The 282,397-nt window shown below is 49.3% G+C and overlaps 9 protein-coding genes, 1 non-coding gene and 1 pseudogene across 24 annotated transcripts in view; 2 read left to right on the forward strand and 9 right to left on the reverse strand.

Moving 5' to 3' along the window:
• Positions 1–297: 297 nt before the first annotated feature.
• Positions 298–27,599, reverse strand: LOC133375181 (immunoglobulin superfamily DCC subclass member 3-like). Its single transcript, XM_061606756.1, has 13 exons — positions 27,586–27,599; positions 27,226–27,419; positions 24,252–24,584; positions 23,382–23,526; positions 20,911–21,047; positions 19,680–19,817; positions 18,346–18,504; positions 7,231–7,396; positions 5,362–5,612; positions 4,405–4,569; positions 4,003–4,191; positions 1,984–2,088; positions 298–431 (listed from the first exon to the last, which is right to left on the reverse strand). Exons 1-13 carry the CDS (start codon positions 27,597–27,599, stop codon positions 298–300), a joined length of 2,130 nt encoding a protein of 709 aa, XP_061462740.1.
• A 12,708-nt stretch (positions 27,600–40,307) lies between these two features.
• SLC27A3 (solute carrier family 27 member 3) lies at positions 40,308–55,058 on the reverse strand. The gene is made up of 10 exons (XM_061606246.1): positions 54,481–55,058; positions 50,542–50,751; positions 50,179–50,337; positions 48,554–48,678; positions 47,714–47,908; positions 47,226–47,316; positions 46,909–47,107; positions 44,655–44,752; positions 43,988–44,118; positions 40,308–43,157 (listed from the first exon to the last, which is right to left on the reverse strand). Exons 1-10 carry the CDS (start codon positions 54,968–54,970, stop codon positions 42,981–42,983), a joined length of 1,875 nt encoding a protein of 624 aa, XP_061462230.1. The 5' UTR covers positions 54,971–55,058; the 3' UTR covers positions 40,308–42,980.
• A 6,082-nt stretch (positions 55,059–61,140) lies between these two features.
• LOC133375290 (5S ribosomal RNA) lies at positions 61,141–61,249 on the forward strand (annotated as a pseudogene).
• Positions 61,250–63,653: 2,404 nt separating this feature from the next.
• INTS3 (integrator complex subunit 3) lies at positions 63,654–147,358 on the reverse strand. Its single transcript, XM_061606183.1, has 30 exons — positions 146,418–147,358; positions 136,538–136,621; positions 134,699–134,782; positions 129,003–129,116; positions 128,103–128,187; positions 122,802–122,868; positions 115,899–116,043; positions 114,048–114,177; positions 111,194–111,291; positions 109,900–110,091; positions 108,015–108,102; positions 106,468–106,547; positions 105,668–105,759; positions 104,207–104,313; positions 102,638–102,757; positions 100,551–100,680; positions 93,067–93,121; positions 91,392–91,495; positions 90,701–90,745; positions 89,709–89,828; positions 87,496–87,649; positions 85,356–85,424; positions 82,154–82,229; positions 80,534–80,647; positions 78,556–78,604; positions 72,557–72,724; positions 67,396–67,496; positions 66,721–66,793; positions 65,637–65,793; positions 63,654–64,875 (listed from the first exon to the last, which is right to left on the reverse strand). The coding sequence occupies exons 1-30, from the start codon at positions 146,532–146,534 to the stop codon at positions 64,798–64,800; spliced, it is 3,096 nt and encodes a 1,031-aa protein (XP_061462167.1). The 5' UTR covers positions 146,535–147,358; the 3' UTR covers positions 63,654–64,797.
• A 7,742-nt stretch (positions 147,359–155,100) lies between these two features.
• On the reverse strand, positions 155,101–216,794 carry NPR1 (natriuretic peptide receptor 1). 5 transcript variants are annotated; one of them, XM_061606251.1, is made up of 22 exons: positions 216,731–216,794; positions 189,304–189,503; positions 185,121–185,234; positions 183,899–184,034; positions 182,746–182,837; positions 182,278–182,413; positions 180,893–180,977; positions 179,586–179,706; positions 177,133–177,207; positions 176,260–176,337; positions 174,436–174,540; positions 172,456–172,527; positions 168,748–168,907; positions 167,230–167,385; positions 165,550–165,718; positions 163,964–164,110; positions 162,640–162,763; positions 160,459–160,527; positions 160,111–160,285; positions 159,332–159,430; positions 158,764–158,855; positions 155,101–157,205 (listed from the first exon to the last, which is right to left on the reverse strand). In XM_061606251.1, exons 2-22 carry the CDS (start codon positions 189,460–189,462, stop codon positions 157,143–157,145), a joined length of 2,427 nt encoding a protein of 808 aa, XP_061462235.1. In that variant the 5' UTR covers positions 189,463–189,503; positions 216,731–216,794; the 3' UTR covers positions 155,101–157,142. The 5 variants fall into 5 exon arrangements, with proteins under 5 accessions (XP_061462235.1, XP_061462231.1, XP_061462233.1 ...); XM_061606247.1 differs by lacking the exon at positions 216,731–216,794 and adding an exon at positions 216,280–216,378; XM_061606249.1 differs by lacking the exon at positions 216,731–216,794 and adding an exon at positions 216,200–216,270.
• Positions 216,596–216,667, reverse strand: TRNAM-CAU (transfer RNA methionine (anticodon CAU)). Its single transcript has one exon. It is a non-coding gene; the product is annotated as a tRNA-Met (tRNA).
• Positions 216,795–217,084: 290 nt separating the features above from the next.
• On the forward strand, positions 217,085–228,498 carry ILF2 (interleukin enhancer binding factor 2). 2 transcript variants are annotated; one of them, XM_061605821.1, is made up of 15 exons: positions 217,085–217,249; positions 219,024–219,083; positions 219,621–219,663; positions 220,099–220,203; positions 221,057–221,134; positions 221,582–221,684; positions 221,776–221,841; positions 222,348–222,464; positions 222,715–222,793; positions 223,629–223,716; positions 224,950–225,011; positions 226,244–226,358; positions 226,925–227,015; positions 227,386–227,557; positions 228,358–228,498. In XM_061605821.1, exons 1-14 carry the CDS (start codon positions 217,245–217,247, stop codon positions 227,544–227,546), a joined length of 1,173 nt encoding a protein of 390 aa, XP_061461805.1. In that variant the 5' UTR covers positions 217,085–217,244; the 3' UTR covers positions 227,547–227,557; positions 228,358–228,498. The 2 variants fall into 2 exon arrangements, with proteins under 2 accessions (XP_061461805.1, XP_061461806.1); XM_061605822.1 differs by having other exon boundaries at positions 227,386–227,553; positions 228,355–228,498.
• Positions 228,499–228,828: 330 nt separating this feature from the next.
• SNAPIN (SNAP associated protein) lies at positions 228,829–235,805 on the reverse strand. Its single transcript, XM_061605823.1, has 4 exons — positions 235,523–235,805; positions 232,495–232,541; positions 230,904–231,022; positions 228,829–229,290 (listed from the first exon to the last, which is right to left on the reverse strand). Exons 1-4 carry the CDS (start codon positions 235,657–235,659, stop codon positions 229,186–229,188), a joined length of 408 nt encoding a protein of 135 aa, XP_061461807.1. The 5' UTR covers positions 235,660–235,805; the 3' UTR covers positions 228,829–229,185.
• Positions 235,806–240,771: 4,966 nt separating this feature from the next.
• LOC133374913 (mothers against decapentaplegic homolog 4-like) lies at positions 240,772–264,239 on the reverse strand. 5 transcript variants are annotated; one of them, XM_061606232.1, is made up of 14 exons: positions 264,149–264,238; positions 260,823–260,913; positions 259,210–259,490; positions 256,738–256,994; positions 252,322–252,496; positions 250,915–250,935; positions 249,432–249,641; positions 248,069–248,104; positions 247,710–247,865; positions 246,474–246,527; positions 246,198–246,381; positions 245,192–245,360; positions 243,760–243,898; positions 240,772–242,891 (listed from the first exon to the last, which is right to left on the reverse strand). In XM_061606232.1, exons 4-14 carry the CDS (start codon positions 256,972–256,974, stop codon positions 242,680–242,682), a joined length of 1,593 nt encoding a protein of 530 aa, XP_061462216.1. In that variant the 5' UTR covers positions 256,975–256,994; positions 259,210–259,490; positions 260,823–260,913; positions 264,149–264,238; the 3' UTR covers positions 240,772–242,679. The 5 variants fall into 5 exon arrangements, with proteins under 5 accessions (XP_061462216.1, XP_061462212.1, XP_061462214.1 ...); XM_061606228.1 differs by having other exon boundaries at positions 247,970–248,104; XM_061606230.1 differs by lacking the exon at positions 264,149–264,238 and adding an exon at positions 261,777–261,801 and having other exon boundaries at positions 247,970–248,104.
• A 3,119-nt stretch (positions 264,240–267,358) lies between these two features.
• CHTOP (chromatin target of PRMT1) lies at positions 267,359–278,832 on the reverse strand. 2 transcript variants are annotated; one of them, XM_061606012.1, is made up of 6 exons: positions 278,629–278,832; positions 277,167–277,247; positions 275,318–275,468; positions 270,377–270,563; positions 269,221–269,358; positions 267,359–268,584 (listed from the first exon to the last, which is right to left on the reverse strand). In XM_061606012.1, exons 2-6 carry the CDS (start codon positions 277,229–277,231, stop codon positions 268,382–268,384), a joined length of 744 nt encoding a protein of 247 aa, XP_061461996.1. In that variant the 5' UTR covers positions 277,232–277,247; positions 278,629–278,832; the 3' UTR covers positions 267,359–268,381. The 2 variants fall into 2 exon arrangements, with proteins under 2 accessions (XP_061461996.1, XP_061461995.1); XM_061606011.1 differs by having other exon boundaries at positions 270,377–270,560; positions 278,629–278,710.
• A 3,135-nt stretch (positions 278,833–281,967) lies between these two features.
• Positions 281,968–282,397, reverse strand: part of S100A1 (S100 calcium binding protein A1) — a 3,815-nt gene continuing 3,385 nt past the window's right edge. For all 5 annotated transcript variants that reach the window (XM_061606487.1, XM_061606486.1, XM_061606489.1 and 2 more), the window contains exon 3: positions 281,968–282,312. In XM_061606487.1, coding sequence (XP_061462471.1) covers positions 282,169–282,312 — 144 coding nt within the window. In that variant the 3' untranslated portion in view covers positions 281,968–282,168. The remainder of the gene's footprint in view (positions 282,313–282,397) is intronic.

Here is a 282,397-nt window from a genome sequence, read left to right on the forward strand (position 1 = left end):
CTCGTTTCCTAGCTACCTGTCTCTCACACACACCTTGTCACCTCCAAGAGCGGAGGAGGCGACAAACCAGGTAAGAAATGTTGGGCTGCCTGCACGTGCGGCTACTCAGGAGGAGCAGGCGAATGCACGGAAACTTGTGCTCAGATTAGGACCTGGCTGAGAGTCAGGAAGCTCCACTATAAACTGCCCCCATCAGACTTGCTCCATTGCTCAAGCAACAGCTCCCTCCTAGCTCAAAGCGCTCCCGGGGAATGCTGAGAGGCAGAAGCGATTTTGTGCAGACCGGCCTCCAAATCCTCACCTCTTGCGGTAGCCGAACATAAGGAAGAGGACGCAGAATATAATGCACGCCATACCGATGTGGACACCGACCACGATGCCAGCGAGGGAGCTCTCCCCGTCCTGCCCACACTGGCACACCGAGTTGGCATCTGTGGGATAAAGCACCATCGTTAAGGTGGCAGCGGCGGCAGAGATGGAGAAACAGAGAGCAATCACCAAAGGGGTAGTTCTGCCAGAAACACACACAGCCCTTGGATGCTTCTCTTTGGATGCCAGGAAACAGAAATCGGGATGGCTGAAGGGAGCAGGTTCCCCTGGGAATGTTGGGCCTTGCTGGAACATCGGGCCTATATCAGGCTGTTGCCTGATCGGTCCAAAAGCCCGTTTCGCCCTGCATCCTGCTGCTGGCTGTGGGCAGTTGGATACTTTTGGGAATGCCACAAGCAGCGCATGAAATCTGCAACTGTTTGTCCCACAGCATCTTGCATTTGGAGGTAGTCTGCCTCTGAACCTGGAGGCTTCACTGAACTGTAATGGCTGTCCCTAGAAAAGAAGGAATGGGTGTCTATTCCAGCAACTCATGACAAGACACCCTGCTGGATCCAGACTGTTCAGGTCAATCTAGACCAGCATCCTGGTTTTGTTTGTTTTGTTTCTTAAACTGCAGCCAGCTAGCTGCTCCTGGGAAACCCCCAAGCAAAGCCTGAAGATGACAGCTCTTCCCTGCTGTTTTGCCCAGCAGCTGGCTTTCAGTGGCATACTGTGTCTGAACCTGGAGATTCCACCATAGCTTAACAGCCATTGGTTCATCTCTCCTGAGTAGGGGCCACCAGGGCAGGATTTGGGGGCAGACGTCCAGGGCGCCACACAGCAGAATGAGCAGGGGGAGGGGGCGTATTTTGCATTAAGAGAGGCCATAATGAGAAGACATGATTCACTGGAAAGGTAATAATGCTGGGGAAAACAGAAGGGAGTAGAAAAAGAGGAAGGCCAAACAAGAGATGGATTGACTCCATCAAGGAAGCCACAGACCCGAACTTACAAGATCTGAATGGGGTGGTTCATGACAGATGCTCATGGAGGTCGCTGATTCATAGGGTCGCCATAAGTCGTAGTCGAATTGAATTGAATTGAATTGAAATTCAGTTCAACTTGGAGGCACATAACAACAAAAAATGTCCATTACCAGCTAAAGAGGTGGGGAACCCCATAAAACCATTCAGTCCGGCATTGGAGTGGATTGATCATCCTAATTCGTAACCTAAGAACCTAAGGAAGGCCTACCGTGGATGCAGAACATAGCCGTCGTGGCTAATAGCCATTGGTAGCCTTCTCCTGCATGAATTTGACTAATCCCCTTTCAAAGCCATCCGAGGTTGGTGGCCATCACGGCCTCTTGCGGGAGCGAAGTCCGTAGCTTAACTATGTGCCGTGTGAAGAAGAACTTTCCTTCTACCAGAGATCTACCAGGAAGTAGATCCTGATTTGTCTTCTGCCCACCCAAGACAGCAGCAACACAAGTTTCTTCTTTCCTGCAGTAGGTTAACTATATGCTGTGTTTCAAACGCGTGTGTTCTTTCAGAAAGGGCAACTTAGGTAAGTTTGCCTTTAAATGAGCTGAATCAGATCTCCCCCTCATTCCTAGTTTGGGGGGCTCAGGCCTGCTGGGGGAGTGCACGTGCGCTCGTCTGCAATCCTTACCCAGCCTCTCAGAGTTCTCCTTGAGGGAGACAAATCGCACACTGCTGTTCCCGTCGCCGTTCCCGTTGAAGGCCTGGAGCTTGATCTCGTACATGGCCAACGGCTCTGTGGGAAGCAGAAATTGAAGGATCAGTCAATTTCAGTTCTCGCAGCTTCTCATTTTTTTCCCACTCTTAAATGTGGTTCTCCACATTTCTGTGTCGGACTACGACCTGGGAGGCCAGGGTTCGAATCCCCACGTAGCCATGAAGCTCACTGGGTGACCTTGGGCCAGTCACTGCCTCTCAGCCTCATCCAGAGGGTCACCATAAGTCGGAATCGAAGGCAGTACATTTACATGTTTATTTTTTGTCAATTGTTTAAAAATAAAATCCTCATAAACATTCTTCAGCATTTTAGTATGAATTCCTTCTAATAAACACATTTTTGCAGGCATGTTTGACTAACGTAAACATTTTTGCAAGCAATTTGCCCTCATATAATGCATTACTGTTATGTTGTTTTCTCTAATATAGGTGTTTTTATGCCCTCTTTCCCCTAATACATGCATTCTTGTAAACATTGCTTGGTTGGAGAACTGAATCACAAAATTCCGATAAGTGTGACGTCTGAAAGCTGGTTTAGTTCTCTTGTTGTTTAGGACAGTGCAGATTTGATCAATTCGGCTTTAAATGCAAACAGAATTTAATTTCTGTCCCTCGTGGGGAGAGAGGTGGGATGACGTTTCTGGAAGCTGACACTAGGGGGCAGCATTGCTTGGGAATATAGGGTTAACCAAAGGGGAAACGTGTAAATCGGCAGAGCCCGACAACATCTGAGAGAGCCTCAGGTTCTTCATCTTTGCAATAAAGGGTCTCTGGGAGAAGAGATGGAGGGGTTCAGACTGGCACAGAGGTAACCGGAGGAGCTAAGTTTGCTCCAGTTCTAGCATGCCTTTGCCTCCAGCCTGCAGTCTCCACAGGAGGCAAAAATGAGGTGGCAGAATCCCAAAGTGGCAGCGTTAGGATGTATCCACTTCAGATTACAGTTTATTTATTATTTAATTTATATCCCGCGGCAGCAGTTGGGGAGGGCACCAATTTATTTTATTTTATTTGAACGTTCCCCAAAACTCCCTGCAAGGAGAAGGACTACAAACATTCAGACCCAGCCTACTCCCTGTTGCACTAGTTTTCTCCTTGCAAGGAATTCTTGTTCGAAACGGTGGTCCTGCACCTGCAGCCTCAAGAGAATATATTCCACGCTTTCACCGCCTCATTCTGCTGAGTGCATAGGCCGGGCTTTCGTGCTGAGGCCAAGGGTGTGGGGATGAGCGACCAACAGAGCTGGTTCTGTGAGCGGAGGGTGAGTTTGAGCAAAGGAAGCTGGGTTCAGAGACTGGGAGACATGGAACAGAGCATAAGTGTGTGTGAGAGAGGAGGAGGGTGAGAGAAGGTGCGAGTGAGAAAAGGGGTGTGTGAGTGAGGTGCGAGGGAGGGTGAGAGAAAGAGGGCATATATGTGTGTGTGAGAGAGAGAGAGAGAAAGTGTGTGCATGTGAGAGGGGTGAGGATGTGTATAAGGGGGTGAGAGGGGGTTGAGGGTGTGGGTGAGAGAAGGAGGGTGTGTGTGTGAGAGAGAGAGTTGTGTGTTCTGTGAGAGCATGTGTGCTAAGTTGTAGGGTGGAGTCATGGGAGGGGGACTTCCAAGGGGGTGCTTGGGGCAGCAAAGTGCTGCTTTCCACTCCTAGGTGGTGCGAGTTGCAAGGAAGGGTTCCCTCTCTTGAAGAAACTGAGGGATGGGTGGAGGGACACCTTTTTTCAGTCCCACAAGGTGGTGTGGGACCCTGGGAATCTGCCTTAGCCCAGCTCAGACTGTTCACCCGCCTGGCTCAGTATTGTCTACTCTGACTGGCAGCAGCTCTCGGGACAGAAAAGGGTCTTTTCCCACCACCGGCCACCTGCTCCTTCTAACTGGAGATGCCGGGGGTCGAAGCTGGCAGCGACACCACCACCCCTAAGAGGCACGAGACGAGACTCACCCAAGTTGCTGTAGGTGAAAGAGTTGGCCGTGCCGGGCAACAGCTGCGGCCCCTCGTAGTGAGCGCTGGGCAGCTTCCGGAGGTAGAGTTTGAAGCCTTCGATGCGGCCCGGCCTGGCAGGCAGTTCCCAAAAGACGTAGACGGAGCTGGCGTTGAGGATCTTGGTGAAAAAGCCCAGTGCTGCGGGGACTGAGTGGATGGGAGATGGGTGAGAGAGAGAGAGCCACCAGTTCCCCACCCGTAGGCTAGAGGAAAGCCCTCTGCGTATGAACAGAGGCACCCTCTGCTTTCCTACTGCTCTAGTCAAGGGAGACTAACACCCCTTCCCATGTTCTTTCCTCCCAACATCTCTACAATGCATAGGGAGGGAGGGGCAAACGGGAGGCCTGGGGGTGAACTCACTGCTGCCCAGGGTGGTGGCCATGATGGGCTGCGAATCCTGACTCGCGCCCAGCGGCGAATAGGCCTTCAGGTAGATAGAGTACGTCGTGGAGGGCTCGAGGTTGGTGAAGACGTGCTGGAAGGTGGTCTTGCTGACGGCCTCCTGCAGCTCCCGGCTGTCGGACTCTGCAGGCAGCGCAAGGAGGAACCGAGGTTAGTCAACATGGACAAACTGCGGTTCATGCGGCATTAGCACACTGGCAGTGGGCTAGCTGCGGTCAGCATTTCCTCCCGTCCTTATTTATCTCGACTCGAGAAAAGAAAATGAGTCGTGAGATTCATCAACGGTGCTACATGCTTAGAGTGAGAACATGACAAGAGGCCTGCTGGCTCAGACCAGAGGTCCATCTCGCCTGGCGTCCTGTTTTCCCACAGTGGCCAATCAGGTGTCTAGGATGTCCACAGGCAGGGCACGAAGGCAAGAGCCCTCCCTAGCAGTTGGTCCTCAGCGACAGCAACTCTGTTCCTAACAATTATGGCTATTCTCACAAAAGTGGTCCTGCTGGACCAAACCAAAGCCCCCTCTCAGCAGGTAGGGAACCTTTTCCCATCCAAGAGCCAGAGTCCCTTCCAGGCCACCTTCCAAGGGCCACTTGTCAGATGCAAAAGTGGCTTGATCAGAGTGGGAAATGGGCAGAGCAATGAATGCGAATTTTACCTTTGTGGAGTAGGCTACTTTCTTTGCACACGGCCCTTTCTGCCCTCTACCCAGGCAAGCCAGAAGCCTTCTCAGACTTCCAGGACGTCTCCCAAGCCAGGTAAAAACAATCTAAAGGAGGGTGTGGCCTGGAATGTTCCCAAGGGCCAGACAGAGAAGCTCAGAGGAACACATTTGAGGTCCCACGCTCAAGGCTTTGGTCAGTCTAGTCCAGCCACCTGCCTCTGGTAAATAATTAGGGGGGAGGTTGCCCCGCTCACCTCCTGCCTTGCGGATGTGAAGCACATATCCGATGATGGCCTCCGTCACTTCCATGGGGGGCTCGAGCCAAGACACCTGGATGGAGGTGGTGGAGAGGGCAGTGGCCTGGACACCATCAGGGGAGCTGGGCAGCTCCTTGGAGAGAGCCACAGCCAGCCGGGCGCTCGCCTGGTTGGTACCAGCACTGTTCTCAGCGATGCACTGGTAGATGGCTTCGTCCGCCGAGCTAATCCGTTGGATCATCAGGGTGCTGCCAGAATTTGGGAGAAAGAGACGTTAGCAGGACAAAGGTGGAAGAGGTCACTGGGGAGAAGGCGAAACGCCCACGTGGGGCAGGTGCAGGCCAACCCACCCAGAAGGATCACAGCAGCAATATCTAAAAGCAGCGCCACTAAGGAGTCCGGCCGCCTTGTTGATTGCGAATGGCACTGCGCACCATGTTTTTGTGTAACCTGGGCGCAGATAGAGAAAAGCGAGGTGGGGGTCCTTAATGGCTGGGAAGCTCTCCCTCTCTATTCAGCCTTTGGAATGTCACACCCAAAAGGGTTTTTGAGGACAGCTGCAAAGGCAGCTTGAAGACCAGAGTTGACCAGTAAAAAGTTGTTATCCTGAGATAAGGGCCAGTTTAAACATAACCAGAATCCTGTTTCTCGGACTGGGCCATGCCAAGTTTCTAGGAGAGAATTCCAGATGTTAAATACTCCTTCCCACTTAAGCACAAGCACACGGGCACGCTTCCAGACTGTCTCTGTTTTGAGGTGGGATTCAATTGCATACCAGCCACCTCAGGCTGCACAGTTATCGTTGATAGCGAGGTCTTGTGTAGCAAACCCACTTCTCCAAAAGAACAGACTTTTTGCAATTAGGAAAGGTAAATACTTGCTTGGATGCAAGGTTGTTTGACCTCTGTGCAAGCAAATCAGAATGAATGCTGAACGGGTCGTCTAGAAGCACCCACAGAAAACTGAGCAAGCCAGGGGAAAAGAGGCATCATCTCGCATGCCATTTTTCTATGTACAGGGAAGGTGTTATTCTTGGTCTGGGTTGTTTTTTTTTAACAGAGGAGCATTCAGACCTGTAACGACCCTGCTGTCAGCCTGATGCAGGACAGTAGGAACATAGGACTGGATCAGACCAGAGTTCCCACAGTGGCCAGTCAGATGCGTCCAGGAAGTTCATAAGCAGGACAAAAGCAGCCCTCTCCAACTGGCGCTCCTCCGGATAAATGGTATCCACAGGTAGAGTGCCTCTGAACCTGGAGGTTCTATGCAGCTATCATGCCTAATGCCCATTGATAAACCACTACCACCTCTTAATCCCTTGTCAGAGCCACCTGAGGATCATCACAACTTGTGGCAGTGAATCACCCTGATTAATGCTGCATTGTGTGGGGAACATAGCCGTTCGTTTTGCCTGTCTGGAATCTACTGTCAGTCACCGTCATTCGATGACCCAGAGTTTTAGTATTATGGGAAAGGGAAATAATTCATATTCTCTATTTCCCCACATCATACATAAGAACATAAGAGCCTGCCGGATCAGGCCACAATGGCCCATCTAGTCCAGCATCCTGTTCTCACAGGTGAGCAACCAGTCCAGAGGCATGGTCCTCCCTGTCAGCTCCCTCCTCCCACGTCTCAGGGGTGCCCTTGTAGAACTCCACAGGGAGGAGAAGGAGGGGGCCAAAACTAGAATGAGTCAGCTCTGCCTTTCATTGGTTCTGGCTCCGCCTCTCATTAGCTCTGGCTCCGCCTCCTGTTGGGCTCCCTGTCTTCTGCCCCTCCACTTCCAAAGGGCACCAGTCGTCACTGCCTGTCCCTGGTTTAAACCTGCTGAACTTTGTTGCCCGCAGACATGCCTGCTCTCACCTGTTGTTGTGAGTGAGCTTGATGTTTTCGCCGGGCGCCAGGACTTTACCGTTCTTCAGCCAGATCAGGTGGGGCTCCGGCACACCTTGCGCCACGCAGGTGAAGATGGCGCTGCTGCCCGGAGGCTTGGAGACGGACTGGGGCCATTGCACAAACTCAGGTGGGGCTGAGAAGGAAGAGGAGAGCAGAGAGGGAAGCTTGGTGAGGGTACCGAGCCAGCATTCGGGATCAGGACTGTGTTGTCAGAAAGTGACGGTTTTCAAAGGCAACTTTTTAAAGCCTTTCCTGGTATCGCAGGGTGGATGGCAATGCACAGAGATATATAGAAGGATATAGCTTTCTTCAACCTAGTCATCCTTGACCGTTGGTCATGCTGGCTGATAGGGTTGATGGAAGGTGGTGTCCAACAACATCTGGAGGGCCACAGGTTCCACATCCCAGTCCTAGACACATGCCCCAACCCATCAGGGATCACACATTAAATGCATTTTCAGGGGCGTAAAGCAGGGATGAGAAGCCTGTTGCCCTCCAGCTCTCATCAGCCATATCAGCCAGCATGACTGATAGTCTGGGATTATAAGAGTTGCAGTCCAACAGCATCTGAAGGGCTACAGTTTCCACATCCCTATCCTAGACACTTGTCCCAACCAGTCAGGGATCACATATTAAGCACACTTGCAAAGGTGTAAAGCAGGGATGGGGAGCCCATCAGCCCTATCAACCAGCATCACCAATAGTTGGGAATGATGGGAGTTGGAAGTCCAAAACAACCAGAGGGCACCAGGTTGGAGAAAGCTTGGATAGTGGAAGATGATCCAGAGGTTCCTTTTAAAGCTTTGCATTAGAATGTCATTGCACACTCGGTTGTGTCCAATGCTAGCCCTTCTCAGAGTAGACGCATTGAAGTTAAAAGACATGACTAACTTTTGCTCATTAATTTGAATGGGTCTACTCTGGGTAGAACCTAGTTGGATCCAACCCACTGACTTTTAAGAGTTAGTTCAGAAAGTTAGTTCGGCGTGTGTTTTCCCACCCATTAAAATAATCCTCTTAGTCATGTGAGCAAGATCAAAAGTTTGTTTTAAAAAAAGAGAGAAGGTGTTTATGCAATTGGCTGGCTTCCCAGTAGAATACAAAGAGAAATGTCGTTCATGCACATTTCTAGCCCTCAGCGATAACTTGCAGCTGAAGTCTACCTAGGACTGCAACCTTGGATTTGCGAAGGGGGATTTGATTCCTTGCATTGCCTGTTTTTGCCTGATAGTTCCCCTCTCCGCAGCAGAGGGCCACTCTCTCTCTCTCTCTCTCTCACACACACACACACACACACACACACACGTAAACAAAAATTCCAGAATTTCGCAAAATATCCCGGTTCAAAACAAAGGGTTGCATGCATCCAGTGCTGGTCCTCCTTAGAGTAGACCCGTTGAAATTAACAGACACGGCTGTCTTAGGTCCATTAATTTCAGTAGGTCTACTCTGAGTAGAACATAGTGGGATACCACTCCTCTGTGCACAAAGCCGGGCAGATTCTTACATTCTCTGTTATTTTTTTGCATGGCAGAAACGGAGTTTTCTTAAGATTTTTAACATGTGCATATTTACTGAATGTGAACAGCCCCTAGATACGTTTTTGCTTTTTCTGTGTGCACATGTGCATGTGATAGCATTGGCACACAGCGTGTCCTGTGCGTGTGGCTCTGTTCTCAGTATGTCCATACTCCCACCTTGCTCTCTAGTGCCGGCATCGCACCCTTTTGTAACCCTTTTAATTCTGCTCCACCCAGCTCCGAGGCCGGGCCTCAGATGTGCAAAGATAATTCCTCTCGCCCATCCCCAGCCTCTCTCCCTCAGGATCTGGTTGCCGGGGTCACCTCCCCCCCTTGGGGTCAGGGGGGGGGCAGAGCCTCTCACTCATGCTAGACACAATTACAAATCCACTCAACCCTGCAAGATGCACGGACTCTTTGTAAATCATGTATTACGCCGTGCACACACACAAATCGCGTGAATCCCAGGCACAGAAATTTTGTACGGTTCACATTCTCAAAAAGTTTCCAAAGAGGAGGGAATCGCGCCCACCTTGAGAGTAATGCCTCTCTCTGCAATGAGCAGAAATCTAACCCCCCTGCCCCGTGTTACTAGGTTTCCTCACATCATTCCCAATTTCTAGTCCTAATTGAAAAGGTCACCTCTCTTTTCATCTCCTTGGGTCCAACAAAATGCCTTCCTCGTTCTCCGTCACTAAAATTGCTGCTGCAGACACACAACTCTTTCTAACCCTTTCTTTCTTTCTTTCTTTCTTTCTTCTGAATTGGTACTGCTGTTGCTCTGCAAGCAGCTTCTCATAAGAACAGGAAAAGAGCCCTGCTCGATCAGGCCGAAGGTCCATCCCGTCCAGCAGCCTGTTCTCACAGTGGCCAACCCAGATGCCCCAACGGGAAGCCCACAAGCGGGCCACGGCTCTCCCCTCCTGCAGTTTCCAGTTTCCTTCACGTGTTTGTCTCGTCCTCTTTTCAAGCCTTCCAAGTTTGGTGCCCAACGCTGCCTCTTGCGGGAGTGAGTTCCATAATTTTAACTCTGCGCTGAGTGACGAAGGACTTTCTTTCGTCTGCCCTGAATCTTCCAACATCCAGCTTCATCGGAGATCCACCAGTTCTAGCGTTGCGTGAAAGGGATATCTGCTTTCTCCATACCATTCACAGTTTTATACACTTCAACCACGTCGCCTCTGACTCGCCTTTTCTCTGAACAAAAAAGCCCCAAATGTTGCAGCCTTTGCTCACAGGGGAGTCGCTCCATCCCCTTGAACCTTTCGGTTGCCCTTTTCTGAATCCGCTCCCTTCTGCCTAGCCACAGTGGTTAAATAGAACCTCCACGTTCAGAGGCAGTGTAGCCCTAACATCAGTTGCTGGAGGTCAAGTAACAAGGGCTGTTGGCCTCACCCCTGCGAATGGCCTTCCCAGTGGTGTCTGGCTGGCCACTGTGAAACAGCCTGCTGGGCTAAAATGGACCTTTGGCCTAATCCAGCGGGGTTCTTCTTACCTTATCAAGGGGGAGGGGTCACATCCTTTCAGTGTGTATCTCTGGGTATATTGGTAATCTGAATCACCACAGGCGATTGTGAGTCTGGACCCACAGTGTTGTTCCAGATTAAAAAGGCATGAAGGAGGACGGGGCTATCAATGGCTACTAGCCATGATGGCTGTGCTCTGCCACCCTAGTCAGAGGCAGCATGCTTCTGAAAACCAGTTGCCGGAAGCCTCAGGAGGGGAGAGTGTTCTTGCACTCGGGTCCTGCTTGCGGGCTTCCCCCAGGCACCTGGTTGGCCACTGTGAGAACAGGATGCTGGACTAGATGGGCCACTGGCCTGATCCAGCAGGCTCTTCTTATGTTCTTAGGAGTTTTGGTTTTCTAAGGCGCAAGAAACTCCCAGTACCGGAGGAAGGGTGGGATATAAATTGAATGAACAAATGAATATAAGGAGCACATGTGTTGAAGTTGCCTTTTGGTTAATGCCACCAAGAGGCGGAAGGTGATGTTCTTGACGAAAAAGCAGGATTTCACATGACATTTGGGCAGAGACCTCTGGGGTGCTCTGTTTCAAACCTAAGGGGTTGTTTCCAATGCTACTCAGAGTAGACCCATTAAAGTTAGCAGACATGACTAACGCAGGTGCATTAATTTCAGTGGGTCTGAGGAGGGATGAAGGAGAAATTTGATTCCGTTCAGGGCAAAGCCATCAAATTTGCACTTTACGGAACAACGTGAGGACCAAAACGCAGCCACCTTGTGAAATTTGCTGTGCTCCAAACTTTGCAATGCAGCTCTCCAGCCACCCAATGATTCCAAAAATGCATATGTTAGGGGAAGGTGTGCATAATAACAAATATATTGGTGAATATAACATACAACAAGGCACTACATTAGGAGACATTGCTTGCAAAAACGTGTGCATGAGTCAAGACTGGATACACAAATGTGCTTATTAGGAGACAATTGCACTAAAGCACTGGAGAATTTTCATGGGGGCCTTTTTTGTGGTTTTGTTAATTGCTGCAGAAATGTGGAGAACTGGATTCAAAACTGGAAAAATGGGAACCTGAAGGCCCCAATTAACGTAGTGACGGGTAATGGGAGGTATGGCGTTAGGAGGAGAACAGGCCAGGTAAGGGGAACTCGTCCCAGACAAATTGTGTCTGTGCCTTGTTCCGGTTCTCCTCATACCCACAGGTTTGTTGGTTGTCCTATCAGCCAGCTCTTGGATCTCCAAGTGCTGCTTTTGAATGCCAGGTCGGTACATAATAAAACCTCACTTGTCCATGATTTAATTCTGGAGGAGGGTGCCGACCTGGCATGTATAACCGAAACCTGGGTGGCTGATCAGGAAGGAGTTGCTCTTTCCCAGCTTTGTCCACCCGGGTATTTGGTTCAGCACTGTGGTAGATCTGAGGGCCGGGGAGGGGGGGTCGCTGTGGTCTATAGGAGTTCTTTCCCTCTCGCCAAGCACCCTGTCCAGACGGCGACTGGTCTGGAATGTCTCCACCTTGTATTGGGCCAGGGAGACAGACTAGGAATACTGTTGGTGTACCGTCCACCTTGCTGCCCAACAGCTTCCTTAGCTGAGCTGACAGAGATAGTCTCGGAGGTGCTCTTGAGATCCCCTAGACTTTTGGTACTGGGGGATTTCAACGTCCATGCCGAGGCTGTCTTATCTGGCGCAGCTCAGGACTTCATTGCCTCCATGACAACAATGGGGCTGTCTCAATTTTCTACCGGCCCAACGCATGTGTCGGGACATACTCTTGATTTGATCTTCGCCACTGGACATGGAGATGGTGATCTGGCGGTGGGGTGTTTTTCATCTACCCCATTGTCATGGACAGATCACCGCTTGCTGAGATTTAGACTTACAGCGGCTCTTTCCCTCTGCAAAGGTGGAGCATCTATTAAGTTGATCCGCTCCCGGAGCCGGATGGATCCCGCAGGTTTTCAGAGGGCTCTGGGAGATTTTCCGGCTGATAGGACTGGTGCTCCTGTCGAGGCCCTGGTCGCACTGTGGAATACGGAAATGACCCGGGCTATTGACACGATCGCTCCCGCACGCCCCCTCCGGTGTAGAGCTCATACCGCTCCGTGGTATACCCCGGAGCTGAGAGCGATGAAACATGAGAGGAGGAGGCTGGAGTGCAGATGGAGGAAAACTCCCAGTGGATACAATCATGCCTTGGTAAGTGCCACCAATAAGTTGTATACAAAAGCGGTAAGGACAGCAAAGAAGCTCTATTTTGCTGCCTCTATTAGATCATCCTTATGCCGCCCAGCGGAGCTTTTTAAAGTCGTGCGAGGGCTCTTACACTCTGGCCCCCACGATACTACGGAAACATCTGAGACCCGCTGCAACGAAATTGCTGGACACTTTCAAGATAAGATCGCATGTATCCGCAGGGATCTTAACTCCGATGTTGCGACAGATGAATCCATTGAAGTGTCTGGAGCACGGCCTTGTCCTTTATTATTGGATGAGTTTCAGTTGGTGCAGCTCGAGGAAGTGGACAAGGTGCTTGGAATGGTTCGGGCGACCACGTCTGTTCTGGATCCTTGCCCATCTTGGCTAGTGAAAGCTAGCAGGGCTGGGACCACCGGTTGGGCCAAGGAAGTGGTTAATGCCTCCTTGAGGGAGGGATTAGTCCCTGGTACCCTCAAGGAGGCAGTAGTGAGACCTCTTTTAAAGAAACCCTCCTTGGACCCAGATAACTTGAACAACTATAGACCGGTGGCGAATGTCCCTTTTTTGGGCAAGGTTTTGGAGCGGGTGGTTGCCGGCCAGCTCCAGGCGCTCTTGGATGAAACCGATTATCTAGATCCGTTTCAATCTGGTTTTAGGCCCGGTTTTGGCACCGAAACAGCCTTGGTCGCCCTGTATGATGACCTTTGTCGGGAGAGGGACAGCGGGAGTGTGACTCTGTTGATTCTCCTTGATCTCTCAGCGGCGTTTGATACCAACGACCATGGTATCCTTCTGGGGAGACTCGCGGAGTTGGGTGTCGGGGGCACTGCTTGGCAGTGGTTCCGCTCCTACTTCACGGACTGTCACCAGAAGGTAGTGCTTGGGGAACATCACTCGACACCATGGACTCTCCATTGTGGAGTCCCTCAGGGGTCGGTCTTGTCCCCCATGCTTTTCAACATCTACATGCAGCCGCTGGGTGCGGTCATCAGGAGTTTTGGAGTGCGTTGCCATCAATATGCTGATGACACGCAGCTCTATTTCTCCTTTTCATCTTCTTCAGGTGAGTCTGTTGATGTGCTGAACCGTTGCCTGACCGCGATAATGGACTGGATGAGAGCTAATAAACTGAGACTCAATCCAGACAAGACCGAGACACTGCTGGTGAACGCCTTCCCTGCTCAGATGGTGGATGTTCACCCTGTTCTGGATGGGGTTACACTCCCCTTGAAGGAACAGGTTCGTAGTCTGGGAGTTCTTTTCGATTCTTCCTTGTCTCTTGAGGCCCAAGTGGCCTCGGTGGCACGGAATGCATTTTACCATCTTCATCTGGTAGCCCAACTACGCCCCTATCTGGACAGGGACGACCTCGCCTCCGTTGTTCATGCTCTGGTAACTTCAAGATTGGATTACTGTAATGCGCTCTACGTAGGGCTGCCCTTGAAGACAGTTCGGAAGCTTCAGCTGGTGCAGAACGCGGCTGCCAGACTATTGACGAGGACCAGTCGGTCTTCACATATAACACCTATTCTGGCGCGTCTGCACTGGCTCCCTATTTGCTTCCGGGCGAGATTCAAGGTGCTGGTTTTGACCTATAAAGTCTTACACGGCGTGGGACCTCAATACCTTGTGGAACGCCTCTCTCGCTATGAACCTACCCGTTCACTTCGTTCAGAATCTAAGGCCCTCCTCCGGGTACCAGCTCATCGGGAAGCCCGGAGGGTGGTTACTAGATCTAGGGCCTTTTCTGTGGTGGCCCCTGAGTTGTGGAACAGCCTCCCCGAAGAGGTACGCCTGGCACCTACACTTCTATCTTTCCGGCGCCAGGTAAAGACCTTTTTATGCTCCCAGGCATTTTAATCTTTTAATTTTCTTAATCTTTCTACTTTTAACATGTATCCTTTTTAATTTGTGTTGTATTTCGTTTTTGTTGTGCTTTCTGTTGTTTGTTTGTTACTATGATATATTGTATTTTATCTTGTTTGTTCACCGCCCTGAGAGAGATTCTGCTAAGGGCGGTATATAAATTGAAATAATAAATAATAAATAAATAAACTGAAAGAGGCAGACCCTTCCATCCCTAACTCTGAGTAGAGGCTGATTGGATACAACTTGGCTGTGTTTGGTTTTTTTAAAAAATCAGACTTTTGGGGTTGTTTCCGAAAGACATAATTGAACCTGGGGAGGAAATAGTGGACAGAATCAGGCCCTTGCACCATCCCTAGGATCGTGCCTGACTCCCCCAGCTGTGCAGCAGCCAAGGGAAGGCCCCCCCTTGCCCCCGCCGCTGGCCGCAGCGTGGGAGCGGACGCAAAGGCAGATGTCACATTGAAACGCCTGACACTCTCCAGAAAAGAAGCTTTAAGCTTCCGAGACGGGCCGCATCTCATTAGCTCGCCAAAGAGCTGGGAAATGAACAGCGGCCTCCCTCCCTGCCTCGCCACCCAAACAAAGGCAGAGCACCCTCCCCCATGAGGTAGAAAGAGAGAGAGAGAGAGAGAAACGGCCCCTCACTTGGAAATGGCTTTGTCCTCCAGACGGGCCCAGGGAGGGTGGCATGGAAATGAAGGGGGTGCGAGTGAACTCTGCCCTTGCCTTCCACCCCAGAGAGCATATCCAAGGCGTTGCATGGAATTCACACATGCACACACGTTCACATTGCACCCCGCAAAACATATGCTCGCTTGAACCCCTTGGTGGGGGTGGGTGGGTTAGAAAGCCATAAATTAAAATTAATCTAAAGGTAAATTGGATGGGACATGGCCCCCCTATTCTGCATTGCCCCCCTTTCACACCCCTAAAACGGGACCCCACTGCTCAGGGGTAGAGCGTCTGTATCTCCAGGTAGTGCTGGGAGAGACTCCCTGCCTGAAACCATGGAGAGCCGCTGCCGGTCAGTGTAGACAGTACTGAGCTTGATGGACCAGTGGTTTGACTCAGTATAAAATGCCTTCCTGTGTTCCTCTTTAAATCAGCCAGATTATTCAGAACCACTTGGTTGCAGAAGGTCCCACGCTCAATCGTCCAGCATCTGTGCTTTAAAAAGGAGCAGGGAGCAGTTGGTTGGGAAGACTTCTCTGCTTCAGAGCCCAGACAGCTGCTGCCAGTCAGAGTAGGCAACACTAGCCTGGCTGACAACTGGACTGAGCTGGTATAAATTACCTCCCCATGCTCCGTTCATCTCTGCAGCATGTTCCCAACCCTTGCCCAAATCATCCTGGCCTGCCTTCTATTCCGCACCTGAACACCCTCCAATAGCTATGGGGCTGACCCCCAAGCTGGGCATGCCAGCCTCTTAACAACTAATCAGCTGCCCTTATTTTCCCTTTTGCTTCCCTACCCCTCTGCCCCAACTCTCACATTCTTCCAAATCTTGTTTCTTTTAAGCTGCGTAGACACCATACATTTACAAACACATTAAAAGCACACACACCAAAAAAATAAGAATCCTGGGAACTGTAGTTTACCTCTCAAAGAGCTACCATTCCCAGCACCCTTACCGTGCTACCGTTCCCCGGATTCTTTGCAGGAGGGGAGAAATGTGCTTTAAATGTATGTTGTGTTTGCAGCCGAGGGCTTACTGTAGAGAGGAGGAACAGAAGGAGGACTGGCAGTGGTGTGGACAAGGGGCGTCATGACCTCTGCCCTTTGAACCTGCAAAGTCAAGTGTGTGATTCCCAGCTGGGACAGTCCATGCCAGACCTCGGTGGGTCTGTCTAAGTCCACTTTTCATGCAGTCTGTTCACCTGTCTTGCGGACTCTTCAGCGACAGCCGATCACGTGTGAGGAGAAAGGCTCTAGGGTGATCTCCCCCCAAGCACAGATCTCCGTCTCCCCACCCCTATGTGGGAATGGAACCCCCCCCTCCCAATTCCAAATTCAGAGCTGCAAGGGGTCCATTTAGCCAATGCCTTTCCCTTGATGGGGAGGAAGGTGGGTTTTTCCCCCTGTTTTTTTTCCCCTCCCATCAATCACCCTGCGGGCCTTTTGTCCCAAGCACAGGGGTCACGAAATCGACCCCGCGTCCCTTTATCCGAGCTGCGGCCCAGAATCGATGGCCGCTCTGGGGGCAGGTTCGATCCTTCCTCTCATCAACCCTTCAGATGAGAATGAGAAGGGGATGCAAAAGGGGGCACACTGCGACGAACGGGGGGGGGAAACACCTTGAATGGAGAGAGAAAGAGAGATCTAAGACAGGAGGGGGGGGTTACAATTTCTGTCGGCCAGAAAATGAAGGAGAGTGTTCATGGCGAGTCAACCAGGACTTTGTGTGCGAGAGCCAGAGGTCAAAGGGTTTGTAACTGGGCTGGGGAGGCCTTATAGACTCGGGGGCATTTATCGGGATAATCAGGTATTTTTTATAAGCAAAAAATGGTGGCAGGTCAGGTCACCGGCAGATAGATTCAGAGTCCTAGTAAAACATTTATGGGGCTCCAGCTAAACCATTTCGCCCCTCTTGATTGTTGCGGGTGATGGTGGTGATTACTAGCAAAAAAGACTCATCATCATTAGGGTGGGGGTGGGATGTTTTGCAAAAGGTGGAGGGCTTGTTTATTGCAAAATCCCAAGGGGGGGGGAGGGAAAGCTCTTGATCCTGACTGATATAGAAGAAGAGCTCTGTGGAGTCAGAACGTAAAAAGCCCAGCTTTTAGTAGGATGTGTTTTCGCAAGCTGTTTCCACAAACACATGCACACTTTCCACGTTATATGCACATTTCCACATTACATGAACACTTTAGCCTAGTATGTGCATTTTTGTAACCGTTACATGGCTGGAGAAGCATGAATTTTAAGGATGGTTGGTGCTGCAGCTCACGTACTGTGTCAGGAAGTACAAATTTGGCGCAAATTTTATTTAATGCAAACTGAGTCAAATTTCTCCCCAATCTCGAGCTGTCTTTTAGGCCTCCCGAGGTTGCTGCCCAGCAACTGGTGCTCAAGAGGCAGACTCTCTCTAAGGCTGGAGGTTCTATCTAGGCATTGGGGATAATAGCCATTGATTAGGCTTAGCTGTCCCCACAAAAGGCTCCACAGGAGGCACCCTACGAGTGACTTCTCGGTTCTCTTGGATATAGAGTACGGCTGGCCATCCGAAACAGCGAGGGCTTGGGTTGTGCCTTGAATCTGCCAGCTTAGGCGAGTGGGTAGGGGATGTTGGAATATATGGGGTTCAACTCCAACTTGTGGGTTGAGGCTGCATGGGGCTAAAGGCGTAGCTAGAGAGGAGACCTCTTTGTTGCTAGGCTATACCTGTCCTTTGATCTCCTGCTGTCTGTTCCTTCCTGCTAGACTGATATGCAAAGAATGTTGATCCCTGCTCCTTCCCGCCTTCCACCAGTTTTCTTTCTCTCGAGAGGGGAGCAGCAGACATCTTTCCTTTGTCTCTCCTCTCCACCAGCATGAGGGCAGACCCTGGGATCAGAGTCTGCTGCTCCAACATAGCTAGTTAGCTAGATCTAGAACTCTTTCCTATCAAGCGTGTACTTCCAGAATAAAGTAGTTATTTCTTATTTTAAAGCTTAAAGTCTCCGTCTGACTAATTTGCAGGGAAGGTAGAATCTTAGCAAAGATTCGAACACACACACACATAAGCTCGCTCAAAACTCTCCGTTCCGCTATGCAACTCTGCAGGGTCCTACAGGACATTGGGCCCCGCGTCCTATAGGGGCTACGATACGATTTCCCACTGACAAAGCACAAGCACTTTACACGCGCTCGGAAATGCATCCCAACTTTTACTCTTACCCCACACATAACTCCACACAGCCCGACTTCCCCCCTTACTGATGGCAAAAGGAGATAAGGAACGCGACACAGGCTGAGTGCACCAGCCCTATAGGGCCCGCCTGCCCCACCTCCAACCAGCTAAGTCCCACGCTCACCTTGCACCATGAGGATACCTTGCGCCGTACGGCGCACCCGGGTTCCGGGCCGATTGGCAGCACAGACATAAACGCCAGCGTGTTTCACGGACACGTCCGAGATCATAAGGTTCCCGGTTCCCAGGACCTGGATCCCTTCCACACCGATGGAACGCCCGTCTGCAGGAAGGGAGGGAGAAGGAGAGCCGGTGAGCATTGCAGAGACAGAGGATGTGTCCTGATTATTATTAATATTAATAATAATAATTTCATTTGTTAGTTGCCTAATACCAAACAGTCCCCAGGCCACTTGCAACAGATTTTAAAACATACCCATTTAGGACAAGAATCATAAATATAAATACACACAATCAATAAAACTCATACATAATAATCAATAAAAAAACTTAAAACCAATCAAATAAAAAGCAATAACTAGGACAGCACATATCTTTTACACACATACGCACACACTGTTGTGATTATCATCATCGCTATTATTTATATATTGCTTTTCCATACAAATATGCTTGAATATATGGCTCATGACAGCACAAAAATGCAAATCACCGCATTAATAACAACTGAATACTAAATCATTTCAAAACATAATAATCCAGCAAATAACTCCATTTGATTACATGAGCATTTAAAGTCGTCATAAAACAAACCATCCATCAATGAAAACATCAGTCCATGACAAGCCTAAGAAACATTCCCATACAAAAATACAAGAAGACAATCGGCCCCCATCCCGGCTCGGATATTACAGCCTCTGCCGGTTGCTGTCAATGAGAGCCAGTGGCGGTGTAGTGGTTCAAGTGTTAGTCTAGGACCTGGGAGAGCAGGGTTCGAATCCTGAGTCGGCCATGAAGCTTGCTGGGTGACCTTGGGGGCCAGTCACTCCTTTCTCAGCTTAACCTACCTCACGGGGTTGTTGTGAGGATCAAACGGAGAGGCAGGAGAACCGTGTGCGCCACCTTGAGCTCCTTGGTGGAAAGGTGGGATATAAATGTACTAATAAATAAAATAAATCTTTCTGCTGCTGCTGTTATATGTACATATATGTACCTGTGTGTGTGTGTATGTATGTATGTTATTATTTGTTTGTTTGTTTAATTTATATCCCGCCCTTCCTCCGGCAAACAAAACACTCTGTGTGTGTGCGTGCGTTATTGGTAAGTATTTTAGGATGTTTTTACACTTGCTTTTAATGATTGTTTTTGTAAGTTGCTTTGAGTTCACCTTTTACGACTTATGAATAACTATCACAGCGTGTCCTACACACAGCCTCCTGCCCCCTCCATCATGGCACGGATTTGCCTTCCATAAGCTCCCTCCATTTCCTCACTCACCCAGGCGACTCCAAGACACGATAGGCCGAGGGTGGCCGGTGGCAATGCATTCCAAGATGGCCGTCTGATGTACCGTGATGGTCAGGTTCTGGGGGCCGGAGAGGATGACCGGCTCCTTGTAGAGTTTGGCGACTGACACTGGCGGGAAAGAGTGGAGTAAAGTGAGATGGGTGTCCTCTGCCTGGTGGAGGGGAGAAGAGGTGTGGGAGACCCTGACCCTCTCAACCCCTCTTTTCCAGGAAACTAGAAACCAATTCAAGTTTAGCATTCAAAAGAGACTGCTCCAGCCAGGGGCAGGAGAATCTGCCAAGCCTTTCTTTCCAAACTCCCCACTCCCTCAATTTTGCCAGCTCCACACCTTTAATTCCTGCTTTTACTCGCTGGGCCTCCCCGCTTTCCCAAATAAACCAGGGATCCTACTGGCCTCATCCTATTCATAGGGGAAAGGATAGCATGAGGAAATAATAACTTCGTGGTAGAACATCTGCTTTGCATGCAGAAGGTTCCAAGTTCAATCCACGGCATATCTAGGTAGGGCCAGTAACATAGTAGCAAATTCAGAAGTGCAGGGTCCCTTCATGGGAGTCATGCTACACCTCCTCACAGCCACCCCCCTCGCTCACCGGCTTGGTGTCCATTGCCATCTCCACACTCCTCAGTCTTGCCCCCTTGCGCCTTCTCTCACAAAAACAGAGGCCCCCAGGAGCCAATCAGCATGAAAGGAGAGAGGGTTAGCTACGGAGAAGAGTCTTCTCAGTGGCTGACTCCCCTCCTTTCACTCTGATTAGCTCCAATCAGCAAGAAAGGACAAGAAAGCATGTTAGAAGACTCTTCTCAGCGGCTAACACACTCCCCCTTTTATGCTGATTGGCTTGTAGAACGCTGGAGACATAGGGACCCAGCTGGGACCCTGCTCCCAAAAAGGTAAGGGGGTCTAAGACACACACACACACACCCAAGACCCTGGATGACAACAGTCCCTAGGGCTGGAAAGGAATTCTTCCTGGATCCCTGAGGGACTCACTGCCAGTCAGTGTAGTGGGCTACGGGGAACTTTCAGCCCTGCAGAAGTTAATGAACTACCATTCCTACTATCCTTAGCCACTGGCCGTGCTTGCTGGGCTTGATGGGAGTTGGAGCTCTGTATCTGAGTACTGAGCTGGCAGGACCAAAATGCTGACTCGGTATAAGGATGTTTCCCATGTTCTTAAAAAAAATAAATAAAGTTGACACTCACCACTAATGCTCAGCGTGGCTTCCTGGCTATAGCGGGTGTTGGCGATGTTGTTGGCCACACAGCGATACGTGCCCAAGTCGGAACGCCTCACACCCGTAATCTGCAGGATGCCAGTGGGCAGCAAGGTGAAGCTGGAGAAGACAGGAAGAGACAGAGGATGAAAGGGGGGAAAGGACGAAGGCGGGTCGCCTCTCTCCCCCTAGGCCAGCAAACACTCTGCGGAAACGACAAATCCCATGCTAGGGATCATTAGGAAAGAGACGGCCAATATCGTTATGCCATCATACAAATCTTGTTGGAATATGTGGTTCAGCTCCAACTGGTGGGTTGAGGCTGCGTAGGGTTAAAAAGGGTAGCTAGAGAGGAGACCTCCTGATTGCTAGGCTAATACCTGTCCTTTGATCTCCTGCTGACTCTCCCTTCCTGCTAGACTGATATGCAAAGGATGTTGACCACATCTCCTTCCTTCTTTCTCTTGAGAGGGAGAGCAGACATCTTCTCTTTGTTTCTCCCTCTCCTCCAAGCATGAGGGCAAACACTAGGCTAAGTTTGCATCTCCAACTTAGCTAGTTAGCTAGATGTAGAACTCTTTCCTATCAAGTATGTACTTCCGGAATAAAGTAGTTATTTATTATTTTAAAGCTCAAAGTCTCTGTCTGACTAATTTGCAGGGAAGGTGTAATCTTTAGCAAAGATTCAACACGTAAAGGCTCTCTCCATTCCCAATTTCGCCACTCTGCGACTAATTTATGGTGCGTCCGCTCTCAGAAGACTGTACAGTTCTGGTCGCCTCCCTCAAAAAGTGATATTGCAGATCTGGTTCAGAAACGGGCAACCCAAACAATCAAGGCAGTGGAGGCTGATGGCTTCACGTCAGCGAGGCAGTAGAATCCACTCCGGGTTCTACTCCGAACTTGCATGGAGCTGTTCCAGGTGGCAAAATGCTTTCAGAGCCTCAGGCAGCTCCGTGAAAGTTCGGACTACAACCAGGAGCAGATTCCGCTGCCCCACTGACATGGAGACACCAGAGGCCGCTAGATCAGGGGGATGGAACAGCTCCCCTAAAGGGAAAGGTTGCAACATTTGGGGCTTTTTTAGTTTAAAGGAAAGGCGAGTGAGGGTGGGAGGATATGACAGAGGGAAGCGATTGTTCATGGCATAGAGAAACTGGATAACAGTTGAACCCAATGAAGATGAATGGCGGAAGATTCAGGACAGACAAAAGGAAGTAAGCTGCATGTTGGGAAGATTCAGGACAGACAGAAGTTAAAACTATGGAAGGGAAGGGAGGAAAGAAGGGGAACAGAGCTATTCCAAGGGCTCTGCTGGGTGACCAGCGGCCTGCTCATTCTGCTGAGTGGGGCCTGGCCTCTGCCCCCAGGTCCTGCCCTGCTGGTGCCTAGAGATGTCAGGGGATCCTGAGAAAAATGGCCAGGAACGGAAATCAGTCCCGCAAATATGATCGGTGTTCGTCTCACGCCATTGCTGTTTTGAAGTCCACAAATAACACATAAGGAATGGCTTCTAGGTTTTTACATTGTTTTGACACTCCCTTTGCATTGGAATGAATGTAAGTTACATATATCATTTACTTTATTTAACTTACATAACTTACGTTAAATAGGCTGCCTTTGAAGGCAGTTCGGGAACCGCAGCTAGTGCAGAATCCAGCAGCCGGATTGCTCACCGGGACAAGACGGTCTGAGCGCATAACACCAATTCTGGTACAACTACACTGGCTGCCAGTTAGTTTCCAGACTCAGTTCAACGTGCTGTTTTTGACCTGCAAAGCCTTATATGGCTCAGGACCCCAGTACCTCAAGGACCGCCTCTCCCCATATAAACCAACCCAGACTCTGCGTTCAGCATCTGAGGCCCTTCTCCGTGTGTCCCTTCTGAGGGAGGTGTGGGGGCGGTGACACAAGGACGTGCCTTTTCAGTGGTGGCCCCCCATATACGGAATGTTCTCCCCAAGGAGGCATGCCTGGCATCACCATTAGACATCAGGCAAAACAAATTCTCTTCTCCCACGCATTTGGCTCTTAATTCTAGAGGGCTTTTGATGCTGTAGCCTCTTTTTACCGGGTGCGCTTTCATCGCCTTATATATGTATTTTTTAATCTTTTTATTAGTTTTTTTATACTGGTTTTAATCTTTTTATTGATTGTAAGTCGCTTTGAGTTCACTTCCATGAAGAAAAGCGACCAACGGATTTAATAAATAAATATAGCAAACAGGGAGATGAATAACATACTATTTGGCAGAAACCAAACCGCAGCAAAACGGAAATTGAGCTGATAGTGACAAAGACAGGTCGGAAAAGAAATCGCTGCCTCCTTACATCCCGAGTTGTGGTGCCTCTGATTCCTCGGATGTTTCCTTCATCAATGGTAGGCCTCCAGCCCAATCCATAACAATCCTCCCACAGTTCTCTTTCACCACACCTGCCCCATCCAAGAGCTCACCGATAGTCCTCCGTCAACAAGGCCGTGCGATTGCGCTCCCAGGTTATTGTGGCTTCAGGGACCCCCTGGATGAAGCACTGGAACCGGGCAACGCCTCCCTCTTCTACCGCCATGGATTCCGGGTGCATGTGGAATTTGGACAAGGCTGCAGGGAGAAGCAAAATATGACCACCACCGCTACCACGGACGTTCAGAGCTTTCCTCCACATTTTCAGCACCATCTAAATAACACCATGAGCATTCATGATGCTCACAGAGTAGAACACAGAGGAACAGATCTCGGCCGTGAGGACTTTACAATTCAAATACAGTAAAATACAGAGCAACAGATCCCTGCCCTGAGGACCTTACCATCCAAAATGTACACAAGCAAGGTGTGTGTGTGTGGGGGGGGAGGCTCCAGGAATAATAGTCAGCAAGGGAGAAAGGGCAGAGTTGTTTAAGCCAGGAATGGGGAACCTGTGGTAACTCCAGATGTTGTCAGGCTGAAAATTCAACTCCAGTCAGCTCCAACAAACACAGCCAATGGTCATGAATGATGGGAATTGCAGAGCAACATCTGGAAGGCCAGAGGTTGCTTGCTCACCTGCTGATCAAACTGGATAGCAGTGGGACAAGGATTGTAAATGGATTCCTGCACTGGCCTGGGGTGAGTAGCCTGCAGAGTGTCCCGAGGGCCAGACAGAGAAGCCTGGAGGGCCACATATGGCCCCCAGGTCCAAGGTTTCCCACCCATGGCATATAAATTAGAAAAGAAAATAACTTCAACACAACCCAAACTACACCACCACCCCTCCACTGTGCTCCTTTTGAACACCCAGCAGAAAATGGGGTTGTACCAAACTGTAGCTATCTTGGCCCCAAACTCACTGGCGATCTGCACTCTGGCCTTGCGGCTGACCAACAAACCATAGCGGTTCTGGGCAGCGCAGCTGTACTCTCCAGCGCTGGAGTCGCTTGTGGCGTTGCCGTCTGCTGCTCCGCCTCCCCGTGGCCGCCGGTGCACACTCTCCAGGCGCAGGGAGCCATTGGGCAAGATGGCCGTGTGGCTGTCATTGGAGAGCAGTGCCCCGTTTCGGGACCAGGCAATAGTGATAGGTGCCTCGCCTTCCACTTGGCAGTGCAAGAGAAGTGGGCGATCCCGGACGGCGATCACGTCGCTAGGCTCCAGGAGGAAGGCCAGCTCCGAAGGGTGGGCCAGGCCTGTGGAAGAAGGAAACGTTCAGACCTAGGGAACTAACATCCGCCATCCATGGATTAAAACAAATACATGGCAAAGAGGCATGATATAACTAAAGGGTCCATCTTGGATCCAGCGTCAACCATCTTGGACCCTACAATCAGCAGGTGAGGCCTTGTTGTTGGGGGTGCCGCCACTGAGCGCTGCCTGATTGGCACTGACCCGTGACAGGGCCTTTCCAGTGGTGGCTCCCTGGTTGCGGCATGCCCTCCCCAATGAGATGCGTCTATCTCCATCACTATTAACTTTCCAGAGGAATTCAAAATTATTCCTGTTTACCCAGGCATCGGATGGCTGAAGGGGACTGTTCCTGGCAACCTGAAGATCACTGACGAAAGAATGCTTTTAAGCTGGGTTTCACAATATTTGCAACTGTGTTTTACAATATTTATAATTGTGTTTTAGAATGCTTTCAACTGTTTCTAGTATCGTTTTCTTTCTCTTGTTTTGTTTTGGTTATGTCTGCTGCCCTTGGCTCTTTCGGGAGGAAACGCAGCAGCAGCAGCAATGGGCAGAGAGGCTCATTGCTCCTTCCCTTCTCAGCTGGAACATCTGTGATTCTCGTGCCAATTCCCTTTCCCGTCCCCCCCACTTTGTGTCCCAAAGTCGCCTCTGGCCGCCGAGGCTAAAATTAGCTCTGGGGCCCAGAGAGAACAATTAGCAATTAAGGGTCTCTTGGCTTCTGAGTATCGGCTGGGGGCTTTCTATAACTTCAAAGGAGCTAATCTCACTTCCCCCCCTCCCCCTCTCCTGCACCCCACTGGGTCCCCGTTCTCTCTCCCCTTGGCCAGCTCCAAGAGGCACTTCATTCACACACAGGTTTATGGCCATGTCCCAAATGCCAGCTCCTTCCCTGGTCCCACCCACTCCTTCTCTCGGACCTCCTGCAGGAGGGATGTGTGCCAAAAAATAAAAAATAAAGAAGGAAAAAGAGGAAGGCAGAGGGATAGGGGGAGGGTTGGCACCACGCCAACACACTGCACCCAGCACACTCTGCCACGTGCCTAATTAACGTCCCTTGGATGAATGGGTGTGGTGCTTGCAAGGGCAGGACTTTGCAACAGAGGTCTGGGGTCCCACTGAACAGATTGAGCAGCAGGGCCCTCAAACACAGCTCTGCCGGCTTGCCATATACACATCATCCGTGCTTTTTTTGGGGGGAAGAGTTGTGTGCCCCTCCTTGATCACAGTGCCATGGGTGCCCCAGCACAAAAGAGCTGTGATTGTGCAACAGCAGCAGCAAAAGAGGTACAGCCACGAGAAAGAAAAAGCACTGCACATGACCATCTGAACGTGCACGCGATGGTGCGGCTTCATCACGGCTTCAAGCCCAGAGTCTAACCTTAGGAACGCAGGACGCTGCCACCAGAACTGGTCCATCAGAATTGACTGCACAGACTGGCAGGTCCATGGTCTCCGGCGTGGGGGTTCTCTCCCAATCCTACCTGGAGTTGCCGCTGGGGATCGAACCTGGGACCTTCTACATGCAAAGTGGATGCTGTACCCAGGGCATGACTCTGTCCCTACAATAGACTAAAAACCCAGTCCTTGTGGTCCTAAACAAAAGGCCAATTTAAAGAGGTTCAGAGGAAGATGCCAAGTAAGGACATCAGTCAATCTAACTCAGTAATGTCTGCACTGACTGGCAGCAGCTTTCCAGGGTTTCAGGCAGGGCCTGTTTCCCAGCTCTGCCTGGAGATGCCAGGGATTGAACCTGGGAACTTCGGCATGCAAAGCGGATGTTCTCCCACATAGGAAGCCATCTTATGCTGCCAGAGCATTGGCCCATCTAGCTCAATACTGCCCACACTGACTGGCAGTGGCCCTCTAAGGGTCTCTCTCCCAATCCTACCTGCCAACGGCAGCGATTGAACCCGGGACCTTCTGTGCATTCGGCCACTGAGCGGTGACCTGTCCCCTAAAAACAAAGTAAGATTCTAGTTCCAGCCTGACCACTGGTTCAGTCCTCAGCATCTCAGGTAGGGCTGGGAGTGTTGCCTGCCTGAAATCCTGGAGAGCTGCGGCCAATCAGTGTAGACAATATTGAGCTAGATGGACCAAGAGTCTGTACAAAACAGTTTCCTACGTTGCTATTTAAATCAGCCCTCTATTCAGAACCCTGAGGACCGGAATCTTACTTTATTTCTAGGGGAAAGGGCGGTAGCTCAGGGGCAGAGCACCTGTTTTGCATGCAGAGGGTCCCAGGTTCAATCCCCAGCATCTCCAGGTAGGGTTGAGTGTCCCCAGTTTGAACCCCTGGAAAGGCAGTCAGGGAGCTACATGGGCCAGAGCTCTGAGTAGGCATAAAGCAGCTGCCTGTGTTCCTAAAAGAGAAAGCAAAGCAACCACACTTCTCCTCAGGGTCACTTCAGGCAAAGGTGGCCAGCTTCGAGCAAGGGCCGGTGGGCTCCTTCGCATCCCAGGGGTATCCACACATGGGTGATGTCCACGCGGCCTGTACAGCGACCTTTTTTGTGCCTGCGTCCCCCTAAGCTCCCCTGCCAACAGATGGGAAGCACTGTGAGAGGGGTGGGTGTGGAAATAAAGAGATTTTAATCCCTTCAGGGAGGGGCGTGTGGGAGGGGTGCACTCGCTCAGCCTCACAGTCCTCAGAAGCCGTGGGCCAGGCAGCACAAAGTTCGACTCCGGCAATGACAATGGACTCTGTCGGGAAGGGGGATACGGAATGGTGGGCCTCCCCCTTGACGTCTTGACGGATGCCACCATTCAGGGCAGCCTTAGCAACTGCACGGCGGGCGAGGGGGCTTTGCAGGGGGCCCGGCGGGGTGGACAATGGGCTGGGTCAGAAGGGGCCGAGGCAGCCCCTATTGTCCTGTCCCCGAGACAATGGCCCCCACCTTCCCTGTGCCCCATCTGCCTGGCCACGTGACGCCCTTCGGGGTGAGGTTCCCATGACTCGCCCCATCACTCAAGGGCCGCGGCTCAACGTCCTAGCACCCTCACCTCCGCCCCGCCATCGATCATGGGCCCCTTCCTCACACACACACACTACTGCCCCTCAGGCTAGGCCCAAAAGGGGGTCATGACCCCAGACGTCTTCACTGCCTCTCTCTTTCCCCCAGCATCCAGCAGACCATCTTTGGACTTGGGATCACATTCAGCCATTCATGAAATGGAGCCGACGGAGTCGGGACAAGGCCTGGGCCCGGTGGAGAAAAGACCTCAAAGGTTGGCAAGACGGGATCATCCCAGTGGCCCTGTGGCATTGAAGATCCAAAGGAGCAGGGGTCACAACCACACCATCCATCGAAAGCACTCTTATACCACTTCAAACAGTCATGGCGAGCTGGGAACTGAAGTTTGTTCTGGGTGCCAAGTGTTGCAAGGAAATCCCTATTCCCTGCCCTGAGCTAGAGTTCCCAGAGTGGTTTGACAATCTGTCCCTCTTCCTAGGGAACTCTGAGAGTTGTAGCGCTGTGTGGGGAACAGGGGTCTTCTCACAACTCTCAGCACCTATTGTTGTTGTTGTTGTTATGTGCCTTCAAGTCAATTACGACTTATGGCAACCCTATGAATCAGTGACCTCCAACAGCATCTGTCATGAAACACCTTGTTCAGATCTTGTAAGTTCAGGTCTGTGGCTTCCTTTACAGAATCAATCTATCTCTTTTGGTCTTCCTCTTTTTCTACTCCCTTCTGTTTTTCCCAGCATGATGGTCTTTTCTAGTGAACCGTGTCTTCTCATTAAGTGTCCAAACTATGATAACCTCAGTTTCATCTATACTCAGCACCTACAACAAATGACAATTCCCAGGATTCTTTGGGGGAAGCCATGCTTCTTTAAAGTGGTGTAAGAGTGCTTTAAATGGATGGTGTGGCTCTGACCAACGTTTCGTCAGTCGCAGCTTCCAAGAGTTTGTCACGGAAATGTGTTTTAATTCTTTTTTAACACTGTATTTTAGGTTTTATCATCCACCCGGGGACTTACCGGTGAAGGGCGGGCAATTAATAATAACAATAGCAATAGTAATGGCTCAGGCAAGGGTATTGATGCTCCAGTCTAAAAAGCCCTCCCCCTCTGCTCTCATCAACTAATCTCCAAACTGAACCAATTTTGCCAGTTTCAGGCTGGAGACAGGTCCTCCCTTCCCTTTCACCCCCCCCCAAAAAAGGTAAGTTGGAAGATGGGTCGTTGCCAATGGCAGGTATACTCATCCCACTTTCTGGTAAACAGGTCCTGCAGGCTGCTGTTTTTGTATCCTTTCGAAAGCCTACATGACCTATTTAACCAGAGGTGAAACCGTTCAAGATACATGCCGTAAGCGGCGATCACAGGCACGGCTATCAACTCGTCTGTCTCCCACGCCTCTTTCCAAAATTTACAGGCTCCTCCTGAAGCAAGACTGCTGCTGGAGTCTACGGGGTGGAAATTTGGCTTAGAAAAAAAGCGTTTCCCTTCAAATAAGGGACAGGCAGGAAAAAAAACACAGTTTTGTACTAATATAGGAACTGAGAGAGCTGCCTTCCACAGAGTCAGATCATTGGTCTATCTAGCTTGCTATTGTCTCCACTGACTGGCAGCAGCTCTGCAGGTTTCAGGCATGGAGTCTCTCCCAGTCGTACCTGGATATGCCACTGGGGATTGCACCCGGCGCCTCCTGCGTGCTGGACAGCCATCTGTCAGGAATGCTTTGATTTGGATCCCTGCATTGAGCAGGGGGTTGGACTTGATGGCCTTATAGGCCCCTTCCAACTCTACTATTCTATGATTCCAAGCAGAGCAGATGCTCTAACCACTGAGCCATGGTGCTTCCCCAGGAAGAAAAAAGAACCCAGGAGTCCGGGTTCTCTGCCTCCATTCTGTTCCACTTTATCGCCCATAATATGCCCAACAGCTAAGAACAGAAATGGGAGAGTTAAGGACATAAGAGCAGCCTGCTGGATCATGCCAAAGGGGGCCCCTTTAGTCCACCGTCCTGTCCTCACAGTGGCCAACCAGACGCCCACAATGGGAAGACCACAAGCAGGACCGGAGCACAAGAGCAACTTTCCCCTCCTGCGGCTACCGGCAACTGGTTTTCAGAATCATACTGCCTCCATCTATGGTGGCAGAGCACAGCCGTCATGGCTAGGAGCCACTAATAGCCTTAACACTTTTTCCACTCAAACTGGAGTTTGGCCAGTCGTGACACCAGTTGGTCTTATCTGGAGCAGGTGGAATACATAGCTCCTTCCAAACACAAATTATATACAAAATCTCCAACGAAAGCACCAAAAACAACAGCCACTTAAGTTGGGGGGGGGGGAAGGGGGTGCTTGCCTGGTCCCTTAGGGACTGCTATCTAACGTCTTCATTTTCACGTATGCTTTAAGAGCAATCTGTTTGCCCCCAGGTTTCTTTTTTTAAGTGCTAAGCTGCAGCTGAATCAATATTCTGGTGCCAAATTCTAGTGCAATCGACGCATAAAAAAATTAATATATTGGACAATGCCCCTGGGAAGTAGAATTTGCCCCCTAACCTGTTTAAGTTTGACACCTCTGATAAAGCACGGAAGGGTCTTGAATTCAAGTCCCCACGCACACATCCCGTCACTGATTCAGTTGATCTAGGACATTCCCCACCCCCCAGACTGACTCAATGGGATATATACCCACCCCAAATGTTGTCTTTTCCATCATCTGTCGTAGCCATAAACCATCACAGATTTTTTTTAAAAAATACAGAGAGTCTAAAAGCACATCATCGCTAAGATAATCGACCTCTGCTCCACTCCAAATGATCTCTAGGCTACACTGACTTCGAAACATTTTGCTGTCAGAGCAGGTGGATATTTTTCATTGAGAAATATTTATTCCCATGACTTTTCTCCCCTGTATCTGAAATCTAGATTTTAGCAGCTCTTTCCTGTGACTCCATTTTTCCTGTGACTAGGGGGGGGGGGGGGAATTAAAGCACTTTGCAGCTTTCCCCCAATCAGGGAAATCAGATGAACACAGGAAACTGTCTCATACTGAGTCAGACCATTGGTCCATCTAGCTCAGTATTGTCTACACTGACTGACAGCAGCTTTCCAGGGTTTCAGGCGGGGAATCCCACTGGGAATTGAACGTGGGACCTTCTGCATACAAGGCAAAATGCCCTGCCACCGAGCTGTCCCTTCTCCCAAATGGTTTGCAAAAGCTGTTACCAGAACAAATCTGTTTTAAGACGCCAGAAGACTTCTTGTCTCTTTTTGCTGCAACAGACGAGCACGGGGCAATCCTTTTGGAATTTGCAATCTTCCCTGGTTACCTCCTTTGGACGTTACACTGTCCAACCAAACAGATAGCTTGCCTAAGTGGGTTAGTTTTAAGAGTTAGCTGGACACGGTAACCAGCTCCGAGATGGATCAACTCAAAGTCCAATGGTGCCACGTTTCAGATAGTTGCCTTATCCTTCCCACTGCAATTAAGTCTGCCTTTTGGTTTATTGGCCACTAAGGAATTTTGGATAAAAGAGGAGACAATAACATAGGTTTGGGCTGTCATATATTAAGCAAGGAATGGACGAGTAAAAAACCACGTCTGAAGATCTAGGGAAGGACCAGTAACAAACCTCATACTTCACATTAACATATTCAACTTTTTAAAACTCTGAAACTGACATTTTTTTAAAGGCCTTTGAAAGTGCTTTTGAAAAAAAGTACATCCACTTCTCACCACGCGCTATTATCTTTTTGTTTTAGAGAAGAGCTGTTTTTTAAAAAAAGATCATAATTAGCATTGTTTCCGTGTTGTTTCTATGCTGATGGGATGCAGGTGATAAGGATTTTCAGGAAGGCAGCCATATAGAGCAATGGTATGAATGTTTCCTCGGGAGTAAGTCCCACTGTGTTCAATGGGGCTTGATCTTAAGTGTGCATAAGATTTCAGCCTTAGCCAAATTTCCCCCTTGCCCCTCAAATGTTGTTCTGGCTTTTAAAAGGGGGGATGGGACAAGCCAGCCAGCTGGGATTTATAGTGGAACAGGAGTCAAAATATGTATGGCTGTTTCCATTTTCTTCTGTATTTACAGTGGAACAGGAGGGTCAAAATATGTATGGCTGTTTCCATTTTCTTCTGTATTTAGAGTGGAACAGGGGGTCAAAATATGTATGCCTGTTTCCATTTTCTACTGTATTTTTTTGGGGGGGGGTTCTTGATTATTGGCAAAGAAAAACACAAATGCATTTTGGAAATGCAAGAGATTTAGGATTCATTAACTCTCACGAGTAACAGTTTGCACCATCAGACATATAAAGTGGGCCTCCAACAGATTTCTCTCTATAGCAGATCCCCCAAGTTCCTCTCACACAGAGAAACAAACCCAGGAGTCCCAGCCCAGCTAGCTGTCGTAACCTGCTTTAGACCTCATTCTCTTTTCTTGTATTAAGAGAGAATCCGATCCAAAATCACAAAGGTTTTCACGTCGGGGGGTGTCTGGGTGCAGAGGATTGAACTGAGACACAACTGGACTTTAAACAACAAAACCAAGATGAGAACTCAAAATCTACTTAGGATTTTTTGGAACATTTCACCACATTTGTGAACAGAATACACAAACCCCAAATGAGACCTGGGATTCTGTGGCTACCACCAAGAGAAAACCACCACCCCGCCCCCCAGGTTCAGCCCACAAGCAATGCCATCCAGTTTATAGCTGCCTTCAAACAGCCTCAAATGCCAAGGGTGCTGTGAAATTGCTCTCTTTCAAGTGTAGCGGACATCTGGAAGACAACACAACAATCCTGTCTGGACTTGAGGGGAAAGAACCCCTTGCAGCCAGCGTAACTCCATCCCATCCAGAAACACTGTGCCGCCGCTCCCCTCCCGAAAAAACAATTTCTGGTTCATCATAGCTTTGTAAGCGAAGGAGGGATAAACTGATTGCTTTCTATCCTGGGGTTATCATCACTCCGTTGATGTCCTTAAACCCACATATTTTATTCATTTGGGTGTTCAGGCTCTGAGCAACATGACCCATCAGAAAAGGTAAATCAGACCCAAACTGGGTGATCGCCTAACCCTACTCTCATTTTTAACCATCTCCTCTTGAAAAGCCAATTTCTGAACAGACCCGGTCACCCTAATCTGCCAACCCCTCTGCAGTTTGCCAACATCTCAGGCTGCTAGAGCAGCATTAAAATCAATGGGATCATGCAGAGTTTGGGATCTCACCCAGAGTATCCAACATTTGACAATACCCAAAGCAGTGCATGACTGTAGAGCAAAAGTGTCTTGAGATATTGGGGGGGGGGGATGAGAGAGAGGCAGGGAATCAGAGAGAGATAATTTCCTATACTTTTGCAATGGGAAGGGAGGGGGTCTACCAGAATCTTACCATCCATTCCCATCATCAAAGCCTTCTCCCAAATTCAGCATCACCCCCTATGCTAGTAGAGGTTCAATTTCACATCCTGCCGTCAAATGAAGAAGAGCATCGCCCGTATTAAGACATAATTGTTTGAAGGGCAGGAAGGAATTATAAACATATATATATATATATATATATATATTGAAAGCCTGCTTACCCCAGCCTTGCAGAAACAGCCCAAAGACCAACCAGGCGCTCCACGATGGCATCCCCCAAAATTTGGCACGCCAGTGGGGAAAAGCATGAACAACAACCAAAAATCCACTCAAATTTCTAAACAAAACACACACATGCGCACCCTCCCCAAAAAATAAAACACTCCAAAAAAGTTTCCGTGGGAAGTTTAAGGAGAGCGGCCAGTAGATAATTCCATAGAGGAGCAGGGTAGGGTGATCTTTTCCAATTCAGCGAGCCCCCCCTAAAAACAAATATATTCTTCTTTGGCTTAAACTTTTTTCTTTTTCTCGTCTCCCGCCTGTGCTCATGCTCTGCTTTTTGTTTTACACCCACCCCCAGTTTTTCTGGGGCCCCTCAATCCCGCTTGGCTCTAACTTTGCCAGCCACTGGCCTCACACACGGTTCTGCCGGACAGGGGACAGGCTGGCTTATTACTATTCCCATTGTTTGGCCTCGCTGACCGCCACAGACACTGATACAATTGGGCTGGGGTGCAGGGGTGGGGGCAGGGTTAGGGTGTGAAAGGCAGCTGGAGGGTCGTCTACCCAATTACAGCTCAGCATTAAGATGAGAGGCAGGGGCTGCTCCCTCCCTCTTCCCCCCCCCACCAACACCTCATCCCCCTTGGGAAACATTGATGCGTCCAATAGCTTTTTTGCTGTGGTCATAATGTGGCTCTTGATTTGCAAGGCTAAGCTGTTCAGTCTGCCAGTCGTGTTGGAGGAACCTTATTAAGCCAAGGTACCAAAACTGTCATCTGGGATTGCGAGCATCCACAAGCCAAGGTCCCCCATTCCCTTAAATTTGGGGACAAATTTGAGAACATCCAGAAGAGCCCTGCTGGCTCAGATCAAAGGCCCACCTAAGTCCATCATTCTGACCTCACAGAGGCCAGTCAGGTGACTCTGAGAAAACCCGCAAGCATCTCGAAACAGTTACTAGTTGTGCATGTTTATCACTTATCCTCAACCCACCACTCACAAATGCTGGGCATGCTTCCAAGTTCCCCGCCCGCCAGTTTCCATGAGGACTAGAATCTCTGGTCCTTAAGACGAATTCTCCAAGCACAGCATTAAATCAGATGGCACCCCATGGGATATTACCGTCAAAAAATTAAGTACCTTTTGAGTGACGTCAACATCACTCAACAGAAGTTTGAATTTGCGTTACGCCAGTCCAAATATTCATCACGGAAACGATCAGGATATGCTGTGGTCATTTGTGAAGGAGATGGTCTTGACTTTGGAAGCATTTATAAAATGTTTAGGAGAAATTGTAATTTTATCTTGATTGCATGTCACTGGGTTGATATTATTTCATGGCCGAGAGTAAATAAAAAACAAAACTATATAAAACAGACTTTCTCATAAAAGCAGCAATGTTGTAACCTAGACTTTATTTAATTTAGGAGAAGGGAATCAGCAGCTCACGGGCCACATCTTATCCTTCCTCCAACCAACCTTTTTTAAAAAAAACAGAGAACATTTTCCCTTCATTTTTTGAAAAAAGAAAAAAATGAGTGACATTCAGAGAATAATAACTTTCTCTGCACTCAAATATGCCAAAAGGCACTTGAGCAGATGGAAAGAGAGGTGGGCATTTTCATTGGTACAGCATGATATCCACAATTGCCTATTTACATAAGCAAATTATCCCTTGATGGGTAGCAGTCATCAAGTGACGAAAATGCAGGTCGAAACCCATTGTGCTACATGCTGGGTGCTGTCCCAGGTCCTGAAGGCCAAATCTCTGGGGCTGCTGGTGTGTGTGGGGGCACACTTTTCTCTGTTGCCCCCCCTTTACTCAGGAGTTTAGAGGCCTGGTGTCCTCTTGCATCACCCTATTGACACTCACAAACCCCTTCTTCCAATGGCACCCAGGCATCTGGTCCTCCACTCCCAATTTTTCAGAGCTGTAGACAGAAGCTGAGAATGGGTCCTCCCTGGCTAAATGGTCCCAGTTCATAGGTGTCCTTCCCCTCACAGGATTGGAGAGAGAGACCCCAAACATCCTGTGTACCCCCCTCTTCCCCCCCAAAAAACCCCTCTTTCTGGAATATTCTCTTTGCATGCATGCACAACTTATGCATCAGTCCAGAAATGACAGTACTAGATGTGATGTGAAACCAAGTTAATGGGGGGGGGGACACTTCTGAGGCCTGAGGTACCCCAACACCCCCCCCCAATCTATGGAGCTGGGGAAGGGGGTAGATTAGGCCGACAAGCATTGGAAAGTGTTCCTCTCTGTTCGCCCCACTGCCTCCCTATCCTTCTCTCCCCCCATCTCTCTCTTCCAGCCCTTCTTATCCTATTAGCTGCACTTAGAGCCCCTGCGGTTACCCAGGGCGACTAGGCCTACCTCTTCTCTGGCCGCCCTCCCAGCCCCATTCATAGTGTCACTTTCACAAGCTGCTGACCCTATTATCCTCTCACAATTGGGCACTGAGCCACTGGCCCCTTTTTGTAGTGGGGGGAGCACTTTGGGGCACTTTTAAATTTTTTCACATTTTTGGAACTCAAACCACGGGTCACATTTTTTGACTTTTTTGGACTCTTGAGCTGCACTCAGGATTGTCAAGATTTCTCAGAACCTAGAGCTTCGGGGCAGCTTTCTCCCACTTTTCCAGCCAAATCGGATCCTGAGCAGCATTTTAGGATGGCTACCTCATGCTCTATGATGATTGTTCACCACCAAACCTTTAAACAGGCCAAAGATACAAAATAAAATAAAATAAAAATAGTTACTACTACTACTACCTTTTTAAAAAATATATATATATCACACTCTTCCTTTAAGGAGCTCAGAACAGCATGCACAGTTACCCACACACACACTTAACCTCACAACCCTGTGAGGTGGGTCAGGCCAAGAGATGGGCACCAGCTTAAGGACACCCACCTGGCTCTGGCAATGAGGAGGAGACTGGACCCTGCTAAAACTTCTGCTCCAACACTCTGGCACCACAATAGCTTTTTTTGGCCATGCTTCTCCCCCACTTTTTTTTTTTTTTAGAAAAGAGGCTTTTTGATAACATTGCCATATAATTATTAGGAGGGATTTAAAAAAAAAAAGGAGCTGCAACAAAGGACATTAAAATATATGCCTTTTTTGGTCATTTAATTGCAATGTCTATCTATCTATCTATCTATCTATCTATCTATCTATCTATCTATCTATCTATCTATCTATCTATCTATCTATCTATCTATCTATCTATCTACACACCAACATTCCTTGAAGATATATGATACGTGTGTCCAGTTACTAGGTTGGCAAATTCTATTTTTATTTTTGAAGGAGGAAGTGTCCTTCCCCATCTCAAGGAATTTGGGCTGGGTTTACCCCCCCCCCCAAAAAAAACCCTCTCTTTGACTGCTGCTGGAACATTAAAAGCTCATGAATAAAGATGCAGTGGGGGACTGGTGAGGCTCTTCCCCCCCCTCAATATTTGCTTTGGCAAATCAGGCCTTGAAGACACTCTGTGTGTATGTGTGTGACTTGTGGGAACATTTGACTGCCACTATCCTTGGGTTAGGTAGGTAGGAAAACCACCGCATTTTGCAGGGTCTTTTAAGAGATTTATGCTGGGATAAGTTTTTCATCAGCTGCATGGAGCGTTATCCTGAGTTGCAGACCGCAAGACTTTCTGCTGCTTTTGCTGCAAAAGACGAAACAAGGCCACTCCTCTGGAAATGAATGAGTTATCCAAATATGACTTATTTACAGTTTGACATCCCCAAATAAAAAAGTTACAGAATGTACACTATGCAAGAGTGTTCAAAGAGAAGGGCTGGGGAAACATCAGAATGCAGTCAAAAGATTGTCTCAGGGAAAGTGCAATGTTAGGCCCTGTTAAGACCCATTTAAGTGAATGGACACTTAAGCTGGACAATCAGCTTAAGTCGATAACTTTGATGCGTCTACTCTGAGTAGGACTTGGTTTATTTATTACATTTTTATTCCTCCCTTCCTTCCAGAAGGAGTCCAGGGTGGCAAACAAAAAAACACTAAAAGCGCTCTTAACATTTTAAAACAAAGCATCTTTCAAAATATATTAAAACAAAACATTTTTTCAAACATCTTTACTTGCAAAGAAACCCTTGCAAGTCAGAGTCCTCTAATAAAATGATCAACACAGACTCTGCAGGACAGAGCCCTGCTCACTGATCTGCTTTGGATATCCAGGGGGGCCCAGGTAACTGCCTGATTAGGCTGGGCATTGGCACCAAGAGCATTGCTGCTCTCATACTATAAAAAAGAACCACCCTGGCGATGAGTACAAAATATAGGACACAGCTGGTACGCATTCAGTAGTCTCAAATATGCCCTCTCAGATGTATGGGATAGAGATTTGGGGGAGTTCATAGGGTACTAAAGGTCCCAGACTCCATCTTCCCCACGGCAGCACAGCCTGCTTACCCTTCCCACCCCAGCTTAATAGGAATCTCAGCCTTAAAGAAGATTGGGAAAAGATCAATATAATGCACTCAGCCTCTTGACCTAGAGTAAACGGAAGGAGAGGAGACAACTGACCCTTGCTGATGACCATTTTCCATGCCCTGTGCCTGCTAACACAAAAACACACACATCGAAATCTTGCAGTATTCCCTTATTTCAATCATAAGGAAGATACTTTCTCACACATGCAGACCCCAGCATCTGATCAGCCATCCTGGGCTCCTTTGAGAGGAAGGGTGAGATATAAATCTGAATAATAATTTTGTTTATTCATTCCTTTTATTTGTCACATTTATATCCCACCCTTCCTCCCAGGGTGGCAAACTACAGGCAATAAAACCTCTTCAAAACAGCTTCAAAAACATCTTTACAAAAAGCAATCTTAAAAACAAAACATCCGAAACCATTTTGGAAAAAAATGTTTTTTTAAACAAATATCTTAAAAGCAACTCCAACACAGACGCAGACTGGGGTAAGGTCTCTGCTTAAAAGACTTGCTGAAAAGAGGAAGATCTATAGTAGGCGCTGAAAAGATGGGACTGCACCTGTCTAATATTTAAGGGGAGGGAATTCCAAATAATAAGCAGGGGCGGTGAAAGGTGCAGCCTGGGGGGATCCCTGAGGGCCAGGCTGAGCAGCCTGGAGGGCCGCATTTGGATCCCAGGCACGAAGTTCCCCTCCCCCCTGCCCCTCGTCTGAAATATGATCTTTTTTAAAAAAAAAATCTCTGAAATATGATCTCTTAAAAAAAGCTGTCCCATTATTTTTTGCAATCGAAAAACCAAAAGAAAAACAAACTACAGAGAGATCTGCTTAAGCAGTTAAGAAATGCTGGATCACACCAAAGGTCCATCTAATTCGCAGGAGGCACCTGATTGGCTGCTGGGGAGCAAGATGCTAGACTAGGCGGGCCCTTGTCCTGATGGTCTTATCATCTTATGTCTTATCATCACCATAACCCCCTCCCTGCTCTACTCCCACCCAGGGATTGATTTTTTTTGGGGGGGGGAGAGATCCAAGGGTGTGTCTTGGCCTACCTATTTAACAAGGAGGCCAGGCTACAGCTATTATTTTTAGTATGTATGGACTGCCTTCAAGTCGATCCCGACTTATGGCGACCCTCTGAATAGGGTTTTCATGGTAAGCGGTATTCAGAGATGGTTTACCATTGCCTCCCTCTGAGGCTGAGAGGCAGTGACTGGCCCAAGGCCACCCAGTGAGCTTCGTGGCTGTGTGGGGATTCGAACCCTGGTCTCCCAGATCATAGCCCAACACCTTAACCACTACACCACACTGGCTCTCATTATTTTCTATTATTTTTAAGTCTCTGCATTTAACCTTTTGCACATTAACAGAAAACCATGGAACTGCTTAGAAAATAATTTGTAACTTTTTATAAAAATGTTAATCAAAAGAGATATACATTTTATTTATTTATTTATTTATATCCCTTCCTCCTAGCAGGAGCCCAGGGCGGCAAACAAAAGCGCTAAAAACACTTTAAAACATCATAAAAAGAATACATTAAAACAAAACAACATTAAAAACATATTTTTTTTAAAAAAGCGTTAAAAACAGGGTTAAAACATATTGTTAAAAAAAAATTAAAAAGCAATTCCAACACAGACACAGACTGGGATATCACACATACACACTTGAAAAGACCACAGCAGGCTCCAGAATGCTTTAAGTTTTCTGTTGGGTGTTTGACTTACCGCTCAGCCTGGGTCCTTCAAGCTGAACAACAAGGGCCCAGAGCATCAGCTTTGCATGCAGAAGGTCCCAGGTTCAATCCCCGGCACCTCCAGGTAGGGCTTGAAAAGACTCCCTGCCTGAAACCCCCTGGAAAGGCACTGCCGGTCAGTGTCAACAATACCAAGCAAGATGGACCAATATTCTGACTCAATATTAGGAAGTTTCCTACGTTCCTAAATGTGACTTTGGGTGTCGGCTGCCTCGTGTCGTCTGAGGATGGGTGGGCTACCTTCTTCTCAAATTAGGATTTCAATCCTGTCTCCACAAACAGAATGACACCCACAATCCAGGCGAAGACCATCAGCCCATCCCCAAAGCAGATTTACAGGTTCCGTTTGGGTCAGAGAATTGTTGCTGGTGAACAGTAAGGACCTCAGTTTGGACGGTACAAAAAAAAAGGGTCTTTATTTGATACAAAGAGTATAAAAAGTACAAAAATGACCCCCCCCAGGGCACCATTCGCCACAACCACTCCATGGGCAGAGCAGAGGAGCGCTGGCTTCTCGTCCCATTGTTACGACAACAATGTTTGACATGGATTTGCCTAGCATGCATTTCAAGTGCATCACGTCCATTAACGCAGCAAATCTGCACAACAGTCTTGTGAGGCGGGCTGGTGCAAATGATTCTCCTTGTTGAAGATGGAAAGAGGATTTATCTGAGAAAGAGAAGCTGGCTAAAGGCCATCGGGCGTGCCTGAGGTGACATCTGAACTGGGGACTGTCCTGCTCACAGCTCATGGTCTTAACTGCTACGGCACATCAGCTTCTGTGCTCTGCTTGCGAGTTTCCCACAGGCAAGTGGCTGGATGCTGTTGGAAATAAGCTAGACGCTAGCCAGCCTTTCCCAACCGGTGTGCCTCCAGATGTTGTTGGACCACAACTCCCATCAGCCTCAGCCAGCATTGCCAATGGCTGAGGCTGATGGGAGTTGTGGTCCAACAACATCTGGAGGCACACCGGTTGGGAAAGGCTGCACTAGACCATAGGAGTACCCCTTCAGATGTTGCTGGACTCCAATGCCCAGCAGCTCACACGTCCAACGATCAGGGCTGATGGGAGTTGGACTCCAACAACATCTGGAGGGCAACCGGTTCCCCATCCCTGAACACAACCCCAGCAAGTCAACCTTTGTTATATAAGCACAGGGGCATACAGATTTCTGAGTGATCTGCAGCAGATCAGCAAGGGTGGCTGACTCCCAAGCAAAAATAAGATCAGAACATACAATTCTGCCACGGCTGGCCATGTGCGAATCACTTCTCTCTCGGCCTCAGTGTTCCTTGCTGATGAAATGGGAGTATTCGCTGGCTGCCTCTGACCAGGACTCTGTGCAGTTAAGCTAACCAGTTTTAGAGTTTTGTGTTAGGATCCCTGTAGCGACTCGGAGGTAACCTTGGTACTTGTGCATTCAAATAATCCCAGTGCCTGGCTCGTGGGGTGGAGCCACTAACTGGCCCCACCCACTGAAACCTCCACTCTGCATTTAGCTCCACCTACCCAAGCCACCATTTTACACCGGCTCCGGCTACTGAACCCCAGGGTTCCAGTCAAAAACTAACGTAGATCAAAAAGGACCCCCTCCCATTGACCCAGAGATGACTCGCTGCGATCTACCCTACCTGAATCTTCCAGTCCCCAGATAAAGAGAACATGCCCCTCCTATACAGACTCAGGCAGTAGGGGACAGGAAGACAGCTCTGTGAATTTGCTTTTAATATATCACTGCAGCAAGCCAGGGGGTGGGGAGAATCCAGTTACAGGATTTAGGGCAGGGGCCACCAATGTGGCACCCATGCGTGCAGTGATGTCCTCAAGGTCTTACCCTAACACCCTCAAAACCCTCTGAGCACCCTCTCTCCAAACCTCACCACTCCCTTGCTCATGAGGTGGTAAGGGTGGTTACCTTTTGAAAATGGAAATGGACGGCCTTCAAGTCAATTCTGACTCATGGCAACCCTATGAATAGGGTTTTCATGGTAAGCGGTATTCAGAGGAGTTTTACCATTGCTTTCCTCCGAGGCTGAGAGGCAGTGACTGGCCCAAGGTCACCCAGGGAGCTTCATGGCTGTGCGGGGATTCGAACCCTGGTCTCCCACGTCGTAGTCCAACACCTTAACCACAACACCACACTGGCTCTCTTGTTACCGTTTACTCCCTTGAAAAGTCCATCGAGCCGAAGGAGGAAGTTGGAAGAGCGACACTCTTTCCCACTTCCTCTTTCAGCTCTACGGCGCTTCTGAAATCTCCAATTAATTCTACTCCAATTAGCTTTACCCAGATCCCCTCAGAAGTGCATGAATGCTTGCTCCCTCTCTCTCTCTCTCTTTCTGTGGAGGGGGTTGAGAAGTGACCAGAGGGGATGGCACCCACAGCTCTTGCCCCAAAATCCAAATGCGCTCACGGGCCTAAAAAGATTGGTGACCCAGGAGCAAACTGGGAGCTCACAATTAACCCAGCAAGACTGTTTGCTTTACATCTGGGGTAGGGGAACCTGTGGCTCCCCAGATGCTCTTAGACTCAAACTCCCATCATCTCTTGCTAGGATAGCAAATGAGGAGGGATGATGGGAGTGGTGGTCCAACAACATCTGGAGGGTCCACAGGATCCTATTCAGCAGTGGTTATGCCTCATCTTGAATACTGCGTCCAGTTCTGGTCTCCACACTTCAAGAAGGATGCAGACAAACTGGAACGGGTTCAGAGGAGGGCAACAAGGATGATCAGGGGACTGGAAACCAAGCCCTATGAGGACAGACTGAAAGAACTGGGCATGTTTAGCAGCCTGGGGAAGAGAAGACTGAGGGGAGATATCATAGCACTCTTCAAGTCCATGAAAGGTTGTCACATAGAGGAGGGCCGGGATCTCTTCTCGATCGTCCTAGAGTGCAGGACACAGAATAATGGGCTCAAGTTGCAGGAAGCCAGATTTCGACTGGACACCAGGATAAACTTCATAACTGTTAGAGCCATACGACAACAGAACCAATTACCTAGAGAGGTAGTGGGCTCTCTGACACTGGAGGCATTCAAGAGGCAGCTGGAGAGCCATCTGTCGGGAATGTTTTGATTTGGATTCCTGCATTGAGCAGGGGGTTGGACTTGATGGCCTTATAGGCCCCTTCCAACTCTACTATTCTATGATCCCCTTCTCTGATTTAATTGAGGAATGGAACGTAGACTTTATATATCGGGGTGAGATCACCTCTGGCGCTCCAGATGTCGCCGGAGACCAGCTCCCAGCAGCTGGCATTGCCAAGGGCCAGGGAGGAGGATGGGAGTTGGGAGTCCAGCAACATTTGAAGGGCACCATGTCTGTTGAGTTCCGAAAAGAAGTCGAGGATTAGTTTTCTTCTTAAATCCCTGCAAAGGGGGCACATCGCTAGCAAAGGCGTGGGGTCGCCCCTCACTCCCCCGGCACAGCTGGGGCAGAATGGGCAGGAGCCAGGCACCTGAGAGAGGGGCGTGTGAGAGGGCCAGAGAAAGAAAGGCACAACGAGCTTATAAGGCTGACACGTAAGTGGAGAAGACCAGCATCTTCAAGCTCACACTGCACCCTCCAGCCCAGAGCACAGCCTATTGGGATGCGGGTACATCTAGGGCGAGGGGGGGTGCCGGTTACAACCGGACGTTGCAAGCAACGATCCCCTCCCAGGTGCTGCGGGTCAGAGGCACATACGCCCTTGAGGCATCATCCAGGAAGAAGAGAGGATCCGGGATCAGGGCCGGGTCAAATCCTTCGGTCGCCAGACGGACCTTCTTCTGTTTAAAGGTCTCCGTCATCTCCAGGTGGTCCTGAAGAGGAGGAAAGAGAAATCATACCACTGGGAGGGATCTCGGAGGTCAAACAATCCAAACCCGTCTCCCCGCTCCCAGCTCCGGTGGTGGCTGGTGCCCCGTGGGGCGGAAGGCAGAGAACCCAACAGTAGGTAGAGCCACATCGAATGAGAGGTGGAGCCAACTCATTCTAGCGTTGCTCCCATCCACCTCCCTGTTGAGGTTGAATAAAGGCAACATTGAGTCTTAAGGATGAGGACAGCAAAGGCCGCACAGGGCAGCTTGGAGGGCTGCGGTCGGCCCCTGGGCCTAAGGTTCCCGATCCCTGGTCTACAGCAACTTTTGTGTATCTGACAGCCCTCCAGATATTGGAAGACAACCTTCCCTACGCCAGGCTGAGCGCACTCAGAGGAGGCGTTATCGGGAGGCTGCCATGACACACTGGAAAAACACCCTCCAGGGGGCAGTGCAGATCCAGGGGAAATGCTCCCTCAGCCGGGGGAAGGGGCCATAGCTCAGTGGTAGAGCATCTATGTTGCAGGCAGAAGGTTCAGCCCGCAGCAGCATCTCCAGGCAGGGCTGGGAGAGGAACTCCTGCCAGAAACCTCAGAGAGCCACTGCCAGTCAGTGTAGACAGTACTGAGCTAGATGGGCTAATGGTCTGACTCAGTATAGCGCAGCTTTCTATGTCCCTATGTCAGGAGAAAGAGCGTGCATCCAGGTGCCACAGACAGGCTTTCTTTGGCTGAATGACCCCGCCCATTCCTCCAACCCTACACCCCCCATCTGTTTCCTGGGCGGATGACGCAGAGGCCCGTGTTGCTTTTGGGGTGCAGGGCTTTTCGTACCTGAATGCGCAAAAAGCGAGGCCGGGCATACGGTGGCAGGAGCTCCACCACATGCGCATAGACTTGGGCGCCATCAAATTCCCGCCCTGGCTGCAGCACCACAGTGGCCATCCCTGCCCGGCCTTCGTGTCCTGTGGGGGATTGGGGAGGGGGAAGAGAGGGACAAATCAAGCCCAGGGTCTGGCTACGGAATGCACAGTGTAGAGGTCTGAGTGTTGAGCCAGGACCTGGGAGACCCAGGTTCAAACCCCCACTCAAGCTCAAAGGGCAAGTCACTGTCTCTCAGCCTAACCTACCTCACAAGGTGGTTGTGAGGATAAAATGGGGAGAGGAAGGTGCACATATGCCACCTTGAGCTCCTTGGAGAAAGAATGTTGTTAAACTAACTGTGCTTTAGCATGTTTTCAAACTGTAACTGTGTTTTAGCATGTTTTTAACTATTTAAAATATTTTTTCTTTTTGTTGCAGTTCCATTGTTTTCTTATGTTTGCCACCTGGGCTCCTTTAGAAGGAAGGGCAGGATATAAATGTAATAAATATATACATTGGAGGAAAGGTGGGATACAATAATAACAACTACAATAATAAAAACAATAACAGTAATAGCTGCAGCAGCAGGGAACCTCCAGTCCGCAGGCCTGAGCCCTCCCCTTCGTTTCAAGAGTACCTGGAACCACAACGCCGTAGACGGTCACCTCCTGCAGGATCTCCAGGCTCCCCAGGATCTCGCCCACTTCCGTGGTTGCCACGTTCTCTCCCTTCCACCTGGGGCAAGAAAAGACCATTTCAGGGTTCAAGGGAGAGCCAATGGACCTGCGGGAGGGAAGGTTGCATGCCAAGGGGCACACAAGCTGGCGAGGCAGCTCTGCGCCCAGGCGTGATAAATGATAATGATTTTTTTTTTTTTTTAAAGGTGGAAGGTCTGGAATCACAGGCCTACAGAGGTGGTGTGTTTTTCCCCCTGAATGTCAAGGCCATATGCATGCCTTACATGTATCCCACTTTAAACAATTCGTGCTTCCTCCCCAAAAGAATCCTGGGAGATGCGATTTGTGCAAGGTGCTGAGAGCCTTGTTCTTCTCACAGAGCTGCAGCTCCCAGAGCAGTTTTACAGCCGCTTCCTCTTCCCAGAGAACTCTGGGAATTGTAGCTCTGTGAGAGGAATGGGGTACTCTCAGTACCCTTCACAAACTACGCATCCCAGGATTCTTGGGGGGAAGCCATGACTGTTTCAAGTGGAATAACAGTGGAATAAATGTACAGACGCCTGGCTGTCTAAGTCCCTAGCAAGGGAGAGACACCCTCCAACCCCCAACATCATTGCTCTTACTGTCAAGAGTGGGGACGGAGGAACCTGTGGCGCTCCAGATGTTGCTGTAGGACTCCAGCTCTCATCAGCCCCAGCCAGTATGGCCAGTCATCCATCTGGGATGATTTTACAAGAACTGGGCATCCAAGAATACCTTGAAAACATCACATTGGCAATCTCTGGTTCATGGGGCCTGCATACGTACCACACATATAAAGCACATTTCAAGCATATTTTCCCCCTTTCCAAAGAATCCCGGGAACTGTAGTTTGTTAAGAGTTCAGGGAGAATGGTAGAAGGGCAAACTACAGTTCCCAGGATTCTTTTGGGGGGGGATGTGCTTGAAATGCCTGGTGTTTATCCAGCAAGGTTCTTTGGTTGCTGCCCTCGCTGTTCCCCATCAAATAAGTTTTCTTTAGCAAAGGGCACCCTCCTGTGGTCACTTTCGTACTTCCCCACGTTGTAAAAAGCACGCCGGCTTTCAACAGCTGCCTAACTTGCAGGAAATATACGTCAGGCCACGTGGGGGCGCCTTCACAACGGAAAGCTTCGCCACAGGACGGCAGCAGAGGGAAGGAAGACACAAAAACATTATTCATGTTGGATCATGAAACAGAACAAAAGGTCAAGTCTGACCTGAAAGGAGATCCCAGGGTTTAGCTCCGGCAAAGGAGAAGCTATTTCCTGAAAGTTAAGTATTTTTGAGTCTCACCGGGGGTGGAGGGTACATATGGTGGCTCAATGGAGAGAAAATGCTCCTAGCTAGAGGGAAACTGAGGCAGAGAGTGAAAGGGGAAAAAAGACACTTGGAGGGAAACTGAGGCACAGGGGAAGGAAGGAAGAACACAAGAAGAGCCTGATTGCTGGATCAGGCCGAAGGGGTCCCTCTCGTCCAGCCTTCCCTTCTCACAGGGGCTAACCAGATGTCCCCGTGGGAAGCCCACAAGCTGGCCCTGAGCACAACAGCAACTCTCCACCTAGAGGGAAACTGGGGCAAAGCAGGAAGGAAAAGCCTTGCGGTTCCAAAAAGAGCATGTGCCCGATGACTCAACTCATTAGATTTCTGGAAGTCCCCAGATCACTCTGAAGCACACTAAGTTGTTCCCAAGGGAGTGAAGTGATTCGTCCTCTCCTTCGGCACTAAGGAACCCAAAAGCTCTCTTCTACGTCTTCCTCTGTCAGATTTTAGACTGTAAGCTCCTGGTGGCAGGGACCTGTGGTCTCCAGATGATAGTGTATAACACAAGAGCCGGTGGTGGTGTAGTGGTTAGACTCTAATCTGGGAAACCTGGGTTCGAATCCCCCACTCATCCATGAAGCTCACCACGGGGTGTGATATGGGCCCAGTCACTGTCTCTCAGCCTAACCTGCCTCACAAGGTTGTTGTGAGGAGATACAATGGGGAGGGGCAGAACCACGTACCCCACCCATGCGATCTTTGGAGGAAAGGTGGTAAATAATCCGCCACGCTGCGTTTCAGAATGTGCCAGTACCCCTGCTAGCACGCCCCAAGCAAGGATGAGAAAAATAACTCAGGAAAGGATCTCCAAATTCAGAGGAGTTTCGCAGGAGCCGGCCGACCCACAACTCACAAAAGAAGGCAAAAACGTACCGGAATGTGTCTCCCGTGCGGTCCCAGAAACTGACAAAGCCGCAAGCGTCCTGCACCATCAAATCACCAGTGTTGAAATAGGTGTCTCCGTCAGCAAAGACTCCATGGAGGAGCTTGGATTCCGACAGCTCGCGCCCTCCGGCGTATCCCAGGAATGGCGTCCGTGCCGTCACGGGGGCGATCAGAAGCCCCGGCTCCCCTGACGCACAAAGCAGAGAGCCGCACGGTCACTGACCCTGAAACATTGGAACAGTGGGGTGGAGCGGAAAGCGACTTGGAACGCCTCGGCGCCCCAAACAAAGCGCCTCCTCGCTCACCTGTCTTCACACGCTGGCATCGGCCCACCGTGTCCCTGAGTGGGGCGCCTTGAAGCACATTGAAACGAATCAGTTCGAAGGGAGCAAAGATCTGTAGGAAACAGCGGTGGCAATAAAACCATTCAAAAGGCAATGCAATGGGTACTGGGGTTAAATAATCGGAGGCAGTCACGGCCTTCCAGATGTTGCTGGACTCCTAAGCTCCTGTCCTCATACCTGACCTTTGGCTGGGCTGACTGGCTGACGGGAGCTGGAGTCTAGCAGCGTCTGAAGGGCCACAAGCTGCCCATCTCTGGGCAAAACCCTACCTCGAGGTCATATTCTGTTCCTTAAGCCCCTTAGGCAACGGACTGCAGCTCAGCAGTAAAGCACTTGCTTTGCACGCAGAAGGATGCGGGTTCAGTTAGAAAAGAGGAACGGGCCAAGTGCTCTACGCCCACAGCTTCCAGTCAACCCCAGCTTCACTGCAGAGATCCCTCGAACCTCACCTTATACAGCCAAGAGGAACGCCCCACAGCCCCCACAGCACCGGTGTAGTTGAAGAGGCTGATGTTCCCTTCTGTCATGCCGTAGGTCTCCACAATCTTCAGGGCCCCGAAGCGGCGCAGGAATTCGCACCAGACGTCCGGGCGCAGCCCGCTACCCACAGCCATGCGCAGGCTGTGCTCCCGGTCTCTGGGGCTCTGGGAGGGAGAGGGAGAAGAAGGCATGAGCTGTGGAGCAAAGGCTTGCCTGGGGGTCAGAAACTGATTGATTGATTGATTGATTGCATTCATATCCCACGTTTCCTCCAAAGAACTCAACTCCTAAGTTTTCCCCTTGCTCATTTAATTCCCACAAAAATCCCAGAGCGGGATGCTTGCCTGCTTGCTTGCTATCTAGAATGGGTTCCTGTGGTAATGCCTTCCGTTACCAGGGCTGTAGTCATCCAGGGTCTCAGGGGTGTCTTAGTCCCCCTACTGTTTGTGGCACAGGGTCCCTATGTCTCCAGCACCCCACAAGTCAGACAGCATGAAAGGGTAGTGTGTTAGCCACTGAGAAGAGTCTTCTAACGTGCTTCCTTGTCCTTTCCTGACGATTGGAGCCAATCAGGGTAAAAGGAGGTAAGTCAGCCACTGAGAAGACTCTTTTCAGTAGCTAACACTACCCCATTTCATGCTGATTGGCTCCTAGAGATGACTGTTGCTGTGGGAGAAAGCATTAACAAGGATCTTATTCTCAGCCCAGGAACAAAAAAGGGTGGCTGTGACTATCATGAAGGTATTTCTGAATTTGCCACTGCACTACTGCCCGTTACCAGCAGAGGGCCCCCATCTCCCGGTACTTACCTGGGGCTGATTGACAAGGTAGCGGCAGAGTTCCCCTATGTACTGAAAGATGGTCACTCTGTGGCGCCGGCAGTCAGGCCAAAATTGGCTGGCGGAGAATTTCTTCTTCAGCACACAAGTGGCACCTGGGAAGAGACGGGTTCCTCAAGACAGAAAGAACGGCTGGGAGCCGTAAGCTGCCTGACTTCACCCACGCCACTCGCTCGGGGAAGGGGGCGGGGAGTGCAGGGCGTGAATGCTTTTGCTGTGTACGAACAGCTGCATGGCACTTTGTGCAGCTACTCCTGCGCTACACAAAGCATGGAATTTGGTTTATGAAACAGAGAGAACCAGTTTCATTCCCCCTCCGCTTTTTAAATTTTAAAACAAGTTTCTGATCCTTATTATTCATTGCATTCTGTTTTTGTTTTTAAATTGTAGAACACGTTTCTGGTCCTCATTATTTATTGCATTTTAAAAAATTAAAACAAGTTCCTGTTAATTATTTATTGCATTTTTTCCCATTTTAAATTTTAAAACAAGTCTCTGGCCACTGTTTATTGCACTTTTTTTTCTTTTTTAAATTTTAAAACAAGTTTCTGGGTTCTTATTATTTATTGCATTTTTTGCTTTTTAAATTTTGAAACATGTTTCTGGTCCTTATTCTCATCTACTTAGGGGGGAAAATGTCCTGGCAAATGAAAACAATGATGGCAAGAGGGACTTCAAGCAGGGCTTCCAGAGACTGGACGTAAAAAGAGTGATTTTGTGCCCATTTGTTTAAGCTACACAATTGCATCCAGGTCCCAGAATTTGATTCATCATGGAAAGGTGAACTTTATAAGCAATGGCCAGTACCCCCAGAAAATAAAGTGAAGCTTGAAAAAAGGGGCCAACACATCCTCTCACTGATATCCTGTTCCATGGGGCTTGAGATTCACAGGGGCACAGGCTGAGTCTCTTACGGGAAGGCAGTCAAGTAACATCTCTTTAAGCACAGGCCAGAGATGTCAGAACTATGGACAGCTCCCAGTGGACCCTGCTCCTGTTTCAGCTATAGAAGGATGTTGTCTCAGCAGGGAGCTGAAGCCATCCCACAGCCCTTAAGAACAGAGAATGGGAACCTGTGGCCCTCCATATACCGTTGGACTCCCGTCATAATCTCTGACCACTGGACATGCTGGGTGGGGGAGCTGGGAGTTGGAGTCCAACTACATCTGGATAGCCGCAAGTTCTCCGTGCCTGTTCTTAAGGCTTCACATCCCTGCTGAGACAACACGTACCACAGTTGGCCCCTTGAAGGAGCTGGCAATATTTTGTTTTTAAACAAAAGGACCCTCATCCAGTTCAGGAATTGCTGGCTGGAATTCTTACTGAGGACTCATCCCCTGGGCCCAAGGAAAGTGGAAGGGCCACATATTCAGACTAGGAGGGCAAAGGAGGGGGTGCTGAGGGTTCTGTAGCTCCTCATCTGCGCCTTCCTTGGGGTACCTGGATATGGGGCTCACAACATCTAGACAAACCCCTCCAGACCCTTTCCTCCAGAATCACCCACAACCTCAGGCTCTGTTCCCCGCATTCACAACCACATGGGCATGCCGCCTCCCCAAAAACTCCATGCCCCCAGCAATGGCCCCTGAACCTACCAATGCCAAGAGTGCCGATGACCCCGAGAAGGCTGCCCGACATGTGATAGAGGGGCAATGCGACGTAGATCACGTCCGAGCTGGAAGCCCCCACCAGGTTGTAAAATCCTAAGCACAGGATGGATTTGAGGTGGCTGATGCGAGCAGCCTTCGGGAGCCCTGGAACAGGAAGAAGGCATGCATTTGATTTCTGGACAGCGTGTGTGTGTGTGTGTGAGAGAGAGAGAGGGGGGGGCATCAGAAGTTTAAACACTCCTCCATTGGTGGGGTGCGTGGAATGAATTCCTACATGCAGATCAATCACCAGAGGTGGCACAGCGCGGCACTCAGTTTTTGCTGGCCAGGTCTCCGTAGGACTCCTACCTGTGGTCCCGGAGGTGAAAATGTAGAGGCAAGTGTCCGACAAGCTACCAGGAGTGGAGAGATGCGAGGGGACTGGCTCATCCGAAGCGCCCTCCAACAGGTCCTGGAGGGCGGTCACGCTGGGAGGGTAGGGCCCTTTCCCCAACACCCACACCGCAACGCCCGTTTCCTCCAAACTGGTCAGGATGGGTTCCACGGCTTCAAAAAGGTCTGCAAAGAGGGAGAGGGTGAGAGGCAGGTAAGCGTCAGGATACCTGTCAGCTGACGAGGAATCAGCTTCCTCAGCTAAGGTCGTGGCATCCCCTGTGCGGACATGGCCTGGGATCAGAATGACTGACTGTAGCTCCAGAACTCAGAGGCAGTAGCTACTGCTGGATTAAACAAACGAAGAAATGAGGTGATGGGGCCATAGCTCAGTGGCAGAGCGCAGTAGGGCCCCACTTTTTGGTGTTCCACTAATACGGCAGCTTCAAATAGAGTAAGGCCACACTCAGATGGTGCTTGTTCCGCTTTTGTGGCATTTTTCCGGTGTTGGGCACCAGTTTATTGACAGACTTCCGCTTTTCAGAGGGTTTCGCTTTTCAGCAGAGGTCTGGAATGTAACCCACCGTATGAGTGGGGCCCTACTGTATCCACCTTGCGTGCAGAAGGCCCCAGGTTCAAGAGTTGCTGCCAGTCAGTGTAGACCATGTTGAGTTAGAGGGCCCCAACAGCCTGACTCAGTCCAAGGCAGCTTCCTATGATGATCAGTGACACAAAGGGTTTAATTTGTAATCCTGGGATGGGGAATCTGTGGCCTTCTAGATGTTGGGCTTCAATCCCCCAGCCAGCATGGCCAATGGTCAGAGATGATGGGTGTTGGAGTCCAACATCATCTGGAGGGCCACAGGCTTCCTCAACCCTGTTCTAGAAGGTCCTGGAGATCAACTGTGCCTTCTGCCCTGAGAGCCAGAAAACAGCCCTGCTGCATCAGACCATAGGTTTATCTAGCCCCCAATCCTGCCGCCAGTGTACTGACTCAGTATAAATGCATCTTTCTATACCCCTATAAGGCTGGTATAGCACAGTGGGGAGAAGAGCCTGGCTGGGAGTCCAGACACTGAGAGTTCAAATCCCCGCTCGTGTCTCCTGGGGGTCAAGGGCCAGCTAAAGATCACCCCACAGTGAGTGGCTCAGGGGTTACGTGCCCTGCCACCTGTGCAGCCGTGGGCAAGCTGCAGAGTCCCAAGGAGCCCAGTTGCCCCCCAGCTGGCAGTTGCGGACAAGGAAGGGGCTGGCTTGTGCAGCTGTGGCAAGCTGAGCAGGCCCTCGCCAGCGGGGGAGGACTAGCCTCAGAGGGAGGCAATGGTAAGCCCCCTCTGAACACAGCTTACTATGAACACCCTATTCGTCGGGTCGCCATAAGCCGGGATCGACTTGAAGGCAGGCCGTTCTTTTTCATAAGGCCGGATGATGGCGGTTTCCTCCCCAGGCTAAAAGCAAGAGAGGGCAAGTTGTGCTGGCTTTGTCTGAAACGCTGGAAAGATGCTGCCAGTTAGTGCAGACAATACTGACTTAACTGGACCAAAGGTCTAACTCAATAGAAGGCAGTTTTCTACACTCTATAAGCAGTGGCCCCCCAACTTATCCTCATGGAGCTCTTGAAAATTGCTGACGGTTCTGGTGGTCCACTTAATGGTTCGTTTTCCTGCCTGTTGCAGCAGTTTTGATGTGGTAGGTGCTGTAGGATTTTTAATTGCATTTCGAATTGCGTCTTTCGTTTCTGATACTGTATTTTACAGCGATTACAATTTGCATCCCGTAGAATTCATGCTGTAATGCAATAAAATACAGTATCTGATATCAAGGAAAGCAATCAAAATAAAATGAAAAAATCAAGATGAGTATTTAATGTGGAACCGCCCAAAATGAAGCATATGGACCACCATTCGGGAATCCTTGTTCGATAAGGGCTGATAACGGCAGTTTGCCATCTGGATTAAGAGCAAGAGAGGATAATCCTGTGCTGACTACCTTGTTTGGGTTCCTCTCTAACCTTACTTGCTGAATTGGGCTAGGCTTGAGTGGCAACCATTTGCCATGCACAGGAAATATCCATTGGCTTTTGTCTCTGCCGCTGGCCTCAATGATGACGACCTACTCTGAGCCCTGCCGCCAGCTCCCCACCAATGCAATCAGCTCGGCGGGGACCAGGGGCTCACTAATTACCGCCAATGCTTTCCAATTTGTTAGGATTCAGGGGGCGAGCTTCAAGCAGGGGTATTATTTAATGATTTTAAAAAGCACCCACGTCAAGAGGAAAAGGTTGGGAGTCAGTGATGCCAAAGAAGGAAAGGAAAGGAACGATTGGAACAGACAACCGGGAAAGTGGGCGTGTGCTTGAATAATTGTAGAGCAAATTCCAATCTAATTGTTATGTTTAATTGTTACAAATAATTGGGTGTCAGAACAAATTAAACCAGAACTGTCACTAGAAGCTAAAATGATGGAACTGAGGTTATCATACTTTGGACACCTCATGAGAAAACATGATTCACTAGAAAAGACAATCATGCTGGGGAAAACAGAAGGGGGTAGAAAAAGAGGAAGGCCAAACAAGAGATGGATCAATTCCATAAAAGAAGCCACATATGATCTGAACAGGGTGGTTCATGACAGATGCTCTTGGAGGTCACTGATTCATAGGGTCGCCATAAGTCGTAATCGACTTGAAGGCACATAACAACAATAAGAGCAAACCCTAATCCAATTGTTACATTTGGGTCCAGAACATAAGACGAGCCCCACTGGATCAGGCCAAAGGTCCATCTGGTCCAGCATCCTGTTCTCACCATGGTCAACCAGATGCCCCAATGGGAAGCCCATAAGCAGGACCTGAGGACAAGAGCAATTCTCCCCACTTGTAATTCTCAGCAACTGGTATTCAGAGGTGCATTGCCTCCAAGCTGTGGAGGTAAGAACATAGCCATCCTGGCTAGTAGCCCCTGATAACCTTCTCCTCCATTAATTTCTCTCATCCTCCTTTCAAGCCAACCAAGTTGGTGGCCATCACTTTTTCTGAGGAAATTCCCTGCTGGGCTCATATATGACAGGCAATAGGGAGCTGGATGGTCCATTGGTTAGATTTGATAGATGGCAGCTTCCTATATTTTGGGGAAGGGCCGTCGCTCAGTGGCAGAGCACCTGCCTTGCATCCACAAGGTCCCCGGTTCAACCCTGGGCATCTCCAGGTTGGGCAGGGGAGGAACACCCTGTCTGAAAAACCCTCCACAGCTGCTGCCCGTCAGAGTAGGCAAGACTAAGCTAAACAGACCAAGGAGTCTGATTCAGCATAAGGCAGCGTCTTAATTTCCTATGGATTTGGTCAGATGGTGGGAGTTTACTCCCAAGTAAAGTGTGCCTCAGATCGCAGCCTCTTCATGCACCCGAAACTAACAAAGGAGTTTTTATAGACAACTCCATGAAACTGAGGTTATCATACTTTGGACACCTCATGAGAAGACATGATTCACTAGAAAAGACAATCATGCTGGAAAAAACAGATGGGAGTAGAAAAAGAGGAAGGCCAAACAAGAGATGGATCGATTCCATAAAGGAAGCCACAGACCTGAACTTACAAGATCTGAACAGGGTGGTTCATGACAGATGCTATTGGAGGTCGCTGATTCATAGGGTAGCCATAAGTCGTGATCGACTTGAAGGCACATAACAACAACAAATTAATTTCAGTGGGTCTTCCTTGAGTAGGGCTTAGTTGAATACAACTTGGAATTAAGACACATGGCTAACCTTTGGTCCATTACTTTCAGTTGGGGATGGAATGATATGTCAATTTCCATTCTCTCATTTTTCTAATCTTAAATCGACTTGAAGGCACATAACAACAACCACAAACAAGCCCTGACCCCCCGAGCGCCAAAAAATGCCCCCCAAACTCACCGTGCGCCACCAGGATCGCCCTGGCCCCGCAAGCGTGCAGACAGTGAAGCAGCGCCCCTCGACGGAGCGCGGTGCCCAGGAAAGCCGGCACGGCGCCCAGCTTGCTCAGGCCGATCCAGGCCCAGATGAAGGCGGGCTCGTTGCCCACCAAGAGCGCCACCGTCTGGCCGGGCAGGAGAGGCGGCTGCCCGCCGGGCAAGGGGCCGCGCAGCGCCCGGGCCACGCGGTTGCTCTCGCCCTCCGCCTGGCCGTAGGTGAAGCCGCGCGCCTCGTAGCGCACGAAGACTTTCCCCGGCCGGGCTCGGCAGAGGCGCTCGAAGCGCTGCGCCAAGCTGAGGCTGCCTCCCGCCTTGCCCTGCAGGAGCCGGCGGCGGCAGCGCCAGGCGCGCGCCAGGAAGGCCACGTCGGCCCACGCGTGGGGCCCCAGCAACACCAGCGCCAGCCCCAGCAAGCCGGCCGCGGCCAACCCGAGCACCTGGGTCAGCCACATCTTTGCGCACGGGATGGAGGAGCAGGCGGCGGCGGCGGCGGCTTCTCCGACTGCTGAATCTGGAGGAGACGGCGAGGGCGGACCGGCGAAGGAAGGAGCCAGCCAGCCCCGCCTCTGCTTGCGACGAGGAGAAGGGGGGCCGGCCGCCCCTTACCATGCGCCCTCGGCGGCCGGAGGTGGGAGCGGCCACGAGAGAGCGAGGAAGCCGGGCAGGCGAGTTCGGCAGGCCCTTGAAGACCAGTAGCTTGGAGAGAGGCATGCGCGAAGAGGGCAGTGGCGCTGGCGCCCCGCTTGCGAGATGCCCGCAGGGCTCCGATTGGCCACGGCTAGGGCAGGACGCGCAGCCTTTCGGTCTGGGGCGAGGGCGGAGGGCGCCTTTGGCAGCGGGCAGGACGGAGCAGAGCTTCGTGAAAGAGAGACCCTTGGCGCCGTTGGCACCTGAAAGGGACGAAATGATCGAGGGCTGATCTCCGCAGTGCCTCGTTTTGGGGCACTCGCCTTCTGCGCGCCGATTACCTGCTGCCATCGTTATACCTATTTGGCCAGTTACTGAGCCGCTTTGATGGTTGGCGTTCCCGAGAGAACATCGAACACACCACCAACCAACCGCCCCCGCCTGTAAGCTTGGGGGGCTCAGACATTTTCCCCAGCCCTACTGACCCTGCACCCTTCTGCATGCAAAGCAGGTGCTCTGCCACTGAGCTACAGTCCTACACTTTACCCATTCCACTTCCTTTTTAGGAAGTTTTTGCTCTCACCCTGCGACAACTCGCATTGTAGGGATGCTTCATGCATGTATGTTCCAGGTTATATCAGCAGCATCCAAAGGGGACTTGTGGGTCTGTGTAAAGGAGGAACACCTAGATCATTCCTATCACCCTACATCTTCTCAAAGACAGAGGTAGGACTAACATGGAAAGAACAGGGATAGGTTCCTACACCAACTCATAGATGGTGGGGGCAGCTTTAACAAGGGCTTCAAAGAGTGCCTACCCGGCACCCCCTCCCCCTCTGAATCATATTGGATCCTTCCCTGCCCAGCCCTGAGAGAAAGCAAGAGATCTCTTTCAATGCAAAGCAAACACAGGCTGGTCAGTTTCACCTTAAAGCAAGGCACAGGTTGGTCAGTTTTACCAAAGTCACAGGCCTATCAGTTTATGAATAGCAAAGCAAAGACACAGGCTGGTCAGTTTCACCTTAAAGCAAAGGCACAAGGCTTGTCAGTTTATGGATAGCAAAGCTAAAACTGCTGCCTCCCAGCAAATTATGGGCATTGATCTACAAAATCATTTGAACTTGGCCACACTTCACTCTAACAATGGGGATTATGCAAGAATGTTCACAACAACAATAAAATTTTTATGACAAATTTGTCAGTCCCCAAGTACGGAAAAAGCATTCGCTCGCTAGGCTAAGTGTTTTACCTTTGCGCTTTTAGAAGGCAGATTTCACAAGGTTATGCCCCTGTGACCTGGGAGATGTGGAAACCATTGCTCATGTGCTGCTGTATTGTCCTTTTTATCAGGACTTCCAACTTGATTTTATCACTGCAATTCTTCAAAAAATCCCAGAGAGGTCTGATGTGTTTTATTTAGGGTAATTACTCTCAGATGGGAACCCACAGGTCACATATAGCGTGGCAAGATTTTGTGCATCGGCTGTTACCTGTTGGAGAGGGATGATGGAATAATAATAATAGTAATAATAATAATAATAGTAATAATAATAATAATAATAATAGTAATAATAATAATAGTAAAAATAATAATAGTAATAATAATAATAATAGTAATAATAATAATAATAGTAGTAATAATAATAATAATAGTAATAATAATAATAGTAATAATAATCGTTAACCTTCTGGGGGCTTTTTGCCTACTGGGGTATTTATTCAACACCATTAGTCATATTATCTCATGTTGCGGCTGTTTGTATAACATTGACATGTTTTTATAGTTTTTAAATATTTTATAGTGCTGGTCTTTGACTGTAATAAATGATTGATTGATTGAAACCCCGCCATTATGAACATCAGAAGAGCCTGGTTGGTGGATCTGGCCAGTGGCCCATCTAGTCCAGCATCCTGTTTTCACGATGGCCAACCAGATGACCCTAATGGAAAGCCCACAGGCAGGGCGCTAAGGCACCACCCCTCTGCCATAGGAAACGATTTAGAGATAAGTGAGGTGCCCTGGGCCAGAGCACATGCTTTGCATGGAATAGGATCCCACATTCAATCCTTGACAACAACTGGATTCAATAGCAAGGCTGTTGGGGGGAGGGCAGGTGGGAGATCCCCTCTCCTCAAGGCCCTCGCAAGTGGCAGATGGTTACAGAATAGGGACAGGGGTCGACGGGTCTGACTCACCCTAAGGCGGCAGTGCTACTGAGCGAGCGAGCAAAATAACTTGTAATTTAATCAACTATAGGTGGGTCCAAAGCAGACGAGGCGCCATTCACAAGATTAGCCGTGGCACAAATGGTTTCTGAGAAGGAAACAGCCCCCACCCACTTCATCCCTACTAAGTTGGATCAGGACCCTAACAGGAATGTTGGGGGGCTTTAACCATGTGCTCCCTGCTGTGGTCCTGATGCAGATCGGGGGCCCTCACACCTATTTGCACTGGCAGGTGGGGAAAGCTCCCGTTTGCAACAAGGGGGTTAAAGCCCCCTGAGCACCCTCCCCTCCAGGGTTCTGATCCAGATTAGTCCTCTACCCCATTTACATTTTTCAAAGCCAGTCCCGCAATCACTGCTAGTGCGAATGGTGTCTCGTCTCATTTTGGCCTAGAGAGTTTTTCTTCCAATCTTGTAATCCACCCACCAAAATGCCGGCTCCCTGCCCCTCCTCTGGTGAGTATGTCGTTAACCCTCAGCTTCAACTGATTAAAGTCATGCCCACGCACCCCACAAAAAGTTAGACTTGATTCATCGGCTGTTGAAAGCTCGCAGCCCCATTCTTACAATTTCTCCTACACTATCTCCGCTTTCCAAGACGGCCGCCCAGCTCCTGATAGGCCCAGAGGAAGATGGCTCCTACCGAGTCAAACCACAGGAGTAGCTAACTCATTGCTGCCTGCACTGACTTGCAGCAGCTCTCCAGGGTTTCAGGCAGGAGTCACTCCCAGCCCTACCTGGGGATGCCAGTGGGGATTGAACCCGGAGCCTTCTGCGTGCAAGGCAGATGCTCTGCCACAGAGCTACAGCCCTTCCCCATGGAGGGCCCAGCAATCCAAAAGCAGCCAGCCTAACCTTTCCCCTACTTAGCCTAGCTTGCTTTTTGCTCTCCCAGAAGCATCAACCGCAGCTTCATGAAGTGTCTCCAGCACATTCTTCCCTCTCCAGGCAGGCAGAATCGATGGTTTGGAACAAGCCAATGCTTGTTGGGAGAGACTGGAAAACTGCAACAACAACAAAAGCCACTGATTTAACAGCTTTCACATTGACTGCGAAGCTTGAGCTTCAGAGAAAACAAATTAAAAACAAAACCTTCCAGGCATTTGCAGCTCACATAAGAAGAGCCCACCATCATAGCCCAGCGTCATAGCTCTGGTCTCAGAGTGGCCAACCCAGTAGTGTAGTGGCAAATACAGAAGTGCAGAGTCTAAGTCACAGCCATGACTCCCCCCCCCTTTTTTTTTTTGCTGCTGGGTTAAGAATGGGATCCTTTTTAAACCTCCCACCACAACAGATATCCCTAGGAGCTAATCAGCATGAAAGGTGAATGTGTCAGCTGCTGAGAAGAGTCTTCTCAGTGGATGACTCAGTTCCTTTCACTCCGTTTGGCTTCAACCAGCAGGAAAGGATAAGGAAGTATGTTAGAAGACTCTTCTCAGTGACTAACACATTCCACTTTCATGCTGATTGTCTCATAGAATGCTAGAGACACTGGGACCCTGTTCCAAAAAAAGTAGAGGGTCTAAGATCCCCTGAGACCTTGGATGACTACACCCCGGGGCCAACCAGATGCCTCAACAAAGCCCAGAGGCAGGGTGTGAAGGCAAGGGCCTTCCCTCACTGTTACCCAGAAGAACACAAGAAGAGCCTGGCTGATGGATCAGGCCAGTGGCCCATCTAGTCCAGAATCTTATTCTCACAGTGGCCAACCAGGTGCCCCTGGGAAGCCCACAAGCAGGACCTGACCACAACAGCAACTCTCTCCACTGGCTATTCTCGGCAACCGGCATTCAGAGTACAATGGAGGCAGAATGTCCCCCCTCAGGGTTAGTGGTCATTAATCGCCTGATCCTCCATGAATTTGTCATATCAGTAGATGCCTTACCCCAGTCTGCATTTGTATCGGAATTGTTTCTAAGATGTGTTTAACATTTTTTTTAAAAAAATGTCTTATCGCATGTTATTTGAACTTACAAGATCTGAACAGGGTGGTTCACTACAGATGCTATTGGAGGTCGCTGATGCATAGTCATAATCGACTTGATGGCACATAACAACAATAACTTGCTGTCCTGGGCTCCCTTTGGAAGGGTGGGAGAATTAATTAATTAATTAATTAATTGTCTTTGTAAGCCATTCAAGTTGGACTCAGCTTCCTACAGCTCTGCGAAGGAAAGCTTTTGCAGAGCTAAGATTGGAAGTCGCGCCCTCTGCTTTTTTGGATGGCCGTTGCACAAAATCTGCTATTTATTTATTTATTATTAGATTTATATCCCGCCCTTCCACCAGCAGGAGCCCAGGGCGGCAAACGAAAGGACTGAAAACACTTTAAAACGTCATAAAAACAGACTTTGAAATACATTAAAACAAAATGTCTTTATGACCTGCAAGCTGGACCCCTAAGCGCAACAGTGACTCTCTTCCCACTTTGGACTTCCACTGACCGGCATTCAGGGGCGTCCCACCTCCAACAGTGCAGGGAGAACATTGCCATCGGGGCTAGTGAGTGGGAGGACGGCTCCCTCGGAGGAGCGGCATGTCCTTTTTTAGGACTTGGGCCTTGAATTCAAGCCAGTTCCTCCAAGCCACGAAAGAAATTGCTCAATGCCAAAGCCCAGGAATGTAAAACGATACAATGCAGGCGCTCGACGGAGCCTCCGAGCAGAGCTTGGAAAAGTTACCTTTTTGAACTACAACCCCCATCAGCCCCAGCCAGCATGGCCACTGGATTGGGCTGATGAGAGTTGTAGTTCAAAAAAGTAACTTTTCCAAGCTAGGCTGTGCAAAGCGAATGAACCATAAGAATCTGAGGAAAGCCCTGCTGGAGCAAGCCAGCAGCCCATGTAGTCCACCTTCCTGTTCTCCCAGGGGCCAACCGGATGCCCCCAATGGGAAACCTGCAAGCAGGACCTGACCGCAACAGCAAATCTCCCGTCCTGCGGTTTCCGGCAGATTCAGAAGAATCCTGCCTCCGACTGAAGCGCTAAAGAAGGTGGCCCAAAGGCCCTGTTACTCCAGCACCTTCCCGCAGCATGCAGAAGGTCCCACGTTCCATCCCCAACATCTCCAGGTTGGACTGGGAATGCCCCTGGTCTGAAATCCTGGCAATCAGTGTGGACGATACCAAGGTAGACAGGCAAACAGCCCAACTCTAAGGCAGCTTCCTGTGTTCTTACTGCCCAACCAGATTCCCTCTGGGAAGAACCCAAGAGGGTCACTGCACGGGCCATTTCAAAGGCAGACTCCCTCTGAACACAGGAGCTCTATTTGGCTGTCACGGCGAAACTGACGGAGGAACGTAAGAAGAGCCTGTGCATCAGACTGAAATCCAGCCTTGTGCGTTCCACTATGGCCAACCAGGTGCCCGTGGGCAGAAGCCTGCAAAGCTGGATTGGAGGGCAATAACCCTCTCCTGCTGTAGCTTCCAGCAGCCACCATGCAAAGGTAGAGTGCTGCTGAACCTGGAGGATCCCCATTCAACCTTAATGCCTTCGAAAGGGGAAGGGCTGTAGATGAGTGGTAGACCGCCTGCTCTGCATGCAGAAGGGGGCCAGGTTCAACCCCAGGCACCTCTGAGTAGGGCCGGGAATGTCCCTTGTGGCCAGTGCCACCAACATTGAGCTGGATGAACCAACTCTGTATAAGGCAGCTTCCTATGATCTGAGCCCGTCCCTCTGTTGTCTAATCACTTTTTAAATCCACTCAAAGCCAACCGTTATCACGTCATGGCGCTTGAATTCTCTAATTATACACTAGGTAAAGAACTAAACGCCTACAGCCATACTACCCTGAGCACGCCTGATCTGGGAAGCTAAGCAGGGTCAGGCTTGGTTAGTATTTGGATGGGAGACCGCCTGGGAATACCGGGTGCCGTAGGCTTAGCGGGAGGCAAAGGTAAACCACCTCTGAATACCTCTTACCATGAAAACCCGACAAATACATCCAAAAAGATTTATAGGGTCGCCATAAGTTGCAATCGATTTGAAGGCATATAACAAGAACTAAACATTAGAAGAGCTGGCCAAACAGCAAGAATTGCTGGGAGAGTGGAACAGAGACTGCCCCCAGGAGGTTCAGGGGAGGGAGTGTGCCCCGCTCTCCATTGCGGAAGGTGTGTCAGATACCTGGGCCGTTATCTGTGGTAGCTGCAAAATTCTTGCATTGAGCTGAGGTTTGGAAAAGGAACCTTTGATGTTTTCTTTTTGGTCTGAAGTCATTGTCCACATTCGCTTTGTATTGGAGAACTCTTTGACCTTTGCGGACGTCCGTGCCCTTTTAAGGCATATCCCTGTTATATGGGGATTAACAGCCAGGCAGCGAGAACGGACGTTAGGTGCCCTAATGGTCCCTAATACTTTGAGCCTGGAAGGACAAATAACCACCAACTATTATGCAATGGTTTGATGACCACAATGCTACATTTGAGTGTGCTTTCTATAAATACCAACCTCGCCCGGATATATATTTGGATGTCATATATTGATTTATGTGTGTAAAGTAAAACAAATGTTTTGATGTTTAAATGTACTATTAATGTGAGCTGATGGGGCCCCTTTCCTTTATTGTTTGTCCCCTTCCCTTTAATGAAATTGCAATTTAAAAAATCAATTAAAAAAGAGATAGGGAACCTTGCAGCCTTCGCTGAACCCCAACTCCCATCAGCCCCAGCCAGCATGGCCAACTGTCAGGGATGATGGGAGTTGTAGTCCAGCAACATCTAGAAGGCCGAGAGTTCCCCACAAGAGGACTAGACGTATCCACTGCATCGCGGATCTCATCTTGCTTCCCAACTTGCACCCCATCTTTTTACTTATCCGGCAGAAAGAGCATCTGTCTGTTTCCAGTCCCCCCAGGGAGGCCCAGGCCCCTTAAGGGCAGAAACACAATTATTTGAACTCCCAACCCTCCGCGCAACCAACAGTTTTGTCCCACCCAAAACTGATGATGTAAAATGTCGGTTTTAAAATGTAGGCTTTGTTCTAAAATTGCCTATCGTAGCGTTCTTCCTCTTTTGTTTTGTTGCCTCATTTATTGATAACCAAAACTCTTAGTAAGCTGCTGATGGGGTTTGAGGGTAGCCGAGACAAGATTGGAAGCCAGGCCCAAACCCAGATTCCTCTATGCTGGACCAAACCCTTACAAATACACACACACACAGTGCTATTGCGACAACTCTTGTGGATGTCACAGTAGCCTTCCACTAATCCTTGGCCCCTAAACCCACAGGGACAGCAGAGACCCAACTACCTCGCCTTTCCTTGGGTGAGTCTGCCTGTGTCCCAAGATCTCCAGAGGGGGCTCTTCCCTGTGTCCCCTCGGCAGCAGACATTCGCTACGCGGTGACACAAGAAAGGGCCTTCGCTGGGGTGGCTCCCTCTTTGCAGAACGCCCTCCCAGACACTTGTGGTATTTCAGCACTCCAGGCAAAAATCCCACAACAAAATAGTTTGCCCAGGCCTTTGCAGGTTATTTGATTTTTATTTTGGTGGAAGGTACATAGTCCACTTGAGAGTGTTGAAAGGTGGGCAGTCTCTGTGTTGTTTTACTGTATATTCCTTGTGCTGGTTATTTTGATTGTTTTCATTCTGGGGTCTCCAACCAGGCACCTGTGAGCACCATGGAACCCTCAGGACCCCCCCCCTTGATATGCCCAAGGTCCCCTGCCCCTCCCAATGTGTTTTTTAAAATGCTTTTTGTTGTTTCAGTTGCAGGAGGGAGAGGATTGCCTGCTCTTTTGGGGGAGGGGTCTGTATTTTGTTTGGTGTATTTTGCTCCTTTGGGGGGAATTCCAAGCATTGATGGGTACCCCCCTCCCGGTGAAATGGGTGTTTTGTGGTGGCCACAACAGTTTCCCAAATTTTTGCCCCCAGCCGAAAAAGATTAGGGACCCCAAATGTAACTGATTTTTATGCAATGGGTGTTTTACAATTTGTTATTTCACCATGCCATGGGATCTATGGATGAAAGGTGGGCTGGAAATTAATTAATTAACTAATTAAAACATAAATTTACAAAGCACGCAACCTGATTTTCTTTCCCCAGCCCCCGATATTTCTGCATCTGCCCTTCTCTTTCCTTCTCGCTCCACAAAGGAAGGTTGTGCGAGCCATCTCAGCGCAGCTTCCTTGACTCACCGACTGAAGACCTGTGGGGGTTGGGGGACTCCAGTGGGTCTGACGGAAGCATAATCCCCACGTTTGCCTAGATTTCCATCACACACACTCACAGCCTAGTACACAAACACGAGTCAAAAACAGGTGAACTTTTACAAAAAACATGTTGACAGTTTTTATTGTCTCTTTTAAAAACCACTTAAAAATGATAATCTCTCGGTGGGTAGGCGGGGAATTAAAAATATAACTACCATCTCATCTCGCTTGCGTGTCGCTGGGTCAGCTGTTCCTCTCCACCCTTTCCCACTTCTTCCCCCCTACAAAAGAGAGGGCATTACGGGAAGAGAAGCCGCTTCTCAAAGCTGGCCAGGAGGACTTCGGGGTCCCTTTGTGCCGATGGCCTAGTGGTGGTTGTATGGGGGGGGGAGACGACCGCGACGGGAACAGGGCACCAAGACTTCTCCGGCTGATGTTGGATGGGGAGGGGCAAGGAGGCCACATATAGCAGAGCCCTTCCCTCCCCCCTCCCACGCACACCTAGGGAGTGGGATGGGAAGGAGCAATGGAGGATTTGGGGTAATTAACCAGAATGTTCTCTGCAAGGAGAAAACGGCAAAGATCTTTGCGGAGATCAAACACATGACAAGTTTTTTTGGGGGGAAGGGTATTTGGTGCGGTGGAAAAAAACAGGGATGTGAGGAACAAGTCACACCCGACAAGGCAGCCCTCCCCCCACAAGATAAGCCCCCTCCTCACATGTCCACTCCCCAACCTCAGCCTGATTCCCGGCTCTCCCTCGCAGGAAGCACTAATGGGAGCTATCATGCTGGTTCACACCATTTATTTACATTTCGGAGCAGAGAGGGGTGGCAGACTCAGATACAGTCTCTCTCTGGCCCTGCATTGCTTCCCCACATAGCTCCTCCTGGATGAGATGGCCCACGTCATCGAGATCACCTGCGTGGACAGGCACGAGAAGGAAAACCGCCTTTTCTCTTGCTGCCGCTGTAGAAAACGGTGGACAGGCCAAGGATGGACGGCGATGCCTGGGGGTGGGGCATGGATCGCAGATACAGGGAGGGGGGGCAGAGGCATAGGTGGTGCTGGGGCTTGGGAAAGGGGGTGTCTGAGCATTCAACGTCCCGCCAACGCATCTCTCTGGAGAACTGTCCTTGCTGTGGATGGCCACTCCGTCCAGCTGCTCTGGATCAGCGTTCTGCCGCCGCTGTGGTCACCCCCGGGAGCCACTAGCAACGGGACAGACTGGGGGGCGGGAGGGCACGCTGCACTGCCAAAGCCCCCCGCCCCCCTTCCTCAGTCACTGTCCGAGCCCACTGCCGAAGAGCCTTTTCGCTTCCGCTTCGTTGGTTTGGGTTTTGTGTCTTCCTCCTCCTAAGGGCAAAGGAAAGTTTATTTCAGCAGCAAGGGAACTGTTTCCAGCCCGAGGGCCGCATTCCCTCACAAGCAACCTTCCGGGGGCCGCTTGCCAGTGGTGGGTGGGTGGGGCGAGAGGCAAAAGTGGGCGGAGCGATTCTTACCTTTGTAGTCTACATTCCAGCCAGGCAAAAGTCAGAGGTTTCTATACGTGCCGTGCGGAGACACAGCCCTCTCTCTATTCAGTAAGAGGCGTTTATCGCCAGTTCAAGGACACTCGAGAAGGGCTTTGTAGAACAGAGCTTCTGGAACTGCCTCTCCCCCACCATCCCACAGACCCTTTTCAACCCAAGCACCCTCTCAGTGCCAGCCTCCTCTTCCAGCCACCAAAATACTTTATCCTCCATTGCTCCGGAGTCCCTTAGGACGAAAACAAAGGGCAGGTGACCTGCGGCCCTCCCAGATGTTGCTAGACTGCCGCTCCCATCGTCACTGAACCGTTGGTTGGGCTGATGGGAGTCCCACAGCCCAAAATGTTTCCTCACCCCTGATCTAAACAGCCCCCCCTTCCCATAACACCATTAAGTCCAGAGTCTAAAACTGCCCGACTGTACCGCTGCCGATGTCAGATGGGGAAGCTGGGTCCCACCAAGATGTCCCTGGACTACGCGTCCCATCATCCCTGGCCCCTTGGGCCACGCTAGCTGGGGCTGATGGGAGACGGAGTCCGGGCACCCCTGGAGGGCCACGGAATCCCGGCTGCAAACCTTCCCACTCACAGAGGCGCTGCTGGAGGCGGACTCATCTTCGTTGTTGGCTGGTTGAGCCGCATTCTTCCGGCTGCGGGGACTGGAGATGGTGGCTTTCCGGCGGCTCTTTGGAGGCTTGCTGGAGGAGTCTTCGTACTCTTCGGCCAGGGAGAAGAGGTCGCTGAACCTGGAAGGGGAGTTTCACGAGGGTGATCAGAGCCGCACAGGCAGCTCTGTGCCCAAAACCAGCTCCGGCATCTTTGTTTGTAGGGGGGTGGGGATGTGGAGACTTTGGGGCAAGACACTCTCTCCATGAGCCCCACTCCCCACCAGCTCCAGCCTCCTCCATATCACAGTTGCAACTGGCCTCTCCTCCTGGGCCCAATTTGCACCAACTCCCACCAACTCCCAGGACGGGCGGAAGAGGACAAGGCGTGCGAGGAAGATCACAGCTCCTTTTCCCGGCTCGCTCGCTCGGAGAGGGTAGCTGAACAGGCAACAAGTGGGCCCAGGCGGCCCCAGGGCTTGTGGGCGTGGTGCTGTCCTTGCCGATGCTTGCGGGAGGGGGGCAGGGGTGGGGGAGACATGCCAGCTGCAGTCGAGGCTGGTGACTCCATGTCAGTGGGGGCAGAGGAATCCTTGTTGGACTATGACCTGGGAGACCAGGGTTCGAATCCCCACATAGCCATGAAGCTCACTGGGTGACCTTGGGCCAGTCATTGCCTCTCAGCCTCATGAAAACCTGATTCATCGGGTCGCCATACGTCGGAATCGACTTGAAGGCAGTACAGTACAGTCCAAACTTTCAAGGAGCTGTCCAAGGTGCTGAAAGCCCTTGAAAGTGCGGACTGAACCCCGGAGTGGATTCCACTGCCCCACTGACATGGAGCCGCCAGCTGTGCTCTCTCCATTCTCCCTTTCTCCACTATACAACAAAACCTCTGCTTAGCTCGCAGGGCGAGGCTTTCCAGGCAACCTCTCTGTGTCTCTCTTCAAAAGAAGATGATAACCCGCTTCCTGAGCCCTGTATGGCAGTACAAAACGCCTTTCCCAGCCCTCTGCAAATGCAGATTGAGAGAGAGATATTTTTTGGGGGGGGGGAATAGGCACTTACTTCATCTTGTGAGCTTCGTCACAGCTGGCCTGGACGTGTTGAAGGGCCTGAAGGATCGGGGTTTGGCTGAAAACTGCCAGGGAAGCAGAAGGGAAGAGGGGCACCAATGTAGTAACAAAATAAAGCAACACACGGCGGCTTCATATTTCTTGTAACGTTCACCTGCTAGAGCACCGTGGGATGATTTTTAAGCTGAGTCAACACACGTGCACGGGAATGTAGGAAGCTGTGTTCCACTGATCCAGACTGTTGGTCCGCCAAGCTCAGTATCATCTATACATGGTTGGCAGCAGCTCTCTGGGATTTCAGACTGGGGAACACTCCTAGCCCTGACTGGAGAGGCTGGGGATCAAAACCAGGGACCTTTCGCGCGCAAATCAAATGCTCTGACTCTGAGCTACGGCCCTTCCAAACAAAGCAAGGCTCCAGTCCTCATGGTTTCAAATAAAGGGCTGACAACATAAGAACATCGGAAGCTTCCATAGGAAGTTAAGACGGCTGGTCCATCTGCCTAAGTAGTGTCTACACGGACTGGTAGCAGCTCCAGAATTTCAGAGAGGGGTCAGTCCCAGACCTGACTGGAGATGTCAGGGATCGAACCAGGGACCTTCTGCATGCCAAAACAGAAGCTCTTCTGCTGAGCTAAGGCCTCTTCCCCAAAGGGGCTGTACGTACAGTTCTGTTTGGTGTTGGTGAGGTTCAAGCGCAAGTTGTCCAGATGTTCCAGGATCTGCTCCAAGGTCAGCTGGGCGAGTTTGCTGCTGGAACTGCGCAGGCTGCCAGCAGAGAGACAAAGAGAGAGAAGGGTAATTTATTAGAAGGGCTCTTCAGTCTTCTAATGTTGCACATGAAACGCTGGGTGCAGTCAGAGCTTGGAGCCCTGGGAATCGCCGCTTGCTTTTTTTCCTCTTCCCAGTTAAAACACACACACCAGGTGTCTAGCCCTCATGAGGACATGGGTTTGAAGGGTGGTGTCCAGTTAGTCTGATTTCATTGGGCTACAACAAAGTCCCTTGGGTCCCCCTAGCCCCTCTCCCATCATCCCACCACCACCTCCTCAGTTGTGCTCTTCCAATCAAGGCCTCTTTCTCATTCCATCACTCTGGGTAGTCGCTAGTTACTTTAAAAGATTCAGGGCATGGGCTCACAGCAGGGCCGGTGCCAGATGGCAGCCAGGCTGGGCCCTGACTAGGGGCCCTTGCGGCCCAGAGGGGCCCCTATTTAGGGTGGGTGGGTGGCACTCCTGTTCCATGATCCACGGCCTGATCCAGCAGGGCTGTTCTTATAGGATTAGACAAACTCACAGAACACAATGCTGTCAGTGGCTACATTCCCCCTCCACTGTCGGGGGTAGGATGCTTCTGAATACCAACTGCTGGAAACCCCAGGAGGGGAAAGTTGCTCTTGTGCTCAGGTCCTGCTTGCAGGTTTCCCAAAGGGGCGACTGGTTGGCCACGGTGAGAACAGGAGGCTGGACTAGATGGGCCATTGGCTTGATCCAGCAGGGCTCTTCTGGTGTCCTCATGCGTAAGGGAGGGCTCTTGCCTTCATGCCCTGCCTGTGGGCTTCCCAGTGGAATCTGATTGGCCACGGTGAGAACAGTTGGACTAGATGGGCCACTGACTGGCCTGATCCAGCTGAAGGCCTCTTGTTATGTTCTCAACTCAATTCCCCTTTCAGTTGCTTCCATTCACTACCCCCCTGCCCCCATGATCATCTGTAGATAAAGTCATCTTGAATTAATTTATTTCCCCAAATTAAACATCCAACCTAGAAATCCAGGGCGCCGTCCACCCAATTCCATTTCCCCCAAATTTGCCAAGTAGCCGTACCTCGGTAACACAGCATCTGCCTTCCATGCGGAAGGTCCCCTGGCATCTCCAGGTAGGGTTGTCCCTTGCCCAAAATCCTGGAGAGTTGCTGCCAGTCAGTGTAGGCAATACTGAGCTAGATGGGCAAACGGCTTGCCTATAAGGCAGCTTTTGTTTCACCCGGAAAAAACCTGGGGCACTTAGGAAAACATTTGGGGCCTGTGCTCCACGAGCCCACCCTTGCAACACCCCCAGGACTCTGAGGGGCGGCCCTGCAGCTGCAACAGAACTTGCCCCGAGACCACAAAAAGGCGCACGGCAACAACACTCCCTTGCTGGCTTTGAGGCCAGGTGCTAGACGCATTGGACCGGAAATTACCAGCGGACTGCAGCCACTGTCCCGTTCCTTGGCGTTATCTGCTTTGCAACTTAAATCTGTGCATTTCCCGCTAGCCATTCTGTCTTTTCAGCAGCTTTGGGAAAGGGGCATCAACGTTCATTTCTAAGGCCACCTTCACACTGTACATTTATTCCATTATTATTCCATTTTAAACAGTCATGGTTTCCCCCAAAGAATTCAGGGAAGTGTAGTTTGTGAAGGATACTGAGAGTTGTTAGGAAAGCCATCGTCCCCTTACAGGCTGGCAATTCCCAGAGTTCTCTGGGAAAAAGGACTGACTGTTAAACTACTCGGGGAATTGCAGCTCTGTGAGGAGAATAGGGGTCTCCTAGCAACTCTCAGCACCCTTCACAAACTACACTTCCCAGGATTCTTTGGGGGAAACCACAACTGTTTAAAGTGGGATAATAGTGGAATAAATGTACAGTGTGAAGGTGGCCTTAATAAGCGCTGATCCAGCCCGTCAGCTCTGATGCTCAGGAGCAGCCACTAGATGTCTTCCGTGCTCTTGCTTTCCAAAGAAAAGACCACGTGCGGCGGCTGAGCGGGTCTCTGCCTTGGCAAATCCCTCGCTGTGAGCACTAGGAATATCGGAAGAAGCCCTGCGCCGGCAGAGGAGATGCTCTGCTAACACACTGTAGCCTTTCTCCCTCCAAACAAAGGAAGCTGCCACATACCCGGGTGGACAGTCAGGTCCACTTAGCCCAGTATTGTGGGGGCCCACTTCAACCCCCGCCTTTAAAAATAAAACCAAGATTTCTGCAGTAAAACTTGCTTTTCTTTCTTTCTGCAACGAGATTCTCAGGAAATGGAATTCTGAGTCCAGTGTAACATTCTGCACTCGTCCGCCTCACCCACATGGAAAACATGTGGCCTGCTGAAGTCCCCCCCCTCCCCGGCCAAATTACTTATTCAAAAGTATTTACAGCCTGTCTTTTGACCCTGGCAGGGCTGCTGCGTTGGCCTCTCCCAATTTTCAGCTGAAGTCTTTGGCCCCCAAATAAAACAAGTAACAACACAGGAATGCAGGAAGCTGCCTTATACAGAGTCAGACCCACTGGTCGATCTAGCCCAGTGCTGTCGACACTGACAGGCAGCGGCTCTCCAGGGTTCCAGGCCGGGGGGTGTGTGTCTCTCCCAGCTATATCTGGAGATGCTGGAGATTGAACATGGGACCTTCTGCATGCAAGAAAGATACTCTGTGACTGAGCTAGGACTCAGGAACCCTCCTAGTTTTTCAAAAGTTATGCATCGTCTCTCTCTCTCTCTCTCTTTCTAATTTATGGACAGAATTTAGATTTTTGTGTGGTTCTGCCCCTCCCCTTTTTAAAGGAGACCCTCTGAATCTGTCCAAAGATCAGGGCAAAAATTCCGTGCTCTGAGCAGACAAGCTTCACTCGAGGAGGTGAGTGGAAGAGCGAGTTCAGAGGGCTCTTCTGGATGAATCGAGAAAAAAGGGCTTCCTTCAGACTGTGTGGGGAAACAGAAGGGCGATCTCAAGAGCCGTCCCTACGAGACGGCAGCGGCAGCAGCTGGTGAGAACAATAGGACAGCCATGCTGGATCAGGCCAGTGGCCCATCTAGTCCAGCATCCTATTGCTGCAGTGGCCAACCAGGTGCCCACTGGAAGACCGCAAGCAGGACCTGAGCGCAAGAGCAGCTGTCCCTTCCTGCTGCGGCTTCCGGAAACTGGTTTCCAGATCACACTGCCTCTGACTACAGCGGCAGAGCACACAGCCACCCTGGCTAGTAGCCATTGATAGCCTTATTCTCCCATGAAGTAGCCGCTGACAGCTTTATCCTCTGTAAAGCCCTGGTACAGGGCTCCAGCTGACAAACCGGGTCCGCCCGCAATGGCAGAGGTCAGAAACAGATCTGAATTCCCAGAGGGGAGGTGTGTGCGCGCCTCCAAGTCTGAACCCTCCCCGCTCCTGTAGGAACCGAAGAGAACTGCCCTCAAGGCTGGCGAAATCTCCTCCAGTAGTACAAACAGCTTCTTCCACCCGCAGCTTCCATTTGGCTCTAATTGGTCTTGGGTGGCTGGCACAGCACTTGTCAGTCACTGAGCCACCCCCGGGGGGAAAGCTCCCAGATAAATTGTCCTGAGTTTGCAAGGCAGATGTGGAGATGGCTTAGGGAAGCGGGTCCAATTAGGAGAAGGAAAACAAGCAGTTTGCTGCTCTTCCTCTCTCTGACTAAGTTGATGAAACGAAAAGGAAAACACAGACATGACCGGCGATGGAAGGTGCCGTTTTGTCTGTGGGGAGGGGTTCAGGGGTGGCCAGGGGGGAGCCGGCAGCTGCCTTTGGAGGGGGGGGTCACATCCACTGCCCAGGTGTACTCATCATGTTCACAGCTTTCAATAAAGATGTAAAAATAGAGCAAGTTTCTAGTCCTTATGATGTAAGGGGGGAAAATGTGGGGGTAGCATCAGGGGAAACCTTAACAGCAATGCAGAGTCAAAGCTCGCTGGGTGACCTTTGGGTTACTAGAAGCTCAAGACCTACTAACCAGTCAGCAAATGGGTGCAAAAGATACAGAATTAAAGAACAGGGTGCCCTTGAACACATTCTGTGCCTGGGAATTTGTTTTCATTGCTTGAACTGAACTCGGCACGTGGTATATGTGTACATTTTTTTTTCATTTAACCAGCTTTATTTAGGTGGAAGCAGCAGCCTCGTTCTAGCTAGTGGTTGAACTATGTGGGAGTTGGAAGCCCTGGCCAATCCATTTCAAAATCACGCGCAACGTAACAACGGTAAGAAGAGCGCAGCTGCTGGATCGGGCCAAGGGAAGCCCATGTAGTCCAGCCTCCTGGTGTCACAGGGGCCAGCCAAATGCCCCAATAGGAAACCCACCTGAGGGCAGCAGCAACTCTCCTGTTGGGAGGAAGGGCAGGATATAAACCAAATAATAAATAAATAAAATAAATAAATAAACTCTCCCCACTTGTGACTCCCAGCAACTGGTATTCAGGGACATATCGCCCCTGACAGTGAAGGCATAATATAGCCATCAGGGCTAGCAGCCATTGACAGCTGCCCCTCCATGAACCTGGCTAGTAGCCACCGCTAGCCATGAAATTTGCCCAGTCCTCTCGTACAGCCATCCAGGGTGGTGGCCATCACTGCCTCTTCTGGGAGCAAAGTCCATAGCCTAGCCGCGTGGAGAACTTTCCTTCTACCAGCTCAAGAGGATGGCAACAAGGGAGAGGGCCTTCTCAGTGGTGGCCCCCAAATGATGGAATGATTCTTCTGACGAGGTGCGCCTGGCGCCAACACTGTTATCTTTTCGGCGCCAGGTCAAGACTTTCCTCTTCTCCCAGGCATATTAGCATGTGTTTCTAAATTGTTTTAAATGTTTAAATTGTGTTTGAAATTGTTTTTAAAATATGTGTTTTAAATTTGTATATTTGTTTTTAATGTTTTTAGTTACTGTAAACCACCCAGGGAGCTTTGGCTATGGGGCGGTATATAAATAAATAAATAAATAAATAAATAAATAAATAAAAGAGATCTACGAGTACGTAGATCCTGGTTTATCTTCTGCCCGCCCCCGGCTGAAGCAACACATGCCGCCGCCTCCTCCTCCCTCCCCTGCCTGTCCTTGCCCCAGCCGGCCTCACCTTTGGCGTTTTCGGGGCAGGCTGTTGTTCTTGATCAGGAGGGACTTGATGTGCTCCGCCAAGAGGTCGTCGTGTTTGATGCACCAGTGCCGGAGGATGCTGGTGGTGAACTGGTCGTCCGGGTGGCACGGCCGGCTCAGCACCATCTTCACCATGTCTTCGCTTGGCCTGTGGCAGAACACAATGCTGATTATTGCTGCTGCTGTCTTGAAAAAGGGCAAGCAAACTTGAGGAAGGTAGGAGCCCAGTGCTGTAAGGGTGTGTGTGTGTTAGTTTTACAGTCTACTCAGGGATGGGGAACCTCAGGGCCGGGGCTCATATGTGGCCCTTCAGGCCCCCCTGTCTGGCCCCCAGGACTCTCCCTGGTCCACACCTCTCGCCGGCTCTGCTTCACACCCCGTTTTTTGCCTGACTGGGATGTTTCCTGGGACACTTGCTTGCCTGGATGAAAGATAGAGAGGTGTGTGTGTGTGTGTGTCAAAACTTGCCTAGCGGACAAAGGTGAAATTCACAATAGTTGCTCCACCCACTTTTGTCTCTGGCCCCGCCCACCACTGGCATGTGGCCTCCTGGATCCTAGACTCATAGAACAGTAGAGGTGGAAGGGGCCTATAATAAGGTCATCAACGCAGGAATCCAGCTTAAAGCATCCCTGACAGGTAACTATCCAGCTGCCTCTTGAAGGCCTCCAGCGTTGGAGAGCCCACCAACTCCCTGGGTCATTGGTTCTAGTAGCGCTCTAACAGTTAGGAAGTTTTTTCTGATGTTCAGCCAAACTCTGGCTTCTTATAACTTAAGCCCATTATTCCGTGTCCTGCACTCTGGGACGATCGAGAAGAGATCGAGGCCCTCCTCTGTGTGACAACCTTTGAAGTACTTGAAGTAGAGGACATGGAATAATGGGCTCAATTTACTCTCCAACCCTGGAGGCATTTGAGAGGCAGCTGGACAGCCACCCGTAGGGTCTGCTTTAATTTAGATTCCTGCATTGAGCAGGGGGTTGGATTTGATGGCCTTGCAGGCCCCTTCCAACTCTACTATTCCATGATTCGACCTGAAGACTGGTTGCCCACAAGGGGGTGCTGTAGCAGCCCTAGTTCTGAATCCTTGCTAACAACCTAACAGGCCTTTGAGAACTTTTAAGTTCCTAGCGGTCCCCCTGTCCCGGCACCTGGTCATTCCTATCGCTGCTGCAACTTCTGCCACAGAGGGAGGCAACATCGCTGATCTGGACCCTGAGGACAATCAGCTAAGCTGCCGCGTGGAGCTGCCCCGACGCGACTGCCTTAAAAAAAATAAAATCCTGCTCTACATGCTCCACAGTCCAAGCCAGCCTCAAAAGGAGGCCTGGGTTTTCCCAGCATGCCGTGCTATTAGAGCCCAGCAGGAGAGGTGCCTGGAATTTCCCAAACGGCAGCGTGAAGTGCCTTCCAGCACAGCAGCTAAGAGCATCCTCGGGTGTGTCAGAGAGAGAGAGAGAGAGAGCGCCTGTCCCCTGCCAGGCCCTTCATGAAGAGAAATAAAAGCATTCTTTGCAGAGCAGTTGGCAGGGGTCAGGCCGGGATGTCGCTGCCTCCCTGTGGATCGGAGTCAGGGGCAGAAGAAATGCTGGTGGCAGCAAAGGACACTAGTGAGTGACTGCAGGGAGCAGAGGGCTAGCCACTGTTTTGGGGGCAAATTTGGCTGGGCATCCAGGAAAGAAGGCCGCCCAGGCTGTGGCTGGGAAAGAGAGGCTCTGGCAGCCGGTTTGCCTCCGTCTGGAGAACGTATTTAGAAAGCTCTACTGGACCAGACTGAAAGAAGAAGCCAGCTACTCCAGTGGCCAACAGCGGCCAAATTCAGATGCCTCCAGGGATCCCAAAGTGTAGAGCTTCTAATTTTATAGGGTTGTATAGCCTTCACTCTCTGTGCCAACCCATCCCTCTCTCTCTCTCTCTCTCTCTCTTTGATCCGGCTCATTTCTGTAGGCTGCACGACATTAGGGCCCCACGTCCGTCACGACTGGGCCATTCACAGTTTTGACTGGATCCCAGCTTCGTTTGTGCATTCTGCCCATTAATGGGACACGTCTTTGGCACTAACTAGACCTTCAGGCTTCATTGCGCCATACCATCTCACCATCGCCTTCTAAGGGGAACACATATCTTTGCCATCAGACGGCCCAAACTAGCGGGGCTGCCCAAGGCCCTAGAAAGGCCCTGCCTTCATCCAGCCAGGGGCCAGATGCACCATCAGCTCTGATGCGGCGTAAGGCAGGCCTCCTCTGTTTGGTCTAGACCCGTGTGTGCGTGGGCATGCCAGTGCACCACAACTCTTCAATTCTGCGTCTGTGTTAGAATTGCTTGTTAATATGTATTTTTAAAATATATTTTTAACCGTTCTTTAAAAGATGTTTTTAAAGCTTTTTAAAAAAATGTTTTTAAAGTTGTTTTCTTTTAATGTATTTTAAGGTCTGCTGTTATGATGTTTTAAAGTGTTTTTAGCATTTCTGTTTGCCACCCTGGACTCCTGCTGGGAGGAAGGGCAGGATATCAATCAAATAATAAATAAATATGAATTTGGAGGTGGGACGTCTTCCACCTTTTGAAGATTAGGCAGAGAGATAACAAGCCTGTACGGCCCCTTCCTACATGCAGATGCCATTTGCCTCACCCTCAATTTCCCGGAACGATGCTACGCTGTGACGTAGCGTCATTCCAAAGCAACCCTTCGCGGCCGCAAAAGCGGGCTGACCGTTTCACATGAACGATGCGTCTATTAATCACAGATTTAAGTTTTTATATGGCTAAACTCTGCCATGGAGTCCTGATCCCCCCTCCCCCAGCAATTTTTGTGGCTATCCAAGACCCCACCGATTTTGGTGTCAAAAAAGATGAAAAAATTTAAGTGCACAGGACACTGACGGTCGATTACTATTAGGATCGTAAACAACAGTGTTTGGATATTTGTTTTCATGTTCATATACTCACCACCACCACGTCTGCAAAAGCCAAGGTATGCTATTCCTAATCTTTGCCTTTTTACTCTGTATTCTGCCATCTCTAACTTAGTTATAAGTGCAGCCATTGCTAAATCAAATAGCAGGCAGCAGATCTCCTTGCTTCATACAGGTATGTTTAAACCTCGCCGCCCAACCCAGAACTCTGATGGGGATGACTATCATTTGATGAGTTGGGAGGGGAGGTCATACCACCCCAACTGATCTACACAGGCTGACTGAGAAGGGGGAGCTGTGTGTGAGAAGGTGGGGTGGCCACACCCACTACTGGTACGTGGCCCCCATGGGGTAAATGTGGCCCTCAGGACAAAAAATGTTAGCTGCTCCAGCTTTTGAGCTGGCACCAGATTCTTCTATGCTCTTGCGTGGGGGGGAAAAACTGCAATTCTCAGGGATCCACATCTGGAGACGCAGAAGACCTGTTGCAGCGCTTCCCACCCCTCGGCTACAATAATCAGTGCAGGCCGTCGGAGAAGACACAAACGCTACTTGACCGCTCAGCTTGCGGCTTCCTCTAAGCCCATGTGGGCTGCGTCTCGCCTCACTCTTAACAGCCGCTCCAACCGCAGAGGCAACTGGAAGCTCTGCTCGAACAGGGGTCGTCTCAGGTCAACCTGGCAATGAGATAACACTTTCCCTGGTGCTCGGATCGCCAATTGACATTTTGCAATGGCAACGGTGCAGGCTCTCTGCCTTGCAGCGAGCCAAGCCTCTAAACGCACACCAGCCTTTGCCAGCTCTGTAACTCATTCAGCCGCCGTCCACAGCCCAAAAGGTTGATTGCATTGAGCGGAGATTGCTGGCATGAGGCCAGGGAGCTATTTTTTTGGCGGGGGGGGGGGAATGAAATATGGCTTTAATTTTCCATCCTGATCTGCCGTGTGTCGAAGCCAGGGCTTATTAAAGCTGTTAAGACTCAGACGGCTCTTCCTACAATGGGTAGAAATTGCATCAGGAACAGGAACACAGAGCCTGAGGGCAGGGGGGGGGAGGCAGGAGGCTGCCCCACACCAAGGCAGATCTTGGTTCATCTGGCTCAATATTGCCTACACAGGCTGGCAGCGGCTCTCCAACGTTTCAAAGCAGGGGACTGGGCCTTCTGCGTGCAAAGCAGATATTCTACCACCGAGTCTTCCACGGTCCGCTACTGGGTATGTTAAAGGACATCAGCCTTCATGTTAGGGAGGGATTGGCCCATTTCGGTTCCGTCTGTTTCTCATTTTCCCAACCGGAAATTCAGCACTCCACGTTTCGGCAGCAATTTGCAAGTTGGTTTGTTTTTTTAAAATTCTTCTGCATTTTAGTGCGAATTTCTCCTCACGCACACATTTCTGTATGCCGTTTTGACTACCGTTCACATTTTTGCAAGCAATTTCGCATAATGCATCCTTGTATGTTATTTCCACTGATATGTGCACTTTCACGCACGCTTTCCCGTAATATATGCATTTTTGTAAACACCGCTGGGCTGGAGAACTGCATGGCAACATTTGGATCAGCACAAATTTTGAAGGATGGCTGTGTTTCGATTCTCATATTGTTTCAGAAAGTGCGGATTTGGTAGATTCGGTTTCAAATGTGAATTGGATTGAATTCCTCCCTCATCCCCACCTCCCTGAAAGTTCATGACCCACCTCAGCGCTGCCTTTATATAAATGTTTAAATAGGAACACAGTAAGATCGCTGGTCCATCGAGACCAGTACTGTCCACACGGACTGGCAGAGGCTCTCCAGGGTCTTCAGGCAGGGAGTTTTTCCGCAGCCCTACCTGGAGATGCCACTGGGGACTGAACCAGGGACCGTCTACATGCAAAGCAGATGCTCTGCCACCGAGCTACGGGTGCCCGGAGAAGAAAGCCGCCAGAGGCAGTTCAAGACAGGGATCGACATGGAAGTCCCCGAGGATGAAGCAGCAGGCACGGAAAAAGCTCAGAAGAAATAAGACAGCTGGGAAGCAAAGGCCCATTTCGCCCCACCAGTTTAGACTTCAGAGAGCTGGAGGGACTTCAGTCGAGGCCCACGTGAGGAAGTGAGACACAAAGGACTCGGGACAGTGTGCTGCGGTGGCCGGAGAGTCCGGGAAGGGCTGGGGAGAGCCAAGTTCAAAACTCCACTCTGCTATGAGCCTCGTTGGGTGACCTCAGGCCAGTCGCCATTTCTCAGTCTTGGCTACCTCACAGGGTCGTTGCGAAAATAAATTGTGGGGAGTGGAACTATTGAGCTCCTTGGAAGGAAGCTTGACTACATCTTTGCGGGAGGATAGCCCTTAAGGCAAAACACTGAAAACCTGCCTGGCTTCCCCTGCTTGAAAATCTTGTTCAGGCTCCCCTCGTCTTCCGAGAGGTCACAGAAGGCACAGCCCACATGACTTGAAGCCTGTTGCTGCAGCCATGAGGGCTAGCGACTTACTTTTTTGCTTTTTAAAGAGAAAAAACATACAGAGGATCGAGAACAGGAGCGGGGAGGCTTTTTCAGTCCCGAGGGCAGTGTCCCTCTTCTGGGCCAGCTTCCAGGGGCCGCATGCCAGTGGTGGGCGGGGCCAGAGGCAAAAGTGGGCTGAGCAACCGATGTAAACTCTACCTTTGTAGAGTAGGCTAGTTTCTACCCACACACTCACATTTGGGCAAGCAAGAGGCATCAACAAGAGTTTAAGGACACATTCAAAATGCTCCAGGAGAGTACAAAGTGTGGCAGGGGGCCTCAGCTTTAAAACGTGTCCTATGGAAACTATAAACAGCCCTGATCAAGTATCTATCTATCTATCTATCTATCTATCTATCTATCTATCTATCTATCTATCTATCTATCTATCTATCTATCTATCTATCTATCTATCTATCTATCTATCTATCTATCTCCTTTTCCCCTCTCCGTCCCCATCCCTCATTCTGAAGGGTTTTCCCAAGCGATTTTTTTTGGGGTGGGGTATGGCCCAGCAGCAAAGCGCCCCCCGCTACAAGAGCACTGAAGGCAAAGCAGCCAACGAAATTTGGATACATACTTCTCCCGTCGCAGCTGGAGCAATAAGCAGGAAAGGGCCTCGGGGTGGTCTGAAAGGGAAAGCAGCGTTCGTTTAAGCACCTGCTCGCTCCCTCCCGACACGGAGCTGGGCGCGCCCGAGTCTTTTTATTTTCTTTGCCACAGCATCGGCAGAGAGAAGGTGCCCGGGCCTTTGTTTTAGCTGATGCCGTCAGCCTGGGTCTCGGCCTGTGCCATCACAGACGGCAGATCGGAGTCTGCGTGATGCTCCCCCATACAGATCATCAAAACATACCCTGCGCAGAGAAGATCTGCATGTCTAAGAGAAGTGAAGAAGACCCTGGAGGCGAAAAACCCTGGGAAAATGGGTGTTTTTCCTCATTTTTTGGGTTTTTTCCCCCTTTTTCCCCAGAAAAAAAAAAACAAAAGGAAAAAAAATGGGAGGGAACCATTCCCGCCCCCCTCAATTTTTTCCAGGAAAAAAATGTGGAAAAAATGGAAAGAAACCCGTTTCACTCCAATTTTGCCATTCCCCCCCCTGGCCTTCACATCTCTACGCATGTGCACAGAACCCTTCTCCGTGGTGTCATCCATTTACATGCTGCTTATATGCCGAAATGGAGCACTCAGGCCTGCTTCTCACTGAGGTGCTCAACCTGTCCCTGGGCTGCAGGATTTCAGTTGTGGGGCCCACATGTCTTGGAAGTCGCTTAATAATATTATCATCGTCCTTGTCATCACTGGCCTGCACACAGAAACTTAGCATCTCAGGGTGAAGGACCCTTCACCTTGGCATGTTAGATTTCCGCCTGTGGGGAGGGTTTCCAATTCCACCTGAGGCAACTTTCAGTGTCGTGAGCGCCTGCTCCACCCCCTGGCAGCCTGAAACGGTAGCAGCCCAGGAACAGATTTACTGCCTCGGTCAGAACACAGAAGGCCGCCTTCCTGCAGAGGCGGGCCTCCTTGTTGCACACTGAAACAGAAGCGAAACCCCCAGCTCCTTTATTAGTTACAAGCATGCTGATGATTTGACAAGGGAAAGGTAGAGGAAACAGCAGGTTGGTTCATAAGGTCCATCTCTGCCTTGCTAGCTGCCTCCCTGATCTAAGGGTTGTATCCTCTGCTAGTCCTCCGATCAGCAGAACCATTGAAATTCATGGACATGACTAACTTTCCATTTCAATAGGTCTACTCTGAGCAGGGCAAATGCTGGACACAACAATCACAACCGTGCCAGAGCAAGCCTTGCTCCCCCATCATCCCAGGGCTGAGTGCTTGTGGGTCAACCCCCCAGTTGGCACTCGCTGCAGTGCGCTCCTCGAAGCCCCCAACCCTCAAAGCATACCCAGCCCCCTTCCTATGGCACAAGACAGGGCTCTGAACCATCCCTGACCTCAGCTCATCTTAGGGGAGGAGTTCCCAAACTTCCCCCCACACCCACTGGAAAACCGTTCAGGGGTCTCGGTGGACCACTGAACAACTTTCCTGCCTCTTGTAGCAATTACAGTGCACAGTGCTAGATGCCGCGTGGTTTTAAACCGCATTTCTGCCGCTGCTTTTACGTCTTGCCGTTTGCGTTCCATCAGATACAGACGGCAATGCAATAAAAATGCAACATGAGAAATAAAAGGAGCAAAAAAAAAAAAGAGGCAACTAAAAATCATTTAAATGCACATTTAATGCAGATGTGCCACAGACCACCGGAATGAAGTCCACAGGCCGCAGTTTTGAGAACTCCTCCCCCTTCCTACTCCCTCCTTCAAACCAATCCCCAAAGTGTTCCATAAAGATCTCCTCCTCCTCTCTCTTTCTCCCTGCCCTATAAAAGCAGCAAACATTTCCCCCGCCTGCTTCTCCTGAGCTTCTGGATCTTCCATCCCCCAAACCCTCCCTTCTGTTGGGACCACCTGGGCTTCATTCCCCCCCCCCCCGCCACCACCACCACCACCCCAAACCGCAGTGAGCGGCCTCGGTGCCTCCGCCAACCTCTCCTCACTCGCCTTTATACTTGAGGTGCTGCAGGATGGGGATGATGGTCTCCAGGGGGATGTTGTGGGCCAGGAAGAGTTGCCACGTGCAGTATTGCTCAAACGTCTCCCACTCCAAGCTCTGAACTGGAAAAAAAACGGGGCAGGGGGGTGGGAGGCAGGGTGGGAGAGAAAAAGGAAATGGCCTGTCAAAGACACGGAGGCACGACGCCATCACCACCCTGTTCATAGAACCCTAGAATCGCAGAGTTGGAAGGGGCCTGTAAGGCCATCAAGTCCAACCCCCAGAGCAACGCAGGAATCCAAATTAAAGCACACCAGACAGGAGGCTGTCCAGCTGCCTCTTGAAGGCCTCCAGTGTTGGAGAGCCCACCACCTCCCTAGGGCATTGGTTCCATCGTCATACCACTCTAACAGGAAGCTTCCTGCAGCTTGAGCCCATTATTCCGTGTCCTGCACTCTGGGACGATCGAGAAGAGATCCTGGCCCTCCTCTGTGTGGCAACCTTTCGTGTACGTGCAGAGTGCCATCCTGCAACTTGAGCCCATTATTCCGTGTCCTGCACTCTGGGACGATCGAGAAGAGATCCTGGCCCTCCTCTGTGTGGCAACCTTTCGTGGACGTGCAGAGTGCCATCCTGCAACTTGAGCCCATTATTCCGTGTCCTGCACTCTGGGACGATCGAGAAGAGATCCCGGCCCTCCTCTGTGTGGCAACCTTTCGTGGACGTGCAGAGTGCCATCCTACCTCCCCCCTCAGACTTCTCCAGGCTCGACGTGCCCAGTTCTTTCAGTCTCTCCCCATAGGGCTTCACATAAGCACTCCCACCTCTCCCCAACATCACCATCATTTATCGTTATTCCTGTTACACGGCCCTGAATGAAGTTTCCATGACTATAAAGGGTATCAACTGGAATGGCCTTCAGCCACATCAGGCTGTGGGTCCATCACGGCCAGGACTCCCTACCCTGGCAACTCCTCCTTTTTAAGGCCTGTGCGCACATTTGGATTTTTGGGGCGAGTGATGCAGGCACTCCCCCCCTCCCCCGTGACTTCTCCCCTGCCGATTCAGCCCCTTCTTTTTTGAAGAAAGTGCACGAGTGTGCACGCTTCGATTTTTCAAGGGAGCCGGGTAAAAGCCAGATCCAGCAGAACAAACCCCAAGCCTTGAACATAAAGAGGTGCCCTCTTGGACCAGGCCAGTGGCCCCTCTAGCCCAGCACTCTGTTCTCACAGTGGCCCACCAGATGCCTCTTCTGGGAAGCCGGCAAGCAGGACCGCAGCGCAAGAGCAACTCTTTCCTCCTGCCGTTTCCAGCAACTGGTTTTCAGAAGCATACCGCCTCCGACTATAGAGGCAGAGCACAGTCTTCCTTATGCTAAAGTCAGGCCACTGGGTCCACCGAGCCCAGGAACGCCTACGCCGAGGGGGTGGGAAACATTCTTCACTCCGAGGGCCGTGTTCCCTTCTCGGCAATCTTCCGAGGGCCACACGACGGAGGTGGACAGGGCCAGAGACAGAAGTGGGCGAAGCACCAATGCATTTGTTTTTCTTCGCCCCTGTACAGCAGGCTAGTTCCTACAGAATTTTTTTGTTTTTGGCCATCCGCCCTCCAAAACCAGCCCAACTCACTCAGAATGTTGAGGACCGAGTCCTTCCGGAACATGACCAAGTTTCCCATCATGACGTGACACACCAGTTCTTGGAGCTGGGAAGGAAGAGCGGGAAGTCGGTAAGGGGACTGTGAAGGTGGTGTGGATAAGAACATCACAAGAGCCCGGCTGGTGGATCAGGCCAGCGGCCCATCTAGTCCAGCAGCCTGTTCTCACAGTGGCTAACCAGATGCCCCAGTGGGAAGCCGGCAGGCAAGACCGGAGCGCAACAGGAACTCTCCTCACTCGTGATTCCTGGCAACTGGGATTCAGAGGCACATAATGTAATATCGCAGTTAACGAATCCTCCAGGAATGAAGCTCCATTTAACAAAGGCTTTTTTTAAAAGGTGGAACTGACCAGCTTTGCTTTACTGTGGCTAAACCTTCAAGCCTGTGCCTTTCCTTTAAGGTGAAACTGACCAGCCTGTACCTTTGCTTTGCATTAAAGAGATCTCTTGCTTTCTCATTAAAGAGATCTCTTGCTTTCTCCCAGGGGTGGAAAGGATCTAATGCGATTCAGAGGAGGAGGAGATGGGGAAGGAGGGGGAGTGGGTGCGTGCCAGGTAGGCACCATTTAAAGCCCCTGTTGAAGTTGCCCCCACCATCTATGAGTGGGTGTAGGAACCTATCCCAATTCTTTCCATGGGATTCCTATTTCTGGGACCAAAGTTTCTGTTAAAGAAGTAGTGTCCAGGAACAAATATACTTTGTTAACCGAGGCATTACTGTGCTGTCTCCAACACTGGAGGGAGAACATAGCCACTGTGGCTAGTAGCCACTGATAGCCTGATCCTCCATGAATTTGTCTAATCCTCTTTTAAAGCTATCCAAGATTGCGGCAGTCACTGCCTCCTGTGGGAGCAAATTCCATCGTTTTAACTCTGCACTGTGTGAAGTCCTCCCTTTTGTCTGCCCTGAATCTTCCAACACTCAGCTTTGTCAGATGTCCCCGAGTCCTCGTGTGATTATGAGAGAGGGAGGAAACTTTTCCTCTATCGTTCAGTCCCCGCCAGTTCGACAGGGCTCGCCTCCTAGTAATCGCGCAAAAAATGAGGCACATAAAAAGTGAGGGGAAGAATGAGAGGAAGGGACAAACGAGGAAAACTGAGGCAGGGCAGAGGGGAGGTGATTAGGCTGGGAACATCCAGAGCCCAGCAAAGGATCAGATCCAGTGCTTCAACCCCTTTCCCATACATGATACCATCTCGTTGCCTACCCTGCCAAAGAAAACCTGCCACACGGATCGAGTCGGCTCAAAGTGGCATGGGAAAGAGAGCTTGACGATTAAAGCAGATATGGATCTATCGGGGGGGGGAGCGACCAGAGGGGGGCGAGCAGCCTGTGGACCAGTCCCGGCTCGGAAATATCATGCTCAAGGCAAACACACTGCCTTGCCAAGTCCCCCCCGGCCCTCCTTGCCTCTCCCACTTTTTGGCTATTTTGAGGTCGCTCCACACTGGTGGCCATGGCAACCTGTTAGCTTTAGCTCCTCTCGCGGGAGGCTCTTTCGCCAGTGCAGTTTCTGCTTCTAAAATAAATGTTGGGGGTGCGGGGCAGAGGGCTACCAGGAAGCCTCTTCCTCTGGCCTGGAGATCAGTTATTCCAACTCAGGATTGCAGGGAGGGAAGAGTGCCTCTATAGTGAAGGAAGGACACTCTGGACATGCTCAGAGGCCTACGCTTTTGTTTTGTTTAACAATACCAGACATACTTCCAAGGCCATGTGCTTCGGGGTATCAGAAAGGGGTCCAATTAAGCCCACGGAGGCCCTGCCGCTGAACCAGATTCAGAACACAGAAAGTTGCTATATACCGAGTCAGGCCATTGGTCCATGACACTCAGTATTGTTCATATTGATTGGCAGCAGATCTGCAGGGGTTTAGACCAGGGTCTTTGGCCCAGCCCTACCCGGAGATGCCAGAGGTTGAGCCTGGGGCCTTCTGCATGCAAGGAACATGCTCTACCTCTGACCTATGGCTCTTTCCCAACCTGCCACTGGGCTAAGATGGCCTCTCCCCTATTGCTTTCTCCAAGGCTACAAAGAGCCAGCAATGGCGTAGTGGTTAGAGTGTCAGACCTGGACCTGGGAGACCAGGGTTCAGATCCCCACTCGGCCATGAAGCTTGCTGGGTTATGTTGGGCCAGTCACTGCCTTTCAGCCTAACCTTCCTCACAGGGTTGTTGTGAGGATAAAAGGTGTGTGTGTGGGGGGGAGAAGAACCATGTATACCACTTTGAACGTCTTGGAGGAAAGAGGATACAGGTACAATGTGATAAAATACAGTAGGGCCCCTTTTTTCAGCGTTCCGTTAATACAGCACCAGCGGGGCGATCAGCTGGAGGGGGGGGGGCTGGAGCTCCCCACACTCCAGCTGATCGTGCCCGAGGAGGGGAAGATCTGATCTTCTCCTCCTCTGGTGCTATCAGCGGGTTAGGTTCCAGACCCCCGCGCTACAGCTGATCCGCTTTCTGGCGGTTTTCGCTTTCCGGCGGGGGTCTGGAACCTAACCTGCCGTATGAGTGCGGCCCTACTGTACGAAAAGTACTGTCTAGCCTACAACATCTGACCCTGGGCCAGGAAGCTGGCAGGCTCTGGGGAGTGGGCAGGGGTAGAAAAATCTAGCCCAGCTTTCTGCCTGAAAGAAAGGGCCATTCCTGCCATCAATCGCCCAGTGAAGGTGGGAGAAACCCGACCGTCCGTCTGAACTTCAGTGCCCATCGGCCCCCAGAGTTCCACTCCAAAGCTGAACCTGCGATGCATGGTGCCGGACCGAACAAGGGGATGCGGTTTTGCTCCCCCACATCCTTTCCCCTTGCTGGTGCTCTTTCCCCCTGCCCTTAGAACAGGGGCGGGGAATCTGTGGGCCCTTCAGTAAGGCTCCCGTCAGCCCCAACCAGCACGGCCGACGGGCAGGGACAATGCGAGTTGGCAGCCTGGCCGCAGCGGGAGGGCCGCAGGTCCCCTCGGCCCTGCTTTGGACCGAGGAAGGGCTGTCTGCAATCCCCAAGTGCTCTGTGTGCTTCTGCACCACAGCCAGGCGATCCTCCAGAGGACGGTCGCCTTTGCTGCACTGACACAAAACCTGGAGGGTTGAGGCAGCTCTTGTGGGAGCAAAGGAAAGCATCCCCCATGCGCGCACACAGAAAATCCCAGACCTTGTTCCACGAGGGGAGACCTTACCTGAGCCGAGTCAATGACGGCCACAATCATGTTCAACAGCTCCCCGCTCCGCAGGGTCTCATCTGGAAACTGAGACAGAGAAGACAGCAAAAGTAGACCTGGTCCTTTTGACCAAAGGCAATTCCTTTTCTTTTCTTTTCTTTTTTTTTTGGGGGGGGGAAAGATAGTTTATTACTACTATGTTTTCAGCCCTGTTTAAGCAAGCCACAGAATCAGGTGGCAGAATCCTGAGGTTGTCCACACACTATATCCATTTCAGGCAGGCAGGGTATACTGTTTTTATAATTTTTTAAAAAAACAGAAACACCTCCTTGCTGGTAGAAAACCAGCACTTCAGGGAGAGAGGTTCTCAATCAGCCTCCCCCCCCCCCCACTGGACTAGTTTTCTACTTGCAGGGAGTTTCTATTCAAGGCATCATTTTAAAATGGCGCTCTTTGAAGTAACACACTCTATTTTATCATCTCAGGACCAACTTGTTCTGTTGCCTGTAAGGGGTGGGGAGAATCCTTTTGCTCTGCCTGATGCAAAGTCCAGTGGAACTTCTACGTTTGCACATTCATGCTCCTAAGACGGCGGGAAGAAAGGTCCCGTCGTACCCATTTAGCATCTCCTATCATTCTGAGCTAACGTGATGACTCTTGTCTACAAGTCAGGGGTGGTGTAGCGATTAGAGTGTCGGACTGGGACCCAGGAGACCAGGGTTCAAATCCCCACTCGGCCACAAAGTCCACTGGGGGGTCTTTGGGCTAGGCACTGTCTCTCAGCCTAGCCTACCTCACAGAGCTGTTGTGAGGACAAAATCAGGAGGGGGAGAAAAGTGTTTGCCACCTTGAGCTCCTTGGATGAAAAAGTGGGATATAAATGCAACAATAAACAACAAAATAAATACACTGAACTACACAAGAAGCTTGGTCCTACCTCTACCCCTCCATGCACACACACACACTACGTACAGCAGGGGGAGACACAGGCCAAGCGTTGCTCAGCAGAGGAGGCAGCCGGAGCAGACCTCTGGCTGCAAAACGGAGCGGGGAGGAGGAAGGGAGGGAGAACGTGAACCATCTAGAGTCAAAGCTGTTTTGTTGGTTCACTTGTTAAAAGTCAAACATGCAGGGGACGGAAAAGCGAAACCCTGCCACTTACAACTCCATTCAAAACCAGAAGGGGACACAAGTATGTAACAACAACAAAACGCGATTCTAGATTTGGCAACAGCCTCCCCCACTTTTGGAGAGAAGTCGTTCTTTTTTTTCCCTTTCTTTTCTTGCTCACAGGGTACAAGCAGTACTGTTTTTTATAGGAAAACTCTTTTGGGATAAACGGGCACGAGGGAGCCCTGAGAATATCAGCAGCCCTCCATGACTGAAGCCACCACTTTTAATCTGTTGGCGCACATATGGAGACAGAGATTTGGGGGAGAGAGAAAGAAGAGGAAAGGGAGCGCGCAAGTAGTCAAGTGGGGTGATTTGTTTTAATTGCTTTTAATTTTTAAACTGTTGTAACCCACTCTGGGAGTTGCTGGTGAAGTGTGGGTAATAAAAATATTAATATTAATAATCCTTTTCAGACATGAGTTGTATCTCCCGCACACATCCCACCAGCAGCGTCCCTAGGGCACTGGAGGGGCAAATTCCCCACCCCCAGCTGAAAGCCTAACCAGCCACGTGGCCCCCAACAGATCACCCCTGAGCGAATGCGGCCCCTGACAGAAGAAAGGCAAGCCATTCCTGCTCTAGAGATTTGGCGGATTAGAGAGCAGATTCGAGCCCTGCCGGCAGACTGGGGACAGAAAAAAAGGTACAGGGGGTTCCCGCATTGGACAGACGTGAAGTTAGCGGTTGCAAAGGATAATGCGGTTGGGACTCCCGGGGGGAAGAGGCCTCTCGCAAACAGTCAGCTGAGTGATGGAAGCAATGAAATGCTGCTGGGCTCCAACTCCCATCAGCCTCAGCCAGCACGGCCAACCGCCATGGATGATGGGAGCTGGAGCCCAACAACATCAGGAGGGCCTGCTCTGCAGGGTTGGGGAGGCGCAGAGCGAGGCCTAATCCAAGTTTCACATTTATTTTCCTGGCCCCTTTAAAAAAAAAAAGAGGTGGTGAGGGCGCCCCTTTTGCCGCTCATCCCTCCGGGTCTCACCTCAGTGTATATGGAAGGAGTGAGGTAGCAAAGGAGCCGGACGTCGTCCTCCTGGCAAGCCTTCATGTCCATCATCAGGCAGGTGTGCAGGTCGCCCAGCTGCGTGGCCTGGGCAAAGGACTCGTAGAGGTTCATCTTCCCAGCCGCTGCTTTGCTAAAGGCGGTTGGGGGGGAAAGGAGTGCACGGTGTTTCAGAAGGGGGCCCTGGGGGCAGAGGAGGGCCAGGCGCGGGAGCACTGCCCAAGGATTTTTATAGGAAGCCAGGCTGTCCCAACTAGTGGGCCTCCAGATGTTGTTGGACCACAATTCCCATCTTTCCTGACCGTTGGCAATGCTGGCTGAGGCTGACGGGAGTTGTGGCCCAGCAACACCTGGTGGCCCACACGTTGGGAAAGGCTGGCTTAAGCACAGCGGGCAACAGCGAGAGAAACACGTGTGTGTTCTCCCCCTGCCCCAGTTCCAAGTCTCACCCTAGACACAATCTCACTAGAAGAGGCCTGGGGGACAAATGTGGCCCTCCAGGCTTCTCTATGTGGCCCTCTGGAGTCTCCACAGGCGCGCTCCTCACCAGCTCCACAAGGGTTTTTTCGTTTTCGGCTTTTTTTTTGCCTGTGTCTGTGAACTCCTGATAGTGCCTCAATTTTGCCTGGATGAAGGACAGAGAGAGGAGCGCGCGTGTTGAAACTAGCCTAATGGCAAAGGTAAAGTTCACATTCCTTGCCCTGCCCACTTTTGCCTCTGGCACTGCCAACCACTAGCATGTGGCCCTTGGATGGTTGCCCCAAAGGGAATGCGGCCCTCGGGCTCTAGCAGCCCTAGCTCTGAATCTTTGCTTACAAACTAACAGGCCTTTGAGACCTTGTAAACTCCTAGCCATCTTCCTGTGCCGACCCCATCAGTCCTGTCGCTGCTGCAGCAGCCTCTGCCGTGGAGGGAGACGGCACTGCTGATCCAGACCCCTGGGGACAGTCAACTAAGCTATGTTTATTGCCCCGCCCACTTTTGCCTCTGGCCCCGCCCATCACTGGCAGGTGGCCCTCGAGTGCAAATGTACGGCCCCCTCGCCACCCACGTGAGCAAGGGGAATTATCGGGTAATCCGTTCCAGCCGGGGGACAAACACTTGCAGAGGGTGGGAAGGAAGGCCAGGGCCTCTGTTACCTACAGACCCTCCTCAGGCGCTGAGATCAGCAGAGGGGGCCTTCTCGGTAGTTCTGCCACCCTCAGAACTTTCCAGAACGGCATTTTTCTGTGGCGGCCCCTAAGGGGTGGAACTCCCTCCACACAGAGGTGTGTCTGGCAGAATGCTGCGGCTCGACTGCTTACAAACTGTCGCCGCCGGGAACACATCACCCCAGTGTTGTTCGACCTACACTGGCTTCCAGTTATTTTCCGGGCCCAATTCAAGGTGTTGGTATTAACCTTTAAATCCCCATACGGTCTCGGCCCAGTTTATCTGATGGAGCGCCTCCAGCGCCACCAACCATGCCGCCCAACAAGATCAGCCACACAGGACCTTCTCTCAATCCCGCCAACTAAAACAGCTAGGTTGGCGGGGACAAGAGAAAGGGCCTTCTCAGTGGCGGCCCCCACTCTCTGGAACTCCCTCCCGTATGACCTTCGACATGCCCCTTCCCTGAATGTATTCCACCAAGCTTTGAAGACCTGGCTCTTCAGACAGGCCTTTGGGACTTACGGGGAGGGTTAAATTTTTACGACGAATAGCCTACTACTCTGTACTGGAACTGTTTTATTGTTTTATTGTATTTTATGATGTATTTTATTATGATGTAATGTATTGTTGTTAAATTGTATGTCGCCTAGAGTGGCCATTGGCCAGATAGGCGACCCACACATTAAATTATTATTATTATTATTATTAACCTCGCTGTAAGGTTCTCGGGGAATGCTAAAGAGGCACCTTTCCTCTCTGGTGCTTTGTATGCTGTGTGGCGCGTCCCCGTTGTTGCCGAGCACCTCTTCACCCTGGCCGTTGACACTTGAGATGCATGTTTTCGGGACCCATCCTATTTTTATTTTGGTGTGCGTGATGTTGTGATTTTAAGTTGTTTCTAGTCGTTTTTAATCACTGTAACCTGCCCTGGGACCTCAGAAATAAATTAAAAGGAACAATATGCTTCCCCCTGCTTCCCCACGCTTGCCTCTTAACCCCCCCTTTTTTTTTACAGGTTCACTGATTGTCTGCACCCTCACCTGGCTTTTAGGTAGTAGAGGAGGTGGTAACCAATCTTGGGCTGCTTCTGGTAGAGCTCTGACAAGAGATCCAGGAGCACAGAGAAGCTGCTGTTGTCCTCTTGCATCTGGCAGAGGTTCCTGAAAGGGGATAGGGAGGAAATGAAAAAAAAAAGGAAGAGGCTAAAGCTGTGCTGGGCTAGGTTCAAATCCAACGCCACAGTCACAGGCGTGATGCTTTTAAAGGCCAGGCTTAGAGCCTGAAGGGATCTGCACTTTGGCTTATTTATTATTTATTTATTATTTGATTTATATCCCGCCCTTCCTACCAGCAGGAGCCGAGGGCCTTAAGCACAGAGTGCATCTATCTGGCAGATTTGGCAGCCAGATCCTTGCAATCTCAAAGCCCCTCCACCCTTAGGACAAAGGACTGTTAGTGTGCTACAGCCATGCTCCTTTGGGGCCTTCTCTCCCACACCTGACAGCAGCCGTTCCATCAGGATGCAGCAGAGGGAGGGAAGGGAAGCAGGGCCACTCCATCGGCTCTGATGAAAAAACATCAGACCTTCTCTCCCTCAGCTGTCACCTAGCCGCTGACAGCAGGAAGAAGAGCGAGGTATGGCCAACTTCCATTTTTGGAGCCAAACTCAACGCTGTTAAGAAGCTGGAGAAAATACATTTTTTTTAAAAAAAGAAGCTTCCCTGGAACCCAGGCCGCCCCCCTCCAGACCTTGGAAGTACAGATATGCTCAGATACAGGGACGTATAAAGCACCTGCTGGATCAGGCTCAAGGTTTCTGCCTTGTCCGCCCCTCTGCTCCCCATAAGAGGAAGCCACAAAGGAAACAGCCCTTCCCCACTGTCTGCCCTCTAGCGCTGGGTATTGAGGGACCCCAGAACTAAAGACGTGCCCTGCTGCACCAGGCCAAAGGCCTGTATACTCCAGACTCTGATTGTCATAGTGGCTTCTGACACAGGCAGTGGACACAAAGGGAGAAAAGCGCGAGGCTCACCTAAATATTAGGCAAAGCGGCTTCCCCACGGATTCCTCTAGAGACCTGGAGGAAAATAAGAGACAGAGTGAGGGCTGGGGAAATGGACTGAGTGCACAGGAACACGCCGGGCCAACCCCCTCCACAGTTCCAAACTCCAGCTTTTGCCGTCTGTGGATCCCCAGATGTTGCTGGACTGCAGCCCCTCTCATGCACACACACACACAGCCCAGCCAATGCTTGGGGATGCTGGGAGTCACAGCCCAAACGTACCCAGGGACCCACAGTTGGGGAAGGCTGTCTCATGCGCCACACTCCCAGGGGACGGCTTGACTTATCCGCCATGGAAACCGCAGGGCGGGACTGCGGCACAGGAGGAGGACCGCGTGCGGAAGGTTCACAAGCCACGTGAGCGGGTCATGGCAGCCTTCCTCAACCAGGTGGTCTCTGGGCGTTTTGGATTACCGTTCTATGAGCCCCCAGCCAGCATGGCCAGTGATCAGGGGTGATGGGAGCTGGGGGAGTCCAGGGACATACCGAGGGCTACAGATGTGCCCCCGTCCCTGTCTTAAGCAGACCCAAGCAGCGCTGCCTTTAAAAGAACGGGAATTCATTGGCCCACGCATGGCTGGGTCCGTAAGGCAGAAAAGGACAATCGGCTAGGAAACTGAAGGCCTGGCACAGACGTGCCCACGAACACAGAACTGCTTACTCTTCTGTAATTTCTTCTGGGAGAACCTCGCCCTGGAAGTGTACTTTGAAGAGCTCCTGCAAGCACGAAGCGAGGACCGACAGCTGCTCCTGGTCAAAATCCTCCTGGGGGAGAAGGGGAACAGAGAAGTGCTGGGTTTTGGGGTGCCGCAGCTGCTGGGCAAACCCCTTCAGGGTCAAGCACCTGCTTTGCATCAGAAGGTCCCTGGTTCGATCCCCAACAGCCTCTCCGGGTAGGGCTGGGAGAGGCTCCCTGCCAGAAACTCTGGAGAGCCGCTGCCAGACAGTACTGAGCTAGATGGACCAATGCTCTGACTCAAGAGAAGGCAGCTCCCTGTCTTCCCATGATCCCCACCCCTTGCATGGAACAGCGGCTGTGAGATGAGACATCATGCTGCAGCCAGTTCCCAGTCGTTTCATTGACCAGTGCGACACCCAGTCCAGACTCTCTGGGACGACGAGAGTCATGTGCCAATAAAGGCCCATCTGCGTTTCGCAAAAACCCAAACTCCTGGTGCTCCGGGCAGATGGTGGTGGTGAGCCACTGAAATACATTGCTGGCGTGCTTTTAAAAGCAGCCGGTCCCCATTCACACATTTAGTTTCAAGCCACCTGCTAGGCCCTGCGCAAAGCAGTTCCTCATTATACAGAAGACCCCCCCCCCCAAAAAAAAACCCTCCCCGCAGAAGGATCCTGGAGCAGCATGAGGAAGGCGGTATCCCATAAAGAAAAGAAAAATTCTAGGCCTGGACAGAATACACCAACCCCCTTCACATCGGCATAATTCCCTCTAGCTGCAAAACTGGGGTGGGTGGGTGAGAAAGGGTAAAGGATTAAGTCAGTCTCCCTTCTTCTGAAATTTTCCTCTTTACCCGGGCCTTTGGACCCCTGAGATGTAAACTTTTAGGATCCACCTTTTTTGTGTGTGTGGTGTTGTCATTTTAAGTTGTTCAATTGCTAGCTGGTATAGCACAGTGGGGAGGAGAGCCTGGCTGGGAGTCCAGAGACTGAGAGTTCAAATCCCTGCTCGTGTCTCCTGGGCGTCAAGGGCCAGCTAAAGATCACCCCACGATGAGTGGCTCAGGGGTTACGTGGTCTGCCACCTGTGCAGCCGTGGGCAAGCTGCATAGCCACAAGGAGCCCAGTTGCCCCCCAGGTGGCAGTTGCAGACCAGGAAGGGGCTGGCTTCTGCAGCTGTGGCAAGCTGAGCAGGCCCTGGCCAGCTGGGGAGGACTAGCCTCAGAGGGAGGCAATGGTAAGCCCCCTCTGAACACCGCTTACTATGAACACCCTGTTCGTCGGGTCGCCATAAGCCGGGATCGACTTGAAGGCAGTCCATTTCAATTATGTATTTTAAACTGTTGTAAGCCGCCCTGGGATTTTAAGATGAAGGACAGGTAATATTATCAGAGGGACCTTGAGGCACAGAGAAAACGTCAGACCACAATGGAGCGCCAGGAAGTTCCCCTCTAGCCTTTTAGAGAAGCAATGGGTGGGGGGGGGCGGGGGCAGGGGATGCAACCCCCTCCCAGAAGACCAGCCTTGCTGAGAACATCTGTCTGGCATCTGTCACTCCATTTGAGGGTCCCACCACCAGTCACCCTCTCCCCCCCACCCGTCATCTTGCACTGCCCAGTTGCATGTCGGCCGGAAGGGTGGTGCTGAGCTTCCGTTACCTCCAGGACTTGGTCCACAATTTCCTGCATGACCTCGCACTGTGCTTCCGTATCGCTGCAGCCCGAAAAACAAGAAGAAATCCAATTTAAGGAAGAGAGAGAGAAGGAGATGGCAAGAGATTGGGGGAGAGGTAACGGCGTCTTTTTATGCAGAGTAAGCTCGGAACAAGTCGGGAGCAACTAAGAAGTGTCCAGATGCCTGATCAGGCCAAAGGGAGACCCATCTAGTCCAGCATCCTGTTCTCACAGTGGACAACCAGGTGCCTCTTCTGGGAAGCCTCAAAACAGGACCTGGGTGCAAGACAATGGTGATTCCCAAACACTTGTGATTCCCAGCAAGTGGCATTCAGAGGTATGCAGCCTCCGACTCCCTTTACAGGCCCCTGACCTCTCCGGTCACAAAAGCTGGGAGGTCTTGCAATCAGGACCTGATATAAGAGGCAATCTGCCTCCATCAGCGAAGGCAGAACACAGCCATCATGGCTAGTAGCCACAAATTACCCTCCGTGAATCTACCTAACCCTCTTTTAAAGGCCTCCAAGTCAGTGTTGGCTCTGGCTTGGCAATGCCTTAGCGGTGAGAACCGCCGCCAGAGGCTATCTGACGCCAGCAACGTTGGCCCTGCTCACTGGCTCCCAAAGCCCCAGGCAGAGCGAGCACAAGCAGCAGAAAGGCTTTGGCAGACACCTCCCGCTTCTTTCGGATGTTAAGCGTTCAGCCTGAGACACAGGTGAGAAGTGGCTTTTGAAAAAACACACCCCGGAAAAAAGGATGCTTTTCTTTTTAAAAGAGCAATTGGCAGACGTCCACCATAAAGGGAGGGCTGTGCTGTTGTTCACGCCAAGAAACCTTCCTGAGCTGGCTCAAGGAAACCCCTGGATCATCTCCCCCTCCCTCCCGGGGTTGACCCCAGTTGTCCATCCGGGGCAGCAGAAGGGAAGGCGGGAGAAAATCCCCCACCCTCAAGGAGGATCACAGGAAGCATCATTACACTGAGTCAAACCAGCAGTCCACCTACCTCAGTACTGTAAGAACATAAGAACATAAGAAGTGCCTGCTGGATCAGGCCAGTGGCCCATCTAGTCCAGCATCCTGTTCTCACAGTGGCCAACCAGGTGCCTGGGGGAAGCCCGCAAGCAGGACCCGAGTGCAAGAACACTCTCCCCTCCTGAGGCTTCCGGCAACTGGTTTTCAGAAGCATGCTGCCTCTGACTAGGGTGGCACAGCACAGCCATCACGGCTAGTAGCCATTGATAGCCCTGTCCTCCATGAATTTGTCTAATCTTCTTTTAAAGCCGTCCAAGCTGGTGGCCATTACTGCATCTTGTGGGAGCAAATTCCATAGTTTAACTATGCGCTGAGTAAAGAAGTACTTCCTTTTGTCTGTCCTGAATCTTCCAACATTCAGCTTCTTTGAATGTCCACGAGTTCTAGTATTATGAGAGAGGGAGAAGAACTTTTCTCTATCCACTTTCTCAATGCCATGCATAATTTTATACACTTCTATCATGTCTCCTCTGACCCGCCTTTTCTCTAAACTAAAAAGCCCCAAATGCTGCAACCTTTCCTCGTAAGGGAGTCGCTCCATCCCCTTGATCATTCTGGTTGCCCTCTTCTGAACCTTTTCCAACTCTATAATATCCTTTCTGAGATGAGGCGACCAGAACTGTACACAGTATTCCAAATGCGGCCGCACCATAGATTTATACAACGGCATGATGATATCGGCTGTTTTATTTTCAATACCTTTCCTAATTATTGCTAGCATGGAATTTGCCTTTTTCACAGCTGCCGCATACTGGGTCGACATTTTCATTGTGCTGTCCACTACAACCCCGAGGTCTCTCTCCTGGTCGGTCACTGCCAGTTCAGACCCCATGAGCGTATATGTGAAATTAAGATTTTTTGCTCCAATATGCATAATTTTACACTTGTTTATATTGAATTGCATTTGCCATTTTTCTGCCCATTCACTCAGTTTGGAGAGGTCTTTTTGGAGCTCTTCCCAATCCCTTTTTGTTTTAACAACCCTGAACAATTTAGTGTCATCAGCAAACTTGGCCACTTCACTGCTCACTCCTAATTCTAGGTCATTAATGAACAAGTTGAAAAGTACAGGTCCCAATACCGATCCTTAAGGGACTCCACTTTCTACAGCCCTCCATTGGGAGAACTGTCCGTTTATTCCTACTCTCTGCTTTCTGCTTCTTAACCAATTTCTTATCCACAAGAGGACCTCTCCTCTTATTCCATGACTGCTAAGCTTCCTCAGAAGCCTTTGGTGAGGTACCTTGTCAAACGCTTTTTGAAAGTCTAAGTACACTATGTCCACTGGATCACCTCTATCTATATGCTTGTTGACACTCTCAAAGAATTCTAATAGGTTACTGAGACAGGACTTTCCCTTGCAGAAGCCATGCTGGCTCTGCTTCAGCAAGGCTTGTTCTTCTATGTGCTTAGTTAATCTAGCTTTAATAATATTTTCTACCAGTTTTCCAGGGACAGAAGTTAAGCTAACTGGCCTGTAATTTCCGGGATCCCCTCTGGATCCCTTTTTGAAGATTGGCGTTACATTTGCCACTTTCCAGTCCTCAGGCACGGAGGAGGACCCGAGGGACAAGTTACATATTTTAGTTAGCAGATCAGCAATTTCACCTTTGAGTTCTTTGAGAACTCTCGGGTGGATGCCATCCAGGCCCGGTGATTTGTCAGGTTTTATATTGTCCATTAAGCCTAGAACTTCCTCTCTCGTTACCACTATTTGTCTCAGTTCCTCAGAATCCCTCCCTGCAAATGTTAGTTCAGGTTCAGGGATCTGCCCTATATCTTCCACTGTGAAGACAGATGCAAAGAATTCATTTAGCTTCTCTGCAATCTCCTTATCGTTCTTTAGTACACCTTTGAGTCCCTTATCATCCAAGGGTCCAATCGCCTCCCTAGATGGTCTCCTGCTTTGAATGTATTTATAGAATTTTTTGTTGTTGGTTTTTATGTTCTTAGCAATGTGCTCCTCAAATTCTTTACTACGAATTTACTCTACACTGACTGGCAGCGACTCCCCGGGGTTTCAGGCAGCACTACCTGGGGTTGCTGCTGGGGATTGAACCTGGGACCTTCTGCCTGCAAGGCAGGCGCTCTACCGCTGAGGTGCGACCCTCCCTCCACAACCCTCAGCTCTTTAAAAAAACAGCAATTTATGCTCAACGATGCATATTTATAATCGAATTGTCCATGCACGCGTGCATTCCCTGCAAACCAGAGGGGTGGGGAACCTTTTTCAGCCCGCGGGGGCCGCATTCCCTTCTGGGCCACCTGCTGGGGGCCACCTGCCAGGGGTGGCCGTAGCAAGCAAGGTAAACTCCACCTTGCACGGTTGGCAGTTTTATTTATTTATTTACTTTTACCACGCTCTCTCGTACACATCCCCCTCTCTGTCCTCCCTGTAGAAAGGCAAGAGGCACGATCAGAGTTGCAAGGATGCATTCCGGCCAGGCATTAACGCACGACGAGGGTACAGATCTTGGCCAGCCAGAGAGTGTGGTGCGAAGAAGACTCCTGAGGGGCTGGGAGGGTCATATTTGGCTCCTGGGGCTTCAGAATCCCCACCCTTGCTGTAAATTCTCATTCAAGAATATTGCGAAGAAGCAGCGGCATCCGAAGGCTCCACATAAGTGGGGCAGTGGAATTTGAACTCCAGGTTTTACTCTGAACTTTCAAGGAGCTGTCCAACTAATAAGTTTCAGCAGGTTGGACAGCTCCTTGAAAATGCGGACTAAAGCCCGGAATACGGATTCCACCGCCCTACTGATGTGGACCTGCTGCTACTGATAAGGAGAAATCCTGCCCACCGCCACTAAAAGACAAACAACACAGCAGAGGGCAGAAGCATGCGAAGATGTGATCCAATGTTAAGAGCCAAAAGCCTGGGCAAAGAGGAATGCCTTAGCTTGGCACCCAATACCTGATAATGACGGTGACGGGCATTTCCCTGGGGACAGCATGAAATAACAACAACAACAACAATAATAATAATAATATAGTAGCCATAGTAAAGTTTCTAGCAATTATGTCTGCAAAGATAGGCTGGAGGGGGTGGGAGCAACGTTCTCATTTGATTTCACACATTGGACGGTGTCCATTCTATAAGACTATTTGCGCTCGTGAAAGGCAACAAGCTTATGATATTTTAAATACAAAACTGGACTGTGCCACCAACTCCCAGGAGTCAGAAGAAACTGCCCCGCCTCTTTACACCCAGACATACAATACATACCCCTAATTATATGGTGCCTTAGTAGGGATGAGAGCCAATGTCGCGTAGTGGTTAGAGTGTTGGATTATGACCTGGGAGGCCAGGGTTCGAATCCCCACCCAGCCACGAAGCTCACTGGGTGACCTTGGGCCAGTCACTGCCTCTCAGCCTCAGCGGGAGGCAATGGGAAACCCCCTCGGAATACCCCTTACCATGGAAACCTTATTCATAGGGTCGCCATAAGTAAGGAGCGACTTGAAGGCAGGCCATCTCCATTTTAGTAGGGATATTAATGCAGCCAGATTTGGCTAAAAGGCATTACACACAAGGGGCAGGACCCGGACTTGCGTCATGCTCTGAGTAGCCCCTTTGGAATCAAGGCGACTCGTGTCCTGACTCACTGAAGTCTTACAGGTTTCAAAGGACCACATGCAGAAGGCCCCAGGTTCAACACCTGGCATCTCCGGGTAGAGCTGGGAGAGGCTCTGGGCTGAAACCCTGGAGAAGCACTGCCGGTCAGTGCACACAATACTGACTTCAAAGGACCACTGGTCTGACTCAGCAGAAGGTGGCGTCCTACGTCCCTAAGCTTCGCTCTGGCTGGAAGCGCTGGGGAAATCGGCCGAATGCCACCCGACTGCAGCTACCCAAGCTGCTACTGCCTGAAGCTGCCGCAGACCATCTTGGCTGTGGGGTGTCGTTTCAGAGCCTTCTGTTTGGGCCAACATTTAATTCTCCTGGTCAGTTATTGTTGCTGCGCCTGGGATTATGGTTTTGTATTACTGTTGAACCTCATTATGAATTACAAGGCATATTTCTATAACAAGATGGTTTCTTTTAACTTATTATTTCACTCTTTGAATTTTTGTTTTGCAATGGGCAAATTGTACCCCATTTCTTTCTCTTGTAATCTGCTTTGAGCATAGATTACGACGGAAAGGTGGAATATCAGTAAACCAACCACACTGATGACGTTCCAGAGGAAGGATCCTGAAGTGGACGGCAGGCAGTCCTAAGATCCGCATGCGGCACGGATCAGACCTAGCTTCTCCAGCAAGCAGACAAGGCTCTCCCCCAACCTGGCCACCAGCCCACCCGCTTTGCCAGGGTTCTCTCCCCTCCCATCCAGCTATATATATATATATATATATTTTAAATGCATCCTGTAGTTTCTGTGGAAAACAAACCCATTAAATATACTTAGTCATGACAGTTAAAATTGATGGAGAGCACTGGGCCAAAGGCCTCCTTGCTACCCTGGTGGGGTCTGAAATCCTGACTGCGTGTAGCCTGTTTCCAAGGAGAGGGTGCAATGACCGATTCCACATTTATTCCAGCCAAGGGACAGCTGTGAACTGCACCCCAAGATGAGAAGTGAGAGGCTCAAATCTGGCAGGGGTGGGTGGGAATTCTGCTGAGCCAATCAGACACACTCACACAGAAGCCTCTGTCTTGGAGAAGCCACTTCCCTGCAAGACCAACCTCGCAGGGGTGTCGCGACGGCAATGGAGGAAAGGGTGACACAGAGGGCATCTGCCTTTAATGCTGACTAATGCTGTGGACGTCATAAAAAAAACCAGCAATAAAAATGGGAGTCGTTAAAAAAAAAGCAATAAAACATGCCAGAGTGGCAATTGGGAGCCCACGAACGTCACGCTTGGAAACGACACCGAGAATGGCTCCACAAAATACTGGGGAGGGTAAAAGAGGATGAAGCTTGGCTGGTTTCTTTGGTTCTTCGTTACGTGTTCTGTGCTTTTCCTATTTACGGACAAATAAAGGCAGTAAGCTGCGAAGGGAAGGGGAAGGGCTGAGATGCTGAGGTATAAGGAGACCCGGGTTCAAATCCATATTTTGTTAAGATGAGCGTTCAGGCGAGTCATGCTCTCTCGAAACAGCCTGCCTCGCAGGGTTGTTGTGAGGACAAAAGGGTAAAGGAGGTGTTCATGTATGCCAGCTTTCCCAAACCTGCTACCCTCCCTCTGGACGTTGCTGGTAGCCATATATTTTAAGGGCTTTTTCCAGCGCAACTGGAATTGTAAGTTGAAAGTAAAGCTCTATACCCCCAGGGGCAGGAAACCTTCAGCCCTCTAGATGTTGCTGGATCACTGTTCCCACATCCTCCCTGGCGACCACCGGTGATGCGGGCTGCTGGGGGGGGGGTGTTAAGTGAGACAGCACCTGGAGGCCCCACAGAGGCCATCCTCCACCCCTGATGAAAGAGGTGCAGAAAAGGGCAATGAAAACTATCAAACGGATGGAGCAACTCCCCTCTGGGGAAAGGTTATAAGGTTACGGGCTCTTTAAGTTTAGAGACGAGGCAAACAAGGGAGATAGAAAAGTGATAGAACTGTACGAGATTATCCACGGTACGGAGAAAGTGGTTAGAGAAAGGTTCTTCTCCCTTTTTCACATGGTTAGAACTGGGGGGCATTCAACGAAGCCAAAAGTTGGAAGATTCAGGACAAATAAGACAAGGACTTCTACACACAGTACATAGTTAAAACTATGGAACTCGCTCCCACAAGAGGCAGTAATGGCCACCATCTTGGATGGCTTTAAAAGAGGATTAGACAAATTCATGGAGGATCAGGCAGTCAACGGCTGCTAACCCTGGTGACTGCATTCTCCCTCTGCTATCAGAGACAGTACACTAACGGATACCAGCTGCCGGAAACCGCAGGTGCAGAGAGTGCTATTGTGCTGCTTGCGGACTTCCTGTTGGGGCATCTGGTCAGCCATCGAGAGAACAGAAGGCTGGACTAGATAGATAGGCCAGTGGCCTGATCCAGCAGCCAGGCTCTTCTGATGCTGTCCTTATGTATCTTGAATGGAAACTGGCTCATTTAGGTAGTGGCAGATATAAATTTGCAACTGGAAACAGAGGTGGGAGTCTTGGAAGGCGCCAGATCTGGGTTAGACATCTCTGCAGCATTGGGGTTTAAAGCAAATATATGGCATCGGTTGGATTTGGAGAACTAAAAATACCTGCTCTCAAATTTCTTAGAAATCTACTATTAATATCATCATCATCACATTTTCACAGCAACGGTTGCTACAACACTCAAGTTCCTGCGCGAGAGCTTCCCATGGTGGCATCTGTTGGCCACTGTGAGAGCAGGATCCTGAACTAGATGGGACCCCTTTTGGCCTAACCGAGATGCGGCCAGGCTCTTAAGCTGTACTCGGCCACACGTTTTTGCACGCCAATCTGCCCCTGCTCTGTACTGACCTGCCCTTCTGCAAGACGAGGACTTTATCCTTCAGCGTCTCATCTAACTGGTCCAGGAAGGGAGTGATGTCGACTGGCTCTTCGACAACGGCTTCTTTGATTGGATGGAACCGGAAATCTCTCTTTTTCCCTGCAGCGAAGAGAGGAAAAGCCAAGCCGGTTCAGATACAAAGAGGCCGCAAACACACCAGGCATTTAAAGCAGTAAGGTACCACTTTAAATAGTCATGGCTTCCCCCCCCCAAAAAAAATACAGAATCCCTGGGAACTATGGTTTGTTACAGAGAGTTGTTAGGAGACCCTTATCAGCCTCGCACAGCTACAGTTCCCAGAGTTCTTTGGGAAGAGGGACTGACTCTTAAACCACTCTGCGAATAGCAGCTCTGTGAGGAGAAGTGGAGTCTCCTAATAACTCTCAGCACCCTGAACACATGACAGTTACTGAAAATCCCCCCAAAAAACTCCTGTGGGATTCTCATTTGCCCACCCACTGGCTTCAGATATTTCAGCAGGAGTTACCTATACCAGAGACAGGGAACCAGCAGCAATGTTGGACTACACTTCCCATCATTCCCTGACCATTGGCCATGCTGGGTGCTGGGGCTGATGGGAGTTGGGAGCCCCAATAACATCCAGAGGGCACCAAGTTCCCCATCTCTGGGGACAGAATCCGCTGCAGGAGGATTCTCAGGATCCTTTGCATGGGAGGAGGGGGAGAGCCACAGCTGTTCAGTGGTATAATAGTGCTTTAAATGTATGGTATGGATGTGACCCAAGAGGCCACAAAACACACACACACACAATGACAAACTTAAACCTTGCTTATTCAGAAAGGCTGCTCCTGTGGGGCAACTTCTTTGCTCGGCAGTCTGCTCCTGGATCCACCTACGGCTCCTTCTGTCCCCAGAGAAGGGGAACGTGGTGCCCTCTGGATGTCGTTGGGACTCCCAACAATGGTCAGAGAAAGATGGGCACTGCAGTCCAATGCCGCCTAGGAGAGGCCTATCCTTGGCATGCTGAAATACCCGAAGCCAATGGTTGGGCAAATGAGAATCCCATGGGAGGTTTTTTTTGGGGGGGGGGCAGGGGCGGGGAGGAAGGCTTCCCTTTTGGCCCCTGCACGGCCTTACCCATGCCAAGAACTAGCAAGAATGGATAAGGGATGGAGAACCCTCCATCTCTCACCTGATGATCTCATCCTGTCCCCCCTACATATACAAGCAGCTGAACCCTGGAGAAAGAATACCCTCATTCTCCCAGGGGGACAGGAGCTCCACTCTGCTTTGTAAGAGAATAAACCAAAAGGAAGCTAGACAGACTCTAAGTTCTGGGCCCAGATCTTCAATTTTGACTCTCATTAATTTGCCCCTCCCAGTCCCACCCAAACACGGGCAGCATTCGCAGGGCACAAACAGCCTCTCAGAAATTCCAAGTGGGAGTCATCATGGCAGACCAGCATGGGATATGAGGGGGACAGAGAGATTGCTTAACCAGGGTTGTCCTCTTCAGCCATGGTTATGTGCATCTTTCTGAACACTTCAAACCATGGTCCAGGACTGGTCAAAAGCCATAGTCTCAAGTGGTTTTCACCAACACTGGTTTGCGTTAACCACGGTTGTGTTGCACTGAGAAAACCACGGTTATGTCACAGCTTCCTTTCCTCTCTATGCTTGCAAGGTGACAGGCAGATCTTGCAGGGGTATCCCTAAACACATCCTCTGGGGAATGGCTGTGATTTGGTAAGAAAACCAGGATTTCACTGTGAGTTTAGGATCTTAAAGGATAAGGCACAAACCATGGTTAGCCGTAAACCTAAATAAGCTGCCCTGCCTCTTATGCAAGCGCAGGGAAATGCACCAGGCAGAAAAAAGAATCCCATTATGTTTGCACAGGGCCACAGTCGGGCCACAAAGAAAAACCTTTTAAACCCAAGACAGTGTGTGGCAGCTTCTCTACCCAAGGGCCTTGCTGCATGTGCAGGTACCTTGCTTCATGGACCACATGCTTGTGTGCTGGTGAGCTAGAAAGTTGTGGGAACACAGAACATCTCTCACTGAATGGCCAGCAACTGTGCCCAGACCTCCTCACCTTTGCTGTTCAGGTCCTCTTCGTCATCGCTGAAAGCAGCCTCCGCATTGTCGTAGCAACTGTCATCTTTGTCGGACATGTGATTGTCCATCTCCATAGAAACCGGCTCCTCAACTTTGACTGCAAGGAGGAACGCAAAGAAAAGTGGCAGGGAGGGCAGCGGGGGGGAGAGCTGGCTCACCAGAGGCTTTTCACCCATGCTCCAACCTTCCAGGCCGTAGATTAGTGGTGGACAGTCTGCTTTGCCCAGGTTCAATCCCCAGCATCTACAAATAGGGGCAGCAATTTCCCCTGGCTGAAAGTGTGGAGAGCTGCTGCCAGTTAGTGTAGACAACAAGAATGGGATGGACCAATGGAATGACCCGATATAAGGCAGTTTCCTATGTCTCTATTATTTATTCAGAACCATGAGGACTGGAATCCTACTTTTGTTTTAAGGGAAAGGTCAGGGCTCAGTGTTAAAGCATTTGCTTTGCACGTAAGGTCCCAGGTTCAATCCCCAGCATCTTCAGGTAGGTTTCGGAGAGATCCCTGTCTGAAAACCTGGACAGCAGCTGCCTATCAGTGTAGACAATACTGAGCTAGATGGACCAAAGGTCTGACTCAGTATAAGGCAACTTCCTATGTTGAAAGCTGGTCACGGCCCACCCCAGACTGAAATTTGATTTTCATAGGGAGTTGCCAAATTCTGGGTCAGACCATGGGCCCATCTAGTCCAGTAAAGTCTACTCTGGCTGGCAGCAATTCTCCGACATGGTGAATTAATTGGAATTACCTTGCAAAAAAAGCAGATGCCATAAATCCATTTGTTCTGTCTTTACACTGCCAGAAAACTCATGAGTTGGTTCGCATGCCGCACAAAGACATAGCTTATTGTAAACCATGGCTTAATCATAAACACGCCGCCCCTCACATGGCTTTCCTCTTGCGCCCGTGAGAGCTGAGAGTGGCACAAACAGGCCATAATAGGCGTGTTGTGTCATGTGAATCCGGATCGCGGTCGGTTTTAGAAAAATGAGCAGTAAACCAGAAATAAGCTAAGGGTTGTTCTTGGATTATTCCTGAGTTAATGCTTGTGGTTTACCACAATCTGGGTTGGCACAACACAAGACGCCGTGCTTGTCTGGGCAGAGTGGGGCGGGGAGGGGGCAGGGAGCCACATAAGAGGCGGGAGGCATGTTCCCGATTAAGCCATAGTTTTAAAACAAACTATGGCTTAGTGTGACATGCAAACCTGTTCTCTTTGTTGCCTTTGCTGCAACAGACTCGCACAGTTGCTGCTCAGAACTTTCGGTTATGTGGTCCCTGATTGGTTGGGGACCTGTGAGGTCCCCCAGATGTCACTGGACTGCAGCTCCCATCATCCCCAACCAACGGCTACACTGGAGAGTAACAGGGCCCTTTGGAGGGTAACAGAGTCCTCATCCCTTTCGTAGCAATTCCTCACTGCACTGATAGGCTAAGCTACACTAAGGCGGCAGCAGCCCCGGAGGTCTCATATAAGCAGGAATGAACAAACCAATCCTGGAGTAGATTTTCCCCCTCCGACAATCCCCGTGCCAATTCTACCTTCGACGGGAGGAGAGGGAGAACTGCAGAACTCTGGGAATTTCTCTCTCAGCATGGCTCGGAGTTCTTTGTCCAGCTTTGGGTTGTCAAAAAGAGGAGCCAGGTGCCTGCAAAAAGCAGAGGTGGGAGGTTGATTGGGAGAGATGCAGACAGTGTCGACACCTCTTTGTGCATCTGATGCAGTGGACTCCAGTCCACAAAGGCTTATGCCGCAGCTGGTCTAAAGGTGCCACAGACTGTTTTTGCTGCAACCGGCTGTCGCCGCCTACCCATCTGAGGATCGATGGGCCTACGCTCGAGAACAAGGGTAGGGAACCTGACCCCCGGGGCCCCTCCTTCTGGCCCTTGCAATGCACCCCAGGCCACACAACCCCTCTGCTCAAGCCGCACCCCTCACCGGCCTTGCTTCGCTCTCCCGAGTGGTCTTAGCCTGGCTGCACTCTGATCACGCCTCTAGCATGCCCGACGGAGGACAGAGAGGGGTGTCCGAGAGTGTGGGCAGAAACTAGCCTACTGTGCAAAGGTAGAACTTCATTTGCTCCGCCCACTTTCCTTCTGGCCCCACCCACCACTGACATGTGGGCCCCAGAAGGCTGCCCTCAGGTTGCCCACCTAAACATATAAATTTGGTTACATGTTCATTTTAAAGGTTTTACTGACTTACGAATTTTTATCTGTGCTTTACCTACAGTTTTACTTGTACACTGCTTAGCTCTGTGCTTAAGCGGGTTATAAAACCTCTAAATAAACAAATTGAGATTTGGGCCTAACCCAACGTTCCCCACGCCCTTCAGAACTTGTCGGACTCCCGACTCCAGTCAGCCCCAGCCAGCACGGCCGACGGTCAGACAAGATGGGAGTTGTGGTCAAGCAACCTCTGGAGGGCACCAGTTAGGGAAGGCCGTGGAGAATGTTTGACCCTCCAGATGTTGGCTGAACTACAATTAATGGCCAGGGATGACCGGAGTCGTCGTTCGGCAACATCCAGAGGGCCAAAGGTTCCCCACACCTGCTGTATCACAAAAGAAACAGCGGCCAATTTCTCATGCATTTTCTATTGCTGTCACCTCCCTGCCTCTTCCTTTTCTGTTCAGGAAAGCAACACGGACGTCGAGAGAAAGCTGGGAAACCTCCGCAGCACTCTGAGTCTCCTGCACGTGCGCTTGCTTATCTGGGCAAGCTCTCCGGGACACAGTCCCCACATCCCCCCGGGAGCGAGAGAGGCTGTGAATCTGGCCAACTCTCCTCCACCCACCCCCTGTCCCCCAGCCAGAACTGGCAACGTTGCAGAGGACCACCAGGAGACATGGGTGGTTGGAAAGGTAAGGAGCTAAGCCCTCTCTACCACGGCTCCTGGCTGACAGAGGGAGCCAGAAGGAACTGGAGGCCTGAGGACAAGGGGTGCGGACGGAGAGGGCTCGCATCCGCGTCAACTGCTTGGGAACATGGCAAGCGCCTTACGCCAGGACTCGCTTCTCCACAATGTGGGTGAGGGAGTTGAAGACGCCTTGTCGCACATGGACCTCTAGAGCGGGATAAAAATTAGGAATGATCTGAAAAGATGAAAGGGGGCAGGAAAAGAGAAAGAGAGAGAATGCTTTTATTTCATTTTATTTATGAGGTTTCTTTCCTGCCCTCCACCACAAGGTCCCAAGGAGGGTTACAATCATCTACGCAGACGATATCGCAATCCAATCAAATAATTTAACAAACCAAAGAACGTCAGCGGAGGCATTCTCACAAAAGGCATGCAAATCTTAACAGCCGAAGGCCAGGGTAAAGAGGTGCATCCTCAGCAAATGGCAGAAAACATATAATAAAGATGCCCGACATGCCTCTGTGGATGCTTTGATCTAGGGATGGGGAACCTGTGGCCCTCCAGATGTTGCTGGACGAGGACTCCCATCATCCCTGACTGCTGGCCATATTAAGAGTCCTGCAGGATCAGGCCGGTGGCCCATCTAGTCCTGCATCCTGTTCTCACAGTGGCCAACCAGAGGCCCAAGAGACGCCTGCAAGCAGGACCTGAGCGCAAGAGCAGAGCTCTCCCCTCCTGCAGTTTCCAGGAACTGGTATTGGCTGGCTGGGGCTGATGGGAATTGTAGTCCAATGGCATACAGAGGGCACCAGGATTCCCCCTGCTACCTGCTTTACACCCTGACGTACTCTGGAAGACATCTGTCTTTGAAACAGGGCCAAGGGTGGACCACCCGTCACCTGGACTACGTTGGAATCCTTGGGGGGTGGGGAGTAGGGCTTACCCGACACATGAAGTCCAGCAGGGTGGCGGTGATAGCCGGATGAGGTTTCATGGAATGATGCATGACTAGAATGGCGGGCTCTGTAAAGAAAAAGGATGGCCAAGGTTTCATCTGAAGAAGCGGGGGGGGGGCGTAGACTACTGCGATGTACTCCGTGTGAGGCCGCCCTTGGCCACAATTCGAGCACTTTCCAGAGTGGCTGTGCTTCGGACCGTGTGGGGGCGGGAAGGGACAGAACAAGTGGGCGGTGGGTATCAAGCAGGCAGGGAGGGAGGGCGGTGGTTTTGCCCTGAGGCTCTAGAGATGGTGGAGACTGAACCTCCAGTGGTGGTGTCGCAGTTAAAAGCGTCAGACTGAGACCTGGGAAATGAGGGTTCAAATCCCAACCCGGCCATGAAGCTCACTGGGCGTGGGCCAGTCACTGTCTCTCAGCCTAACCCGCTTCACGGGGTTGTTGTGGGGATGAAATGGAGAGGGAAGAGAACCACATACACCACTTTGAGCTCCTTGGAGGGAAAGGTGGGATATAAATGCAACAATAAACAGTAACAAACTTGGGCCCTGGGCTCTCCTACTCAGCTATGCCCCCTTCCCCAAATTCCGTTAAGTGTTTAAAAAAAAAAAAGACCAGGGAAATCCAGACAGGCTTCTGTAAAACCCTCAAGTTCCCCCCAGAACTAGGCTGGGTTAGTGTATGACTTTTCAGTGGTGGATCCCAGCTTGCAGAATGCTCTCCACGGGGAGTCACACCTTGCGCCATCATTATCCAGTTTCAGATGTTCAGGGAAAAAAGTGGAATGGGAGGTCTCCTCATAATCCTCAGCACCTGTCACAAACTGCTGTTCCCAGGATGCTTTGGGGGAAGAAGCCATGACTGTTTAAAGCAGAGAGCTTCAGCTATGGGGTGGTACATAAATGTAATTATTAATGCACGGTGCTGATGGGGATCCATGTTTCATTTTGTTGCTATGGGTCACTTTCTGTGGGGAAAAAGTGACTAACGTATGTAATAAGTCATCACCTTCATCTACAGCATTGGTTCCCAACTTTCCCCCCACTATGGACTACTTGAAAATCGCTGGGGGTCTTGGCAGACCCCTTCATGATTTTCCTGTCCGTCGTAGCAAGTGGAATGCACTGTGCTAGATGCTCAATGATTTTTAATTGTAATTTTATGGCTTTTATATATATATATATATATATTGTGTTTTAATGTATTACAATTTGCACTCCATAGACACACAAATCTGCACTAAAAATACAATTAAATTCCAATATGAATTTTTAGTGTGAAGGTGCCATGGACCGCCTGAATGGAGCTCGCAGGCCACTGGTGGTATACGGACCACGGTTTGGGAAACCCCTGATCTAGAGAAGGTAACAACATCGGTTATGCATCTCTTGGCCAGCGCTCCCAGCAACCTTCCCGTTCTGGATTGGGAAGAAATCCAGGGACTGGGAGGTAGCAGGAACCTTGCCGTGGAGAGGGAGGGAAAGGACAAGGGCCGCAATCAGCTGGATGGAGTGAGGACACAACTCCTCCATACCGATGTTCATGATGCTGTCCTTCTCGGGGCTGAAGAAAAGCCAGTCGTAGAACAAGGCCAGCTTGGCGTTCGAAGCAGCTACGTTGGACTGGAAGGGGTGGAAAAGAGAGCGAGAGAGAATTATCTGAAGACAAATTTGGAACATTGGAACAGCTGTTACGTTTCAGCTTGTGGCTTTCCATGGCCCAGGAAACCCAATTCAGCTGCAGTGGGGAGTGCTTGCGAGAGGGTTCCTGGGCTGCAGAGTTCGCTTTCCTCTAGAGGCTGCAAAGACAGACAGATTGATCTCGGAGGGGAAGGAACAGCATTTATACACATCCCTCTGGGGGGGCGCTTCCGTTTCCAGGATTAATGACACTGCTGTAGGTTTGGGGATCATCATGCTGCTGCAGGTTTCAGGATCACCACACTGCGAGGCTGTGCAGGTATTCCTCTGTCCTGTCTTAATTACCAGCTGCGCTAAGCCCCATTTGCCGTGAGAAGCACCACCAAGACAGTCAAACCCAGGCCTTGAGGTGACACAGCTCTGAGGCATACCTACATTGGAGTTACAACCCAAAGCTTATTGTAAAAAATTGTTTAAAAAGCCTTAACTATTTTCATGAACAGTGCCAGCACACACCTCTACCTCTTGGCCACGCTGGCGATAAATATTCTCATCTTTAAAAATGCCCTTGGTGATGTCATCACATCACCAAGTCTGACCGGCTGTGTCAACAGTCACGGAAACTCATCTGACGATGTCACAGCAGCAGCATCACCTCCACCCGTTCATGACATGATCCCAGATGGATCCTGGATCTTGTGGTGTCGATTTTTATGTGGGTTCTTCCACAGATGCTATCGTCCTATTTTTATTTTATTTTTTAGATTATTGCATGTTTTATTCTTTTAAAAGTTTTGCTAAACCGCTCAGGGGACATGATCAGTGAGTGCACAGGACACACACCCCTCCATCTCGATCCTGTCTGATCAACATCAGGCAAATAAAATGTGGACTGCGTTACTGACGTGTCAAGGCAGGCCACAGACCTTAATTAGCTGGGAGGCCACAGGCAATTAAGCCGCAGAGCCAGGGGTGCTGAAAATGATAGAGAGTGAGTGAGTGAGAGAGAGAGAGAGAGAGAGAGAGAGAGAAAGTGAAAGTGAATGAGGAAGAGATCCATTACCAGCACTGCCTTGAGGCTGCCATGTCTCCTCCCACGGCCTTGCCGGCGGCGTGGGGCTGAAGGGTTCAGCAACTTCCAGCAAAAGGCAAGCCTCCTTCTAAAAAGGGGCAGGAAGTTGCAAGGGGAGGTGTGCGGTTCTTACTGAGCCCCTTTAGCCCAGGTTTTTATTCAATCTCACATTTGAGGATTCCTGGTGCATCCAACATACCTGGCTGCACCACAGCAACTCTCCCCACTTGTGATTCCTCGCAACTGGTATTGAGAGGCATCCTGCCTCTGTCAGTGGAGGGAGAACACAGCCACTGTTGCTAGTAGCCACTGAGAGCCTCATCTTCCATGAATGTGCGTGCTGTGTTTCCACACACCAAGTATATTTATTTGCTTATCTGTCATTAAACTGATGTTCCACTCTTTCTCCGTGCAAGGAACCCACAGCAGTAGACAACATTTTTTTAAAAAAAAAACCTTAAGAACAAAACATATTTAAAAACAGTTCCAGTACAGATGCAGACTGGGATGAAGGTATCTACTTAAAAGGCTTGTTGGAAGACTCACGCTCAAAGCGCCTTGCAACACAGAGGACAGCCAAGCACGAAATCAACTGCAACAATGATTTCGTAACAATAAAAAAAACATAGTCACCACTTTACTAGTCCTGCCAAGCTGTGTTATTATTATTATTATTATGTATCACTTTATTCAAGAAAAATTCTTACCGTGCAGGTGGTGAGTAGCCACCCAATGATGGCCCAGCGAGGCAGGATGTCGGAGCTCAGCACCTCGTTGGACGGGTGGACCACCCCGCAGATGTAGCGGATGAGGTCGCAGCGCAGGGACTGGCTGTCCGGGGTGGAGAGGTACTGCCGCTGGAACCAGTCCTGGTAGCGCTTCTGCTGGCCAAAGCGCACCTAGAGAAGGAAGAGGAGGAGGAGGAATATAGGGAGGTGCTTTATACCAGGTCAGACCATTGGTCCATCAAGCTCAGTATTGCCTACACCAACGTTTGGGTCCCCAGTTTTGCTGGCCTACAATTCCCATCATTCCTGAGCATCGGGCAATGTTGGCTGGGGCTGATGGGAGTTGTAGTCTAGCAACACCTGGGGACCCAAAGGTTGGGAAAGGCTGACCTACACTGACCGGCAGCAGCTCTTCTGGATTAAAGACAGGAAAGTCTTTCCCAACCCTACTTGGAGATGTCAGGGACTGAACAGGGGTGTTCTGCGTGCAAAAGCACGTGCCTTCCCCAAATTTTAGCAGATCTGACTCTACATAAAGGCAGCTTACTACGCTTCAGGGCCTCAAACACAGGATGCTGCCTTGTACAGAGTAAGACCATTCCATCGTCTAGCTCAGTACTGCCTGTCAATGGCTCTCCAGGATTTCGGACAGGGAGCCTTTCTTTCCCAGCCGTATCTGAAGATGCTGGGAATTGAACTGGGGAATTGAACAGGGGATGCTCTGCCGCTGAGCGAGGGACCTTTCCCAAACGGCGCATGCTATCTTGGCTCCCAGGGAAGAAAAACTAGGTTCCCAAAATGTGACCGTTCTGATTAAGGAGCAGATTCAGAAACGCACACAATGAGGTAAAACAGGGATTTAAAACATGGTTTTTGCAATAGAATATGTACTGAAGTAGGTTTTTAAATACATAGTAGTAAGATAATGAACACCTGTAGTAGGGTAAGCAATTCAGGCGATCAAACTGAATTTCCTGACAAATTGTAAGTTGCTGGAGTTCCAATTAAGGAGCCACAGAGGCTGTCGTGTAAGTTTCAGGCTGGCTGAGCTCAGTGAAGGGTAAAGACAAGGAGGGGAAGACGGGAGGGAACCACGCACGCAGCAAGCACTTACGCCAAGGAGTCACCTGCAAGGGTGCAACAAGATCCTTAAGATCCTTCCCTGTTTTGTAAAATGATGATGATGATAACGATGATTATTATGATTATGCTGCTTTGGGAGGCTACGTGCCCAAAAGTGCTTGAAACAAAGAAACAAATAAAAAGACATTACCCGAGAGGTCATAAACAGCAGCTTGGTCTCCATGTCGGGCGTGAGGCGGCAAGCCAAGAACTTGCGTGAAGTCCGGGACTGCAAGAGTTGCAACACGCCTGTGGCAGGGAAGGGGTGGGTGGGTGGGAAAATGAGACAGGAAACAAGGAGAAGTGAGCTGCATTGCACGGGTGTAGCTGTCCCGCAGGATGCTCCCTAGCTACAAAAATGACTAAATTAACAGGCATCCGGTGGCGGCTTGAAGGCTGCATCACTTCAAACGAAGTGTACCCTAGAAATCAGCTCCAGAGCTGGGACTGGGGCCACAGGAACGTAAGCAAAGCCCTGCTGGATCGGGCCAAAAGGGGTCCATCTAGTCCAGCATCCGGTTCTCACAGCGGCCAACCAGATGTCCTAACGGGAAGACAACAAGCAGGACCTGAGCACCACAGCAACTCTCCCCACTTGTGATTCCCCACAACTGGTTCTGAGGCATCCTGCCTCCGTCAGTGGAGGGAGAACACAGCCATTGTTGCTAGTAGCCGCTGAGAGCCTTATATTTGTGTAAATCCCCTTTAAAGTCATCCAAGTTGGCGGCCGTCACTATAACTTTTAGGAACCGATTCCATAGTTTAGCCATACCCTGTGTGAAGAAGTTGCTTTCTGTTGTCTGAGCCTGCTACCATTCAGCTTCAGTGGATGTCCCCGGGTTCTAGGATTATGAAAGAGGGAGAAAAAATTCTCCCTATCTCCTTTCTCCATACCATGCATAATTTTATACATGTCTATCATGTCCCCCTTAAATCGCCTTTGTACAAGGGTCCTTTGTCCACCTCCAGTTCCCACCCCTCTTGGTACAGGAAAATCATGCGGTTGACATGAGCCTACGAGTTCGGGTGGAAGTCTACCAATCCAGCCCACCCTTCCAAGGGACTTCCGAGCACTCGAGTGACGAGTTTCATTTAAAGACTTGATGGCGCCCACCCTCTCGTCGGAAGAGCCATCCGGAGAGGGGAGCTCTCCGAACCTGCGGCATGGTGTGGTTGCATTTTGGATTTCTCCATTTAAATAATTAGAAAAAAATCAGATTTTTTTTTAAGCGGGGTGGCGGTGGAAAAGGCCCACAACATGAGCAGAAAAATGTTCACTCACATTCCTAGGGTGCTTGTCATTGAAGCGGCCTGGAACGTTATGAGCATCTAAAGTGGTAGCAGGAATCTTTCAAAACAAACGAACGAAGAGTCCCGGGGGTGGATGGGGACACAGGGTTGGTCCCGGAGCCCATGGGCCATGCAGAGAGTTAAAATGTCTGCCTTGGGCCTCAAGTAGCTCCAAAGTTTCCATGCGGGTCTGCCTTGGGGCCTGGTCCGGAAGCTCTAGCTGGTGCAGAACACAGTGGCTAGACTGCTGATGGAAGTAGATGGCTGACAGCACGCAACAATTCTGCCAAAACATCTGTACTGCCTGCCCATATCATACCGGGCCAGTTTCAGGGCTCTTGATATACAAAGCCCGGAACAATTTAGGTCCGTCATACCTTAAGGACTGCCTGAGAGCCTTTCTATCCCAGCTCCATCACTAAGATCATCTGGAAGAGGGCTGTTAGGTGTCCCTCATGTTGCAGAGGCCCGGCTGGCCTCAACTAGAAGTCAGCCCCTGCTGTGGAACGCTCTTCCAGCAGAGAGACATGGGGCACCCTCCCTTTGGACTTTCAGGCACCTCCCTTGAAGACCTTTTTATACTGACAGCCCTTTGCAGCTGTTTAATTCTGAATTAGCCATTCGCTTTAATGATCGTCTATATGGTTTTTAATGGAGTTCTCTATTCTGATGTTGTATACTTCCCTATGATATAGCAGTACCAAAATAAAAGAAGCGGAGCAGAGGTTTGTAGAACTAAGCAAATTAAAGACTGATGCGCAACAATTCATTCCACGTACAAAATAAAATAATCTTGCTGCCCCTCCAGAAGAACTGCTAAACTCCCAGCTCCCATCATTGTCCCTGACCATTGGCCATGCTGGCTGCTGGAGTTGGAATCCGAGGACACTGTTCAACTACAAGGCTTCGTACTTCAAGGTGAGGCCTTGTTAGTGGTGTTGCCACTGATGGGTGCCTGGCTGGCGCTGACCCATGACAGGGCCTCCCGAGTGGTGGCTCCCCGGTTGTAGAATGCCCTCCCCGGTGAGGTCTCTGTCTCTATTGACTCTCAGGAGGAACTTGAAAATAATCCTGTTTACCCAGGAATAAGGTGCTTGAAGGGGACTGTTCCTGGCAACCCAAAGCTCACTGATGAAAGGATGTTTTTAACTGTAATGGTGTTTCAGAATGTTTTAAACTATCTTTAGAATGATTTTCTTCCTTTCTTTTTTTGTTAAAACAGCTTTCCTGATACATTTGCTGCCTTGGGCTCCTTTGGGAGGAAGGGGGTGGGGATATAAATTAAGTAATAAATAAACAAACTCCCATCATCATCCCCAGCTGCTGGGGGGTTGCTGGGAGTTGAGAGTTTAACATGTGGAGGAAACCAGGTTGGGAGGAAGGTCGCACTGAACCCTCAAAACTAGAACCTTTTCCTTTCCAGGGGTAGGAATGATGGGCGTCACCACACAGAGAACATTGGTTATGGGGCAGCACAGACATACCAGGTTTTATCCAACTCTGTTCTACTCAGAGTAGACCCAATGAAATTAATGGCCCTAATTTAGGCACGTCCATTAACTTCCAATGGAACTGCTACAAGCAGGATTAGTGCTGGATACTTCCCACCATTAGGAAATGGCAACAAAATAAAAACTCTGCAGCCTCCTCGTGCAACTAGTCCATAATGTGCCACCGCCCCCCTCCACAGCACACCTCTGGCCTTATCCACCTACCTGTGAACTGTGGGCTCAGCGCCTGGGGATTGTGGATGATGTCCTTCCAGAGCAGCTCAAACTCAGGTATCCTAGCAACGTTCTGCAGCAGCCTCACCAGATCTCGGCCAATCATTAAGCAATCCATAAACTTGAGGGCATGATAGGGGGGAGGGAGACAGAGAGAGAGAGAAGGGGGGTCATTATTGTTCTTGCGCAGAGGGACATGGACAGAGTGTGAGCTTTGGGGAACATTCAGTTCCTAAACCCCCTTGCAAAGCCAAAAGGATGATTGATCCCTCCTGCTGGCCAACACTGAAGAAGTCGGGCTGATGGTCGCCCCCTTTGAAGAGAGCAGGTTCTAAAGAAGCGGTGTGACAGGCAAGAAGGTCAACTGTTTTTTTAAAAAAATGTCAGTGTTTTTTTTAACGGTTGCCATAGTACAAACAAACAAGCCAGGCTATAAATTTGGAGGTTGCCCCTTGATCTCGCCTCGAGGGACCCCAAAAGGTGGGCTTCCCAAAGCTCAGCAGCCAAGGATCCGTCTTTCCCGTTCTCGGAGATGCTGACTCTGGCTGGCATGGCCATCGCAACCGTTAATCGTGATTGCTGGTGGCAACGCTAGGTGGGGAAGACCCTGGCGAAGCAGACCCCTGAGGCCACACGGATGGGATCCGCCACTCCCCGGATGGCGAATGGAGGGTTCTCTCCTGCCGGGTGCCACTTTGCCAGGGCGTTTCCTGCAGGGAAGGGGCTGGCGAAGCAGGCCTACCTATGTGGGTCAATTTGAACAGGTGGGCGGGAGCGGCCACCTATCAGCCCCCTGATGGGATCATGATGTCACATGACTAATAGCTGGCGACAATCCCATCCACGTGTCACAAGCTGGCACACGGGGTGGGGGGAGAGAAAAGATCCAAAAGTGTCCAAAAGGGTTCCCCACACCGGCTCCAGAATTTCAAGCAGGGGGCACCTCTGCCAGCCCTACCTGGAGATGTCGGGGACTGAACCTTGGACCTTCTCATGCAAAGCAGGTGCTCTGCCGTTGAGCCTTGACGCAAGGATAAAGCGAAATCCAGTGCTGTGCTTTTGACTCCGTAGAGCAGCCTTTCCAAACCTTTGGGTCCCCAGATTGTTGTCGGACTACAACTCTCAACAGCCCCAGCCAGCATGGCCAATGGTCAGGAACAATGGGGATTCTGGTCCAGGACCGTCTGGGGACCCAAAGGTTGGGAAAGGCTGCCTTAGAGGAAAAAGCCAGCAGTATATACAAGATGTGAAGCTCTTCTGGGCAGGCGTCAAAATGGACTCTGTGGTTCTCACAGGGAAGACAAAGAGAATGATGCCACAGGAACATAGATGAGCACAGCCAACAGGGCTGGTAACTCTTGATCGCCTTATCCTCTAATCAAATTCATGACCCTTGAGCCGGTCATGTATTTTTAAGACCCCAATTCTTTACTGCAGCTTGCTTGGGAGCAAACCCTGCCACATTCACTGGGACTCCTCCGCAGCACTGGGCATAAAAAGCTCCGTTATCTACTTTGGAACATAAGAAGAGCCTGCTGGATCATCTAGTCCAGTGTGCTGTCCACACAGTGGCAAACTAGATGCCTCTTCTGGGAAGATCACAAGCAGGACCCGAGCGCAACAGAAACTCTCCCCTCCTGCGGTTTCCAGCAGCTGGAATTCAGAAGCACCCTGCCTCCGACAAGGGAGGGAGAGCACACCCATCAGGGTTAGCGAGAGGAGCATCTGCGATGATAAAGAAAGCAGCCTTTGAAGAAGACACGAGAGAGAGAGAGAGAGAGAGAGAGAACCCTGCACCCACCCAAATGCTTCAGATTATCAGACACGTTTGGATGTCCTTACCTGGTCCCGGAGCAGAGAGATGCAGAACTCCACTTCCTTCTGCCGCAGGGCTTGCAGCGGCGGGGAGCCATGGTGGTCGACGATGAGGCGCAGGTAGGTGTACACGGACATCGCGATCAGCATGGTGCTCTTCAGCACCCACTCCCTGGAAGGAAGGGCAGAGACCACGTGGCATTTAATCCACGCCATATGCAAATGGAAACCCCAGCAATCCCAACCGTGCAGTCGTGGGGGTGCAGGCACTAAAGGCTGCTCCGGATGTTGAGATTCTGTAGCCTGGATGACCCAAAGGGTCACACACACCCCGATATGGTATACGATGCTACCTTACATGGAGTCCGACCACTAATCCATCTCACTCAGTACTGTCAACACTGACTAACAGCGGCTCTCCAGGGTCTCAGACAGGCATCTTTCTCGGCCTTACCTGGAGATGCCAGGGATTGAACAGAGGAACTTCCGCGTGCACAATGGATGCTCTGCCAATGAGCTATGGCCTGGCAGAGCTGCTGCCAACCAGTGGCAGCAATACTGAGTTAAATGGACCAGCGGTCTGACTCAGGCCACATATACACCATACATTTAAAGCATCATAATACCACTTTAAACAGCCATGGCTTTGCCAACAGCATCCGGGGCACCAGGGCTGTGGAGTCGGAAGCAATTTTGGGTGGAGTCGGAGTTGGTAGAAATGTACCGACTCCAACTCCAAAATAAAATTAATATATTAATTAATTATATACATTTGCCAGTTATGAAGGAGTCAGACAGTAGAAAAATAGGGGAGTTGGAGTCGAAGGTTTGGCGTACCGACTAGGCAGCCCTGCCGGGCACTGTAGTTTGTTTGAGGTGCTGAGAGTTGTTAGGAGACACACACACACCCATTGCCCTCACAGAGCAAAAGTTGCCAGAGTTTCCTGGGGAAAAGGGATTGACTGGAAAACCACTCTGGGAATTGTAGCCTTACAAGGAGGAACGGGGCTTTCCTAACATCTCTCAGGGCCCTGAACAAATGACAGTTCCCAGAATTCTTTGGGGGATACCATGACTGTTTAAAGTGACATAACAGCGCTTGAAATGTATGCTGGAGCCAGGAACCTTCCCTCTGCTGGAGGCCTGCGTACTTTCTCCACTTATTCAGCTCCTCTCTCTGGAAAATCGATAGGAGAAAGGACATGAGGCAACCTCACTGCACAGAGGGTGTGCTGTCCAGTTAGAGCAGCCTTTCCCAACCAGTGTGCCTCCAGATGTTGTTGGACCACAACTCCCATCAGCCTCAGCCAGCATTGCCAATGGTCAGGAAGATGACAGTTGTGGTCCAACAACATTTGGAGGCACACTGGTTGGGAAAGGCTGAGTTAGAGGGATGCAGCACAGAGATATAAAGGCGAAGTGGACGAAGTGGTGGTGGTCGTCGTGATGTCAGAGGAGCCAGGCAGGCCCTGCCTTCAGCTGGGGGCTCAGGATTAATTGATCTGGCAGGTGACACAGACAAGAGTGCACCCGGAGGCAGGACGGGGCACGTCAGGCCAACAATGGCCAATGCACAACGTGGCGAGCCTGGCCTGCCTGCTGCTCCAGACGCCGCTGGAGAAGTAACACTTTTGTTCCCAATTAAAGCAGTCGATGTACAAACAGCAGGGAGAATTTTAATTTTTAAAGAAAAAAATGGTGCTGCTTAATTAAAACCTCAGTTCCCCTCTGTCGACTATGGGAACATATGCACGCTTGAGCGAGCACAAAGTCCCTCTGAGCGCAGAATTTGGGCTTCCTTGGTGCAGAATGTTAGACTTAAGACAAGTAGCCCTGCCCACAGACAGCAGGGAAGGAGAGGAGTGGAAATCTTTCATCATCTCATAAGGTCTAGAACACTGATCTTATTTATTTATTTAGGCTTTAAGTCTAAGCTAACTGTTCTCAGGAATCTGTATCGGATACGGATTTGCACAAGAAGAAGAAAAAGAAACCAATGTTACCCAACTGCAAACTAGGAAGTAAAGGCTGTCACTGCAGGCATTCAAGAGGCAGCTGGACAGCCATCTGTCGGGAATGCTTTGATTTGGATTCCTGCATTGAGCAGGGGGTTGGACTTGATGGCCTTGTAGGGCCCCTTCCAACTCTACTATTCTATGATTTCTATGAAAACAGCCCTAGTAGGCAGAAAACAATGGTCAGCAGCCTCACGCCTCGTAAAAATGCACTGGAAAGCACTAGATGGCGGTGTGAGGCAACACACTTGGGAGTGGATTATTCCCAGAGAGGGAAGTAAACACACATGAAAAAATCTTAAGTGGGGGGGTGGGGAGGCAAGTAAGTGCTTTAACAACTCGATTGTTCGCCACAGCAATAAGCAATTTTAAAGAGAAATCGCTGCTGCAATAAAAAAATATCTTGAGAAGGTACAGCTGACTGGGAAATAACGAGGTTGTCCCTACGATGGCTGCACTGGAAGGCATCTGTTTATTACTGATCGGCCACCAAGAAAAAGGGCGCCGAGAGGCACAAGATGGGCAACCAAGGCCCAGCACAGCCAACGCCAGATCAGCTTCAGAAATCCAACTCTGCTGCAAAGAATACATCCTGCTTCACATCAGTCCAATAAATATTTCTTGCATCTATTATTTATCTATTTATTATTTGATTTATATCGCACCCTTCCTCCCAGCAGGAGCCCAGCCGTTGGCCAGGCGTGGGGAAATATTTAGCCCTCCTGATGCTGTGGAACGACAACTCCGGTCTTCATCCCTGGCCATTGGCCACGCTTGCTGGGGCCTACAGGAGTTGCAGTTCTGCAATATCTGGAGGGCCGAAGGCTTGCCCACCTGTGCCTTAGGTCCTGGCAGATACAGTAAATTGCCTATAAGCACTGACAGTAATGACAACAGAAGGTTTAAGTGACTTTAAAGTTCAATGAGGACATTGAACTTGTCAAGGATTATCAATACCTCGGCACAGTCATTAACCAAAATTGAGACAATAGTCAAGAAATAGTCAAGAAATCAGAAGGCTAGGACTGGGGAAGGCAGCTGTGAGAGAACTAGAAAAGGTTCTCAAATGCAAAGATGAACACCAAAGTCAGGATCATTCAGACCATGGTATTCCCGATCTCTATGTGTGGATGTGAAAACTGGACAGTGAAAAAAGCAGATAAGAGAAAAATCAACTCATTTGAAATGTGGTAGTGGTGGAGAGTTTTGCGCATACCATGGACCGCGAAAAAGGCAAATAATTGGGTGTTAGAACAAATTAAACCAGAACTGTCACTAGAAGTTAAAATGCTGGAACTGAGGTTATCATACTTTGGACACATAATGAGAAGACAGGACTCACTAGAAAAGACAATATGCTGGGAAAAACAGAAGGGAGTAGAAAAAGAGGAAGGCCAAGCAAGAGATGGATTGATTCCATCAAGGAAGCCACAGACCTGAACTTACAAGATCTGAACAGGGTGGTTTATAACAGATGCTGTTGGAGGTCGCTGGTTCATAGGGTCGCCATAAGTTGCAATTAACTTGAAGGCACATAACACACACCAACATAACCCTCTGTTTAAACCGCAATCAAAATTAAAATAAATGCGCAAACTTCCTGGGGTTAAGTCTTAGATGTAGCTGGCTCAAATGAACTAGCCACGTTTGCAAAACGCTGACATGCAGTTCAAGGTCCTCCCTCGCAATTTTCTTTTGCTCCAAGCTGCAAATGGTGCAACTTGATCGGAGGTACATACTCTCATTTATTGGATAACGATTCAAAAGTGCTATGCCTTGCATGGGCCACCCACTACGTTGCGCCGCAAGGCACGAGAGCAAGTTTTTTCTAGCGCAGGCAGACAGAGGGCCAGGAGGTCCTTGTTGCATGCGCCCCCCTCCCCTCCGACGCAGGCATGCCGAACACACAGAGGAGGCGACGCAGGCGCCGTTCACATTTTTACCAAAGCCATCATTCACAAGCCGGAATAGATGGGCCACTGGCCTGATCCAGCAAGTTCTTCCCATGTGCTTGTCCTGCGAGGGTTGGTTGAGACAACTGGGAATGTTTAGCCTGGATTTAAGGGGAGGCATAAGAACGTGAGCAAAGGCGACTTCCGGGAAGGGTGACTTAGCCTGTGCCTGCTTTTGAGACGGGCTCCTGCCTCAAAAGAAGCTTATTCAGATATATCAGTCAGATTTTTTTTTTTTTTGACTGATTAAACTTCTCCCGGGTAGGGAGAAACGAAGAGATTAACCTCAAAGCCTATTTTTGTTGGGACGACCAGATCTCATTAATTTATGGGACGAGGTCCAGCCGACGAAGGTGGGACGGATTTTCAACAACAAGCTCTATCTGATAAAGCGAACGTTCATCTTATCTTCTAAGAGAGAACGCACTAACAGGCAAGCACCCTTCTTTCTATATTTTTCTTTTACTTGACTTAAATTGTTGCTGTTTAAAAGAGATTTGCCAGATTGATCGGTTTTTGACATCTCACTGGGGAGCCATAACTTCTCTCTGCTACTCACTAATTAATAGCTTATCTCTGTTTTTGTTGCAAAAAGCTGTCCTGGATTTGCATTCTAAAGATATACACAGAAGAGGGATTTCTATTCCAGATTTTTATTTTGAAGAATATTATATTGTCTGAGACTACTCTCTTTTTGGTCTATTTTATTTTGACGAATCTGTTTCCTGACGACCGCCATTAATTGTTTCGATCCTGGGAACTACATTTTGTTTACTTAAGCATGGAGAGATAAGGCTGTCTGCTCTGTTTATACTGTGATGTCACCAAGTTTGGAGTATTAACCCAATTGTTGCTGAAATAAGAAGTGGTTTTCCTATATTTTTCTTTTAAAATGGCAATTAAGAAAGTGGCTGAGAATCTGGAAATAACTATGTTTCAGAAAATAATGGATGAGATTGAGATAACGAAACAAAACCTGCGACAGGGTTGTAAGGAGCTGAAAATTGAATTGAGTAAAATGAAGCAGGAGATTAAAGATATAGGGGTCCCTGTGAGAGAGGTGACCCTGGAAGGGGTCCCTGTGAGAGAGGAGACCCCGGAGATTGGAACAAACGTGGAACAGGAAAAAGATTTGGAGTCTATGGACTTTAGAAACAAAATCTATTGTTTGGAGACACAGGAGATTAAAGACATAGGGGTCCTTGTGAGAGAGGAGACCCTGGAGACTGGAACAGGGGTCCCTGTGAGAGAGGAGACCCTGGAGACTGGAACAGGGGTCCCTGTGAGAGAGGAGATCCCGGAGATTGGAACAAACGTGGAACAGGAACAAGATTTGGAGTCTATGGACTTTAGAAATAAAATCTATTGTTTGGAACTCAATGTTATCTCTGAAGAAATTAATGAAGATTCTAGAGATAAAGTTATCAATGGCATGGATAATCTTCTGGACTGGAATGATGTGATGGAGCCCAATATAGAGAAAATCTATGGAATTAACTGCAGCCATGTGACAATGGAAAAACTTTCAAGAGATGACCCAGTGTATTTTGAAAAAAAGAACAGAGATATGATTTTACAGCAGTATTTCAGCAACCTATTCAGAATGGATGGCAAGAAAATATTTGGGATAGAGGTAATTCCCATCAGACTCTTACTATATGACTATGGCTTTGACAGCAAGATTATTATGGAATACTGATAATGGAAGATTGGATACTGAAATTATTGGACTTAACAAGACTACTGAAGATGGAAGATGGAAAATGGAACTAATAGGGATAATAGAACAATGGCTACTGAAATTATTGAACCTAACAGATTCTGATGTGATGGATTAATTGAAATGTTTATTTTGACTATGGTTATGACAATAAGATTATCATAATTAGTAATGAGATGGATTAATCGATATGCTTATCTGGAAAAAAAATTGATAGATATATTTCTTAAAGAATTGAAACCTCTCTTTGACTTTTTGTGGAAAGAATAAAGTAATGTTTATGAGATTTGATGATTAAGTAAGATAACTACTGGAGGAAAGTGATTTTATAATATGACTTAAGAGACAGGATTGTTATATATTATAGACTTATAACTGATTTGATCTTTGACAAATGGGAAGTCAATATTTTACTCTTTATTTTTTATTTTTGTTTTTTTTTTTCTTTTTTTCTTTTTGTTTAACTATTTTTGATTTTGTTTTTTGTCTTCGAATGTTTTATGATTTCGTCTTGTATGTTTTATGAAAATCTGAATAAAAATTATTGAAAAAAAAAAAAAAAGAACGTGAGCAAAGGCCTGCTGGATCAGGCCAAAAGGGGTCCATCTAGCCCAGCATCCTGCTCTCACAGTGGCCAACCAGAGGGAAGCCCGCAAGCAGGACCTGAGCGCAGCAGCAACTCTCCCCTCCTTCACTGTCCCTACTCGACACGGCCCTCAAGTGTTTTTCCTGGTTGGAACGTGTCCTTGAACTCCCGATCATGCCTGTTGCTTGATCAGAGGGGTGTGAGCGAGTGTGTGTATAACCTATAAACAAAGGTAAAACTTGCATATATTGCTCTGCCCACTATTGCCTCTGGCTCTGCCCGCCACTGGTATGCGGCCCCCGGAAGGTTGCTCACAAGGGGAGGTGGCCCTTGGGCTGGAGAAAGTTCCCACTGCCCGTGACTCGCGCGGGCTGCGCAGAGCAGCTTCGGGACATTCTGCATCCGGTAACGGGGAAAATCCAGGACCAATAACCACCAACAAGGTGAAGACGGACTTCAGAGTTCACTCAGGATAAGATCATACATGATCTAGTCCGCTGCTTTAAATAAAGAACAAAACCACCAACCACGCACATCTGAATGGGCCCCTTTGAGCGAGTCTCTGCAAGCTCTGTCTATCTTGTTCCATGGTGAGCAGGCAGTGACCCCCGGCTGCCCCGCAAAAACTCCCCGTGGCGGCTGGTTAACCAAACATACCTCTGCTCAGTGAGCATGTCAAGAATATTCTCCGCCAACCAGATGTTCTTCGCCGTCACATCTCCGCCTGCAAGACACAAGCGCTCAGTGTGAGAGTGTGGAAGGGAAGTCGGCTCACAGGCTGATGGGGTGCAGTTCCCTCTGGCACCAAGAGATGTACCAGACTGCCTCCTACCCGTCAGGCAGGCAAGCGAGTGGCCGATTAAACTTTTTTTGTTGATGTTTCCTCTGCATGTGCACGCATACACCCATAGGGTGGCATGCAACGCTACTCCTAATCAGAGTAGACCCACTGAAGTTAATAAATAGACATTACTGAGGTTTGTGAATTTCAGCGGCTCTACCTTGAGTAGACCCAGCCCCTAGTCCCATCCATCCTTGCTCAAAAGGGTAGCTAGAACCAAAAAGGTCACTTTCTGGAAACTGATCACTATCTAACCCCAATATATCTGCTGTTTTGTGTGTGTTTTAACTTTTCTTTTGCCGTTCTTACTATACAGCGCCTTGAGACTATGGTGTGGAAGGTGATTAATACATTGATCATTGTAGAAACAGTATCATGGTAAGTTGCTTTGTATTGAAAAGGGGGGGTGTTGTAAGCGTCAAGCCTCATCATGGGGCTAGTCCTCTCTGAGGCTGAAGACAGAGAATAGGATCAGAACCAGAGAGTTCACATGCCTTTGGGTTTATGCCTGATCTAGCAGACGAAAGCAGCCTGGTTAGAAATGACAACCTTTCCTGCACACAATTTGACTGAATGGGCATCTCACCAGAGGTTAGAAAAAGGGGGAAATGGAAATGGACTGCCTTCAAGTCAATCCCAATTTATGGCGACCCTATGAATAGGGTTTTCATGGTAATGGGTATTCAGAGAGGGTTTACCATTGCCTCCGAGGCTGAGAGGCAGTGACTGGCCCAAGGTCACCCAGTGAGCTTCGTGGCTGTGTGGGGATTCGAACCCTGGTCTCCCAGGTCGTAGTCCAGCACCTTAACCACTACACCACCCTGGCTCTCAGAAAAGGGGAATGAGGCCTAATAACCCAGGAAGAGACCAAGCAGCTGTGGGGTTCTTAACCTTGTTGGGAGTAAAGCACCAGCGCATGTAACAAGTGACCTGAACCAGTGAGGGGCAATAGACAGAAAAGGCAGTCTATTCCTCCCTCTGCTGATTCCTCCTCTAAAGCGGTTGTTGCTTTTGCAGGCTTCGCTCCTTCCCTTCCTCCCTTCTCTTCCTGTCTTTTGTTCTCCGTCATGGCTCCCTGAGCGGAAGCTGCATGGCTGCTTCGGCAGGTATGACTTAACCTCTTCGTAGTAATAGGTCTTAAGTTTCTTTATCCTTTCAACTAGCAGTCTTAACAGACTAGTTATTTATGCGCTCTACTGCAATATATAACACACGCACACACAGGCAAAAAAACCCCCTCTAACAAGCCTAAGTGCAGCCTGCCCCAACCTGGGGCCCTCCAGAGGTTGCTGGCCTCCAACTCCCATCTGCCCCAGTTGGCAAGCCTAATGCTCATGGGTGATGGGAGTCCAATGGGCTCTGAAGGGCCGCAGAGTCTCCCCCGCCCCTGACGTGGAGGCAGCCGAAGTCATGCTGTCAGCTGTGAGTGGTTCAAAAAGAGCCCTGAGTCTTGCAAGTTCCTAGTCCCTCTGAGGGATTTGCAAGGCAAATTCCTCTTGTTTTTCCAGACTGCCAGAGAGTTTAAAGAGTTCTATAAAAGTCATGCTACGCAGCTCTTGGTTGCCTGTCCTTTAGAAGGGAGCACAGGAAAGGCCTCAAAAGCCATTGCAATGCAGTCGTGACAATGGAATCGTCGTAAAAAATCTATCAAGGGGCAAGAAAGAGGGGCCTCCTGGGAGGGGGGGGAGCGGGGGGAGCCAGAGGTGGCTTTGAAAAAGAACTCTCCCCATACGTTAAAGTTGGCGTATGCTTGGCAGGGTGGGGGAAGGGGGGACAGTATTCGGGCTCACTCTGGCTTTGCCCTTCCCAACCCCCACCCCACCCCAAAAAATAACTTCTAGAACCTGCCCCTTCAGGGGGGAAAAAGAGAACTGGCAGCCTCTGTGCTTGCAGAGGAGAGGAAATGTCAGGTTTCTATTGCGGCAAATTCCCTCTTCCAAACATGTCAGTCCGTGCGATGGAGAGCAGGCCAAAAATTCTCAGAGACCCCTGTTGAGCCAATACCTGATTTGGTAGGGAAGGAACAAGACAGAGAGAGGAAAGCCGCTTGGCCAAGAGACATCCTGGATATTTCCTGGTCAGCGGCCTCATTGTGCACAATGGGGTTCCGCTCCTGAAGCTAAGCGGGGCAGGGCGGAGGTCCTCGGAAGGCAGGGGTGGCCAACCTGTGGGCCTTCTGGAGGTTACTGGACCCCAACTCCCGTCAGCCCCTGCAGCCAGCGTGGCCAATGATGGGGATGATGCAAGCTGGGAGTCCAACATCATGGTAGAGTCACGGGTCAGCTGCACCTGTCCTAGGACAGAAGCCACAATGAGCTTCTCAGAGGGAAAAGGGCAACTGATTATTTCCGCAACCAGGACAGACTGAAGCAAGGGGAAAGATGTCAGATCTAACACACAGGTAAGGCTGGCTCCGTACAGGGCTTGGGTTCAGGGGAACAGCCACACTATTTGCCAGGGATGGGAAGCCAGCAGTTCAACAGGTGTCGCTGGGCTGCAGATCCCATCATCCTTGACTGTTGGCCGTGACAGCTGAAGATGATGGAGTGCAACATCATCCAGAGGACCCCATGGGTTCCTGACCCCTGCTATGCACAAACAGAGTTCTCGGCAAGGATAATTCTATATATATTTAAAGGCCTGAACCCATATCAATAAGCACCACACACACACACTTTAAAGTAAAGTGGAAAAGAAATCTTCTGAAATAGTCTAATTGTACAGAGAACCTTTCAAAAGCAAACAGCGTCCAGCAATTGTATACAAATGGTTTACAGATAAGCCAATTTTTAAAATTGGTCGTATGTTCTCTATCTGCGATAGCGCATAAACCATTTCACAAGGTTCCTGCATTAAACGGTTACCAACTCTTCCTTTTTTAAAAGTTTCTGAAAATAATAATAGTAATTACAGAATAAGGCTTCCATGTGATGTTTGTTCTCTTTCAAATTGGACCCCAAACGCACCAGGGATGCTTTAAATTGGGAGTAATCACACTATCAGAATAAAGGAATCCCTCTTTCACAAGACTGTTTCTGTACACCATGTTGCTAATTAAAAAACTGATTTCGGCCCTTGGTTGCATTGCTGGAAAATAGCAAGCCTTTCCATGATCAGCCCATCCCTCCTTCCCCCGGCCCTGCCTGGCTCCGGTTTAAAGCAGCTTTACTCAGTTAAACCAGTAGCTGCTGGCAACCCACTCCCGAGGCACCACATCGCCACATGACATTCGATGCATTTTTATCATGCCTGTGTTACTGTAGGTAAACACCAACGGCCACAAAGAGTAATATTGGCTTAGTTCACAGAAAACACTAAACCGCAGTCAACGCTCAACAGTAGTTAAGGCAGTCAACAGTTTTCCCCCTTTTACCTTTTTTTTGGAAAAAACAGGGGAAAAACTTTTCTTTAAAGGTTTCCTGGTTTTTTCCCTGTCTTTCACATCCTTACAATCACTTAAATCTTGGTTTATTATGTCCCAGAATAGTGAAAGGAACCAGCAAGAGCAATTGACCCTTGAGCTATTTGAATTTTTCGCCACTCTTCACTCGTCGCTCTATAGCTTTTGGGCAGTGATAGCTCCCTAACCGTAATTAAGGAGGTGGTCCACGTTTGCACATTAACGTTCGTAGAATCCTAGAATAGTAGAGTTGGAAGGGGCCTATAAGGCAATCAAGTCCAACCCCCTGCTCAATGCAGGAATCCAACTTAAAGCCTAAGCTTTAACGAAAGTTTGTAAACCTTGATTAACAAGCAGCCTTTAATCATTGTCAATAAACCATAGTTAAGCCACTTGGCTGGGTTGACACCAAAGACTAGGCCATTCCTTAATTTAACAAAACCATAGTTTAGCATTTGTGTTGTGTGCAAACCAGGCCGGTGCGAGGGAACATTGCTTCATGACCATGAATATAACAACATAAACAGAGGCACTGGCAGTCAGTAGAGGCAGCCATCTCCCACCACCACCAGCAGCAATACCACCCTAAGAATCATTCCCAAATTCCAGAGGAATCATTGATGGGCAGCTGAAGGCAGCTAAGGTGCTACCAAAAAAAAATCATCAGGGATGCCGCTCAACAAGATCAGCCTCAGAAGACCTTCTCTTGATCCCACCGGTTAAAACAGCTAGACTGGTGAGGACTAGAGAGAGGGCTTTCTCAATAGTGGCCCCCACCCTGTGGAACTCTCTCCCAAATGATCTCCGCCATGCCCCTTCTATGATGAGCTTCCGCCGGGCCTTGAAGACCTGGCTCTTCAGGCAGGCTTTTGGGGTGGGTTAGGTTTTTACTGTTATGGTTTTAAATTTTAACGTTTTAATGTATTGTTTTTTATCTTGTATGTCGCCCAGAGTGGCTGGACAACCAGCCAGATGGGAGACTAATAAATTTAATAAATAAATAAATAAATAAATAAATAAAATTGTCCTTGTTTTTTTTAAAAAAGGAAAATTCTTCAGCCATCCCATCTTTAAAATGTAACCTCACCTCACTTTTTTAAAAAATAAGGACAATTTTGCTCCTTCTCCTGAAACCCACCAATGACCCTTTCACACAAATGGTCTTGCTAACGGTGCCAGGATATTTGGCCCTGCTTGGGAATTCAGCCGCGTCAGCCTAGATGGGTCAATGGTTTGGGGCACTGCTCTTCCACCTTGGGTCCCCACATATTGTTGGACTACAACTCCCATCAACCCCAGCCAGCTTAGCCAATAACCAAGGATGATGGGAGCTATAGTCCAGCAACATGTGGGGACCCAAGGATGATGAACAGTGGCCTGGGGTCAAGGACCAGGAGGGTAATGCCAGCTCCCTGAAGAGCGGGTGCAGGGAACCTTCGGCCCTCCAGACGTTGCTGAACTACAACTCCCATCAGCCCTAGCCAGCATGGGTCAATGGCTGGGGCTATGATGGGAGTTGTAGCTCAGCAACATTTGGAGGTTGCCCAAAGGTTTGAAGTGCTGTTTCGGGACCCACATCCCTCAAGCCAGCGTCAGACAGGAGGGTCAGTCCTAAGCTGGGCACAAGGTAACTCAGGGAGAGTCCAGGCTTTCAACCCGTGAGCCGAAGAGGACGTGGAGGGCTATCCCTGGCTAAGCTGCACCCCAACACACTTGCCTGCAATCTGCTTCATGAAGGTCATGCAGATCCCATCGATGCCCAGTATCCCGCTCCTCACCATCTCTCGGAGCAGCCAAACCAACTGAAAAGTGAGGAAAACATAAAGGGGGATGAATTCAGAGGTCATTCAAATGATCTGCCCACTTCAATGTCCTTCCCGACGCCTGTTTTGCCAGCGCTGCGGTTTTCACGCAACGGAAGAGGCCTACGTTTGTGCGTGCCAAAGAACTGGTGTGGTCACGACAGTGTCGCTGCTTGAGGAGTATGTGCTCCCAATAAACAAAATCCTACAAGTTTCTAGCCCTCATGGTTCGGGGAGGAAACTAAACATGGCATTGGCCATTACTGTTATAAACACAGGGTGGCAATCCAATGTTAGGCCTACTCAGAGAAGACGCATTGGAAACGGCAGACTTGACTAACCTAGATCCATCACTTTCAATGGGTCTGCTCTGAGGAGAACCTAGAACGCACAGAAAGAATCTTTGTCTATGTGGGGATTCCTGTAACAAGGAAGTTTTGTTTCCTATGAGCAGCTGCCAAGGCCACCTACCACAGCTTTTGGTTTCTCGTCCCACCCAACCTTACAGTCTCATTCCCACTCATCCTGCACTTCCTCGTTAGCCCCAACACACCTTTTCCACGCGTAAAATTTCAATCTAGTGGGGAGGGAAGAAAGTATGCCTAACTGCATATCGCACTGTGCACGCCACAATGTCCACCTTGCCCACTGACAGGGCTTGATCCGATTGCAGAAACTGGGATTCCAAACCCTGTGGAGACGCCCGTGCGCAGCGCCACGCTGTGGCTCAAGATCACCGCCAGGCTGATCTCATCTCATGCTTTTTCTTAAGCAGGGACGAACACAGAGGAAGGAGAGAGAGAGGGGCTTCCCACCTGTGTGCGAGAGGTATCCTGCAGCTTCAGGTACCTCTCCATCAGAATCTGGTTCATCTTGTTCAACACGACGTTCATCCCGTCTCGACTCACTAGCGCCAGGTCCCGGTAACACTGTGGCAGCGGAGAGTACATGGGGGTGGGTGGGAGAGGTTCGGTGGGAGAGAGATTGGGGGAGAGGAAGTGTCAGCTGACCGGAGTGCAATGACAGAAAATCCCTTGAGAAGGAAACTGCCCAAGGATCTCAGGATGAAAAACGGCATGCAAACATTTTTTTAAAGAGGAGCGGGGAAACTCAGGCCCATGGGCTGAATGTGGCCCTCCAGGCTTCTCTGTCCGGCCTCGGAAATCTCGCCAAGCTACATGCCCCTTTCTGTTATGGAAACCCAGAGTGGTTTTGCCTGGCTGAAAAGTCTCCTTCAACGCTTGTTCGTCTGGATGGAGGATAGAGGGGTGTGTGTGTGTTAAAGCTACACTACTAGGCAAAGGTAAACTTGCATTTGTAGCTCTGCCCACTTTTGCCTCTGGCTCCGCCCACACTGGCACGCGGCCCTCGGAAAGTTGTCGAGAATTCGGCCCTTGGGCCGGAAAGGGTTCCCCACCCACGCTTCAAATACAATATTTTTTTTAAAAAAAACTTCCAGCTCTGGCCAGGAATCCTATGAGACACCAACTCTGCTTGGAAATCTAAGCTCTTGAGCTCTCGAGTAATCCGTTTTACATCGAGTTTGGAAGATCTGACCAGATCAGGCTTTGCTGGCATCAGACTGCCTCCTGTATTGGGCGCCCACCTAGGTGTGTGTTGCTTGTGCATTGTTGGGTTTTTTTTAAAAAAGGACTAGTTATATGCAAAATTATACACACCCAAAAATATTAGGTATGAAAGAGTCAAGCCTTATGCTGTACTATATTTCTCCAGTATAATTATATTGATACACACGTATCTTTATACAGTTATAAATGCTGTAATATACACACCTGTTTATGTGAATAACCTGGAGTGAATATGCGTAAAATGTTATGCATATAATAATATATACATATGCAATCGCTCTTTGCAGTTTTAGTGCAAGTGCAGGAATCCTTTGGCCCTCCAGATGTTGCTGGACTACAGCTCCCATCAGCCCCAGCAAGCACAGCCAATGGACAGGGATATGATGGGAGTTGTAGTTCCGCAACAATGACGCTATCTATCAGGCACAGACAACCTGCAGTCCTGGAGATCATTGGTCCCCACCCTTTTTGGTATGGTGGCCCACAAGTCCACATTCATTTGGGACGGCGGCTCACTGATTTATTATCACATGTATTTTGGACCGTAGGTCTTCTCTGCAGCAAGAGCGCAAGAGAACGTATGGTAAAAAAAATAAAGACATGGGCTTCCCCTCTCCCGCAGCAAAGAAATGCATGTTTGGGTTAAATATGGGTCTCAGGTCTAGAAATATTCAAGGCGACTGCTCTGGATGTTACTGGAGTTCAACTCCCATCATCCCTGACGCTGTGGGGCTCCCAACTCCCATCAGCCTCCGCAGCCGGCAACCATTTATTTATTTATTTAACAAAATTTATTATACCGCTCGATTGTGAGAAACCCCTAAGTGTTCTACAAAAAAAGAAAAAAACTGAAAACAGTCAAATCGAGAAGAACAAGCAAGTAAAACACTTTTTTTAAAAAAAAAAAAAAAAAGAAAGATAAAAAGACACAATAGACTGAAAAGGGATTCAAAAAATCAGCATCCGTGTGTCTGGATAGGCTTGCCTAAACTAAAACAGTTTACGTGTGTGCCAGAAAGAGGACAGAGGAGGCATTTGCCTGGTGTCAATAGCACCACATGGCCAATGGTCAGGGACGATGGGAGTTGTAGTCCAGCAACGTCACTGCAGGCCACAGGTGACCCAGCCTCCCTTTAACGGCAGGAGACAGTGAAACCTTGTATATCAGGAACAGCCAGCACTCGTTGCTTTTTTTTTGAGGAGGAGGAGGAGGAGGAGGAGCGTTGAGAGGAGCTGCTCCCCACTGGCACCCAAATGAAAAGCAGCAAAATGAGGGCCTGCTCCTATTCAGCATTACACGCTCAAGAAACTGACATATGAAAATAATTCCAGGTTCTGCATCATGCAGAATACACAAGAGCACGGCCAATTGACTCGGAAATGTCATAAATCAGCTGGGGCTCGGCTTTTCCAAAATGTAAAAAATGTGCGCAGATGGAGAATGCATTCCCCGTGCTTCCCAAACTTTGCTCGCCTGCAAAGGCTGCTGGATGGGAGGCCGCTCCAAGAGAACACCCCGGTTCTCGATCCACCAGAGGTTTTGTTTAGCCAAAGGGTGGCGCAAGAACCTTGTGGGAGTGTAGCTTGTTTAATAGCCTTGAGGGTGCTCTACTGCTGAGCTAGGGCCCTTTCAGAGCCCTGCCTGCCATCAGGGCGAAGGTCCATCTAGTCCAGCATCCTGGGAGACCAGGGTTCGAATCCCCACACAGCTGCAAAGCTCACTGGGTGACCTTGGGCCAGTCACTGCCTCTCAGCCTCAAAGGAAGTCTTGGTAAACCTCCTCTGAATACCACTTACCATGAAAACCCTATTCATGGGGTTGCCATAAGTCAGAATCGACTTGAAGGCAGTCCATTTCCATTTTCCATTCACGCTAAGGAAAGCCAGTGTGGTGTAGTGGTTAGCGTGTTGGACTACGACCTGGGAGACCAGGGTTCAAATCCCCGCACAGCCATGAAGCTCACTGGGTGACCTTGGGCCAGTCACTGCCCCTCAGCAGCAGAGGAAGGCTTGGTAAACCCCCTCTGAATACCGCTTACCATGAAAACCTTATTCCTAGGGTCGCCATAAGTTGGAATCGACTTGAAGGCAGTACCTGTCCTCACAATATCCAGCCAGAGGCCTCTGAGAAGCTCTCGGGAAGGACCTATGTGCAACAGCGCTCACCCCACTCACCATCCCAGCAACCGGCATACTGCCTCCGACAGTGGAGGTAGAACACAGCCAATGATCCTGTTCTCACAGTGGCCTCTGGGAAGCCCGCAAGCAGGACCAGAGAGCAATTCCCCCCACTTGGGACTCCCGGCAGCTGGTACGCAGAGGAATACTGCCTGCAAAGCCAGAAGGGGTGGGCAGGAGGTGACACCTCTTGCCTGCTCCCTCATATGCCCCGGCAAGGAGGAGAGAGACCAGGAAATCGTTTGCCAACCTATTGCTGCATTCACGTTAATTTGTGCCGCTAAATGTCATGCCACCCAGGCAAGGAGGGATCTGCTCTCCAGTTCTCCCATGGAGAGGTTAACGAGGCCGTGAAGGCGCCCTTTGGCGTGAACTCGCAAGGCTGCGGCATCGTTTTCACGCAACGCTCAAGAGACCCGATTAGAAAGGGGGGGGAAGAGCCACGCTCAGAACTGGAAGAGGCTTTGCTCAGCCTTTTGGCGTTTTCCAAATGTTGAAAGGCAGGCTCGGTTAGCAAAGAGGAGGGCAAAGAAACACAAACAGAAAGCTGGTTGCTGCGTGGCAAAATTGAGGCCATGGCACTTCAGCCCCTCAAGCAGCTCTCAAGCCGCAGGACGGATGGCGGAAGGTGCTTGAAGTGGGAGAAACAGGGCAGCGGGAGGTGCAAAAGACAGGAGCCTGCATGTGCGGGGGGAAAGTGGCGATGGCGCTGCAAATGTGTTTGGTTTCTGCAGGGCCAGGAAAAGGACTCTGTCCATGCTTGGAGACACTCTTCTTTACTAACACTTCTGTGTGTCCACAGGGGGCTTGGACGCCAGCGCCGAGAACACAAGGCTTTTTGTTGGCATCGGCAAGGTTTATACGAGATGTCCATTCTGGGGGTGTTTATTCTAAGCAAAAGGTTTAAAAGGTTCAACAAAGGCAACCGCATCTTGCAGCTGAATCCTGGCTCAAATTATGACCCCCTGCCACAAAATGTTGCGGCATGGAGGGTGCTCCTGTTCAGGATTCCAGCCAGCCATGCCCATTCCCAGGCTGCTCCATTTCGTTCCGACCCAGGAGGGTCGACCTGGGAGACCAGGGTTCAAATCCCCACACAGCCACGAAGCTCGCTGGGTGACCTTGGGCCAGTCACTGCCTCTCAGCCGCAATGGTAAACCCCCTCTGAATACCGCTGACCATGAAAACCCTGTTCGTAGGGTCACCAAAAGTCGGGATCGACTTGAAGGCAGTCCATTTTATACAACAGCTTTATACAAGTGGCACCTGCAACAAAGAGCTGCAGCATGGGGCGCAGAGTTCTAGCCAGCCAGCCAGCAGCCACACCCTTTTCAGGCTACTCCATTCCACTCCCCACCCAACCCTCACACAACAGTCAAAGGGGCGGTATCCACATCAGTCCCGCTCAGAGTTGACTCACTGACTGCAGTTGCAGTGGGGCAGCCTTCCCCGCCCTGGTACTCTCCAGGTGCTTCGGACTATAACCCCCACCAGACGATTCAGTTGGCTTTGTTATTCCCATCAGCAACCCTTCCCCCCCCTTTTTTACAACCCCTGCCTTGACACGCATCCAAGAAGGTTCTACTAAACACAACCCATTTCATTAACAGGAAGAGAAAGCGGCCCTGATGAAAATGTGTCATGTCAATGAATAAATCAGCGTCAAACGGCCTACACCCACCCTGAAAGAGGAAGGCTCCAGAGACAGGCGTAGCAGCAGGGAGATGGCAGGCGGCTTTTAACTCTGGGCACAAGACAAAAAGCTGGAGAGCACGGGGGGAGGAGAAGGGGAGAAGGGAAGAGCGGCTGGAGGAGGAAAAAGCCCACACACACACACACACAGCTCCAGAGTTTGGGAAGGGAACTTTAATTAAAAGCAAAAGCTAGCCGAGCGGAGGAGGAGGAGGCAGCCTCGCACTCATGCATCAGCTAGCTGTCACTCCGATGGCCCAACGCGGCCAAGAGTCTCCCGCACACAGCTGGACGGGCTCAGCATACAGCTAATTTTCTGCACTCGGGGCTGCAGGAGGGCCGGGGAGGGGTTGGAGGGGGGAGAGAAGACTTGCCAACTCCTGCAGGCAGCATTCTTTCAGAGGCTTTGGAAGAGGGCGGCTGCTTTGCAGCCAATCCGCATTAAGAGCAGCAGCAGCAGCAACAAAATGAGCGCTGTGCTCCTCACTGTCTCAGCCTCAGAGGCTCAGAGCAATGCTGCCCAAGAACAGAAGAAGATGACGCCCTGGGGGTTCTCAGTCAGCCTGGTGATCTACTTAGCCAAAGGCCGGCACAAAAAGCCTGTTGAATGGCTGGGGACACTCTGCCACTGGGCTACGGCCTGCCGAATCAGGCCAAAGGGGGTCCATCTAATCCACCCCCCTCTGTTCTCCCAGCGGCCAACTGGAGGCCTCTTCTGGGGAGCCCACAAGCAGGACCCGAGCACTCCGGGGCTTTCCCCACTTGCAGTTCCCCACAACTGGTGCTGAGGTAGACGGTGTCTGAAGCTGGAGGTTCTAGACAGCTGTTGTGGCTAAGAGCTTTAAGCCAGACCACTTGCCTCCATGATTTTGTCTGTTTAAAAGCTATCTGAGCTGGTTTCCAGCACCGTTAACAACATAAGATGACTCTGCTGGATCAGGACAGCGGCCCGCCTAATCCAGCATCCTCTTCTCAAAGTGGCCAACCAGATGCCACATTGGGAAAATGTGCCGAAAATAAATATTTCAGAGTGACAAATGGGGGACTCTTACCTTCTGCGCTTGAGGGGGTTCTGTGAGGATCAGGGTGAAGAGGCCCAGGCATACCTCCTCGTGCTGGGGGGCTCCTTTGCATACCTAAGGGAACAAGAACAGAAGGTGATCCAAGAGCAAGCCACAGTTCAGAGGATGGCGGGGGGGGGAGGAAGGAATCAGTAGCGATCCCAAACAGATCCCTCCACAACAGTGACACTGGAGCCACATACACACCATAAATTTAAAGCACATTTCTCACACACACCCCAAAAAGAATTCTGGGAACTGATTTCTTAAGGGTGCTGGGATTTATAGCTCTGTTAGAGGTCAACTTCAGTCTCAGGATTCTATCATGGAGAAACGTGCTTTAAATGTGCTTTAAATGTATGGGATGTATGCAGCCAGAACATTTTTTAAAAAAATTTTCAGAGTCCTTCCAAGCTGACATAAATTAAGGATGCCTGGCAGCACGCACTTTTATTTACAGAAGTTATAAACTGAAAACATCACGGTGGCGTACAAAACTAAGGGAAAAATAAAACGCAATCTTGAAACAGTAAGACCACATAACATCCCTCTGTAAAACCAACAGGTACGAGATCCAACAATGCCACCTGTAAAAAAAAACCTGGCTGAGTTTTACAAAAAGGCACCTAAACGGGCAAATTGTTGGCGCCATCCTTATTTCCACCAAGAGCATGTTCCAAAGGGTGATCTAAGGAGACAGGTGGAGGGAAAGAGAGCAGACCTCTGTGAGCTTATGGTAAGCTCTCAAGTTGCTGTGAGAGAAAAATACAAAGCCGACTTAAGATAAAGACACTCCCTCGCCCCCCAAAAAAAATCTTCCTGGAGCTGCTAGATATCCTCCCTGATACCATCAAAACACACACAAGAGAAGTATAAATCTGATTTAGGTGGGGCTCCTGGCAAGCTCAAGAGAAAGGATGGCAATTGCCCCCTGCGGAGAAGGCTATCAATGGCTACTAGCCACAATGGCTACTGTCATAGGTATGCCTCTGAGTGTCAGTTTGCTGGGAATCCCAAGTCTGGCTTGCATAAGACCTGAGTATGGCCTATAATCGCACCACAGTAGGTAGAGTCGTGATTTAAAATATCTTGTTTCAGGGGAGCGGCCTATATTCGGGGGGGGCTCATATTCGGGCCTATAAAGTATGACATCACGGGTGGGGCAAGTAAAGAGGAGGGCTGAGCTCAAAGGGGGTTGCAGGCACACACCCTTTGGGCCCAGCCCCCCCCTTTACCTGGCCCACATTTGACAACACATACGATGTCAGGTGTTGGGACAGGTGGGCGTTGCGTGGCAGAACCTGGAAGAGGAGAGGGAGAGCCGAGCCGCAGGTCAGCTACAGCAATCCCAGGGTCCATTCTGAGCACTCAACAAAGAACGCAGCACGTTCACAGGAGATGTGAAAGATTCTACATCCAAGGTGGTTCGCAGGCCTACAAAAAGTGTCCCAAATGCCACCCTTGGGATTCCCTGGGAACTCTCTTTCTCGGGGGACTCTTGTGATTTGTGTGTGTTTGGGCCCTGGGTGAGAGCCAGGGTGGATGGGTGCAGTCCCGGGTGAGAGCTGGGAGGTCTGAGCGGGGAAGTATGAAGGAGTTTGTATTGGCGTTTATTTATTTATTAGTAACTCGCATTACGGATATATTATTTGCATTGTGGTGTCACCATGTGTTTTTATGACATGTGTCACAGTTGCTTCACTCTTCTGCACAATGCTTACAGTTATTTTTATGGATTAAGCAGTATACAAATTGCCTATTCAGGGGTTCGCCAACTGTGAGGCAGCGGAGGGACAAGGCTTTTCTTAGACCCAAGTGGGAGATACTTACATGAGCATTCAGGGCGTCATTGGCTTCCCTCTCTGAGACCCCGCCGGTCAGAGACGTCACAGTGCCCATGCATCTTTCGAGCCTCTAAAATGGAGAAAGCATATAGGGTAAGAGATGTTGTACTGACCTCAAAGAATAGATACACATTGCCTATTGAATAGAGAGACCAGGGGTTGACCAAGAGTTTTTCATCCCTGGATGCTTTGTGTGTGCATATGCATATATAAAAGCAGGGGCACTGTAAATAGCCCAGGCTTCTAAACAGTCAGTCTTGATCGCCTGTGGTGAGGAAAAATGGCCTCCAAGTGACTGGACAGGGAAGTTTTGCTGACGTTGGCTCTTTTTTCCTTTTATTGATCGATTGATTGATATCGCCCTTCCTCCCAGCAGGAGCCCTGCTACGAACGACAGACACACGTTTGTGTGGGAAGGTGACATGATTAACATTTCCCTGAGAACTAGTAGGCATTCTGGCTAGATGGACCACGGGTCTGATTCAGCATAACGCAGCTCCGGGTCACTCTTCTTGGTGACTCGACAGACATTTTTAAGGGCTCAGCAGCAGAGCACCTGCTTTGCATGCAGATGGGCCCAGGTCCTATCCCTGGCATCTCCAGGTAAGGCTGGGAGAGACGCCCTACCTGAAACCGTGGAGAGCTGCTGCCAGTCAGTGTAGGCAATACCAAGGTAGACAGGCCTTCGTGAAAGGCAGCTGTATTGCTAATGTTCAGTTAAGAGGCTCTGCTGACACGATGAACAAGGACTTGGCCTTCAGCTGTGTTGTGTTTTTTTACTCTGAAGTCTCGCCATTTAATCAGCGGCTCCCGGGTGAGTGCTTTAATCACAGTAGCCCTCAGCTGTACATGTAAAAGAGGCCATTTTGCCAATGGGCTGATGCTCGTCTTGCATCCCAAGGAATGGGTCCAGCAGCCTCCGCACGACATGCCCTATCAGTCATCCTCCGATGATGCTGTCGGCATCAGCATCTCAGATTTACAAGTTAACAGGGGCCTACCGCATGTCGCACACCCTGCCTTGTTTTTCTCTCTCTCTTGGCACTTTCATTAGCTGGGCACACTCCGCGCTGTGCAAACATCTGCTCCCGCTGCCTGTTCCCAGCCACAAACCAGCTATGCCACCTAACTCAAATAACAGCAAGAGGCCTTTCCGGCTCCAGAGTCGCCGGCCCCGCAATTTCTCCCATGCTGAGCGTCTCCATCAAGGAAGACTCTCTTCTTAAACGCAGTTGCAGCATATCCAGGTCCCCAACAGCCCAATGCCTGGAAATTTAGACGCCATACTGCCCTAGAGCACCTGAAGTGCCTCCCCACACACACATAGACATCCCAACTTAAACCTGAAGAATCAACTACATTCACACAGGTTTAACACTTTTAAGAGGCTTACTCTCAAATTGTGTCAGAGTAAAAAGCCACCCTTTGCCACTCCCTGCATGAGTCACTGATCTGGAACAAATCTAGAGCATTGACTCATGCAGAGACACAGAGAACAGGCTCCCCTGAGTAGCAAGTAATTTTGCTGAGTCTCTCCAATTCAGTTTTTCTCCAGGCACAGATTCCATTTATTTATTAAACATTTACATCCCACCCTTCATCATTTTAAAAAAAATCATACCACTTTCAAAAACAGCCATGGCTTCCCCCAAAGAATCCTGGGAACTGTAGTCTGTTCAGGGTGCATAGAGTTGTTCGGAGATCCTGGTTCCCCTAACAGAGCTACAATTCCCAGAGTGGTTTAACAATTGATCCCTCTTACCAGGGAACTCTGGGAATTGTTGCCCTGTGAGGGGAACTGGGGTCTCCGAACAACTCTCCGCACCCTGAACAGACTACAGTTCCCAGGATTCTTTGGGGGAAGCCATGGCTGTTTAAAAGTGGTATGATACTGCTGGAAACATTATGGTGTGAATGTGGCCCTTGTTAAGACCAGCTCACAACAGCTTTGACCGCTGGCTGGGAGCTGAGGAGAGTTGAGAGTCCAAAACATCTGCACGGCTATCTTCATGTTAAATCAACATATATTTAATAAACAACCCTGGGGTGAAGGGACTGATGGTTGCATCCAATGTTAGTCCCACTCATTGTATCCTAAGACATGCGGTTGGAAGGAGATCAATAAATAATACTAACAATACTCAGTAGACCCACCATTGAGTGATAGCCAATTAAATCCTACTCAAAGTAGGCCCACTCATATTAATGGACCCAAGTTAGTCATGCTGATCCATTTCTACTCTGAGTTGGACTCCCATTGGATACAACCTCTTTGAGTGGTACTCAATGTTACTCCTACTCAGAGTGGATGTGACTATTGGAGATTCATTCATTTCAATGGGTCTGCTCTGAGCAGAACTTAGCTGAATGCAACCCACTGAAATTAATCAACATGACTAACTTAGGTCTATTAATTTCAGTGGGTCTTCTCTGAGTAGGATTTAGTTGGCTACCACCTCAACTCTTGTTTCCTGCCTCTCATGATCAAGGCAGTTTCTCTTTTTGAGGGAGGGGGGTGTTGAAAGAGAAAAACGACATGGGCACGCCAAGAGCTAGAGATATACAGCATTTGTCATGGGAAGGGGGAGCAAACCATCAAACCCAAGGCCTTTGGACCACGCCTGGCCCCAGAGATTCCCCATAGATCTTGTTCCTGCTGCTGGAAGAGCCTAATCAAAGCGCCTTTGATGTTGCTAAGTTATGGCAGCTGGAAAAAAAAGAGCTGAAAGTTCTTGCCACCCTAGAGACCCCAAGGGGCAGCCGTAATTGGAATCTCATTCCCCACCTCCTCTACCACCTCCAAGTTGAGCGTCGTAAGGTCAAGTGATTTCGTCCTTTTGAAGAGGAACAGAAAGTCCTCGCTAGAGACCACGACAATTGCCTGCTTCATTGACAAGGAGCAGCAAACAACTCTTCACCTCGCTCCCCAGCCTGCCTACACACGCACACCAATTAATATTGCAGATAGTGCACCGCGCATATAGCAGTCAGAGCACGAGAGGAGTCATGGGGTGACCCACAGGGTGACTTCCCCTCCATGCGAGCGACTGTGTTCACAAGCGTTCATTTGCTTCCATGTTCTATCATGCGGCAACGACACTGACAAGTGGTGCGTGCGGCACTAAAAGGCAACGTTATTTGTGAAAATGCTCCAAATCTGTGGGATGTAACTGATTAGCCACAGGCAAAACTAAGCACCACCAAACATGATACAGCACCTCCGATACAGGAGAGAGAACATAGCCGTCATGGATAGTAGCCATTGATTGCCTTCTCCTCCACGGATTTGTCTCACCCCCTTTTAAAGCCTTCCAAATTGACAGGCCCAGGCCTGAGTCCAGCAGTGGACCAGGTGAGGCACTGGCAAAGGGCCCAGGAGCTCAGAGGAGCCCCTCACTGGCCCCAGCTCAACCCCTCCGGCAGCAGCAGATTACGGATGTTGCTAACATCAAATATTATTTATTGACATTCTTTGCCTGCACAAAATATGTTACATTTTTAAACTCCAAAAGAAAGGAAGGGTGAAATGAGATTATAATAGAGAGACACCCAAGGGCTAATGTTAGGTGTGTGGGAACGGGATGAATCCATTTTATAGATGAAGAGACGGCACTCATCATTTCAAGAGTTCAAAACGTTGCACTGTTTTGCAAGGAGATTGTGGGCAGGAACATCGATCGTTTCATCCCTGTGACCAAGCTGAAGTACTATTCTGCCGTGGACACCGTCTATGTTGGCAAAATGCTGGGGTTGCTCTCGTTCCCTTTCCTGCACCAGGCCTGACAGGTGCAGTGCCAGTGGGGCCACACTTTGATGTCAACGCACTGATGCAAGAACTAGCAGACATCGTCAAAACATTAGGAGAGTGCTGACTGTTATTGCATTGTTATTGAAAGAACATAAGAACATCAGAAGAGCCCTGCTGGATCAGGCCAGTGGCCCATCTAGTCCAGCATCCTGTTCTCACAGTGGCCAACCAGGTGCCTGGGACCAGGAGGGGGGAGGAGGAAGGGTGTGTTTGGAGGAGGAAAGCAAGGGGATAAGGGGCCCACTGTCGGCCTGAGCCCAAGGGCCCCCAGAATCCTGGAGCTGGTCCTGTTGACAGCCACGACTATATGTTATGGGAATAAATTCCACAGCTTAACTTTTACACTGTTGCAGACTGAAGATCATAAGAATTGTTGTGAGGAGGAGGAGGAGGCAGGATACAACCATAACAACATAAAATAAATTATTGTTATTATATTTATATTTATATCCCACCTTCCTCCAAGGAGCTCAAGGTGGTGTCCATGGCTCTCCCTCTCCCTTTTATCCTCACAACAACCCTGTGAGGTAGGTTAGGCTGAGACACAGTGACTGGCCCAAGGTCACCCCCAGTGAGCTTCATGGCTGAGAGGGGATTTGAACCCTGGTCCCAGTTCGACACTCTAACCACCACACTGGCTCTCATATGCTGCCAGATTACAACGCCCATCGTCCCTGACCATTGGTCATGCTGGCTGCTGGGAGTTGGAGCCCCACAACATCAGGAGGGCCACAGGTTTCTTCATCCCTGCTCTTTCTCAGGCCAGCACACTGCACATGTCAAGCCTTTGGTGATTTCGCCCCACAAAAACACACACACTCCCCAGATGTACAACGGGGGACTGCCTCTTTGGTGGCGTTTCAAGGTTTCATCCCTCTGAAGTTCCAAGGGCCTTGATGGAAACGTCAAGCCAAGTGCCCCCGGTATGCATCCGTCTCCACAAAAGGCCCGCCCGGGAAAGCCCAAGGCCAAACAGATATCCGCTCAGCCCACATGGAAACTTACGGCGATGTTTGGAGACGGCGCGATGCCTCTGGGGTCAGGGCCAGAAGAATTTCGGGGGGGGGGGAGAGAGCTAAACTACCACACACACACACAATTAAAGGCCATCGCCCTGATCACTCCACACCGTGCTGTGGGATTTTTAAAAGGCGCTTCCAGGCCATGGCTCTTTCAATGGCCCCTATGCAGCATCTGTTTGTCATTTGCGCTGGGCGGTTAACTCAGCGAGTCCGGGAAGGCCGAGAAGAGGCCGGCGCTTCCTTGAGTCTCGTTGCCAGAGGAAGCAACAATAATGCCCAGGACCGGATGGCTGGACCTACGCTGGGCCGTAATGGAGCGGGGGATGGAGGTAAAGCAAACTTGGAAAGACTGCCTTCTGGACCTCTCCGCTGTCAACACAGGCAGTTTGCTTATTTACTGCATTTACATCCCACCCTTCCTAGCCAAAAAGGAGCGCGGGGCAGCAATGAATAAATAAATAAAAATTAAATAAGACGCGTAAGAACGTAAGAGCCTGCTGCATCAGGCCAAAGGGGGGCCCTCTAGCCCGACCTCCCATTCTCAGTGGCCAACCAGATGTCCCAATGGGAAGCCCACAAGCAGGACATGAGCGCAACAGCAACTCTCCCCGCTGATGATTTCTAGCAAGTGGGATTCAAAAGCACACGCTGAGTCCGACTGCGGAAGTAAGAACACAGCCACTGCGGCTAGTGGCCACCGGTAGCCTTATCCTCATTGCATCTGTCTAATCCTCTTTGACAGCCCTCCGAGTTGTTGACCATCACTGCCTCTCGTTGGAGCAAATTCCACAGCTTAGCTATGCACTCCACGAAGGAGGACTTTCTTTTATCTGTCCCGAATAGTCCAGCGCTGAAGTTCTAGTGTTATGGCAGAAAGAGAAAAGCTTTTCTCCGTCCGCTTTCTCCACGCCGTGCGTAATTTTGTTAACTCCTATCATGTCGCCTCTGACTCGCCTTTTCCCTAAGCTAAAAAGTCCCAAAATGCTACAGCCTTTCTTTGTAGGGGAGTTGCGCCATCCCCTTGATCATTCTGGTTGCCCCCTTCTTGAAACTTTCCACAATATCCTTTTTGAGGTTAGTCGACCAAAACTGGACACCACATTCCAACATCTTTACAAACATTTTAAAACCACCTAAGAACAGGTGTAGCCGGAGCATGTGCCTGGATAGGCCTGCCGAAACAGAAACGTGTTTATTAGGAGTCAAAAAGAGTCCAGGGATGGTGTCTGCCTAATGTGGGCTCCTGCTGGGAGGAACAGCGGGATATAAACCAAATAATAAATAAATAAAATAATGTCAACAGGCCTGGGATTTTTAAAGATGGGGAGAGGCAGCAAGCACAGCTAGTCCGCAAGCACCTGTAAGATCATCATCATCTTAATTTATTACCCACCTTTCACCCTGAGGTGCCAGGGCAGTTAACAACAGTTTAAAATACATCTTTAAAAACAATTTAAAGCAACTTATAATCACAAACACCGCAAAAACAGAGTGCGTCCTAGAAATATACATCTCGGGCGTAAAGGGGTACATATAATCCTAGAATAGTAGAGTTGGAAGGGGCCTATGAGGTCATCGAGTCCAACCCCCTGCTCAATGCAGGAATCCAAATTAAAGCATATCCAACAGGGGGCTGTCCAACTGCCTCTTGAAGGCCTCCAGTGTTGGAGAGCCCAACACCTCCCTAGGACATTGGTTTCATGGTTATACCGCTCTAACAGGTAGGAAGTGTTTCCTGATGTTGAGCTGAAATCTAGCTTCCTGCAACTTGAGCATGTTATTCCGTGTCCTGCACTCTGGGACGATCGAGAAGAGATCCTGGCCCCCCTCTGTACTCTGCAAGTTCTTGAAGAGTGCTATCATAGCTCCCCTCAGTCTTATCTTCTCAAGACTAAACATATCCAGTTCTTTCAGTTTCTCCTCACAGGGCTTTCTTTACAACAAACCATTATTAATGTGTTCTCACACATTAGGCTAAACCATGGTTTATTCAAACTATGCATCCATATTCCGTGTGAAGCAGGCCATAGTGTGCCAGAGTTCCCCATCTGCGAGGGCAGAGATGAACATAGGAATCCTGCTGGATCAGGTGAAAGGCCCATCTAGTCCAGCATCCTGTTGTCACAGTGGCCAGCCAGTTGCCCAAACGGGAAGCCCGCAAACTGGACCTGAGCACAACAATAACTCTCCCCACTTGTGATTCCCAGCAACTGGTATTCCAAGGCATACTGCCTCCAACAGTGGAGGGAGAATGTAGCCATCAACCCTAGTGGCCGCTGAGAGCCTTCTCCACCATGAATCTGGATAAACCCATTTTAAAGTCATCCAAGTTGGCGGTCGTCATTACATCTTTTGGGAACGAATTCCACCGTTTAGCCATACCCTGTGTGAAGAAGTTACGTTCTTTTCAAACCCTGGCCTTTGGTACTTGAGAGAGATATATATTTTAGGACCCTCTCTAGCTATGACTGTACTTTGTTTTAAACAGTTTTAATATTGTATTTTAGATGTTTGTGACCCACCCTGGGATCGTCTGTTGAAAGGCGGATAACAAATTTAAGAATAAGAACCAAAACAACGAGTTTTATCTGCCCTTAATCTTCCAACTTTCTGATTCACTGGATGAGCCTCAGCGTTAGCATTTCTCTACACCATGCATAATCTTATATATCTCTAACATGTCCTCGCCCTTTTCCTAAACTTAAAAATCCCCAAACATTGCAACTTTTCCTCCTAAGTGAGTTGCTCCAATCCCTCGATCATTTTAGTTGATGTGTTCCGAATCTTTTCCAGCTCTGCAATACCCTTTTCAAGGTGAAGCAACCAGAACTGTACGCAACACTCCAAGTGCGGTTGCACCACAGGTTTGTACAATGGCATTATTGGCATTACTATAGCAGCAGCTGTAATCTGCTTTTTCACACCTGCCACACACTGCGTCAACACCTTCATTATACACTATGACCCTAAAGTCCCATTTGTGGAGATGGAAGCGATTCTCAGGTGGTGCAGAGGCTATGAAGCCCGCATGGATGGAAAAAGGGTTGCAGCCCTATGAGAACATGTACCATGTCAGACTTTCAAATAAATCCTCCAAAGTTACTAACCCAAGGGGGTAAAAAAACACTAGATCACAATCTTTATTAAGCCTCTCTGGGAACCTTTTTTGGCTAAAGAGCAGTATTCACCGCCCAGAGAGCTATCGCTAGTCGGGCGGTATATAAATTTAATAAATAAATAAATAAATATATTAAAACACTCCTAAAATATATAAATAAATACCTGAAATATCGTCTTACCCCTTATATACTCAGTTGAACACTGCATTCTGCAAGTGAGGGCCTCTTGCAGATACCATCTTATCAAGAGGTCTGTTCCGCACAACACAGAAAGCAGACCTTTAGTGTGGTGGCACAGACCCTTTGGAATTCCCTCCCTTTAAATATTAGACAGGTGGCATCTCTGTTATCTTATCGGTGCCTACTGAAGACCTTCCTCTTTCAACAAGCCTTTTAAGTACAGACCTTATCCCAGTCTGTGTCTGTGGTGGAATTGCTTTTTAAGATGTTTTAAAAACTTCTTTAAAAGATGTTTTAATATATTTTAAAGTATTTAAGGTGTTTTAGAGCGCTTTCAGTGTTTTTGTTTGCCGCCCTGGGCTCCTTCTGGGAGGAAGAGTGGGGTACAAATTTAATAAATAGTCATCCGAGGCAACTGGAACGGGGAGAATCCAAGTTTATGAAAGCTATGGAACTATGGAAGGCCAAACAAGAGATGGATTGATTCCATAAAGGAAGCCACAGACCTGAACTTACAAGATCTGAACAGGGTGGTTCATGACAGATGCTCTTGGAGGTCACTGATTCATAGGGTCGCCATAAGTCGTAATCGACTTGAAAGTGCATAATAACAACAACAACAATGGAACTTCTTATTCAGCAGCAGAGTCCCTTAGGAGAGATATCATTCCCTGAACTTTCAGTGCACACTGAATTGGGAGCACTGGAAGCTACTGGGAAGAACAACTTAAGCCCAACCTTGGCTGCACATTCACCAAATAGCCGTGGAGGCTGGTCTGTAGAGTGATTGGGACACTGCCCCACTAATCTCAGCCTGCTGCGGCTTGCCTGCTGCCTTACTTACAACCAAACAGGGGGTGGCTCTACACATCATTGGCTCCAGCTTCACCTACTGCTGGTCTCTCCACCTCCCGCCCCACCAGTCCCATATGAACACCAGCCTCCTCTGCAAAGTTTTTATTTATTTATTTATATCCTGCCCTTCCTCCCAGCAGGAACCCAGCCTCACTGTTCCCAAGTCTAAAATGGTACCTGTATCCTACTATTGAGAGGAGGTCTAGTGATCAGAAAACCCTCTGCGTTACCTCCCAGCGCTTTGTTAACGGGCATGATATCCACAGTCACAAACCAGGCAACCCGACAAAAGAAGGACAAGCTCAATAACTATCTTTGGCACAGAGCAAATGTCATTCTGTGTTCTCCCTGCCAGATGCTGTCAGGCCGGGGATTGGCTAAAAGCCCCATTAGGAAGACAAAGACAACTTTCCAGGCCAGTCATCTGGGACTGTCTCCAACTGAGCCCCATCCACACATTACATTGAAAGTAGTTTTACAGTATACCACTTTGGAAGAGGGGGATCTCCCAAGACCTCCCACCACTCTTTACAAACCAGTTCCCAGGATTCTTTGGGGGAAGCCCTGGCTGTCTAAAGTGGTACGATACCGCTTGGAATGCATGGGGCGGATGGGGCCAAAGTTTTACTCTGAGGAGACCCACTGAAACGAATGGGCCCAAGTTCCATCAATGTCAATGGGTCTACTGTGAGTAGGACCAACGCTGGCCACACACCCTGTTGCTGGGCCTAGGAAGGCATGCAACTCTTATTAGTTCTGGAGGCAAAGCAGGCCCTTTGTTAATTTTTATGCCTTCTAAGGAGCAGCATGTCCATCCCTCCATCCTCCCCCACACCCAGGCTACCCCCCCTCTCACCTTCCCCCCCTCCTCCCCACACCTACCTCCTCTAACTCCTCCTTGGCATCCAAGCTGGTGTAGATCAGCAATTTCCCTCCTCCTCCTCCTCCTCCTCCTCCTCCAGCTGCTGCAGCTCCCCCTTTCCCCTTCTGCATTTCCATAGCAGGTGGGGGTGGGCGAGACACCCCCTCGCTCCCCCCTTCTCTCTCTCTGTGCCTTACCAAAGTGGGGGATGGGTGGGGGTGAGATTGAAGGGGAAGCCCCACTCACCCCCCCAGACTTTCCTCAATTACCTATTTCGGAGGGGGGATGGATAGATGTGGATTGGGAATGGAAAGGGGGACAGATGTGGGGTAGGTACAGGAAGAGACAATAGATATGGGGCAGGTGGGAAGAGGTTGACACTCTCTACAAAATCCCTACCACCACCTCAGATGCAAATGTCCCTATCTTAAGGGGAGCACTTTTGGGATGGGGAGGGGGAGGGGAAGCCTTTCCCCCCAAAAAAAACTTAATATGGGGGGAGGATCCCTTCAGCTCCCAATCTGGAGGGAGGGGGAGATTTTGCTTGACCAATGAACGCTAAAGGGAAAGTGGCCAGGCTTGAGTGGGGGGCTATGTGGGGAGGGGCGAGTTCTGAGGGGCGGGGCATAAGAAGTGGGGGCTTCTGGGGGCGGGGCTTTAGCCCCAGGGGGCGGGGCTTGGGGCTGCTAAGGGAGGGGGGAGGAGGGGGTGACTCTCTTTGTAGGCGTGTCTCTCTTTCACCCCCTTCAGAGACAAATTTAAAAATAAAAAGGTTTAGGTGGGAGAGGGATATATGGAAAGGGGAGGGGGGTCTCTGCGCCGGTGGGGGGTAGGGAGGGGGGCAGCGTGCGCCTCCTTGCCCCCCACCTCCACCCAGCCGCACAAGACCGGAAGTCGGTGCTTTGGGTTGAGCGAGTGTGTCTGTGTGAAAGGAACGGGCGGAGGAAGCAGCCCAGCCGGAAGAGCCCGCCTCTTCTCCTGCTTCGTCTTCGCCTCCAGCCTATCAGAGGCCAGGGAGGCCGGTGAGTGGCAGGAGCCGTCCCAGCAGGCCAATGATTGGGAGCTGGGGTGGGGAGGGGAGGACGTTTCCCCCTCCAACCTATCAGAGGCCAGGAAGGGCGGTGAGCGGCAGAGGCCGTCCCAGCGGGCCAATGATTGGGCTTTCAGGGGAAGAGGAGGCGGGGGGGGGGAGGCTAGATTCCAACCCCGTCGGCAGCCGAAAGACTTAATAAATTATTATTATTATTATTATTATTATTTATTAAATTTATATACCGCCCGACTAGCGATAGCTCTCTGGGCGGTGAACATAAAATAGTATAAAAATACAATGAATAACAGAATAATATTAAAATACAATCAACAATACAATAAACATTATTAAAATTAGATCAATGTAACTTAAAATGCTTCAGAGAATAGGAAGGTTTTGACCTGGCGCCGGAAGGAAAGCAGAGTCGGCGCCAGGCGTACTTCCTCAGGGAGACTGTTCCATAGTTCGGGGGCCACCACTGAGAAGGCCCTAGATCTTGTCATCACCCTCCGGGCCTCCCTGTGAGTTGGAACCCGGAGGAGGGCCTTCGTAGCAGAACGTAGTGTACGGGCCGGTTCATATCGGAAGAGGTGTTCCGCAAGGTATCGTGGTCCCGCACCGTATAAGGCTTTATAGGTTAATACCAACAATTTGAATCTAAAATAGAGTGTGACACGGAGGTTTTTCTGGGAAGTCATCTCCGGGATGGTTTTTCACGCTCTAAAACCCTCGGGGGGGGGGAGGAGGGGCACAGAAATGAGGGCTCTGCCCATTGGAAGAGACAATATGCAGGGATGGCGTAGAAGCCATAAGAGAAGTCGAAGTCTTTTTGGGGGGGGGGGTGCTGCGCAATTTACTCAGAGTAAACCCCTTGAAGTTAATGTACTTAAGTCCATTGGGTCGTATCCAACACAGTCACGCGTCAAAGCGCACCTCTTTACCCGCAAACAGTCCTGGGAACTGTAGTTTGTTAAAGGCGCTTGGAATTATAGATGTGTGAGGGGTAAAACTACACTTCCCAGGAATCTTTGCGGGGGGAAGAGAGAGATCCTTTAAAAGACCCATTGAACTAAATCGACCTAAGTTTGCCCTTTGATTTGAAGAGGTATCACTAATGTTAGATATCGACTTATTCTCTTTCCTGACTAATGCAACAGGATGGTGCTTATTATTCACATGCAATTCCTAGAAAATAACGTGAACAAAAGAATTCTTTACAGCGCTGGGAGGAGAAAACCCCCCACAAAAACATAAAAAGCTGACTGTTGAAGCTCTTCCTAAATCCAAGTCTTTACACACACATACACAATCTAATCAATTTCCGTGGTTTTTTTTAATTTCCCTGCTGCGAGTTTATTTACATATTTTTAATTTATTATTTTCCCGTTTGTTTACATATTGTTTCATTTATTCGTGCTTTGCTAAGACTGCAATCCAATACATGCCTACTCAGAAGTAACCTCCATTGGGTTCAGTTTAGACTTACTCCCACGTAAGTGTCTATTGCATTGCACCCTAAGCTATTTATTCACAGGCTAGCTTTTATGTATTTGTTTATTTCCCTGCCGCTTTGCTTCCTTATATGTTGGTTTATATGCTGGTTTATTTACATCCCTGAGGATTTTGTTCAGTTCCATGTTGGTTTTATTTTATTTGGCTGCTATTTTTTATTTATTTCCATGCTTTACAAAAAATTCCCCTGCCATTTTTTCTGTATTTCCGCTCCATTGATTACTATTTTTTCTGTGTTATCTGTTTATGTCCCTGCTGTTTTTATTCATTGTATTTATTTCCAGACCCTTCAGTTAAAGATTATCTTTTGTTTTGAAACTTTTAAATAATTGTCCTGAAAATTGCCAAAACAAATACTGCTCATCATTATAAATATTTCCATGAAGGAAGTTCAACGCAGAGACACTTAGGACAGCCTGGCAATATAGTGTCCACATAAGATAATAGCGCACAGGTGAGGATGAGAGAGTGCTTAACAACAACCCTGGGGTGTAGTCCAGTCATGTTATCATATCCGTATTTACAGGTTGGAGGAGAAAGACAGAGACTCATGACAGCCTTTTAGTGTAAGCCCCATAACTGCAGTGCAATCCTTTGCAAGACTTCTCTGAAGTAAAGTTCAGTGAGACCTACCCCTAGGTAGGATGGCGGCCTTAATTTTTTATCTTTCATCTCTATGTATGGATGTGAAAGTTGGACAGTGAAAAAAGCAGATAAGAGAAAAATCAACTCATTTGAAATGTGGTGCTGGAGGAGAGCTTTGCACATACCATGGGCTGCAAAAAAGACAAATAATTGGGTGTTAGAACAAATTAAACCAGAACTGTCACTAGAAGCTAAAATGATGAAACTGAGGCTATACTACTTTGGACACATCATGAGAAGACATGATTCACTAGAAAAGACAATAATGCTGGGAAAAACAGAAGGGAGTAGAAGAAGAGGAAGGCCAAACAAGAGATGGATTGATTCCATAAAGGAAGCCACAGACCTGCACTTACAAGATCTGAACAGGGTGGTTCATGACAGATGCTCTTGGAGGTCACTGATTCATAGGGTCACCATAAGTTGTAATCGACTTGGACGCATGTAACAACAAACAAAATTATTACATTTATATCCCACTTTTCCTTCAAGGAGCTCAAGGTGGCATACATAGTTCTTCTCCCTCTGTATTTGGTCCTCTCAACAACCATGTGATGTAGGTTAGGCTGAGAGAGAGATGGGCCCAGCGTCACACCCAGCCAGCTTCCTGGCTGAGTGGACATTTGAACCTTGCTCTCCCAGGCCTAGTCCAACACTAACCGGTACATCACACTGGCTACGCTGCACGGCTGTAATTTTTTTTAAAAAGTGTATCTTCAACATCAACGTCGCTAAACAACATTTTACAATACTGCAGGGGACGTTATTGTTATATACAGACTCGTGGTGCTGTTTTGTTTGTTTTGTAGCTGGCCGATTTGGATTCCCAGCACTCATGTAACTAAATCTAGAAATATAGAAAACTTCCACAGCGAGCCCGGAACCTGGTGCTGGAGAGCGCGTAGGCCGTCTTTTTGAAGTCTATGGGAAAGGGGAAGGAGGCAAAGCAGCCCAACGGCCGCGCGGCTCGAGCCCCAAGGCGCTCCTGGCGTCGCGTGCGCGCTCGTGCCCGGCGCCCTCCTCCCACCTTGGCTTCTGCACGGGCCGGGTTTCTGAAGCGCCACCCCACTGCCTCCCTCGCGCATGCGCCCTCCTCATCCTGACTCAGCGACGTCGTTTCCCGCCCCTTCAAAGAATGCCCCTCCCCTCTCTTCTTGTGAGGTGACGAGTTGGGCGCAGCTCGATTTCTCCGAAGTAATTACCCCGAAGTAATTACTCCGCAGTGGGGGGTGACTTACCCCCGAGTTCGCTGTGCTTGGGATGACAGCTTCAGAGCAGTCTTAAACATGAAACACGTTTATGGCTTCAAACAAACAAGCCCTCAAAGCAAGCTTGGTCAATAAAATCCTCACACCAGTCACAAATTATTATTATTATATCCTATGTTTCCTCCAAGGGTTCTTCCTCCTCCTCCCAGTTTTATCCTCACAACAGCCCTGTGAGGTAGATTAGGCATACGACAGTGTTGTGTAATGGTTAGGTGCTGGATTAAGACCCAGGAGACCTGGGTTCAAATCCCCACTCAGCCAGGTGAAACTCACTAGGTGACCTTGGGCCAGTTGCCATCTCTCAGCCAAACCTGCCTCACAGGGTTGTTGTGGGGATAAAATGGGGAGGGGAGAGAACCATGCATGCCACCTGGAGCTCCTTGGGGGAAAGGTGGGACATGAATGCAATAAATAATAATAATGATATACACACCCGGCATTTAGAGTACATGGCTTCTCCGAAAGAATCCTGGGAACTGTAGTTTACCCCCTCACAGAGTTACCATTCCCAGCATCCTTAACAAACTACGGTTCCCAGGATTCTTTGAGGGAAGTCGTGCTATAAATTCATAGCCTGTACACAGCCTGAGAGAAGGTGACTAGTCCAGGGCCACACCAATGAGCTTCATGGCTGAGTGGGGATTTGAACCCGGGTCTCTAATCACAGGGTTGTAGTTACATTACTCAGAGCAGACCCACTGAAATTAATGGAGAAATGTTTGAAAAAAGCTAAGGCAATCCTATGCATGTCATCACAGAAGTGAGCCCTATTGTTTGGGGGTCGGGGGTTAAATAATGTTATCTAAGCTATGATAAATGTGTTAGCATTTAAGGTGCCACAAGACTCTTGGCTGTTTAAAAATGAAAACTCGAGGCAGACCAGTAACACAGAATATCGCTGTTTTCCTTTTCCAGCCGCTAGTGTCGTTTTCAGCCTCCGTTGTGATTCATAGTTCTAAGGTACCAGCCATTCTTTCCGTGCACGGAGGGAGATAAATTTGATGCGAGACACTAAGTAATAAGATTGCAAATGGCTCAAAGGAAATGAAAGGCCAATCTGTTAATTACCCTTTTCTCGTCGCAGCATCCGGCTTTTTAGAAGTAACAGGCAGGAGATTAAAATAAATAAAAATGCAATTCCTTCCCATGCGCGCTATACGATTGACGTAAAATAAGTTAGGCTCTTGGGTGATTAAATGCTTTGTATGCTTAGAAACCAAAACAGATGTGACACGGGTGATCTGAAAATCCTGAGACTGGGGACATTTTCTTTTTGTCCTTTTAAAAAAAGGAAATTAGAAATATAGGGAAAGCCAGTGTGGCATAGTGGTTAGAGTGTTGGACTACGACCTGGGAGACCAGGGTTTGAATCCCCACGGAGCCATGAAGCTCACTGGATGACCTTGGGCCACTCACTGCCTCTCAGCCTCAGAGGGAGGCAATGGTAAACCACCTCTGAATACCGCTTACCATGAAAACCCTAGGTTCGCCATAAGTTGGAATTGACTTGAAGGCAGTACATTTACATTTTAGAAATACAGGAAGCAGCCTTCTAGAAATGCTTATTTAAAGCACGTGGCTGTCCCCACAAGAATCATGGAAACTGTAGTTTGGTAAGGGTGCTGACAACGGTAGCTCTGTGAGAGGTAAACTACAGTTCCCAGAACTCTTTGTGGGAAGACATGTGCTTTAAATATATGGTATAGCTGTGACCCAAGTCAGACAACAGGCCCACCTCAGGCCCGGGGCCAAATACAGCCAGCATCTCCCACCAGAGGCAGGCACGGCTGAGGAACCTTTTCTTCCTTACTCCCAACAGGACTACTTTGACAGGTGGGTGGGAGTACCCACCTGTCAATCACCTGATGTCATAGGATGTCAGGTGATGGACAGGCGGGTAGTGCCACCCACCTGTTACAGTAATGTCAGCCTGCAGAAGTGATTGGGGGGGGGAGATACTGTTCAAACAGGTTTGCACTCCCTGCGCATCAACTAAGAGTAAAGCCAGCCCATCTACGCTCTACATCGAAGGCCCTCCTCCGAGTTCCGTCTCATAGGGAGGCTCGGAGGGCGGTGACAAGATCTAGGGCCTTCTCAGTGGTGGCCCCCGAATTGTGGAACAGTCTCCCCGAAGAGGTGCGTATGGCGCCGACGTTGTCCTTTCGGCGCCAGGTTAAGACCTTCCTCTTTGCTATGGCGTTTTAATATGTAACTTGTTTTAGTTTTAAATTTTGTTGTAATTGTTTTCTGATTTTTTTGTTTTTATATATGTTTATGCTGTATTTATTATGAGATTTTGAGATGTTTTGTATTGTTATACTTTGTTGTACACCGCCCAGAGAGCTAATGCTAGTCCGGCGGTATGAAAATCTAATAAAATAAATAAATAATAATAAATCTCTAATCTATAGAGTTTTTGAAATCTTAATACAGGTGTGGGGAACCTTGGGCCCTCCAGATGTTGCTGAACTACAACTCCCATTACCTATGGCCAATGGCCATGCTGGCTGGGACTGATGGGAGTTGTAGTTTAGCAACATCTGGAGGGCCAAAATTTTCCCCACAATCGTCTTAATATCTTAAGGTTCACCTGGTCCCTTGTATCTCTGCCCAATTATGGAGATTTTTGGAGTAGTCTGTGTTGGTGCCCCTTGGCTCAGATGCATGGCCTGAAACTACTAGAAGCCATGCATTCATTGTTGTGGGCCCAAGCATGTGGAACTCCTGGCTAAGATTAGACAGGCAACCCTCCCTGCTGAACTTCATGCACATGATGACAAAGACTTTCTTATTCCAGCAGGCATTTTAATGCCATATTCAGGTTTGAATTCGGTTTAATGAGGGTTTATTATTTTGATCCTCTGGATGGTTTATTTGTATGTACACCACGTAGAAATGGTAATGATTAAGTGGTATATAAATGCCTTAGAATGGGTGGGAAACCTTTGACCCTCCAGATGTTGTTGGACAGCAATTCCCATCACCCCCAGCCAGCATGGCCAATGGTCAGGCATGATGGGAGCTGGATTTCAGCAACATTGCAGGGCCACAGGTTCCCCAACACTGCCTTAGAATAAAATAAAATATAAATAGATAAGATAGACTGTTCTCCTGCTTTTCAGATGTTTCCTGAATCCTGTGTTTTCAGATCTTAAGTTCAAATTTCTATCCATGTGGTTTATTTTGAAAGATTTCAATATTTGCAATTATCAGATTTGTATACATTCACTGCAATTTTGGTGGGCTTAAGGACTTGCGTTTACTGAGAAACTGTAGCTCCATTTCTGACATTATGGTTCCGCACGTGTCGTCTGATAGGCAGGTTGGGCAGGGCATGCTTGCGCACTCCTCTTCTAGTAAGGATAACGCTGACCGCACATTTAACTGACCATAGGAAGTTCGACACACCCCAGTTCATCTCTCGTAGAGGGGCTGTTTCTCATTTGATTTTAAAGCTCAGCATTCCTAGCAGGGGGTGGGCAAGCTTTTTCAGCCCAAGGGCCGCATTCCCTTCTGGGCAAGCTTCTGAGGGCCACACGCCGGTGGTGGGTGGAGGCAGAGCCAAAAGTGGGCGGAGCAGCAAATGTAATTTGCACAGTTGGCTAGTTTCTATACAGACTCAACACACACATCCTACTCTATCCTTCATCCAGGGAAGCAAGAGGCTGGATCAGGGTTCAAGAACATATTCCAGCCAGGTAAAAACCTTCAAGAATTGTGTGAAGCACAGCCAGTGAGGGGAGAGTCCCAAGGGCCAGACAGTGGGGCTCGGAGGGCCACATTTAGCCCTTGGACCTGCGATTCCCCTGATCTAAACAGTGCTAGGTTGCTGGACTTGGCTGCCATTTTAATTTCTTCCACTGCTGCCGATGTAGTTGTCTCCGGGGCATTATGGGAACTTAAAAGTACTGGGCTGATTTAAAAGAAAAAGAAAATGAGGGCACCCCAAGATGTCAAGTGCTGACGCCCGTCCTGGTTTCCGTTTCCAGCCTCGCCAGCTCCCGAGAGCAGCAAGCATGCACTCCCATCCTGAATGAATTTTGGAACGCTTCACTCCCATTTCTGAAAATAGCTTCTTTTTAGACTGTGTTAAGCAAGCAGTGAAGACTTACCTGCCTTCCCAGCAGCCCACCTCTGGTCACTACTTCCGGAAGGAGACAAGGCCAGAGAGCAGCAACTCCCAAAGAGACCCAACAGATAGCCTCTGTGGCGGGTAGAACACTTGGGCTCACACAATCAGCCTTTTAATTCTTTAATTTGCTCGTTGCAATTCTCCCACAATGCCCCAGTTTGCGCAAGACGGAGGGGGGGGGAGAGGATGACATTAGCTCTGTTCTGCGAGATTCTCTGGCTATAGCAGTGCCTAAAAGTTTATTTCGTTCTCACATTCAGACAAGCTGTGTTGTTGGTGTCATTAAAGTGCACGCAGCCTAAATGTGACTGCAGTGTGGAGGGAACCCTTTTCCTCTGCACTGAAGCTCTGATGAGCCCCACCACCACCACCTTTCAACTGATATTTACTGCAAGATGAAAGCTGGTGTCCACGAACATAAGAAGAGCGTGCTGGATCAGGCCAGTGGCCCATCTCATCCAGCATCCTTGTTCGCACAGTGGCCAACCAGATGCCCTTTAGAGGAAGCCCACAAGCAGGACCTGAGTACAAAAGCACTCTCCCCCCCTGAGGCTACCAGCAACTGGTTTTCAGAATCATACTGCCTCTGACTATGGTGGCAGAGCACAGCCATCCTGGCTAGGAGCCACTGATAGCCTTCTCCTCCATGAATTTGTCTAATCCTCTTTTCAAGCCATCCAAGTTGGTGGCCCTGACTGCCTCTTGTGGGAGCAAATTCCATAGTGTAAATGTTGTACTGCATGAAGTCCTTTCTTTCCTCTGTCCTGAATCTTCCAACATTCAGCTTCATTGAATGCCCATGAGGTGTAGTGCTACGTGAGAGGGAGGAAAAAAGTTTCCTCTGACTCACCTTTTCTTTAAACTGAAGAGCCCCAAATGCTGCAACCTTTCCTCGTAAGGGAGTCGCTCCATCCCCTTGATCATTCTGATTGCCCTTGTCTGAACCTTTTCCAACTCTTACAATATCCTTTTTGAGGTGAGGCTACCAGAACCGTACAGAGTATTCCAAATGGGGCCGCAGCATAGATTTATACAACGGCATCTTATTTTCAATATGTTTCCCAATGATCCCTAGCGTGGAATTTGCCTTTTTCACAGCTGTCATACCTTGGGTTGACATCTTCATTGAGCTTTTCTCCTAACACAAACAGCCAGGGAGACAATTTCTTGCCGTTACAGTGGCGCATGTGGAAAGGGTTGCTATTTAAAAGCAAAAATCAAATGATCAAACTTGTGGGTTTCCCACGGGCATCTGGTTGCCCACTGTGAGAACAGGATGCTGGACTACATAGGCCATTGGTCTGACCCAGGAGGCTTTTCTTGTGTTCTTAAACAGGAAGTTTAGCATAACATATTGCTCAATTTTTAAACCCATACTGCCTTTCTCTCCGCAAACACACAGAACCACAGATGAATGCTGAAGTCTACGTTCAGCTAGAATATGCAAGGTAGCAATGACAGGTTCCTTTGAGCATGTGGAAAGCGCCACTCCCTCTGTGGCTTTAAGTAATCACAACCAGAGGATACGTATCTAGGGGACCAACGTTAAAGGAAGGGCTTTCAAGGCAGTGTTTGCGTGGCATCTTGCTATTCAGGGAGGGCAGAGGGTGACGTGTACACTCATTTTATTATAAAAATCTAGAGCTTCCTGGGACAATCCGAGGTGGGTAACGTGTGAGGTCTTACGAGGTGCTCAGATGTCCTCTCCTTCCTCCAGAGTCGGCTGCAATGGCGAATTCGCAGCTGAGTTTCAGACGCCCAAGCAGCTTTCACGGGGAAAGGGGCTGGTCCGGAGCACGCGGATCCTTTTGGATCACGAAGGACCCAACTACTTCTGTTTGACGTGGACAACAGGGTGTTGATGCGAAACAGGAAAGAAAATGACACATGTTATGCTCCACCCTAGGTCACATCTGCATACTTTCCAGTCTTTAGAGGCTCAACATCAGAGCCCGTCCAGAGTCGTGGGGGTGATCCACATAGTCTAAAGGCCCCAGGTGGAGAAGGAGGGGGCAAGGAGTAGGGTCCTAGGGGCTCGGTCCGGGACCCCCTGACCCCGGAGAGTTCCCTGAAAAGAGAGTCTTTGATGGCGCGGCTGAGACGAGGGCAACTGCCACCTTCAGGAAAGCACATCCTGGAGAAAGGCCACAGCTCCTCAGCCCCGTGTGCTGGTGACGCGCTCCCCCAGCAGCCAGTACGTCCGGAGTTTGCCCTTGCCCTGGACATAGGAGAGACAGAAGGGCTGTTCAGGCATCAGACAGAGCGTCCCCAGACCCACCAATGCCCCATCTGATGCCTACCGCCCCACGAAAAAGAAGTGTGGGGCACATATACACTCAACGGCAGCTGATGCCCATTGGGACCGGCAGCGGGGAAGGCAGGGAGCCCCACAGTAGATGTAGCCACAGTCAATGAGAGGCAGAGCCGACTCATTCTAATTTTGTTCCCATCCTTCGCCCTGCTGAGTTCGACAAGGGCAACCCTGAGACGGAGGAGGAGGAAGCTGACAGCCAGGCCAACCTCTTGGACTGGTAATAAGTAGGAAGGCAGGCAGGTTGGCTGAGGAAGGTTGAGGACTGCCATCGGGTGTAATTTTCAGAGCTTGTGCGTGAGATTCAGAAGACGATTTGAAGGTGGGATAGGAGAATCTGTCCATTTCAGTATTTGTCCATTCCTCATTTTTCCAATTTTGAGACCGGTTTTCCATAGTTCCACATCAGCTTGTGATTTTTTTAAAAATTAAAAGTCCTCATGAAAATTCATCAGTGCTTTAATGTGAATTTAATGTTTTTTATGCAACTTTGCCTAATATACGTAGTTTGGCAAAGCATATTTTCTCTAATATTTACATTTCCCCTAATGCCATGCATTGTTGCACCGTATTCTTGCTAATCTATGCATTTTTATGCATACTTTACCTTAGTATACACATGTTTGCATGCATTACTTGGCTGGAGAGCTGCGTTGCAAAATTTGGAGAGGCCATGATCGCTTCTCGGTTGTCCCAGAATGCAGGACATGGAATAATGGGCTCAAGTTGCAGGAAGCCAGATTTCAACTGGACATCAGGAAAAACTTCCTAACTGTTAGCGTGGTATGACAATGGAACCAATGACCTAGGGAGGTGGTGAGCTCTCAAACACTGGAGGCATCCAGGAGGCAGCTGAATAGCCACCTGTCGGGGATGCTTTAATTTGGATACCTGCATTGAGCAGGGGGGGGGGTTGGACTCGATGCCCTTATAGGCCCCTTCCAACTCTGTGATTCTAGGGTTCTATGAAGGATGGCTGTATTTTGATTGACAAAGTGTTTTAGGTAGATTCATCTTTCAATGTGAACTGAATCAAATTTCTCTCCCATCCCTACTGTGGCCTTCCAGAACTTGTTTAACTCCCAACGTCCATCATCCCTGAGCTCACTAGCCATGCTGGCTGGGGCTGATGGGAGTTGGAGTCCAAGAACAATGTTACACCACAACTATCATAATCAGTGAATGGCCATGCTGGCTGAGGCTGATGGGAATTGGAGTCCAAGAACATTGTTAAACCACAACTATCATAATCCCTGATTGGCCATGCTGGCTGAGGCTGACGGGAGTTGGAGTCCATCACTATCTGGAGGACCACAGGTTTCTCATCCCTGATTTAAGGAGACGGAGACTTGTATAGGAGGAAGTGGTTCTTAAGATCATTTGGTCCCAAACAGTATTAGGTTTTAAAAGGTGATGAGGCAAATATTAACAGAACAGGCAACATGTCTGCCAGGTCCTCGCTTACCTTCATCTCCACATCCCCACGGAGCTCCAGTTCGAAGCACCCAAACTCCTCCAGAATTGACTTGGTGGTTCCCGACAGGTGGATCTTCAGAGCTGGAATGTCCAGACAAAGATTAGTGCATTTGTATAGGGGCGGGTCCTCACTGGCTTCGGTCAACCCAGTGTCAGGACACCTGCTTTGCATGCAGAAGGTCCCAGGTTCAATCCCCACCATCTCCAGATAGGACTGAGAATACCCCCTGCCATCTGAAACCCTGGAGCACCACTTCTGGTCCGTGCAGACAACAGTAAGCTAGGTGGACGGTATAAGACAGCTTCCTATGTTGCCCCAAAACAGCATCATATCTGGGGGGCTCTACGAAGCAAGTGGCATCCCCCTCCCTCCTCTAGGTACTGAGCTATGGCCCTTCCCAGCACCTGAGGTCATTGTGGTGGCTGACAGGTGGGCAGCCCCACCCATCTATCCAATTTGGCCCACAAAGCTAGATCCTGATGAGGACCTGGCCCACGGAGCCAAAAAGGTTCCCCGCTCCTGCCCTCATCGCCTCCCCCGCAAAACGTCAGCTCACCTTCCCCGTTGGACTCCATGCGCGAGGCCGTGTTGACCGTGTCACCAAAAAGGCAATATCGAGGCATCTTCAGGCCAACAACGCCTGCACAGACTGGACCTTGGAGAGGAAAACACCACAGGTTAGTGGGGAAAGATAAGTGAGCGTGCACGCTGAGACGTTTCTCAGCTCCCGTCACCTTTCCCTAACTGCTATGATCAGGCCCTCCCTGCCTCAGAAATCACTGTATGCCGACCTAGCCATAATACAGGAATTGCACAGGAATTTCTCTCCTCTTGGCTTCCTTGTTACCTTTGTAGCAAAAATGATGGATGGACATATGAGTGAATCAAACACTGGCTCAGTTGCCTGTGGTTTGGTTCATATATAGCACTAAACCATGGTTTGCGCTAACTGTAGTTTAAATTCCACACCATAATTTGTGTTCCAGGTATACAGTCAAAAGCTTGGTTCATGCCAGTTTCCCTCTTCCTCATCCTTTTCCCTGGGAACCCTAGGAATCCATTCCAAAGATCAGCCTCCCAGGGTGGAGGAACACCCCAAGCCATGGTTTGTTGCTATGAATGTAAACTGTAGTTTGCAAACTCAGTTCAAACCACAGCTTCAGATCCTTGGTTGGAGGTCAGTGTCAAAACTGTGGTTTGTCAAATCACAACGAACCATGGTGTGAATTTTCGCCTGAGCCATTCTCCATTTTGGAACAAACTACCCTGTCTGTTTTGTCGTGACAAATAAGGCTCAAAGCAGCACCCCTTTTCACACCCCCACAGATTTCTCACCACTGTGGATCCCGATCCGTAGTTTGAGCTGCTGCTCAGGCCGATGGCGGATCTTGAAGTTGCGGACAGCCTCGAGAAGCGCCAGCGACATGTGGGAGACCTCACGAGCATGCAGCCACCCATTGCGCACTGGCAGGCCCGACACTACCATGTATGCATCGCCAATGGTCTCCACCTAGATAGGCATGATGGAGGACGGGTTGGCATTGCAGAGTACTGCAGACAGGCCAAGTACCCCCCTCCCATGGGTCACCAGCCACCTATCTGTTGACTCCACAGCCAAACCCATTCACTCTTCCCCCTCTCCCCACTCCCAGCCTCAAGCTGGCCAGGCCAAGAACCTCTCACCTTGTAGACATCAAAGTTATCAATGATTGCATCAAAGCAGGTATATAAGTCATTGAGCAGAGCCACTACCTGAGAAGAACAGACAAGGGGTTAATTTTATTGGCAGGGCTGAGTCTATACTAGGCTAAGGTATTATGTGACGGGAAGAAGAAGAAAAGATTCTGAATTCTGCACCTTGTAAACGTTATGCCAATTACGCATGTTAAGAATGGTTTTGTCTCGCATAATGCATGTAGGCTTCCCAGAGGTTGGACACTGCAAGAACAGGATGCTGGATTAGAAGAGTGTCTAGTCTGATTCATCTGGGCTCTTTTTGTGTTCTTATTCTGGTAGGGGGGGTTCTCTTTTGTCTCTTGGGAACTGTAGTTTTCCCCTCACAGAGCTACAATTCCCAGCACCTTTAACAAAGTAAGGATTCTTTGTGGAAAGCCATGTGCTTTACATGTATGGCGTGCATGTTACCAATACATCCCTCTCCCATATTCCTTCCTGTGGCATGTAGGTTTGAAGGCCTGGCTAAGGAAGCCTTCAAGCCACTAACCACCACCACCCTGAGTCACCTGGTGTGACCCCTCTCCTCGCATTCCAAATTGCCTGTACATTTGTCTCTCCCCTCCGCTCAACCCGGTTACAGATGTCTCCCAATCCTTGCTGTTCTGGTCAGCCGCCCCCATTACCCTGGTTACCTCCGTGAGCTAACCACCGTCGCCTGGGTTACCGGAGTTGTCGCCGGAGCATCAGTGTGAGCAAGTTTTGGGAGCCCTTCCTTACCTGATTGATTCTGTCCCTGTATCAACCGGCGGATGAGGTTGGAGCCGGGCTAAAGACCAGGCTCCTAGTATTTACACAAGGCTTAACTCAGGCCTGGAGAACCCTTTCTCCTCCTCCTCCCTCACCGAGGAGGTAATATGTCAGGGCCTGCCTGCCAGCAAGAGGCAAGGATGGAGCGAAAGCTGGGCAGCCATGCTCTTCTCTCGCTCCCTATCTCGCTCTCTCTTTCCTGTCACACCTTTTCTCTCCTTTTCTCCCTTCAGGCTCCCTCCCACCCCATGAAACTAGAGAGAGGCCCGCATGCAATCCTCAGACTGCAGGTTCCCCCTTCACCTCGACCATCCAGAGGCTTCACATTGCTGGACAATCACAGCGGGCAATGTTGCATCCCCCAACTAGGGTTGTCAGGTTCAGGGCCTGAGAGTGTTCCTGTATGTTTAGGAGAAGAGAAAGTCAGCCAAGTGCAAGTGTTCTTGCAACACTGTAATGGGAAAAACCACACAGTGGAATTCTCCCTTCCCCCTGCACAACCTTTAAAGATACAGAAGACCTCTTGGAGGCCGGGCCTGGCAACGAAGAGGTCTTCTGCATCTTTAAAAGTTGTGCAGGGGAAAGGGAGAATTCCACCGTGTGGTTGTTCCCATTACAGTGTTGCAAGAACACTTGTACTTGGCTGACTTTCTCTTCTCCTAAAGATACAGGATCACTCTCAGGCCCTGAACCTGGCAACCCTACCCCCAACTCCCTTCAGCGGAGCGAGGCCCAAGAGCAAACCATCCCTAGCCTAACAGGTTCTGAGTTCGAGACCCAGAGTCCCTGACAGGATGACAGTCACGAGGGATAGGGAAGAAATTTGATTCAGTTCTCATTTTAAGGTGAACCCACCTCATTCGCACTCCCTAAAACAATATGCAAACCAAAACAACCGTTGAAATTTGCACTTCTCTGAATTTTGCAATGCAGTTCTCTAGCCAAGGACTGTGTACCAAACTGGCTATACTAAGGTAAAAAGAGTGCATAAAAAGCGATATATGGGTAAAAACAATACAAAAATGCATTAGAGGACATTTGCGTTGCAAAAATGGGTCTTTTAAGCAAAGCTGCCTACAAAAATATGTATATTGGGAAGAATTTGCACTCAAATGCTGACGCATTTTCATGAGGATTTTTTTTAAAAAAATAAACAAACCACAACACTGATGTGGAAATGCAGAGAACTGTACTGGAGACTGGAAAAACACAAAAGTGAGAGAAACCAAAGCTGGCAGATTTGCCCATCCTTACCAGCAACCCATAACGATTCTAACAGGGGCCAATCAGATGCTTCCAGCAAGCCCACAAGCAGGGCACCAAAGCAATAGCCCTCCCTGGGATTGGAACCCCTGCCTTGGCTAACCCCAACCCAGTTACCTGCATGGGGGTGCTCTCTGCTGACAGCGCGGTGAAACCCACAATGTCGCTGAAGTAGATGGTGACACTGTCAAATGCCTCCGCCTGCACTGTCTCCCCACGTTTCAGCTGCTCCGCCACTGAGCTGTACAAGAAGGAAAGCAACTCACTCACCCCACTGCATTTCCACTTCAAATTCACTGTTTTGCTGGCCTTTCTTATCAAACCTGAAAGAACTCCCCGTCGCCTTTTCATAGTTGGGCTCTGCTCAGTGCTGATTGGCTGGGCCCTTGCATCAGCCAGGAAACAGTGCTGAGCTGTGCACACAGCGCTGATTGGCTGGACCCATCCCACCAGACGGGAAACACAGCTGAGCTGTTCAGAGAACTGGTTAGCTAAGGCACTTGTGGCAGGCAGGAAATACAGCTGGGCTGTGCACAGTGTTGATTGGCTGGGCCCTCCACCCCCCCCAGGCAGGAAACAGAAATAGGCTGTGCAGAGCGTTGATTGGCTAGGGTCCTTGTGGCAGGCAGGAAATACAGCTGGGCTGTGCAGAGCACTGACTGGCTGGGCCGAGCACTGACTGGCTGGGCCGAGCACTGACTGGCTGGGCCCTTGCGGCAGCCAGGATGCCACCTCCCCTCCTCTAAAAGATGTCAGTGCTTAAATTAAGAAAATCAAGTGCCGAACAAACATTGGAGCAGATTCACATCCCAGGCACTCGGGAGTGAGGATCAATCAAAAATAGACAGCCCACTTAAGCGCATAGAAGGGCCACTTTTTGATCTACATGTCACAGTTAAGGAACAAAGTTGGAGCGGGGGGGGGGGAAGCAGCAGAGTTTACTCCGCAGCTGAAAAACTTGCTCCCACTCCTCTTTGAAAGCAAGACACTCTCTGCCCCCAACTGCACAAAATTGGCTCAGATAGACATTCTTCATTCCCATTGCCAAGATCAAACCAAAAGTCCCATTTCCAACGGTGTCCAATCAGATGCCTCCAGGAAGCCAAGGGCGCCCAAGCAACAGCCCTCCCTGTGTGGTTTGTCCCAAGCCTGCATGGGCCCTCGTGATGGGGCAAGCAGGTCAAGGAGAGAAGGGTTGTGGAGGAGGAACAAGGGCGTGGGAATTGCTTTGCTGGATCAGATCCTTTCCTTCCAGCCCATTACCCTCTTCCCACGTTTCCCAGCCAGATGCCTCTGGAAAGCCACAAGCAGGGCACGGAGACCATAGCCCTTCCCTGTTGCTTGTCCTCCAGCAACTGATACACTGCTTCTGAACGTGGAGGTTCCGCTGAGTGGTCATGGCTAACAGCTATCGGTTGGGGAATGGGGAAGGCATACTCACTGAGGCAGAATCTGGTAGAGCAGGGCCTCTGCCTTGCGCTTCTCTTCCAGGTAGGCCTGCGTGCGCTCCTCCACCAGCTCCTCAAGGTTGTTGGCATATTGCTCCATGCGCGACAATAATGTATCCAAGAGGTTGCAGCTGTTCCCCCTGCCATACAGACACTCAAATGTTAAGGCAGCCAAGACTGCAGGCCTACCCAGCCAGGGACATTCCAGATCCTCGCTCCTTTTCCTTGGATTTTCTGCTTTCATTTAAAACAGTGGTTCCCAAACACTTTTCCTTACGGACCACTTGAAAACTGCTGAGGGTCTTGGAGGGTCACTTCAAGACTTTTCTGCCTGTGGTAGCAACTGGAATGCGCTGTGCTAGATGCTGCATGGTTTTTAATTGTATTTTTATTCCTTCCTTGCTTTCTTGTATTGTATTATAGTTTGCATTCCACAGAATTCAAATTGTAATACAAGAAATAACAGAAGCAATCAAAACACTATATATGTATGTATGTGTGTATGTATATATATAACAGGGACCACGTCAGTGGAGCTCATAGACCACAATTTGGGAACCCCTGACGGGAAAGAAAAGACAAAACTAAGTTTCTAGTCCCTCTGCTTATGGAGATATAAGGAAACGCATGGAGGCAGGATCATATCCAACTGCACACCAGCTCCTGCCTTCCAGTTTTCTGGCCAATGGATACAAATGGGAACAACTAAGAAACGTTAATCCTTTATTTTTAAAAAAAATGTTAGAAAGATCAACATTATTTTTTTGTAATTTAATATGTCCAATTAGACTTAAACACATCAAGGCTACCTGTATATAGGCTATGCCAGTTCCTCAGTGATTCCTTCCCCATCACCAACCCAGACGGACCCGAAGTGAGAAGACTCAGAAGCGAGCAAACGTTTGTCTGTCAAGGGCCACATTCCCTTTGGGCTGTTGGGTGTTACATGCCGGGGATGGGTGGAGCCAAAGCCAATGATGGGTGGGGCCAGAGCCAAAAGTGGGTGGGACCACCTCTGTCTCTCTCAGCCCGCTTTCTGTCTTTCCCTCTTTCAGCCCAAGGGCCACATTCCCTTGTGGGGAACCTTGTGAGGGCCACATGCAAATCTAAGCTCACCTTCTCTGAAGATATAAGCCCAGTGGTGGGTGGAGCCAGAGGCAAAAAGTGGGTGGAGCAATAGATCACCCTTTTGTACAGTAGGCTACATTCCATCCAGCCTTTCCTCACAACACACCTATACACCATACATTTAAAGTGCACACATTTAAAGCACATGGCATCCCCCTCAAAGATTCCTGGGAATTGTAGTTTACCCCTCAAAGAGTGACCATTCCCGGAACCCTTAACCAACGACAGCTCCCAGGATTCTTTGGGGGAAATCATGTGCTTTAAATGTAAGGTGTGCACCCGCAGCCTAGGTTTCTGCTACAGTTTCCCGCTTTCCATCGTGGAGGGGAGGGGAAGACGATGCCGTTCCATCACACCACTCATCTCTGAAAAATGCCCACGCCCATTCTGGTGGACAGGTAACGTTGGCAGCCGGTCAGGTGGAGCCTGCGGGGCGGGGCAGGGCGCGTACTTGTCAAACTTCCGCAGCATGCCTTTGATGTGGTGGAAGTCGGGGCGCTCCTGGGGGTCTTCGGCCCAGCACCGCTGCATCAGATGGACCACCTCCTCAAGGTTGGACGGCAAGTTCACCGAGGGGCGGAAGGGGGGGTGCTCACCGCTCTTCACTCGCTCGACGATCTCTGAAAGCGGCAAGGTGGAGAGGAGGAGAGACAGACCAAGAGGAGATTATTACGAGGAGGCAACAGGACCTAAGCAGTGGGAAGGGCCGTAGGAGCAACAGTGGAGCACCCGTTTTGCATGCGGAAGTTCCCAGGTTTAGTCCCCGGCATCTCCGAGCAGGGCTGGGAAAACCTTCTGCCTGAAACCCTACAGAGCCCGCGTAGACAACGCTGAGGTCGACGGACCGAGGAGATCTCAGGAACCATCATGCAAAATGTAGCTGCTTTAGCTCAGTACTGCCCACACTGACTGGCAGCGGCCCTCCAAGGTTTCAGGTAGGGGTCTCTCTGTTGGAATGTATGAGGTTCAACTCCAACTTGGTGGGTTGAGGCTGCATGGGGTTAAAAAGGGTAGCTAGGGAGGAGACCTCTTGGTTGCCAGGCTATACCTGCCCTTTGATGCCCTTTGATCCCTGCCGTCTCTCCCCCTCCTGCTAGGCTGATAAGCAAAGGATGTTGATCACAGTTCCTTCCCGCCTCCCAGTTCCTTCTTCTCTCTCTCGAGAGGGGAGCAGACATCTTTCCTTTGTCTCTCCCTCTCAACCAGCATGAGGGCTGCACTGGGACCAGCGCAGGCTGCTCCAGCACAGCCAGTTAGCTGGATCTAGGACTCTTTCCTATCAAGCATGTACTTCCAGAATAAAGTAGTTCTTTCTTATTTTAAAGCTTAAAGTCTCCGTCTGACTAATTTGCAGGGAAGGTAGAATCTTAGCAAAGATTCAAACACACACACACAAGCTCGCTCACAACTCTACGCTCTGCTACATAACTCAATAGAATTCCAACAGGTTCTGGGCACCAGCCATGCAAATGGAGATTTGAGCAATAGAATTCCGACACTCTCTCCCAGCCCTACCTAGAGGCGCCGGGGACTGAACTGGGGACCTTCTGCATGGAAACCACGTGCTCTGCCACTGATCTACAGCCCTTCCCTAACCAGGCTCACAGCTGGGTGTTACTCTGGTTTTTTTCCATCTCTGCCAGATCGTTCCCTACAAAGAACGGAGAGAAGGAAACCAACTTACTTTGCTCTCTAAACCACTGGCCTTCAACTCTTGGGCGCCCAGATGCTGATGGACTACAACTCCCATCATCCCTGACCATTGCCGTCTGGGGGTGATGGGAGATATAGTCCGACACCGTCTGGGGACCCAAAGTTGAAGACCAGGGCGAGTCTAAACCATGCTCAAGTGAGAGCTTTAGCCTTCAGGGAAAGGCAGCCATTTATCAAATATTGGCCGTGCTGGCCTGTTAAGCAAACTAGCCCTCCCTTCGAGTACCAGGGACAGGGAGGCTCAGCTGGACAACTCCCATCATCCCTGACCCACTGGCCACGCCAGCTGCGATACCTGGAGTTTTGCACCCCTGCATAAACTTAGGTGCGGCCAATCTGCCAATGGCAGCACGCAGGGAGGAGGGTTGAGGTGGCATGGGGAGAAACGGGGCCTTTCCCAATTCACCCAACCTCTCACCTTTCGGGCTCAGATCTGTGCCTTCCACATAGAAGACGCTGTTCCGCAGGGCGATCTCCTGCAAGATGATCCCAAAACTGTAGACGTCGCCTTTCTGGGTGCCCAGGAGTGGAGTGGACTCCACGCGCAGGAGCTCGGGGGCCGTCCACAGCTTCTCTAAGGGGAGTGGCGGAAGAGAGGAATCAAGCAGTGCAGAGGAACCTGCTGTGAGGGGGTGGCGGCGTGCAAAGGAAGGTACAGGACAGGTGTGGGAGGAACCTGTGGCCCTCTGGATGTTGCTGAACCGCAACTCCCATCCTCCCTGTCTATTGGCCATGCTTGCTGGGGCTGATGGGAGTTGGAGGTCAGCAATGACTGGAAAGCGAAAGGTTTCCCACACTTAGCGTAGAAGGCTGCTCAAGGGGCCATGGGATACCAAACAAGACAAATGAAGGCAGGCAAGAGGAGCACAGCGGCATGGTGGGTATGTTGTAAGTTCCATTCCCCGGCCAGCTCACTGCATGGGCAGCGCCTTCTCTTATGCCAGCATGCCAGACCCTCATCTCCACACACACACCCATGGGCCAGGTTTGACAGGTGGACAGGGCGACCCACCTGTCCAACCACCGTTGTTGTTGTTATGTGCCTTCAAGTCGATTTTGACTTATGGTGACCCTATGAATCTGCGACCTTCAAGAGCATCTGTCATGAACCACCCTGTTCAGATCTTGTAAGTTCAGGTCTGTGGCTTCCTTGATGGAATCAATCCATCTCTTATTTGGCTTTCCTCTTTTTCTACTCCCTTCTGTTTTTCCCAGCATTATTGTCTTTTCTAGTGACTCATGTCTTCTCATGAGGTGTCCAAAGTATGAGAACCTCAGTTTCATCATTTTAGCTTCTAGTGATAGTTCTGGTTTAGTTTGTCCTAACACCCAATTGTCTTTTTCGCAGTCCATGGTATCCACAAAGCTCTCCTCCATCACCTGGCCTCGCAACGGTTGGGAGTAAAGCACCAATGCATGTTGCACGGGACCTGAACCTGGGGGGGGCAGTAAACAGAAAGGCAATCTATTCTTCCCTCTGCTGATTCCTTCTCTAAAGTATTTGTTGTTTTTGTAAGCTTTGCAACAAAGATCAGAATGACCTTCCTGAATTACGCCAGTGTTAAAAGCTAAGGGGAGCTCAACTGAGCTTGCTCCTAATCTAAACAAATGTAGTAAATTCTTATTACTCCCATTCGTAATTTTAGGGTTTTAGCCATGTTTTCTCGAACTGAAATTTAATGTTTTATAAATATGTTCTTTTGTATGTTTCTCCATATTGTAATGGCCATTGGCTAAAAACAATAACAATGAAGTCTCTCTCCACAGAGCTACAATTCCCAGCACCCTTAAAAAACTACAGTTCCCAGGATACATTGAGGGAAGCCACGTGCTTTAAGCTTAATAATACGCATTTTGTTAAATGAAAATAAAATAAACCCTAAGCACGCACGCACACAGAGACCCCTGTAATTTTCCTCCCAGGTGCATCCCTCACTTGCAAACAGCGCGTGCGAGTCGTCCGTCTCGGGAGACTGGCAAAAGCTCTCTAGCCCATAGTCGGTGATCTTCAGCACGAAGCGGCTGTCCACCACGCAATTGCAGGACTTCAGGTTTCCATGGTAGTTGATCACGCTGTTGTGGAGGAACAGCATCCCCTGGTTGGAGGAGGGGGGGAGAGAGAGAGAGGTCTAAGAGAGGCTTGACAGGTGGATCCCTCTCTGCTAAGGTGGAAGGGCGCGGGATCTGCTTGGCCGTTTTGCTACGCTAAATGAACTGCGTCCTTCAACCTTGGGTCCCCCAGTAGGGATGGGTGAATCCGTGCATTTTGGTGACTTCCACTTTCTCATTTCCCCCCTAGTCTTAATGTCAATTCTCTATGTTTGGGTACTTCTTACAAAAATGAAAAAAAAAAACTCATGAAGACTCATCAGCATTTCAGCATGGATTTCTCCCCACTACACACGTTTGTAAGTGATTTTGCCTAAATGTAAATGTACTGCCTTGAAGTCGATTCCGACTTACGGCGACCCTACGAATAGGGTTTTCATGAGGCTGAGAGGCAGTGACTGGCCCAAGGTCGCCCAGTGAGCTTCGTGGCTAGGTGGGGATTCGAACCCTCCCAGGTCGTAGTCCAACACCTTAACCACTAAACCACACTGGCTCTCAGATTTTGCCTAAAGGGGACCAAAAAATTTCTTTGCAAATTTCCCTGGCTTTCACTTCCCCTGGCTCTAATGCATTTTTTTATGTCATTTTCAGGAATATATGCATTTTTACACGTACTTCCCCCAGTATATGCATTGTTTGGATGCTTTATTCAGCTGGAGACCAGCATTGCGAAATTCAGGGATGTGCGAATTGGGAAGGACCGCTGCATTTCAGTCTGGGTGTTGTTTCGGGAAGGACGAATTAGGTAGGTTAGCCTTTAAAGGCAAGCCAAATGAAATTTCTTCCCCATCTCTAGTCCCCGGATGTTGTCGGACTACAACTCCCATCATCCCCCAGCCAGCTTACCCCACTGAAAGCTGGTCCATTAGGGCAAATGGAACATAGTTTCATCAACCTCTGCTCTCAGAGGCAGCCCCACACAGCTAACTTTATATTTACATCCAGTCCATGGTTAGGGGTTGGAGGAAATTCAATTTGGTTTGCATTTAAAGCGGAATATATCAAATCCTCACTTTCTGAAACAATCTGGGAACAGAAATACAGCCAACCTTAGAAATCAGCGCTTATGCAATGCTTTCAAAAAACGACTGATTGATTAAATTTATACCCTGCCCTTCCTCCCAGAAGGAGCCCAGGGTGGCAATGAATAGATATGGGGAAAGTGAACAGATATGGGGAATAAAATGTGTATGTGGAAGTGGGCACAAAAAATTAATATAGTGAAAATTTTCACTAATTTTCAGGAGGATTTCAGGAGGATGAAGAACACTGTGTTAAGAGGTGACATGATCTGCAGATCAGGAAAGATGGTGTTGGGAACTGGGGGTGAGACACGATAACAATAATCTATATCCTGCCCTTGCTCCAGAAGACGCCCAGAGCAGCAAACATAAACAACACAATTGAACAAGAAGAAAAGCATACTAAAAGCAGTTAAAAATATTCTGAAACGCAGCTTGAAAACATGCTTTCATCAGGGACCAGATTGCCAGGAACAGTCCTCTTCAGCCATGGAGAACCTAATCAAGGGGGAGTTTTTCAAACACAGGTCAAGTAACCATACCAATCCCTTGTGGGCAGCAGGATTAGAATCAATCTAGGCTGAAAGCAGAGCTTGGAAAAGTTACTTTTTGGAACTACAACTCCCATCAGCCCCAGCCAGCATGCCCACTGGATTGGGCTGATGGGAGTTGTAGTTCAAAAAAGTAACTTTTCCAAACTCTGATTGAAAGTAGCATGTTGAGGGTGTGCATGCATGATTCTACATTGCAAAATCAACTTCTCTGCATGTGTGTACGCAGCCTTCAATCAGAGGTGGAATGAGGAGAAAGGGATACATTTGGGGAGGCCCACACATGCACAGCAGGGATTGCTTTCAACTTAAAAACAGAACGTTCAGGAGATCCAATCGTAGATTTCCCTCCTCTTGTCATTTTCATCCAGCTGGTCTAAATATGCCCCCTAGTAACCTCCCCCGTGTTCAGAGATAGTATGACTGCCAGATGTTAAGGGGAAAGACCAAGGGAAGTCCTTGTGGGTTGGCTTCCCAGGAACATCGGTCCAGACTCAGTTGGAAAAAAGAACACTGGGATGGAGCGACACTTGGTATATGATCCAGGAAAGCAGGGCATTCGTAACAGGGACAAAGTGGAAAATGTAGGGTAGGAGATCTCATCTCCCCCTGATCTTGTACCTGTTCCAGGCCGCAGCTCAGTGGTAGAGTACATGCTTTGCATGCAAAAGGAACCAGGTTTTTAATCCCGTGCATCTCCAGGTAGGGCTGGGAATGTCTCCTGTCTGACACCCTGGAGAGCCGTTGCCAGTCAGGTCAGTATAGACAATACTGAACTAGGCAGACCAAGAATCATTATAAAGGTAGCTTTCTATGAAGACTAGAATCTTATGTTTCCAATATCAACCATCTCAGACCCTGCGATCGGCAGGTGAGGTCTTGTTGATGGTGTCGCCACTGGGAGTTGCCCAGTTGGCGTCGACCCGCAATGGGGGCTTCTCAGTGACGGTTCCCCACTTGCAGAATGCCCTCCCTGGTGAGGTGCGTCTTGTCGCCCTCATTAGTGTCAAGATCATTTGACACTGATCTTGGCAACCCTGAAATCATTAGCTGAGAGAATGTGTTTTAAGCTTTTAATGATATTGGGTTGCATCCAGCTTGAAGATGGTCAGCTGACTTTCCAAGCCACTCAGGGCACACCTGGTCCTATAAAGCCTTTGCAGTCAAGATAGCTCATGAATTGTGAGCAACTCGTTTGGAGTACAAGGACCTGCCCTGTCGCCCTCTGCTGCTGCCCTTAAGCTTTTGGGCCTGGCTCCAATTTGGCACCTGCCCTCTGGCCCTTTGCTCCTCTTCTGTCTAATTCAGTGCCTGACCTGAAGTCCATCTGTGACTGCATCCACTGCCCTTCTGATCCTCGTCTGCCCGCACTTGCAAGCTCTGCATGCAAGTTCCTGAGGGAGGTGACTGCACTCATGCCCTGCTTGTGAGCTCTCCAGGGCAGGGTTGGGGGAGAAATTCGATTCAGTTTGCATTTAAAGCCAAATCTATCCAATTCACACTTGCCAAAACAATGTGAGAAGTGAAACAGAGCCACCCTTCAAAAACCACACTTACTCAAATTTTGCGATGCATTTCTCCAACCAAACCGTTTTCACAGAAATGCACAGGTCAGGGAAGAGAATGGGCAAAAATGTATATCTTAGTCAAAATAAAAACATACAAAAATGCACTATACTAGGAGAAACTGCTTGCAAAAATGTGTGTATTAGGAGACATCTGCGCTAAAATGCCGAAGAGCTTTCATGACGATTTTTTAATGGAAAAATTCTCAGATTCCTGGAGAAATGAGGAGACCTGAATTTAAGATTGGGAAAATGAGAAACAGAGAAATCCCAAATGGGCAGATCCTTCCATTCCTATTCCAGACACATCTAGTTGGCCACAGTGCAATGAAGGATTCTGGGACAAGATGGGTCTTTGGTCTGATGGAACAGAGTCTTCTTCTGCTCTTAAAATTACCTTGACGATGTCACTGGTGAGTGAATAGCGGAACATCCAGTCCAAGGTGATGCTATCATTCTCCAAGATGTCCTAGAAGGATGGAGAGATTGACACAAGTCCTGGAGGGCTGTCCCTGAGACAGGGCAATCCTCTATCTATGCCGCCACCCCGGTTCCAATCCATGCATCTTACGCTTTTAAATTCTTCATTTGCCCCGCAAATTCAAAATCTAGCACCATTTGTAAAGAACTAAACCTGAAATTGCACACTCTAAACTTGGGGTTATATCCAGCTAGGTTATACTCAGGAGAAGACCTACTGAAAATAATAGACTAAGTTACCCACATTCATTCATTTCAATTGGTCTACTCTGAGCAGGACAAACACTGGATACAACCCTTGATTTCAAAGCATGCTTAAAATTATTGCTTAGGTTTATTTTTAAAACATTATTAATTTTTCAAAACTCAGCACTTCCTGTTTGTTCGGGGAAATTTTATTTATATATTTTTTTAAAGGAACCCTAAGTCCCAACAACATCCATTTTGGCAAACTATCTAAACACGCATGCATTAGGAGACAATAAATTGACATTCCCCACTCTATGAAATTCCTGCCGTTTAGCACAAGTGCTCCAAAGGTGGCTAACAGCACTGCTACCCCAGCGATTTACCTTCATAACAAACTTGCAAGGTAGGTTAGAGCTCAGAGAGACCAACGGCCCAAAATCATTCAGTTAGTGCTTCATGAATGTGTCGGTGGGCATTGGGGATTTGAATTTGGTGTCTTCCTGGTCCTAACACAGCGCTCTAACCACTATACCACACTGGATCTACCTTCCAGCCCCTCTCCTGAATCCATCCCAGTTACAGCTGCATATTCCCAACAATTTCCTACCCTTTTCTAACTTTCCTTCCCCCTCTCTCCTGCCTCCCTAGTTTCTGTCTCCTCTCTTTTATAAAAGGAAATGCTTATCTTCGCCAGGCAGCCAGGAATCTAGGACTGTCGAAATCTCCATCTCTCTCCCCACCCACCCCCCGCACGCCGCCAATTCTTCTCACTCGTCCGCCGTGCTATAAATCATCTCTCTTGGAATTGACTCTGCAGAGCTCTCCTCTCGGAGAGGACTGCAGTGCCCCCGCGGCTCTCTTTTTAATTAAAAGCCTTGCCTGCCCCCGCCTCGCCCCTTTGCATGGCCGTGGTTGAAGTGGCGGGTCTGGAAACACCCCCCCCCCCAACAACAAAAGATTTTCCTGCCCCACCATCATGGGGGAAGGGATGTGGAAAAATACTTTTGGACAGAGAGGGAGAGACTCACATGCACACACAAATCTGGTCTTATCCTGAGCCTCATTCCCCGCAACACAATTTCTACGTGAAACAGCCAATGGTAGATTGCCACACGTATTGGTCATACAAGTGTCGCTGGATACCAGTAGCATACTGGCAAATTCAGAAGTGCAGGGTCCCTTCATGATAGCTATCACCCCCTTTTTCTGTTGCTTGGTTGAGAATGAGATCCTCAGGCCTACAAGATGGCTGCCCTGTTGGTTGAAGGATTGGCCACGTTAGCCTCCATTGCCAGCACCATTGTTAACAGCCTAGGCTCACCTCAGGTCTACAAGATGGCTGCCCTGTTGGCTGAGGGATTGCCACATTAGCCTCCATTGCCAGCACCGCTAGTACATGAAGGCCAGGTCACATTAGACTCCCCTCAGGCGTACAAGATGGCCTCCCTGTTGCCAAGGAAATGGCCAGATTCCATTAGCAACAGTATGGAGAAAAGGAATACCCTCGACCATATGCAGAGTGTGCTGTCAACTTGAGTAACCACAACTACCACCTATGGGGAGAGAAGCAGAACTTGCAGGAGAGGAGAAGTTAACATCTCCAGCCCTGCTTTTAGATGCTTATCCCTTCCATCAACCCTGCTGACTCACTCGCTCATCCCCACTTCCCAAGGTGCAGAAAAGGAACTCGCCAGTAGCCCTCAGGTACCTGGAGACTTCCACGTGTACAGTATTCCGTCAAGATGCAGATGTTTGGGGGATCGATGCAGGCTCCGATAAAACGCGTCAAGTGCTTGTTTTGAACATCCCGCATCTGGAAAGAACAGGGAGGTGCGATTAAAATGCCCGCATCTTGCCAAGGTCCCAAGCACCACATGCACACACATTTCTGGAGGTCAAGCAGCTGCTTGTACATGGCTAGGAAATACAAGTTGCATTACACAAGGAGAGAGACGTTCCTGGCTGAGATGCCGCTATGCATGTTTTGATAAAAGTATGGTGTCTTTCTGCTTGCAGAACGCAGCCTTTATTTCCTAGCCATGTAAACACAGGGGCAGCCAGGAACGTCTTTCTGCTTGCAGAAGAAAGCCTGCATTTTCTAATCATGTAAAAGCTGAGAGGAAGGGCGGGATATAAACCAAATAATAAATAAATAAATACATTTTACCAAGAAAGCACTGGCTAGCAGTATAAGGTTATGAAGGCTGGAAAGGAACCAGTATGCATCCGCACGTTCTATTTCTTTTTATCTTTTCTCATCTATTTTGTTTTTTAGAAACTACCAAGCTCCTTATTAAATCCCACATACTCAACTACACAAAACCTTGATTTTACACTGCACAATTATTACTTTTTTTAACACAGCACAAAACGCGTCTAGCGCGTTGCAGCGTCAAATGTGAGCAGGTTGCAAATATCTTCCGATCGCTCACCACCACCCCACTCCCAACCATGATCTTTGCTTGTTCAGATGCCCCGTTTCAAGATCCTAGCCCCTTGTTCATCTACTTGCTCATTCATCCTCTCTCTCTCTCTCTCTCTCTCTCACACACACACACACACACACACGTACTCTCCTCTTGCTTTAAGTCGCTCTGGTTGTTAATTAAGGGGGGAGCAGATGGTCAACTCTTTGCTGCATCCTCGCTAATGAGTCATTAGCCCTTTGCGCGGCGCGGCCCAGGTGCCAGTCTATGCCGCTGTATCCCCTCCCAACGCTCTTTTGCCTCCCCGTTAATGAACCTGATGCCTATGCCAGAAAACACCCCGACAGCGCAACACCCCCTGCTGGTGCCCCACTAAATCACCTTCAAAGGAATATTAAGAGTCGTTGGGGGCAGGGGAGAGAGTGTATCACAGAATGGCGACAGGTCCACACCATCCATTTCACCCAACGCACATTGAAAGCCAATGACTTCTCCCAAAGAATCTTGGGAATTGTCATTTGTTAAGGGTGCTGGAACTTGTAGCTGTAGGAGGGGAAGCTTCCCACGGCTGATATGCAGAGGGGGATGATTTCTTCTTCTTGTTATTATTATTATTATCATCATCTATTTATATAGCGCCATCAAAGGCACATGGCACTGTACATGAAATAAAACATTAAAAACAAGTCCCTGCCCCCAAAGGCGTGCAATCTAAATCAAATAAAGTGAGGACAACAGAGGAAGGAAGGAGACACAAAAGAGAGGACAGAGCGAGGACTTCAAACACACATACTCAAGGTATCCAAATTATAAAACCTAAAAAAACTAAGCTGAAATTCCACCCTAAGGAGGGGCCCTTCAGGAGCCCCTCTGGGCCATCGGGACCCTCAGCCAGGACCCAACATGGCTGCCCTCTGGCGCCGGCCCTGTCAAAACATCTTAAAACAAAACATCTTTAAAAACAAAACATCTTCAAAAAACAACTTTAAAAACATCTTAAAAAGCAATTCCAACCACACTATGGCAAAGCAACGGGGATAATTCACTCTAACAATTACAAAAATAAAACAAGCTGCAAATAGTCAAGCTGCCAGTTGATCGCTTACATGCTTCAGCTCAAAGAGGACGTTCCGTGTTAGATCAATGCGCTTCCTGTTCACATGCTTCACAGCCACGAGATTGCCCTGACAAGAGACAGCAAACGGGGATGGGGGGGGTGCGGGAAGAGAAGTTGTTTTGCTGAGGACACTTGGAAAAAGTTTTGCCATTTTGCGTGGCAGATGTCCACTCACCTGCCTGCCTGCTTGCCTACCCAGGGTCAGCTCCGTGGTTTCCATGGGCCGCTCAGTATACTGAAAGCCCCTTAAGTAAGCAATCGGTGGCTGCCACACCTTGTGACAGTAAATCCCAGAAGCCACTATAACCCAGTCCTGTTCCTGGTAAATGCGTGACCCAATGCAGAACAATAGACTCAAGGAGCGAGTCCCAGGATTGTTTAAATCAGGGAAATTTGGTGTGCTCCAGGCATTGTGGGACGCCAGCTCCCATCAGCCCTGGCCAGCATGACCAACGGTCAGGGATAGGAGCCATTGTGGTGTAAAGGTTAAGGTGTTGGACTATGACCAGGATTCAGATCCGCACTCAGCCATGAAGCTCACAGGGCGACCTTGGGTGGGTCACTGTCTCTCAGCCTAATCTACCTCACAGGGTTGTTGTGGGGATAAGACGGGGGGGGGGGAAGAACCATGTTTGTACGGTCCCTTAAGCTCCTTGGAGGAAAGGTGAGTTACAAATGAAATGAAATAAATAAAGTGATGGCAGTTAAGAGTCTGGAGGGCCACAGATTCCCTACCCCGGCCGGAGTAACTTGGGTCCCTGATTTGGAGAGGCCACACCCACCCCTCATCTGAAAGCCCCACACCTAAACTTCAGGGTGCCTCATCTTCCAATAAGGACAGACGCTTCTTTCCAAGACTTACCTTGTAATAAGCTGTCTTGGCATAAACCTGGAACTGTCCCTCTGTGGTAAGGAGGGAGCCATAGTTTGAGCCTCTCTAAGAAAGGAAAAAGAGTAAAGGAACCTCTGGCAATGGAACAAAAGCTTACTCCCATCCACACCCCGGATTATATTCGCTCAACACGCAAGGCCTGTACAGGTTGAAAGCTACAAATCAGTTGGTTCTGCTTCTCGCCTCTGCCACAGATTGGCTTAAGTAGCCTTGGGCCAGAATCTCTCTCAGCCTCTGGAACTTGGGGGTGAAGATGGGTAATACCACAGGCCTACATGAAAGGGGCGGTGCATTATTGCAACAAGATGGCATATACAGAATCTCTTATGAATTGCGTGTATTTTTCTGCAAACGTGTCCATAAAATAATGCGATTGTTACTTATGTTTATAGAGCAGACCCACCAAAAATAATAAACATGACTAACTTGGGTGCATCAATTTCAGTGGGTCTGCTCTTGAGTAAAATTTCGTTGGCGACCACCCTTAAAGTCAGCGTGGTACAGTGGCTAGGGCGTAGGTTTAGGAGCTGGGAGTCCAGGGTTCAAATCCCCGTTTGGCATAAAGCTCATTGGGAGTGACCTTGGGGGCCAGTCACCGCCTCTCAACCTAACCTACCTCACAGGGTTGTTTGTCATAATAAAATGAAGAGAGGGGGAATACCCATGTACGCCACCTTGAGTTCTTTGCGGGGAAAGATGGGAAGTCAATACAAGAAATAAATAAATGAGGTTGCTTTTCAAAATTGTTTTTAATGCTGTTTTGTATTAATGTATTTTAAAGTTTTAAAGTGTTTTAGTGCTTTGTTTGTCACCCTGGGCTCCTGCTGGAAGGGCGGGATACAAATTAAATAAATAAATAAATAGTAATAAATAATGAACAACAAAACGCGCTCTAAGTCACCTGGAAACCTTTCTGTGTAAGGAGCGACTATCCAGCTTAATTATTATTGGGTTGTATCAAAGAAAGTGGCTAGCTTAGGTCTATAAATTCCAAGGGGTCTACTCTAAGTATCACTTAATCAGATACAACCTGGGATAGCCACGGGTTAACCAATCCCAGATATTCTGTTTGGGCTTTTTAAAAGGAGGAGTTTCAGATACATTTATGAAGTTCTATCTACAGCTATAAAGCAAAATGGATCAATGGAAGCTCCATGCACGGGGCAGTCTACCTTGAAGAACCCGGTTCTGGGAACAAATTGGGGAGGGAGGGCTGTGGCAGTTTAGTGATGCAGTAGTAGACCTTCTCTCGGTCCCACCGGTGAGAACAGCCAGGCTGGTACGGACCAGAGAGAGGGCCTTCTCTGTTGTGGCCCCCACCCTCTGGAACTCCCTCCCTTTCGATCTCAGACATGCTCCCTCCCTGTCCAGCTATCGCCGAGCCTTGAAGACCCGGCTGTTCAGGCAGGCCTACAAGATTGGGACAGATTAACTTATGTTACAATTGATTTAGGAATGGTTTTTTAGCTTAAAATTTGATTATGTTGATGTATATGGATTGTTTTTATTCTTGTTGTTCGTCGCCTAGAGTGTCCCTAACCCGGACAGATAGGCGGCTGAAAAATAAAATTTATTATTATTATTATTATTATTATTATTATTATTATTATTATACCCCACCCGTGAGCTTTCCAGAAACATCTAGCCATCCACTGTTGGAAACAAGATATTGGGGGAAAGAGACTGTGATCTGACCATTCAGCCTCCGTATTCTATGGTCCAGATGTTGTCAGGCTCCATCTCCCATCAGCCCCTAGCCAGCGTGGCCAATAGGTCTAATGTGAGTAGGACTTTGGATACAAATTACTATTATTCATAATAATAACAACAACAACAACTTTTTAAGTTGGCAGATAGATCATAATATCCAGGGCTGCAGTACTGTCACTTTTTTTCCCTGCTGCTCATGTCAACCATTTTGTGCTCGCGCCCACAAGGTAATGGAGTAGCGGCACCTAGGGGTGAGGTTCGCTATCTGATTCCATTCTGTTTTTCAATTCATCAAATCACAGCTCCTATTTGCTATAAATTGTGTTCCACTAGTTATTGCTAGTCTCCGTTCTCCCTTTTCTTTTCGTTATTTTTTTCTGAAAAATTACGTAATTTTCTCCGTTATTCCTTATGCTGCTGTACATTTATGTAATATATATAGCAGCAGCAGACTGCAAAAATAATTATGTAATAATTAAGTGATTCTTGTCGCAGCCAGTTCGACGCTGAGACGAACTTGTGGATGATCCCATCATTCGATACCAAATCCGATTTTGCGAATATTCTACACCTACTGGCACCTCATTTTTTAAAATTGTTTTTTTAACCAAAAAAAAGCACTGATAGTATCCTTTTTAAAAAGGGAGGAAGGAGCTTGGGGGACAGATCTCAAAACACGGGTCCAGAGGCCACACAGGCCAGGGGGCGCTCACCAGCGAGAGTGTCAGCTTGCTGCCCATGCTCCGCAGGTTTTTCTCCAAGTTGCTCGACTGCACGTCCTCCCAGTGGATCCGCCACAGCTCTGAGGCCAGCTCCTTCTCCAGCTTCAGTTTCCTGAGAGTGGGGGACAGGGGTGCACATGCAAGGACAGACATCAGGGCTAGCACAGGGCCAAGCTGCCAAGCGTCCCCTCCCGCGCCTTCCCTTCTCTTTTATTTTATGAACTTCTGATTTGATTAAAAAAAAATGCCACCAGTTTAACCGTGCTCATTGCCATGCTTTTTAACTGGTTTCTTTCACTGCATATTTCAATGCGGGTTGTTTTCACCTTCTCCGGTCGGATTGCCGTTGTGCGTTTTACACGCGTGTGCAGTTTGCTATCGATTTTGTACTTGTAGACTGCTTAGAAGCCATTCGGGCATATAAGTGGTATACAAATAAATGAATGCATGAAATAAATGCATTATTTATTTTGAAATTTTGTACACCTAGGGTTGTATCCAACACTAGTCCTACTTAGAGGAGACCCATTCAAATGAACTAGCATAGGTCCATTAATTTCAATGGGTCTGCTCTGAATAGGACTTTGGTCAATAATATTCATTGCAAACAACGTCTCCCTGCTGTTATCTCATAAAACTTGGACTTGGGGGCTACCGTTGGAAGCTGTCTCAGATGCCTTTAAAAGGGGGGGAAGAGACTGATTCACGGAGCCAGTGATGGTGTAACAATTAAGAGCCTCAGATTGGGAACCAGGGACACTTGGGTTCAAATCCCCATGCAGCACATTGGGTGACCGTGAGCCAGTCACCTCCTCTCAGCCTGACCTACCTACCTCACAGGGCTGTTGGGAGGATAAAATGTGGGGGGTGGGAATGAGAGAACCACCTACGTCACCTTGAACTCCTTGGAGGAAAGGTGGAGTTTAAATATAGTAAATATTGTGTCCGAATGACTTCTGCTCAGAGGAGACCCATTGAAATTAATGGACTCAAGTTAGTCACGTCTGCTAATTACTAATGGGTCTGCTCTAAGTAGGACTAGCATTGGAGACAACTCATAATAAAAATGTAGATGTGAGGAGGTTATGCTCAAATAAAACCTCCATGTGTAGACGCAGTCTACCTCTGAATGTCAGTTGCTGAAGACAAAGCAACTGGGAGCAGGGAAGAAGCACTGCCTTCAAGCCCGGCCTGGGTCAGATGGCTGGCCAGTGACCAGACGGACCCCAGGTCCGATGCAGCAGGGCCTCCCTTCTGTTTGGTAGCCTCTGCCCACAAAAACCCGTCCGTGCACTCACCTGTACACAAAGAAAGCAGTGACGATGACGATGGAGAGGACCAAGGTCATCGTGAGGGACAGGATCTCCAGCAGGGAGAAGGAGGCTGTAGCAAGAGACACAAAGGAATGTAGAAAGGACAGGCACTAGCCAGCCCTTTCCCATTAAACCAAGGGTGGGGAACCTTTCCTCCAGAGCCCCGAGGGCTGTATTCCTTTCTGGGAAACCTTCCAGGGGCCACGTGCCCGTGGGAACAGGGCAAGAGGAGGAAACAGGCAAAGCAACATATTGTTGCGTGCACCCCAATCGCCAACTTCTAGGAGTGCCAACGCTTGCCCAGGGTTTGGTTTCCTGGGAATTAAGGTCAGTGGAGACTGTGGGTATCTTTTAGGAGATATGGTTTCTTTTACACATATACACAACCTGAGCGTAAGATGGAGGGGCTCGAGGCATTAACAGTCCAACAGATCTGGCTTCCCCATTAGTTTTCCAGAGAGGCACCCCACACAGCCATGGCTTGGGATTCCGCACATGAAGCAAGCCTCGCTGTGTGTCTCTCCGGCTTCCTTGCTTCACCTTGCCTCAGACTCAGAGCTCGGAAAAGTTCCTTTTTTTGAATTACGACTCCCATCAGCCCCAGCCAGCATGGCCACTGGATTGGGCTGATGGGAGTTGTAGCTCAAAAACGTAACTTTTCCAAGCTCTGCTCAGACTAACACACAGGCCACTTCCTGGCTCCAGGAGGAGGGCGCCTCTAGATAAGTGATGGGCGGAGGAGAGCCTTTCTCCTGAAAGAGTTCCTACGGCACACATTACTCTCCTGGCCAAATGCTTACCTGTGTTAATAGGGGCCACTTGACCAACTTGCCTAAACCCATTCCAGCCTTCCCCAACCTTTGGGTCCCCAGATGTTGTTGGACTACAATTCCCATCATCCCTGACCATCGGCCATGCTGGCTGGCTGGGGCTGATGGAAGGTGGGAGACCAACACCATTTCAAGGGCCACAGGATGCCCACCTCGGCTGTAACTATGCCGCTGAGTTGGGAAAGGGAGGGAATATTAGATAGCCATGCACAGGGGCAGCTGGTGCTCCTTGGGACCGGTGGGGCGAAAGCCCAACAGTAGGTGGAGCCAGAGCCAATGACAGGCAGAGCCGACTAGTTTTGTCCCCTTCTCCTCCTCCTTGATGAGTACCAAGAGGGGCAACACTGAGACTAAGGAGGAGGAAGATGGCAGGCAGAGCCACCCCCCAGAACCTGTTGTAAGTAGGAAGCCAGGAAAGTGCGGGTTGGCTGTGCTTGGTGGGGCGCTGCTCCATCCACCCTAATGGACCAGCCTCCACTGTAACTATGCACAGCCAGCTGAAGCAGGCCGCACGGGAGCCCTCTCCTCTCCTTCCGATACCTTTTTGACATGCCAGGTTGCTGTTCTCAAAGCCACAGAACGGCACGTCCCTGGGAACGGCATTCCCTGGCCAGTGGATGTCCTTTCCAGGGACCAGCTCAAACTTCTTGGTGATCCCGTTGTAACTGGCAACGATCTGTGTAAGGAAAGGGGGAGGGGGGAAGGAGAGAGAGAGAGAAAGCAAGTTGTGACGGAGGGTACCATTCTTCCTCCATGATGAGGATGGGGAAGCTTTTTCAGCCTGGGGGCCACATACCCTTCTCAGCAACCTTCCGGGGGGCCACATGCCAATTTGTGGGTGAGGCCAGAGGCAAGCGTTGCAGACTACACCCTCCAAAATACCAAAAGTCCACCAGTCTGCTCACCATCTTGATCCTTGTCTCAGACAGCAAAGTGCTTTGGCCGCCCTTGGCAATTACGTCCTTTTGAGTCTCCAGATTCTATGCCACCATCGTCCGCCCCACTAACCTCAAATTCCCCCTTTGCTGGATTCATGTCCCAGAGAGAATAATCCGTTTCCCGGTCACCGTTCTGGTCGATCTTCACGACCCCTGTGACCCCTGCATAGGAGGAAGGAGAAAATACCGTCAGAAATCCCAAACCGATCCTCGAGGAGACTTGGCCTGCTCTTCCACACTTCCGCAAGCATGACAGCCCGTCACATCTGCGCCATTCATTGAAAGCACATGCGAAGCACAAGGCTTTCCCGAAAGGATCCTGAGAACTGTCTTTTACCCCTCACAGAGCTGTAGTTCCCAGCACCCTGAACCAACGACAGCTCCCAAGATCCTTTGGGGGAAGGCATGTGCTTTAAAAGGGCACATGCATATGTGCATATGAAATTACATCAGTTTTGTATGGCTACGTACCAGGACATCTGGAGGGCTTACATTAATTTATATGCTTAACTCAAGATTCATGTACCAATGGTTATTGTATCCATAGTGTAAACTGATGGTGGCTTACTGTTACAATTAGTAGAATCCATATACAGTATAATTTATTTTATTTTATTATCTTTAATTGTTTTATTTATTTATTCCCTTTGTTTTCTTTTTTCCCCTTTCCCGTCTTTGTTTAAATTTGCAAATAAAAAACTAATGATATAAACACGTGGAGTGGATGCCATCGACAAACCCCCAGAGCTTGAGGAAGGAGCTTTCTGTTAAAACTTCCCCAGAGTTCGGGAAGTTGAAACTTGCCCACTCTGTATAATGGGTCTACATTTGAAAATGAGGGCCAGCCCTACCATCAGGCAGAGTGAGTCAACTCTCTGAGGTGGCAGACGCTGGAGAGGGTGGGCCAGTGGTAGCAGCTAGGGATGTCAGAGAATTCTGTCGAGAACAGCAACAGGGGGGGAATTGCCCATGTTCGCTTATTCGTCTCATGTCCAGAATGGGATTCAGTCCAGCAAATACGATCCATATTCACAGTAGGAGCCCAGATTGTTCCCATTCCTTCAATGGCTGTTCCCATCCCTTCAACGGGAGATCAAACCCAAGACCTCCTGCATGCAAAGAAGGAGTTCTCCCACTGAGCTACAGCCCCTCCACAACAACAATATATATACGTGTGTATTTTAAAGAACACAAATATCAGGAGGACCCCAAGAGGTACCGACCGTAGAAAGTACGGTTCCGCATCTGATGGGTGATAAGTGAGCCGTTGGAGAAGGACCCCTTCTGCTCCAACATCTCATGTGCAGCTTGGGCATAGAGCATCACCCCGTCATGGAAGGCACCGGCAATGTAGTTCTTCTGGAAGGGCAGACAAAAAAAGGCCAGTCAGATTAGCTACCCTGCCCTTCGGCAAGGGAGGCAAAACCAAATGGTCTCCGCCAAGCCAGGAGCGAGTCCCGTCCCACAACAATGCTACTTTAAAACGACAACCGATTACAGCCCTTCAAGAGTTCTACATCTCAGGCAGGCAGACTTGGAGGCTGGAGGATCTGCTTTAATCACCCCACCCTCCCGACTAGAACTCCGTGATCAATAGGGATGGGATAGAAGTTTCATTCTGTTTGCATTTTAATGAGAGATGATGGAATGCACACTTGCTGGGCAGATGCGCAAACCGAAACATAATTATGGGGAAGGACTGTAGCTCAAGGATACAGCATTGGCTGTGTGCACAGGAAGGTGCCAGGTTCAATCCCTGGCATCTTCAAGTAGGGCTGGGAGACACAACGGCCCTTCCCCCGAAATATGATGCAAAAGAGCAGCTCAGAGACAGAGCCTGATGCGCAAAAAACAAAAGAACAAGTGGGTGGTATTTAAGGCTAGTCCTACTCAGAGTAGACCCACTGAAGCTCATGGATATGAGCAAATTAAGTTCGTTCATTTAACTGGGTCTCCTCTGAGTAGGGTTTAGATGACTACAACCCAGTGGCTCTAGGGAGGACAATAGTTTGGGTGTGGTTACGGTGGCTGTTGTGAATACTGTTTTTACACAACGTGGACTGAAGGCTGACGATGCAGTGACTTCTTTGCTGAAAGTAAGAAGATCTAAGCCGCCTCCTCATTTTTAGACAGCTGGTGAAGACCCATCCTTTTATCCAAGCATTTGGTTACAATTTTACCCTTCCGTATTGATGTTTTTAAGGATTTGTTTATGCAAGGTTCTCTGTAATTATTATCATCTGGGCAACGCCTGGATCGGAGACCACCTGGAGTCCCATGACGGACAAACAGGGGGACGCAAATAAAACAAACAAAACCAATCAGCTCGAACGGCGCTGGAAGACAATGACGAACCAACATCGCAGACATTCCCAACCAATCTGCTCCCCCACACCCCACCGCCACACTCGGCAGGAACACCAGATCTCGGCCCAGCCTCCTTACCAGCCCGTCTTCCATGGTGAAGTTGAGCTGGGCTTCGGCAGCTTCCTTGATCTCTTCCAGGAACGGCCGGTATTCAGGGTTCGTGGGCTCTGCGTACGTGATGATCATCACGGCCTGCAGAGAGGAGTTGAGAGGAAGGTGCATGCTCGAGACCACTTGCCAGTGGCTTAGTGCAGATGGGGCTGGACTCCCAGGTGCCACTGCCCATGGCTGTCGGCCATCCTGGCTGGGGCTGATGGGAGTTGAAAACATCCGGCAGGTAGGGCAGAGGTGAAGAAGCTTTTTTGGCCCGAGGGCCGCATGCCGGTGGTGGGTGGGGCCAGAGGCAAAAGCGGGCGGAGCAACAAATGCAAATTTTGCCTCTGTACAGTAGGCTGGTTTCTACACACAACTCACACATACACACATACCTCTTGGTCCTTCCATCCAGGCAAGGAAGAGGCATGATCAGAGTTCAAGGACACGCTCCAGCTAGGCAAAAGCACTTGGGGCCAGGTTGGGGGTGTGGCCTGCAGAGAGTCCCAAGGGCCAAGCAGAGAGGCCCGGAGGGCCACATTTGCCGCCACCACCCCCGGCCTGAGATTCACCAACCCTGGGGTAGGGAGGCAGAGCAAAGCCTATTTCGCCTGGCAACAGCTAGGCTGGTGAGGACTAGAGAAAGGGCTTTTTCATTTGTGGCCCCCACCCTATGGAACTCCCTTCCAAATGATCTCCGCCAGGCCCCCTCTACAATGAGTTTCCGCCGGGCTGTGAAGACCTGGGTCTTCAGGCAGGCCTTTGGGGTGGGCTAGATTTTAACATCATTGCTTTTAGATTTTAATGTTATTGTATTGATGTGTCATATTGTGCTATTTTGCTTATTTTGTACGTCTCCCAGAGTGACTGGTTAGCCAGCCAGATGGGCAACTAAGAAATCCAATAAATTAAATTAAATAAATAAATAAACTTCAACAGTGGCTGGCTGGATGCTTCTGAGAAGCTCAAAAGCAGGGTATGGAAGCAACAGCCCCCCCCATTTAGCCCCAGAACCAAGTTCTTCAAGGTAGACTGCCCCTGTGCATGGAGCTTCCATCAGGCCATTTTGCTTTATAGCTGCGGATAGACCTTCATGAATGTACCTTAACCCTCCGTCCTTTTATTTATTTATTTATTTAATATTTATTTATTTATTTTATTTATTTAATTCCATTTATATACCTCCCCACAGTCGAAGCTCTCTGGGCAGTTTACAGCAATTAAAACAATAAAAACAAATATACAATTTTTAAAACACAAAAAACAATTTAAAAACACAATTTTTAATTTTTTTAAAAAACAAAAACAGATGCTAAAATGCCTGGGTTAAAAAACGAAATGAAAAACGTCTAAGCCGGGGTGGCGCGCTTGCGGCCCTCCTGGGTGGCATGCAGCTAAGTGATACTCAGAGCAGACCCAATGAAATGAATCGACTGAAGCTAGTCGGGTCCATTCATTTCAACAAGTCTGCTCCGAGTAGGGGCTAACATTGGATGCACCCCCGTTTTTAAAGCTCTCTAGACCACTGTTCAACAACACCTGGGCACCCAAGGCTGAAGGACGACAACTCCCATCATCCCTGTCCATTGACGATGCTGTCTGGGGATGATGGGAATTGTAGTCCAATAAATATCTGGGCACCCAAGGTTGCAGAACAGCGAGCTAAGCCAGGGGTGCAGAACCTCAACTGCGGCCCTCCAAACCTCTCTGTCTGGCCCTCAGAACTCTCCCCAAACAACACCCCCTCACTGGCCTCGCTTTGCTCCCTCCTGGAGTGCTTTTGCCTGGCTGGGACGCAGCCTTCAACTCTTGCTTGCCCGGATGCAGGATAGAGAGAGGGGCGTGTGGGTGGGTGTAAGAAACTACCCTGCTGTACAAAGGTAAATTCTACATTGGCTGCTTTGCGCGCTTTCGCTCTGGCCCCGCCCACTTCTGCCATGTGGCCCCTGGACAGTTGCCCAGAAGAAAAGGCGGCCCCCGGGTTGGGGAGGAAAAAACGCTTCTCCACCCGGCTAACACCAGAGCCTCCTCTAGGGGCAGTGAATCCCACCCTCCCTATCAACAATTCCCTTTCCTCTCAGAGATTCATGCCGGCTTCCAGTTCTTGGGGACTATTAATAGCCCCCGACCAGCTGGGTCACTCCATCCGGGGAATTATCTCGCTTCCTTCCTCTCTTTTGGACCATGCCTGGAGAAAAGCAACGCAGGCCAGGTCTGGAGTAAGTAATCACCCATCCCCTCCGCCCTCATCTTCCATGCCCCTCCCCTCTGATGGGGGTCACTGACGAAACACGGGTTTTAAGTTGTGTTATGGAACATTTTGTATCAGTATCTCACTACATTCTAACTGCGTTCCCCTATAGTTGAACTGTGTTCTTCTATCGTTTAACTGTGTTTTGGAATGTTTTTAACAGCAACGTTTTTAACTCTATTAAAAACAGTTTAACAATGTTTTAAAAACAGCAGTGTTTTTATTATGTTGCTTCTTCTTTGCATTCAGTTGCTTTACATTTGCCGCCTTCGGGAGGAGGGGTGGGATATAAATTCAATAAACAAACAAGCAAGCAAACCTCCGCTGTTCCAAAAGCTTGCTAATATACGCACAGTTAAGACCGCAAGCTGCAAAAAGCAACAACGGAAAAACAGCCCGAAGCACCTTGCAACAGCCCAGCTCCTCTGCGAGCGAGACAGACGCAAGGAGGCCTGAGCATTTTCCTTGTGCCTTCCAGCAAGAGGTAGCTAACTCCCAGCCACCTCTTTCCCTAATCCTCATGACCTCCTGCCCTGTCCAAGGTGATCAAGAAATCAAAGCCAGCAGTTAAACACAATACACCTAAGCCAGGGCCTAGAACTGCAAAGAGCGTTGTCCAGCTCAAAGTCCTAATGAGGAACGGCTGCAGCATTTCAGGCTCTTTAGAGAAAAGTCAGCGGTGACACGGCAGAAGTGTATAAAATTATGCACAGCATGGAAAGAGTGGATGCAGAAAATTTTTTCTCCCTCCTAACAACACCAGAACTCAGGGACGTCCAATGAAGCTGGACGTTGGAAGATCCAGGACAGACAAAAGGAAGGATTTCTTCACGTGGTGCCTAATTTTATACACTTCTGCCGTGTCACCGCTGACTGGGAATTACAAGTGGGGAGGGCTGCTGTGGCGCTCAAATCCTGGCTGCGGGCTTCCCAGAGGCACCCAGTTGGCCACTTTGAGAACAGGACGCTGGACTAGATGGCCCACTTCTGATGTTCTCAAAGTCCCCACGCTAAGAGCTAAGCTGCTGCTGGGGGGGGGGGGGGAAGGTTCTGGTCTAACCTGAGCCAAAGTCTGGGTTCCTAGTATTTATAACCAGGCCCAGCCAACCAGAAGCCTTGTTCTGCTGACCAATGGGAGGCGCTGATCTTGCGCAGCCGCTGTATGAATTACAGACAAGGGTGGCTGCTGTTTTATCTTTTGCAGTGGATCCATTGAAAAAATGGACTGCCTTCAAGTCGATCCCGACTTATGGTAAGCGGTATTCAGAGGGGGTTTACTATGGCCTCCCTCTGAGGCTAGTCCTCCCCAGCTGGCTAGGGCCTGCTGAGTTTGCCACAGCTGCACACGCCAGCCCCTTCCTTGTCCACAACTGCCAGCTGGGGGGCAACTGGGCTCCTTGGGACTATGCCGCTTGCCCACGGCTGCACAGGTGGCAGGGCACATAACCCCTGAGCCACTCACTGTGGGGTGATCTTTAGCTGGCCCTTGACCCCCAGGAGACACGAGCGGGGATTTGAACTCACAGACTCTGGACTCCCAGCCAGGCTCTCCTCCCCACTGTGCTTAGCTATTGTTTTAAGAAATCTACAGGGGGCATGATTTCGCCAATGGGGGGGAAGTGCCAGGGGGAGAGGCTTCTGAATTTCATTAACCTCCCCCCCAAAACACCCACCTTTTATCCCGCAAGTCAAACCCTGCGTATGCCTCAGTTCCTCAAGAGGTCTACTATGAGTGGGGAGAGCACTGATTACAACCCTATAGCTCTACTCTGCATACACCCCAGGATCCCATAGTGAAAAACAGAGCTGACAAATGGCAAATACATGCCAATGTATATTTGTTTCAGTTCAAACAGTTAGTGTTGAAGGGGGCCGCCTGCATGGGGTGGTGGAAACGGTTCTACAGAGGAGGCTTACCTTGTAGGCCTCGCAGGCGATGGCATCGTGCCCGTCTTCCCGTCGCCATGGGAGCTGCCGGTCCGGGAAGATGGAACTCTGCAGGCTCGCCCCAAAGAGGTCAATGTAGAAGAAGGCATAGTCACCCGTGGTGAGCCCCTCGTGGTGCGCGTAGAGCATGAGCTCATGGAAGATGTCAGGGGCGCAGCAGACGTAGACGACTGCAAGGCAGAGCAAGGGAGGTTATCAGTAGGGCAGCCATTTTCTTCCACAATAAAATTTTGTTAGAACTTTTTACTGTAACAACATGAGCCTGTAAACCTCTTTGACAAAAGGGTCAAGGAAGCAAAATTAACAATAAAAATTAAAGGAGTACATTACAATATATCATCACATTAAAAGAGTACATCACATTAAAGACAGCATACCTATTTCATCGCCCAGTTGCCTGCGGGGGGGGAGGAGTAAGTACAAATACTTTTTTTTTCATACAGAAACATCCCCTTGAGAACCAACATAACCTCTCCATAGGGAGATATGCATTACTGGAGGTAGTACACCATTTGAATAACAATGAATGTATCTCAAAAAAGGAAAACGGATGACATCAAAATTGCCCGTTTTAGATTGTCCATGTGCCACTCTACTGTGTTGTGTAAGATGCTCTGAAAGCGCAATCTCCCAGATCTTGGACATCCAATTACCAACTGATAGGTTCACACCTATCTTCCATTTGGCCGAAATTTCCAGTGGGGTCGCTGCAACAAAAATCCAACCAGTCCTTTGTGGACCACATTAGGATTGTGAAAAGTGCTGGTTTTAACCTATAAAGACTTACACGGCTTGGGACCACAATACCTGATGGAACGCCTCTCCCAATACGAACCCACCCGTACACTACGCTCAACATCTAAGGCCCTCCTCTGGGTGCCTACTCCGAGGGAAGCTCGGAGGGTGGCAACAAGGGAGAGGGCCTTCTCAGTGGTGGCCCCCAAATTATGATCTTTTTGATGAGGTGTGCCTGGTGCCAACACTGTTATCTTTCCGGTGCCAGGTCAAGACTTTTATTTTCTCCCAGGCATTTTAGCATGTGTTTTTACATTGTTTTAACTGTTTAAATTGTGTTTTAAATTGTTTTTAAAAGATGAGTTTTAAATTTGTATGTGTTTTTAGGTACTGTAAACCGCCCAGAGAGCTTCGGCTATGGGGCGGTATATAAATACAATAAATAAATAAATAACAGAGCCTGCACCAGGTCAATTTCCAGAAATTTGGGATGGGACCACAGTCCCACCACATGTGTCTATAGGACCGTAGGGCATCACAGCCTCTCCAGCATGTAGGGGAATGCAATTTATTTACATGATATAAACGGAGGAGAACGCAATGCCATCTGAATGGGAGTTTCAGTATTAGCAGGGCAGCCATTTTGACCACAAAGGCGTCCCTTGTTGTGGTTAAATGAATAAATAAATACTTTGGGGTGGCACCCACCTGCTAGCTCTGCTCAGAGTAGACCCATTGAAGTGAACAGACACAGCTAACTTAGGTTCATTAATTCCTGCAGGTCGACTCTGTGCAAGACTTAGCTGAAGACAATCCTGACAATTTGCCTCTCGTTGGTACTTGATTTTCCTAGATTTATACCCCGACTTTCTTCCATCGAGAAACCCAACGTGGCATACATGTGGTTTCCCAGGTGGTCTCCCGTACAGCCTGGGAGGGATGGAACCTGTGGCCCTCCAGTTGTTGTTGGACTCCAGTTCCCATCCTCCCTGGCCATTGGTCATGCTGGCTGGGGCTGATGGGAGCTGGAGTCCAACAGCATCTGGAGGTTCCCCTATCCCTGGTGTAGGCAAAACTGAGCTAGGAAGATCAGTGGTCTGAGTCAGTACAAAACACCTCCCGTGTTCCTAGGAGTTTTAGACCACCGTCTTAAACCCTGGAGAGCTGCTGCCAGTCAGTATGGATCCAGATGGACAAACGGTCTGACTCTGCGTCTAAGGCAACTTTCTATACTCCTAAGTATTGAAAAGGCCGCCGCTCAGCAGTCCATCATCTGCTTTGCACGCAGAAGGCCCCAGTTTCAACCCCCGGCATCTCCAGGTAGGGCCAGGAAAAGACCCATGACTGAAACCCTGGAGAGCCGCTGCCGGTCAGTGCAGACGATACTGAGCTTGATGGAGCAAAGGTCTGATACAATATAATGCCGCTTCCTAGGTTCCGTGCTCGTTCTAAGCATGGAAGGGCACACCACACCACAGGAACCGTTCTAAGTCTGGACACATACATACACCCTGCCACCTTTCCCAAGCGAAAACAGGAAAAGGCATTCCTGGTACGCCCCAATTCACTCAATCATCTCTTGGCATCCAACACTCGCTCCTCCTCAGTGGTGCACTGTTGAAGACACTTTGGTACCTCCCGGGGATGGTATATTCATTTACAGACAGTTCTCGGCTGATTTAAAAGCCTAGAGGTCATTCCTTCTTTGAGTGGCAAGATATACTGGGGGGACAGAGGTGGGGAGGCTATTGTTCTGCCATAGCTTATCTTTACTTCAAAACATACCTCAGCAGCTGCCAGACGTGTAAAACGGCAGGCATTTGACACTCCCCACTTGGGAGATTTAAATCCCTCCATTCCCCACTTAAATTCTAGCAAGCTGGGCCCCGGTGCATTGTAGCGAGCCGAATCTTGAAGAACCAGAATGGGGAATCTCAGGGCCAAGGGTCAAATGCAGCCCTCCAGGCCACACCCCCGCTCCCAGGCCACACCTGCTTGAGTATTTTTGCCTGGCTGGGATGTGCCCTTGAAGTCTGATCCTGACTCTCGCTTGCCTGGATGGAGGGGAGAGAGAGTGTAGAAACTAGCCTATCACACAAAGGTGAAGTTACATTCATTGCTCCACCCACTTTGCCTCTGGCTCCACCCACCACTGGAATGAGGCCCATGGAAGCTTGCGTGGAAGGGAATGTTTTAGATTGCAAGCACTTTGGGGCAGGGATCTGGCTCTTCTTGCATACTGAGGGCACATCCTGCTCTACAGGACTGTGCGGCAACATGGGACAACCTGTGGCCCCCAGCTTAGTTTCATGGGGCCCTCCAAATCCACTCTGGCTTTCTGGGCCACTCCTCTGAGAATCACAGAATTGCTCCCTCTCCTGTGTTGTGTGTATGTGTAGGGCTGAGGGTGAGGGTGAGGGTGAGGGTGAGGGTGCGGGTGTGCGCACTGTACATATCTGCAAACTCCACCCACTTTCAGCTCTGGCTCCACCCACACTGGACTCCGGCCCTGCCCACATCTGGTGTGCGGCCCCTGTACAGATTACCTTGGAAGGAACACGCCCCTTGACATTAAAAGATTCCTCACCTCTGCCTTATGATGAACCTGTCAATTTCAGTTTTCCAATCTTAAATTCAGTTCCCTGTATTTCCACACCTGATTTTCTCAAAAAAAACCCCACAAAAGTTCTCATGAAACTTCATCAGCAGTTTAGTGCAAATTTCTCCTAATATAGTCTTGTTTGCAGGCAGTTTTGCTGAACAAGCCACATTCTTGCAGAGCAATTTGCCCTGATATAATGGTGTGGGGGGTTTTTTAGCGTTATTTTCTATGCACAATTGATCCCAGCAGATGCATTTTTGTACATTTTACAGCTGGAGAAATTAAGCGAAGAGCAAATTTCAAAAGCATGGCTGTGTTCCGGTTCGTGAATTGTTTTGGAAAAAATGTGAATCAAGTGAGTTCGCCTTTAAATGCAAACTGAAACGAATCTCTCTCCCACCCCACCCCAAGAACCTGCTGGGTTCTTTTAAAGAAATGGGGGTGAATGGGAAAGTTGCATGAAAACAGATCATTGCCTGCTGCAATGCCTCCTGCTCTCCGACTCCACCTCTGCGAGTTCAAATCCCTCCAGGACGCTCTGCATACACTTTCCTCTAAATTCCTGCCTTGCTGAATTGGAAATATTAGAGACAGCCTCTCTCCCCACCTCCCTGATCCCCCCCCCACAAAAGCTGGGCTCTGTACACCCCAGTCGACCGCCAAATTCCGTCCGCTGAGAGCCATTAGCACCGCCGGGAGGTTGCGAAACGAGAGCTGGCTGCAGCCCTTGAGAGGAAGATGAGCTCCAAAAGGCCCCCCCCCTTCCATTCCTTCATCATTAGCACCAAGGAATCCAGATCCTCCCCTCCAGCCAGGCCCAGCAGAGAGCAAAAAGCAAGCCTTGGAGGTGAGAGTCAAGCAAACCAAAGCAGAACTAGAAAAAAACACATCTCTATCAAAATATATTTTCCTCCCTTGACTACACTGCAAAGAACTAAATCAGAAAAAAAAGGGGGGGGAAGTCTCCTGTGTGGCCAAGGTGATGGCCCTCAAGGGAGGCTACCTGTTGCTTCTCTGCATGTTTAGCTACTCTCTGGCCTTCCCTTCTTCAGCCTCCGCCAAGAGCAGGGTGATAATTCGTTGGCACGTCTCTGCAATCCCTTCCGACCAGATTGTTCAGTCATTCAGGGACACAGGAGGATGGCCTGCTCGAGGAAAGGAGCCCCCCCGTCACAACTCTGCGCGAGTCACTTCTCTTGTTGGCATCCAGTCAGACTGAAGCCATAATAGCTCAGTGGGTAGAGCACACGCTTTGCAAACAGAAAGCTCCAGGTTCAAGCCCCAACATCTCTCGTTAGAAGGTTCAGGTTACGGAGGTTGGGAAAGACATTAGAGGGACCCATGCATTAGGCTCAGAACACCACAGCAGAGACTCACGGGATTATAGAGTTGGAAGGGTCCTTGGAGATCTTCTAGTCCAGCCTCCCTGCTCAAGGCAGGATCTATAGCTTACAAGTTTAAAATGTGATGTATTCTGTTTCCTTTTAATTGTACCAAATATGAATTGTATATTATATATTGTATATTGATTTTTATGTTGTAAACCTCCCAGAGAGCTTCGGCTACGGGGCAGTATAGAAATTTAATAAATAAATAAATAATACAACTCCAGCACCCCTACCAGGTGGCGATCCAGTTTCTGATTAAATGCTTCCAGCAACGCAGAGACTATTATTTCCAGAGGCAGGTTGTCGCACTGCTGAATGGCACTTGCAATTCAGATGTTTTGCTTAAGGATTAGCCCACAGCTTGGAAAAGTTACTTTTTTTGAACTACAACTCCCATCAGCCTCAGCCAGCATGGCCACTGGATTGGGCTGATGGGGGTTGTAGTTCAAAAAAGTAACTTTTCCCAGCTAGCCGGTCCGCTTCCCTGCATTTTTTCTATCCAGTAGAACACGTCTGCTCCAAGTCCTGTATGAAAGCTAAAGGTCCCCATTATGTCCTGAATATACCTGGTGCAGGTGGGAAAAGGCAGGCTGGGCACAGCACAGTGCCCTGAAGTGCATGTGGCATGCACATGCATTCACACAAATGTGCACAAGAGACAGGCAGACACACACACCCCGCAAGACTTGGGCCCCATTCGCACGACACATTTCCAACAGTCTCATACCACTTTAAACGGTCATGGCTTTCCCTGAAGGATCCGAGTTTGTTAAGGGTGCTGAGAGTTGTTAGGAGACGCCCTCACGGAGCTACAGTTCCTAGAGTGGTTTACCAAGCAATCCACCTTCCCAGGGAACTCCGGGAATTGCATCTCTATGAGGGGAAGAGGGGGGTCTTCTAACAATTCACCGCTGTCCTTGAACTCTGATCATGCTTTGTAACTGGTCTGGACGGAAGCAAGAGGGGTGTGAGAGAGAGAGTGTATAGAAATTAGTCTACTGTACAAATAATCAGAGCTTGGAAACATTACTTTTTTCAATTACAACTCCCATCAGCTCAAACCAGTGGCCATGCATTGGCTGAGGCCAATGGGAGTTGTAGTTTAAAAAAGTAACTTTTCCAAGCTCTGCAAATAATGATGATGATGACGATAGAATTTATTAGTTGCTTGTTACCCAAAGGTCTCCAAACAACTTACAACAATGTTAAAAACCAAAGTAAATATACCACACTCTAAAAGCAAAATAATCAAACAGCCATCCCCATACAGCCACAGAAAGCTTGGGTAGCACCCTCATCCAAACAACGTCATCTCAGTCTATCAAACGCCGGGGGGGGGGATATGTCTTAACCTGGCGCCAAAAAGATGTCAATGAAGGCTCCAGGCGGCCCTCACTGGGGAGGGTGCGAAATTTACAGGTGTTGGTCCACCCACTTTTCCCTCTGGCCCCGCCCACAACTGGCATGTGGCCCTCGGAAGCTTGCCCAGAAGGGGAAGCGGCCCTCTGGCCGATAGAAGGGTCTTCACATCTGTTTTAGGGAGTCTGGAGAAAATGGCACCTTGGCCAACTGACATCTACCAAAAAAAAAAAAATTAAGCAAGGCATCTGCCAAACCTGCGGCCAAAGCGGATCCGTGATTTCACCAAGGACCCGAAGCAGAAAAGCCAGACTCTCCCTGGCAAACAGGGAAATCTCCAGCCTCGACTGCTGACACCCTTCTGGCTTTTAAATCCCCGGAAGACAAGTGACTATGGAGTCAGTGAACAGAGGGGAGGTTTGGGGCATTTGCAACAGGAGGCAGGTGAATCTGGGAAAGGGGAAACAGAAATCCTCAGGGACAAAGAAGCCGGATTCTGTCTTCCTTTGTGAAATGGCGACGACGGCCATGTGGAAGGTGCTGGGAGAGGTAGGCCCGTCCTGGCCGGCCACTAAATCACCTCTCTGGCTGGAGGAGGAGGAGGAAATGGCGACTCAGCAAAACAGGAAAACGCTGGCTCAGGGGGGCCAGGCATGACATGACCCTGCCCCGTGGATGGAACACGTCCCTTGACCTCAGCTGCCGGTGGGGGGGGTGGCTAGGGTGTGGGGGGGGTGGCGGGAAGGACACGCAGCAGGAAAATAACAGGATGTCTCTTGGCCAGAGGCCCAGCAGAGGGTGAATTAGTGAAAGGAACCCAAGCTAACACGCTGGATGCCCCCTGTAATCAATGCTTCCGCCTGACTTGGGCACGGAGCGTTGCCACCTCACACGCACCCCTCCCCAAGCCTTTAGGAAGCTGCTTATACCGAGTCAGACTCTTGGTCCATCTGGCTCAATATTGTCTACTCTGACCGGTAGCGGTTTCAGGAAGTGAGTCTCTCCCATCCGTACCTGGAGATGCCATCGGGGATTGAACTTGGGACCTTCTGCATGCAAAGTAGACGCTCTGCCCCTGAGCTACAGTCCTCCTCCTAACATTCAAGTAAGATTCCAGTCCTCATGGTTCTGAATAAAGGGATGAATTAAAAAAAAAAAGGAACACAGGAAACTGCCTGTGCGGTTCAATATTGTGGGCACTGACTGGCAGCAGCTCTCCAAGGTCTCAGATAGGGAGCCTTTCCCCAGCCTTACCTGGAGATGCTGGGGATTGAACCTGGGTCCTTCTGCATGCAAAGCAGACGCTCTGCCACTGAGCTATGGCCCATCCCCAACATGGGAATGTACCTTATACCCAGTCCATCTAAATCAGTACCACCATGGAAGGGTGAAAGAAAAGCACAACCTAACAGTGTTCCCTCCTTGGCATAGGCCAAAGTCTGCTTCTTCCTCCTGCACTTAGTGTGCAACATGCCTGGGCAGGCACTCTTTCTTCTGCCCTGGCCTCTCTGCATCGCTGGACAAGGAAGAGAAAAGGATAGGCAGGTTGCTATGTTTTTATCCCGCTTGACCACTCTGTCCAACCTCCTGACAAGGAACAATTAGCCACTCTTTGCAAATAATCTCCCGGAGACATTGGTCATTTGTGACACGTAGAAAGACAAAAAAAAAAAAAACGGTTGCAATTTATAACTGACTGGTCGCCTGCAGCTTATCTTTCATCGTCACAGGCGAAGCTTGTTTTCCAGCCTGGGTAAATGTTTCTGAGCAGTGTGCCCCCCGTTTTAGTTTTTGTTTTTACATGCATATTTCCGCTTTCCTCTAGGTGGTGGGCATGGTTCTCCCTGTCATTTTATCCTCACAACAACACCGTGAGATAAGTCAGGTTGAGAGACTGTGACTGGCCCAAGATCACAGCCAGTGAGCTTCACAGCTGAGTCGGCATTTGAACCCGGGTCTCCTAGGCCATCATTCTAACCACACTACACTCCTGCCTTTAATTATGTGTGTGTGGGGGGGAAACAGGCAATTGTAGAGTACATTAATACAACATCTCAAGGAGTTGGAGGACTGCCTTCCTCTATTCCTCAAGGCTCTATTCTTGTCTGTGCAAGATTGGAGAGCATTCGCTCTTCGGGTTAAAGATATACTCAAAAAACCCTGAAGTGTCCTCCAGCAGGTTATCAGGAGTTCAAAAGAGAAGAGATTTCAGCAATTGCACGCAGCAGGCTTGTGCCTTGCATGGTGATTTTTAGTGCTTCCACGCTTTCATGCACATTATGCGCCCTAGAGCAAGGGTGGAGAATCCCGGGGCTGCCAGGGAGCAAAATGCGGCCCTCGCAACAGCTCTACATGGCCCTCAGGACTCTACCCAGGCCACACCCCCTCAGTGACCCTGTTCCTCCCCTCCTCCGCAGAGTGCTTTCACCTGGCTGGAATGCACCCTTGAACTGTGATAATAATGACTCGTGCTTGCCTGGTGCGTTTAGGAACCTCCGGATTTTGCATGGGTGAAGCGTAGCCTCCCGTACAAAGTAAGAGTCCTTTGTTCTCCCACTTTTGCCTCTGACCATGGCCACCTCTGGCATGCGGCTGCCAGAAGCTTGCTTATAAGGAAACCCGGCTCTTGTCCTGCCCCTAGAGAAAAAGGACAGTGCCACTCGGAATTCAGCATCTTCACGGGGGAGCCTGCGTCCCTCCGGATGCTGCTAGACTCCATGTCCATGTTGTAAGAATCGGGCCTTTAGTGGGCGGCCCCTACCCTTTGGAATTCCCTGCCACTACGAATCAGGCGAGCAACATCCCTATTGTCTTTTCAGCCCCTGTCGAAGACCTTTTTTTTCCAACAAGTCTTTTAAAGTGAAGATTCTTACGCCAATCTGCATCAGCTTTGAAATTGTTTTTATATATACCTTTGCTGTTAACTACATCGGGACGTTTCATGAAAATATTTATGTATTAAATTTACATCCCGCCCTTCCTCCTAGCAGGAGCCCAGGGCGGCAAACAAAAACACTAAAAACACTCTAAAATATCATAAACACAGGCTTGAAATATATTAAAACAAAACATCTTGAAAAACATATTAAAACAAAACACCTTGAAAAACATCTTTTTTAAAAAACAAAACATCTCAAAAAACATCTTAAAAAGCAATTCCAGCACAGACGCAGACTGGGATAAGGCCTCTACTTAAAAGACTTGTGGAAAGAGGAAGGTCTTCAGCAGGCGCAGAAAAGATAGCAGAGATGGCGCCTCTCTAATATTTAAGGGAAGGGAATTCCACAGGTAGGTGCCACCACACTAAAGGTCCGTTTCCTATGTTGTGCAGAATGGACCTCCTGATAAGATATCTGCAGGAAGCCCTCACCTTCAGAGAGCAGAGATCAACTAGGTATATGAGGGTATAATAATAATAGCAATGGCTAGTGGTCCAGCAGGTTGAGGGGCACAGATTCCCCAGCCCTGTTGAAAACTCCAGACAGCCAGATTCAACTGCTCCCACACATGAGATCTCTAGGGAAGAAGCAGGTGAGCCTATGGCCTTCTTGATATCACTGGCCACAGTGGTTGCTGCTGTCTGTTGGGACTGGTGGGGCGGAAGTCAGGGTGCCCAACAGTAGGCGGAGCCAGAGCCAATGACAGGCAGAGGCAGAGCTACTGAAAGGCAGAACCAACTCATCCTAGTTTTGCCCTTATCCTCTTCCCTGCTGAGTTCTACAAGGGCAACACTGAGACAGAGGAGGAAAAAGGTGACAGCCAGTGACACCCGCCAGATCAGTTGGATGTAAGGTGGTAGGGCAGGGCAGGCAGAAAACTGGCAGTTGAGGTCTGGCGAAGAGCAGACTGAGATTGGAGGGGCAGGGCCACACTTGCCCAGATGGACCAGCCTCCATTGGCTGGACAACAGCTCCCGTCAGCCCTGACCGTTGACTATCCTGGGGCTGACAGGTATTGGGAAGCCAACAGAGGGCTCAAGGTTTCCTCATCCCTTATCTAAGAAGAGGCATTCCCCTCTCTTCGGAAGGAATGCCTCTTCTAAATAAGAGGCATTCTTCCATCTCTTGCATGCAGTATAGAATGCAACTTCTTTGATCAGGGATGGGGCAATCCTGTGGCCCTCCAGATGTTGCCAGGCTACAACTCCCATCACCCCTGACCACTGGCCGTGCTGGCTGCAGGACCTGATGGGAGTTGTAGTTCAGCAACATCTGGACAGCTGCAGGTTCCCCTTCTCTACTCTACTGCCAGCACCTCCAGATGTTGACAGCAGCCCAGGCTCCTCTCTCCCTGGATGCTTCCAGACGGTGACTGTTTTCGGGTTGGGATTCAGTCAACCGCCAGCGAATGGAGGTTGTGCAACTGAAGCTGATTTGAGGCTCTTGTGCAACAAAACCTACTTCTCCCTGAAAAAAAAACACCAGACTTTGTGATAAGGAAAGTGATGGGGTGGGGGGATGTACTGAAAAGCAGGGGATGATGATCGCTTGAGGCAACAGTGTCTAACCTCCCTGCAACAGCATCTAACCTCCTTGCAAACAAATCAGAAGGAATGCTCACAATAAAGAGCCAGAGACCTGGTCTAGAAAAGGGTTGAATGTGTTCAGTAAACAAGATGACAGCTATCTCCCTCTTAAATGCAGATTTTTGCCCCCTAGGCAGACATCCTTAGCGGATGTGGGTATAAGAGATATCCCTCTTTCAGGTGATTTCCTCACTATTCCTAAGGTTGGCTTTTGAGAAGGCTCAGCCCCCATCTGCCTAACAAAAGCAAGGGTACTTGGCAACTGAGCTCGGACTATTAAAGCAGCTGCCAGCTAGATTAACCCTCTCCTGTCCAAACCTTTCCCCCTCTCTCCAATCTTACAGCAATATCTACCCTCTTCGACTCCCCAGCTATCGAAAACCTGACGGTGTAAGCACCTCAGGGCAGGGACCTTGACTTTTCTGCTTTTCCCACTAATTTATTACAGCCATAGCAGTCTTCTGGCGCCTCTTTGGCTATTGGAAAGAGAGGATTGGAAGCCCCTCGGGGCAGAGGTCTTGGCTTCTCTGCTCATGTCATTTCTTTATTTATTGGGAGGATTTAGAGGTTGCCCCAATAACAAGGTTCGCCAGGAGGATTATGTTACACCTCTAGCACTGATACAAAACAAAGAAAAGGAATGTGAAGAGACCCTTTACTCCTGGCAGTGGCAGCCAATTGTCTTTGTTACCCACATCGCAGGCACCGGGCTCTATGTTTCGCTCAGCGGTGAAAAACTCTGGGGAACATTCCTGATGGAACGCGGAGCGGCCCCAGAAATAGCAGCTGTCCCAGACAACAACAAAAACCTACGCCTGGCTGAGAAAACAATCCCAGGCAAAAGTGAAAGAGGTGGGGATGGGAGTGAGCTAAGCAGGGTGGTGCAAATGCACCCCTGGGATCCCAGCCATCTTTGCCTGCCCTGGGTGAGGAGACTACTCAGAAGCAAAAAGGGTCACCCTAAAGGTTCAAAGCTCAGATCACAGCCACACCATACCTTTAAAGCACTCTTACACCATTTTAAACAGTCAGGGCTTTCCCCAAAGAATCCTGGGAACTCTAACTTGTTAAAAATGCCAAGAGTGGTTAGGAGACCTCCTCACAAAGCAGCGACAATGGGACACGACCAGGATCCACACACCTGCAAGAAGCTGTCAGCTTTTAAAAAGTGCTGCCACACTAAAAGCTTCTTGCAAGTGCAGAATGAACATGATGTGGCACTTGTAATGTGCCCTAGGCCACTGTTCTTCAACATTGAGTCCCCTGCTGCTGTTGGACTACAACTCCCATGATCTTTGGCCATTGGCTAAGCTGGCATGGATTGATGGGAGTTGTAGTCTGACAACATCTGGAGGGTCCAAGGTTGAAAAACAGTGCCCCAGACATCTAAGAACATGAGAAGAGCCCAGCTAAATGAGAACAAACCTGGTGGCCCTCCAGATGTTGTTGGACACCACTTCCCATAAGCCACAGCCAGCATCTCCTAACAGTCAAGGATTATCAAAATTGGAGTCCAGCAACATCTAGAGGGCCACAGGTTCCCCACCCTTGTCCTAGACCAATCATGTCCCAACCAATCAGGGATCACATATAAAATGCATTTACAGAAGTATAAAGGATGGGGAACGTGTGGCCCTCCCAATGTTGCTAGACTCTGGACCAATGGTCAGGGATGCTGGGACTTATAGACCAGCAACAGCTGGAGGGCCACACATTCCCCTGACCTGCTCTAAATGAAAATTCTACAATTTGTCTGAAATCTACAGCCTACTACATTTCAGGGGATAGTGTTTTCAGTGAGCGTGTCTTAGACACATGTTCCAACCAATCAGAGATCACAGATCAATTGCACTTACAGAGGTGCAAATCAGAGCTAGGGAGCCCGTGACCCTCCAGATGTTGTCAAACTCTGCTTACCATCAACCCTAGCCAATATGGCCAGTGGCGCCAGGGATTATAGGAGTTGCAAGTCCAGCGACATCTGGAGGGCCACAGGTGCCTCCACCCCTAACTTAGAACATACAAATGGAGAGCTGCAACAGAAGGTTGCTGTGTGGTGTGCCCCTATTCAGTTTGCAAACCATCAAGTAGGGATGTTGGAGAATTATTTTGGAAAAAGTTGAAGAAATCATCGCAATTTGCATGTTCATCTGAGGTCAGGAACAGAAGACATGCAAGCAGATATGAGCAGGATTCGCTATTGTTGCTTCTCAAGATCACATATGCACTATCCATTTTAAAAAGTAGTATACCACTTTAAACAATCATGACCCCTCCCCCCAAAAATAATATTGGGAACTGTAGTCTGTTAAGGATGCTGAGGAGAAGGGATTGATTGTGTCAGGGGAATCGGGTTCTCCTGACAACTCTCAGCACCCTTCACAAACCACCCTTCCCAGCATTCTTTGGGGGAAGCCATGACGGTTTAAAAGTGGTATCATAGTGCTTTAAATGGATGGTGGAAACGTGGCCTAATGTTGCACACAATTACGCCATCTTCTCCATCATTCTTGACATTTCCCTTCCACTGAAATCAATTACGTTGAAACGCACCAAAATGAATTACATTTGTTTCGGCCATCACAAATAGCAAGACGAATAACGCGGGTTGTAGCGGAAGCTGAACCGTAGCAGAACGGAAACAGTGCTGATTGCAACGAACCCAGAACAGGACGGAAATCGCTGCACAAGACTGACCGTGCTCTCTGTAGTCACTGAGCACAGTCAGCCCTGATTGGGCTGGATTTTGGGGAGGGGGGACTTCCTTCCTTAGAGTTTCCCCCCTTATTTATTTAAAAGCATTTCTAAGCCAGCTTCATATTTCAAACATCTCTAAGTGACGTACAGTCTGAAAAAACAATGTCTGAAAACACTGAGACAAAAACAGAACCTAAAACCAATGGAATGGTGATATAAAACACATAAAAGTGAATAAAACAGCCAGCCAGTTAAGATTCGAACAGATAAAACAGGATCCAATGTTATGGGTCAGAGAAAGCTTGAAATGATAAGGCTTCATAAGACATCTGAAATGACTAATGGCTCTGCAGAGGGAGAGGTGTTCCACACAACAGGGGTAACAACGGAAAATGCCCATTTTCAGGTCACCCACCCCATGATAGTCTGTTTTTTTATTTCCGCAAACCTGGGGGTTTCCACCCCACAAGACTAACCACATCTTCCCCCTCTTGCGGGGGAGCTATCCCCTTCTCCTACATCAACATTGAAAATAGAAGGAACGTTCTCCATCAGGGTTGTCACGTGTCTCCTAGCCTGGTTACCTACGGCGAGTAAAGATCTCTCCCAGCCAACCAGCAGGGGCTGCTTTACATACATGCAAATCCTTTCTCTTCTTTTAGTGAACAAATTTACCAGCCAGTTAAATATTGTCATTAAATATTTACCGATAAGGACCATCCTGGATAGCCTCACACCAAGGATTAAGAGTACACACTGCTAAAGGCCAGTGGTGGCTGGTGCCCATTGGGACTGGTGGGGCGGAAGGCAGGGAGCCCAACAGAAAGTGGAGCCACAGCCAATCACAGGCAGAGCCAACTAATTCTAGTTCTGTCCCCTTCCTCCGTCTCCCTACATGGGCAGCTGACAGGCAGGGCCACCTCCTGGACTGGTTGTAAGTAGGAAGGCAGGTAGATGGAGGCTGACCGAGAGTGGATTGGGGTTGGTGGGGCAGAGCCCCACCTGCCCTAATAAATCAGCCTCCACTGCTAAAGGTGTCCCCCTCTGCCCATTTGTTCTCCAATCTATTCTTTTTGAGAAGCAGGTTCCTCGTGCGAGACCACCCCCATCAACGTATCGTTGCGCAAGCAGCATGAGAAGATGTGGCTGCACCCTACCTGAAAATAGTCTGGAAGTGCCCTGCGTTTCATGGAGAACAGACTTGAGTGGCTTGATTAGGAAGCGAGGCTGAAGGACTCTGTTTATGGCGTTTACACACTGCTTAATCACCCGCATTTCTAAGCAACGTACGTCAAAATAAAGCCACACAGAGAATAAAAGAATAAAAATTCATCATGAAACAGAACACGACCTTAAAATGCCTCCAGGGATATGGAAGTCTTCGTCAAGTGCCTGCAGTGCATCAGCAAGGAAGGCTGCCTGTCTAATCTCAGGCAGGCAAGAGTTCCATAGGCTTGGCCTCTACTAGACGTTATGAGCCCATGCATCTGAGCCATGGGGGACCACCAACAGAGACTCCCCCTCCCAAGAAAAAATCTCAGTGATTGGGCAGGGATGTAAGGTATCAAGCGGTCCTTAAAGTATCCCAGACTCAAGCTGTTAAGGGCCTTGTAAATTCATACAAGAACCTTGGACCTGGCCCGGTAACGCATGGGAAGCCAGTGCAAGCTTTCAAGCGCTAGTTATTATTACTGCAGAAGCGCGTAGAATTGCTAGGCACTGTACCAAAATCCACACCGTCACGATTCCCTGCCTACAGGCTTATACGCTAAAGATGAAGCCAGTAAACGTTTGGAAGGAAATAAAAATAAAATGACAGTGGAAGAAGGGGTATTTCTTTTTTGTAACTCTCTCATCTCCCCAATAGATATTTTGATTGTAAGCTCCTCGGAGCAGGGATTGTCCTGTCCTACATCCTGCTTATATCGCTCTCTCCAATGCCTCCTCGGCCAGCGATGGCACCATAATAAATGAAGCCCCCAGGGTGAGCAGGAAGAGGCGTGACAGGCAAAGCCAAGCACAGCAAAAAGTGCTCCGCGCCGAGTTAGCCTGCCTTTGCCAGAATTCCCAAGCCCTTTGCTTCAGCTGGGGCCACCTTTGAAAGAAAATAAGATATTGGAGCCAAACCCTTCCACGAACACGGCCCCTTTAGAAACCCCAAACTCATTCCAAAATCCACACCCCGGCACGGAGACGTCCCCGCTCCTCTCCCAGCTGCTATCAGGGGCACTGCGGTTAACACCCCTGCAAGGTCAAGACCCTGTTGCTATTAAAACTCAGCTCAATCAACAGGGGGAGGGGGGAGGCCTCTGCCCCATGCAGCGTGCAATTTGCCATCCTTTAAGAGAGGAATTTTCACCCCCCAAAAAAGCTTGGCAGGGATCCTCACTCACAGGATTTAGCACTGCATACCGCGGCTTAAACTTGAGGCAGGCCCCTTGAGCGCATGCACCCCCAGCCAATGGGCCACAACGGCTCTGGAACAAGAGGCAAAGTAAAGTTAAGACGGCCGCTGTCTCCAGAGTACGTGCTGAGTGCCCATCTGGGACTAGAGGCCTGGGTTCCTAGGTTGCAGAGCTGCTTCCTAAGCACAGCAGCACCTATAATTAGTTTTTATTTTATTTTTAAAGACATGGAATAGCTGGGAGACTTTGGAACTGTGGATTTCTAAGAAAACAGCAACCCAAAAGGTAGGCCTAAAGGTTACTGAGAATGTACATGAAACCTTCTAAAGGGCAGGATCAATGGTAAGTGGATGTTACCATCTCTCAGACAACAGCTCCCCAGTCCCCAATGCGGGGACAACAGCAACAACGGCCTACCTTTCAGGGTGGTCGTAAGGATTACTGAAAACAGATGTAACACAGTCTGTGACTGCCATTTATTAGGGGAAGTGGAGTTGCGGACAAATACCTGCCTCTCTTTCTTTATCTAACTCATGGGTTTGAGAACCATTGTGGAATCACCTCTGATAAATATGTTGCAGGTGTAATGATGTTTTTCACACGTGTGTACGTACCAAGTCATCCTTCCATCGGATTGGCAAGGATTCTAAGCACCCAAGTCATGAGCTATTACCCCACCCCCAAGTCCAAAATACTCTCACCACCACACTTATGCATTTGTTTAAACAAACACACACCTCAAATGCAGAAAAGCAGCCAGAGGTCAAATCTGGAGAGTGAGTAGTCCCAGAAGGGATGTGCATTAAGGTGCAGCCGGTTGCTTAACAGGGGAAGAAAGATTCGGATTTGTTTCTTTGTATGTTTTCATCAGGCCAATCCCACAGAAACAGTTAACTGTATGAACGTAACGCACGGCAGCATCAAGAGAAATGAACTCGGCTCCGAATAAACAACATCAACAAACATACAGCACTGAGTTTCCCCAGCAGATCGCAACATGCCCCTTTGAAAAAGGGAGAATGTGTTCCCTTTAAAAAACAATTAAATTAAATTAAAAGGACATATTAAAATAAAGAGTAGATAAGAGAAAAACAAATTCATTTGAAATGTGGTGTTGGAGGAGAGCTTTGTGCATATCACGGACTGCGAAAAAGACAAATAATCGGGTGTTAGAACAAATTATACCAGAACTGTCACTAGAAGCTAAAATGATGGAACTGAGGTTATCATACTCTGGACACATAATAAGAAGTCACAATTCACTGGAAAAGACAATAATGCTGGAAAAACAGAAGGGAGTAGAAAAAGAGGAAAGCCAAACGAGAGATGGATTGATTCCATCAAGGGAGCCACAGACCTGAACTTACAAGATCTGAACAGGGTGATTCACGACAGATGCTCTTGGAGGTCGCTGATTCATGGAGTTGCTATAAGTCGTAGTCGACTTGAAGGCACATAACAACAGCATTAAAATAAAACAGGACGAACTCAAATGAATTTAGGCACACCTGAAAAAAAAGCCTCTCCCTAGCTAGTGTTCAAACAAGACAAGCACAAACCCTGAAGCAGATGGACCCTTAAGTTTGCCGAAAGAGGACACTTGCGTTCTGAAACAAAATTACGCCAGGGCACAAACATGCCCGCTTAGAAGCGAGGGTAGGGGGTTTTCTCCCGAGACATAAGAACAGAGGAAGCTGCCTTTTCCCGAGTCAGACCCCTTGGCCCATCTGGCCCAGCATTGCCTACACTGACTGGCAGCAGTTCCCCAGGTCTTCCGGCAGGGAGTCTCTCCCAGCTGGAGCCCAACCCAAAGGTCTTTGCTCACCTATGCACTCCGGTGGGTCAGCGAGAGGGCCCCGTGGGAGACTGGATTAATTGCTTGGCAACCTGCGCTTTGGCATGCAAAGCAGGAACTCTCCCACTGGGCCATCATCTCTCTTTGCTTTGTATGATCCGAGCGGACCCTCAACCGTCCCATCACCCAGCAACAAACCGCCTGCACAGGCTTATTAGGATGGGACGAACAAGCACTCAAAAGTCAGCCATCTTTTTCCACTCGCCCCTCTAGGGAGCTTCAATATCCCACTCACAACCTTGCCCGGGGTTTGGGGGAAAAAGTACCTGCACAGCGGACTGATGAGCAAAGGAGCTAAGATTAGACAGGACAGCTAGGACCTGGATTAAAATCCCCACTCGACCTTGGTGACCCTGCCCCGTCGCCTACCCCGCAGGGCTGTTGTGTGAGGATAACGTGAACCAGGTGCTGAGCTCCTTAAAGGGTAAAAATGGAACAAGGGAGGACGGGGGGGGGGAGAGGACTTTGACGTCCTTCCCTGGTTCTCCCTGTCAGATTCCCACCTGCTTGTGGCTACTGCCTTTCACTAGGCACCACCAGGGATACCACCAGTCCAGACCATCCTTTATATGGTTTCTCACTCCGCTCTAGCACAGATCTCACTAGATCCCCCTGCTAGGGAGCACCACCAGTCACGTCCTATAACCAATACTCCCAGAGACCTTGCCTGAGTCTCTCTCTAGCTGGTTACTTCTGTGACTGCATGCTTATGCTGTTACCAACCCCCTTGTATCTTTATAGATACAACTTTATACAACTCTGGGTTGCTCTGGATACTTGAATTGTTATTATTCCTCCCTTCACCGCTGCCACCATTAGATACTGTTTCTGTTCAGCCTTGGTAACTACCTTGCCCTCCCTTCTGGTATGTATATCCCCCAGCCAAGGATCAGGCCTTTGGTAAACCAAATAAGTATTTATTAAATATCAGAAATAACAAGATTAGTTTTAGAATGTTTCACAAGCGTATGGTTTCATCTATTCCTGTTTTGTACTTGACTTATTATTAATCAGAACTCCAACTCCCTCTTTCTCCACACTCCCAACATCCACCCAGATTCAACTGTCATTCTTCCATTTATACTCCCAGCCATTCAAACGCTCAGCCAATCATCCAGCATTCTACTGCTCATGTACTCCCCCCTCCTCTTTAACTCCACTTACCATATGTCTTCTATATAAACAGCACTTACCATATTTACCCTACAAGCAAGAACATCACAAGGACCAAAAAGACTTAACTTGGGGTAAGGGCAGATAGGGTTGAAGCTAGCTCCCCCCGCCAATGTTCAAGCGGTAGTCGAATTCGTTCACATACACTCGTAGTGTTTCCCAGACCTCAACGAAGATGTGACGAGGAATATTTTGGGGAAAAGCGAAATGAAAAAAGATTTTTTGGCAGGGTGGTGGAATTCAATGGGGTTACATACCACAGAGCTGAGCAAGGAGATATGAACAGGTTGGCCACTGTTGTCTTTTGAAGGGAATCTGACCTGGCAAAAAATGCTTTATGCTGGGGTAGGGGTGCAGCTGCAAGTGGGAAACAGCAAACCTGGAGACCCTTCCCATTTCTAAACAGGAGCCCTCTTCTCCTTAGGTGTGAGTGAGGTTACTGGCCACGGCAAAGGAGAGTGTTTCCCCACATGCCCAGAGACACTCATTCCATTGGGACTTTGCAGGTTCCAGGAATGGGTTCCAGGTTCAAACTCTAAACCAGGGGGAATGGTACGCCCAGGACCCAGAGCTTAATTTCAGTCCCGGAATCACCTTTACGATGCTAAGGCTCGTCCCCAAACACACAACGTCGCGACCGACAGGAGCGTCTCTGGGCATATGTAAAGTGCTTCCCTATCACCACGTTAACAGTGGAGGAAGCACGCGTGTCAGGTAGTTCCCTTTTCAAAGAAAAGAAAAATTAAATCCCAGAGAAGGAAAAGAGAATAACAGTAGGACTCAGGACTTACTCCGGGCCTTCTGCTTGATGTCTCGGATCAGGGCAGTGTAGTTTGCCTCCCAGAAAGGAATATCCTCCACGGTCATGTTGATCAAGGCTGGCAAGCTTACGTAGAGACCCTCCACGGCGAAAAAGCAGGGGCGATCGTCAGTCTTGTTGTCCCAATACAGCAGCATGGCCCGACGGGTCCAGTTGAAGTGCTGGTTGAGGCAGGCCCCAAACTCCCCCAGTTTGCCGTGGCTGGGCCCGGTGCGGGTGGTCAAGGCATATTCGTTGTCCTTGTTGCCAAAACCTATGGCCTCGGCCGCAGCCGTCACCAAAGGCAGGCCCCAGTGCCGGGTGAAACGGGCCACGGGGGCCGTGGCATAGACACAGCCAGGGCCGATGAAGGCCTCCGGGTTGCTGCCCATCTTGAGGTCCACGGCGGACTGGGGGGCCATGGAGTCAGAGCAGACCCCGTGCCCATCCTCGCTGGTGCCAAAGACTGGCCACACGGTGTAGCCGGGGAGGAGATCTGGCCGCGCATTGACCTTCCGGATGGCCAGTTCGATGGCGGGGCCCACGCGGGGCCAGGCCCACGGGTACGTGGTGTTGTGTTCCGGAAGCACCACCGCAATGGTCAAGTTGGCCCCGGCCGCCGTGCCCAGCTGGGAGACAGCCACCAGCAGCCAGCACAGCAGCCCGCTACCTGGGCATGGCCAATGCAGCTCTTTCGGGGGGCTCACCAGACAGAGCCACGACCCATGGAGGACCACACCCCTGCCGCCACCTCCACGCCACCCAGCCCTCATTCCCTGGCCCCCGCCCAACTGGCAACCCCTTTGCTTCCCTCGGCTCACTTTCGATTCACTTACCTCTGGGGCCCCTGGTGACTGCACACCTTCTTCCCCCCCAAAACGCAATGCTGCCCCCCCAGAAACTACCCCACCCCAACACCCACCCACAGATGAGGCCCCTTCCTAACCCCCTCACCCAAGCAGTGGCACAGAGGTGTTCTGCTGAAACTTGGCAACGCCTCAAAGGCACCCCAGGACTGCCAGAGCCCCCCCCCACTCAAGCCCACCCCACTAGCTCTCCTGCATCATGCAGCAAGCCCCCTTCCCCTCCACACACACCCAGCTTCTCCTCGCTGCCTCCCTCCATCCACAAAGGTCCCTGCAGCCAAAGGATCTAATCTCCGTTGCCCACCAACTTGTGCCAAGTTTGCTGGGTGCCCGAGTTCACCCGCCCCGTCGGGTCCCACCTCTGCCGCGCTGCCTTCCTTCCCGTAACCCCGACGGAGACAGAGTGGAGTGAAAAGGCAGAGCGGAGGTTTATCTAGCACAGGGTCGGAGTTGCTTTTCCCTTCTCTTCATTCAATGACAGAAAGGCGGCTCTCACCCACAAGGCGCCTTAACTCCTTCCTGCCCAGGACGGCAACCCTCCCCCCTTCCACTCCTTCCAATTCAGAGAGAAAACCGGGAGGGACGCAAGATTGTTTCCAAACAAAGGTCACCCAGCACGAAGGGACGGCCAGATTCCAAGCGGAACTGAACAACAATGGCATACACAGATATTTTCCCCTTGCACGACATTCTTCTTATTAGCTTTTTATTATCATCTATTATAATAATAATAATAATAATAATAATAATAATAATAATCATAGGCAATGAAAATTTTATTATTATTATTACACATACCCCTGGCATGCTTATTACCCGGGTGATAACAGCAACAATGACAGTATTTTCTCCATGCTAATTTATTAGTACAGATGCAAAAAAAAGTTTCTTATTTGTCATTTCATACATCTCATATTGTCACTGCAAAACATTACGAACAGTGACCTGTCTTGCCGATCGGCGTGCATTCTCTGAAAAGAATTCATTTTCCTCAGCCCAATCTATTAAAGAGGTTGAATTACTCTCTTTTTTCCAATTTGTAGCTGCCATTTTTATTTTAATTATTACTTTGACTAAGCCCTTAAGTATGAATCACAGAGTACGCGGCACTGTTATTAATGACGTTCCAAATCAGTGTTAAAGCACTGCACGTTAAAAAAGAAAGAAAGAGAGAGAAAAGCCTGCCAACAGCTTTAAGCAATTTGATGTTTTCTTTTACGGTGTCGTATCTTCTGTCAGCACATTGCCAGCCTGCCATTCTGCTCAAGAGCTCAAGGCTGCATGTGTGGTTTCCCAGCCCTCCTCCTCTTTAGCTTCACAACAGCCTGTTGAGGTAGGGAAGGCAGAGAGAGGGTGGAGAGGGGAGGCTGGCATCAAGGTCACCTAGGAAAAGTGGAAACCTTACGCCCTTCAGATGTTTCTGGACCCTAGCTCCCGGCAGCCGGCATGGACAGTGATGATGAGAGTTGTAGTCCAGCCACATCTGGAAAGACGCAAGTTTCCTGTCCTTGCATTAGAGGAAGATAGAGGTGTCAGGGAGGTAGCTTAGGGGCAGTGAAGGCAAGTGATGGTCTAAGTTCAGGGATAGTGAAGCTGTGGTCCTCCAGATGTGGCTGGACTCAGCATGGCCAACGGTCAGGGATGATGGGAGTTGCAGTCCAACTACATCTGGAGGTCCATGGCTTCCCCACGCCACGCAGGGAAGATTTGAACCCATGACCACCTGGCCAAAAATCTGGGTAACACAAGCAAGAAAAGAAAATAGGTCTCTGCCCCGGGCCTTGGGGAGATTACAGTGTAGATTTTGACAGAAAGGGGACAGGACAGGAAAGGAAGAAGAGGCAAAGGGGAATAATTGATGCAGATATAGTTATCTGCAGTGATTGCACACGCCCAGGGTTGGGAGACCTGTGTCTCTCCAAGGCAATGTCAGCCCTCCTCAGAGTAGACCCACTGACATTAGTGGACATGGCTAGCTGAGGACTCTTCATGTCAACAGGTCTACTCGGAGTAGAAGTTAGTTGGGTAGAGAACCCCAACTGCCAGCAACCCTTTGCCAGAGATCCTACAGCACCATTCAAGGTTAGATCAGCCCTTCCGAATGTCCAGTTTGGTGCTGGCCTCCAGCGTCCAGCGTCCCTGGCTGCTGGCCATGCTGGCTTGGGCTGGTGGGATCTGGAATCCAGCGACATTTGGGTGGTAATATCCCTGGGTTAAGCCAAAACCTTGAGGAAGATATGAATTTGGAGAGGGGGGGGGCAGATCCACACCATGCATTTACAGCACACCCAATGCACATTTAAGGCGCACCCAATGCACATTTAAAGCGCACGACCTTCCCTGAAAGAATTCTGGGAACTGTAGTTTGCACCTCACAGCACTCCAAATTCCCACCCACCCCTTAACAAACTACAGTCCCCATGATTCATTGGGGGACGGTGCGTGCTTTAAATGAATGGTGTAGACCTATCCAGAGGTGGCCCTATGTAGGACTCCACAGACAACCAAGGCTTTTGGGGGCTCAGCAGTGGGATGATGAATCACAGAAACCATGGACATTACAGGAACATGGACAGCATCAGAAAGAGGGCGCTTGCCGGGCGGCCATGATTATTATTATTTAGATTTATTGCCCACCCTTCACCCAAAGGACCCGGGGTGAGTCACAACGGTTTTAAAATGCAGGATTAAAAAATAGTGGAAAACCACCTGAAACCACCACGACCGACTTCACCATGTGCCAAGAGCGTTATCTAACCATTAATCCAGCATTGCCTGTCCAATGCTTTACAGATTTCTCTCTCTCTCTCTCATTTAAGGAACGCAGAGAGGAAGAGATCATAATGAGCCTGCGTTGTCCCACAGGTCTTCTTGCATCCATCTGCACTTCAACCAGCCGGGCCAAAGCTTGTGAGCTGAATGCAGCCTCAGATATTCAACCAACTTTTACTCAGGGTTAGACCCACTAAAATTAATAGCCATGACTAACTTTGGTCCTACCTACAGCCATATTACCCTGAACATGCCCGATCTCGGAAGCTAAGCAGGGTCAGGCCTGGTTAGTCCTTGGACGGGAGACTGCCTAGGAATACCGGGTGCCGTAGACTTAGAGGAAGGCAATGGTAAACCACCTCTGAATACCTCTTACCATAAAAACGCTATGAATATATCCAAAAAAGATTCATAGGGCTGCCATGCATCGTAATCGACTTGAAGGCATAGAACAAAGATACACACCTGAACAACAACTCACACAAATACTGATCACGGCAGCGTATAATGATGCCATTAAAACATCCTAAAATTATTAGACCCTAAAATACAGGACAAAATGACCAAGTCTGGGTCAAATCGATTCTGTAAAAACACTTTGGTGGAAACAAGAATGTTCTCAGCAGGGGGTGAAATATCAGAACTGTAGGTATCTGTCTGATTTCAATAGGAACAGTGCCCCAAATTGTGTAATTTGAATTACATATATGAATATATATCCAAAAAGATTCATAGGGTGTCCGTAAGTCGTAATCGACTTGAAGGCATAGAACGAGAAGAAGACCGTTGGTCCATGAATTTCAGTGGGTCTACTCTGAGTAAAAGCTAGTTGAATTCAACTAGTTGGGTTCCCCAAAGTGCCTCAAAATATTATGGAAGTATATTTTAAAAATGAGAAGAAACCCATTTGTATAGGGTAAGTAATATTTTCTATAGTTTATATTTATTCATAGTTTAAAATATATTAATATATTTTTAATTTTGTACACAAAGTGTGCCAGAAAATTGTTATATGTTTTACAGTGCATCACGAACCAAAAAAGTTTGAGAACCACTGGTCTACACTGTCCCTGGCATCGCGACCTTCTGCGTGCAAGGCAGGTTCTTTACCTCTGAGCTAAGGCTCCTCGCTGTCCAGGGAAGGGGGTCCAACCCCCTCCCAAGGCAGCTTGTTCTGGAGTCAAACAACTCTGATAGTTTAGGAAGCTTCTTTGCCATCTGCATCCTTTGCTCCACTTTTGTTCTCCGGTGGAGCAAATATCATGCCCCTGATGCTTGTCAGGAAGACACGGCCAATCAGGGTACCTTAGGGCTGAGGGAGACAGTTCGCATTCCAAGGTAAACTCACCTGGTCCACACTTCCCGAAACAACAGGCGAGACAAAATACAGGCGGCCTTCGAAATTTGCCCCCCTCCACATTTTGCAACACAGTTGTCTAGCCAAGTAAAGCGTACCGAAAATTGCATCGGCTAGGCTGAAGTAGGCACGGAAATGAATCGATCGACTGAAAGAACATAGAACAATGCATTCCATTATGGGATGTTGCTTTGCAAAAATGTGCGTGCTGGGCAAAACTGCATACAAAAATGTGCATAAGAGGAGAAATCTGACCTAAAATTTTCATGAGGACTTTGGGGAAAAACTGTAAACTAATTTTAATTTTTAAAAAAGCAAATTGCTACAGAAATGTGAAGAACTCCGCTTAAGATTGGGAAAATGAGGAGGAACGGACAGATTTGTTCACTCCTGTGGTGCCCTGATACACAACTATGTGGGAGCTGGTGAATGCCTTTCATACTCTGTGCCAGGGCAGCCAATATAGTGCCCTCCAGACTTTCAAATATATTATTTTATTACATTTATATCCTACCCTTCCTTCCAGAGGAACTTGCAATTCCCATCAGCTGTAGCCAGCAGGGCCAATGATCAGGAGGTGATGAAAACTGTAGCCCGAAAACTGAGGGTGGGAGGAAACATTGATTGCTATGCTATGTCTGCTGTACGTCTTAGTTCACACTGACGCAGTAAGGCAGAGGAGGGGGTCTGAGAGTTCTCAGGGAGCCCATCCAGAGTGCCTCACTCTCAGGGCTCCCCAAATTAAGGACCCAACCTTGCCCAGCAATGTGTCCAACAGGTTATCAGCTTCATTGTCTGAAAGGGCAACAGCGACACCTGATGGTCAAGACAAGCTTTTCACCACCACGCACATGGCCTGCATGCACACACCGTATATATGTGAAGCACATGACTTTCCCCAAAGAATCCTAGGAAGTGTAGCTTGTTACGGCAGCTGGGAATTGTAGCTCTGTGAGGGAGAAACTACAGTTCCCATGTTCTTTTTTTGGGGGGGGGTGAGTCATGCACTTTAAATGTATGGCGCACACACCGCCACTATGACCAAAAATGTTTTTCCATTTCTGTATCATTCATGCTAAGAGAGCTGTGGAATTGTAGAAGTTTAAAGTTGGGAAAGGTCTTAGAGGTCATCTAGTCCAGCCCACTGTTCAAAGACACATTCCAGCCAGGCAAAAGCACTTGGGGTGTGGAGCAGGGGTATGGCTTAGGGATAGCGTGGTGTAGCAGTTAGAGTGTTGGACTAGGACCTGGGAAGACCAGGGTTCGAAACCCCACTAAGCCATGAAGCTCACTGAGTGACCCTGGGCTAGTCACTGTTTCTCAGCCTAACCTACTTCACAGCGTTGTTGGGAGGATAAAGTTGGGAGGGGGAGAACCATTTCTGCATGCCACCTGGAGCTCCTTGGAGGAAAGGTGGGATAGAAATGTATTTCATTTATTTATTTATTAAATTTATATCCCACCCTTCCTCCTAGAAGGAGCCCAGGGCGGCAAACAAAAGCACGAAAAGCACCCTAAAACATCTTAAAAACAAAAGCCCTTAAAACAGTGTCCCATTCCCATCCATTTTAAATCACTCACGCCAAGTATTGTAATGTTGATGCTTGACAATTTCTAACTTTCCCTGGTTCATGCTTAAGAACATAAGAAGAGCCTGCTGGACCTGGGAGGGCTCATCTTCCAGCACTATCTTGAGTTTCATTTTGGATACTCTGTTCAGAGGGTTTTCATGACGAGATGTTCAGACTGCTTTCCTCCAAGTATTAAATGTAGTAATGAAATAAAATAAGATAGGGGTCTACGGGCCAGGGAGAGTTCCGAGGGCCCAAAAGAGAGGCCTGCAGGGCCGCACGCGGTCCCTGGGCCTGAGGTACCGCATCCTTATATTACCCTATTCCATCTAAGATGTTGTGGATTACAACTCCCAAAGCCCATTCAAAGGACTTTATTATGATAAAAACTACATAGCAACTAAAAACTACTTGCCTTACACCAAAGCAAACCCTAGGTCCGTCTAGCTTAGTATTGCCTGCACTGACTGGCAACAGCTGCCCACAGTTCCGGACAGGGCACATTCCTCACCTTGCCTGGAGATGCCGAAGGGGGTTGAACCTGGGACCTCCTGCGAGCAAAAGAAGTGCTACGGCTCTTCCTCTAAAACATAAGTAAGATTCTAGTCCTCATGGTTCTGAGAAAAAAAACAGAGTCCAACAGGAGCATTGAACACTACTTTATACTAATGATCAGACTACTGGCCCATCTAGCTTAGTGCAGTGTACACTGACTGGTAGCAGCTCCCCAGCATTTCAGACAGGCAGCATTCCCAACCCTACCTGGACACTGAAGGCCTTCTACATGCAAAAAAGATGCTCCATTTTGTGGGAAGCAATTCCTAAAGAGAAAAAAAAAATACCTCAGCTTCTACAGCCAACCAACCAACTTCTTTCCCGCCACTGAGCGAGTCGTGGGGAGGGGCATTCGGACTCGAGAGTCAGGGGTGGGCCGCTGCGCTTTCCCAGGATGCAAAAAGGAATTGGCTCATGCAGGCACCCTTTGCTTAAAACTGTCCATCACGTTACGTCTTATGCTTTGGTTTAGGCTCCCCCTTTGTTCTAACACTGCAGCAAAATTAACGTGGTATAATTTCCAAAGAACTTGTATTTAATTTTTAAGTAGTTATAACCCTTGAACATGTTTAAAAAAACCTGAATTTAAAAAAAAAACCAAGCTAGCAGAGGATGGTTTCGATCCATCGACCTCTGGGTTATGGGCCCAGCACGCTTCCGCTGCGCCACTCTGCTGCTCGTACATACAACTTGCCACATATGCTCTATAAGCATTCCAACCGGCCCGCACATGCGCACCAAGCACATCTGTTTCATTCCTCCTCTCTTCTTTCAGTGCCTTTCTCTTCCCCTAGCGGCCTCCGCTCCGCGAGCCAAACTGCGCATGCGCCTCCCCTACCCTCACGGCCGCTACCGCCCGCCCTCGCCCCCCACTAACCCTCCCATTGGTTACATTTCCCCGCTGCCGACTTCGCCATTGGCTAACCATTCCTCCTAGCCTCAGCCTGTTTGGGCTCCTAATGAGAGACGGGCAGAAGAAGCCAATGAGAACACAGAAACCAACAGCTGGGGGGGGAAACCGGGACGCGCGGGCGGGATTGGCTGGGGGTGGGGAGCCGCGGAGGCAACCAATAGCAGCAGGCGTTACTGCTTGCGGAAACCAATAGCGGAGAAGTTTGTTGCCGGGTGGGCAGAGCGGCGGGCACAAGAGTAGGCCGGGTGGTTTTTCTTTCATACTTCATCCCCTCGCCTCTCTTTCATCGCACCGTTTCGTCTTCAGCCGGAGCACCGACGGTTATTGTTCGACGGAACCATGAGGTGAGGCTATGGGGGGAGGAGGGGGAAACTGAGGGGGACTTTCCATTTGTGGGGGGTGAATGGGGCTTGTGGGGGGAGGGGTCGTAATGAGGGGGGAGGGGAATTGGGGACATGGGGGGAGGGGAAGTATTATTATTAATTTAAGATATGCAATTTAAGTTATGCAGACGATACGATCCTCTTAGCAGAAACCAGTAATGATTTGAAACGAATACTGATGACAGTTAAAGAGGAAAGCACAAAAGCAGGACTACAGCTGAACGTCAAAAAGACTAAAGTAATAACAGATGATTTATGTAACTTTAAAGTTGACAATGAGGACATTGAACTTGTCAGGGATTATCCATACCTCGGCACAGTATGGAGACAATAGTCAAGAAATCAGAAGAAGGCTAAGACTGGGGAGGGCAGCTATGAGAGAACTAGAAAAGGTCCTCAAATGCAAAGATGCATCACTGAACACCAAAGTCAGGATCATTCAGACCATGGTATTCCCGATCTCTATGTATTGATGTGAAAGTTGGGCAGTGGAAAAAGCTGATAAGAAAAAAATTAACTCATTTGAAATGTGGTGCTGGAGGACAGCTTTGTGCATGCTATGGACTGTAAAAAAGACCAATAATTGGGTGTTAGAACCAATTAAACCAGAACTGTCAATAGAAGCTAAAATGATGAAATGGAGGTTATCATACTTTGGACCCATAATGGGAAGACATGATTCACTAGAAAAGACTATAATGCTGGGAAAACCAGAAGGGAGCATGATTGTCTAGTATCAGGGGTGGGGGAAAGAGAGAGAGGCAGTAATAACCAAAAGTGGAATTTCCAGGTACAGAAACAGTCTATCTGTCTCTCTCTGTAAGAGTCAGATAACCGGGGGGGGGGGGGAACATGATAGCCAGAGGTGGAACTTCCAGGTACAGAGCTAGTGTATCTTTCTACCAGTATTAGGTAACTGAAGGTGGGAGAGACAGACAAGATCAAAAAGTGGAGTTTGCAGGTACAGAAACAGTGTATTGCCCTGCAAGTATAAGATAACCAGAGGGTGAGGGGAAAGAGGAGAGGCACAGCTATGATAGCCAAAAGTTGAACCTCCAGCTACCGAACTAGTCTACTTCTCTGCAAGGATAATGGGGGAGAGGGGGAGAAACTTGATAGCCAAGGATTGAACCTCCATGTACAGTAATCTACCTCTGTCCAAGCATCAGATAACGGGGGGGGGGGGGAGGAGAGACTCACGTGTTAGTTAAAGATGGAACCTTCAGCTACAGAAGTAGCTTGCCTCTCTGCAAGGATCGGATAACGGAAGTGAGGGCGAGAGAAACAACAGCCAAAGATGGGACTTGCAGGTACAGGCACAGTCTACCTCTCTGCAATCACCAGATAATGGAGAGAGAGATAAAGAAGAGAGCCTTGGCACTTCATGTGCCCTTGGTGCTGTTGAGCTTCAAGAGGCATGTGTGACTGGCTGGATAACAAGAGGAAGCTGCCGCCTTCTTGGTCAGACCATTGGTTCATCCAGCCTGGTGTTGTCTGCAGCAGGAGTGGGGTGTCTGTGGCCCTCCAGATGCTATTGGACTCTGTCACTCCCATCAGCCCCAGTCAGAATGGCCAATAGTCAAGCATGATGGAATTAGTGGTCCAGCAACGTCTGGAGAGCAGCAGTTGCCCCCTGCTTGATATAGAGGGGGTAAGGGAACAAACCTGAGTATAGTGGACATCACCTTTTGATCCTTCCTTGACTCTTTTCCTCCTCTTCCGTGGCTTCTTGCAGGGGTGACAGAGGCCGTGGTCGTGGTGGGCGCTTCGGTTCTCGGGGTGGTCCTGGAAGCGGGTAAGTCCCACATGGTGTCAGGAGCCAGTGTGATTCTAGTGCCATGAGGGTTGTAGAATGCATGTGTCCAGTGAGTGGCCCACAAGATCCTGTTCCTCCACCACGCGTCCTAAAGGGAAACTCAGAGTTGCCTAGCCATAGGAGCGTTTATAATACAGTACAGCGTAACAGTAGAGAACCTGAAAAATGTGGGAAGGGTCAGTTAAAATAAGAGTTCAACGAGGACTTGGGTAAGATCTGCATTGGCTGATGTGTGTGTGGGTTTTTTTTAATGCTCATCTGTTGTCATTTTGCCTTTGACACAACAATTCTCCATCCCGTTCTTTTTCCCTGACTGTGTGTCCTTCTCTCCCAGCCTCAAGTGGAAGAAATTGTTAGGATGCCTGAGTTGTGTATGTTATATAAAAACCATCAGCGAGTCAGTATTCTTTACCTTAACCCAGTGAGGGCAGGCAAAAGATGTACCGTAGGATGTAAAATTCGGCCCAGGCAGGAGTGAAATCTAAAAGCCCCCCTCCTTTGTTAACTGCTTTTCAGGTTCCGTCCCTTCGTGCCTCATATCCCTTTTGACTTCTATGTGGTAAGTCGAACTCCACTGGTCCTTTAGGTGTGTGGTTGGTAGTTTTTCAGTTCGAGAAGTCTTTTTTTGGGGGGGGGGATTAAAAATGGCAAACTGTGGGATTGGAGAACTTGGTTGTTCTCTGGATATAGTCAGAGATGATGGACCTCCACTTTCAAAATTTTTGTGGGAAGGCTTGATCTTGTCAGAGTGCTTTTGGGCAGCTTGAAACAGAATTTGGGGGAGGCCAAATTGGAGGACCTAACCTTGCCCTTTAAAAAAAATCAGTCCTGTTTCTTTTATAATGGTCTATTGATGATAACTGTTTTGCATGCACAGATTGGTCTTTGGTGCTGCTGAGTGGTGAAAGTCCATATATGAACTCTCCCTGAATGGGATGTGTATAGTATACTAGAGTGAGTGAGAGTCGTCATAAAAGTGTCCTTCTGCATTTAGTGTGAGATGGCTTTCCCCCGCGTGAAACCAGTGCCGGATGAGACTACCTTCAATGAAGCCTTGCTGAAGAGAAACCAGGACCTTGCTCCAACTTCTGCTGAACAGGTGCAATTCTGCATACTTGCTGTACTCTTCCCAGTAGAATCAAGATGCTTCTGTCAAGGGGATTGGGAGGGGGCATTGCATAAAATAAACAGTTGCTTTTCTTGCACAGGAGTGCTCAGAGCTCAAACTTCAGTTTCCTCTAGGATGCAGAGTTGAAATGGCTTCCCGGGAAGAATCCTGGAACTTGTAGTTTGGTAAGAGTGCCATGACTTGTTAGGGTCCCTCCGTCCCGTTCCCCTCACAAAGCTACAGTTCCGAGAGTGGTTTAACAATCAAATTTTCTTTCCAGGGAAGTTTGGGAATTGTAGCTCAGTGAAGGGAATAGGGGGTCTCCTAACAAATCGACATCCTTAGCAAACTACAGTTCCCAGGATTCTTTGGGAAAAGGCATGACTGTTTAAAGTGGAATAATTCCACTTTAAGTGGATGGTGTGGATGCAGCCACAGTCAGTCTCTCATATCAACACAAACTGAAGCGTAATATCCTATTTTGCACAAATCTGTTTGATGTTATTATTATTATTACTGTTAATAGTAGCACTTTATTTTATTCTCCAGATCTAGTTCCATTGGAATTCTATAATCTGTAAATAAAACCGTCCATCTTTATTGCATCCTGTAAACATTGTTCAAACTCTGTTATGGGTTGTCTGCAACTTAGGTTCTACTCAGAACAAACCCATCGGAATCAATGGACCCAAGTTAGTCATGCCCATTAATTCCAATTGGTCTGTTCAGGGTATGATTCACATTTTGTACACCTGCCTTGAGGCAGCAATTGCACATTAAAAGGTGTATATAAATCAGGCAATAAATAAATAGCCATTTCATACTTTTTCCCCTTCCATACTAGGCTTCCATCCTTTCTCTGGTGACTAAGATCAACAATGTGATTGATAACTTGATTGTGGCACCAGGAACATTTGAAGTGGTAAGTCTGCCTTCCACCTCGCTTCCCAGAGAGGGCATTGGGAGCATACTCGTGTTTATCGAGGGAGGACCTGTTTTCATCTGACGGGTTGTGGCTGGCCAGTTGAATCTTCTCTTGGTATGCATTAATCCAGAGGATCTGGGCTGGAACTGAAATGGAATGGCCTCCATGCCAAGCCCAGACAGGATCCACTACACACCATCTCAAATCAGAGTTCTGCAGGCTATAGCCAGGGTAGCTGGCTTTTTTTAGGTCCATGGGCACACTTGGATTTTTGAGCAAGTGTTGTGAACACTGCCCTCCCCTGTGTCCCACATCTGCCTCCTTGAGAAGCACATAGGGCTAAAAGAGAAAGTGGAAAAGAACGTCACTCTTCCAACTTCCCAACACATTCTATGGGGTTGCTCACTATCCCTGTTTTAAGTGAATGTGCATGTTTCTCACCAGCAAATCGAAGAGGTTCGCCAGGTGGGATCCTACAAGAAAGGCACCATGATGACTGGCCACAACGTGGCAGATCTAGTTGTGATCCTGAAGATCTTGCCCACATGTAGGTTTCCGTATTCATGCCGAGGGAAAACCTTGGAGGGGAGGTGGGGAGCGGGCTCTAACCGAATCTTGACATCTGGTTCCTTCTGCAGTGGAAGCTGTTGCTGCCTTGGGGAACAAGGTTGTGGAGAGCCTGAGGACGCAGGATCCCGCTGAAGGTCAGTACCACGGCCCTCTTCGATACAGGAGCCCCCCTCAGTTGCTGCGTTCAAAGCAAAATGATCTCGGGGGGTGGGGAGTTATATGTTAGTTGCATAGCCAGGAATCAAATGGACATGTGAGCCACCTGGAGAGAACACTAGTTTCCCGCCTCAGATATGGTTGGATAGATTATAGGGGCAAGGAACAGGTGCTGGACTACATCTCCCATCATCTCTGGCCATTGGCGAGGCTGGCTGGAGCTGATAGGAATTCTGAGTCGCAGCAACACCTGATGGGCCGCAGGTTCCACATCCCTGGGCAAGTTCCTGGGTTCCTCCTGGGAGGAACGGCGGGATATAAACCTAATAAATAAAATGAAGCCCGCAGATCCGATATTGAGGCGCGCAATGCCATCTAGTCCACAACACTGAGAGGTACCTGCTTGCTGAGTGTTGAGAGCTGTAGCGCCTCTTTAGTAACTTTACATCTCAACTCGCCCCACCCCCGAATTTCTCTCCCTTAGTACTGACCATGCTCACCAACGAGACCGGTTTCGAAATCAGCTCCGCCGACGCGACGGTCAAGATTCTGATCACCACCGTGCCCCCCAACCTTCGCAAGCTGGACCCAGAGCTGCACCGTAAGGAAATATGGATAGTCTGGTTTCTCAGGGAAATTGGGGAGGGGGTAGACGAACAACCTTGCTTCAACAGGTTGAGAGCTTCAGCGGAGGGGTAGGAAAGAGGGAACTGCCCAAGGGTTGTGCTGTGGGCTGGGCGTGACGGCTGGAGGTGCGTGCCCAGGACAGAACGCAGCAGCATTTCCCTGCCAAACGTGAGGCTCGGACCTAACTTTCCCCTAACATCTTTCTCCTTCCTTTCTACCCCAAGTGGATATCAAAGTGCTGCAGAGCGCCCTGGCTGCTATCCGGCACGCCCGCTGGTTTGAGGAAAACGCTTCTCAGTCCACGTAAGTCCTTGCGTGTGTCTCTCTCTTGCGCACTTTGTGGTCAGGGAGTGGAGACCAGTAGTTGAAAGAATAAAGAAACTTCAGGTTTATTACCACAAAGAGGTCAGGTCATACATGCTGAAGCAGCCATGTAGTTTCCACTCAGGGAGCCATGTCTAACTGAGAGCAAAAGACGGGGAAAAAAGAGAGGAAGGGCAGCAGCAAAGACTGCAAAAACCACCAGTGCTTTAGAGGAGGAATCGGCAGAGGCAAGGATAGACACCCCCCCTTTCAGGTCCTTTGTAACATGTGTTGGTGCTTTGCTCCCACCATCCCAACATGAGATCACGCCTTTGCACTCAAGTCATTTAAACTGGAATAAGGACAGGATAGCACTGCTGGATTGGACCAAAAAGGCAGTCAAGTCCAGCAGTCCACCTCGCACAGCATCCAACCGAATGCCTCTGGGAAACCCACAAGCAGAACATGAAAGCAAAAGTGTCTCTCACGCACACGCACAGGGTTGGCCCTCTGACAACTACTGTTCAGAGGTAAACTGCTGCTGAATGTGGAGGTTTCATTACCTCTTGTAACAGCCACTGGTTGACCTCTTCAGTGATCCAGAACCTAGTATTACAGAGAGAGTTTGTTTTACTTAGAAAATGTATAAATTGCTTGATAAAATCCTCCAACCATCATTCAAATAAAATGATAAATAAAACATGGCTAAAATCCACAGCCCAATTAAAAAGAGACTTAAAATCACCATCTAAAAACAAAGACAGAATCAATTAAACAAATACAAGAACCTAAATTGTGTGTCTTCTGCGGATGACACTGTTTGACTTCCTTTCAGGGTAAAAGTCTTGATCCGTCTGCTGAAGGACATCAGGATGCGGTTCCCAGGCTTTGAACCCCTCACGCCTTGGATTCTTGATCTGTTGGTATGTGGAAAAATTGAGGGTTGGGTGCTTGGCTTCCAGTGTTGGTTGATTCTCTAATGCAGGCTGCATCTTGTTAACACTTGCTTTGGGTAGTACGTTCAAGCATCCCATTTCGGCAACTCAGAGAGGTTGAACGGTGGAGTACAATCTATCCATTTTCACTGAGTGGCAGCACTTTGAGGCTTTAGATCAAGAACTAGGAGATTTTTTTTTAAAAAAATGAAAGTGAATTTAGTGAAGAGGCATGTTGAGACTCAGCGGTGTCAAGGACAGTTTCCTGAATAATTTAATCCTTTTCATTTGCAGATAATTATGTAAGGTTCAAAAGCTCTTTAATGCATCATTTCTCCTCCTCCCCTCAATGTTCCCTTTTGAAGGAATTGGTGACAACATATCTACAATTAATTTTGGAAAGTTGTTTGCTATGCATTTAGACCCCTCTTAAGATATCGTAACCAATTTCTGCATGATGGTTCCTGAAATCAAGGAGTGGTTTTTCGTCCATTTGGATACAACGGGGTGCCAAGATGGCCAACAGAACCTTTTGAAACCGCACTGATTTTTGTTTTGGCCAGTGTGGTGTTGTACTGATTAAGGTGTTGGACTACTACCTGGGAGACCAGGGTTCGAATCCCCACATAGCCATGAAACTCATTGGGTGACCTTGGGCCAGTCACTGCCTCTCAGCCTCAGAGGAAGGCAGTGGTAAACCCCCTCTGAATACCACTTACCATGAAAACCCTATTCATAAGGACGCCGTAAGTCGGAATCGACTTGAAGGCAGGCCAATTCCATTTAGAATTCCCAAACAATGCTGGGAACGAGACTGCTAGCACTTCATGAAATAAAATATCTGACTTGCGGATGAGTAAGGTGCATTGAATTTGGTGGGACTTAATTATTATTTAGTTATTTATTTATTAGATTTATATCCTGCCCTTCCTCCCAGTAGGAACCCAGGGCAGTAAACAAAAGCACTAAAACCACTCTAAAACATCATAAAAACAGACTTTAAAATATATTACAACAAAACATCCTTGAAAACATATTAAAACAAAACAGCTTTAAAAACATCTTCTTTAAAAACATTAAAAAGTAATTCCAACACAGACGCAGACTGTTTAATTCTAAATTAAACACACAAAATTGTGTTTCCAGTAACTGGGGGGAAGCAAGGAGTAGAGAACTGCTCTCCAACATCTGCATCCCTCACCGTCTTTTCTCTTGTTCCAGGGACACTATGCAGTGATGAACAACCCCACCCGACAGCCCTTGGCCCTCAACGTAGCTTACAGGTACAGTCGAAAAGCAAATCCCTAGAACACTCGCGGGGGACGGAATCTGTCTTCTGAACCAGTTGTGGGGAGAAATGCTTTTGCTTCCGGCTCCGACCTTCGTGCCCATATCAAGGGCTGGGGATCCCAGCCAGAGAAAATGCCCTGAAGGAGCCCCCAGTCTCTCCCCTGCGACTACTGCTTGCTCCTTGCTTGTCTGCTTTCCTCCTGCCTTCACATGCCAGTTTCTAGGCCTTCCCTGTGCTCCATCTCATTTCCCTGGGAGAAAGCTCAAAAAGAGAGCAGCTGCTTTGCGTGTAGAAGGTCCCAGGATCAATCCTCAGCACCATCTCCGGGTTAGGGCTAGGAAAGTTTCCCTGCCTGAAACACTGGCTGGCTGGACCAGCGGTCGACTTTGTATAAGGCAGCTTCCTCTCTTCCGACTTCGGTCCCAAAGTGTTTACTTGGAAACCTAAATTTTGGATCAGGAACTAAAAGTGTGTGCAGCTATTACGCGCATCAGTGCCGAGTGTTCTTCAGAACTCTTGTAAAGCCGTGCCTCTCTTCTAAAGCCATCCGCACACCTGACCTTCCAGTTACTATACCTCCAGCACTGCAGAACCCCCTCCTTACCCAGCCCCTCGCCCATTTCACGTAGATCGGTTCTTTTCCCCCCAACCCGACGCCCTCCAGCCGTTTTAGACTGCAGCTCCCATCTGCCCCAGCCTTTTCCAAAAGAATTACCCTCATGACGTTTTTCATGCGAGGAGGATCCGAGGTGCCCATGGTGGTGTTGCTCGCTCTCCTTTTGTTAACGATAATCAAGGGGGCGAGGAACCATTTTCAGCCCGAAGGTCCCCATGCCAGCAGTGGGCAGGGTCCGAAGGCAAAAGCAAGCGGAGCAAGGAATGCCGACTGCACTTTGGAATACTAGACTAGTTTCTACTCCCGATATTGCCTCGTTGCTTCTCTGGGTAGAGGCTCTCTGGAGAAACAAGAGGCCTGATCGGTGTTCAAGGGTGCATTCCGACCAGGCAAAAATACCCAGAGTGGGTGTAAAACAGGAACGTGGCCTAGGCAGAGGGGGTCTGGCCGGGGGAGGATTCTGAGGGCCACATAGAGAGGCCTGGAGGGTCACTTCTGGCCCCCAAGCCTGAGGTTCCCCACCTGTGATAACCCGCAGCGGTGCTGCCTGACAAAAAGAGCATAAAGGAGCTCCTTGGTCTACTAATCTTGCTGCTGCTTCTTCCCAGGCGCTGCCTTCAGATCTTGGCAGCCGGGCTCTTCCTTCCTGGCTCTGTTGGCATCACCGATCCCTGTGAGAGTGGCAACTTCAGAGTCCACACAGTTATGACCCTGGAGCAGCAGGTAATCCCCGTTCCCTCAGTCAACCGAGATACGGTATAGTGAAAGGGTGAAACCCGGTGCCTTCCAGACCCTACCTTCCCGAAACATCTGGAGCCCCCCCCCCCCCGTGGCTATAAATACGAGTTGAAAGCCCCGCTCCTGTCCTTGGCCACAAACTTTAGCTCTTTGGCCTGCCTGTCGGGGCTGTTGGAAAGATTACTGGAAGTAACCCTCCACGTGCAATCCTCAAAGCTTCCCCGCGCAGCTTGTGGCCTCTTATTAGAATCCTGAATTTAAAAACTAATAGGCCTAGTCCTCATGGGTAGGATAAAAAGTTGGAGATGTGCATTTGGGGGCCCCCATAGATTTCATACGTGCCCGGATGCTTTGCAGGCTACAAAGCCACTAAATACCGTGTGCCCTGCAGTATTACGGGAGGCAAACCTGCGTTTTCTGTGCAAGTGGTCAGAGAAACATGCTGTCAAAAGGTGGATTTGCCTCCTTGCAAGTAGAGCCCGGAGGAAGCGTCCTTGGAAGTGCAGGGGGATGAAGGAACTTGCCTGCCAATCTCTTGTGTTTCCCTGTAGGACATGGTTTGCTACACAGCTCAAACCCTGGTCCGCATTCTTTCTCATGGCGGGTACCGGAAGATCCTTGGCCAGGAAGGAGACGCCAACTGTAAGTAGGAGGTCTTGGATGGAGCGCCATACAGAAATAGTAAAACACATCATAAAATAAAACCAACATATAATCATGTAAAACTGATGCAAAGCCATGTATTCAATGGCCGTTTTAGTTTCGTGCTCTTTTTGCATTTCAGTTTTTCATGCCACTCGTCCTGCGTGGTTTTATGTATGTTCCTATTCTCTGTTTGTACAACGCCTGGAGTTTATTTTATGACATCCTAAAACGAACCTGATTTTGGGGAGAGCAAAGGGCTCTCTCAGGGTAAGGAGATTTCTCTAGCCCAGGGATCGGGGGTCCACAAGCATCTGCCTGACTCACCATGCTGGAATATATATATATATGTGTTTCTTTTGCTTTACAGACTTGGCTACTGAGATGTCTACCTGGGATGGGGTGATTGTGACCCCATCAGAGAAGGCGTACGAGAAACCCCCGGAGAAAAAGGAAGGGGAAGAGGAGGAGGAGAACCAGGAAGAGACGGCTCCTGGAGAGGAGGAGGAGAGCATGGAGACCCAGGAGTAACCCCCCCCCAGGTATGATTTGGGGGTGGTTAGAGGCGGCAGCTTCTCTGGGTTCTCTTGGCCCTCGACAGGCAGGAGCGCTGCTCTTCCAGCCCACCTGATTGATAGCCAGGCATGCCAACAGCTCCCTGCTGTGCCCTGACCAGCCTGCTCATTTCCTCCAGGCTTCCGCCCTACTGAGCCAATTCAATTCCAGACATGTTAGTACTGACAGTGAGAGCTAGCAATGCCTCATGGCATTAGTGTATGGCAGGAGGATGGACCGATTCCTCGCCAGTATTGATCAGCTCTGGGATACCCAAGGCCCAGGTTTTATAGCGAGGATTGCCAGTGTGGTGCCTGTGATGTTTTCCCCCTGGCACCCACAGAGCCTCTGAGCCCCTTTTGGTCATCAGGTATCGAGGGTAGTGTCCTTGTTCTCCCTTGACAAGGGTGTAGAGCTGAAGGGGGAGGGAGTTGGAAGTGCGGCGCTCTTTCCAGTTTGCTTTTTCAGCTCTGTGTCCTCCTCAAGGTTCAGGTCACTTCTCCTGTATCTGACTTTTGCCTTGGTCCGTTCGAAAACTGAAGCATGTCTCCACCCGCTTTCTCTCAGACTCTTAGGGCAGGGGACGCCAGTGGGCTGATCTGAGGGAGGGGGTGGCACCCATAACATCTGCTCAAAAATCCCCATGTGCCCACAGGCCTAAAAAGGCTGGCGACCCCTGGAAAAGCTGTGGGTGGCATGCCCACAACATTGTTTGTTTTAAGGGTGAGAGAGGCGAGAGGCTGGCACTGAGCAGGCGCTTCAAGGGTTGTTTGCATCTGTCTTTCAGTGGAATCTGCCAGTTTCCTGATGGATGAACCAGCTGACGAAGTTGCATTACAGGACATAGCTTGAGTCCTTTCCAATGTGTTATTTCTAATTGCCTCGTTTTTATAGTTCTTGCCATTAAAATGGTGTTTTCCTTTTAAAAGCTGTTGGTTGGCTTGTCTGCCTCCATGCGACATCTGTCAGTTGGGATAACTGATAAGAACAAACTCAGTTGTAAAAACAGCCTTCAAGAAGGTCTCAAACTACTAGCCTAAAATGGCAAAACTTTCTAAATGGGTTAATGATTCTCTCTTGTTAAAGCAGGGTCTGTAGGCTGTTGTGGATTCCTATTCCTGCCTATTTCCAAATGTCCTCTGTTAGATGCCCCTTAGTCTAACTGCTATTGGCCTCTAGGACTAGCATATAACCCTGTGTTTCCAGGAGCCACTTACAGAAACCCCAGAGTGTGACAAAGGTTGAGCTCAAGCAGTGCTAAAGATTAACTGGCGTAAACTTTTATTGCACAAGCAAGAGGCGCAGTTCTTGGCCTATGTTACTCCAGAGCCAAAGGCAGACCCAATTGCACCAACTCCATCTTAAAGAGTACCTCAGGGGGAGCATTTTAGGAAATCTATGTGCCCACACCCTTTCTTTTGTGATATGAGAGTTCCATACACAGGAATTCCTTTCTATACGTAGGGCTCCTAGCACCGTGCAGTGTCCAAAGGCCGGACTTTATCGCTTTCATATTGTGCTTCGTGAGCCCGCAACACCCACACAGTAAGAATGCTGCAGCTTCGAGCAATCATGTGCTTCTCTCTCTCTGGATGTTCCCTTAGGCAAGGTCTTCTCATTTGCTGGGTGAGCCCTGAGGGTAGGCGCTGCTCCCTTCAAGCATGGCTTTTCTGCGGGCAGTCTCCTTGGCCATGCTGTGGCTGAGTCTTCTCAAGCGCTCCTGTAAAGAGGGAGAATTTTTAGCAAAAGTTGTCCAAACAGTGAAGATCCTTGATTACACGTTGTGTAAAGTTTCTAGTCCTCTTCGATGTGAAGGAAAGGGTCACCAACTGAGCAGAGCTCACATTGCATGTTGCTATTTACAACCAGGTTTCAGTCCTAACAGAGCTGAGAAGGTTCCCCTGCACCACCATGTTTTAATATAGAAAATGAGAGATCAGCTGTCTAGCTATCCCTCCCGTGGTGCTGTAGTCCACGGGTGAGGAAGAAAGTCAGCAGTTAAATCACTCAACAACAAGCCTTAGGTGAGCTAGCCCTCTCCAGGTGGTTTGCACTACAAACCAGGTCTGGTGCCCAATGGGAGTTGTAATCTAATATATCTGAAGCCACCAGGTTGCCTTAAAGGCTGCTTTCGCACATGGGGCTAATAGCGCTAGTTTACCGGATTAAAAAGGTAGCGCTTCGGTCCATATTTCAAAAATCCTTTTCACACTGCAGTACCTGTTGTACCGGCATTTTGTGCAACAGTCGTTCACACAGAGCACAGTTCCCCCCCCCCCCCCAATTCAGCCTCACGCGACACCGGATGAGCTGGTTTGAGGCCTGTTCTTTTGGTGCGTGGGGGGGTTGAAAGAGGCTCAATCATGATCAGCTGAGAGGCACGGCAGCGCAGCAGCACAGGCTGCTCTCAGCACCTGGGATCAGCTGGGAGGCGCGGCGGTGGCAGCACATGAAGGCTGCATGCTGGGAGGGCTGTTGGTAAGGGCAGGAACGCACTGCATGCTGGGAGGGCTGTCACGTGAGCAGCGGCAGCTAGCGCAAAACTCCCGCAATCTTCCGGTTTCCCAGCCTGCTATCGGAATTTTTCAGGTATCATTTATTACAGAAATTAGCCCTAAACTTCCAATACATTCCACCAGAATTCCAGAGCTACTCATTATGTCGTGTGAAAGCTCAAATTTTATGCGCAAATTAACAGGAAATAAATCATCAGAATAACAGAATAAAGTGCAGTGTGAAAGGGGCCAAAGACTAGCTGTGCCTTCAACATGCAGATAACACTGACCTCAGCTGCGCGTCTCAATGTATTTCTACACAGCTGTTGGGGCCAAATGGAAGAGCTAGGCCTAGGAAGCTGCCTTATGGCCGGTCAGAACACTGGCCCATCTTGCTCAGCATCGCTGACACTGACAGGCAGGGGACTTCCCCAGACCTACCTGGAGATGCCATTGGGGATTGAACCCAGGACCGTCTGTGTGCAAAGCAGATGCTCTGCCCTGAGCGATGGCACTTTGCTCAAAGATTCCAGTCATTGTTCTGAACAAAGGTCCGTGTTCCTAGCGACACAGGAAGGAAGCAACCTTCTAGTGAGCGAGGCCATTGGGTTCATCTAGCTGAGGACTGTCTACACTGACTAACAGCAGCACTCCAGGACTTTAGTCACGGCCCTACTTGGAGATGCCAGAGACTGGGACCTCCTGCGTGCTCTACCATCGAGCTACAACCCTTCTCCATAGGTATTAAGGAACTTTTAAATTAGGGACTAAGCCACCGAGGCCTACTCTCTGGCCTCCTCTGACTCCCAGCTACAGCAGGGTATGACTGTTCACGCACCTGTGCATTCTGTAGGATATTATTAACAAGGACGACCCTGCGCCGGGCGTTGAGCAGCTTCTTGACATAAGGGTCCAGGTCAAGGGCAACCTTCTGGTCTTCGTTGATGCGACAGAGCTCTAGTTTCGAAAGAGGAGGGTGAGGGTAAATAGGTTTTAGGCAGGAGTGTGACCTGAGCGCTACTGACAGCGTAGGCGGCCCCCAGTAACTGAAGAGATTGCACAAATGGTTTCAATGTGGAAAAAGGCGAGCCCAGTCCTTCACGTTGCCAATTTGCTAGAGGCCTGCAACACACCTGCTAAATTTGAATAGGTTTGCACTCCAAAGGTAATTGGGTGTCAAGTTGCACATTAAAACAGAGATGGAGAAAACTGTGGCCCTCCAGACACTGATGAACTCCAGCTCCCATCAGCAGCCAGCATCTCCCAAATGGTCAAAGGTGATGGGTCTTGGGAGTCCAGAAACACCTGGAGAGCCTCAGGTTCCCCACCCCTTGTCCTACACCAATCATCGCAACCAATCAGGGATCACATATTAAATGCATCTAAGGAGGTGCAAAGCAGGGATGGGGAGCCTGGGGCTCTCCAGATGTTGTTAGACCACTTCCCACCAGCCCCAGCCAGCATGGCCAGTGGGTCAGGGATAAAAGGAGGTGTAGTCCAGCCTGTGGCCCTCCAGGCACTGACTGACTCCAGCTCCTGTCAGGCCCAGCCAGAAGGGCCCAATGGTCAGGGATGGGGGGGAGTCATAGTCCAGCAAAATTTGCAAGGCCGTGGGTTCCCCATCCGTAAAAAAAAAAAAAAAATGCAAAACACATTTTAATGCTCTTCCCTGGAGGTGCATTTGGGGGAGGGGGAGGAGGAGAAGAAGGCAGCACAAATTGTTTGCAGGAGTCCTATGACCCTCCAGGGCAGAAAGGGCTGGTAGAGGGGCCCCTTCAAATCAGATCCTCCTGGCTCTTGCTACCCAGTTCAAATAAATGCAATCAGTCTACTGAACTACCCGAAGGCCATGACAAACACAAAGTACGGAAAGCAATATTTGGAACATTACAGAATAATACAGGTAAATTACCATAGGCAAACTCAGCTTAAAACTCTGAATCTCCAAGATAGTTTCTGGCAATTTGGTCTAGTTCTCTCTTCCTAATCTTTTTTGCTGCCAAGGCGAACAAGAGCCACTTTATGCGTCACGTAGCCACTGGTGGCACTCAAAAGTAAACAGACTGTTTCTGCAAGGGCGTTCCGGCATGCATAAAGTTAGCAAAGGTTTCAAGAATCTCTCTTGGATCTCTACACAGAGGGCAGGTTAGCACATAATGAATAACGTCTTCCGTTTCTTCAGATAAATATGGGACAGTCATTACTTCACTCTTCCACCCGGGGACAATGCAAAGCTCAATTCCCCTTGGAAAGGACTCCTACAAGCTTAGAAGCCAGTGAAGTACTTTACCACCAATGTCGAAAAGGTTGCTACCTCCCGGTTGGAAAAAAGGTTAAAAGTATATAATGCATTCTAGAAGCAATCCAGTTCCTGCTCCCCTCCTGGTCGTGTCCTCACCCGTTTTCTCTCTTGCTATGCAATTATTTACCTGTAGCCAAGCTATCAATGTGTTCCCGCAATTCCACTTGACTCTCCCTGCCGGAAAAAGAAAGAAATAACAGCAAGAAAAAAAAATCCCATGGAAACTTACTAGCCCACAAAAAGAAAATTCACTAGTCCAGGTGGGAGGGCTTCTCCAGATGGTGCTGAACTACAACTCCCATCATATCCCTGTTTGTTGCCTATGCTTGATGGGGCTGATGGGAGTTGTAGTCCAGCAACATCTGGAGGGCCAAGGGGTCCCCACACCTGCACTAGACCATGTGGAATACCAGGCTTCAAATCCCCTTGAAGCTCACTGAGTCAGACCTTGGGCCAGTCACTGGGACTCACATCCTAACCTACCTCGCAGGGGGGTTGCCAGGATAGAATGGGGACAAGGAGACCAATGAAGGAAAGGTGGGATAGAAGTGAAGTAATAAATAAAATATTGGGGGGGGGAGATCATTCCTTATCTGCAGTCCATGCTCCTAAAAATCAGGTGCAAGGTAGCCATGATGCCAGTCAATCATCAAAGAAGTTTTTATCTCCAAATGTTGGATAGGCAGTCTCACCCAGAAGATGGAGCACAACATTTTTTAAAAAATAAAGTATTCATTGATTGGCTTTATATCCCACCTTTCCTTGCCCAGCGCGGCAAACAAACACTGTAACTACAAGAACAACATACTGAAAACCGTTAAGACATTCCAAAACAATCAAAACTTTTCCACAACACAGTTCAAAATGTTATTTTATCAGTGATGTTTGGAATGCAAGGAACACTACCCTTCAGCCATCCAACGCCTGGGTAAAACAGGAAGGTTTTCAAATTCCCCCTGAAAGGCAATAGTGATGGAGACAGATGAACCTCACTGGGGAGGGCATTCCACAAATGAGAGCCATGGCTGAAAAGGCCCTGTCACGGGGCAATGCCAACTGGGCAATACCTCGCCTGCTGATCATAGGGGCTGAGATGGTTGATACTGGGAAAGGCACTCTTTTAGGTACCCGGGTCCCAAGCCCTTTAAGGTTTCATATGCTAGTACTAACACCTTGAATTGGGGCCAGTAGCTCCAAGGACAAGCAACACATGGTCCCATTTGGCTTGGCCACTTACCAGCCTAGCAGCCGCATTCTACACTAGCTACAGCCTCCGGATTATCTTCAAGGGCAGCCCTACATACAGGGCATTACAGCAGTCTGGATAGAAAGTCACCAGAGCATGTAATGGGGAAATTGTGGGGAAATGGAACAGACTGTCTCTGAGAGGCTGGACAGTCACTGGTAAGGCCACTGAGGTTGTGAGACTCCTGCATTGAGCAGGTGGGTTGGACTAGCCAACCTCTTCACGTCCCCTTTCCAAGTCTTTAACGTTTTAGGATTTTACTAATCCTGAAACCAAAGCTGGCTTATATCATTACATCCATTCCTGCATTGTGAGTTCCATGCTTCAGCCCTGTCTCCCCCGGACACACAAATCCTTCTGTTTTTTATGAAGGAAGGCAAAGACTGACTTGGCCCCACTCATCAGCCAGCCGCCCTAATCTTTGCTTTTATCTTCCCTCCCCATTCCTTTTGTGTCTGTGAGCCCACGAGCAGGCACTGCTTTACCTTTTAAGGCAGGTAGGTTAGAAACTTTATATAGTGTTTAATCATCGTCATAATCACCTGAGCCTTCTCTCACACACACACTTTCATCCTAGCACCCACTCCTCTGGCAATTCAATATGAGCATACGTTTTAAAAGCTGTGTCTTCATTGCTATGCCTCCTGGTCAATTTCTGCCTGTCACCAAGCTGTTAAGCCCACTTTGAGACAAACAAACATTTCAAAAGCTGCACCCATGCCGCTGTATCCACAGAGGTGGGACAGTGTGAAGCAGCTACACCTGGTGGTTTTCCACCTATTACAGTTATAAAATCACTTCGGGAGGCGCAAACATTTCAAAAGCTGCGTCTCTATTACTGTAGTGGCAGAGAAGAGGTGTGGCGTGCCTGTGAAACAGTATTAACCCCACTTTGGGAAAGGCAAAAGCTTTAAAAGCTTTATTCCCATCACTGTATTGGCAGGTAACTACACCTGGTGGATTTCTACCTATCACACAGCAATTAAGTCCACTTTGGGGCGGGCAGAAGCTTATAAAACTGCACCCCTGACACTGTATCAACTATTACCGATTACTTAATTAATCAACCAATCTTCTTTTCCACCCTTCCTCATAAAAGGCGCCCAGGGCAGCAAAGGACAAAACACTAAAAACATCTTAACACATCTCAAAAGCATTTAAAAAATAAAACACCTTAAAAGCACCTTTAAAAAATATTTTAAAACATCTTAAAAATCAATTCCAAAACAGCTAGACAGAGCGTGTGTGTGAAGGACCTACTATACCTGCTGAGTTTCTGCTTGTCCCACAATTACTCAGCCCACTTCAGCGCAGGCAGAAGCTTAAAAACTTGCATACCCACTGCTATATTGGCAAGGCAGGGCGCGGCGTGAAGCAGCTACACCTGGTAGATTTCTAGCTCTCTCACACACATAACTTCCATCAGACACAACGGTCAATAATCAGGGAGGATGGGAGTTGTTGTCTGAAACATTTGGAGGGCACCAGGTTGAAGAAGGCTGCCTTCCACAATGATTGTGCTTTCCAAAGCAGTATCCACAAATTCTATGGTAGCGAAGCACTGATATATTTATTTTATTTTATTATTAAAATATATTTATTTTAGCATGTGTTTTTAAATTGTTTTTTTAAAAATGTGTTTTTAAATTTGTATATTCGTTTTTAATGTTTTTAACTGTTGTAAACCACCCAGAGAGCTTCAGCTATGGGGCAGTACACATATGTAATAAATAATAAACACACACACACACAGCTACGAATGATGCACTTTGGGACAGGCAGAAACTTTTCAAAACCTGCGTCCCCACCACTCAGCAGGGAGAGGGGCGCTGTGAAACTGCCACACCTGGTGGATTTCTGCCTGTCGCACACCTCCCGGTTTTTGCCTTGATAAACCTCGGTGCCCTACCTGACTGCGTGGACATGCGTGTCCAGCTGCCGTACGGCCGGGCGCAGGAACTCGAGCAGCCCTTCCGCGAAGAGGTCTCTGGCCGCGGGACCCACCGGGCTCGCAGGACCCGAAGGCACCGCCGCTGCCGCCGCCATCGCTCTTGGCCTGGTTAGCCGTCGCCACAAGGCACGCCGGGAGAACTTTGGTCAAGGCAAGGGAGAAGTCACGCCGCAAAGGCTCACGGGAAGGAAGAGAACAGCCGAGGAGAGGGACGGGGGAAGAAGGAAAGGAGAATAAGTCTCGCGAGAATTCCGGAAGGAAGAGAGGGACATCGCTCGCTGCCAATGGGATTGTGGGAAATAAAGTCCCTTGGAGAGTGCGGGGGCAAGGAAAGGGAGCTGCTGGGTGGCACCGGGGCAGCTGGGAAATGTAGGCTCAGGACATGGGACGGTGGCGGCCTACCCATCGCTAACACGCAACTTGCGTGACATTTCCACATGTTTACATACAATTCCTATACCTGAGGAACTCCTATTCCCATCATCCCAGGTCGTTGAGCCTACTTGCTGGGGCTGATGGGAGTTGTAGTTCAACAACAGCTGAAGGGCCCCAACCAGAAAATATAGTCAATTCGTGGGGAAGACGGTGTACAGTCCAGGCGACACCTGGCCTGTGTCCAGGTGCTAACTAGCCCTAGCCAGCACGGCCAACGTTCGGGGACGTCGGGAACTGTAGTCCCACCATATCTGGAGGGCACCATGTGGGCTACCCCCTTCTTTGAACCAGACTTGGACCGGATAGTCCAGAGGATTGTCCTCTGCCACGTAGGGGGCACGGGCCACCCTAGGACAGGGTGCACCTTTGAACTTTCAAATTTCTGCCTGCAAGGCGGCTGTGCTATGTTCCTGTATTCCAAGAGGCCAGTACTTATTTATGCGGGGCAGTCCTCTAGCTTTTCTGATTTCTCCACCCTGTATACGTATGCGTGCACGCATGCACACATACATACTTTCAACTCTTGCCTTAAGCTTAAGGACTAGAAACTTGTATTTAAAATGAAAAGTTGAGGTTCACAGGATACTGTATTCCGCAACCAGTACCATTTCCTGCACTCTCGCTCACACACAGAAAAACCACAGTAAGGCCCATAAACCAGGAATGTGGCCCCTCAGGGCCAGAAACCAAATGTGGCCCTCCAAGCCTTTTCATGCGGCCTTTCGGACTCTCTCCACACCACGCATCCCTCCCCAGCCAAACCCGCTACTGGCCCTGCTTCACACTTCCTTGAGTGTCTTTGAATGTGTCCTTAAACCCTGATCCTGCCTCTGGCTTGCCTGGATGGAAGACTGAGAGGGGTGTGTGATAACTGGCCCACTGTACCAAGGTAAAATTAGCATTCCTTGCTCCATCCATTTTTGCCTCTGGACCTGCCTACCATTGGCATGTGGCCATAGGAATGTTGCCCAGGAATGTGGCCCTCAAGCTGAAAAAAATCCCCTGCCTTTGCTGTTAAGGGAAATTGCTTGCTCGAGAAGGCAAGCCAACTGTTTTCACACGCTCTCCCCCCCCCCCGCCCCGATGCTTCTGTGGCCCCCCCAGATCTTGACCATGATGATCTGAAGCATGGGACTTATCTTGAGCCGAGTCTGCAATTCAAGGAATGGTCCAGCTGCCTTTTCACACCATCCACGATGTAAGAAGCAATCACAAAGCCACGTGGAAATCAAAGTCTCCTTTAAATTTCGATTATTAAAACAAAAGAACAGCCAATGGCACAAAAGTGCTTAGAGAAGGTAACAAGTGCTCCTAGGAATGTCAGTGCTAAACGCCAGACCCGACCCATGAGGCGAGGTGGGGCAGGATTGGACCGAGAGTTGATCCTAAGCCAGCTTTCGCCAACCTAGTGCCCTCCAGATGTTGCGGGATGGGCAGAGGGCACCAGGTTAGCGAAGGCTGTCCTAAGCTGTTCCTGTCTGTGCCCCTTCCCCCATGCAAGGCAGAGCGATCAGATAAAGTTGCCATCTTACCAGAAAAAAAAGACACCCTGGCCTGAATACTCAATTGCCTTCAAAACACCTTGATTTACAGACTTGTCAGTGAACCGTTTCTTGCAGCACAGAAATATATATATATATATATATATATATTAAAAGTTATAAATCAGAATGTGTGTTTTCGCAGGGTTTTCTTAGATCAAGCTGTGGTCAAAAGGCAGAGCTACAGAGGCCAGCTGGAAAGTTGGCAACATTCCAATCAAGATTTGGGGTGCTTCCCCTTGCATTGGTGGAGCTCTCTTGGCAAACTGAGTTGGACTTGACTCTGTCCCCACATCAAAACAGCTGGCGGGGTGTTTGGTGCCGTCTCTTTAGAAGGCTCCTTTGCAGGGGTGTTGACAGGAAGTTACCTGCATCCTCTCCAGGTACTCTTCCTGTGCCTTCATTCATGCCAGGGGGTAGCCAACTTCCATCAGCCCTAGCCAGCATGGCCCATGGTCGGGGATGATGGTCCAGGATCAGCTGCCAGATGGAGACTGGTGGCTCAGCTACCAGTGGGGCAGTGAATCTGCTCCAGGTTTTCGTCTGACCTTTCAGGGAGCTGTCCAAGGTGGGGAGCTGTCCACAGTGCTAAAGCCGGTTCCCAAAACAGGTTTGACATGGGCATGGATTGCCTTCAAGTTGATCCCAACTTATGGCGACCCCATGAATAGGGTTTTCATGGTAAGAGGTATTCAGAGGGAGTTTCCCATTGCCTTCCTCTGCATTCCCAAAATAGCACCTTGGACAGATCCCTACAAGTTCACACTAAAACCGGGTGCTCATTCACTGCCCCACTGATATCAGAGCCCCCAGTCCCCGCACAGTTCGCAGCGTGGAGCCAAGTGGGACAGCCAGCTACACTCCGAAATTTTATTTATTGATTATTGATTAAAACTTATTTATTAAATTTATATCCCACCCTCCTCCTTGAAGGAGCCCAGGGCAGCAATTATACCTTCACATACTGAAAGTGGTCCTGGACAGTCAGGTGTAATAAACACAACTAGTCACGAGGGCACTTTCGAAAGACCCAGGCAGCAAGTCACACAGGTCTTGGGAGTAGAACAACAGAATACTTTCTCCCCACTTGCAGGGCTCCTGTGCCTTTTAGATTAGACTGGCAGGAAGAAATGCAACAGGTAAGGCTTTTTCACCCTGTGCATGGAGCAGAGATGCAGGGTGGGAAGCTTCCCCTGTTGAATTTTGGCATCTGTTAAAAAGAAAATAAAAGCAGATACAGTAATGAACCCCTCTTGGGTTTCCTGGATCTGCCTGGCAGCCAGAAATCAATAGTGGGCATTGCCCCCATCACCCTCTCATCTTCACGCTAAGAGGGAAAAGGGGGGGGCACACCAGTTGAATTTGTGCCTGTCACCGTGAGAGATCCCTGGTACTAGCACTTACAGCAGATTATGGCAGAATGCCCCACAGAGGGATTAAGGGGAAATCCAACTGGTTTCTGGACATCTCCCCTTTGTCTCAGAGCTAACTGGCAGACAAAGAGCTGCATGGAGTCAGCATGGAAATTCTGCCACCAGGCAAGCCAAGATTCTGCCAGTTCTATAAGACTGTGCAAAAGAGCACCATTCCTTTGCAGAATTTATTCTGCTTTGGTTAACCAAGGGGGAAAGGGAAGGAATGGCCCACACGTTCAAGCTTATCCCCACAAGCATGAGTGCCTAGAACCTTGGCTGCTTCTGTTACTTTCTTTTTTGTAATAAAAGATGGAATATTTCCAGAAAGTTGCATTCTATACCTGATGGGCCACATTCGACACCTTTCTCTGTGCTTCTGCAAAATTAGCCGTGTACACACATTACACCTCTAGTTAAACCAGGAATGGCACAGGGGGAGTGGCCGGCTACCCAAGAAATGTGTGATGGGACAGGATTTGGGGCCAAGGCTGACAGTTGCCTCCTCAGTGGAGAATGGTGGCTCCAGTGTCGGTAGGGCAGTGAATCAGCTCCAGCTTTCAGTCTGAACTTTCAAGGAGCTGTCCAAGGTGCTGAGCACCACTGATATTGGAGCCGCCAGCCTCCACTGTGCCTCCCGTTGAGATGGAAGTGCCGTTCTTGGATGGCAGACCCCAAAGGTTTGAAATGGGTTGTTTCTTCAGTTAGGGTGGTTTTTTGGTTTGGGTTTCTCACATTATTTGGTTTTGGATAGGGCTGCAACCCGACAAAAGACATTTCAATCCATTTGTTCTATGAGCCCGGTTAGCCTAAATTGGACAAATTTGCATGGGGGTGAAAGCACGTCTTCAGAAGGAAGAAGCATACTTCTGTCTGTTGTCTTCCTGCCCACGTCTTAGCAGACTTCATTTCGGTCTGTGGTTCTTTTGCAAGAGTGCAAGGAAGCTTAGCAGTCATGGAATAAGAGGAGAGGTCCTCTTGTGGATAAGAAATTGGTTAAGAAGCAGAAAGCAGAGAGTAGGAATAAACGGACAGTTCTCCCAATGGAGGGCTGTAGAAAGTGGAGTCCCTCAAGGATCGGTATTGGGACCTGTACTTTTCAACTTGTTCATTAATGACCTAGAATTAGGAGTGAGCAGTGAAGTGGCCAAGTTTGCTGACGACACTAAATTGTTCAGGGTTGTTAAAACAAAAAGGGATTGCGAAGAGCTCCAAAAAGATCTCTCCAAACTGAGTGAATGGGCAGAAAAATGGCAAATGCAATTCAATATAAACAAGTGTAAAATTATGCATATTGGAGCAAAAAATCTGAATTTCACATATACGCTCATGGGGTCTGAACTGGCGGTGACCGACCAGGAGAGAGACCTCGGGGTTGTAGTGGACAGCACGATGAAAATGTCGACCTAGTGTGCGGCAGCTGTGAAAAAGGCAAATTCCATGCTAGCGATAATTAGGAAAGGTATTGAAAATAAAACAGTCGATATCATAATGCCATTGTTTATATCTATGGTGCGGCCGCATTTGGAATACTGTGTACAGTTCTGGTCGCCTCATCTCAAAAAGGATATTCTAGAGTTGGAAAAGGTTCAGAAGAGGGCAACCAGAATGATCAAGGGGATGGAGCGACTCCCTTACGAGGAAAGGTTGCAGCATTTGGGGCTTTTAGTTTAGAGAAAAGGCGGGTCAGAGGAGACATGATAGAAGTGTATAAAATTATGCATGGCATTGAGAAAGTGGATAGAGAAAAGTTCTCCTCCCTCTCTCATAATACTAGAACTCGTGGACATTCAAAGAAGCTGAATGTTGGAAGATTCAGGACAGACAAAAGGAAGGACTTCTTTACTCAGCGCATAGTTAAACTATGGAATTTGCTCCCACAAGATGCAGTAATGGCCGCCAGCTTGGATGGCTTTAAAAGAAGATTAGACAAATTCATGGAGGACAGGGCTATCAATGGCTACTAGCCATGATGGCTGTGCTCTGCCACCCTAGTCAGAGGCAGCATGCTTCTGAAAACCAGTTGCCGGAAGCCTCAGGAGGGGAGAGTGTTCTTGCACTCGGGTCCTGCTTGCGGGCTTCCCCCAGGCACCTGGTTGGCCACTGTGAGAACAGGATGCTGGACTAGATGGCCCACTGGCCTGATCCAGCAGGCTCTTCTTATGTTCTTATGTTCTTATCTGCAGTTTGGGGGCATTGTATTCACGGTTGTTTACACGTTATTAATTTAAGGCACATTCTCCCACCACCACCAAAGAATCCTGGGAACTGTAGTTTGCCCCTCACAGAGTTACAATGCCCAGTGCCCTTAACAAACTACAATTCCCAGGATTCTATTTTTTTTTGAGGGGGGGAAATATACTTTAAATATGTGGTTAATGTATGGTACACAGATCAAATAATTCCTATTCAGGGTTATATCCACTGAAATCAATAGAAACGACGTTAACTAAAGTCCATTGATTTCAACGGGTCTGCTCTGAGCAGGAGTTAGCCAATTACAACATTTTATAAGCACTTATATTAATTTTGTGGGTTTTATAAAAAAAGTCACTTTCCTGATTCAATCGGGAACACCTTCCTACATGACCAATGGTGCTTTAAGCTGATTAATTGCCTAATGAAACATTGCAGCCCTAAGGTTTGGGATTTAAAGCCTAAGAATAAGCTGGCCAAAGATATTTTCGTGGCCCATGGCAAAAGACAAGACAGTGACCTCTGTTTTATATTTGCACTATACATTTAAAGCAGTGTCATGTCACTTTAAACAGTTATGGCTTCCCCCAAAGAATCCTGTGAAGTGTAGTTTGCTACGGGTGCTGAGACTTGTTCGGAGACACACACACACCCCCATTCCCCTCACAGAGTTACAGTTCCCAGAGTGGTTTACAACCAAATCCTTCATCCGAGGGAACCCTGTGAGGGGAATAGGGGTCTCGTAACAACTCTCAGCACCTTGAACAGATGACAATTCCCAGGATTCTTTGGGGGAAGCAATGAATGACTGTTTAAAGTGGTATAAAACTGCTTTAAGTGTACAGTGCAGATAGGGCCTTACTTCCACAACAGCAACAGGACAGTGTCCTCTCCCCCTGAGGGCAACAAGCAAGTTTGAGCTAGTTTGGGGGGGGGTGAAGGGAAGGTCAAACTGCACACCAGGCTCTGTCCTCTCAAGTCCTTGCTGTAGCTCCCAGCATTTGTCGGCTGAGGCATCTGCCTCCCTCTGCCTGACGTTAGAGCTGGCTCTAACCAGAAAAGATCTAACCCAGACGATTAAGATGAGGGCTTTCCGACAGCAGGAGGGAGATTCTGCATCTCTTCTCAGCTCCTCAGGCGAGCCGCAACCAGATTGCTGACCGTCAGGAATGACACCGCCAACGATAATCGTCATAAAAAAAAAAAATCAGTCCTTTGTAGTGGGTTGATTGCCAGAGGAGGAGACCTTCTCTCTGAATGCAAGTCATTCATTCCACCACTGGTCTTGGAACAGAGCAAATCGTGGCACCCCTCGAAGGGTGGTGGTGTGTGTGTGTGTGTGTCAGTGACTAATTCCACGGTCCCTTTGGTAACTCCTGGAAACTTACCACCCTTAACCCCACGCTTTCTTGGGGATGGGATCAGAGTCGTTTTTGCAGTGCTGATGATGATCCCCACACACGCACACACACACAAACCCCCGAGAGTGCTGGCTCGTAAGAAACTGTCCGCCGTCCTCAGCCTGTCCGATTCAGTTGATGGAGGTCGGGTCAGCCAAGGGCATGGTGTGGAGGACCTCGTCCAAGAGCTGCAGAGCCCGGTGCAAATGCACCTCAATCCAGCAGGGCGTGTGCTTGATGCTCTGGCGGGGGTAATCCGGCCCCCAGCCCTTGACGAAGCTCAGTCGCAAAATGCAGAGCCGGCGGAGGTCGTCGACGCCGATGCCAGCTGCTGCCGAGAGGCCTGGGGCAAAGACATGACAGGGCAATGCTCGGCTGCTGGACCTTACCCTAACAAACCCCCGAGTTAATTTTAACCTGGATTTTGTTTTGTTTTTTAAATGTCACCACCCCACCCCAGAACATGCGTCAAATCTTTTTCATGCTGAGGGATGCATTCCCTTCTAGGCAAGGTTCGGGGGGGGGCACATGCCAGCGGTGGGTAGGGCCAGAGGCAAAAGTGGGCAGAGTAACAAATGTCAACGCTTGTACGGTAGGCTAGTTTCTACACACGCTCCTCTCTATCCTTCATCCAGAGAAAGGAGCGGCGTGATCAGAGCTCAGGGACACCTTCGAGCCAGGCAAGAACGCTCAAGGCCCATGGGGTGGGGTGTAGCCTGGGGAGGGGGTGTGACCTGGGAGAGTCCCAAGGGCCAGAGAGAGAGAATCGGAGGGCCGCGTTTGGCCCCCGCAGCCTAAGGCTTCCCACCTCTGATGGAAAGGGAATTGTAAAGTTGAAAGTGCTTCTGAATCTGGAAGGTTGCCCGAGGCAGAGTCCAGAAGACAGTCTGCAGCTGGGCACCAGATAAACTGCCCACATGTTCTCATAGGTGGCCCAGTGCTGGCTATAGCAATTTCGCCTTGGACTTGGACCTGGGAGACTAGGGTTCAAATCCCCAACTCAGCCATGCAGCTCGCTGGATGACCTCGGGCCAGTCCCTGTCTCTCAGCCTAACCTACCTCACAAGGTGGTTGTGAGGACAAAATGGGGAGGGGAGAACCATGTTTGGATCCCACCTGGAGGTCCTTGGAGGAAAGGTGGGATAGAAAAGTAAGAAATAAGGAATAGTCGGGCCTCAGCTGGGAAATGTCAACTCCCGCACGGCACTTACCGACAGCCGGAGCGATGCCGCCCACTGAGCCGGGCCCAGGGATGTTCCCCGACACAGCTGCTGCCTGCGCCGCTGCGGCTGCCTGCGCCGTAGCCGCTTGCTGGTGCATCTGTCGGTGGCATTGGCGCAGGTCAAACACCTGGGCGGCGAGACGGAAAGGCGTCAGCAGGAGCAGGGATTCTTGGGTTAGCGACGTTGGCCTCCCAACAGCCAACAGAGCCTCGCCAGCCAGCATGGAAAACGCTCAAGGAGGATGGGAGTTGTAATCCAGTAACGTAGGGAGAGCCACAGGGCCCCCACGTCCCCATCAGTTCCTGACCACTGGCCATGCTGGCGGCTGAGAGCTGTAGTCCAACAACATCTAACTTATGTGCTGAGAACAACGAGAGGGCCTTCTCAGCGGTGGCCCCCAAATGATGGAAAGATCTCCCTGACGAGATGTGCCTGGTGCCAACACTGTTATCTTTTTGGCGCCAGGTCAAGACTTTCCTCTTCTCCCAGGCATTTTAGCATGTGTTTTTAAATTGTTTAAAAATTTTAAATTGTGTTTTAAATTGTTTTTAAAAGATGTGTTTTAAATTGGTATATTTGTTTTAATGTTCTTAGTTACTGTAAACCGCCCAGAGAGCTTCGGCTATGGGGCGGTATTTAAATACAATAAATAAAAAAATAAATAAATAAATAGAATAAGGCCCCGTCCAAATAGGCCCTGATCAGTCCTTCAGTTAATTTGCACCCATCCCTTGTTCACCCTCTTCCGTTTACATACCCCCAGATTGATTTCCTTACAGTTCACCCCATTTATTAACCACCCCCACATACAGAAACAAGAAATCTCCAGTTAATTTGCTCCCTCAAACTGGTATCCTGCCATTAACCAAGGTTGGTCCCCCAATTCAATTTCCCCTGAATTCATAACCTACCCAGATACACTGAGTGGGTCACTCAGGAAAAACAAAACAAGCCTCATAGGAAGCTGCCTTATGAGTCAGATCAACAGTCCATATAAGTCCAGTATTGTCTACACTGACTGGCAGCAACTCTCCAGGGTTTCAGACTGGGGACATTCCTAGCCCTACGTGGAGATGCCAGGGATTGAAATTGGGACCTTCTGTGTGCAAAGCAGATGCTCTACCACTGAATTATGGCCCTTCCCCTAAAAATAAAGTAAGATCCTAGTCCTCATGGTTCTGAAGAAAGGGCTGAATTAAAAAGGAAGCTGCCTTGTATGATCAGACCATTAGTTCATCTAGCTCAGTAGTGTCTACACTGGCAGGCAGAGGCTCTCTAGGGTTTTCCCAAGCAGGGGACATTCCTACTCTTATCTGGAAATGGTGCTCTCTGCCACAGAGCAATGACCTTTCCCCAAGAGCCCATCCCTCGCAGGGTCCTTTGCTCCCGACCCCCCCCCCAAAAGCCACGCCACTCTCACCTTGATGTAAGCCCCGGGGTAGATCTTGTGCACGGCGTCCCCCGGAGCACGTCCAGCCTCCCGGTCCAAATAGTAGCTCTGCACAAAGACGGCGTGGTCACTCAGACACCGCATCCAGACGTCGCCTTCACCACGGCACTGCAGCTGCACCCCTTTGCCAATGTGCAGTCTGCAAAACAGAAGGCCTTGTCTTATCACAAAAGGCCAAGACCTGCCTTATGAGAAGGGTTTGCCGCTGGAACAGGATCTCGCACTGCAAGGCGGGCCACATCCACACCACATTTGCAGCATTGTTAAGAAGATCAGAAGAGCCTGCTAGATCAGGACAGTGGCCCATTGAGTCCTGCATCCTTTTCTCACAGTGGCCAACCAGATGCCCGTTTGGGGAAGCCCGCAAGCAGCGCCTGAGCGCAAGAGCACCTCTCCCCTCCTGCGGCTTCCAGCAGATGATATTCAGAGCATACTGCCTCCGACCATGGACAGCCATCACGGCTAGTAGCCACTGATAGCCTCCTCCATATATTTGTCTAATCCTCTTTTAAGGCCATCCAAGCTGATGGTCATCACCGCCTCATGTGAGAGCAAATTCCGTAGTTTAACTATGTGTTGTGTGAAGAAGGACTTTCTTTGGTCTGTCTTCCAACATTCAGCGTCGTTGGATGTCCACGAGTTTGAGTTTTATGAGAGAGGGAGAAAAAACTTTCTGCTATCCACTTCGTTACTCTTATACACTTCTGGCATGTCACCTCTTACTTGCCTTTTCTCTAAACTAAAACGCCCCAAAGGCTGCAGCCTTTCCTCACAGGGGAGTCGCTCCGTGCCCTTGATCATTCGGGTTGCCCGCTTTATACCACTTTTAACAATCATGGCTTCCCCCAAAGAATCCTGGGAACTGTAGATTGCTAAGAGCGCTGAGTGTTGTTCGGAGACCCCTATTCCCCCTTCACAGAGCCACAATTCCCAGAATGGTTTACTGATCAATCCCTCTACCCAGGCAGCTCCTCACCTGGCACGCTCACTGGCATCGGTACGGTGGACGTTAGACAGCTGCCCCAGGCAGAAGCGGTCACCGCCGGAAGGGTCCACGTAGCCATCCACAGTCACCACGGAGCAGCTGGCGGGCACCTTAAAGATCTCACCCACTTGCACGTCCATCTCGAAGTAGGCGATCGAGCACCAGAACTCGGGGCCTGCGGAGAGCTGAATGTTAATAAAAATCGAGGCCATTGAGGAAACGGAAGGGAAAAGAGGGCAAGTGGGGGAGGCGACAGACATCACTTACCAGGGTGACTGGAGACCGGCTGTTGATAAGGAGGTGAGCTGTGGTGTGCAGGCCCTGTGTGCCAAAGAAAAAACAGGCAAGGGTCTTTGGGGAGCAGTGGTGGAAGTGGATGCCCGGTCGTCTAAGAGCCTTGCTGAAATGTTCCCTTCAGACGCAAGAACTCTCCCCCTTTCCAGAGATGGAGTCACAACCCAGGAGTCCTGGCCTACAGAGACCCTCTAGATCAAAGACGGAGAACCTGTGGCCCTCCAGCGATCATTGGTCTCCAACTACCATAAGCACCCAGCCAGCATGGCCAATGGTCAGGGATTATGGGTGTTGTAGTTTGACAATGTTCTTAGAGTCCAACTCCCAGCAGCCCCAGGAAGCCAGCAGAGCCAATGGTTGAGGATGAAGAGAATATTGTCTCTCCGTATAGATACTCCTAGTACTACTCTCTATACCTGGGGAATTCAGATGAATTTTATATTTTTAACAGCAGATTCCAACCCTGAGTCGGCAGTGGCTCTCGAAGGTTTTTGGCAGAGTCTGTAGTGGTTAAAGTGTCGGACTATGACCTGGGAGACCGAATCCCCACACAGCCATGAAGCTCACAGAGTGACCTTGGGCCAGTCACTGCCTCTCTGCCTCAGAGGGAGGGAATGGGCAACCCCCTCTGAATACCGCTTACCATGGAAACCTTATTCATAGGGTCGCCATAAGTCGGGATCGACTTGAAGGCAGTCCATCTCCATTTTGAACCTTCCAACATTCAGCTTCGTTGGATTTCCCCCCAGTTCCAGGGTGTTACGAGAGAGGACACATCCACACCACACATTTCAAGCAAATTTAAAGCATGTGGCTCCCCCGCAAGAACCCTGGGAACTATAGTTCACCTCTCACAGAGCTACAATTCCCAGCACCCTTAACAAACTACAGTTCCCAGGATTCTTTGGGGGAAGTCATGTGCTTTAACTGTATGGCGTGGATGTGGCCTCTGCCCGCTTTCTCTGCGCCATACGTAATTTTATACACTTCTGTCATGTCACCTCTGACTCACCTCTTCTCTAAACTGAAAAGCCCCAAATGTCGTACCCTTCCCTCGTGGGGGAGTTGCTCCAAGGTCCCTGATAATTTGGAGTGCCCTTTCCTGAACCTTTTCCAGCTCTACAACACCCCCAGAAAAAATCCAGCAGATATCCATGCCCATCCCCACTTTTTGGAGGGAGGGGAGTCACTTTGCTTGCCAGGACGTACAGTAATGGTTTGAGTGGTGGAGAGGAGGCTGGGAGTAACTCCGTCCATTCTGCTGCTGCTGGGGCATGGAGAGCGATGGTGAGGCGGGCTGCTGGCCCCTCCCACCAGAGCTGTAGCTTGGGGTGCTGCTGTTCCCCGTCCAGCTGGTGGCTGAGTCTTCCAAAGAGCCGGGAGAAGGAAGAGGCGAAAGAGGAATGAATGAGGGTGTAGCGTTTGAACCGGCCCACCCCGCGCCCTCCTGACAACGCCCCAATGCTTACTCTGATAAGGCAGTTTGGGGGTGCTGCCATTTTGCTGGGAGCTTAGGGGAGCTGGGGCTGGGGGATGTGAGGGGCTGGAGATTTGAAGAAGACCCTCACCGTGTAGGAGGGGAAGCAGGGGCCCCCCAGGAGGGCCTAGGAGAGAGAGAGAGACAGACAGACAGAGATCAGTTTTATCAGCAAATCACCACTGCAGATTCATTGCATTTCCCCATCACTGCATTTCCCCAACACAGATGCATTGACCTGATGCAGCAGGCCCTTCTTATGTTCTTGCTGCATTTTTACACTGCAGATGCACTGCATTTCTTCACTGCATTGTGTTTCCCCCTTCACAAATCCACTGAATTTCTCCATCACAAATCCATCGCATTTCCCATTCACATTGCATTTCGCCAGCGCAGATCCATTGCATTTCCCCACTGCATTGTGCCTCCCCATCACAGATCCACTGCATTTCCATATCACATTGCATTTCCCCATCATCACATTGCATTTCCACATCACAGATCCATTGCATTTCCCCATCACAGATCCACTGCATTTCCATATCACATTGCATTTCCACATCACAGATCCATGTTGTGAGCCAAACTGAGAGGGGGAGTTGAATGAGAACTTGGACTGGGAACCTGGGGAGGGTTCACAGGGCGCCATCACCCCTGTCTTTGACAGCTCAGCCCCCTCCGTTCCTGGCCCCCTGTGGAAGTGCAACCTGAACTGTCAGATGCTGCTCCACTGGACACGTCCCCGCTGCTCACGCCTGGGACTCAGCCTTGCCCATCAGATGTTTCCCAGCCGAGCACCCCACAGCTTCCACACCTGAACTGATAGTTAGAAGCAGGAAGTTCAACAGATGGGGCTGAGCTTATGTTTGTGCGCGCAATCCAAGTCTACTTAAGTTGACTTGGGGGAGGGGCCCAGTTGCTGAGTCAACATTTTAGAGCTGCAAAAACATGCTTAGTCAGCTCAGGGCAAAAGTTCCTAGAAAGTGTAGTTAGGTTAATAAGGCACACTGCTTGTGATGTATCTATGTTGCTATATGCCTTCAAGTCGATTACGACTTATGGCGATCCTATGAACCAGCGACCTCCAATAGCATCTGATAAACCACCCTGTTCAGATCTTGTAAGTTCAGGTCTGTGGCTTCCTTGATGGAATCAATCCATCTCTGGTTTGGTCTTCCTCTTTTTCTACTCCCTTCTGTTTTCCCCAGCATTGTTGCCTTTTCTAGTGGTAGATATATCTGTAACTTTAATAAAAAGAGAAAAAACACAGCTGAGTCTGAGTCTGGATCCCTCGACTTTGGGTAGGACAATCCATTGCACTTCCCCGTCAGATTGCATTTTCCATCGCACTTCCCCATCAAAGAGCCACTCCACTTAGGAGAGAGCGAGAGCTGTTCCTTAACCTTCTCTCTATGTCTCCATTTCTATCTCACCTCCAAACCTCTTCCCCTTACCTGGAGGAGATAAAGGCAATGCAGGATAGATGCTAGCAGCTGGGTGGCGAGGTTCAGGAAGCTGAAGGGGCGATAAGGGCGGATAGGGCTCCACGTGAGAGTGGCTCGCCTTGATCCCAGGGCCTGGGCGATCAACGGGGGGAGCAGGAGGGACCTCCATCTGGATACAGTCAGGAACAAATTCCTCCTTCACGAGCCGGGCGGGAGATGCTGGAGGGAGGCAAGGAGAGCATGCGGGTCAAGCACAATGAAGATGAGAAAAGCCCCCTCCCCTTGATCGGACCACGGACACTTCTAAATTCAGCATCGTGTCTTCCCAGCGATGGCCAACCAGACGCCTTTGGAAGCCCACAAGCAGGACGTGAGAGCAACACTTCTCTCCCACTGTGGTTCCCCAGCAACAGGCATCCACAGGCAGACTGCCTCTGACACTGGAGGCTCCGTTTGGTCATCGTGATGACTAGCCGTGGAGCTTAGAAGTGTTTAGAGGTGCCCCGCTGAGTCACATCAAAAGGGCCATCTAGGCCAGCTTCCTGTGCCAACAGCTGCCAGTCAGGACCTTCCAGAAAGCCTACAGGCAGGGCACAAAGGAAATAGCCCTCCTGGGATGTTTGTCCCCAGCCCCAGGTATCCAGCAGTATCCAGCCACTAATCCTAAAGGCTCCATCTTTAGTGATGATAGTGAACAGCCCCCAGTAAGACTATTTTGCCATAAACATAGTTCTCCCAGGCACCCGGCTCTTAATTTTGGAGGGTTTTTGGAGGGCATTTGATGTTGCAGCTTCTTTTAGGGGGTGGGCTATTCCGCACCGCCTTTTATATTTATATTTATGTACTGTGTTTTAAAAAAACTTTTGTTTTATTTTTCTTATATTGGTCTTAATCTTTTTACTGACTGTAAGTCGCTTTGGGTTCCCTTTTGTGAAGAAAAGCGACAAATCAACGTAATAAATGAAATACAGAAAGACTTTCTTATTCGAGCAGGTGTTTTAAGGTAGCATTCGAGTTTCCGTTTGGTTTTATGACGGATTTTCATTGTTTTATTTTCCGGCATGGTTCATTTTTACGTACACTGCTTAGAAACGACTGTTTATTTATGACGTCTTTTATACACTGCTTAATCATTCGCATTTCTATCGACTTCTTTTATCAGGATGGCCTTCAAATCTAATCCAGCACTGTGGCCAACTAGATTGCCCCTAGGAAGACCCCAAGCAGGTCGCAAAGGTGACGGCCTACCCCTGCTACCCCCTTTGATCTGGCATTTCACAGGTATACTGCCTCTGAGAGTGCAGGTTCTATTATACCAGGGGTGAGGAAACCTGTGTCCCTCCAGATGATGCTGGACTACCACTCCCTCCAGTCCCAGCCAAAATGACCAATTCTCAGGACTGATGGAAAACGGAATCCAACAACATCTGGAGGGCGACATGTCCTCCAACCGTGTAGTATGCTACAAACAGAGAACAGGACCGTATCTCACCTGTATTCTGGATATTCAGTCCTGTAGAAACAGAAGGTGAAAAAAGAGGGTGGATATGTTAGATATCCTATGAGCTTCACTTTGCATTCTCTACTTTTCCCTTGCCGTTGTACTTTTTCCCCCACCAAGGAGGAGAGTTTTAAAAAGGGCTACGACGTGAGCTTTAACTCAAAGCTAATGTTAGGGCTTTTGAGGTTCAACCTCACTCCTTCTCCCAGCTAACCCTTTCTGCCAAATGACTAGGGTTGCCATCTTCTATGCCCCTCCCAAAAAATTCTGGTGCCTCTAACTAGACACCGCTAACCACGTGCAGAGTTGGCTTGGGGGGCCCTTTCATCACCCCAAAGGCAGAGTAGGAATTTTCTAAAATAAATCTGGAGGGTCCTATGGGTGCCACGGCCCTGGCCTACAGCCTCACAGTTGACCACCTTCACACTGTTCGTTTATTCCACTGTTTTTCTGGGAAGCGTAGTTTGTTAAGGATGATGAGACTAGTTAGGAGACCCCTATTCCTCTCACAGAGTTACAGTTCCCAGAGCGGCTTAACAATCAGTCCCTCTTCCCAAGGAATTCTGGGAATTGCAGGTCTGTAAGGGGAATGGGTCTCCTCACAACTCTCAGCACCCTTCACAAAATACACTTCCCAAGATTCTTTGGGGGAAGCCATGACTGTTTGAAGTAGAATAATAGTGGAATAAATATATAGTGTGAATGTGGTATGCATATCTACCTACCTATCCATCGCTTGAATCCAATGTACTGCTAAGTACCAAGTCCTGTAAGCGCAAGGATTTATGCTTCCTCAATGGATCTCCCCCTCTCTTTTCCCCTGTGTACCCCCTAAATCTGTTCTGGGGATTCCCCCAACCCCCAAAAACAAATATGGAGAGGGTGTGGGAGGAGGGGGGTAATGTTACGTTGTGCAGGCGTAAATCCATGCGTTAACAGAACGTTGGCACTGGGTACCGCTATATATGTGGGCCTGAGGGCCTCATTCTCTTCTGAAAAAGCTTTCTAGGGGCCTTATGCCACTGGTGGGCGGGGCCAGAGGCAAAAGTGGGCAGAGCAATGGATGTAAATTTTCCCTTCTGTCTATAGTACGCTAGTGTCTATACACACTCACACACACCCCTCTCTATTCTCCATTCAGACAAAGCAAGAGGCATGATTCCAGTTCAAGGACACATGCCACCCAGGCAAAAATGCTCAAAGGTGGAAGGCCTGGGGAGAGTTCCGAGGGCCAGATTCAGAGACCTGGAGGGCCACGTTCGGCCCCCAGGAGCCTGAGGTTCCTCATCCTGCTCTTAGAGACACCGCCGGCACATTCCTAACTAGACCCACGAAGCCCTCTGGGGATCCTAGGCGTCCGTAGGCCTCAGACAGCGCATCCCCGCGCAATCCGCTCACCGATGCCCGGCGAGACCACCCGCTCGTAGTGATAGGGGTTGACGCAGACACTGTCGTACTTGAGGTCGAAGGCGAACTGGCAGAACTTGACGTGCTTGAGTTCGTTCTTATGCAAGTCGGGCCAGCGCCAGAGGCGGGCGTAGATCACGTGGGGGAAGCCTTTGCGCCCTGCCACCTGATGGAGGTAAGCAGAGGACAAGGTTAGCACAGGAGCGGAGGTTGCAAGGGGCAGGTGGCCTCGCAGAGAGGGTCTCAGCTGTGTGGCCAAGGGGTACGGCTCACCCGCAGCTAGGAATTTAGATAGATAGATAGATAGATAGATAGATAGATAGATAGATAGATAGATAGATAGATAGATAGATAGATAGATAGATAGATAGATAGATAGATAGATAGATAGATAGATCTAAAAAATGGACTGCCTTCAAGTCGATCCCGACTTATGGCGACCCTGCGAATAGGGTGTTCATGGTAAGCGGTATTCAGAGGGGGTTTCCCATTGCCTCCCTCTGAGGCTAGTCCTCCCCAGCTACCAAGGGCCTGCTCAGCTTGCCACAGCTGCACAAGCCAGCCCCTTCCTTGTCCGCAACTGCTAGCTGGGGGGCAACTGGGCTCCTTGGGACTACACAGCTTGCCCACGGCTGCACAGGTGGCAGGGCATGTAACCCCTGATCCACTCACTGTGGGGTGATCTTTAGCTGGCCCTTGACACCCAGGAGACACGAGCTGGGATTTGAACTCACAGACTCTGCTCCCAGCCAGGCTCTCCTCCCCACTGTGCTATACCAGTTTTTTTATATATATATATACGTGTGTGTGTGAACGTAATTGTGATTAACCAAACAGAGGTTTTTATTGTATTAACAAAACGTTTCAGCTTCCGCCTTCATCAGCTGCCAACATCCAAATGCTGTTACCAAGGTGGCAGTTATAGAGCTTTGAGGATGGAATGCTCAGAGGGGCTTCATTTGCAGGAGCTAAGTAGTGGTGATATTGTCCTCCAGGTTCAGGCCATGTGGTGCCAATGTGTCCAGAGAGTATATTCGTTGAGCACATTTATATCCTGCTTTTCTTCTGTGATGGAACTCAATGGGACGCAGATCAGAATTGGGGAATCTATGGCCCTGTAGATAAGGGGTGGGGAACCTTTTGCTTTCTTTTCCTCTTCCCTCTTTGTCCCTTTTTCGTTGCATGTCATGCTTTTCAGATTGCAAGTCTGTGGGCAGGGACTGTCTTGTATTGACTGATTGTATCTAAGTCCGTCTGGGAGCCTTTGGCTGAAGAGTGGGGTGTCAACACAATACAAGACATAAATAAATGTCACTGGGCCCTAAAGAGATGGGAGACAAGCCCCCTAATTCAGCTGGTGCAAATATGGGGAGAAGTGGACCCTCATTCCCAATCCTCTATGCCACCACCACCTCTCCGCACACACACTATTCATGTTGCGGGACATCGCAGAAGAGGTCAGGGGGACTCTCTCCGAAATATACACATTCCTGCTTCCAATCTGTGCAACTTTCAACACAGGACACACCAAGGCACCAGTCTGCAAAAAGAAGAGGCACCCCCCCCCCATCCTTCAAGACTCAGGCTGAGTTGCTTGGACCTTAGCAAGCATCCCTCTCCCAAATCCTGCATTCCTTTCACCCAAGTTCTGCCTAGGTGCATGCAATGGGAGAAGGAATCAAACCTCTCTTCCTGCTCAATGCATGGGGGGGGGGAAGAGAGGTCTCCTCGCTTGCCTTGCCTAGTTAGGAGGGTGTGTGTTTATGGACAGGCCGTTGCACTCATTTCTCCCCCTAAGGCTTTTGGCTGCCACTGAATCCAGACATAACAACAGCCCCCCCCCCCATCCTCCCTGCTCGGTTTCAAGAACCAGACAGTGACTCATCCTCTGGGCAGACGGGGGGGGGGTGTTGCTGGCTAACAGAGGAAAGAAATGAGAGTTTAGTGGGCTGGGGGTGGGTTAAAAGGGAACAGGTTAATGACCCCCAAAAGCCCCCTTTATCTGCAGATGTTGAGGAAGGGGTTAAAAAAAGGCAGAGGACACACACACACTTCCAGCCACAAATAATTTCTCCACCCCGCTCCGAAATGTCAAGGCCTTTGAGAAGGACTCATCTTCTTCCTTTGCTACGGACAGCACAGAAAGTGATACACCAATCGACTTCCGTGTCCCACTGCACACACCCCGACAGCTGCACCCATGCAACAGTGGAGGGGGAGAGAGGGGAGAAGGGGGCATCACTGACATGCAGCCCAGAAGCCCCCAGAGAAGTCAGCAAATGATTAGGATCCGCTATATCCCAGAATTGCAATCAACAGGCTCGTTTGTATTTTAATTCCGTGTGTTCCTAGTTTTTTAAAAATTGGTTTTATATTTGTAAAAGGCTTAGAAGCCGCTTTGACAACTAAGAGGTTTATACAAAATAAAACAAACAATAAATAAATAGTTTTATACTTGTAAAAGGCTTAGAAGCCACTTTGGCAATTAAGTGGTTTATACACTTTTTAAAATAAACACAATATAACATACTAATCATAATCATTCTTTTTAATAAACCACAATTGCCAAAGTGGCTTCTAAGCCATTTACAAGTATAAAACATTGATTATTATCATCATCATCATCATCATCATCATCATCATCATCATCATCATCCAATGTCTGATTTCAAGAGGTGAAATCAAAGACTGAAAGTGGGCTAAGAGGAGATTACAACAGCCCTGGACTTAAATCTCCTGCATTATGAGTCAAGAAGTGGGGAGATAAAAGAGACGCACACACACATTTTTACTAGACCAGCCTTTGCCAACTTGGTGCCCTCCAGATGTTTCGGACTACAACTCCCATCCACCCATCCGTAACTGAGATTTGTCACTCAAAACTTCTGGGGGGCACCAGGTTGGTAAATGCTATATTAGACCAATTATTGTTGAAGACAGACATGGGGAACCTGTGTACCTCCAGATGTTGCTGAACTGCAACGCCCCACAATCTCTGGAGGACACCACAGGCTTCCCCATCCCTGGTTTAAGAGGCACAAGCTTCTAGGTCGCACAGGACCAGATGTTCTCGTTTTTCCAACAAGAACAAAGCCCCAGTAACAGGGACGTTTACTCTGGAGGAAGGAAATCCAGAGCTCCATCTAGATCCTGAAGGGCTGTCACATAGAGGAGGGTACAGATTTGTTCTCTGCTGCCCCAGAGGGTAGGACTAGGTCTAATGGTTTTAAGTTGCAGGAGCGTAGATTCAGATTGGACATTAGAAGGAACTTCTTGACAGTAAGGGCAGTTCGGCAATGGAACCGACTGCCTAGGGAGGTGGTGGGATCCCCTTCGCTGGATGTCTTCAAGCAGAGGCTGGACAGCTATCTGCGGGAGATGCTCTAGCTGTGGATTTCCTGCTGTGAGCAGGGGGTTGGACTCGATGGCCTACAAGGCCCCTCCCAACTCTATGATTCTATCCTGGAACAGCCTTTCCCAGCCAGTGTGCCTCCAGATGTTGTTGGACCACAACTCCCATCAGCCTCAGCCAGCATTGCCAATGGTCAGGAAAGATGGGAGTTGTGGTCCAACAACATCTGGAGGCACACTGGTTGGGAAAGGCTGTCCTAGAAGCTGAAAAAACAGGGATGCTCGCTTCACACATGCGTTTTTCAACACTGTGTAAAGCAGAAGGAGCATAGCCCAGTGAGAGAGCACCTGCCTTGCATGCAGAAGGTTCCACAGGCAGCCCAGTGACACAATTATTTGTCCTTCAGAAGAGCGGTGGGGAGCCTCACACCTGAGGACCCAATGCGGCCCTCCAGGCCTCTCTATGTGGCCCTCGGAACTCTTTATTTATATGATATTGACATCCGTCTGTTCCTCCCAGAAGGAGCCCGCTCTTCCTAGGCCACGTCCCTCACTGGCCCTGCGCACTCAGTGTTTTGGCCTGGCTGGGATGTGTCCTCAAACTCTAATTGTGCCTCTTCCTTGCAAGGATGGAGAATAGAGAGCGGGGTATGTGTGAGAGGGTGCATGCCCTGTGCTCCTACTGGGAGGAAGGGCAGCATGTAAATCTAATAAAGAATAGAAAATACAACGAAGAAAACTAACCCTACCACACAGAGGTGATATTTGCATGCATTGCTCCGCCCCCTTTCCCCCCTGCCCCTGGCCCCCTGGAAGCTTACCCAGAAGGGAATGTGGCCCTCAGGCAGAAAAAAGCCCCTGCACCCTGCTTTAGGAGTCTTGTTGATCCTGAGCTATGAACCACTAGCTTCATGGTGTGAGGCAGCCAAGGAGAGGCGGAAACTGGTCTAGCTGGGGATTGGGGGGGTCTCCTCTCCCTCGCTCTAAGAGAGAAACGTGGCCTAGGAGAGGCCCCTGCATCAGTTGTCCCATTTCCCTCCTGCCCCGTTTGGTTACCTGCAAACGGCCATCAAGGGTGCGCTGGATGGTGACACACTTGCTGGGGTGGGCACCGTTGGTGGTGATGGCCGTGATGAGCGAGTCCAGCTCGTCCTTCTTCTCCTTCAGCTTCTTGACCAAGCTCTCGATGGCCCGCTTGGCAAAGGACTCGTTCTCCCCGCCCTGCCGATGGCACATCAGGCTGTGGACGATGCTCAAGCAAGCATCGTTGCTGCTGGGCTGGTTCAGGGACATGGCGACAGGGCGGCGATTCCCTGGGGACGGCGGGGCGGGGGTGAAGGGACAAGCCAGGCGTACAGTGATCAGCTCCCCACTGCCATCACCACCACCAGAAAAAGAGGAGACCTGCCACACGCTAGATACATAATTCCAGCGGAGGATCATCAACTAGGGCAAACGGGGCACCGCCCCACCAAACTCAGCTTACCTTCAGCCGGTCCCCACCTCTACCTGTGATTAGCTACAGCTCCTCCTGCTGTGGGCCGCCCTGCCTTCCGCCCCACCAGTCCCCGTGGGCATCAGCCACCACTGCATAATTTGTGACGTCTCCCCGCCCCCCCCCCAAGCAAGGAAACTGAGATTCTTTGGAATGTAACTGGCAAAACCACCAGTGAGGCCCACTGAACAAAGATCCTGAGCCAGGAGCGACACTACATGGCGCGTAAGACAAGATCTCTGGAACGAGGGGTGGGTGGGAAAAGAGGTTAAGTGAGGCAGAAAGGGCACTTGGCTCTTCTCTGTAAGCAAGGGAGGGAGGGAGGGGAGGCATGGCGCCTAGGAGTTACAGCACATGGGTCAGAGGCAGCATGCTTCTGAAAACCAGTTGCCGGAAGCCTCAGGAGGGGAGAGTGTTCTTGCACTCGGGTCCTGCTTGCGGGCTTCCCCCAGGCACCTGGTTGGCCACTGTGAGAACAGGATGCTGGACTAGATGGGCCACTGGCCTGATCCAGCAGGCTCTTCTTAGGTTCTTCTGTTCTTATCTATTCTCCAGTCTTTAACCAATTTCAAGGTATTTATCTTTCATCTGTACTGATCTGTTGCTGTTGGTCTTTAATTACTGGTTTGTTACAATCGGTTTTAGGGTTTTATTAGTGTTTTAAGCTGCTTTGGGTGGCATTTGCAAGTTTATATATAATATTATATAAATAAGGAAAGCGACATATATAATAATAAATCAATTTGAGCTCCTTGAGGGGAAGAGAGAGTTTTGTATTCATGTTCAAGGAGGGCAGTTTTTAAAAACGTAAATAATTTTTACGTTTGGCATGTTCAGTCTGGTGAAGAGAAGGCTGAGGGGCGACATGATGGCACTCTTTAAGTACCTGAAGGGCTGTCACATAGAGGAGGGTACAGACTTGTTCTCTGCTGCCCCAGAGGGTAGGACTCGGTCTAATGGTTTTAAGTTGCAGGAGCGTAGATTCAGATTGGACATTAGAAGGAACTGCTTGACAGTAAGGGCAGTTCGGCCATGGAACCGACTGCCTAGGGAGGTGGTGGGATCCCCTTCGCTGGATGTCTTCAAGCAGAGGCTGGACAGCTATCTGCGGGAGATGCTCTAGCTGTGGATTTCCTGCTGTGAGCAGGGGGTTGGACTCGATGGCCTACAAGGCCCCTCCCAACTCTATGATTCTATGATTCTAAAAAACATAAATAATTCTCGGGAAGGGGCACAAAGACTCCTCTTCCTAGGAGATCAGAAGCAGAGTCTAGTGGTTAGAGGTTGGCAGTGCCGGCACTCTTTGGTCAGCTGTTGATGGTGGTGATATCGGGGGGGGGGGGGAGGCTGAGAGAGAGAGAGAGTCATCCAGTTTTGTGGTGCGTGCGTGGGCAGGACTCCTGGGTTCCACTCCTCCAAGGCCAGAAAAGGAAGAGTGTTTAGCAGTTTAGAGGATGGTGGCAAAGAAGGAGGGAGAGAAGGGAGGGCAGAGGGGAGGAGATGGGGGCCCGGACGCCTGGGTTCTCTCTCCAGGACCAGCCTGGGTAACCGAAGGTCAGGAAATGAAGACTTGGCGGTTCCTAGCCCAAAACACAAAGCCCTCCACAACCAGCGCAATCCAGAGGCTTCGGCGGGGAATCTTTTTAGAGAGCGTCTGGGGCACAGGAAGCTGCCTCAGACGCAGTCGGACCCCTCGGCCCATCTAGCTCAGTGCTGTCGACACGGCAGTGGCTCTCTAGGGCTTCAGGCAGGGTAGTCTTTCCCTAGTCTTACCTGGAGGGGCCACCAGGGGATCTTCCGCGTGCAACACAGACACTCTACCGCTGAACTACGGCCCTTCCCCAAGAAGAGGGGGGGAGGAAGAGGGAGGGGTGGGGAGCAGGCAGGGATCTGAAGCTTGAAACTCTGGACACACAGGCACAAAACTCTTGCACGACATCGCGGGGGGGGGTGGAGGGAGGGCAGGCGATTGGGAGGGGGGAGAGAGAAAAACAGTGATGCCCTCCCGAACATCATCCCCCCCCCAAACTCACCTGCTATCGGCCTTCCCGCTTAGGGGTGCGCAGAGGGTCTCCTTGGGGCGCTTGCATGCTCTCCGGAACGCGGCGGGGCGCACAAATCCTCCTTAAGGTGGTGGGACGCACATCCGTGGCTGCTTCAGAGGAGCCAGGCGCTCTCCCTCCCTCCGTCCCCCCCTCCCCACAACCTCCTTGTGCAATCGGAGCAAAAGGAGGAGGAGGAAGAGGAGCCACAGACTAAACACAGCCAAGCCAGACAATCGCCTGCCTGCTAGTTATGCTGTCAGCCGCATCGCCTGTGGGGGGGGGGGGGGAGAGAGAGAGAGAGGGTGAGCTAGGGGGGAAATAAAAATTCGCTGTGCTGGGTCAGACTCAGAGCACAGCAAACTGCACAGGAGGGAGGGAAAGGGCTGTGGCTCAGCAGCTGAACATCTGCCCTGCACCCAGAAGGTCCCAGCTTCAATCCCCAGGTAGGGCTGGAAGAGACTCCCTGCCCGGACCCCTGGAGAGCTGCTGCCAGCCAGTGTAGACAATGCTGAGCTAGATGGGTCTGACTCAGGTTCCTACCTTTCTAAAGGGTTTTCCCTCTCTTGCCCCTGCCTTGCCCCCTCTCAGCCACTCTCTAATCCAGGGCTGGGGAACCTTTTCTTTAGCCGGAGGGCCACATCCCCTTCTGGGCAATCTTCCAGGGGCCACAGGCCAGTGGTGGGCTGGGCCAGAGGCAAAAGCGGGCAGAGCAACCGGTGTCAGGTTTTACCTTTGTACAGTGGGCTACTTTCTACACACACCCCTCTCGCTGTTCTCCATCCAGGCAAGCAAGAGGCATGCCTAGAGTTCAAGGACGTGTCCCAGCCAAGCAAATTTATTATTATTATTATTATTATAAAATCACTAAAAGAGAATGCAAAGTGGAGCCAGTGAGGGGCATGGCTTGGGGAAGAGTCCTGAGGGCCAGACAGCGAGGCCTCGAGGGCCACATATTTGAGGTTCCCCATTCCTGCTCTACCTGCTAGGTTCTGCTTCCTTTCCAGACCAGAGGGAGCAATAGCTAGGATCTTTTGTCCCTCGAGCCCTGATTGCTTTAAGAACAGAACAAAACTGTTCTTCCAGAACTTGAGGAGGACTCACTAGCTCCTAGTTCCCTCTCTCCCCTGTAGCATCAGTTATTTATTATCTCTCCTCTGAGGGTTGTATTCAGTGTTAGTCATACTCAAAGTAGACCCGCTGAAATTAATTGATATCGTATAACTAACTTAGGTCTATTCATTTCAGTGGGTCCACTCTAAGTACCATCCAGAGAATCCATGACATATTATTGCTGTTGTTGTTGTTTATTACCATTACTATTATTAATATTTTTTTCTCCTGAAGGATCCCAGGACATCTTGCACTCTCATTCCTGTCCCCCACCCCCGGTAACTGCTTAGGTATCACACACATCCCTTCCAAAGTGGAACATTCCTCCCCACCACTGCTAGGGGGAAGCCACACCGCTCAGATATCTGCCTGTCTTGTGTTAAAGGCATAACATATATGCCAACTAAGGAAAGGGCATGCTATTTCACAGGCATAGCTCTCCATATTACTGTATTCCAGGACAAGGGGTGTTTGGAATTGGGGGACAACACCTGTTGAGTTTCAGCCTGCCAGGTCAAAGTCAGGCAGCAGAAGCCTTAACCGAGTCACAGACTCCATATCAAGTGTTCCCAATCGGTGTCCCTGGAACATAACGGCAGCGTCAGTCTGAATAAATACATTAAAGTCTTATATTAGCCAAAAACACAGATACAAAAAAAACGAGCTGTGAAGGAGTCTGCCCTCTGCATCTCAGGGTGATTCACCATTCAGACTTTGCCTCCTTTACTTATTAAACAGTTATTACATTTTTCTCTCACCCATCCTCCAAAGAACTCAGGATTCTCCCGTCCCCCCCTTTTAAAAAAAAATCTTCACAACAACCCTGCAAGGTATTCCATGCTGAGAGACAATGCCTGGCACCCTCCAGATTTTGGGGAGGGGTCCAACCCCACCAGCCGCAGCCAGAATTGCCAATGGACAGGGATGAGCAGAGTTGCAGCCCACAATGTCACCATGTCGGCTAGCCCACGGCCAACCTCCTTGCATCCGGATGCGAAGGTCACAGGCGGCGGTAATTTTAATTCAGAAAAAAAAGCATCCTCCATCTTTCAAGCAATCAGAAGCTGCGAGTTGAGCCATGCCGAAATTCTTGGTTTGCAAAAATCTGCAAGCCCTATGGTGCAGGGATGCAAATACGACACAGGGGCAGGAGTGAGCATGAAAATCCCATCTCCCGCCTTATGCTTCAGCTGCATATTGCTCTGCTTCAAGTCTAGCCCGGCCCATCTGTGAGTCACAGGCCCTGGCTGGCAGAGAGTACTGGGAAAATCCTTGACAGTTCAGCAGACACAACAACGGGGAGGGGGGCAGTGGGCGGTGGGCAGAAAACAAATATCTTGCAGTCCTAGGACATCTCAAGCTGGCAGGCAAAACTCTTCCCTTTTCCCACATGGTGTTGCCTCCGTGCAACCCTTTCCCCCACCCTATAAACCCCTGCTCCCTACCAATAAAAAGGTCCCCAAAGCCAACCAGTTTGCAGGAAATCAAGGGACAGGGGAAGAGGGGGGAATCTATTGGCAGGTTGAGGCGAGGAATAGGTTGCGGAGGAATCCCGAATCCAGATTTAGGGCTGCCTTCAGATTCTGTAAGGAGAAAGGTGGTAGTTCAGTGGCTAGAGCACCTGCTTTGCAGGCAGAAGATCCCTGGTTCAGTCTCCAGGAAAGCCCCCTGCCTGAAACCCTGGAGAGGTGCTGCCGGTCCATGTAGACAATACTGCTGTAGAAGGACCAGTGGTCTGACTCAGTAAAAAGCTGCTTCCGGTTTTCCTATTTAGGTCACCCCGCATCCAAAACCATGAGGACTGGAACCTTACTTTATGTCTAGCCATAATTCAGTCCCTTATCCAAAACCATGAGGACTGGAATCTTAACTTTGCTTTGAGAAGGGATTAATTAATGGATTTATATCCCGCCCTTCCTCCCAGCAAGAGCCCAGGGCGGCAACGTAAAAGGGATGTAACTCAACAGTAGAGCAACTGCTTCCCATGCAAAGGTCTCAAATTCTATCCCCAGCACGTCCAGGTAGAGTTGGAGGGGGAAATACTCTCTGCTTGAAATCGGAGAGCTGCTGCCAGCCAGGGTAGACGGTGTTGATCCAGATGGACAGCACCCTGCGTTCCTAATTCGGTGAGAAAGCGCCTCTCTTTTCCAATGCTGAGGAGGTAAGGCCCAAAATTTAAAAGAGAGAGAGAGCTGCTGCATCTCAGACTCAAGGTCCATTTAAGTCCGGCGTCCTGCATTCAGACCACAGCGGCCAATCAGATGGCCTCAAGGAAGCCCCATAAGCAGGGTGTGAAGGCCACAGCACCCTCCTGCCCCTTGATTCTCCCAGCCACTCACAAGACCACAAGAAGAGCCTGGCTGCTGGTTCAGCCCAGTGGCCTATCTAGCCCTGCATCCTGTTCTCACAGTAGCCAATCAGATTCCTCCGGGAAGCCCACAGGCAGGGCAGGAACACAACAGCCCTCCCTCAATGTTTCTCATAAGAACATCACAACAGCCCTGCAGGATCAAAGGCCTCTCAGCCAGGCATCTTGTTCTCCCAGTAGCAGAGGTAGACTGCTTTTGAATGTGGGGGTCCATTGCAGCCATTGCAGCAAATAACCTACTATCAAAGGGCAGGAGGAAAGGGATTCCTTTGCATCTGAGGGGGCTCTGGGGCACATCTTATTTATGGGGATTAGCACAGCTTGGTGGTAGAGAGGTTGTGAACGAGGATGAGACGAATTCTCGGAGAAGGCTATTCCTGGCTACTAGCCGCCTTGGCTATGTTCTCCCTCCGCTGTCGGAGGCAATATGTTCCTGAAGACCAGTTGCTGGAAACCGCAGGAGGGGAGAGTTCTGCTGTTGCGCACAGGTCCTGCTTGTGGGCTTCCCATTGGGGGCATCTGGTTGGCCACTGGGAGAACAGGAGGCTGGACTTGATGGGCCACTGGCCTGATCCACCAGCCGGGCTCTCCTGATTCTCTTGTATGTACCTGGGCTCTGATGGTGGTCTATGGGGGCAGGAAAGGCCTGCCCATTGGCAACATGTTGATAGAAAGATGGGCAGTTTATTCCTGGACCTGGGGAGGTTGTGCACGCATGTGCACACATTAAGTAATGGAAGTGCAAAGAAATGCCAGCTTGGCAAGACTTTGGTGATGCATGCAATGCACAATGAGGGAAGGGCCACAGCTCAGGGGCTGAGCACATGCCTTGCATGCAGAAGGCCCCAATCCAGGTTGGGCTGGGACAGCCTTCCTAGCTGAAACCCAGAGAACCACTGCCGGTCAGTGTCACCAATACCAAGCAAGAGGGAGCGACGTATCTGTGTGAGGTGAAGCAGCTTCCTTCCTTTCCATCAGTATAAGCCCAGGATCCCTTCGTGTCAGTCACAACCACGCCCTTCCCTTTTTTTGCTGCTGGGCTGAGAATGAGATCCTTGGTTAATGCCTCCCCCCCAACAACAGACATTCCCAGGAGCCAATAAACGTGAAAAGAGCAAGTGTTAGCTACTGAGAAGAGTCCTCTCAGTGGCTGACTCACCTCCTTTTGCTCTGATTGGCTCCAATCAGCAGGAAAGGGCAAGGAAGCATGTTGGAAAACTTTTCTCAGTGGCTAACACACTCCCCTTTCATGCTGATTGTCTCGTAGGACCCTGGAGACATTGAGACCCTGCTACCGCAAAAGACCCCCTGAGGCCCTGCCTGACTACAGCCCTGGTTCCTGTAATAAGACAATAGGCACCAGATCTCTAAGGTTGGGAGGGGGGGGCTCCTGATTGGACACCAGTGGGGGTGGGGATGGGAGCTTTTGGGGATGACGGGGGTACTCACCCCACAGGCGCTGCTTGGTCCCTCTTGGTCAGCAACCCACCCTCCCTTTAAAAGAATCCTTTCAAAAAATGAGATACTCCGCTTTGCAACTTGTTTTCAACAATAACAAAAGGAGCAGCCTTTTGAAACGTGAGAGAGCACACAAGACCGGCAGCCAATGGAAAGCGCCGGCACGGGTGGCAGCTGATTCCAGCCAATCGGCGTCCCAGGCCCATCAACGCTAGGGAGGGGGGGAAGCGGGGCGTGGCCAGGCTGTTGTATCGAAGAGAGCCACGTTCGGCGGACTCCAAAGGGAGGGAGCTTTTGTTTTGGGGCTGTACCACTTTCTCCTGCAAGGGGGGGGGATCCGTCTTTGAAAGCTCTGCCGCTAATGGGGAAAAAAAATCTGTGCGCACAGAAAACCAGTATGTCAAGCCTAAAGGGCTAAGCTGAATCTACTTTCCCTCGACGTGTAATGTCGTTAAACGTCGATTAAAATTATCTTTAAAAGATTAAAATTGCTTCACAGGCACGGCAGAAGTGATGCTGGCCAGACTGGGCTTGATTCTTCCTGAATGCACAAAACAGGTCTCAAAGAGCAGGGAAGATTGTAGGGGAAGGATGTGGAACCTGCGGCTCTCCAGATGTTGCTGGACTTCCAACTCCCATCGGTCCCTAACCATTGATCTCTACTGCCTGGAGCTGGGAGTCCAGCAACCGGTTCTTCATCCGTGTTGCAGACAGTCAGAGCAAAGATGGACAGCCAAAGTAAGAAATAAAGGGGTGCCTCTGACCATATGCAAAGTGCACTCCCCGCCTTGGTAAGAATGGAGCAACGTGCACGGCTGTTTTGTTATCTCACGCTGTCTCCCAGACGTTTAGGGTGCTATTTGTGGTCATCCTACCTCCAAACATCCCCCCAGAATGTTTACCCTTACAATCCTGTGAGCTAGACCAGGCAGAGAAACTGGTCATGATACAAGTGTGTAAAATAGCACATGGCGTGGAGAAAGCAGATGGAGAAAAGCTTCCTTTCCCACACCACCAGAAGTCGGGGACATCCACTGAAGCTGAACGTTGGAGGATTCAGGGCAGGCAAAAGGACTTCCTCACGCAGCAGAGTGAAACTATGGAACTCACTCCCACAGGAGGCAGTGATGGCCGCCATCTTGGATGGCTTTAAAAGAGGAACAAATTCACGGAGAAGGCTACCAGTGACTACTAGCCACAACGGCTGTGCTCTGCCTCTATGGAGACGGGATCCTTCCAGATCCCAGGTGATGGAAACTGCAGGAGGGGAGAGCTGCTCTTGTGCGCAGGTCCTGCTTGCAGGTTTCCCGTGGATACGCGTTTGGCCACTGTGAGAACAGGACGCTGGGCTAGATGTGCCACCAGCCTGATCCAGTAGGGCTCTTCTATGGCTGCCCCTGACCCAAAGGCTAGGCCTAGAATCTGTCTTCGTAGTATTTGAAATTGTTCACAGCCTTCACCCCCTACAATTAGTGGACCACAGGAACCCCACCGGACACGTATAGAGGGTGAAAAACCCGTTATTTGCAATAATTGCATGAAGAAAAAAAATCCCTGTAAGCACGTACAAAGCGTATTCCTCCCCTCCCCCCCCCACTGTGTAACTGAATTGACACCCTCCTCACTGCATTTAGGGTTTACAGTTCAGTGGACTGGCTTGTAGGCCTCTTTCAACTGCAACACGTCCCCTCTTAAGATATTAAGCATTAAAAGGGGGTAGATGGGAGAGAAAGCATTTTCCCCTAGATTCAGATAGCAACACAATGCAAGCATGCTTGCTTGTTTAGGGTATATGTCCAGTGAGACAGGCTTCAGAAGTAGGTGATGTCCCCCCCCCCCTTGAAGCTAAGCAACGCTGCAAACATACATAGGTAGCTGCAATACTGAGTCTGACCAATTGATTCATTTTGCTTCGCGTTGTCTACACTGACCAGCAATCGCTCTCCACATTTCATAGTGGGGCTTCTCTCAGGCTGAACCTGGGCCCTCCTGAACTCAGAAACAGATACTCTTAGCTCTTCTCTAACTTTGCTACCAGGGGAACATTCCTTGCTCAACACCTCTCTAGAGCACAGGATAGCATAAAGAAATAAAACGTCACTACATGTGTGTGACAAGTGGCAAAAGTGCCAGCCAAAAATACGTATAAATTATTAATCTTCCAAACATGGGGGGGAAAAGAGTGTCGCATTATGTGCCAACATAATGTTTCTGGGTCCCCTGTGGTTAATTCTCACAGATCTGGAACCAGCTGCTAACCCTGATTCATAGCAAACCTCGACATTAACTATGGTTTAAGCAGAGGATGAATTCCAGCCAGAGGCATATGCAGGCCAACAACCTGCTTCAGATCCTTAACCTTGCGTTACACCTACAGCAGCGCCACCCCCACAAAATCATGGCCTCACACCCCATGCTAAAATTTACCTGCCCTCAGTTGTGGCTCTGATCCCTCATCTTAGTTTCACTTTTCTGTCAGAATCAGTGTGACAGCAGGTGTGGTGCAGTGGCTCAAGTGCCAGACTAGGTTGTGCGAGACCCAGGTTCAAATCCCCATCTGGCCATGTCACAGAGCGAAAATTCCCTAGGAAGACAGACTGGTTATTAAACCACTCTGGGAACTGGACCTCTGCAAGGGAAACACGCACCTCCAAACAACTCTCAGCAGTTCCCAGGATTCTTTGGGGGAAGCCCTGACTGTTTAAAGTGGGATGAATGCTGTTTTAAATGAACAGTGTGGATCAGGCCTAAGCTTGCTAAATGTAATTCCCACTGAAATCAACACTACTTAAGACAAGGTGTGACTCAACGTGCCACAATGATTTGAATGGGGCCCAGCCCGTGAAGGTCACCAGGCCAGTCGCTCACCCGCAGCTTGACCTACTGCCAAGGATTGTTGTCCGGGCGGAAGAATAGGGAATGACAAAGAACTGGGTGCACCATGGAGGAAAAGGCAGGACAGAAATGTAATAAAGATGGTAGGTGGTCAACATGAGAAAAACAAAACTGTGAAACCACACCAACATGCCAGTCAGCTGGCATCAGCAGGTGATGTCAGTTGACATGCAAGCAAGGTTCAATCCTTCTGGGTGCTGCTTCACACTCCCTTTGGGGAACACACAGCCTCCAGCCCAATAAAGGATCCCCACGCCCAGCCTAGGTAAACTCAAGTTTGTGTGAAGGAAAAGAGTTGGGTGCATGTTCAAGGTATCAAAAAGCGGCTTATTCAATTTGCTGCAGGTTTCTAACAACAATGCCCCCACCCATACACAAACAAGCACAAAGGACACAAAGTCAACAATGCCTTTTCCCTGCAATTGTTTCTTACAGTAAACCAGAAGATACAAGATACCGTTCAAAACTGGAACAGAACAGTTGAGCTCATAAGACACCAGGCGGCAGAGAGAGCAACAGCGAGAAGCTTCTGCCCACGTCCTCGGTATCTTCAAACACACGCACACACACAAAAAAAACCCCAACAACCAGGCTGGCAACACGAGCATGAACATAAAAAAAGTTTGCTGCCAATTTTTTTTTAATTAAAAAAAAAATCTGCTTTCGGCCACAGCAGATTTGGTAAATTATACCCAAGTTGGGCCTGATCCTTTTTAGGGAGAAGGGGAGAAAAGGGGGGGAGAAAAAAGCTCCACTTATTTGTGCTCGCCGTATAAAAAAAGTCATAGAATTACATGTTGGGCGGGGGGGGGGGGACTTAAGAGTCTGTAATTCAGCGACACGGTGCACAAGCAGCCACCTTGAGACCCACCTCCTGACAGCAGACATCTGCTCATGAAGCACCTGAGGCCTGCTGCTTACAGCAAGGCCGATTTGGGGGGGGAAAGGAGAGAAGAGGATCATGAATGCAATGTCGTCCTGCTGAAGAGTGAAGAAGCGAGGGGGTGGGGAGGCTGAGCCGGGCTCAGCGCTCCTCCTCCACGGACCAAGAGGGTGCCAGCTGTGGGTGGCAGGTCGAGTCAGGTTCATTTCTGAAGAAATATGTATGCGTGTGCATGTAGACTAACACACACCATTCTACCTCCCCCCTCCCCACCCCACCAGTTTCATACAACACAAGAGTATCAAAATGTAATGTTAATGTTGTATCTCCTGCCCCTCCCCAAGTCGTCAGGGCTGTTGTTGCCAATCTTAGTTTAAAGGAGGAGGAGGGGGGAGGCCCAGCGCACAACACGCACAACCTCAGCAATTGTCTACGGCACGGAAGCATCAGTCATTGGTTTCAGGGTCTGTCTGGGCCATGTAGGCGTCCAGTTCGGCATCCAGGTGACCTTTCGTTTTTGACATGTACGCGTCGAGCTGGTTGTCGAGCTGCTCCTTGGTCAAGGCAGGGCGGGCGGACCCTCTTCCTCTTCCTCGACCTCTTCCGCGGCCTCCGAAGCCGCCTCTTCCGCGGCCTGCCATGCCACGACCTTGCCACAAGAGAACGACAACAGAGTCAGGCGCAGCGAGAGTGCCCGACCAGAGGCGGCTGCATTGGGGGAGCTCAGCTGCCCCCCTTTTCCTTATAACAAGGGTCAGCCCCCAGTCTCTGCACTGCACAGATCCCAGCAATGCTACCATTGGAGGAGTGCTGCCGGTCACAGTAAGGACAGGAAGCTGCTTTGTGCAGAGTTAAGCAGTTCATCTAGCACAGGCGTGCGGAACCTTTGACTCTCCAATGTTGCTAAAGCACAACTACCATCAGGTCTGGCCGCTGGCCATGTTTGCTGAGGCTACGAGATCTGGAGTTATCTGTATTCTGTCTATCTCTATATATACACACACACGTGCATGTTTATACGTATAGCTGTTCATGTTCAAATAATCGCTATCATTTCATTGTCACCTGGGCTCCTGTGGCTTTGACTTTTCGTTATCTGAGGAGCCCTTCTGTGATTTTTTTGGATACAGCTGGACACCATTTTGAATTAAGATGGCTGACTGAACCTTTCAAAACAGCACTGATTTTTGTTTGGCGTCTTAGAATTCCTGAGCAACGCTGGGCACAAGGTTGCTAGGATCAAAATAAAAGTCAGCGTAACACCTGGAGGGTTCACGTTACTCACCTCTGCCGCCAATGCCTCCCCGGCCCATGGCTCCTCTGCTCAGCCCGCCTCTGCCAGGCCCGCCCCGTCCTCTAAGGCCTCCTCTTCTCAGGCCCATCCGAGGGGCTAGGCCACGCCCTCCCCGAAGCAAACTCTGCCCTTTAACAGGGAAGGAGACGGAGAAGGAAAGAGAAACAGCCAGTCAGTCATCACCTGAGCTTTTGTATTTTTTTCTTTTTTAGGATTACAGCCCCACAAGCAAATTCGGAGCTATTTCCTCATTACAAGGCCCGTTCTTACAAAGTGCTGAAGTGGCTCAATAATCACCATGACACAGGAGTGAATTTATGCTTGGGAACTCTCTTTGGATCCTTCACTCCTTACACCAGGCCAAGGGCTCCCCTTTCAGGCAAAAGCTGCAACACCACAACCCAGTTACAAAACAAGCTGCCTTTGTTATGCAGCCACGGCTGGTGTGGGGACCTTTATGACCCTACAGATGTTGTTGGGAACCCCAAATCCCATCAGCCCCCAGCACGGCCAACAACCGAGGATGACGGCAGTTGGGAATCCAGCAGCATCTGTAGGGCTGCCTACTTGTGGCAGGTAACATTCAAAAAAGGGTTTTTAAAGAGGTTTTGTTTAAATGTATTTTAAAGTCTGTTTTTATGATGTTCTAGTGTTTTTAGTGCTTTTGTTTGCCACCCTGGGCTCCTGCTGGGAGGAAGAGCAGAAAAGAAATCAAATAATAAATATGTGCCGAGCACCATATTGAGGGTAGAAACAAGATACAGGGGACAGGCTGTGCCAAGCTCGGACATCAGCAAAAAAACATACAATGTGGCCCTCCAGGCTTCCATATCTGGCCCTCGGAACTCTCCCAGGCCATGCCCTTCGCTGCCCCTGCTTTGCACCCTCAAGTGCTTTTGCTGAAATGTGTCCTTTAAGCTCCAATAATGCCTCTCTGGATGGAGAATGCAATGTGTAGAAACTCGCCTACTGTACAAAGGCAAAATTTACATTTGTTGCTCCACCCACTTTTGTCTCTGGCCCTGCCCACCACTGGCACGTGGCTCTCGGAAGGTTGCCCATAAAGGAACATGGCCCTCAGGCTGAAAAAGCTTCCCCACTACCCTGGCGTTCAGTGAACTCTCTTATTTCCCAAAGGTGCACTGACCTCTGAGGGGAATTCCTCCCCGCAGCAACGCTCTCGCTCCGCGCCCGCCACGCATGGCTCCTCGGGGCAAGCCTCTCTGGCCCATCGGCAAGCCTCGCCCCCCTAACGCTCCACGGGCCAGGAGTCCTGCCGGCCGGCCTAAGCGCGCCTGGATGTTACTTTTCCCCAGGCGTTGTTTCAAGCTCTTCTGGAAGAAGAGAGTGTTAAACAGGGAAACGCCGTACGCAAACAGAGAGCAAGCAACTGGCGCAGACGGATATGCGTGAACCGCTAGAGGCGAGGAATATCAAAGTCACACACGCATGGTCAGTGGCGCACTTGTTAAACGCATAAGAGGTCCAAGGAAGAAACAGGGGGAAGCAACACATTTTGGAGACTGAAAACGTGCAACAGTACATGTTGACAGACAAGGTGCAATTTTATTTTTGATAATTATAAAACCCACAAGATGGTATTTGTTACGTTAGTGGCACCATGTCCTCTGGGTAATTATACGTAACACAGCAACTGGAGAGGGACCATAGCTCAGGATGTAGATCACATCCTATTCAAGCAGAAAGTCCTACAACAGGTCCTGTTGCGGAACTTGTCACACAGCACTCTTCATGCTGCTGGACTCCAACTTCCATCATGCGGGGCCATGGGCCATGTTGGCAGTCTAGCAACATTTGGAAGGCCACAGGTTCCCCCACCCTGATTTACATTGTGAAGCGCCCCCCAACCCAAGCATATGATTTTTTTAAAAAAAGTATTTTGTAGACATATGTGGCTGCCTTGGGGGTAGGGGGAAAGAGTCTGGCCTAACGTTTGATTTTTCCCTTCCCCAAAAAATAAAATAAAAATCCGGATTTGTAAATAGTCAATGAAGGATACCAGGCACTGTATGAAGTAAGGCCCAGTTTCCACATTTGGCTATACAAGGTACTTCTTCTGAGCATTTCTTTCAAGGCAGCTAACTATGCAAAATGGCTTCTTAACAGCAAGTGGTGCCAAAATTAACTCAATGGCAAACATCTTTTTTAGAAGGGTAACAACAAAGAGGTTTTTCCTGAGAAGAGGGTATTTGGATGCAAGGACAAAGGAGTAACTTTCATGGTCTAGGCCACTCTGCTTTTTTTTTTAAGCTGCAAACCCCTTGTGGGCTTCCCATATCGGAGGACTGGAGCAGGGGTGCTATATTTAAATGTTCACTTGAGTCGTGCAGAGCTGCGGTTTTAAAAATAACATGCAACTAAATATACGTCGCCCTCTAGAACAGGGACTCTCCCCTGGGCCAGCATTTGAGCATGATCTCCCTCGACGGGTGACAGGATGCATCCCGAGGTGGATCAGAGCTATCTTTTTATGAGTAAGGGATGGCCATTCCTCTTTTGAAGAGGGGGGCAATTCAGGCCTCTCCTTCGCTTTAGCTTCTGATATGTTCTCACGTAAAGGGCCAGTTCCCACAACTCATGCAGTGCAGTCCAGCTGCCGGCGCCACACTGAGTCCCAAATGTAGATGAAGACTAAAGTTGTGCAGGGGTGTGAAAAAGCTGTTTCCATGAGTGAAATCAGCAGAGTTGTGTCAATGCCCTCGTCCTCTGAGCCCTGAACTGCCTGTGTGTGTGTGGGGGGGGGGGGGAATCTCCCAGAACAGGAAATCAGTGGCCCTGTCTATCAGAGCAAGCAGGATGAGCAACCCCTCCTATGCAAAGACAACCTCCTCTGTTGTAGCAAAGTTCCTGCGATCAATCCACACGCTTGAAGTTTACACAGCACAACGTACATATAAAGCAGTTTTTTGTTTCTAGGATGAATTTTAATTGTTCTCTGAATATTAACCAATCTATAAATACCTGAAATAAAGAGTAAGTAACTATGCTCTGGTTCACTTCAGAGTAAAGGCAAGGATAACCATCGTGAAGCTGTCCGTATCTTGTTGGACTATAACTCTCATCATCCGTGATTGTTAGCTGTGCTGGCTGGACGTCCAGCAACATCTGGAAGGAGTGAGGCTGGCTACCCCCAAGTCAAGGTGCATCCGGTAAGGCAGGTATGAGGAATGTTTGGCCCACCAGATGTTGCTGAATGACTCCTGTCATCGTCATAAGAACATAAGAAGAGCCTGCTGGATCAGGCCAGTGGCCCATCTAGTCCAGCATCCTGTTCTCACAGTGGCCAACCAGGTGCCTGGGGGAAGCCCGCAAGCAGGACCCGAGTGCAAGAACACTCTCCCCTCCTGAGGCTTCTGGCAACTGGTTTTCAGAAGCATGCTGCCTCTGACTAGGGTGGCACAGCACAGCCATCATGGCTAGTAGCCATTGATAACCCTGTCCTCCATGAATTTGTCTAATCTTCTTTTAAAGCCATCCAAGCTGGTGGCCATTACTGCATCTTGTGGGAGCAAATTCCATAGTTTAACTATGCGCTGAGTAAAGAAGTACTTCCTTTTGTCTGTCCTGAATCTTCCAACATTCAGCTTCTTTGAATGTCCACGAGTTCTAGTATTATGAGAGGGAGAAGAACTTTTCTCTATCCACTTTCTCAATGCCATGCATAATTTTATACACTTCTATCATGTCTCCTCTGACCCGCCTTTTCTCTAAACTAAAAAGCCCCAAATGCTGCAACCTCTCCTCGTAAGGGAGTCGCTCCATCCCCTTGATCATTCTGGTTGCCCTCTTCTGAACCTTTTCCAACTCTAGAATATCCTTTCTGAGATGAGGCGACCAGAACTGTACAGAGTATTCCAAATGCGGTCGCACCATAGATTTATACAACGGCATTATGATATCGGCTGTTTTATTTTCAATACCTTTTCTAATTATTGCTAGCATGGAATTTGCCTTTTTCACAGCTGCCGCACACTGGGTCGACATTTTCATCGTGCTGTCCACCACAACCCCGAGGTCTCTCTCCTGGTCGGTCACTGCCAGTTCAGACCCCATGAGCGTATATGTGAAATTAAGATTTTTTGCTCCAATATGCATAATTTTACACTTGTTTATATTGAATTGCATTTGCCATTTTTCCGCCCATTCACTCAGTTTGGAGAGGTCTTTTTGGAGCTCTTCGCAATCCCTTTTTGTTTTAACAACCCTGAACAATTTAGTGTCGTCAGCAAACTTGGCCACTTCACTGCTCACTCCTAATTCTAGGTCATTAATGAACAAGTTGAAAAGTACAGGTCCCAATACCGATCCTTGAGGGACTCCACTTTCTACAGCCCTCCATTGGGAGAACTGTCCGTTCATTCCTACTCTCTGCTTTCTGCTTCTTAACCAATTCCTTATCCACAAGAGGACCTCTCCTCTTATTCCATGACTGCTAAGCTTCCTCAGAAGCCTTTGGTGAGGTACCTTGTCAAACACTTTTTGAAAGTCTAAGTACACTATGTCCACTGGATCACCTCTATCTATATGCTTGTTGACACTCTCAAAGAATTCTAATAGGTTACTGAGACAGGACTTTCCCTTGCAGAAGCCATGCTGGCTCTGCTTCAGCAAGGCTTGTTCTTCTATGTGCTTAGTTAATCTAGCTTTAATCATACTTTCTACCAGTTTTCCAGGGACAGAAGTTAAGCTAACTGGCCTGTAATTTCCGGGATTCCCTCTGGATCCCTTTTTGAAGATTGGCGTTACATTTGCCACTTTCCAGTCCTCAGGCACGGAGGAGGACCCGAGGGACAAGTTACATATTTTAGTTAGCAGATCAGCAATTTCACCTTTGAGTTCTTTGAGAACTCTCGGGTGGATGCCATCCGGGCCCGGTGATTTGTCGGTTTTTATATTATCCATTAAGCTTAGAACTTCCTCTCTCGTTACCACTATTTGTCTCAGTTCCTCAGAATCCCTTCCTGCAAATGTTAGTTCAGGTTCAGGGATCTGCCCTATATCTTCCACTGTGAAGACAGATGCAAAGAATTCATTTAGCTTCTCTGCAATCTCCTTATCGTTCTTTAGTATGCCTTTGACTCCCTTATCATCCAAGGGTCCAATCGCCTCCCTAGATGGTCTCCTGCTTTGAATGTATTTATAGAATTTTTTGTTGTTGGTTTTTATGTTCTTAGCAATGTGCTCCTCAAATTCTTTTTTAGCATCCCTTATTGTCTTCTTGCATTTCTTTTGCCAGAGTTTGTGTTCTTTTTTATTTTCTTCATTCGGACAAGACTTCCATTTTCTGAAGGAAGACTTTTTGCCTCTAAGAGCTTCCTTGACTTTGCTCGTTAACCTGTCCATTGTCCACACCTGCTGGGGCTGCTGGGAGTTCAGCAACATCTGTGGTGCCAAACGCTCCCCACACCTGCAATACAGCGATCCTCTGTATGAGGCCTTCCTTAACTAAGGCAAAGCTCCTTGCTTGAAGGGTAAGAATGCAGCTCAAACGTGGTGGGTTTGCATGGGGTTAAAGCAGATGGAGGGGGAGCCTCCAAGATTCCTAGACTGCCTCACTGTCCTTGGACATCCATGCTGGCCTTCTTCTGATTAGACTGATACGCTCAGGGTTGGTGACCTCATTTCCGGTTCCCCCTCCTGCTCCATCTCACCTCGGGAGAGGAGACATCTTTCCTTTCTCTCTCTCTTTCTCTCCCCAATAGTATGACAGCAGAGACCGATAATGGGTCTTCGCATCTCCAACTTAATTAGTTAGAACTAGAACTCGTTTATATCAAGTGTCCATTTCTATAATAGTTATCTTCCTAAGCCTAGAGTCTCAGTGTGCCTGTCTCCAAGGTGTGCTAGCTCAGTGAAAGAGTCAGCTACTCATGTTGTAAGTGCCTCCGCCAACACAGCCCACCGGGTCAAGTTTCTCATTTCCAAGAATGCAGCAAGAGGTGAGTTGGGTGTGGCCCACCAGTGGGAACAATGGCCAAAGATCTACCTACTGCCCATCCATCTCGCCCACCCAAAGAAGTTCCTGGCTGCCAATACTCAATCGCCAGCTCTTCTGCGCTGTCCTCACCTGCTTGAGTTTCAAGGCAGCCTGGACAGAAGGTCTGTTCTCCATCTGCTGGGCCAGCCTTCTGTTCCGGGCACTGGCTAGCTGTTGCTGCTGCATGGTGGCTCGAATGTTCACAGGGATCGGCTGTTTGTTCTTCAGCATATTAGTAAAGCTTCAAGGTCGAACAAAACGGGTGTTTAAATAAAAGAGGTCATGACAAAAGCATTTCAACCGGCATTTCATGGCCCTTTAAGAGCAGGCGGCCAACATTTTTTTTTAAATGGCAACAACGTGGTACACATTTCAATTTATCACGGCTTAGCGAGCTACAGACTTTTCCTCGTTTTCCAGAAGACGTGCAAGGACAGGACATTCAAAAGGGTGTGGATTAGTGCAGTGTACATATATAAACAGAATGGATTTTTTTAAAAAAATCAGAAGTTCTGTTATTTGAAAAAAATAAATAAATGCAAAGATGGAAGGATGGAAAACACACAAAGCAGTTAAGCAGAGGTGGGTGGCGGAAGATGGGGAGAAAGGTGTAAGAAAAAAGCAATGCTACTTTAAAATGGACTGACTCAAGTAGCCAAGAAAAGAAGAGGTTAAGGGAGGAATTGCCAAATCAAACTGTGTTAAACCGCTAGGCCACTTGGAAGCTACAATGCCCTAACAATCATAAGAGTAGAGACCTACCCTTGTATTTAATAACTTGCCTGGCAGCCACAGACAACCAAGAATTCCATGCAGGCATGTGCATGTACCAAGAGGACAGACTGCTCCACTCCTCCGCTGCATTTCTGTGCTGACTGCGGAGAGCAGGGGGCATCCCTTCTGCCACAGCCCCCATGGAAACACAGCCTCTAAGCAGACTAGTAACTTTCATGAGCTGATTTAATAGGTTGATAGGGAACAGATGCGCCTGTGGCTCTCCAGATGCTGTTGGGCCAGCATGGTCATCGGGCAGCTGGGCACTGTAGTCCAGCAACACCGAGCGCCACAAGTTCCCCATCCCTGACCTACAGGATCAAGCAAGCAGCTGACAATGGGTTGCATCCAACTAAGCTCTCCTCAAGAGCAGGCCCACTGAAATCAATGGACTTAATGGATGAAGATGCCCATTTTTTCCAACTGGCCTACTCCTGAGCTCGAGGGATATTGGATACAACTCTGCGATCCCTCTCTCCAGGCCTGCCTTTGGAACAAGCTCCAAGTATTCCCTAGAGAGGCGGCGGCAGGGTTTTAAAATAATCAACTGACATAGGAGAATTGTGCACGCAAGGGCCACACACTGTAAGCTTCACCTATTAATTGGATGTTTTGTTACAGTTAAACAGCCGCCGAAAAGGAAAAAGGAAAGAGCATGCATGCAGACAGAAAGAAAGACGGCGACAAATGGAGCAGAGCACTTGCCTCTTACAAGGCCCAAGGACAGTGCCAAGGAGCCTTTGGGCTGATCGGAGCGGCCAGCTGCCTGCCTCTTACAGGCCAGACCACACAAGGATGTGCGTCCGCCTCGGACACAGCAGCAAGCCTCCTGCAGCTTAGGTCACATGCTACCACGCTGCAGGGGTCACCTATATAACGTGAACACATGTGGAAGAAAAAAAGGAGGGTGTGAGGTTTCCTTAAAACACATCCCGCCATATGAACGCTTCCAGACAGACAATTCTGGCCCTTTTTAACCTCGTGTACCATCGTTTGCTGTGGGATTTAAGGCAGAAGCGAGCTGCCCCCTGCTTGTTTGCATCTGGATGGATTAAAAGCAGGGCAAGGACCATGTTGGTTCTGGATACCGAACACAAGCGACAATTAAGCAAAAAATAAAAATATAAAAATCTTATGAGCTGAAGTTGGCTGTTGGGCTCCTCACCGCTCGTTGAGGGACATCTTGGTGGTGCTCTTAAGCACGACTTTCGGCGCTGACTGCGCGGCCATCTCAGGTCCCCAGAACCTACAATAAAAGTCGAGACAGAGCAAGTTCAGAAAAGAGTTAACTGCTGCTATGTATGTCCCTTCAGGGAGCCCAGAGCAGTCTGCATGAGGGTTGGGCGGAGGGAAAACAGCAGCTATTATTTAAGTCTGTGTTGGGCTGTATGGGGGAGGGGCTTAACTGCTGCTGCTACTTCGTTTTATTGGCAATTGTATCATTTCTGTGATCTCGAGTCTACAGAGCTGCCTGATGAGTGCAGTGGGCCCTGAAAAGGAGGCTACTTTTAAAATTAATGAAAAGCAGAAGGAAGAAAAGAGTCAGCACAATGTTTCCACTCATATTTTTTTTTTGGGGGGGGAAGAGAACAAGAGACCCGAATTTTAAAAATAAGTAATTTAAAGGGTGGGGGGGAGAATCAGCACCAAAGGCAGGCTTGCAGGAGACTCATTTGTCAATTTATTGAGGGTGGAGTGGCGGTGGAGAGAACTAGAGACTTGACTTTTAAAATTAAGTAATTTACGGGGGGGGGGAGAGAAGAATCAGCACCAAGGGATAGTTTGCGACAGACTAATTCATCCACTCATCTTTTTTTGGTGGTGGGGGAACAGAACAAGAGACATGAATTTTAAAATTAAGCAATTTAAAGCAGATAGGGAGGAGAAGCAACAGCATTAAAAGCTGGTTTGCAGCCGACTCATTTGTTCATTTACTGAGGGTAGTGGCAGTAAGGGTGTGTTTGTGTTAAAGAGAACTAGAGACCTGAACTTTAAAATTAAGTAATTTAAAAAGGAGGGAGAAGAATCAGCACCAAAGGCGGGCTTGCAGTGTACTCATTTGTCCGGAGGTGGTGTACGGGGAGAGAACTAAAGACCAGACTTTTAAGATTAACCAAAGGGGTGGGGGGGGGGAGAAGAATCAGCACCAAAGGCTGGTTTGAAGGGGACTCGTTTATCAAGGAGAGCGGCAGGGGGGAGGGGGAGGGAAGAGAGAGAGAACTAGAGCCCCGAACGTTAATATTAATTTAAATTACTTGGGCCCTGAGTTCCTTCTGGAGAAAAGACCATAAACTTAATAAACAAACAATCAATCAATCAATTGGGGGTGTGAAGAGGCGAGAAAAGGAGGAGGTGGAAGAGCGACTCAGCATTAAAGGCGGGTTTACAGGAAACTCATTCATTCATTTTTGGGGGCAAGGCGAGAGAGTCGCCCCGCCCCCGCCCCGTAGAACCCCGCTCCATCCGGGCTTTCGCCGCCCGCCAACGTTCGGAGCCGGTCACGTGCTCAAAGGGGAAAGAAGGGGGGCCTCGCGGCCTTGCTGGAAGCGCCAACGGCCTTCGAGGCCACGCTCCGCGCGCCGCCAACGACGAGGCAACGGCTCCCCCCCTTCTCTTCCCTTGCTTACCGTCGGGGGCGGGGCTCGCCCTGCTCCGTCTGCGGCTCCGGCCGTGCCAGCGGAGGAGGAGGAGGCGGCGGCGGCGGGAGGCTCCGCTCAGGCTTAGCCCGGCCTCCCCCCTCAGGCGCCCCGAACGCAAAGATGGCGGCGGTGGTTTTCTCTCTCCTTAATCCAACCTTCCGCCGCCTCTCTCTTTCTCTCACGAGAAGGGCGCCGCTTTCCCTTCAGCCGCCACTCAGAGCCTTCCGAATCTCCCTCTCCTCAGAAAGCAGCCCGGCAAAATGGCCGAGCCCCTTAATATATTTTTTTTAAGAAAGGATGGCACTGCGCGTGCGTCAGGAGCCAGCCGCGCATGTGCCAATAAGGCGCTGCGCGGCTCCCTTTCTGCGCACGCGTGCCAAGGGACGTCCTCTCGAGGGGAGAGGCGGGGAATGCCACTGCCGTGGCTGCGTCTCTCAGAAGAGAGAAAAGGCGGGCTGCGGCGCAGCACGTAAAGTGATTGGCAGCTCGTGGCGAATGCTGGGAGCTGGGGCAGGTAGAGGGGCGTGGCTTTGCCTCCTAAAAAGGAGGAGTCTTTTTTTTTTTGCGTGTGAATGGATGGAGTTGGTCTGCGTGGTAGGAAAGCGGACGAAACGGGCGCTAGTTTAAAAGAGCCGTGGCTGCTCCTAAAGTGGAAGGAGGGCGCTGATCCTTTTGAGTCCCTTTGGGGAGTGAGTTCCGGATAGAGTTAGTGAAGCTTTCCTAACAAGAACGTGGAGAGGAGTTTGGCAGTTGGATCAGGCCAGTGGCCCTTCTAGCCCAGAATCCTGTTCTCACAGCGGCCAAAAAGATGGTCCTGGAAAGTCCACAAGTGGGTCTCCCAAGGACAACAGCAACTCTCCCCATTTGTGATTCCCAGCAGCTGATACGCAGAGCCATACGGGCTCTGGGTAGCCACTGTGGCTAGTAACTGTTAATAGCCTTCTCTTCCACGACTTTGTCTCATCTTTTAAAGCCTTCCATGTCGTTGGCCATCGCTGCCTCTCGTCTTGTGGGAGCAAATCCCATAGTTTAGTTATGCGCTGTATGAAGAAGTACTTTATTTTGACCTGACCTGAATCGTCCAACATTCACCTTCACTGGCTGTCCACAAGTTCTGGGGTTATGAGAGAGGGAGGATTTTTTTTCTCTATCCACTTTCTCCATGCCATCCATCATTTTATATACTTCAGTCCCATCACTTCTTCCTTGCTTTTTCTCTTAACTAAAAAGCCCGAAATGCTGCAACCTTTCTGCATAGGGGAGTTGCTCCATCCCCTTGATTGTTCTGGTTGTCCTGTCCTGAACCTTTTCCAGCTCCACAATATCCTTTTTGAGGTGTGGTGACCAGAATTGTACACTGTATGCCAAGTGTGGTTGCCCCATAGATTTATATAATGGCATTATGATATCAGCAGTGTTAATATTTTCAATACCTTTCCTAATGATCTCTAGCATGGGCTTTTGCCTTTTTCACAGCTGCTGCACACTGGGTCGACATCTTCATTGAGCTATCCACTATGACCCCAAGGTCTCGTTCCTGGTCAGTCACCGCCAGTTCAGACTCCATGAGTGTATGTGTGAAACTGAATTTTTTTACCCAACATGCATCACTTTACATTTGTTTACATTGAATGGCATTTGCCATTTTCCTGCCTATTCACCCAGTTTGGGGAGATCCCTTTGGAGCTCTTCGCAAGCCCTTTTTGTTTTACCCACTCTGAGGAATTTGGAATTAGCAAACTTGGCTACCTCACTTTAGTCATGTATGAACAAGCTAAAAACCACAGGCTCCAATACCGATCCTTGAGGACTCCACTTTCTACATGCCTCAATTATGAGAACTGTCCATTTATTCCTACTTACTGCTTCCTGTTCCTTTCCCAGTTACTGATCACTAATAATCAAGAGTCCTGAGTGTAGAACTTTCTCAAAAGGTTTTGGAAAGGACAAAGTGATGACTGGATCAGCTCTAAATGCTTGTTGACACTCTCAAAAAAAATTCTAAAATGTTGGTGAGACAGGGCTTACCCTTGCAGTAGCCATGCTGGTTCTGTTTCAGCAAGACTTGTTCTATTTGCTTGTTAATTCTATCTTTGATAATGCTTTCCACCAATTTTCCTGAATCTAACAGTTGTTTTATTGTTTAACTTACTGTAAATAATATTAAGAGCCCATTCCACCCAAAGATACTTAACTTTCAAACATTCGACAGCTCTCCATTGAACTTGGTAGGGCTTAAAAGATCCTAAAAGTAGGATTCAAGACTTGGCTGTATATATTATTTATATTCCATGGCTGCAGTGATGTGGCTGCCCACAAGGTGGCAGTCCTCTACAGTCATGAGAGACTAGCCTTCCCAGATCAAGGTTTTCTTCACTTCCTACATATTCTACTCAGGTTTCCTAAGAAGTACATCTTACTGAATTTAATGTTATTTATTTCCACATGAGTGTATAGGATGGTAGCCTTACAATGCTATCATATCCATGTCTACCTGATTCAGTAGAATTTGCTCCTAGGAAACTTGGTGTAGGGTTGCAGCCTCAGGGATAAAAGGCACTGAAAAATATTGGCCAGGATACATGAATGAGTCAGTTCCTTGTTTTGGTGAGCAATCCCCTGGTTCTGTTTTATAAAAATTAAGGCCATAACAAAGTTCAACTGATTAAATGAATCAATTAAACTTTTGATTAACTAAAAAGTTCCATGTGGTGCTTGTCTAAAAAGGTGCCCTGATTAGCATCAAACAGCACTTCAGACAAGTTTGTTTTGGATCCTGGAAGGATGCCGTTAATCACCAAGACCATATGTTTATTGACAGTGACTAACATAACAGAGCTATTGCTTTAAGACTATCTCTGTTATGTTAGACATACACACACATATGACATTTCTCCATGACTACCAAAACACCCATCAGCAACAACAGCTACGCAGGCTGGTGGAGGAGGAATGGGTCGCTCAGTCTACTTGACAGCAGGCTGGTGTTAAAAGAAAGAAGCCAATAAGAAGCTAGTAGCCAATGTTTCCATGTTTGCAGAGGAGGCAACTTATAAGTAAAATATTTTTGCAGGCTAATAACATTTGTGGGCATATTTACAAGGCTACATCAACATTGACCACACTGGTCAGCGTCACCAGCTTTAGAGGTGAAATTGAAATTCTTGGGTTGTGTTTCAGCTGTTGAGTGGATAGTTAGGTAGAAAGCCTATCACAGGTGCCTCCCTCCCACCCCAGAGGCAGCACCCCAGGCCTGCCCCTAGTTCTGTTCCTTCCCATCTTCAGTTGCTCATTACCTTTTCAAAAAAAGCAGCCCAGACCAGCAGCAGGGGTAGGGGAATGGCTTTTAATAGGCATCACTGTCTCGGTGAGTGATTACATGGCACCAAAAGGTGCTCTCTCTTGCCTCCTAGCTAGAGGGAAAAGCCACAAGGCTAGAAGTGGGGCCCTGGAAGGAGATGGCAGTAGGGACGCTGGGCTTGGCAAAGCAGCCGCTTCCGTGGCTTGCCCGGCCTTTGCTCGAAGGCCTCAGGAGTTTTCCCAGAAGAAGTTGTTGCAAGCCACAGTGAGGGCTGCCACCAGTACCACAAATTCCTGGAAATCTACCTCCCCATCGCCATTTTCATCCAGGTCGTGCATGATCTTATCCACGGCTTCTGAGTCCTTCTGGGTCTGTAATGCAGGAGAGAGGAGGAGTTAATTTTTTTAAATGTTGTAATGATACTGTTTTGTTGCATACCAGCAGCTATGGATGTAA

Source organism: Rhineura floridana, chromosome 22 (assembly GCF_030035675.1).
Source record: "Rhineura floridana isolate rRhiFlo1 chromosome 22, rRhiFlo1.hap2, whole genome shotgun sequence".
NCBI lineage: Eukaryota > Metazoa > Chordata > Lepidosauria > Squamata > Rhineuridae > Rhineura > Rhineura floridana.

Bases quoted from the DNA above. Each gene is read 5' to 3' on its own strand.
- LOC133375181 (XM_061606756.1), bottom strand. The intron at 24,585-27,225 runs GTGAGGCTGAGC...CTTCTTCCACAG, and splicing joins GCCCACGGCTTCTGAGGACT to GCCTGGCCCACCCTTCGGAG. The intron at 5,613-7,230 runs GTGAGAGCAGGC...AAATTCTGGCAG, and splicing joins AAGCTCACTCACAACAACAG to CACCCTGATGATCCAACGGA.
- SLC27A3 (XM_061606246.1), bottom strand. From the start codon at position 54,970: ATGTGGCTGACCCAGGTGCTCGGGTTGGCCGCGGCCGGCTTGCTGGGG. The intron at 47,108-47,225 runs GTGAGCGAGGAG...TTTGTGCGTCAG, and splicing joins ATGCCAGCGTGTGAAGACAG to GGGAGCCGGGGCTTCTGATC. The intron at 44,753-46,908 runs GTACGTTTTTGC...TTCTTGCCCCAG, and splicing joins CGCACGGGAGACACATTCCG to GTGGAAGGGAGAGAACGTGG.
- INTS3 (XM_061606183.1), bottom strand. From the start codon at position 146,534: ATGGAAATGCAGAAGGGGAAAGGGGGAGCTGCAGCAGCTGGAGGAGGA. The intron at 104,314-105,667 runs GTAAGGCGCTTG...TGCTTTTTGCAG, and splicing joins GTGGAGAAGCGAGTCCTGGC to GCACCTGGCTCCTCTTTTTG. The intron at 100,681-102,637 runs GTGAGGAGGTCT...TCTTCGCTGCAG, and splicing joins AGAGGACCTGAACAGCAAAG to GGAAAAAGAGAGATTTCCGG.
- NPR1 (XM_061606251.1), bottom strand. From the start codon at position 189,462: ATGCTCTACGCGCACCACGAGGGGCTCACCACGGGTGACTATGCCTTC. The intron at 177,208-179,585 runs GTGAGCGCCCCC...TTCCTTTCTTAG, and splicing joins GCAAGCTGACACTCTCGCTG to AGAGGCTCAAACTATGGCTC. The intron at 168,908-172,455 runs GTAATTTTAAGA...TCCTCCAACCAG, and splicing joins TCACCAGTGACATCGTCAAG to GGGATGCTGTTCCTCCACAA.
- ILF2 (XM_061605821.1), top strand. The intron at 219,664-220,098 runs GTAAGTCGAACT...TTCTGCATTTAG, and splicing joins TCCCTTTTGACTTCTATGTG to TGTGAGATGGCTTTCCCCCG. The intron at 225,012-226,243 runs GTACAGTCGAAA...GCTTCTTCCCAG, and splicing joins GCCCTCAACGTAGCTTACAG to GCGCTGCCTTCAGATCTTGG.
- SNAPIN (XM_061605823.1), bottom strand. From the start codon at position 235,659: ATGGCGGCGGCAGCGGCGGTGCCTTCGGGTCCTGCGAGCCCGGTGGGT. The intron at 232,542-235,522 runs GTAGGGCACCGA...TTTTTCCGGCAG, and splicing joins ACGCATGTCCACGCAGTCAG to GGAGAGTCAAGTGGAATTGC. The intron at 229,291-230,903 runs GTGCGTGAACAG...CCCTCTTTACAG, and splicing joins ATATCCTACAGAATGCACAG to GAGCGCTTGAGAAGACTCAG.
- LOC133374913 (XM_061606228.1), bottom strand. From the start codon at position 256,974: ATGTCCCTGAACCAGCCCAGCAGCAACGATGCTTGCTTGAGCATCGTC. The intron at 248,105-249,431 runs GTAAGGGGAAGA...TCTCTCTCCTAG, and splicing joins ATTGCCTTTATCTCCTCCAG to GCCCTCCTGGGGGGCCCCTG. The intron at 247,866-247,969 runs GTAAGCATTGGG...GCTCTTTGGAAG, and splicing joins CCCCAAACTGCCTTATCAGA to ACTCAGCCACCAGCTGGACG.
- CHTOP (XM_061606012.1), bottom strand. From the start codon at position 277,231: ATGGCCGCGCAGTCAGCGCCGAAAGTCGTGCTTAAGAGCACCACCAAG. The intron at 269,359-270,376 runs GTCAGTGCACCT...TCCCTGTTAAAG, and splicing joins GGGAGGAATTCCCCTCAGAG to GGCAGAGTTTGCTTCGGGGA. The intron at 268,585-269,220 runs GTGAGTAACGTG...TCTTGTGGCAAG, and splicing joins GGGAGGCATTGGCGGCAGAG to GTCGTGGCATGGCAGGCCGC.